Genomic DNA, 272,374 nt, shown 5'->3' with positions numbered 1-272,374 from the left:
TGCCTACATTCCGAAGTGTCCGTCAGTCTGCCCCAGGGCAGCTGTGGCTAAATATGTAGTTTACCACCATCGAGTGTGGAGTGAATGAATAATGTAATGTAAAGCATCTTTGAGTGTCAAGAAAAGCGCTATATAAAACCAATGCATTATTATTAACTGGTCGGCATGTGTGTGCAGAGACAGCATGGCTGAGGGCAGAGCTTCTGTCCTTTTCATATCCATTCAATTTGCTTGTATTTATATAGTGCCAATCACAACATAGCCATCTTATGACACTTTACTTTCAAATGATATATAGTGACAATCCTGGGGAATGAAAAATACCTTTTACCTTCAGTATTTTGAATCAACTGAAGACTATAATCAAATCCGGAAGACACAAATGCATGCATTCATGTCTCAGCCTTGTTATGTTACGTTTCTGATTTTAGTGGGACTAAAATGGTTAAAGAAGGCAGTCCTGAAGAGTTCCTAATGAAGAATCAAATGATAAGTCCTGGTGAAAGAAACTCCCCAAAATACCTCACAGTGCTCCTTTTTTGTTACATCAGTGACTTTGATTTTGGGTAATTTGGAATTTTCATGGTGTGCTGCCTATCTATCTACCACAGCGTCTCATTGTCATCCATGCAGAGAAATTACAAGATGCACTTAATTCGCCTGTTTGCTTCGACAGAAAGACATTTTAAAACCTAAATTGGTTGATGTGAAAAAAAAAACAGGTTGATGGTTAAAATGCAATAATTGTCATCTCATCATAAAATGTTGGGAAGACCTGAAAATTCACATTTCAAAGAGACAGAACCATGCACATAAAAGTATAAGGTTTCCACAGTGTACATATTAACCCAACACAGACAAGTTAGAACCAGGGATGCACCGATTCTGATAGCAGTATCGGCTATTGGGTCCTGTACTGCACAGGTACTCTGACTCATAAAAGATCCCCAATACAACCCAGCAAGTGTTCGGTGACGTCATGCGTCAGCAACGTCACAGGTATGGAAGAGAGGACGAGCGATTTTTCAGAATATTAATAGCAACGACAAACATAAGACAGACCGTAAAATATGTTCTGCCAAAATATCACAAGGAGGCAAAAGCTAGTTCATACAAAAGCAGTAACTTAATCAGACATTTGGACCAGTAGAGTTAGCATGTTGTCGCTCATTAGCACGTAACTCCGAGCCGTGCTACATGCTGAAGAGTTTATGGACTCACACACCAGTAACTGATACAAGCTCGGTTTCTCCATCTACAATCTACAGTCTACAGTCTCAGTACGTATAGGTCAGTACATAGATAGATGCGACACACTGCCCTCTGCGTACCGTCGGTGTGCGTGACGTCGACGCAGAAGCTGCGGAGGTGGTTCACGGCAACACGTAGCCCTACTTTGCATATGGAATTTAAATTAGACTTCATGCCATTTAATAAACACTCATCATCAAAGGTTAGTTCTCCTACTGGTGCGCGTCCTTTAAAAAAGTGGTATGGGCACATCCCGAGTTAGAACTATTGGCGCCTTCTGGATGAGAAGTAATCGTCTTCAAATACTCATGAAGAAGCTGTGTTGTTTTCACAACTCCCGCTCCTTCAGGAAACAGTTGTTCAGGCCATCTTGTGTCCGTGCTTAACCCACCGTGCTCCTCCTGTTTGAAGGTAACGAGAAAGAAGAAATTGTCTTTGTGTTGAACCGGTGACATTTCACAATGAGGTATTACAAGTGTGATGATACACAATAGGAAATGGAGCAAAAGGGTTTACTAATTCATCATCGAAATAGGTTTGTGGCTTATAAGACCTACGCTAACAAGCTGAGTTTGAACTGCATGGAGAATCCAGCAGGACGTGACCAAGGTACAAAGGCGACGTCTCCCATCATTGATGAAACAATGCTTTTCTCTGATCAGTGACTTTGCACTACTTTGAAGAGGAGGAACACACACCCATCACACACCGCGGTCTCTGTTATACTCCTCATCACACCTACAACCCCCACTGCCTCACCTTCAGGTAGCGCTATTTCAGTTTTACATTACACATTTACAATTCAGTGAAATCCAAACGCGCAGATGAATCCCCTGGCTCGTCTGTTCTGTCACAAATATTCACATACGATGAGAGGAGGTGTCTTAAGAATAATAAAACCGTGTTTCTCTAACACTCCCCGTAAGTGTATTTGTATACGTTGACAGCATCTGGCAGCTTGACAGTGATGAACAGAGAAAAGACCGGCCATTAGACAGACAGTGTTAACAATGTCAATTGTAAATTAGGATGCAGGCTGTCGACAAAGTCAGCTCTTCGTAGTGATTAGGTTACCATGACAACAGAGGATAAAGACATGATGGAAGTTACACAGAAAAGAAAAAGAACCGAGCGACTGAATGATTTAGCTGAAACCCACGAGGATGTGTAGAAGCACAATGGAAGACAATAAAGCTGAGCTGTACAGTGCTGTTTACTGCGTCGTCCGTGTGCTGACAGCTCATCAAGGGAGACTGACATGTGCCTGGGCAGGAACAAGGCACACTATAAGGAGAAGGCATTAGATGACAAAGCTCACCCTGTCATTACTTGTGAAGTTGAATAAAATAGCAGTGCTGTTTTTTTATCAACCGAAAGACAAAAAAGTAAGTTGAAGCATTCGGTGAGAACAAAGGCAACTAACTGTAGCTGGGATACTATGCAAAAGGGACCATTTATTATACAATGTATGGGCTTCGGACAGTTTCACCGGCTATGAAATTTATTTTCCTGGAGCATAACCTAGTAGAGACAGTTTTCAAATTAAAACACGGCCATGTCATGCCGCTTTCAACGAGAAAAAAACAAACAATAAATCCCAAAGTGAGAGTGGAAAGACTGTAGACAGCAGGTTGCAGAGGGGCCTCATGGACGATTGGCTACCTCTCCAACAGACCACAGTACGTAAGGCTTCACAGTCAGTACTCTCTCCCTTCCTGTTCTTGCTCTAAACACATCAGACTCCCGCCACAACGCAGACAGCTTGATGTCTACAGAAGTCCTCTGATAAAACTGACATTCTTGGAGGTACGATGGACAGAAACGAACTGGAGTATAAGGAAGTCATCACTTCATCTGTCGACTGGAGGGATCGAAACCATCTTTAGATCAACACCAGAAAGACAAAGGAGTTGATGACTCACACTGGTGAACATCCAGGGTTTGGGCATTGAGACAGTGGACTCTTATAAATACCTGGGTGTTCACCTCAATTTAAAAAAACCAAAAAAGGGCATGGACAAATAACAAAAAAAATGTCCTGTATACGAGGGGCCAAAGTTGACTGCACCCGTGGAGAAGGCTGAGGACAGGACTCTATTATCTTCGTCGTATTGGGACACTCAGTATCTGTATGTAAGAAATAAAATGTGTCTCCTCGTGTGATCCAGATGATGGTGTAGTAATTATACACTTCCTTGGAGAAGCTCTGTTAAATTCATCACATTCATTGTTATTAAGGACTCCTTCTCGCACATGGGTAGAATGATTTACTATGACTGTAGTGCGCATGCACAGGATCAGCGTTTCAGGAAAGTTGTGTTTTCCTCCGTTTACACAGAGACGGAGTTGGAGGCCTTTCAAATAAGAGATTTCAACACCGTAGTTGTGTGAATGGACAACCAAAACGCAACAAATGCTTTGCGTTTTGACTTGAAAATGTTGTTTGAATAGTGTCACAGTTGGAATGTTGTTGTCTAAAGGGGGCCTGAAAGATGAACTACACATCTCAGTGTTTGTGCCACAGAGATGAGACGTCAAGTAGCTGATGTCTCCCACTCTATGTGTCACAGTGAAAGCTTCTCGCCCCTAAAGGACTTGATTTGGGATTGCTAATATGCAAGAGTGTATTTAAACTTTTGCAAGTGTTAAATAATGATTATGTCAACCAAAGATTTTACTCCACCTTTACTTCCTATTTATTTGAGCCGCACTGTACAGCATTGTAGTCGCAAACAATGCAAGACAGTACAAATACCTCAAGCAGTTGAGTTCCGCAGCGGGACGCATCGGCTAATTTATTTTTCAAAAGTCAGTGAAACACTTTAACGTAATGGCCTCCAGCATGAAAAGACATTCAATGACTAGTGACAGGAAAGCCAGGGTGGGGATAAAGTGCAGTCACATCACAGGGAGAACTCCCTCATTAACTTCACTTTCACTCCACTGCTTGAACTGACTTTCTGGAGTGTGTGTGAGAGTGTGTGTGAGAGTGTGTTGGGGAACCTGTCTAATCTCTGCTCCAGATGGTAGGTCAAGTCTAAGAAAAATCTCTGATGCCTTTTAATATTGGCACTGGCAAGACAGAATGGGGGAAATGACAGACAGTGTATTTACAGAGGGAGGATGCACAGCAGTAGAACTGAAGCACGTGTTCAGTCACGCTTGTTGTTCTGTGTCCAAAAAACACTAAATCTGCAAGCAGGCCTCCAACGAGCTCTCTACACAAACACAACTCACCTCATCTCATGCTCACACTTTATTTCAGTGAAGTCTCCTTCGTGACATTTCAGAAAAGTCTGTTTCATCTACACAGTGCCCTATGCGTATTGTAGACTGAAGGCCGAGGGAACGACCTCGCCGTGTGCCACCGCACGCTGCAGCTCGCTGTAAATGAGTCATACTTTAATCATGTTTAGCATGTGGCATTGCTGGTGGAGCCCCAAAACTCCTTAGCATGTAGCATGTAGCTTGTAGCACTGCAGTAAAACCCTTCTCATCCACTGGGCAGTTAAAACTAATGAGCGACATCATTCTAACTCTGCTGGTCCCAATGTCTCTGCTGATTAAGTGGCTGGTGTTGTCGGAATTGTCTTTAACCTCCTCTTGATGTTTTGGCAGATCCTAATTTACGGTTTGTCTTACTTTTGTCTAAACCGCTGACATAACTCAACCTGCTGCTGACGCTGCTGACAGAAGACGTCACGTAATACCTGCTGGGTTGTGTCGCGATGCTTTCACGAGTACAAGTACTATGTGCAGTATAGATAGAAACTGGTATCGGTATCGTTGCATCCCTAGAGTATATAGATATTAGCTTGTGATGGTCAGTGTTGGGTGCCACATGTTCCAAAAGTAACGCAGTTACAGTGACTTGTTACTACTTAAACATGTAGGTGGCGTTGTGAACACCATGGATTAGCGGCTCCCTGTTCTGTTCAGTGGGAAACGGGTCAAAATGGCTCTTTGACTTTTGAAGGTTGCCGACCCCGAGGCTAATCAGATCCCAAAACATTTGCAGAAAACTACGAAAAAATGTTCAATACAGCGCGGATGGGAGAGGCACCATCTCATGGAGATGAAAAGAAATCAGAGATTAGCGTCTGTTGCCAGGGAGACCCTTCTGAACCTGCTCCTGTTCCTGGTCCTGATCCTCCACCAACGGCTACTCCCAGTGGGTTCCATCAGGCTCCACTGTACAGACAGATGGGGCCTCATAGCCAGGGACACAACCTGCAGCCTGTTGGAGATCTGAATGGACAACTGATGTATTCTCTAAACCCTGCTGATTTTCCCATAAACACCTGCAGTTCTAGGTGAGTTAATGCCGATTCATACAAGAGCAAGAACAAGAACAAAGTTTGACACTCCGGGTTCCTGCCGCACAAAATGCCTTCATTTTCTTCAGCCAGGAGTAATTTGGTTCGACTTTGCCGACCAGCTGGGCCAAAATATGTCGGTGCTGCACTGCCGAAACTTTAGCACCGGCGTGTGCTGCACGTGCCGGCAAACGCCTTCATGCTCTTTCTCAAGGAGCAGAGGCCAATTGTGAAGGCTGAGCTCGGAGTCACACAGAGTGAGGTTGTGATTGCGGAGGTGGGAAAGAGGGTAAGTGTGTCTGCTCTTACATGTTGGGGATGTGATTTCTTACTGACTTGTGTCTGCGTGTGCTCACAATATCTTGTCATCTCTTCACAGTTGACGTCATTATCAAATGAAGAGCAGGAGGAATACTTTGCGCAGGCCAGAGTAGAGGCACGGCTCCACGCAGAGCATTACCCAGACTGGTCCAGCAGCAATAACTATGTATGAACTCAGATCATTTTTACTTCCATTAATAATTACAATTTTTCATAAATTACTTCCAGTGATTTGTTACTTTCAGTAATCTATTACTTACGGTAGTTTAATGCTAAGAACCAACCATAAATCCCAACACCAACATCAAGACACCGGAGATGACCACGACCGGCGTTTCAACTGCGGTAAGACTGGACATTGATCTCGCCACTGAGTCCCGATGACATCAACGTTGTCTTCGGACCAAAAACCCCCACCCCCAGAATGCCCGGTCGCCCCCCATTGGGCTCAACGTCCATCGAGCCCAGTGTCCTCCACCGCCCCTCTCACATACACCGCGGGCCTGACAAAGTATATGAAGAAAATTTCTACCGCAATTTGAATGCCTCACAATAACAGACATTTTTGAATCTGTGCGCTGCAGTGGCGTCAGTACATCTCACCCCCCGTCAACGTCTGCTTTTCACTGTCTCTGACTCGTCACCGCACCTCGTCAGTTTCAAAACCACTATGTGAACAGTGCCAAGAATTGGGGAGGTTCACAGCGAAGCCAATAAACTTCTATTCTTTGCAAAGTGTTTTGTTCTTCGCCCTGTCCAGCGAGTGTCTGGTGACGCTTGCCAAAGCATGCTGATTGACATGTCCCCCTGACTAGAGCAAGTCTCCAGTACGCTCTGAGCATCCAGCAAATGTGACGTAGGCCTCATAAAAAACTGTCCTCCGGTACACATCAAACCCAAGTCCACGTACTGCCCCTCACAGCGACAGTATCCACTCCGCCAAGCAGCCATCGACGGGCGGCATTACACCTGTCTTTGAGTCTCTCCACATAGCAGGCATCATCGTTCACTGCGATGACTCGGCAGTCCGAACACCTATCTTTCTCCTGGAGTCTGGAGCGTGAAAACGAAGAGGAGAGATCAGATCAACCAAAGTCCAGATGAGCTGCGGTGTTTGCTGTTTAATTCCACATCAGATCCAGTGAGATTCTGGACTTGGCTTTGGAGTATCATAGAGAAGTTAGGCAGATAGGACAAACCTGCATGATGGTTGGTCAGTTGATCTGCTCATCAGTGTTTGTTTTCCACATTAAAGTGGGGTGAAGCGTAAATCAGTGAACTTTCACTTCTGTTTCATCCCTCATTTCTGGGACGTTTTGCAGGTCGTGCTCATCGTGAGATGAAGACTCCTGCTCCTCCTCCTCCTCCTCCTCCTCCCCGCAGCACGGAGACTGCAGGTTTTTAGTAGCGCGTGTCCTGGCTGACCGGCCACGTGCACAAGATAACGCCGGCACAGGGCGGCCGCCTGATCGAGAGGCTCAAACGTCTCACAGTGTGTGTGTGTTTCTCCTGTGATGAACAAGTGACCTGTTGTGCCTTTTCTTTTCTCTTTGTTAGCTGGGATCAGCGCCAGCGCCTCTGAATTAGATGAAGCAGTATAGAAGATGGACACACACACACACACACACACACACACACACACACACACACACACACACACACACACACACACACACACACACACACACACACACACACACACACAGAGAGAGAGAGACAAATAACCAGAGGCTCTTTTTCTTTTTTAATGGGATTTTATTTCCTTTTAAAAGAGCTGTAAAACATGTGCTTCATGCCTGTCTGGGGCCTTCCATGTGTCCTCGGGGCTCTCTGTGGTCGGTACAGATGGACTGTGGCCTGCTAAAAAGCTAAAAAGCTAAACACATCAGGGCGTGACCAAAAACCACATGCATCTAAAACCACCTTAATGCGCTGTTGTTTCGATGTCTAGCAGGCCACGGTGTAAAACACTCATCGTGCAATAAGCATTTCCCCGACATTACCAACAGTATGGTCTCTATCTCTGCAAGTTCAGCTTCTTTTGTTTTCCTGTTTTCCTCACAGGGATTTGCAACTTAAGTGAAAAAAAATAAGCGGAGCCCCAAAATATTATTTTGATAACTATTACACAGAGACAGAAGAAACTATGAAAATCATGTCGTTTTCATGTTGGGAGTTGTTGTGTTTTGTTTTTTTTTTTTAAATGAAACCACACACACACAGAGAAAAATACACTCGAAACATCAACAATGAAAGTACACTGATATTCATATGGACAGATGACCAAGCTGGATTGTTATTCCAAGTGATTCAACTATAAAACTACCAAGTCCCAGGAGAATATGGACTGGGAGTCACGACACTATGGAGGAAAACATTGTTGTTATTGTTCGTCTACTGAGCATGTGCACAAGAACTATTTACTCTGACCATGGTGTGCATGCGCTCTAGCAGCATATCAGAGAAGCTGCGTTTCTGCCATCTACATAGTGATAGTCTGAGTATTTTCAAAAAGTTGCGTTTTGCCCCGTTTGCATAGAGACTCGTGCTTTCCCCAGTTTACATGGAGTTTACATCGAGACGAAGTCTTAGCATTTTAGAAAACTTGTGTTTTCCCCTGTTCCCATGGAAACCGTGTAGGAGCATTTTCAAGAAAAACATTTGTTTTGCCCCGTTTATATAGAGACTAAGTCATCGCAGTTTCAAATAGTTTTGTTTGCTCCCGTTTCTAAGGGGACAGAGTCGGAGTGTTTTCCAAATGTTCCACCTTGGGAGCTGTTTTCAAAAAGTTGTGTTTTCAGATTATTGTTGTGTAAACGGACACCCAGAAACGCGATGAAAGTTTAGCATTTTCACTTGAAAACGTTGTTGTGTAAACAGGGCCTGTTTCTTTCTTATTTTCTTGTATGACTAAATGACATCAAAATGATTGGCAGCTTCATCATGTGCTCGATAATCTGTCACGGTATTTCTGAATATCTGCACACTGTATCTTGCAGCGCTCGGCTTGTTCGGAGGCATCAGTGTTCAAATCCTCCGCTCATTTTTTGGGGTGAACTGCAGCAACATTTTGACATCTTCTAGGTCATTTATTGTGTCCATTCTTGAGTTTGTAGAGTTCACAATAATTATGATACAGTAGCTTGTGCGTATAAGTGATCGTCATCTAATCCTCATTCTGTTTCAGCTCTATGTTAAAAGATTTGGGCGACAATGTGACTTACCAGCCTGCTGCTGAACTCTTGTGGCACGGTAGTTGGCTACCGTTACTGGTTATGCAATATTACATAATCTTTGCTGACATTAAGAGCCTAGGACAGTACATTATCTGTCTTTTTCCATTTATGCATGATGTCCGGAATATGCTTGTCTTTAACACTCCACTGAAATACTTAAAATAATGTCTTTGTCACATCAGAAGTTGACGACTATAAACTGTAAATTATTTTGCACCCCTATTTTTATACTGTCATTAAATTGCACTATTTTATGCTGTTGATGTCAGAGTGAATTACACTATTATATAAGTTGATATTATACATTTTGGGGGGAATTCACCATTTCTTCATTATTATGGTTTTTCCCAACATTGAATGATCAGGCAAAGTTAGTTGTGTTTTAACTACACGAAAATGAATAGCCTGATCTGAGCTTTATTCATTTGTGGTTTTTTCGAAGGCTGGAATATTTAAGTAGCTCTGCACATAAAAGAGAGCCCAAACACCCGATGCACAATATAGAGCAGCTTGACCTGATCAACTGCAAAAATGATAGTGAAAACAAGGGCACTGTACATAAAATACATGTTAAAAGACAATTAAATACCTGTTCAAAAAACATAGTAATAACCAACAAAAACAAAGATTCAGGAGGTTTGCAGGAGAATCCACATAATTCAGATTGTTTAATAAAATACGTTTTGAAGTAGGATTTAAAAGTGTCTAGGAATTCAATGTTTCAAATGTGGAGGGAGTTTCTTGGTTTTCTGAGTTTCTCTTCCTGAAAATATGACCAAATGGAGTAGATAGACAATGAAGAGGAAAGGACCTAGGACGGAACCCTGGGGAACACCAAAAGAAATAAGAAATGGGTAGGATGTGAAGAATAACTCAGATAGTCGCAATGGTTTATTCCTCAACAATCAACAGGAAATGGATGCAGCCCCCCAAAACCCCCGACTGTGAATTGATATTGTGCCATAAAATTCCCTCTTAATTTCAAAACAAATAATTCTCAATATTTTTCACGGTCCAAGTCAAATGTGTTCGTTTGAGTGTACTTGTGCACTACGTCTGGGTTTTGAATGATCTTTTTCCACTACATATCGACAGAGTTTATCAGCGCTGGAGGCCAGCCCATTGCCCACAACACTATAACGTCTTCCTTCCTATAACACTAACCTACGCAGACCAAGTCCTTTTGAACAGATCAATAAGCTGCACTCGAGTACAGGACATATGTCGCCAGGGCAATAGTATTCATGGCTCCACTGATGTCTGTAGTGTAAAACTATGTGTAAAGCTGGAGTCTGGCTGTGAGCTCTTGAAGACTGATGCGGTGGAGACTGGACGGCACCCTGTCCAGCTGGATACAACTATACTCATCTGGTTCAAAGCAACATCATTGACTTCATTGTTCATTTCAATTTAGCTTGATTTTGTGTAAAAAAAAAAAAAAATCATTATGGTTCAAACCAAATAGTTAGAATGATCCAACAGCTTTTATCTAACTGGATTCACACAAAGCTACAGCTATCTTTGATCACATCAAAATTAGACTTTCGGACAACTATCATGAAGAAGGAGGAGCGTGTATACTCAATGATTGAATACACATGACATCTATGCCACTATCCTCACTTTTGATAAGCAAAGTCAGTCAGTCAGTCATAAGTCGGTCAGTCACGCTGGCCTCAGTGAAGTTGCACGCCTGGTGCTCCAGTCAATGCGATCAGCCTTCGGCCTCCATGTCGCTCAGTCAGCAGTGCCAGCGTCGCCCACATCCCTCTTCAAGGCGTCAATGAAAGTTGTGGGGGGAGGGAAACTTCGCAGTCCTGCGTTTTTTGAGTAGGCCTCCACGAGATGAACTGAGAGGCGGTGGTGAAGCGGTGGCGCCAGGCCACTGTCGGTGACACTGGGCAGGGAGCCATACAGCTCGTAATTTGGCACATGGCTCTGCCAGCTGACGCTTAGCGCCGCATGCAGCGTCCGAGTGTAGCAGCCATCCAAGGTTTTCTCAGCTGTAGATGTTAGCGTCCAGCACTCGGACCCATGCAGGAGTATCGATTCCTCTCTGGCCACAAAAAGTCTGCGCTTTAGCCCGGAGGAAGATGTTGATTTCCAGACGTTTGTTAGGTATTAGTGAAGGTTTTCTTATAACCATATATATTATCCTACTTCCGTGGAGAGGTCAATTTATTTAGTTTGTTATATATATATATATATAAAGTAATATTTTAATAATAATAGTAAATTAATCTCTATATCCCCTTGTTTGTTTTCTTGAGGGATTATCTCAGTATTTATTTATTATTTTTGTAGGATTCGTTAAAGCCCGCCTCTCCGCCTATAAATAGGCGGTGTCTAAAGCGTTCGTGGCTGCCCTCTATCGATGAATCCCGTACTGACACGCAGCCCGGCGGCTTCTCTACTTTGACCTCTCCCATTCGTACCCGCAGTCAGGCGGCTTCCTTCTCCGGCGTTTCCGCCTTCGTTGTATGTTTGGTGTTAGCACAGATCCTTTTTCCCTGGTGGGATCGGTGGTCCTGTTTTCGTTTTTTGTTTGTCCTGCAACAGTAGGTTGGGGTTTTTGTTTGTTAGATTGGGTGTTGGTACCGGCTCCGACGGCCCTGTACAGGGTTGGCCCGGTACCGCACCTGTTTGTTTGTTTGTGCCAGCCCACCAGGTACTTGTTCTTTTGGATATTTTTGGTAGTTTAGGACACGGGGTGGTTTTGGGTTTTGGCGGGGTCTAGTTTGTACATAACCCACTTGTTTTTCAGGTTCAACGTTTTTTTTAATTAAAAACCCACGAGTGAATTAAAAGAAAATTAAATAAAAATTGTAAAAATCCAACTGTTTCCCAGTGTCCTTCCAGATATGTTCCGTCCCTCCTCGGGGTGTAACAACGTTGGAGAAGGAATCTAGAGCCTGCCCGGCCAGAGCTCTCCGAGTCTTGATGCTCACTGGTGTTGATGCCAGAACCCAGTACATGAAGTCCTCTACCTCCTCGAGAGCCTTCTCATCGTTAGTATTGAGAGTATACAGAGGGAGTACATTGAACAGTGAACATCACTTGGGATCACACTTGACATCAGTTGACATCACACATTACTTCACGTCTCGTTTATGAATTATTACATTATTTTCCGATAGTTAAAAAAAAAAAAAATCAACTTCCATATTGTAATTACTTCTTTGATTATTGGAAAATATATTAAATATTCTTTCCCACTACTGCCAAGTTATTATGTTTCTGGCTTTATTACACTGAAAAAAAGCCAAAATTATTCTAATATTAGTTGTTACAAGGTATGAATTCTGGAAAGGACATGACCTTTTCTGAAAAAATGCCTGATTTGATAGTGATTTATTTGGTTTCGCTAACAATAAGTTGGGTAAGATTCTTATTGGGACCTGGTTGATCGATCATGAAATTAATGAATTGCTTTGCTCATATTTCTCCCTGTTTGTGTCTCATTTGTAGATTGTTCAAGCAGCACTCCGCTACTTCGGTTCACATTGTCCCTTGATTAAATTGCTGGGATTTAATCTTCTCAAATATAACTTTAATTTTGTATGTCTTGTTCAGGAAATGTGATATATCTATCCAAGGCTGTCACGTCTGGTCCAGTTAAAACGAGCCCTGGTATGATGTCTGCCTTATTGTGGTCTATTTGTCCCGGTACATTAGAAAAGTAGTTCTCTGTATACTTTCTAATGTACTCTGATGTGGTTCAATAAAGTCTGGTGGAAGTAAGAACACAGCAAAGGACCAAAGAGCAATAAGATGACCAAACGTACCTGATGGACTTTAAAATCCCTGCAGTTTATCGGAACTGCCGTGCATGTCTGTTGGATTACTGTCGCTTTTTTTTAAGTCCTTGATTCATATCATTGGGTGTTGGTTCCAGTTCCAGACTGGTAAATATCACGCCTCATTGAATCTCGCAAATGTGTAAGGGAACACTGAATAAATCACAAATATCCACAACAATTTATTCCCATATTAAGTCACACTTAGAACATTTAAGATACTTGATTCCATACAGTGCTGCCGGAGAGAGTGAGAGTATAATTCGGCCAAAGACTGAAAGTGCCAAAACAATTTAGTGGTGATGATATTTTCTGTAACAAACACAAAGGCAGAATTGTCATTCAACATTTATTCACACAGAAAAAAGTCAGCGGTTCCATATTTCTCTTGCCACTGTAAAACTTTTATTTAGATAATTCTAACGTGTGTTAACATATCAAGACAACAACAACCATCCTCATCCTACTCATCTCAGTACTCCTTCAGTTCCAGACTACTGCAGGAAGGAGCTACCACAGGTCATTCATACCCGCTGCACTGAGTTTGTTTGACAGCAGCAACTGAGTAATCTGGTTAATTACCACTGTCCTGGCACTGTTTCACTGCAAATATTGTAAATATTATTAATACTACTCAATACTTTCCCTCCATACTCTGTATTTCCAATCTATCTATCTACTGCCGATGTGTCTTGGTCTTCTCAGTGTGTTTTTGTCCTTCCTGTTTTATTTTGTACTTGTCTGTGGTCTGTGTCTCATCTCACTGGTCCTTCCTGTGTATTCTAACTCCCTCTCTCCGTGTACCTGTGCCAGATTGTTGTTGTACCCCATGTCCGTGTTTCCCTGTACTTTGTACTGTGTATCAGCTTTTGTGTTTTGGACCTTCAGCTTTGTTTTTGGACCTCTGCTCAGATCAACCCCCTGGACTCCTTCACCTGCTTCTGTGAGATTTCCAAAATAAAACTCGCCGTTGAACTGAGTTCTTCTGTGTGAGAGTCTGGTCTTGGGTCTTGTCCTGGTTCGTGACACACACACACACACACACACACACACACACACACACACACACACACACACACACACACACACACACACACACACACACACACACACACACACACACACACACACACACACACACACACATCTCATCTACTAATGGTACGCACTGAGGACGGAGTCCGACTCTCAAAATAACACACATTATCCATTTAGCATGTTTGCCTTCATGAATATGGAATACGGAGCGTCTCCCCGATCATTCAAGATACGAGGAGGAATTCAGGATAATGAATTAATGTGACTGTAATGTGATTTATCATTTCATGAAATGTTTGTGCTGTTTATTGTTGCATCTGTTTTTACTCAACATATTTAAGTTCTGAAGTTACTCAAACTTTCTTGGGCTGTGTGGGAGGTTCTTTTGTGGCAAATTGAGATTTTGGACGGTCCCTCTTGAATATATTTGAGTGTCTATAGTCGATCACTTTGTAGTGACGGGAAGCAAATGAACATGGAAGCGATGCAGTTTCTCGCCATTCACCGTCGTGTAAAGAGAGTCTGACGCATGCAAAACCCTCATCTAATACACTCCTGTTTGAGTGAGTCAGTAGATTCAATCAGCGTGCAAATCAACATGTTTTCTACAGGAGTAAATAGGACATAAGAAAAAGAATAAGCTTTCAGCCCCAAAATACAGATGCAGAGTAAACATGCATTTGATGAAAACAGTTTAAAAACCAGGAACATTTAAGAAGAATGGTAGACTTTACTCAACAAGACGACACTGAGAGGAACTGGAAAAATTAATTTAACCCTTTCAGCAGTCCCAACGTCTGTATGTGCAGTAATACTATATATCATATCCATCATGAAAAAAAAAAATAATAATAAATTTAGAATCCAGAATATGAACTGGATCTCACTCAAAATTATATATCTTAAAGGTTTTTGGGCCGCATGGTGGCGCTGTGGTTGGCGCACTCGCCACAGCGAGAAGGTCGAGGCTTCAAATACCTCAATATGATTCTTCCTCTGGACATATGGCCTCCTTTACCGACATATTGCTTTAGGGCCCATTTACACGCCAACAACTTCAAGTGAAAATGAACGTTTTGTTGCGTTTCAGGTGTCGGTTTACATGAGAACGGTGCTCGAAGCCACTGAATACACAACCTTTTGGAAATGGCTCGAATAGAATAGAATAGAATAGACACTTTGTTGTCAAACAGAACATACACAAAATTCTGTTGTGAAACTTGCCATCGGACCGGTAAAAAACAAAATATTAAACAGATTTTCAAAATAGAGCAAAAAAGAGAGCATACAGTATATTACAATATACACATGTAAATCTATATGTAGATTTTTTTTTTTTTTTTTTTTTTTTTTTTTTTTTTTTTCTTTTTTCTGCCCTTGTCCTGTTCGGCAGCTTGGGCCAACAATATGATGTGATTGAGAGCCTTCGGAGTCAGAACAGTTTTTGGTCTTGCAACAGGGAGAGACCTGGAGTCTCCTCCTGTTGCCTTCTCCGTCAGAAGCTGGCATGGCTGCCGTACACGACCGGGGGGGAACGCACAAAGAGAGAGAGAAGAGAAGAGAGAGAAGAAAGTCGAGGGGGGAGGGGGGAGGGGGGTGGGGGGAAGGGGATAACATACAATGTCCTTGTTGTGCTACATATATTATTTGCAATAATCACACTCATCCAAATACTTTCCAACTGTTATTAGATTGAACCAGCCTGAGCAGCTCTATCTAGACAGTAACGTGAAGCAGGAACATGAAATAACAAAGAGGCAACAACAAAAGAGGAACATGATTTTTAAAGTTTGAGCAAATGATGACAGACAACAAGCAACTTCAGAAGCACCTTTCGTGAGGAGTGAAAGTGTGTGTGTGTGTGTGTGCGTGTATGTGAGTGTGTGTGGCTTGTCCACTGGGTGTGGCCGGAACTGTTGTGGGGGGACCCGTGGTGACACCCCGGGGTCCGAGGCCACCGCGCCCGGACACCGCCACCCCGGCAGACAGAAGCCCCCCAGGCCCGGGGAGACCCCAGCGAACCACCCCAGAGAGCCCCGCCCCCGCCCAAAAAGCACCCGACGGAGAATGCAGAGAGGAATCCCCCCCAGGCAAGAGGGGCCCACAAGAGAAGGACAAAGGGCACAGGGCCCCAGGCCCCGACCCAAGCCGCCAAGCCGAGAAAAGGCCGGAGCAGGGCCCCCGGGCCGAGCGGGCCGAGAGCCCCCCCAACCCCGGCGGCGAGTCCCACCGCACCCCCGGGAACAGGCCCACCCACCGCCCCCCCCAACCCGGTAAGGCAGAGACGGCCCCAGCCGCCGCGCCCCGGACCAGCCCCGCCCCCAGACCCAGGAAAGCGAAGCCCGGCGCAGGCCCCGGTCGGAGAACAGTCAACTCTACACCCCCAGGAGCCTCATAATCCACCCGCCCCATAACCCCTCCCCCCGGGTCTTGATTGGGAAACCCAACCCATGACCCACCCCGCACACACACGCACCCACACGCACCCACACACCCCCACACACCCCCACACACCCCCCCCCACACACACACACACACACACACACACACACACGGAACGGGGGGGGGAGTGATGACTCTCGCACCCTCAGGCCGCCGGCCGGGCCCCCTCCCGGCCACCGCGGTATCCCAACCTCCACCAATCCAACAGCAAGTGGAGAAGGAGCACCGCACCCCAGCCCCCCCACAAGCGCCGCGCCCGAGGGAGCGCGCCCCCCGCACTCCAGCCGCACTCACCCCGGGCCGGTGCGGGACCCCAGCGGGAGGTGCTGGGGGGAGCCACGTCTCCCGCCCTTCCCCTGCCCTATATGTGTGTTGGATGTATGTAAGGGTGTGTTTTTGTGTTTTGAAAAGGTGGATGCGATGTGTGTGTCTATGGTGCGGTTTAAAATTGGGGGGTAGCGGGGCCCGGGCGTTCTACCGCTGACAAGCGGCAGAACCCCGAAAGCGGCTTACCCCCTCAAGACCCTGCATGACTAAGTGTGGTTAAAATTGTGGGTGGTGCAAAGTCGGGGGAGGACCCAGACCGCAATTAAGTAGCCTGGACCCCCCACCTAGGCACCGCCCCACTCTTCCCTATTGTGGGGTAATATAAGGTGAGGTAAGGCAGGGAGGGTTCTGAGGGAGGGGGTCCCCCCGTCGCTAGGACCTTGGCCCAGCTGGACCCCCCGCGCTGCCCCACCCCACCCCCCGAGCGGCCGGCCTAGGACCAGGGGGGCCACACCCCCCCAAACAAGGCGCCGCAAGGGGACCCGGGCAGGGGGCCCCCACCCCACCCAACGGCCAGACAGCAGAGTCCGAGACCCGCAGGGCCCAGTGCGAGCCCAGCCGGAGGCCAGTGGCCAGGGCACCCCCCCTCATTCGCCCACTCCACACAGCCCCACACCCCAACCCACACACCCCAACCCACACACCCCAACTCACACACCCCAACTCACACGCACACGCACACCCCTATCAGGCCCTGGAGGTCACTCTCAGTTAACCGTCCATCCAGAACCCGGAGCCCCCCCCGTACCCCGCTCCCCCCAATCCGGGAATGAGGCAGACCCGGAGCGCGGCAGCAGGGGCCAACCCGCCCCACCGGGGGAGGGGGCCAGAGGGAGGACCCACCCCCAGCGCCGCAGCGGGCACCCCCACCGGGAAGGGGGAGGCCCCGCACCCCCAGGGCCCGGACAACCCGCCCCCAACCTCCCCCCAGTCGACAGCCCAGCCGGGGCCCGACGCCCAGCCCCCCCATCCCGCCCCAGCGGGCCCGACCCCGGCCCAGAGCAGAGCCCCCCCCACATCCCCGCCCAGGACTCCCCAGGCCAGGCCGTAACCCTCCAGCATAGATGCCAGGACACCCCCGAGCCCACAGAGCCACCAACCACCAAGGCCACGACGCCCCAGCCACGGACGGTCCCCAGAGCCCCGGGGTGGAGCCACTACCCCCCCCCACAGGGCTACATGGTGTATTTAATTATTGGGGACCATGTGGACTCAAATTCTGTCAAATGATTTTTCCTACAAGCAGACATTCTCTCCAATGTGATGTGGTCTAGAAGTAAGTTTTTAAATAACTTTATATTCAAATTACTTTTGGATTTCCAGTTCATGAGGATCGCCTTTTTTGCGACGCTTAGGGAAACCAGGAGCATGCAGGACTCATTTTTTTCTCTTTTAATTTCTGTGAGATCTCCTAACAAGCAAAGTGAAGGTGAGACTGGAATAGGGTGGCCCAGGCATAACGATAAATCTTCACAAATCTTTTGCCAGAAGGTTTGGACTGGCGTACACAGCCAAAGTGCGTGTAGATAAGTATCTGGGAGATCACCTGTGCAGTTTGAACATATGTTAGTGGGAGTGAGCCCCATCTTGAACATCCTTTGTCCCGTGTAATGAACTCTGTGAAGGATCTTGTATTGTATGAGCTGTATATTGGGGTTTTTGCTCATTTTGAATGTATTTGTACAGATTTCTGACCAAAACGTTGGGTCTCTGTTGATGTTGAGATCTTCTTCCCATTTGAACGTGGGAAGGGATATTGAGATATTTGAACCTGACAGGATTGAGATAATTTTAGAAAGAGGTTTAGGTGCTGAGATCTTCAGGAGGTTTGTCACTGTCTGAGGTAAGTTCAAGTTAATCTGTTCTAGTTTGAACTTAGTTTGTATTATTGACTTAAGCTGAAGATATTCCAGATAGTTGTTTTGACTGATACCATATGTTTCTATTAGTTCATTAAATGGAATAAAAGAGTTATTGGAGATAAGTTGTTCTAAGTGTCTTATTCCTTTATTTTGCCATCTTGGGAAGTTTATTGGTTTTTTTCTTTGCAGGATGTCGGGATTGTTCCAGATGGGTGTGAGTTTGCAGGGAATGAGTGTAGATCCATTTATTTTAAGAAATTCCCACCAAGCTGTCAGCGACGTGTTTATATTGATGCTTTTGAAGCAGCTGTGCTTTTTGATGTCAGGACTGAAGAAGGGAAGATCTCTGACTTGGAGATCTTCACAGAATGTTTTTTCAACGTCTAGCCAGCCTTCATCTAGGGGTTTCTGATTGATCCATTTTACAACATAAAGTAGTTTATTGGCCAGATAATAATTATAAAAATTTGGGAGTTCTAAACCACCTTGGTCCTTGGTGTTCTGGAGTGTTTTTAAACTTATACGTGATGGTTTATTTTTCCATAAGAATTTTGAGACATGAGAATCAAGAGTGTTAAACCAGGTTTTTGGTGGTTTTGCTGGGATCATTGAGAAGATGTAGTTAATTTTAGGCAAGATCATCATTTTGATTGTTGCTACTCTCCCCATAAGTGAAATTGGGAGTGTCCTCCATCGAGTGAGGTCCTCCTCTATTGCTTTAATAAGGGGGGTGTAGTTTAAGTGTACCAAGTCTGAGAGTTTGGCTGAGACGTTAATGCCGAGATATTTGATGTTCCCTGGTTTTAGTAGGGTGTTAGGTGTCTGCTGAAATGTAGAGTTGATAGGCAAGACTACTGATTTGTTCCAATTTATAGAATATTCTGAGATTGAGGAGAATCTGTCTATCAACCCTATTGTTTCTGGAAGAGAGGTCTGTGCGTTTTGCAGGAAAATTAGCACATCATCCGCATAGAGACATATTTTATGTGTTATATTTGCTGTTCGTATTCCTTTTATGTTATTATTCTGTCTGATGGCTGCTGCTAGTGGTTCGATGAAAATTGCAAAGAGAGATGGTGAGAGTGGACACCCCTGTCGGGTGCCTCTCTCAAGATTGAACCTTGAGGACATTTGGTCATTGGTTTTAACACAGGCACTGGGTGAGGTATACAGTATTTTTATCCAGGAAAGGTAATATTCTCTAAATCCAAATTTCCGTAGTGTAGCAAGTAGAAATTTCCAATTTACCCTATCAAAGGCTTTTTCTGCATCTAAGGAGGTGATAATGGCTTTTTGTTTATTGTGGTGGCAGTGGTCTATAAGATTAATTAATCTACGTGTATTATTAGTGGAGTGTCGTCCTTTAATAAACCCAGTTTGATCTGGGTGTATGATGTGGGGTGTGATTTTTTCCAGTCTGCTTGCTAATGTTTTACTAATTATTTTAAGATCTACATTGATTAGTGATATCGGCCGATAGCTAGATGGTAGTGTGGGATCTTTATCCGGTTTTAGAAGAAGACTGATATTTGCACAGTTCATATGTTGGGGGAGAGTTGAAGATTCTTTAATTTCCTCAATTATTCTGAAAAAAATAGGTGAGAGTAAAGACCATAATTCTTTGTAAAATTCAGTGGGGTATCCATCAGGTCCTGGAGCTTTACCATCAGGCATGTGCTGGAGAGCTTCCTGCAGTTCTTCTACTGAGATGGAAGCTTCTAGACCTTGGATCTGTTCTTCTTTTAATTTTGGGAGGTTGACTGTGCTCAGAAAGCTCTCTATTTCAGATTGTGAAGGATCAATTTGTGAAGAGTAAAGTTTTTTGTAGAATTCTCTGAAAGTATTGTTTATTTCTTGTGGGTTAAAAGTGATTTTACCATTTTGAGTTTGGACTGAGGGGATTGTACATTTTTCTTTATTTCGTTTTAACTGATTGGCTAAAAGTTTGCTGGATTTATTACCATGTTCAAAGTTCTCCCAGCGTAGTCTCTGCAGTTGAAATTGTGTTTTATGTTCAATTATTTTGTTCAACTCTATTTTAAATTTTCTTAGTTCCATTAATAGGCTGTCGTCTCTGCAGGCAGCATGAGCTGTTTCCATGGTTTTGATTTTATCTTCCAGTTCTTTCTCCTTTTTTTTTTCTCTTTTGGTCTTGTATGAGGAGTAAGATCTATATGTAGATCTTATATATGTACACATATACAAACACTTGCCTACATTTATTATGTGGTAAAGTGGAACTTTTCGTCTCCTTGTAGACGGCGGAAGCATCCACGTGAATGTCTGTGTTCGCACCATCGTTAATGTTTATGGCATATTGTTCTCTGCTCGCATGCGGGTGTGGTTTCATTTCAAAAACAACCAACAGCGCCAACTTGTGGCCTGGCATGCTAACTTTCTGCCGTTGCCGACATCCATTTTCATGTTGTTACCCTGTAAACGTGAAACTTTTCTGAAACAGAACGCAAGGATGATGCGTTTTTACTTTGACGCGTTGTGGAAATTGTGCCTCCATCTTTGCAAAGTGTTTCTACAATCAGCATTTTTGAGTTTGCAGAGTACCGTTTCCTCAAATCTGATGTTGTCAGCCAAACTTGAACTGTTCTAATGGATTTAACTCTCATCTTGCGGACAACTACTTTCTAATTTGTACCCATTAATGTATTGTGTTTCTCGCACATTCCAAAATATATTACCTAGCCGTTTGGCCTTGTTTAAATTGATCTTTTTCTGTATTGTTTTTGGCGGAACTGCCCAAAGTGCAGATGGAGGCGTAAACCAATCCTGAACAACCTGATTATCTGAAGCCACTTAAATGTTTTAAGTCATCAATATAAGGCTGCTCCTGGTTACATCAACACAGCCAGTTATAATGGTGTATTGATGCCTTCCAGTCCTTTCCATACAAATTTCATAGGTTTTAATGTCTCATAGCGTGCACACACACACACACACCCAAACACAGGCCAAACCATCTTTATAATCTTTCCCCATTCGGCCACATTAATGGATGCAGCACTGTTTTAAATCCCACTGTTAAGTTCCCACTATTCACTAATGCTTCCACTCAATTTACTAATGCTCCTTCACCACAAAAGCCCACGAGTCAGCACCCCTCGACCGCCGCCTCCTCACATGATGGCCCATTAAGTGGCATTAGACACTCCTTCAGCTGGGTCGTTCTGACTTCATGGCACCAAAGTAGCATTCCAGAGTCACCCTGTAAGACTCTAAGTCTCACCACATGTTTCACTTCTCAAACCGCTGCTAATGTACTGGTCACAATATTACGACATTACACTGGTAAAAACCCACTGCAGATTGTTGCGGGAGCTCTCTTCGACTCCCTGAGATTTCTTTCTTTCCCTTTTCTTTTTTTTCTTTTTTTTCTGAAAGCTTCGATATAACAAATTGAAATCTAAAGAATATGTAGTTCCTGTATATAAATCAAAAAATCACTGTCTACATTATGTTCTCCAAAATCGATCCGTTAATCAGTATGCTTCATCATTACTGTGACTCACAGTAATAATAATAAAAATACCTGTAAAGGCTTGTAGTCGGGGCAGTACAGATAGAGACCAGCCGACTCTGTTCCCGCGTAATAAAGCAGTCATTATTATCCATTAGGCATTATTTTTGCTGCTTTTTCAAAGTGGATGGTTAGTCTTATTAAAATGTACTCTCTGATTAAACACTGAGAGCAAACACATGAAAATCAACTGTAGAGAAATTAGTCACTAATATTCCTAAAATATTTTATATCTGAGAACAGCAAATTGGCTCTAGCATAATTCACTTTCAAAAAAAAGAATCCTTGAGGTCTGTGTTCACCAGCTGGCAGAGATATTCCAAGATATCTCTAATCCGTGGCAAGCTATTGTTCCTGCCAGTCCTGAAACAGCAAAGATAACCCCAGGGCGCGAACATGAGCTCCCTGAATCACTGCAGACCACTTCCTCTGTCACCCATTACTTCAAAATGCTTTGAAAAACTGGTCTGGGCGCTGCTCCCTTTCTCCAATCTCACACCAAAATCAGTTTTCTTATAGGTTTAACAGGAGCTGTCCCACCTGGAGCTCTAACACACTGTATCAGAGTACTTTTTGTAGAGGACAACGATACAGCAGGTTGATGACAAAGCCACACAATTTGAGAAAAAAAAAAAAGAGAAAAGATTACATTTCAACCTTAATACTAATTTGGAACAGTGATGTGTTGGTTTGTAAATTAACTGAGTCATGTCCAGTCAACAGTCGACTATGGAACATCAGAAGGACGGAAGTGGAGAGGGCCACTAACTTTAAATACCTGCGTTCGACGTGAGTGAGGACCTAAAGTGGACAGCGGAAGCCGCAGCTCCGGTTAAGAAAGCCGAACAGAGGATGTACTTTCTCTGAACACCGACATGGTCGGAGCTCTCTGCCAGGCTGCCGGGGGCCTCCGACCACTGCTCTCTGGAGACCCCCGTAATGCACTGCATGGCATGTTGTGTGAGCAATAGATCCAGAGGCTGGTGACCACCGCCCATCCAATAATCAACATATTACTTCCACCGAGACAAAAAAGCCCCATGTCTCCACGGCAGAGGTGGCGAATTGTCCCCGTAGACATGTCTTAGGCCCTGTTTACAGGAAAATGCTCTAAAGTGAAAACGGGAAATTTCTTGCTGCGTTTTGAGGGTCCAATTACAGCTTTGTGAAAATGGCTCCCAAGGTAGAACTTTTCGAAAACGCTCTCACTCCGTCTCCGTGCAGACGCCGAAGGCCGTCACTTGTGCACCACTGCTGTAGTAAATAGTTCTGCTGCACATGCAGGACACATGCAGAAAATGCAGATGGACAATAAGAACAATGTTTTCCTCCAGAGTGTCGTGATTCTCCTGGGACGTGGTAGTTTTAGAGTTTTAGAGTCTCCAGTCTCGTCTGAGGCTACTGTGGCTCAGTTGATAGACTGGTCGTCTCCCATTTGGAAGGTTGCAGGTTTGCTTCCCCATCTCCACATGTTGAAGTGCCCTTGAGCATGACACTGAACTCCAAATCTCTCCCAATGGATGGAAAAGTTGCCTTGCAATGCAGCTGCCTCCATGTCTTTGTGAAAGTGTGAATGTGATTAACAGTGTGAAGCCCTTTGGGAAACGCTCAAGCAATTGAAAAAGTGCAATATAAATGAAATCTTTTTACCGTTTTAATCATTCTTTTTTAATTGCCTTGGTGAAATTCTCTTTTTGGACATATTTTGTTGCGGTAACACAAACTATAAAAGAAATGATATCTAAAGAGGAAACACTGGATCCTAGTTTCCTCTGTTTGGGATCATACCCTCAAAATGTCAGAGACACAAAGTGTGAAAAGTTGATTATTGACATGGATTTGTGGCAAGCAAATTAAAATGGAAAGAGACAATGGAACCAAGAAACGAACAGTGGATTCGGCAAATGATGGCGGCTTTACCTCTGGAGCGAAATACATATATACTGAAAGGGAAGAAGGTCGTTTTTGAGAGTGTCTGGAGACCATTTGGGAACTTTGTGAAAGGATGAAGAGGATGACTGAGGACAATGATATCTGAAGCGGGAAATTGACAAATTCAAGTCTCTAATCGAACAATTTCTCACCTGAGAGAGTGTATTTGTTCATGTATTGTTCAAATTTGTATTTGTTAAAAATTGAAAAATAAATCACAACATTGTTGTAAGAGTATATTTTGGAAACAGCTACTGTAGTCTGGCCTCATATCGTGCAGCTTTAAAACCTGATCTGTGCTCCATGATAGACCTTCTGTGGTCGAGGATTACTGCCGTCATCAATACAGTGGTGTCCTCCGCACTTGTACAGAAACCAATTCTCTCTTTATAAGCAAGTGGGCTTAACGCTCACCAAATGTTATGGTGCAGAACAGCTCTTATTACTGGATGGAGAAAAGCTTTGCAAAATTGGAAAACCTAAAGGTGAAGGATGATATGAGTGAAGGAGTGGTTTGATGAAATGGCTAAAATCGCCTATGAAAGGCTAATACGACTTCTCCATGACGATATGAGGTCCTTGTACTGCAGTAACCTGACGCTCTGATGAGTTGCACCCTTTCTAACAACCAGAAGTGTTAATGGGAGTATATCATATGAGTACAACTTGATGAAATATGTATAACGCACGGATATCATTTTGTATATATGATGCATCCTCTTATTTACATATTGCAATGTGACGTCTCCGTTGTTTTCCTTCGGTCTTCGTTCCCTTTGTGCTGTCTTCTTGTCGTTTGCTGTGTTTTTTTTCTTTCACCTGTAGTGTACCTTATCGTTTTCCTTTCTTCAAATCATAGTTATTATTTTTTTTCTTTGTTTGTTTTGCTTGTTGTTGGTTTTTTTTTTCGAGAGACCAATAAAAAAACATAATTACAACCAAAAGAAAAAAACCTGCTCTGGGCACAAGATCTTACGGTTTTTGTCGATTGCGTTCATGCTTTTTGCCGAATTTGGCTCATTACGTTAAAACTCTGCACAGAATAAAGATAAGATGGAAACCTGGATGAAAAACACCTTACAGCGATGTCACGGTGAAAACAGCCCTTTTATTCAACACATGCACCCCTTTATTCACATAAACCTTTTCTCAAGCAAATCTCTGTGAGGCACAACGGTAGAATCTCTACAGTCCACATACCATCGCAGCCTTGTTGATTTTAAGATGTACATGTTTGGGGGGGTATTCCCATCTTTTTGCCTCTTTTGCTTTCCGTTCATAATCTGACATCATATAGGATTACGCTTATACATTTCAGAAACACTGACAGCAGTATTTTGCAGCCGCAGATCCCTGAGAAACGTGATTACGAAAGCAAAAATAGAGACACAGAGACACAGGAAAAGGAAGCAGAGGGATAATGGAGGGGCGAGTATTGAGGCCGGAGTGCCCGAGGTGCCACAGAGACAATAGAAGACAGAGATTTAAGATAAATTATGACGCTAAAAGCCACCCTCTCTGCACAAATCAGATCTGTGTGGGTGCATGTGCCCTTGTTTTACTCTTTTTGACCACTGAAACACCTTGTAATGACAAACTGTCAAAGGTTGCTGACTTCTGTTTGTGTGTTTCTTCTGTTGTGGGTGTAGATTTGGATTAAGGGCCCATTTACACGGTAAAAACTCAAAACTTTTGTTGTGATTTGAGTGTCAACTGAGAACAATACGCTGTAAACAACAACAATAGTGACTGCATGGACATTCGTTTGAACAGACGACCGAGTTGGATTGCGATTATGGTACAGTGCATGACCATAGTAAATAGTAATAATAATGTTTCCTCCAGAGTGTCACGACTCCCAGTCCATATTCTCCAGGGACTTTGTAGTTTTAATTGTTGAGAGTCACTGTAATAACAATCCGACTTCCTTGTCTGTCCATACGAACGTCTGTGTTCTCCCATTGTTAATGTGTGTGGTTTTATTACCAAAACAACCAACAGGTCCAACTCGTGGCCTGGTATGCTCACTCCATAGTTTTCAGTGTTCCTGCGGTTTGCGTCTAAATGGACATCATTTTTAAAATGTATAAATGTGAAACTTTTGTGAAACGAAAACACAAAAATTATGGATTTTCACATGAAAACGTTGTCGTGTATAAACGGGGCCTTAGAAACATTTCAACAATCCCAGAAGGAAATACTTGATATTGTTGCTCCAAAACAGAGTAATGATAAATAATCAGGCTTGACGGTACATATTAGCAGAAGGATTTGACAGTAGAATCATGATTTACAAGGAAGTGTGTATCGTTTGATGGCCACAGGAAGGAAGGATCCTACTGGAAAGATTGACTGAAAGATGGTGGGTTATGGTATCTGGTTCATGTTCATGTGTCATCTGCGATCCCTCCCTGTTTGTATAGATGTGCTGTTCTCAGTCTCATGTCCAAGATGTTTGTATTAGTCTTTTGGAGCTTATCGGGCCCTTTTGCAGTGTTAAATACAGATTTCTAATGGGTGTGATTCACGGACGCGCCAATACTGATACCACTATCAGGTGCGATACTGGACAGAGTACTTGTACTCGGAAAAAAAACTCCCTGATGCACTGCACCTCGGCAATGTCACTGGGGTGAGAGAAAGATTGAGGTTCTTTAAAATGAATGAGAATGACAAAAATACGACACTGTAAATAATGAGCCACCAAAATATCAAGAGGAGGTGAAAAGTACTCTGTACAGATATTTTGACCAGCAGTTAGCTCGATGCCGCTCATTAGCTTAACTGCTCAGGAGATTCAGGGGGATTTCACTCCAAGCTGTGCTACATGCTACATGCTACATGCTACATGCTAAAGAGTTTCGGGGCTCACACACCAGCAATGCTACATGTTAAACATTATCAAAATTATGGCATACACTCATTAACAGCGAGCAGGAGCGTGTGGCAGCACATTGCGAGCTCGGTCCCTACAGTGCACATAGGGCAACGTGTAATAAGACATATTGCCCTCCGCGTACTGTCGGCTGTAAGGCTGTAAGGCTGTTGGAGGTGTGTGTGGTGTAAATAGTGTAAATGGTGTCTTCCAGCAATGCATAACCTTTGTGTATCGTTTACTTATGGAGTACGAATGGCATTTAATAAGTACTCATATCAGTACTGTGTCTGCAAGTAACCAAAGGTTAGTACTCATCCCTAAAATTAGTAGTATTGGTGGCATCCACAGTGTAAATAGCTATTTCTCCCCTCATAGGGCTGTATATTTATCATTCTTACTGTTATTCTTTATCTTGTTCTTATTCTTATTCTTATTCTTATTCTTATTCTTATTCTACTACTCTTTTACAGATGAAACGTGCTGATACCTTTGTGAAACTTTTGCACACACATCAGAAGTGGCACAAAAATGTTGATTTAATGGTCATCGCGCATGTGTCTGGCAAAATGGCTCCTTCATTGTTTTCACATTTGCAACGTCTACTACGGGCAACATGTTTCACCCACATCCAAGAAAAGTGGTGGATATAGGCACCATGTTAGGCCACATAAAAATGTCAGTGACACCCATCCTCTAAACCCAACAGGAAGTCCGCCATTTTGCGTTATTCAGATGATTCACAGCAGTGCACTGCGTTACTATGTGGCTCCTGACACACATGAACACTCAAAGATTCATTTATCACTCCTGTGAAAAGCTGTTTCATGATGGTGTTTACTTGTGATTTATTGTGTTTACCGCTACAGCGGCCGTCCAAAATGGTGGCAACACAATTTAGGACGTCATTTAATCACATGGGGGTGAAAAACCTCAATATACAACAGGCCTTCCTGACGTAAATTGTAATAAAATGTAACTCAAAAGTCAAAGAGCGTGGTCATGGCAACCTGCAAAGAATCTGATGGATCGCCATGGAACAGGATGTGATGTGTAACTCTGCTCTGCATGCTGCAATCCACTAGAAACTTTACACGTGTCATCACAGTGCTGCCCTGATGAATTCTACAGATCAATATACAGTCACATTGTTAGCGCCATCTGGTGGATGGAACCAGCCTGGACATGCTCCACTCAGCCTGAAACTTTACATGAAGGATCACGTTCGGCCCACATCACACCCATAGGCCAAAAGTCACTATACGTTATTCGAAGCGCCACCTGAGGGACATGCTTCCAATCACTGACCGGCAAGGATGCGAGGAAACGTTTAATGCTACTTGCAACTTAATTTTTTGCTACTTCCTGTCGGGAGTCCAGACCTGTCATTTTGTCTCTGTCCCACATTTTAGTCGCTTTCTTTTCTATTGGTTAGGACATGATAACTATTAACTGTCACAGACAGAACTTTTACATGAGAACCCTTCGACTGACCTCACATTAAATGAAAGAAATCCTTTACTGACCACAAATGTTAGGATTTCTCTCGTTGTTTTGTTGCCACGCTGACTGAAGTGCACTGAAACACACAAAAGAAGTACGCACTTCCTTTTCTTACCTGAGCTTCACTTTTTTGCATTTCATTTTTTATTCATTTTAAGTGCATACATTCACATGCCTTTGCTTGTCCTTACGTAAACAGTCGCACCAAGAGTCATTGTGTTGACGATTGTGTTTGCATCCACCATTTCTGTGACCGACTCGATTCTCTTCAAGCAAACCTTCAGCTGGTTGTCTTCCCACCGAACCACCGACTTGACTTTCTCTCCACTGACCGTCTCCAGCCACTTGGTCCACAGTTTATTTTCTCATCAACAAGATGTTTGTTGTGTGAAGAATAAAGGGAGAATAAAAGGGAAACAAAACACACCCCGCCAACAGAGGAAAAGAACCTACTAAACTAGTAATTCTTTATTAGTCCCCTTGGTGAAATTCCTTTTTTGATCGGTCCTATCTCTCGGACCTATCTCTCGGATGTGGAGGTGCACCCTCATGACGACCCACAGTGGTGACACATCAGCTGTGGGATTTGAACCTACAAACTCCCAGTCCCAGGTCCGCTTCTCTGACATCCAGCCAGGCCTCCACTGCCTCTAAAGCCCCTGGGCCAAGCCCCAGGCGGGATCCCATCGGTCGGGGATCCAGCGAGACTCCAGGGGAGACCGGCGCCCCTCGTGGATGGTTGCTGTGTGTTTTGTTCCTCCGTCAGCTACACTCACCATTTGGACAAACAGGTGGCGGAGACCATCTGCTGCCAAACTGCTCTGTTAAAGAGGCTAAAAAGAAGAGCTTGCAGGAAGGGGGAGCTAATTGATCACATATACTGTATTTGTCTACCTGCAGATATATATTTTTTCTCCAATTATGGTGTCTTTAGAATATCTCCGCAACAAGGACTGCTGTGGCCTTCTTTCTGATCTGAGCCTGCAGACCAGCTTCACTTCATCTGGTTTGATTTCTACTGATAAAGGATTTTCGATGAACTGTTAATTATCAGGAGGTCGATTTCTCAGCTTCTGCGACCTCGAAGGGTAAATTCAGACTCATGCAGGTCGGGGCTTTGCTGGACGTCCACACACTTGTTGTCTCACACCTGCGATTTGTCCATTATGTTAAGAATTGCACCATCATGATTATATCACACAATGTCGGAGCCAACTGTGCAATAATCTATAAAAACGTATTTACTATTTACTATGTGCAATACATCCACCCCAATATTCTGTACATGTCCACACTTATAGGCACTGTGTGTTTATTTTTTATTTTATTATATTGTATATTTATCTGCTTTTTTAGTTTCTGTTATGTGTGCTTCTTTCTCTTTACTATCCTGTTGTACCACTGCAAATTTCTCCACATGTGAGATAAATAAAGGATATCTTATCTTATCTTATCTTAAACCATAAATACTAACCTAATGAATGAATAAAAGTAATCAAAGTAGAAATGAGTTACAGCAAAAACAATTCTGGGAAATCTTGTAAGGTACAAACAGTGTGTTTGACCGTGTGTGTGACGTCTGTGACTCTGCCAGCAGCTTCGGGGGAGGGAAGGTCGAGCATATCAAATCACAAGTCCTCACAGCTTTAACCCCAGCATCTGCCAGGCTGCTGCTGGATTCACGCAGACCGTTAGGGTCTGCTAGGACCACTGGGTGAGAGTGAACCGCTTTCACATGGGAACCCTCGGCCTTTGACCTTCATCATCTGTCGAGCGGCTCTAGGTTTCATCTATCCTGTTTCAACATGGAGCGCTAAAGGAGCGAGGGGCCCACAGTGATGGTGAAGGGGCGTGGAGGGCATTTAATCCCACGATGAGCCTTTTTGACATAAACTCTGGGTAAATTAATTAAAATATCATGTCGATAATTTTAATTGAGGCCTAGAAAAGTCACCTCAGGCCATTTTAACGTGTCATCTAACAGGGTTTTAAATTATATTACAAATGTGTTTAGTAGAGCTGCACCGATACCCGATACCAGTATCGGGTATCGGCTTCCAATACTGCTCGAGTACTCATACGTGGAAAAAGCTCCCTGACACAACCCGGCGAGTATTACTTGATATCATGCATCAGCAACATCGCTGGTATGAGATGAAGATTGGGAGATTCTTATTGAGAAGGAAGAAAGAAGGACAGATTGTCCATGATGTTCTGAGAAATTATCCAGAGGAGGAGAAAGATAGTTCGGAAAACACCAGCAACTTCATCACCAGCAACTTCATCACCAGAGACATTTGGACCAGCAGAGTTAGAATGATGTCGCTCTTCACACACACACACACACACACACACACACACTGCTGTTGTGGCTTGTTCTCTGTCGTCATTCTTCAAATGTCAAAATCATGTCCTTCTGTATCTGTTGTTGTTTTCTCGCTTCTTTGTGTATCTGTTTGTTTGATTAGAAAGTCATATTTGTATCTGTAAAGTGCCGTTCAGGGTTGTTTAATTTCCCAACAGTTTGTTTGTTGGAAGGTGTTTGGATCGACTATACTTAATCAGTAATTGTTAAATTCAAAGCAGCGGTGTCATTTGGCTCGGAGGGTTCAAACTGCGATTTTTCAGTTAAAACATAATTTTAGAAAATACATACACACAACATAAAGGATCTATATCCAGAAAAACACCCACCTATTTAGACAAACACACTTATATAAATATAAGTAATTACATGCAAATTACGTGGGTGTATTTGGATATAAAAACATGAAACCACAAACCAACCCAAGACGCTACTGAAGCAACAATATAAACCTGCCAGGTCTGAATGAACAGCAAACACACAAATAAATCATTTATAATGACAGATTTAGACTCAACAAAGCATCCGAACTCCGTGCTGACGTGAGAACAGGATCTATCTACGGACCACACTTCCACACAGATAGAAACCACCCAAACTTAACAGGTTACATAAAGGTGGACACTCATCCGATTGACTATGCAGACTGATCATCTTCATTGATTTCTACCTATTTTTCTCCCTTTTGCATCAGGCTAAACATTTGTAGAGCCTTAGATTTAAATATAACCTTAAAACCTTTTCAACTTGTATCTATAGTTTAAATTGCAATAATTACATAAAAGAGCTACAATTTAAAAAATAGATAAAAAATGGATTGCAGTTTTTAGTTGTCAGAGCGACAGAAAACACAACTATGATTATGATTTTTTTTTTTTTTTAAACAAAAACCAATGAAACGATGCCATGCAAATTTTGTCTTAGATTTATTTGAATAATACAGGCCTGTTGGAGACGTCAACACAGATGTAGGTAGAAAAACAAACACCAGCCAGATTTCCCCATTTCTGACAAAACATTTTTTTTTAACTCCACTTAAATTCTAAATGCAATTGTAATAATCATAATAATAAACTCCAATTTGTGAGAGCAACGGGGAGCCATGACAGCAGGGCTGGAGGTCCACGTGTGGCTCCAAAGTTTGAAGTTACAACAGGAGTCTGAAAACGTCGCCACCAAACGTTTGTCACTTTCCACCAAGTCAGATTCAGCTGGCGCCACAAAAGATGTTTAACCTTTAAAATGAGGTGAACACCGTCTATTAAGTTTTATATATAGTTTTAATATATGTGTAAAAGCTTTATCCGAGGTTGTGTTTATGGCGATTCATTCGCAATTCAGGATAGTGAACATTCCAGCACATGTTCAGCTGCTTCACTCTTCTCTTTCTGCATTTTTCGGACGATTCTGACATTTTAGCCGTTTTAAACGTTTGACCTTTTTAGTTATTGTGCCTTTTCAAAGCTATTTTTAGCCAAGAGCGAAGAGATGAAATTGACTCTGGTGTGTAAATAAAATAAAATAGTTTTATTTTATATCATGAGAGCTTCAGGGATCCACTACAGAGGAGCTAAAGAGCCACGTGACTCCAGAGCTGCAGGTATAGACGCAAAAACGAATGCTTTTTTTATTTACTGATTAAAGAAAGAAAAGCTGTTCATGCACAGCGTGCAGATTTCATACATGGCTACTGTATAAAAGACAAATATTACAATAACTCACTTTAAATAAAAATACATATAAATTCATATGAAAAGGTCATCGAAATACAGAACGGTGGATTTATTATTATATTGTTCAATATTGCCTTAAACCGGGGATGGGCAACTCATTTTCCCAAAGGGCCCCATGAAAAATGAGCACCGACACATAACTCATGACCTGAGTTTAAAAAATGAATACGTACATATAAACTATATTTTGTCATTCACCATCTTTTTTTTTTTCCACTGTGAAATATTAACTTTTTGAGGTAATAACTGTTTTAGCTTTGCTAGTCAAGGTGCTTGAAACAAAACCAACAATTCAATAATGACCAACAACGTGCGGAAAATGTGACTATTTTAGATTTAATAAAGGCGATAATGAGAGTCATTTTCATTTGATTCAAGATTCCTCTCAGTTGAAGATCCACTTCTGGGCCCTCTGATGTCCACATCTGATATAAACTCAGTTTGAAACATTTTGATGGGGTTGTTTTTTTTAATAGTAGAATATGTTTATCTCCTTACGATATTTGCAGCAGTAAATTGTTTCATGAATTTAGAATTAAAAGTTACGATTGAGTCTTGTATGTGAATATAAACGTGACAAAGGAGAGATGGAACTACCGGGCCTCACACTTTGAAAGAACTGAGCTCCACCTACAGAGTCTCTGAGAGAGAAGCCGCAGAAAAGAGAAAACTCTCAGACGGGCGTGTCCTCCTCCCTGTCGATGCCTGAAGTCCCAGTAGTTCCACTGGGTCCATTTCCTCGTGCTGGAGACGGTCACATAATCCCGAGGCTGCTGACCCTCTATCGGTCTGACGTCTGCCGCTGGAGTGGGCTTCAGTTACCAACACGCTGGCTTTATCTTGTTTTTCGGAGCTGGAGCTGTGGACTTTGAACTTCGTTATTGATCGGGTTAATGTCAGTCTTATACTGTATTTCTGAACCTGTTCCACACAACAACAACAAAAAAAAAAAAGCAGCAAGCTGACTGATGCGCTACCCTTTAACCTCGGTTTATTAACTATTCATGTGAATTTTGAAGGCAGCGATGAGCAACCGTCTAAAAGTGAGACCCGACTCTCCCTGTGAGGTGGAAAGAGGAATAGAGACTCATCGGGAAACAGAGACAGACCCGGGATGAAATCATTCGGTTTATAGACTTCCATTGACCGTCAGACCAAGACACAGAAGGCGGGGGGGGGGGGGGGGGGGGGGGGGGGGGTCGTTTTGGATTGTGTGTGTGTGTGTGTGTGTGTGTGTGTGTGTGTGTGTGTGTGTGTGGTTTATTGTCGCCACGCCTGTGGATACTCTCCAATAGCTTGATTGCTACATGTGTTGAGAATGGACCGATACTGATACCAGTATCGGTCCGATACTGCAAGGAGTACTCATACTCGTAAAAAGATCCCCCGACACAACCCACATGTACTACGTGTTGTCGTGCGTCAGCAACATTGCCCATGGACGCACAAGAGGGGGCGAGCAAGTCAGCGGTTTGGAGATTCTTTACTATAATCGAGAATGACAAAAGTAACACAGACTGGGTACTATGTTCTGCCAAAACATCAGGAAAAAGAGAAAGATAGTTTGTGCATCAGGAGCAACTTAATCACCAGTGACTACATACAGATAATTGAGCATTTTTCTGGATTTGGCTCTCGGGGTTGAGTCATTTCGCCAGACAGTTTGAGAACCACAGTTCCAGTCATCTCGGACCCAGAACAATTTCAGTGGCGTGGCCTGCATGAAATATTTACTTCTCATGAGATGCCACGGGAAATCACCATTGTGAGAACACAAAAATGTGTCTCTCTCAAAAACTATTTTCTACATGAAAGGGATAAGTCAACAGAAATCGTTGAATTACTTAGAATACACACATTTGATCAATAACAAGGCGAGAGAGGGTAGTAAAGCACATCAGTTGAAGTACAGTTCAAGTGTTCTTTATTTGTGGGTTAGTAAACATGAAGGTCCGACAGAGCCGTCGCCACGCCCTTTGAGATTATAGTTACTATAGTTATTATAGTCGGGAAGGCCTGTTGTACACACTGGCCAGATTTCCAGCCTCTCGTACTTAATGCCTTGGAGGATTGTGTTTCACGCATTTCACCCTTTTACGCAAAATTCTGGAAACTCCCGTCGGGTTTTTAGAGTATGGGTGTTGGTGACCTTTTTGTGCGGCTCAACGTGTTTCATATGTCTACAAAACTTTCCTGGATAAAGGGGAAACGTGTTAAAGGTGTTGCTCGTAGCAGATGCTACAAATGTGAAAACATTGTAGGGGGCGCTATGGAGCCATTTTGCCGGACACATGCGCACTGACCATAAATTATCAAATGTTTTGCCACATCTGACTTGTATGTAAATTTTCAGGAAGGTTTGAGCACATTTAGGCTGTCAAAAAATTCTGCAGCAAGCAGAAACTAAAATAATAATAATAATAATAATGATAATAATGATAATGATAATGATAATAATAATAATAATAATAATAATAATAATAATAATAACAATACTACTACTAATAATAATAATAATAATAATAATAATGATAATAATAATAATAATAATGATAATAATGATGATGATAATGACAATTATAATAATAATAATAATAACAATAATAATAAATTCCTTACATTCCAATAGAATGTCACCCAGCTCTACTCAGGCCCTAAATATTTAGGAACATTTTGTAAAATTCCCAGGTGACAAATAGCTCATTTTTTCACTTTAATAATTCCCAGAAATTGCTTTTTTCGTTGTACTTGAGTTAATTTTTTCCTGTGCAAACACTTGACAACTCCATAAAAAGTTGCTTTCAGCTGTAACTAAGAAGGTTACATGTGGTCGGTGAAACCATTGATTACTGTCAAATAAGTACCAGAAGTATGCAAGAAGCTGTAAGCTCTTTTTATTTACTTGATAGCTCATAACAGCTCTCCAGTTATAAGCGGCAGAAAGAGATCATACATAAAATCAACTTTTTGAAGCATTTCTGCTGCTTCAGCGGTCATAAGGTGCCCTATCCAATATGGCGGCCACGCTGGATCATTCCCCAGCACCGAGTCAGGCGTCTATCTATGGTTGCTTCCGAATAATCCCTCCTTTCTCCTTACCCATCCACTTTTCCTTCACCCCATGGATGACGTCACAGTGTTAAGGAAAGGTGTTAGGAGACTTCCTAAAGGAGTTAGTGAAAGGCGATCACATTGTTTTGACAATCCAACCACACTTCCACTAGGTGACGTAATAAAACGCGGACTGCGGCGAAGGTTAGTGACGTCTGCTGTGCTGAAAAAAACCACAAGTTTCAGAAAATGGACTACAAAAGTATGTCCCTGTCCCTCTAACCACTGATATAATCTGAAATATCACAAAGTTCGAATTGAAATCAAAGGAAAAGAGGCAACCAGGTGAATAAATAACCAACCAAACTGAGAATAGGCTGCACAAAAGCTTTACTTAATGTGTTCCTTTAATAACATCTGCATAACATTTGGAGTTGGGATATGAGTTTTGGATTATTTAAAGTTGTTCAAGGCAGATTATTGTATTGGTAACTTAACATGAACTTTTCAGTCATGGTGAGTTTCCCTGAACGTTCGGCTGAGCGGGTCCCTTCAAATGTTGTCGCTGCGAGGAATTGTGGGGCAGAATGATCTGGTCTCCTTTGGTAAAGGATGCATCAGTGTTTCCTGGGCTAAAGGAGGTGATAAAGGAAGCATTAAGCCTCCTTTCCTTAGCTTATTGAGGATTCCAACGTTCCTTATCATGGCCGCCACTTAAACGCTTCTGGGGTTTAAGGAAAAGTAGATAGGAAAGGAGATAGGAGGGATTATTCGGACGCACAACCAGTCTATGGTCCCGACTCCTCAGAGGAAGTTCTCATTGTGTTCTTCTTCTGTGGTGGTGGGTTTAGGAAGTTCCTCTCACTCATACATGGAGACAACTGGAGGGACTTCACCGCATTAAATCTTTCAGATGAAAACAAGTTAACTAGTAAATAATCAGTTTTTATCACAGTTTGGTTTGATAAGACTTTGCTTTATGAACTCTGTAAGCTCTGCACAGTTTTATAAAAACTATTTACCTGGAGCAGGAAGTCATTCCAAACATGTGAGGCGCACCCAAACATGTGCGACCATATTTGGTATTATTGTAGAGAAAAAGACTGAATTTCATCCTATCATCACTTATATATATATATCCTGGTAATGAACACAATTATTATCTTACATTCATGAGCTGTAGTCCCGTGTAAATATTAAATGGTAGTGGAACCTTTGGCACTGTTTGCTCTGACAAGAGTCCAGTCAACAGCGCCCTCTGGAGGCTGTGGGAGACAGCTGCAGACTGGAGACGCCCCTAAAGACCATATTGGTCAACGATTACTGCGAGACTGACGTCTTTGAATTTAAATATTGATTAGTTAATTCATATGATCAGAGACTTTTATTCAATGTGTGAATACATTTTCTAAGGAAATCATTGCAACAATTTCTTCTATATTAATGCATAATACGTGAATCATATCTGATTACTTTGTAAACACTAATATCCATTTAATGGAAGGTACGTTGAAGTCATATGTGACTTTAAATGTGATCATTTTGATTGAGAAATTTTGTTTTGCTGTTTCATTATAACATATAATCTAATTTGTTTGGTATTTTTTTTTTCTAATAAGTTTTGCATCACTGGTTTATAGTGGCTCTGATTTTTAAGGATGAGTTGTGTATTTAATTGATAATAATAGGAGCATTTTTTCATATAGAACCTCTGAGCATTTTAAAGTTAATGTTTTTTGATGATGATTTTTCAAGGTTTTGTTTTTTATAGACACTGTTGTTCCTTTACTCAGAGTGTCTTGTAGATTCTAGTAGTTGTTGGGATGGATCATCACCTCCACCACGACTCATTGTTCCTTAAATAAACAAGAACTGCCCGCTGAAAATGTCTCTTTTCTTTCTTTCATTAGTTCCTGATGCTCCTGCAGAGTTCAAGTTGCATTTTTTTTCTTTCCCTTTTGAAAATATTTATAGTGTTCAAGCACAGGTTTCAAACATCGGCAAAACAAACGATTTTATTCAAATTATAGTCTTTCATCCACAGGCAAACAGCCTTTAAACACAACGAGCTTTTGAAACCCCCCTCTGTAGTGAATGCTTTAAAAGATGACTCTGCAGCTTCTGTGTGGACATTGAAAACTGCATGTGGTAAAAGGTTGTTAATTTGTTCACTGGGTTTCGTGAGCATATGACAGAAACAAGTACTATAATTGCAGATGTTTGTCTGTATATTTTAGGTGAGCCTTTGCCATTATGAGTATCCACCTAAATTAGATACTGCGTTGCCATGTCATCATCAAACCGAGGACTTTGTATCCCATAATACGAGTGCCAAAGCATCCAGAGAGGTAAAGTCCACAGAAAACTATGGTTTTAGAGGTATATTGTTAAGTAACAAGCCTTTGTATACTTCATCATCACCATTAGGCTTTGCTCTTTTATGTCATTATATTAGTGGATGGATGGATGGATGGATGGATGGATGGATGGATGGATGGATGGATGGATGGATGGATGGATGGATGGATGGATGGATGGTTGGTTTAATTTTTTTTTCAGGAGGGAAATCATCCATTCGTTCATCAATCTTCCACTCCACTTTATCTAACTCAGTGTTCTGTGGCACCGGTGCCAACCTGGGTTGCTCAACCCAGACTTGAACCAGGGACGAGGCAATGAGGCGACTGTGTTAACCGTTACACCCGTGTGCAGCTCATGAATGAAATCACACCAACATATTTAGACGTATTAAAATGCATAACATGAATCAACACACATCTCAAAATTTCCTGCTTTCACAGCAACAGCTTTGTCACTTCAGACTGTAAAAGCAGTTTGGACATTGTGAGATTGAAATTTGTCCATTTTGTCCCATTTATACAAAAAGAGATCACAAGTTAAGTTCTTTGTGCTGTGATTGACTAATTTCAGATATGATGTGAACATCCAACTTCAACTTCTATGTTTTGATCAAAGATAAAGTCAAAGATTCATAAGAATGGTTTAATCTAATAAAAAATATCCTACCTTTATGATTAATCTTATTCAGGGGTTAATGTCTTTTATGTTTTTTAAGCAATTTCCTTCAATCAAATTCTTTTACTTGTAATTATTAATGTCACTTACCTGGGATTAGTTCTTATCAGACAAGTCTGATTCATTTGTGATGGTTTGATCCTTCACTCAGTTTTAGTTTTGTTGGACTTTGTGCAGAGCCAGACTCAGAGGTGGAGACATTCTGCTGTTCCGGTTGGGGTCAGAGGACAGAAGGAGAGAACATGCAGATGATGATGACGACAGTATATAGTTAATTCACTATTATCATCATTGCTTGTTGTGTGGAAACAAATATTTGAGGCCCTGTAATCAGCCCAACACAACACTAGCTATAAATGGATTCAAATCAATTGTATATTTGGCAATGTACTCTCCGTAAAATCATCTTAGTAATATTTATTATTCATTGTTATATTAATTTTCTCCTTCTGTCCTTTTCACCAGTTGGATCGAAAGAGCACCAGAAACCAGTAGTGTGTGTGTGTGTGTGTGTGTGTGTGTGTGTGTGTGTGTGTGTGTGTGTGTGTGTGTGTGTGTGTGTGTGTGTGTCTGTGTGTGTGTGTGTGTGTTAGAAAATAATGATAATTATTTATATTTTATATATATATATAAAATCAAATGATGCTATAGAGCAAAGTCCAAAAGAAAGATACTTGAGGATGTCATTGACGAGTCAATAATGGATGTAATCAGTGGAAATAAACAGTCACTCAAGATTGAAAAAACAACAACACATAAATAAAATAATAAAATAATAAATAAATAAATAAATAAATAAATAAATAAATAAATAAATAAATAAATAAATAAATAAATAAATAAATAAATAAATAAACAAACAAACAAACAAACAAACAAACATTATCAGTGGTTTGATTTTACAGCAGCTTCCATTTAGTTGATGGTTCTGATGAACCTATTGACTCCTACTAGAAAAACATTCTAGAGCTCATGTAAAGCAGGAACATCATCTCACTCGTGGATAAAATACTTAGTAAATGTGCCGACCAAAGTTTAATTGATAATTACATTTTTTTTCAAATATGAACAGAGCTGGACTGTTCTAAACTGTTAAATCCAAATTAGCAGCACTGCAGCCGATCACAACTCATTATGAGCGGAGACACAGGGTTGCAAACAGAGTAAAAGATCATCTCACACACTTACAATCACATCAAGCGGCAACTTCAAGGTCACAAATTAACCTCAAATGTATTTTTTTGGATTGTGTATGGAAACATGTGATTGTTGGGGAAAAAAACGCCACACAGAAAGGCCCTAAGCCGGGACTCGACTTGGGGAAACTCCCTCTGTGAGGCCAGAGTGCAAACCACTACACCGCCAGCAAAACTGAAACAACCACAAAAAAAAAAAACCACAAAAGGAAGTGACTCGAATGTGTCCAGACTTAAAAGAAAAGAAAAAAAAAAGCTTGAGCATCGTCTCCATGGCTCTGCTTAGATTATGCGTTGAATATTTCATACCATGTTTTTCAAAAAATAAATCCCAAGTTTCTTGAAAAACATCTTCTCTGCGCATTATTAATGATATTTGCTCAAATGTACCCGCACTGCTTTTCTTTGTTTGGTTTCTGAATATTTTCAGTATAAACTTATTACAATTGAGAGTCCCATTTTTCAACTTGTTACTCGAAAATCATTTATGCCAAATCTACATGACATGGATCTGGAATTCAGCCTGGTTAAGAGGCAGTTTAAGATCAACTGTGAGCTGTGCTCCACATTTAGTGTGCAGTTACAACTAATTTCCACTAGGAGGCGACAAATGAAAGCACAAAGTGACCGATGGTTTGACTTGTAAGGCTCAAAGTCATAATTTCCCAACGAATTAGAGTAACTTCCTTTAAAGGGGACATATCATGCTAAATCCACTTTTTTAGCCCTTAAATGCATTTTGTTGTATATTTAGAGTGTTTAGAAGTACAGAAAAGTTCAAAGTAGTCTCTTCAGGTGCTCCGTTGATATCTTTATATTCTGTTTTGGTCATATTTTGCGATCGGTTTCGATTTTTCTATTCTCTATTACGTTTTTTGAACAATGACGTCACAGTATTCTCAGCGGAACTGCCAAATTAGGACATCGACAGTTCGAGCAATCCGCCATTTTTGTTTCTCGCTGCGATTTTGTAGTCCAACCGAAGTTACGAGAGGATAAGTCGAAATGTTCGGTTGTTGGATGTAGTAACCCACAAGCTTCGTTACACCGTCTCCCAGCATCAGAACCTTTTCGAAGTGCCTGGTTGAGTTTTATTTTTCACAGAAATGTACCCACATCTGTGGGTAAGGTCATTTTTGTGTGCGCGAATCACTTTAAGGACGACTGCTTCAGCAACCTCCGCCAGTATAAAGAAGGATTTGCCGAAAGACTTGGTCTGATTGAGCGGTCAGTTCCTTCTATCTATGGAGACGACGAACAGAGCACTTCGGTAAGCTGTATATAACACTAAAAAGTGTGATGATAAGACGTCCCTGTCATTGTTTTGTTAGCATTAGCAGTTGCACCGTCTTCATATGTTAGCGCTGTGTGCTCGTTTTAGATTATAATGTAACTTCTGTGTTAAATAGTCGTTGTAATACAGGCAGTATTGTAGTAGTGGGCATGGATGGAGAAGTTAGTGTAAATATAGTAACACACCATTGCGTTACATCCATATGAAGACGTTGTTCTGCAGGTGCATCATCGTCATTTTCATCTCGCTCCGCCGGGTCCGACTCTGGCTCCAACATGTATGGCTGGATGGACAAATCTTCCGTTGTTGACATTTTGTAAATAATGTGTGAATATAAAGTTTCTGCGCCGCTAGATAATTGTATCTGTTCTATCAAACTACAAAGATGGCCGAACAGGGTGGCGTTGAACCGAGTGTCACCTCTGCAACCTGGAGAGGAGGCGGGGTATGAAGTGTCTCATTTGCATTTGAAGAGACCGCCCCAAAACGAGTTGCTCTCAGAAGCGCATCAGAAAAGGGGTTGAAAAGGGGCCTGTGGAGCTCTAATAATGAGGAATTCAGACCCAAGCATTGCAGTTCCGCGTTGTATAGACCACAACTGTATGATTTATATGTAAAAAGGAAGGATTTAAAAGCATGATATGTCTCCTTTAAACAGCGTGTTCAGTGAAGCAAAGAGATCAGTGTTGCAGGTGTCTTATTTTGGTCGCCATATGCTGACGTTTATGATTATATATTTATGATGTCTTTCTAGCTTTTGACCCTGACGGGTCAACAAAACCACGTTCTGCAGCCTTCTGTGGGTGAATCCAACCCCTGACATAAATACTGGTTGTATCACGATCACACTGTCCCACAGAGCTTAGATCACCTGGTCACGCTAAATATCCTGGATAAAAGATATCACTTTTGGACATGATGGATAATCTGGCTTGTCTTTAAAATATATTTGCCTATTTTTAGTCCTTGATTTTACCGTGTCACCTTGAATATTAATTGCAAAAACCTTATTTCAAGATTTTTTATGAAGTAGAATTTACTTGCTGCACAGAGGGATCATTTCACGAGTTTTATGTGATTTTATTCTTAAATTTAGTGTTTGTATCTTACTGTGGGCTACACGTTTTTGCAGGGTAAGCGTTACAGTAAGCGTTTATATGACAGTCCGTCTCTTATTCTTCTTTTAATGTTTGAGGTTAGTTTAAATGTAGTTTTTGAGTTCTTGATCCATCTATTTTGCCTTTTATTTATATCATATGAATAATGGAGTACACATCATGTGCAGAGAGATTCCTGCAACAGCGGTTTCATTTTGGATTAATTTGATTGACGTGTTAAAATTGGGTCTTGTTTCTTTTGGCTCAGCTGCTGACTTGGTGGAGGAATATTAATCCCACTTCCATGGATGCGAAGGTGTTCAATGGAAGTAGCAAAATAATCCTGCCAGTGAATCGCAGCAGGAAGTTTCACCAAATATAATAAAATGATAGTCATTCTAACTCGAGCATCCTCGTTGTCTCACTGCTTGTTGTTTGGAGTGTAAAGATCGCGCTCGGAATTTATCACTTTCCTCCAGGCGATAAATTGCATTTTTAAATTTAGGAAGCTGGAGCAGGAAGGGCGAGGCTCCTCCAGGCCCGCAGGCCGCAACACACCTTACCATCGATTATTCACTACACATTTACATAACTCACAACTGTACCCGCGTGTGTGTGTGTGTGTGTGTGTGTGTGTGTGTGTGTGTGTGTGTGTGTGTGTGTGTGCGTGCGTGTGCACGTGTGTGTGTGTGTTGAGGCTGTTCAGATGGGGGCAGAGAACCTTAAATTCATCCCCAAACCCACGAGAACGTCAGCGAGGAGGACGGAGAAAGAGGAAAACAGGGAAGAGGTCCATGAAGACGGATCTTGTTTCTCGTTTCCACGTGACTTTTGTCTTTCTTCCTGAATGTCGTGTTTGCCAAAGGCTTGAAGCCAAGTCGGTCTTTGTGTTACAGCCAAATAAACACAAGACTACTCAAGGGTTATTTCTGGATTCCTTCACCGTGATGTCACACTTCCCCTACGAAACGTTGTTCCATTTAAAAACCATGAAAACGTTTGTCTTGTAACGATTATTTCTCTTTGTGGTGAACCGGTTGCGACTCACTACTAATGCAGTAACAATGACATCTAAAGAGTCGATCCAGCCCGACTGTTGAGATTGTTGTGATGCAGGTTTAACCAGACTGCTCTCTCTTACTGAAAACTCAACAGCGGCAGACGGGTGACGAGAGGAAAAACCTTTTCAAAGACCTCTGGTGGTCACGCTAAACATGACAGGAGCAACGGGCAAAAGAAAAGGTTTTGTTCCGTCTCGTTTCTTCTGCTTTGTTTGTTAATGTTTGAACATTTGAGTTTGTGAGCAGTCCTCGAGATGGGGGAAGTGGACTTGGGATCTGCTTAATGTGGCTGCCCTGCACATCCTACAATAGGATAGGTAAATGTGGAAAAAGGAATTCTCACAACGTAACTAATAAAGTATGATTAATTCAGAATACAGTTTGGAAGGTAAAATGCCACAAGTTGTATGGACGCGTTCACTTCTAAAAGATAGTGAACTCGTGTTTTGACGTGGTAAATATATATATTTGAAATATGAAACAGATAATGTGCTTTTTTAGCCTGTTTAACTAGAAGTCAGTTATCTTGCAATGGAAACAATGTGGAAAAAACAAGGCAGTCTACTTGGAAAACACATATGTAGGACTGTGTGTGGATCCAGAACTGGAATGAGGTTGAGCGACTGAGCAATGAAAGTTTGTCTTTAAGGACAAACTTTAAGGGAAAAAAAAAAAAAAAGATTACAGCAGCTGCCTGCAGGTGGCAGTGTTGTCAGCAGAATTTCACCTTTATCAAGGCACGCATCCATACTGATACAATCATCAGGCCCGATACTGCACGAAGTACTAGTATTGGGAAAAATCTCCCCGATACAACCTGGAGTTTATTGTGTGACTTTGTGCGTCAGCAACGTCGCTCCGAGCTGTGCTACATGCTACATGCTATATGCTAAAGAGTTTCGGGGCTCCCACACCGGCGATGCTACATGCTACATGCTACATATGATCAAAGTTTGACTGATACGCCATTAGCAAGCGGGAGCGTGTGGCGGCAGACACAAAGGCGTGGAGGTGGTTCATGGCCTTCGCACATCGCTTGCCTTTGGAGTGTGAATTAGGCTTAATGGCATTTAATAAGTACTCGCATCGGTACTCGGTATCGGCTAAAGGTTAGTACTTGGACTCCTTCAAAAAAGTGTTATCGGTGCATCTCTACCTTCTGCACGTTGGGCTTTAACTGCAGGTGGAGGTGGAGGTGGAGGTGGAGGTGGACACCTTCTGTAAATGTTAGCGTCTCACATCCGTTGGCCTCAGAGGCCGGGTTTTATTTTCCTTTCTCGACACGCTGTCTCATTGCTTGGATGAAATCACCCATTTGTCAGCGGTGGTGAAAACAGGAAACACGCCGTCCCCGAGCCTGCAGCTGTGTGCAGAGGAATGTTTGCAGTAGGTGTTTGCAGTGGTTGGCTGGGGGCTGAAATCCTCATCCTGATCTCAGTTCTGTCTGGCTTGTTTTCTCTGTGTTTACTTTCACTGTTTTCTCTTGTGTCTTTCAGCTGCCCCACATAAGTAAATGGAGTGAAATAAGGAAGTGGCGGACATGAGCTGATGAACAAATCCACTTTCTTCTGAGCTCTTTGAAACGGGAGTATAAGATGAGACCGGAAACCCCCAAAAAAGAAGCATCTCTTACAAGTGTATTATCAATTTTAATGCTTGGTGCAGGTTTTAAAGGTACAGTTACATGTGGTAGGATATGTATTTGTCTTTGTCTATTCTGGATTGACCTTGGATTCAAAGAAAACAGGTGTAGACAAAAAGAAAGAGGAGTTATGTAAAAATCCAGGACAGAAAGGACTTGTTATGCGATGGTGCGAGGAGATATGAGCATTCATTTACAGTGCGGTCATTGTACTATTCCTGCATGGGGAGTGTATTCACAGCTGTACAGCTGCAGCGATCTGTGAAACTTCATATTTGAATAGGATTAGAGATGAAAAGAACCAACCGATATCGTCAGATTACGTAGGGCTACTTCTAAGTGTTGGGCTTTTTGTCTGTCAGGTTTTATGGAGTGTATGCGGTTGTATTTATTCTGTCTGTGTTTGCCCCGTGGAGAATATATCAACGGTTTCCTGCCTTCACCCACAGTTAGCTGGGATTGACTCCAATTGGATAATGTCTTGTAGAAGACGGTGATCCACTTCAAATGAGTCGAAATGAAAGACCTTTGTGTTTTTAGTTCAAGACGCACTTGCAGCCCTATTTCATACTGAGTGGCTCCGACCAGTGAAATAGTGCCATAATAATCTTTAAATTCAAACTTTCTGGGGTTTCTTTTGTAGTAGTAGTAGTAGTATCACGGAGTACACGTGATGAAAGTGCCTATATTTTCGCAAAAATCAAACAATCGTGTCAGAAAATTACTACATTTTTAACATAGAGACCATTTTTGGTGCAAAATACAGTGAAATGTTCCAAGAATTCCTCCCATCGCTGTTGCATTATGGGTGTTTTTAGAAACTCACCCTGACAACGTGGCTTGAATGCTAATGCTAGTTTGTTAGCTTTCATGGCAGAAGCCTCGATATCCCACCTCGGGTCTCAGTGTTCCGTCTAAACTACGTCAAAATTTGTTAGAAAAGTGAACCAACGTCTTTTTCATCCATCCATCACTGCTTATCCTGTTGAGGGTCGCGGGGGCACGGGAGCCGGTCCCAGCATATTGTGGGCGAGGGCGGGAATTCACCTGGACAGGTCTTCAGTCCATCACAGTCCATCACGGAGACAACCACACGAGCAGCGTGAATAAAAGAATTTAACCTCCGGTCAGTCAATTCCACACAAACATGCCCCCCTCTCACACGGAGACCAGTAACACAAGAGCAAGCAAAATACTACATCATCATTATGTATACAACATTAAACACACCATAGCTTAGCTGAGGAGCAGCGTCGATTAAAAAAAAAAATATCCTCTGGTCAGTCAACGCCACACTATGCCACTATGTCAATCAAATGCAGACATGCATCTAAGTTTTTCATATGCACTTTACAACAGGTTTAACTTAAAAGTGCGCCTAGTGAAGGCTAAAACGGCGAGGGGAGGTCAGGATTCTCACACAAAAACAACTCAGATGGGACAATATTGTGCGTCTTTGTTTGAGAATTATTCCATTTTCATGATGAAAGTCCAAAAACATGCGAGAGTGGTCCAAAATATAACAGTTTTGTTTGGTTGTAATCCCAATTTTTTCGGTATTCAACGTTGTTTGATCAGACTGCCAAGTCACTGAGAGCCATTCGAAAAGGTTCAGCGCTAATAGCATAGATTTAACGATGTGTTTGCCCCTGATATCTTAACTTAGCTGTCAAAATCTCTCATTGTTCTCTTTACCATGTGAGCACTTTATCCCCAGATAGCGAGGAAAAGCCCCGGGGGCTTTCAGCGGCGAGGCTGTGCGTGCTGACCTCTACCTGCCCTTCAAGCTGGCTCTGCCCGGTCAGGCCTTTCTTTTGTTTGGTGCCGAGGCGCCTCCAGAGTAAGCGTTGCCAATCGAAACCTAACGGCCGAAGCACCGAAGGCATCAGGCATCACATGCACAGTGAAGTATTACCAGATGTGAGTAACGCGCTCGGGCAGCGTGTTTCTTGGGCGAAAAAGGACAAATTAGACCGACGGGCTGTTGAAATGTGTTCGTTCCAGGTTGCTGGAAACGGGAGTTAATCTGAGAAATTGGAAGAAGAATTACAAATGATTGCGGAACAAGAAAATCTCTTAAAAGCTGCGGGTGGTTCAACGTGCTTTTCATGTTTCAAAACCAGCGGCACCAAAAAAAAAAATAAAATCATGTAATTTGACCTCTATTAAAGGATGGCGCTGCAGGGAGAGATACATGAAGATCACTGGGATAAGTGTAAGCAGCCTCTCTGCCCCTCGCGCTGCATACTGTTCTTTAGGAAATTACTGTTTTTGGGAAGGAGACTCCTGTTGACTGCAGACTTAACAACAGCCCAGGTGAGCTGTTTTTCCCTCCGAGTGCGGATTCCTGAATAACAGGGCTTTGTGGGGAAGCGTGTCAGGATGTTGCCTTAAGCACGCCGCCACACGTCTCGTGAGTCCTGGGCCGCTTTTGGAAAATGAAATTCCGATGAGCTCAAAGATCCCGACGGGTGACGAGTGAGCAAACTGTGCTTGACATGTGATGAAGTCTCCTGTTTGTCTTAAAGAGGCACCGGGGGGAAAACCAACAATAAGGTGTTTGCAGAATGTAAACACTGGACTCAAACTGCCCTGGAAGCATGTTGTCCCAGCCACACCACTATTTAGGGATGAACTTGTCGGTGCTTGAATATTTAAATTCATAGTCTGTTTGTTCTTTTTTATTTCAGGAAAACCAGGTTTTTGATAATAAATGGCTGGTGAATATGAGTATAAATGGTGCTGCTCAGTCAACCTCCATGTGCCGTGTACTCTCTTTTTTAATAGTGTTTCTTTTCTTCTTGTTTCCTCGTGTTTCAGGTCTTAGCACGTTATCTCGGTTCTTGCTCCTTTTCAGTATGTGAGAGTAACACATGGCCGGTTAGTTACAAAAATGAACATTTCCCCCCTCTATATTTTCAAAACACAACATTGTTGTTACACCAGATTATTTCTCCCCAAAAATGTTTCATTTACACAAATCTGCACGTAAATCTCATTCAGGGCTACTGTGAGCAGAACAAACCTGTAGGGGGCGCTGTAACCGGAAGCATAGAGCCTCTGCTCCAAGACATAAAAGACCATTGATTGATTGATATGTCTTTTTCCAAACATGTAAAGAAATATGTAAAACAAATGTAAAAGAATAACATTTAAATTAATTATCAAATGCAGAAGAGACAACATAATCTGTCGTCAATATGTGTTATCTGGATTTATATGTTCAAAAGAAGAGTTAACTTGGTCAATAATTACATTTTCTATCCAACAATATGTTTTTCTTAATTCATCATCAATGTCAATACATTCATACACCCTGTTTATACATCAGTTACAGCACATCCACCAATCAATGCTCCACCATCAGCACACAGACCCTCACTGTCTGGACCAGACCCTGTCCCTCGCCACAATCAACTCTCTTTATCTTTTTAGAACGGAATTAAGTTTGATAATCGTTTCATCCTCACATCCATGATTTGTTCCATAGTTTTATTCCACAGATGTTACAGGACCTTTGGTGGTGTGTACTCCATTAGTTTTGAACTGTACCTCCCTCTCTTTCACTAAACAGTTTCTGATTGTTCCCCAGCAATAAGTTATTCCTTGTTTTACACATAATTTGAATAGTTTTGAACTCTACAAGGTCAATGAATTTTTTATTTTTCCATTGTAAGAATAGCGGATTGCCGTGATCACAAAAGCCAACCGTGTGATCAAGTCTTATTGCTCTTTTTTTTGCAGAACTAAAAATATTTGTAAACTGTTTCCATAGGTATTTCCACAAACCTCCACACAGTTAAAAGCAGTTCATGTGAAGAGATTTCTGATCCAACACGTCGTTGGCATTGGTCAGGCCTGCGATGCTTCTGGACAGGTTGTTTTGAACATGTTTTATCTGCATTTGTGATTGTAAATGCAAACCAGCCAAAGGCCTTGTCATCACAGTGGCCGAACTGTAAACACAGGTCGCACACATATGATCCTGATGAAGCTTCTGTCACATACTGTGACTTGTCGTTCTTACATCCCCAAATGTATCCCGAAATATCACCATTTGTGCTACGTGCAAACGGGCCCTCGTTTGTATTGACCCCAGCCTGCCTTCTGACCTTGAAAACCCACCAGGTCCCTCTCAGTGGTCCTCTGCCTGAGTCACTGGCTTTCCCTTTGATGAAATTCCCCTGAACATAAACTCCTTTGAATATGTAAATACATTTTTTTCAATAGTTATAAGAAAACTGGCTCATGAACACATATTAAAACAACATCACAAACCCCTCTTGGATGTCTTCTTTTAAGGACACCACTAATACTCTGACAACAGATGAGTCCTGCACAAAAAGAGAAATGGTCTCCGACAGCTGTTCCTTTAAAGATTGTTTCAAGTGTTTGGATACTTTGGGCCATGTGAAGGTTGCATTATTCAGTGGCCTTTATTTTTCCGTGTAGTCTGGAGGCAAATTGGTGAATTTCAATCGAAAACATGTGTCGTAAACAAAAGGAGAGCGAACAATTTAAATATAGCAGATCCTAAATGACGAGAAGCTTAAATCTGAATGTTCAGTCCAGCGAGCTGCTGCTCCCATGTCTCTACTTCCAGTTCTCGTCATCATCTCAGTCTGTCTGTGGTTTCTTTGTTTAAGCAGGTTGACCATGAAAGTCTCATTCACACAACATGAGCACCGAAATGTGGGTTTTCGTTTGAACTGCTGTCGCTGGGTGATTTCTGTGGCTCTGATGAGCCTATCCTGTGCAGCAAAGGGAAGGTTCTGTCCTTCCTGTTCAGGGGCAATGCTCCGTTTTCAATTCGGCATTTCATGGGTTTTGAAATTGCTTTTGAAGACATGTTCAAATAGTATTAAACTTCCTAGACAAGAGGCCTGCAACATCCTCAGCTCCCCTGTAGCAGCTCCCTGACATTTCCAGAAAATTTATTGTATATAAAGATTTGGCTTACATTGTTTTTTCATTTAACTCCAGAGTTAAGAGTTACTCAAGAGTTAAACAGGGTTGTACCATCTCTCCCATCCTATTCCTGGTTGCCACAGACTGCGTAGTGAGAAAGAGCACAATAACAAGAAAAGAGTGATAACATGGTCCATGATCTCCACCCGAGAGGACCTCGATTTCACGGACGATATTTAATCGTTGTCATTTCGGCACGAACACATGCAAGACAAACCTCACAGACTCGGCCACTCGCCAAATCGGACTCCAGCGCAACACTAAGAAAACAGAAAGAAGAAATGAGATTTCACCCAGCATCTCAGGCCAAACTGCATGTTGAGGGTAATGAAATACAGCAGGCTGACAATTTTATCTACTTAGGAGCCGTCGTCAGTACAGAAGAGTAAAGTGAGAAAGATATCAAAAACAAGGCTAAAGCAAGAACGGCCTTTCATGAACTAGGACCTGTCTGGACATCAAAACAATAGAGTAGAAGAAAAAGAAGTTAAATGATTTAACAGTAAAATGAACCTCCTAAGACCCAAACGAATCACTAAAACAGACCCCACAGGAAGCAGACCAAAATAACTTGGTGAAGGACTACTGAAGGTGAACTGAAAGCCCTGAACATGACATGGGGTCAGGCAGTGGGGACGGCAACAAAACAGGGCTGAGTGGCGAGAGCTTGTACTGACCTCGTGCTCTGCCAGGAGAGAAGAGCATAAGCAAGTAAGTCATTTTATTTCCATACCACACTGATTTTTTAATAAAAAGGTCTAATCTGGGCTAAAAACTGCAAAATAAATCCAAACAGCTAAAACAGCCGGAATAGCTTGAATCGACACAGAATAGCTCAAATTACCTTAATAATAATAATAATAATAATAATAATAATAATAATATACTGTAATAATTGTGTAACTGAAATTATTAGAATTGCTAGTACTGTTTTTTTTTGGAAGAAAAGAAAAAACTAAATTTGCAAAGGAAAAGAAAAAAGGGGAAAAAGAAGGAAAAACCAAATAATAATAATGAAACCACGAGGAAACACTCAGCGGCTATAAATAGTTAAATAGCTAAAGTGGTTAAAATAGCCAAGACGTATAAAACAGCTAAAGCCGGAAAATCTATGAAAAATAAGAAGAAAAATCTCTAAAAAAGCCTAAAAGAGCTGAAAATGTAATAAAATATATTTAAATTGTACCAATGACACTTTATGTATGCAACCTAAAGTTTAAGGAAGTTTTGTTTGTATAGCAATTTTAAAAAAAATATATGTTTTTTCTTCATTTTAGAGAATTTACATGTTTTGCCAAACAAATTATGTTTGTTGGAAAATTGTTAATTTGGTCACTTTTGGTCATGAAGGTTGCAGAGCCGTCTTCTACACTGAGTGACCTTCAGAGGCTGCTGTTTGAGCAGTTCCATGACGTGGGCTTACTAAAGGCTGAGCGGTGGTACCACAGTCAGACACGACCATGAAAATAATTTAACGTTTGATTTGTTGCACGGCCATGGGCAATAATATAAGACATGTCAGGAGGGGGCTCTAACTTGCCTATATGTGTTGATATGAAAGTGTGTGACTGTGGCTCCATGTTTGCCCTGTGATGGAGGGGAAACGTGTCCAGGGTGAACCCTGCTTTTACCCAAAGTCAGCTGGGGTTGGCTCTCGCACTCTGCAACTCTGCACAGGGTAAAGTGATATAATAGATGGATGGACGCCACAAGGTGGAATTATAAAAAAAAAAGACCTGCAACCCCCACTTAAAGACATTGTGAGACATTTTGAGCCTCTGTAAACCTTTATAGTGTTTTGTTTTGCTGAGGAATCCTCTGAATCTTCATATCGAACCTATTATTATCATTTACTGTTTCCTCATTGTGGATTGTTGTGATGCGTTTAGTTGCTCACCACAATGTTGTAACTCTGAACACTATCACACAAGTAGCCGCAGAAATGACTCCTAAACTTTGGTGGAAGACGCCTTCATGGACATGCTGGTTGCAGACAGAGAAGAGTTTAACCTTTTTCAACTTTAATTTTCACAGCTCAAATTTTGGGGGGGGGGGTTCAGTACTTATTGTCCCCTTGTGATTGAACTCATCAAATCAAACTGTCCAACGGTTTTCTTTATATATCAAGAAGAATGTAGAAAAAACATTTTTCTTTCTACATACAGAGATCAGAAGCTCGTTTGGGATTTAAAACTTTACTGCAAACCCCGAATACAGTATCGTTATTTCCTCTCAGTTTGTAAACACCAAGCGAGAAATCCAAATCTTTTCCCAATATATTATTTAATCCTGTTTACATTCACAAAAAAACCTACTGCACATGACTTGATTCTCTAATTCGATGCTAGAATTTCAAAGAGATGTACCAATTCGGTGTTGGAGACATTTTGGTGGCCTGTTATTGCACAGTACAGACTTTAATTTCATTATAAACTGTATAATCGAATTAAAGAGTTGCTCCTCTCACAGTGCAAACCAACACATGTAACATACAAAAATAGAGCGAAATGCAATAGGTTCCACAGTATTTCACAGTTTGAGTTGTTGTGATGTGCAGGATGTGTGTGAATCAATGAATGTGTGAATTTACAGGGTGGTCATGGCTCTGGTTTGTTTTTGCTTTGGTACACGTATTAGGTCAAACAGGTGGAAACCAGGATGTGAGCTGTTGTTGGTGTTTAATGCCCTGATGAGGCATCAGTAGGTGAAACTGTCCATCGGGGAGGGGAGAGGGACGCAGACAGTCTTCCAGTCTCTGCTGAGCCTTCTTGGTGACCGCTGTGGTGTTGTCCCCATTAAGTGGAGGGGTCAGATCATATCTGTGCTATAGAAATATACAAAGCGACACTGTTATTATTGAAATCCAAAGACAAGGTCCCACTTTGGAAACAAGGTATTATTGTTTAGCCATAAAAAAAACATGAGGAAAGATAAGATTAATGTATGTATAAATCTTTATTTATTTTTTGCAAAAACATGAAACTTGCCACCCTGTGTGTCTCTGCATTGAATGGAAAAACTGCTTCTGTCACACTTGTTGTGCATCAACATGACAAGTGTCTTGAATTAAATGACAAATGTGATTGCTTTGCAGATGTCACGCCGTGTGCCGTCAGAAGGAGTGCTCAGCTCAACGATTCTCGGATGTCCGTGCTCCGGCGGCGGTCCGTGAAGGCAGCAGCGACGGCCTGGCACTGCGCGCTGCGCGTTGCGCGCGCTGCGCTCTGCTGCGCTCCCGGGAGGCTCCATGGAGAGGCAATGACATGAAATAGGACTTCAGACCGGATCATGGCGGCGCCTCTCGGGCGGGACGCCTTACCTGAGCACTGGTCTTACGGCGTCTGCGGGGACGGCCGGGTGTTTTTCATCAAGTGAGTGTGGAAACGGAGCGGATGTGTCTGTTTAACGGGAGTTGTCGGGGTTGTACCCGGTGTTTGCTCTCTGCGCGGCGGTGTAACAGGTGCTTTTACTCCCCTGCTCCTTTCCTCCCCCCCCTCTCTCTGTCTGTGGGTGCGTGTGTGCGTGTGTGCGTGTGCGTGTGTGTGTGTGTGTGTGTGTGTGTGTGTGTGTGTGTGTGTGTGTGTGTGTGTGTGTGTGTGTGTGTGTCTCTGTCTCTCAGCGACGAGACCCAGACCACCACCTGGCTCCATCCCCGCTCCGGTGAGCCGGTAAACTCCGGACACATGATCCGCTCAGGTAAACCGAGAAAAACCGCGCAGTTCCACCTGCGCGCCGCTCGTGCGCTGTTTACTTTGCGTGTCTGTCTCGTAACTTCTGCACCGACGGGTAAACTTTCACCGGCAGGCGTGTTTGTGTTTGTGTGTGTGTGTGTGTGTGTGTGTGTGTGTGTGTGTGTGTGTGTGTGTGTGTGTGTGTGTGTGTGTGTTGCAGACCTGCCGCGGGGATGGGAGGAAGGCTTCACGGACGAAGGAGCCAGTTTCTTCATAAAGTAAGTACCACGCTCGGTCACCTGCGCATTACGCGCGGATTAACGTGGCTCCTCGGCCGCTACTCGCTGGACTAAATACCCCCCCCCGGGGGGGCAGTGTGGATTTACCCCAGCTGTACCTGGGACTAACCTGTTGACCCCGTTGTGACCTCGCTGATTTCATCCGCTGCTGATACCTGTCAGGGATTTCTACCTGGTTCCACATTCATACCTGTAAGTTTGTCTGCAGAACCTCAGTATTTCGTCAGAGGACTCAGTCGCTCCTTTCTCACTTTGGAAGAACAGACAAGCTCATTATTCCTGATGACATGAATACACCTTTTGCGGTTTGTCTTCTCATAGTGAATATTACACGGTTGGTATTGGATTATTTATATTTGTTGTGCTGGTGTCTGTGAGGTCTTTTGGCTGGTACAACCCAGGCACCTGATGCCTTCGACCAGGAGTGTCAAATTTCATCGGACCGGTACAAATAGTACCATAACAACCATCAAGTTTAAACTTTAAAGTGTTTCTTTCTCAGAGTCCATGTGTTGAAAATGTCTATATTTTTACAAAGACCAAACAATTATTACCAAAAATGACTACAATCTCATCTTAAAGGCGATTTGAACGAAACCCTCTGGTGCAGAATACAGTGAAGTGACCAAAAAAAACCTCTCCTGCAACTATTGCATTGTGGGTAATCTCACCCTGGCAGCGCGGCTTTGAGGCTAATGGTAGTTTGTTATCTTTCATGGCAGCATCACTGTTATTTCAGCTCGGGTCTCAGTGTTGGTGTTGCATCTGCTACTCCTAAGAAATCCTCTTGTGACCGGTTGCGGCCCGCGGATCTTATGTTTGACACACCTGGTCGAGATGATGACAGTCTCACCATGAGAATACAGACATGCCATGTTCCCCTCACTGGATGATTAAAGAGCAACGGCTTTACCACAAGTTGTGTAAAGTAGTGCCGCGATGAGTTGGTTTGACACGTTTACATCTGGAGCACCGTTTCATCAGCTGTGATTCCTGGAAGAAATACTGAACGTGACTGGCAGCAGGGTCGAGCTACAGCATCACTGAAACCTGAAGTGAAACTGGTGTGAACTCAGAATAACTGGACTGAAGACAAGCTCCAAGGCCTCACGACAGATACTTCAGTAGTGTTGTTGGGGTTTTTTTGTTTCTGTTTTTTACCTAATAATTGTAAGAAATGGCCAGTTTGAGTCTGTTTTATGTCGGAATGCTAATTTGTGAATGTTCAGGTCTTTTTACTCCACTGTGCTGACATTCTGAAGAGCTTTTGATTCTTGACCGGTAATTATCTGTTATGACCTGTTAACTCCACAACGGTTCACGTGGAAAATGCATAGTTTTTACATTTGCGTTTCAGAATCTCGCCTACAAGTTCTGTTATTTGTGTGAAATCTTTTGCGTGATGGTGTGAAAGCTTGTTCCCAACCTTCCCATATCACTTTTTTTTTTTTTTTTACTTTTAATGCTACTTCACAGTTAAAACGGTCTATATCTTCGAATCTGAAACTGTGGTTTTGTGGTATTGAGTCGTCCTGATATCCTCAGATGTTGTAAAGTGGATGTAAACATCATTACTTGCACATTATGGTGTTGAACATGCTCGCACTACTCTCCTGTTGGGAAATATCGATCAGCTTGCTGCTCATTGCTCTCGTCTGTATTGTGCGGCGAGCAACACACAGGTTGAATGAATTTCTTGTCGACAAGAAGAAAAAAGTTCCACAAACCAGACATGATGTGAAATCAGGTTCATGAAGACGTTGGATCCCCGACGGCTGCATCGCATGCTGATCAATAAGGTGTTTTATTTTGTTGAATTCCGTCTTTCTACTTCTTCGGTTTGAAGCCGTTTGACAGTGTTTTTGTTTTGCGTATGAAGTGAAGCCTCAATCTGCGCCGCAAAAACATCGACTGGAGTAATTTGGACAAATAATCTCCCAACTTGAAAAGCACAACATCATGCTACAAAACTTCAGATTGCCAACGCGACTGAAGATACTTTGCAGAGATTGAGAAAGAAAATGAAGAACAAACCCCAGGTTTGTTCAAACCTTTCGTCTTTTCTGAATCCACCTTTGTCTCGCGCCGTTTTATAGCATGAGATTCGTCCCTAATGCGACACTTGGCGATAACTCATCCGACGTCTCGGTTGTGTCAGCATGTCCTCGCGGTGGAGATTCAAACGTGAAAGCAAGAGCAATGTCCTGCCGTGGACATTTATTTGTAAGTCATCAGGGTTTATGCTGTTTATTCCGTTCTTTTTATGGCTTTTCATGGCTGAGATTGATCCTCAAAAATCCATCAAAGTTTTTTGCTGGCACGGTGCAACTTTTCGAAAACATTCGGGCTCTATCGTTGTGTAAACGGGCGAAAACGACACTTTGTGGAAACGCTCGGGCTCCGTCCCGAGTAGATGGCCGAAGGCAGAGCAGTTACTACGCATGCGCACCACGATCGTAGTAAATAGATGTTCTGCACATGCTCAGTAGATGGACAATAACAACGTTTCCTCCAGAGGGTCGTGACTCCCAGGCCATACTCTCTTGGTAGTTTTATAGTTGACAGTCACCGTAATAACAGTCCATCTTGGCTCTCTGTCCATACCAATGTCCATGTTCACCCATTGTTAATGTTTATAATGCATTGTCCCCTGGGTGTGTGGTTTCATTACAAAACAACAAACAGCACCCACTAGTGGCCCGGCATGCCCGACACATCGCATTTCTGCCATTCCAAGTAAACGGACGTCGTTTTCCATGTAAACGTGAAACTTTTCTGAAATGGAAAAACAACGTGTTCTCACTTGAAACGTCGTCGTGAAAATATATTTGACTTTAGTAAGCTGGGAAAAACTTTGGTGAAATGGCAAAGTAAAACGAGTAATTTTGATTACGACTTCTTTTCTTCGCCCGATCAAGGAAGTTTTGGTGGTCAGAAGGTTGGGGGTTAAATTCCCAGTTATTAAGCATAATACTGCACCCCAAGTTCCTCCCAATAGAGTTCAAGCACCTCGCGTTGCAGTTGCCTCTTTTGGTGTGTGACAGTGATCAGCGCGTTGCTTCGGTTTATGTGGAAAATGCCTCCTTTAGTCCGTCGGCTCTGGCGCGGTGTGAATGCACGACTCTCCTGTACATGACTTTACCTTTTTCCTTGATTGAAGATATTTGTGGTGAGAAGACATGGCTCACAGTCTGTGCTGGAAAAGCCCCGTATGCTGTCATGAAAAGACCGAATGAAACTCTTCCCACGAGACACACATACATTTGATATTCAGTCGCCTTGAGCTGATTTTTCTTTCTTTCTCTCTGGTTTTGTTTGTGTCTTTAGAAAGCAGTGCTTTCTGTCACATCCCAAAACATTGTACATCCATCCATCCATACTGCTTAATCCTGTGGAGGGTTGCTGGAGCCAATCCCTTCCAGCTAACTAAGGGCGAGGGCAGGAGAAACCTGGACAGGTCACCAGTCAACCCCGCATGCATGTTTCTGGCCTGTGAGAAGAAACACAGGAAAATTCACACTCACATGGGGAGAACATGCAAACTCCACACAGAAAGGCCTCACCGGTATTTGAACTTTGGCGCCACACGCTGTACAGTCGAGCCAAAAATGAAGATGTTATTTGTGTGCAAGACGAGTCCTCTCCTTTAATCTGAAGTAATGATCGATTTATCAGGCCAACAGTTTAAGGAGGTTTACATACTTTTTCTAAAACCTCAGTTGACTGGAAAAAGGAAAATGTGTCCTCTCAGTTTGACAGATGACCTGTTTGAACAGTCGAAACGCTTGAATTAAATCATTGGTGTGGATTTGGATTTTTAAATTAAGCCTTTCGTTTGTGCTGCTCTGGTATTATTGTCTGTCAAGCTGTCTGCAGCCTGTTTGTTGTGTGTGGGACGCCACGTTGTAGTCTCCTTGAAAACTGCAGAACAGAACAGAGGACTTATGCCGACATATAGCTGTATTTGGGCTGTGATGTATTCTGTACTGTGGATTGTAGTACAACATTCCTTGAACCAATGTTGGAGCCAAAATCCTTTGTTCACTCACCCTCATGAGGAAGGGGGGGGGGGCGAGGAGGGGGGTGAGCCACGTTTCTTTGAGAACAAAGAAACCATGTGCTCAACCCTGGAAAATTCGCCATTGATCACATGACCCCCCCCTGGGGGGCCCCCGGGTCCCCCCTCCTCTAGCTGCGGCACTGCAGCTCGACGGCAGGGGGACCCAAAATCCCGTCATCACCGGGTCACCGGCCCGGTGACGCGCAAGCCAACCCCGCGTGGATTGGCTGAACCACGGCCAACGCCGCGGGGAGCCCGGAAGACATCATAACGGTATAAATTCAGGCCCGGGAAGAGATCCAGTCTCTTCCAAAACGAAATCGCGTCAACCCAGACGCACCTTTTCGTAAGGAGACAAAGCGCCTCGTGTTAACGCACCTGGACCGGGCCTGAATTTTCTTCACCTCGCTGGACGAGCTCAAGAAAAGCGGGAATTCCCTTTATTTTTGGTTTCCCCTTCTTTTTTTCTTCCTTTTTTTGTTTGCATCATCCGGACCCCGAGCGCGCGCTGCAACCGCACGCTCGTCTGCAGACCGACCTGAGCATCGCTTCTTCACTCCCCCCCTCATCGCAAGAAGCTGCTGATCGCCCCTCGGATCACACTACGGGTTTCCCCTCCGTAGTCCACGTCAGGTCTCTATTTTCTGGGACGCCAGAGAACCGCCCGCGGCCACAAATCGACGGATTTCACCTGGCCACGGAAGCACGTTTCCCCCTCGTCCAACCAAGTAAGGCTTAGAGTCTGGGCAGGAATTAGAATAACGTGATATTATTATTGCTGTGTGTTTATTGTTGGTACTTGTAACTTTGGGACGCCGATCCCTGTTTCTGAGTACTTTTGTGTCTACGCGTGGACGGCCATCCACGCGAATCATCGCACGCACGCGCGAGCCTCCTCATCCTCAGCTCACGCTTCTGCTCCCAGAGTCCATATCTGCCTGAACAGCCGTTTTTGGACTCTGTACGTGTAAGCTGAGGCGGTCGCGTCAGTGTACACAGTCAGACACCCCCTCCTCTCTCCTCTCTCTCTCTCCTCTTCTCCTCTGTTTCCCTGTTCACTAACCAGCGCACGGTACGGCCGCCGCTGCCTCCAAGCGCCTCCTTTCAGTGCGTCCCTGGGACCGTGTGTAGTTCACTGCGGCTCGGATTTCTCGGCCACAAGGAATCCGGCGCGCTCCCGACGGCTACGGCCCGTGCGGAGCTCAGTGACGTCACGCTATCCCAGGCAGAGCACGCCGAGCGCCTCTGGTGACCGGGTGGGTAATCACATCGATTTCCTCGCCGGGTCGCCGAGCCGTTTGGCGCCCTCTGGTAGTCGCGTGGGTAATTGCAACCGCTCGTACCGCCATCTGGTGGTTGCATTAAGTCATCACAACTGCCCCGCGCGCCGACGCGCACCTAGTGGCCAGATCGGGTGATTACACCGGACCGCCGACGTCTACCTCCCTCTGGTGGACGTTCGTGGTCATTACCCTCTCACCAAGTCACGCCCCTTTCGCTCCACAAACCCGCACACACACACACACACATCGCTCCCCACACTCGAACACACACACACCCACTCACACACACTCACACACACACACACACACTTTATTAGCTGGCTTTGTTTTGTATTGTGTTGTTTTATGAGATCTTGCTTGATGTTTATTGATTAGATGTGATTCATAGATTGATGATTTAGGAATAGACGTTTGTTAATAAACACTTAATAGTTGAATTGAACGATTCTTGGTGGTTTTTGTGTGCTTTTCAGCGACAACTGCTGGTTGTAACAGTCAGTGCTCGGATTTACAGCCTTCCTTTCCTGCTTCAGTTAAATTGCGATTATCATTTCAATCAGAAATAATAATTTAAACATTTTAATTGAACTTTCTTTTTTTAAGACTGATGTTTCGTTTAAGACCCTAACTTCAGCTGGTGCCCCGACTTTGATTAAGTAACGGTAATATTCAATTGATTAATAGTTTGAATGGTTTAAATCAATTTCAATGATTTTAACGCTTTGGGTAATTTAACACACCTAGGAGGCGTTGGCGAATGAATGCAGGTTTTCCACGGGAATAACCCGCATTGCTTTTAAATAATTTTAAGTGTTTCATCGCATTTTCTGTGGTTAATTACCCGCACTATTATTGATTGATCTGTTACCCAGTTAACCTAATCACAACTTGAATTGTCTCTAAGCTATTGTTCATTTATTTTTGTTGCAGATAGATAATTTGTATGCTTTATTAATTAATAAATTAGTCAATTTATTCAATTAATACTCAAGAGTGCTTTTAATCATTTTTAAGTGGTTTTCGTGCATCTCAGCATCCAATTATCCAGTATTATTAATTCATAAAGCGCAAGTTTATCCAATTAATAATCCTAACTGCATTTAATTCAATTTCAATGGTTTAGCTCATTCAAATAACTCATTGTATTTAATTAGTAAACCCCGACTCTACTTAATTAATTCCAACTCCTCCTTGATTACTCCCGATTGTTATTAGATAAATAACCAAACTTGTTTGATTAACAATCCATTCTAAATTACTTGCAGATCACCTTCGGTGGTCCACTCCACCGAAGTAATTCAGCCTCCCCTCAGTTATTGACTTACAAATCGCAGGTTTGTTTCATTGATAACTTGAATCATAGGTTGCTCTCCGTAATTTAATCATCACTCGTAATCAAGTACCGTTGTTCATTGATAGGTCAATAGCCATTTGTGACGCCTTCGCAGCTTGAGCTTTTCCCCGGTTACTCCAGCGAGTCGCCTCCTGTGGGTCCACAGGCGCTTCGGTAGGTCACGCCACTGACCCGCAGTTGTCAACAAAGGAGTGACCCGTCACGCCTGTTGACCGGTCGTGCCACTGGTGGACCGCCTTCGCGATTGGACCCCGTGGAGGTTCCTCCCGTCAGGCGACCCTTTTTAGCTCAAAGCTGTTGGCCGATAACTGACTATTTACTCCAATCAACCTTTATAGCTTTGCATAACTTACACTTGGTACATTACCTTAGTAATCTATTACTCCAGTAATCCATTACTTTGGTGGCCTACCGCTAGTGATCAGTAATTGTCAACCCGTAAATAACAATTTACTTCTGTTTGGCGATTCGTTTATATGTAAATTACCTCTGACAGGGTAGAACCTTCCGGTAGCCTACCACTAGGGTAATTTGCATATTCTGATCACACGCTGACCCCAACATAATGGTGCCCCGTGTGAGGCTGTTGTAAACCAGCATTGTTACGAATAACTGCACAAAATAATCCTGAATCGTTCACTTAAGGTGTAGCCGTTAACTTTATTCTCCCAGAATTGGTTTTCAAGATACACTTTTTCAGCACTGTCGAACAAAGTCACTTGTGGTGTGAAATCAGTTGTGAAGTGGTTAGTGCCTTGCTTTCCCTGCATTCTACGCATGATTAACACGCCGTGTTAAGATTTCTGACTACGATTAATAGACACTAACAATATTGCTCGCCAAGGTGTTAGACGCATCTGACTAACTTGGATAGGGTGCAGCTCGAGCAATTAACGAAACCGAGAGGTTTGTAAGACACAGGTACAGCCGTTACCTGTGCAGTAGCAAAGCTAATTTGCCGTTAACCACAGCTAACGTTGTTGACTTCGGGCGTAAATCTCAACCACTCAATGGAGGGTAAGAGTTCCCGGGCACAGGGAGCCGAGGCTCCGCCGGTGCTAACTGAGCCGGCCATACGAGACGTGGTGTCCCACCTCGTCCGTCTCTCCTTGGAGGAGAAAGCAAATCTCGAACGCTACAGCGTTGAGATTTGCGAAGAAAAGATCCGAGAGCTGGTAAGTTTTGTCAACAACCCAGGGGACAAGCCGGCACGTACAGTGCCGGACGTCCTGGGCCAGATCAGCCTGCTCTACCAGCGTAGAGCAGAGCTACAGTCAAAGGAGGCGGAGGAGCGTACGGATCGGCTGCGTCTGGACAACCAGAGGCTATCCAAGGACAACGCTCGCCTCCGACAGGAGCTGGACGCCTCCAAGGACGAGGATCAGCCTTCAGAGCCCGAGAAGCAACGGGCTCTGCCTCCTCATAAGGAGACGAAGGTCGATGAGTGCACACTAGAGAGTGAGCCTCAGATCCAGGAGTTAAAGGAAAACCTAGAAGAAGCTCAGTCGCTAATCGCGATGGGCATGGAGAGGGAAGAAAATCTCCGACACCAGCTTTACACTGCCACCCTAGGTGCGCAACGTGACCCTAATTGGGGTCGTCGTAATCTGGCTTCGCCAGAGAGGTCTGGCACTATCGACTCCTCATGCGCCACAACGCAGAGGTATGACGCCTCATATAGCTTAGATGGTGATTCTTTTCAGCCCACGCGCAGCCGCAGCACGGTGCGCTTCGACGACTCCGCCACTCCTTCCCATCTGCAGCCCCCACGCGACGCTAGCAGTCGGGAGCAGGGGTCCAGGAGGGTGCCTCTACACCCCAGTAGACCTCCCTTGTATGGCCCTAGCGGCCCCGACCCGCGTCAGACAGCAGTCCACGGGGAACTGTCGTCAGAGGACTCTGACGGCCCCAGTCCCGTGAGGGGGTGGGATGTCCGGACCCGCCAGCTCGAATCCCTCGCAAAGGACATCGAACGCTTTGACCCGAGCAACAAGGACGCGAGTATCGAGGACTACCTCCGTGAGGTTGAACGCTGCCTCCTCGACATCGCACGTCCTTCCATGCGGGAGAAGCTAAAGCTTCTCTGGAAAACAACGTCCAGAACAGTCCATGTTTTCATGGAATCCCTGCCGCCAGACACCCGAGACCGGTACTCCACCCTCTGCCAGGCTCTCCGGGAAGAGTATTCATTGTACAATGACCCTGCTTCGGCAACGTTTGGTGCATTCGCGATCACCCAACGGAAGTCTGAACCTCCAAAGGAGTATTACAGGCGCCTACGAGTGGCCTACTTCCAAGGCCGCAATGCACCGGGGTTGGAGGAAGATCACGCCTTCAAGTCTCTGTTTGTCAACAACCTCCACGACAGTGGGAGGTTCGATGTGGCTCTATTTTGCAGGACCGCCAAACCCACCATGAAGGAACTGCGCCAGCACGCGCAGATGGTGTGGGAATTGCGTCAATGCCCGGGTAAGAAGCCTGACATTGACCAGAGGGTCCTGGAAATGGAGCCAAGGGAAAACACGGATTTGAGGCTTGAGGGCGATGAGTTGCCGACACCCAGAACGAATGCTGGAGGAGGGTCTGGTACACCCTCTCCGTCTGAGCAGAAAGGCGCACAACCAAATCAAAAGGGGGGACAACAGAGCCAGAAGGGTATTCCACCGAATCAAAAGGGTGGAAAATGGGCCAGGTCAGAACAAAACTTCCAACCGAAGAAAGGGCCCGACCCGAATTCAAAGTGGAAAATGAAAGGTTCGGAAAGGGACCACGGTCGCTACAGAGCTGACCAGTTAAAGACTGAGCTACAGCAGTGGGTTCAAACCTGCATCAAAGAGGCTGTACAGAACTTGGACCTGTCCAACCAAAGGGGGCGCCACCCCCCCTCAAGGGGACGGGGACGTAGGCCCCCTCCCTCCTGACTAGAGCGGCGGCCCCGACCCACCACAAACAAGGTTTACCTTGTCGGGTGGGGGGGAGAAACAGGTGAGGCGGGAGAACGTTCAAGAACGACAGCTTCCCAGTCCACCGATTTGCCGTTCCTGACTTTCTTAGGCAATCTCGTGCACCGAGAGAACGCCAACCGCATCTACACATCCGTGGTGGTGGGAGGATGTGTAAACGCCCTCGCGCTGTTAGATTCCGGGTCCGAAATAAGCCTAATGTGTTCAGCCACCTTCGCCGAACTTGCGAGAGCTCTGCTGTCTCTTGGAAAGCCACTGCAGGTCGAAGCTTGCAGCATTAACATCAGAAGCTTCACTCAGGACACTTCACCCATCACCCAACGCGTCTGGGTGGATGTCACTTTCCAAGAGATGTCTTTGGTGCATCCCATCTATGTCACCACGCTGGACACAGAACCATTACTCATTGGCCAAGATCTCCTTAACCGATTAGCCCCACTGATCGATTGCCGTCGCGGGTACCTTTGGGCCCAAGTACGCAACCCGACTCGAATCGGCCCAGACATGGACCCTCCCTCTTCTGACAGCATGAACGCTGCCATCGAGTCCAGAAGTTCTAATCCCATGTGTACGCCTTCCAAAGAATCTGGCTCAAACACCCCTCTTGTCATGCTCCCTGACGGCCAGCAGTCGCGGCAGTCTAGGAGCTATCAGTCTCTGAGAGAGCATCCATCATTCCTATGCGCACTGGCGAACGATGGATCTCCACTATACAATCCCCACATCGTGGGGGGGGTACACCTGAATGGGACCTTGGTCCCAGAGACACTCTTGGCTCTGTGGTCAGAGAAATCTGCCATTGATGCCGATCTTCTAAAGGATCTGTGCCAACACAACGCACTCCTTGTCCAAGTGCAGCACAGCCATCGCCTGCTTGCTGCAGGGTCGCCGCAGACACTAATCAAAGCAACTGGTGTATGTGCCCTCTCCGTGCAGATAGGGCAGAAGAAAGCCATGCACTATATGAGTGTCGTCCCGCAGCTCCGCCCTCCTTGTCACATAGGAGCGGATCTCCTTGTCAGGCTTGGAGGCCAGCTGGACGCCGTGAACCAGGTTTTGTGGTCACTGGCGAGCGCGGACACGCAGCATCTGACGACCGAGCCGGAGCAAATGGCATCCGGTCAGACGATCCCGCAGGCGTGTCACGCTGCTAGTGAGTTGGAAGCCACAATTCCAGCACGGACAGCCGGGTTCCCAATCCGTCTCGCACTGCTCAAGGGGCAGAGGATGCTTGGCCCACAAGCATTCTTTCAACCCTTACCGTGCTTTTCTGACCTTTGCCTGACAATTTGTGGCACACCCCTTCTAGAGCTAACCAACCGCTCAGCCTACCTGCTAGTCCAGAACCTGACCCACAATCCGGTTCAGGTGAATGCGGGAAAACCACTAGGCGTCTTGGTCGACAGCTCATTTCACGACTTCGAGCTCAGGGTGCCCGTCATTGGCGACCTACCTCCATCCCTCATCAGGGACGAGACACTCGACAAGGTGTTGTACACGTTCCCCACCCGCATGATCACCATTGCTCGTCACGAAGCCCTCGCACAGGAGGCAATCTGTGGTTCAACCCTCAGCACCGAAGGTGACATGATAGTGTACGCGCTGGCGACTCAACCAGAAAGTGCTGAGAACCCCGGTGGGCAGCCAGGGTCTGCACCGGAGGAACCGTACTCTGGTTTTGAGTCAGAGATTGAGCAGCAACTTGAAAAAGCAGATGCTCTCACGACACGGGAACAACGAGAAGCACTCAGAAATGTTTTCCGCGAATTTCAAGCGATCTTTGCTAGGGATGCACATGATTGTGGGGTTACAGACCTTCACCTAGTGCGCATTCCTACCGACCCAATGGCGCCACCATCCTTCGTACGCCAGTACAGAATCCCGCTGGCTGCCTATGAATCCATCCAGGAGATCCTTGACAAACTGCGAGAGAAGAACATTATCCGAGAGTGCAACTCGACGTACAACTCGCCAATCTGGCCAGTATTAAAACCCACTGGTAAATGGCGGCTTACCATCGACTATCGCCCGCTGAACAAACAGGTTCCTCTTTCTCGCTGGCCCATGATCCACCTGGATCAGGAGCTGGCCAAAGTAAAAGGTGCTCGTTTCTTTTCCACAGTCGACGTGGCAAATGGATTTTGGACCATGAAAGTGGATCCATCTGACCAGTACAAACTTGCTTTTTCCTTTGGCAACCGCCAGTACACCTGGAACCGGTGCCCATTCGGCTACTCAAACTCACCATCTGAGTTCAACATCTTCCTCCACAAAGCGATGAGTGACGCCGCCGCCCGAGGCAACCTCATCTATGTGGATGACATCCTCATGAGAAGCTGCACCTTTGAGGAGCATTTAGCCGAGATAAGACACGTCTTGAACCAGCTCCTGGCGGCAGGCGCCAAACTGGCACTTCGCAAAGGTCAGTGGTGCCGTACCAGGGTTGAATACGTGGGGTTAACAGTTGGCGCTGACGGAATCGAACCCCAAGCGGGGAGGATTCGCGCCATCCAAGACATCAAAGCCCCAACTAATGTGTCAGAACTGAGGAGCTTTCTTGGGGTCTGCAACTACTCCCGTCAATTCATCGAGGATTATGCGGACATTGCCAGACCCCTCACAGAACTCCTCCGCAAAGACAAGGCCTTTGAGTGGGGAGCCCCCCAAGAACAATCCTTCCGCCTCATGAAGGAGAAACTCTGCGTGGCACCCTGTCTGGCGTACCCAGATAAGGACAAAGAGTTCCTCCTTGAGGCAGGGTTCTCTGCTCAATGCCTGAGCGCGGCTCTGGCACAGAAGTACGACACAGACAAGAGAGTCGTGGCCTACGCCAGCCGACCTCTTAGCAGTGTAGAGATTAAGTTCTCCGACTGTGAGAAATCTCTCCTCGCCACCGTCTGGGCTGTGGAGCACTTCCGCAGCTACATTGGGGGTCAGAAGGTGACAATCGAAACCTGCCATCAACCAGTCTCTTTCCTGAACAGCCAACGTCTCAGGGAAGGACGCGTGTCCAACAGCCGCATCGCGGCCTGGATGATGGCACTCCAAGGTTATGACATCGAGGTTAAATACGCACAAAACCACAAAATGGCTTTGGGCCAAGGTCTGGCTGCGTGCCAACATTGTGACTGTGAGGGACAGTCCAACATCCAACCTCTCCTGGTCAAGACACAGACCCTCCCTTCCAATCATCATTACCATGATGAAAACATCTGTGACGGCATGCCGAAAGTCTATGTCGATGGTTGCTCTTTCCACCACGACAGCCAAATGAGGGCAGGCGTGGGCATTGTTTGGGTCGGCAGAAGCGAGGTGCCTGATCACTTCCAGCTGGGTCCGAAAACCAGTCAGTACGCCGAAATCGCAGCAGTGGTCATCGCCCTCCAGCAAGCAGCTGGGCAATCCATCAGACAACTGGTGATTTGTTCTGATTCGAACTATGCCCGCCATAGCTTCATTTCGCACTTCCCCACGTGGAAAGCGAATGGCATGAAGAATGCCCGGAACAAAGACGTCAAACACGCCGAGCTGTTTTTGACATGTGACCAGCTCGTCACTGACAAGGGAATGACTGTGTACTGGAAAAAGGTCAAGGGTCATTCCCAAGTTGAAGGACCCGACAAAGCTGGGAATGATGAGGCTGATCGCTTAGCCAAGCTGGGGGCAGAACAGGGTAGGCCTTGGGAATTCCGACACGAGTGGCTCCCTCCTCAACCGTGTGGGGTCAACGCTATCACCCGCAGGCAAGCGCGAGAGAGGCAAGAGGGTGCCGACGCTGACGCACAGACACTTCACCTCGGACGCAAGCCAAGTGATGCAGACCTGATCGCGATGCAGGAACAAGACCCCGTGCTCGTGATTGTCCGACAGCTGGTGGAGGACCTGTACACGGACGGGACCCCACAAGCTCCAGCGGGCAGCCCAACCGAACTGAAAGCCTTCTTCCGCGAGCTGCCACACCTGACGCTAGAGAAGGGCTTGTTGGTTCACACTAAAGGCCAGGGTCCCACCCGTTGGGTGGTTCCCACCGACCACAGGGGAATCATGTTAGCACACGCACATGATTTACCGGTGGGTGGCCACCGCGGCTCCCACGCAACCCTCCAAACCCTCCAGCAGGTGGCATACTGGCCCACCATGGCCCATGACACCAAACTATACGTCCAGAGCTGCCTAGTTTGCTGCCAGTTCCAACCGTCACAACCACTGAACCGAGCCCCACTCCAAAGGAGGGGGGTCACTTTCCCGTGGTCGCACCTGCAAGTAGACTGGGTCGGACCTGTCCCCAAGTCCGCCAGAGGTAACAAATACCTCCTCACAGTCACTTGCTCCTTCACCAAGTGGGTCGAGTGCCTCCCAGCACCCAACGACACAGCCACCACGACCGCTGTGCTCCTTCTGAACCACGTGTTCAGCCGCTGGGGACTTCCCCTTTCCATCGACTCCGACAGAGGTACTCACTTCACGTCCCAAGTCATGACAAACCTGTACCACATCTTAGGAGTGGAGGTAAAATTCCATCTGGCATACCACCCCCAGTCATCTGGTCAAGTTGAACGGGCCAACCGTACCATCACGCACATGCTCAGGAAGTATGTCAGCAGCAATGGTAAGGATTGGGACGTGAAACTCCCCCTGGTGCTCATGGCCATTCGGTCCACCCCGCACCGCTCCACAGGAGTCACTCCCTTTGAGATGATGACCGGCAGGGAAATGACCCTTCCACTCCACTTGTTGTACCACCCCGAAGATGTCAGTGTGGCCACAGCCTACACTGCACATCAATACGTGACCGATTTGCGGGAACACCTTAAAACCACCTTCTCCTGGGCCCAAGGAAACTTGGAAGCCAGCGCTCAGGGGGCAAAGGCCTACTATGATCGCGCTGCATCCCCAAAGGAGTACCAGGTGGGCGACAAGGTGTTCTACTTCAAATATGCTCATCCCGCAGGGACCTCAAGGAAGTTCCTCCCGAGGTGGTCGGGCCCGTTTGAAATCGTGGGGAAACTGTCACCGGTGGCTTACCGGATCAGGATCCCAAAGCTAAGACAACCCCCGGTATACAAATGGGTCCATGCAAATCAGATCAAACCATTCAAGCCATTCAGTCTCCCGGGCCGAGAGGTTGAAACCCCTCCAAGCGAGGGGGGAGAACTTCTCGGCCAAGACCAATAACAAGCTCACTAGTAGGGCCTGGCAACTTGCATGCAAATAACACCCTGCATGCACTAACCCTGCTACCACCATCCACTCCCCAATAGTGATCACATCTCTCCGCTTCATCTGTTCCAGGATGGATCTCCCTTGGATTTTTGGCATCCTGCTCAGCCTCCGAGTCACCTCATCCATGGTGATAGTTGAACCAGGCCCCCCAACGGGCATCATCCTTCAGGGGTCGCCTGGACTTCTCATCACCCGGTGCGGCTTATACACCCAGAGGTTCTACGTGCGCCTAGACCCCTGGGATGTATACCGCAACCACATCCGCAAGCCCCCCCAGCTGACTGAGGGGAGGCTAAGCGGAATCCAGACCACCGACACCATCGAGCATGCGAAACAGGCAACGGTTCACATGCTTGAACAGTTGGACAAATTCATGGTCACTGAGAAAGACCTCAGCGACGGTAAGCGACCCAAGCGGTTCCTCGGTGCACTGCTCTCCGCAGCAGCAGGCATCGGCTCGCTGTTCTCGATTGGCCTCTCCGCAGCCAACTCGGTCAGCCTGAAGGCCCTTCAGAGACATGTCGGGGAACTCGAAGAAGAAATGCCGGAAATCCAACAGAGACTCCTAATACAGAGTGAACAGTTACAAGGCTTGACCAAAACGGTTCAGGGAACCATACTCACTGTAAACTTGCATTCTGCTTTAATCAATAACACCTTGCATGCCTTAACAACCTTGTCAAGTATCGTCAGTGAGGACATAACGTATGTGCGAATAGTCAGGGATCTTATGCAAGATCTCCTTAGAGAAGTCAGTTCCTCCGTGAGTAGCCTCAGTACCGGGAAGATCCCCACGTACTTAGTTCCACTAACACTGGTTGAACAGATTCTCAAGACCACTACCACCACTGTTGTACAACCTTCACAGGTACATCTGGCATATAGTCTCGGCAGTGCTATTCCGATCTCTGTGAACCCACAGAACCTAGAGTTAGGATTTATCCTAAACCTGCCAATCATTGAAAAGCAGAATGTGTACCGTTTAAAAACCGTATTGAATGTGGGATTCTGGGAGGGTAACACACACGTACACCTCCGAACGCCACCCACACTCGCCTACCACGACGACAACCCCTCACTCTACCTGGTCCCCAATCTCAGCATGTGCACAAACACCAAAGACATTCACTGGATCTGTCCCAGCAACCCTTTCATTAGAGATGTCACCAACTATCTATGTGGGCTGAGGGCAGACGCCCCGGAGCAGAAATGTCAAGGTAGTTTGTCCATCAAAGATGAAGGAACCGAGACCAGAGTAGAGAGAGCAGGTAGTCGATGGCTCGTCAACACACCTCATTCTGAAGCGACCATGTCCTACGACCGCCATGATATAGCCACCAAGCTCACCCTGCCCAATCAAACAATATTCCTCAATGTCCCACCAGGGGCTACAGTACACATTGACGACATAATCCTCCATCATCTCGATGCCGACCGACACGAGGTGGAGATTGAGATGATGGATGCATTCGTCGGGCACAATTTCACAATTGATGCCACCCTCCAAAGCCAGCTTCTGGCTGAGGGAACCAAATTGATTAAATTCAATTTAAAGCCCACAGGGCTCTCAGCCACTTTCCCTAGGCGGGCAGGTGGACACCCATACCAAGACCATCCCATCAGCATGGCAGCGCTCGGAATGTTGCTCAGTGGCTGGATCATCACGGCCGTAGTGGCGTACGCGATGTACAAGTACATCCAGAAACTACAGGCCCGACTGGATTCCCTGACCCTGGTCTCGCCACGTTTTGTGGGCCCATCCACAAACACACAATAGGCCAGCCCTCACCCAACCAAGAGGTGAAGGCACGGCCTACTAACCCTTTTCCTAACCACCCGTTCCCTTCCTATTTCTCACTCTCCTGTCCCTTTCCTACCTCTTTCATGTTCACTGGTGACGACCCTTAAGAAATGAAATGTATGTGTGCTTAGATAGTTAGAATAGAAATAGTAAGTCTGCCCAGACTAGCCTTAGCCTGCCCAGACTAGCCCAGCCTGCTCAGGAAATAACCTCACATGTGAACTGGTGGACAGAGAAGGACAGTATGTTTCACAGGACATGGGGACGTTCACAGATTCTATGGATTGTTCGGCCCAGGTTTGCTCCAAAGACTGTGACCTGCATCCCACTCTTCGGAACAAAGGGGGGATGTTGGAGCCAAAATCCTTTGTTCACTCACCCTCATGAGGAAGGGGGGGGGGGCGAGGAGGGGGGTGAGCCACGTTTCTTTGAGAACAAAGAAACCATGTGCTCAACCCTGGAAAATTCGCCATTGATCACATGACCCCCCCCTGGGGGGCCCCCGGGTCCCCCCTCCTCTAGCTGCGGCACTGCAGCTCGACGGCAGGGGGACCCAAAATCCCGTCATCACCGGGTCACCGGCCCGGTGACGCGCAAGCCAACCCCGCGTGGATTGGCTGAACCACGGCCAACGCCGCGGGGAGCCCGGAAGACATCATAACGGTATAAATTCAGGCCCGGGAAGAGATCCAGTCTCTTCCAAAACGAAATCGCGTCAACCCAGACGCACCTTTTCGTAAGGAGACAAAGCGCCTCGTGTTAACGCACCTGGACCGGGCCTGAATTTTCTTCACCTCGCTGGACGAGCTCAAGAAAAGCGGGAATTCCCTTTATTTTTGGTTTCCCCTTCTTTTTTTCTTCCTTTTTTTGTTTGCATCATCCGGACCCCGAGCGCGCGCTGCAACCGCACGCTCGTCTGCAGACCGACCTGAGCATCGCTTCTTCACTCCCCCCCTCATCGCAAGAAGCTGCTGATCGCCCCTCGGATCACACTACGGGTTTCCCCTCCGTAGTCCACGTCAGGTCTCTATTTTCTGGGACGCCAGAGAACCGCCCGCGGCCACAAATCGACGGATTTCACCTGGCCACGGAAGCACGTTTCCCCCTCGTCCAACCAAGTAAGGCTTAGAGTCTGGGCAGGAATTAGAATAACGTGATATTATTATTGCTGTGTGTTTATTGTTGGTACTTGTAACTTTGGGACGCCGATCCCTGTTTCTGAGTACTTTTGTGTCTACGCGTGGACGGCCATCCACGCGAATCATCGCACGCACGCGCGAGCCTCCTCATCCTCAGCTCACGCTTCTGCTCCCAGAGTCCATATCTGCCTGAACAGCCGTTTTTGGACTCTGTACGTGTAAGCTGAGGCGGTCGCGTCAGTGTACACAGTCAGACACCCCCTCCTCTCTCCTCTCTCTCTCTCCTCTTCTCCTCTGTTTCCCTGTTCACTAACCAGCGCACGGTACGGCCGCCGCTGCCTCCAAGCGCCTCCTTTCAGTGCGTCCCTGGGACCGTGTGTAGTTCACTGCGGCTCGGATTTCTCGGCCACAAGGAATCCGGCGCGCTCCCGACGGCTACGGCCCGTGCGGAGCTCAGTGACGTCACGCTATCCCAGGCAGAGCACGCCGAGCGCCTCTGGTGACCGGGTGGGTAATCACATCGATTTCCTCGCCGGGTCGCCGAGCCGTTTGGCGCCCTCTGGTAGTCGCGTGGGTAATTGCAACCGCTCGTACCGCCATCTGGTGGTTGCATTAAGTCATCACAACTGCCCCGCGCGCCGACGCGCACCTAGTGGCCAGATCGGGTGATTACACCGGACCGCCGACGTCTACCTCCCTCTGGTGGACGTTCGTGGTCATTACCCTCTCACCAAGTCACGCCCCTTTCGCTCCACAAACCCGCACACACACACACACACATCGCTCCCCACACTCGAACACACACACACCCACTCACACACACTCACACACACACACACACACTTTATTAGCTGGCTTTGTTTTGTATTGTGTTGTTTTATGAGATCTTGCTTGATGTTTATTGATTAGATGTGATTCATAGATTGATGATTTAGGAATAGACGTTTGTTAATAAACACTTAATAGTTGAATTGAACGATTCTTGGTGGTTTTTGTGTGCTTTTCAGCGACAACTGCTGGTTGTAACAGTCAGTGCTCGGATTTACAGCCTTCCTTTCCTGCTTCAGTTAAATTGCGATTATCATTTCAATCAGAAATAATAATTTAAACATTTTAATTGAACTTTCTTTTTTTAAGACTGATGTTTCGTTTAAGACCCTAACTTCAGCTGGTGCCCCGACTTTGATTAAGTAACGGTAATATTCAATTGATTAATAGTTTGAATGGTTTAAATCAATTTCAATGATTTTAACGCTTTGGGTAATTTAACACACCTAGGAGGCGTTGGCGAATGAATGCAGGTTTTCCACGGGAATAACCCGCATTGCTTTTAAATAATTTTAAGTGTTTCATCGCATTTTCTGTGGTTAATTACCCGCACTATTATTGATTGATCTGTTACCCAGTTAACCTAATCACAACTTGAATTGTCTCTAAGCTATTGTTCATTTATTTTTGTTGCAGATAGATAATTTGTATGCTTTATTAATTAATAAATTAGTCAATTTATTCAATTAATACTCAAGAGTGCTTTTAATCATTTTTAAGTGGTTTTCGTGCATCTCAGCATCCAATTATCCAGTATTATTAATTCATAAAGCGCAAGTTTATCCAATTAATAATCCTAACTGCATTTAATTCAATTTCAATGGTTTAGCTCATTCAAATAACTCATTGTATTTAATTAGTAAACCCCGACTCTACTTAATTAATTCCAACTCCTCCTTGATTACTCCCGATTGTTATTAGATAAATAACCAAACTTGTTTGATTAACAATCCATTCTAAATTACTTGCAGATCACCTTCGGTGGTCCACTCCACCGAAGTAATTCAGCCTCCCCTCAGTTATTGACTTACAAATCGCAGGTTTGTTTCATTGATAACTTGAATCATAGGTTGCTCTCCGTAATTTAATCATCACTCGTAATCAAGTACCGTTGTTCATTGATAGGTCAATAGCCATTTGTGACGCCTTCGCAGCTTGAGCTTTTCCCCGGTTACTCCAGCGAGTCGCCTCCTGTGGGTCCACAGGCGCTTCGGTAGGTCACGCCACTGACCCGCAGTTGTCAACAAAGGAGTGACCCGTCACGCCTGTTGACCGGTCGTGCCACTGGTGGACCGCCTTCGCGATTGGACCCCGTGGAGGTTCCTCCCGTCAGGCGACCCTTTTTAGCTCAAAGCTGTTGGCCGATAACTGACTATTTACTCCAATCAACCTTTATAGCTTTGCATAACTTACACTTGGTACATTACCTTAGTAATCTATTACTCCAGTAATCCATTACTTTGGTGGCCTACCGCTAGTGATCAGTAATTGTCAACCCGTAAATAACAATTTACTTCTGTTTGGCGATTCGTTTATATGTAAATTACCTCTGACAGGGTAGAACCTTCCGGTAGCCTACCACTAGGGTAATTTGCATATTCTGATCACACGCTGACCCCAACACCAACATCCAGGTGAATATGAATTATTGTTTGATACTGGTGGTGGCCCTCCAGCAACAGGGACAACACACCACTCACCTCTTCATCCATCTGTCTCTTATCAGACTTGCAGAGGGGAGACAATCATTTTCTTTACATCAAGAGATCAAGCCTAGACACAAGTTAAAAATGGTGGGAATGTGTTTTTTTCCTTCATGGGGTATCTGAGTTTCAGTAGTTGTGTTAAATGATTGTTTTTGTTGTTGGTGTGATTCCATAAAAACAATGTTTTGCGTACAGGCGTTGTTTTTGGTAATCAGATAAATCAGATCTTTGCAGCTCCCTCTGCAAAAAGCAAAGCTCGAACATCCACACTTCAGAGTCCAGGCTGAGCTTTTAGCAACAGCATGACACGGAGCTTCAGGTGTTTAAGAGATTTTTCCACAAGCATTTCCTTCAGGTGTTCCCCTGCAGACCTCTTATCTGTTTAGCTGGGACAGGCACAATGTTTTCTTTATCCCCACGCGGGACATCTGGCTTTATTTCCTTCTCCCAACTTTTAATTGGTTTGTATGGATGGCATTTCTCGAAGAGAAATAACAAGGCGAACCAATAACATCCATGACAGCCAATATCCTTCTTCCCTGTCAAACATCTTGAGGCCGTGTTTATGTAACATCCCCCTCAGCGGTTCACAGCCTCTGTCTCCCCCCCCCCCAAAAAAAAATGCTTTTCATGTTTTTATTACTCGTAAAAAGAACGAAACTGCTCCTTCTGTGTCTCTGTGTGCTTTTCATTGTGTTTGGACACTCGGAGTTCTTGGTATCTGGTGATTTCTGAGAATGGAGAAGCCCGGTCTTATTTCTGTCCAACACAGGGCAGTGTTTATTCGTTTTCACAGAGCACTGCATAGGCTTCTGTCTTTACCCTCTGTTTTTACCATATATTGGTAAGGGGATAATACTCCACGTGTTGAGCTGTATTTCAAGGGAAGATGTTTTGTCTGTTAAATTGACTGATAGGAGAGTAATTATTTACTGGATTACAGCACATTTGGAACAGTTATGTCGTCTATCAGCAGGTGAAGCGTTGAGAAGATCTTCCAGGAGACGGAGCTCAAAGCTCCCAGCAGAGGGTTCATTAAACAAGTAGTTTATGCCACTGAACGTTGTCAACCGTGATGTAAAGATTTCTCACGGTGAGTCTGTATTTTGAAAAGAAGCAACTAAATATCCTCCTAAACCAGGGGTGTCAAAGGCATTTTGCTTCAGGGGCCAGATAAAGCCCAATTTCATCATGAGTGGGACCAGTAAAATCTTGCTATAATAACCTTTGATTTTAAACTTTTACATTTTTTCTTTGTTGTGACTGAGAGTATACGTGATGAAAATGTCTATATTTTCACTAAACCAAACCAGTACTGCTGAAAATGACAACACATGGATCCTCTTACGGGCCGGTTTTGGCCCACAAGCCTTACGTTTGACACCCCTGTCTTAAAGTGTCCAAAGACACACGGCAAGTGGAAGTTTTTGAAAGTGCTTCGTCTCTGTTGGAAACGGGAGGAAAATGTGACGTTTGTGAAACATTGCTCCTGTGTATGCTCACCGTAAGCCATAGCAAAATGGTTTTTCGGCACCTTCGCGAGTAGATGGACAATAACAACAATGGCGCCCTCTAGGGTGTAACGACTCCCAGTCCACGTTCTCCTGGGAGTTGGTAGTTTTATGGTCGAGAGTCACCTGGACTAGCAATCCAACTTCATCGTCTTCTCAATACAAAAATCTATATACTCGCCATTGTTATTGTCTATAGCGTATTGTTCTCTGTGCATGTGTGTGTGGTTTCAATACAAAAACAAACAATAGCGGCAACTTGTAGCCAAACAAGCTAACTACTTTTTTTTTTACATTTATAGTTTTCAGCATTTCTGCCGTTTCTATCTAAATGGACATCGTTACCGAATCATTTCTTTTTTTTAAAAAAAATGCAAAAACGATGTGTTTCCACTTGAAATGTTATACGGGGCCTTAGCAGTAAAGACTCAGACGTACCGGAGAGAATACCAACAAGTCTAATACTCAACACAACTTTGTTTATAAAGCACTTTAGAGCTACAGCTGAACCGAAGTGCTGTAGATAAAATTGAAAAAGTGCAAACTATAAAACAATTTAAAAAAAAGGCAATAATAAAAACAGGAGCTGATTCTCAAGCTGGGTTAAACGCTAAGGGAAAAAAAGGTTTTAAGAGATGTATCAGTGAGAAAGCTTCGTTTTTCTGCTCATGGTGTATGTTGCAGCTACCATGGATGCTACTCGAGTAGTTCTTCAAGGATTTTCGCCTCCCGCCATGAGGCCTCTTCAGTTCATGCCCAAGTGCCCCCTGAAGGTTTATAGAATCTTCCAGTGATACTGCAGTAACATTGATACCCAATAGTAACAAGTCTATGAATTAGATATAGATGTTTTCCCAGGAATAAGCCAGCCTCATCTTAAATTCAGTGCAGAATCTGTTGTGTAGATGCTGCATTTGGCTCGGTGGCTGATCATGGAGTCTGTAAGAAAACCCCCAGAGACTCCAGATAGTGAGACCTCTTTGACCGTGAATTCCCAGAAGTGTCGGTGAGCTCACCGGCGATGCAAAAAGCATCGCCAGCAGCCCAAATGTTTGTCTGCCTCGGGCTGCTCGCTTGGTGCTCCCTTACAGTCCATCCTCACAGTCGCGTTCAGCTCGTCCTTGCCCGGGCTTGCTTTAATAATCCCTCCTCATGTCCTCCTCATGACCAAGTAGGATGAACGTATGAGTTTAGTTTGAAGACTTCCTCCTCTGAGGTTCTCAACAACTTCGCACGTACGTCTTTCGACCTCAAAACTTTTGGGGCTGTTTGCTCACACGACCTCTGCGTGCATGCAAATCCTCCCTTCCCTTCAAGCGTCCCATAATGCGTCTCCCTCCTCTCTATATGAGGCAGCCACCCCCAGCAGGGGGCTCCTGGTACAGGGAGGGTGAACACAGATGATCCCCAAGGAGAGATAAACCTCCCGCAGGATCGTGACTTCGCTGAAGGGGGATTGAAGGAAGGCAGGAAGCTTGAATGGAGGGAAAAAAAGACACACACACAAAGACAGATGAGTCAGTGTAGAGACGTCTGAGACGCCTGTTGACAGCAGAGACCAGCTGGTCCACCTCTCATCACTCATTACTCTGCACTCATAGGGAAACGCCGTCATCGCCGTACTGAACTCGTCACCCTTTTGGAGGAACTTCACTATTGAGACCACTTTGTTGAAAATATAGTTTTTTGTTATTCTTATTAATGGCCTCAATCTATTTCTAATCAAAACTGGTAAATCATGTATATTATGTATAATTCTTATTCTTTCAGTTAAATATCTGTGGATTTTTGGAGTTTAGGGATCCAAACTCAACTCAGAAATGTTTGTTTGCCCCTATGACTTCATTACACGACTGAAATACCAGAAAACACATGTATTGAACAGCATGTATTAAAAAAATCATTTTGATTTCAGTGTTTAATCATTGATGACACACAGTGATACTATTATTATTTTTTTCCGCAAATCTTGAACATGAAGATATATCTGCTGCTAAAATAGTTGGATTCAATCTTCTATCTTTCAATGAAGACAAATTTAGCCATACAAATGACGACAAATAACCTTCTTTCTCCCACAAAAAAACATCTTGTTGTGGAAAAATAGCAGCTTCGAGAGCCTTTATGCCCGTCTTTTCCAGTTCATGGTTATTGAGAGGAAATTCTACAGCCTGAAAACATTTCTTTTGACCAAAGAGAAAAGGTTAAAACAGAATATGCCTGCATTTTTGATTAGTCTGTTTCCACGGTTCGAGAAATTTTTTTTCCAACCGTCTTAAATAAATCAGTATCTACCACAAATCTCTTTATGTAATCCCTTGTTTCCTGCTGCTCGGGCCTCTGCAGAGCTTGATGACAACCCATTTGTTCTAATTAGCTGCGTTAAAGCCGGAGACGCGCACGACAGATATGCCACTTTTCCATTTCCACAGAGCTCAAGAGTTTTAAATTTAGATAATTTCCTCAGAATAAATGGGTTGTAGTGTTCCAGTTTATCACAAAATTACTAGTCTGAAAATGGGGTGGGGAACCACAGGTAAAGTTTTTGCCGTCCTGAAGATATTACGCCACATTTCATTCAGTGGAACAGTAAGAGCTGTATTTGCGGACCACTGACATTGACAAGAGTTTCAACGAACATGTTGAAAACTGAACTTGAGAGCCTCAGCACTTGCCTTGTGTTTCTTCTCAACATATTGACCTATAAAATGAGATCAATCTTTTATTAAATCTGCCCCACAACAAGAACGCCACAGAATTTCTGAGGCAACATGGTTCATCCCAAATATCTCTTTGAGATTGAGTCACATTTTAACGGCCATATTGGATTACAAACTGCCAAACTGCCCTCCTATATTTTATTAGCGCCTGCAGATTACAATCTTGCTGGTTGCTTCAGCTTCATATGAATGACGATGACGCTCAATGAGTCGGGGCTTTCGCAGGTGACGACGAAGGCAGAAAGCCCAAATTGGTGTCGCAGAGATTTGATTGGCAGCGTAAGCACAATGATAGTATCACGAAGCCGTGACAAAGAGGCTTATCTCAAAGCAGCTTACAATAATGTCAGGAGTATGGCCTTCGCAGGACTTAAAGCCTTTTAAGGCTCTGCGTTATACTGCGCCGCAGATACCATCAAAACTGCAGGAGGAGTTCTTATCCCCTGATGTCGACTTTGTTAAACCTTCAAATGGTTTGCTGAGCAGGTTTGTCGTTGGTCTGTGGGCTCACATGGTGACGCGTCCTTTCAGTCCTTCCAAACTCCCAACGTGACGACAGTCATGATGAAAAAAAACTCCAACATATCCATTAAAACAAGGCGATGGAGGCTTCCCACTTTCTTTACTTCCTCAGCATGATGGCCTTGATTTATTATATCCGAACGCTCACGGACAACCAGCAGGAGGACTCTTAAAAGATCACCGAGGATGAGTCACGGCAGAAAATATCTCACGGAAAGATGATTTGATATATTAGTCGATTTATTAATTATTTTTCAATGTCTTGAATCATGCTGTGAGATGAGAGGAGCCGATTCACCAGGTGAAAGCAACACTGAATGGATCTAAATATAGCCGTTACGTAGAGAGGAAGCCGTGCTGCATTCAAGCGAATCCACCTGAAGGACGCCTTTGACGTTATTTGCTTTCACAGGCAGGACAACGTCATGTAAAAATGAGAAACCCCTCGAAAAAAGCTGCTTTTTCTCCACTCCTAATACTCTTTGTTAACCTTCTCATAAAACCGAATCACGTCTAAAGAACATAGGGTTGGTTTTGTGCTCGCCGTCCGGAGTCCTTTGTTCTCCACTGGAAAAAGAGGCTTTGTTTTTCTGTGAAGCCGGGGCTAAACCAAAGAACCAACAGTTCCCCAGCAGACAAATAAAAGAGGCTGCATGAGAAAGCTTTGTCAACAACAGCTTCTCTGTTGTTTTCTTTCATTGGTGGAAGGTGCAAACCAGTTTCTGTGTTTACTCTGTGGAACAGCAGGAAAGTAAAAGATTATTTCTTGTAAATGTCAGCCCAAGGACAACATTCGTTCCCAATGTTTTCTTCGTTGGGTTTATTCCCAACTTAATGGCGTTCCCTTACAGATATGTGCTTCCGACATCTGCTGCTTGACAAAAAACACTCAATTTCTCAGCGTATGCTGTGACTATATTTCGTTTATTGAGCATACCCTCGCATGTTTGACGGTCCCAGTGTCGGCGGGGTAAATGAGTAACTTCCACAGGTGTCACAGGTGAATCATTTCCTCACAATTCCATGTGGTTCAGCACTTTACACAGCGTATGTCGTGGTTTTAGGGTTTGGAGGAAAAAAAAAGAAGCCAGTTTCGATTATCAAAGTAATGAAATGTAACTTGAGTGTTTTAAGCGTCGTGGCTGGCAGTGTGAGGTGAGGTGGAACAGATGGCGGAACACTTCCACCCCTCTCCAGTCTGCACGGAGCCAAAAGCTGCCTCCTGCAGGAGCCGCGGCTCTCACCTGCAGCCAAATGTTTGATGTCTGCTCGCCTCGGAAGGTGAGAGGAAGTTTCTGGAAGACGACTCAGCGAGTGACTTTGGAAAAATGATGAGTACAGATTCATCAAACGCCGGAGTCTTCCCGAGAGAGATGGAGAGAGAGAGAGAGAGAGAGAGAGCGATAGAGAGAGAGAGCACCTGTTGAGGCTGCTTCTCTCTTACTTCTTATGATCTCTAACATGTTCTCTCTCATGCGCTATCTGTCTATCGCCAAGTCCAATCTATCTCTATCTCTAACTCTATCTCTAACTCTAACTATCTCTATCTCTAACTCTATCTCTATCCCTAACTATCTCTAACTCTATCTCTAACTCTAACTCTCTCTATCTCTAACTATCTCTATCTCTATCTCTAACTCTATCTCTAACTCTATTTCTATCTCTATCTATCTCTATATCTATCTCTAACTATCTCTAACTCTATCTCTAACTCTAACTATCTCTATCTCTAACTCTATATCTATCTCTAACTATCTCTAACTCTAACTCTATCTCTAACTCTATCTCTAACTCTAATTCTAACTCTCTCTATCTCTAACTATCTCTATCTCTAACTCTATCTCTAACTCTATCTCTAACTCTATTTCTATCTCTAACTCTATCTCTATCTCTAACTCTAACTATCTCTAACTCTATATCTATCTCTAACTATCTCTAACTCTATCTCTAACTCTATCTCTATCTCTATCTCTAACTCTAACTCTAACTCTAACTCTAACTATCTCTATCTCTAACTCTATCTCTATCTCTAACTCTATCTCTAACTCTAACTCTATATCTATCTCTATCTCTAACTATCTCTATCTCTAACTCTAACTCTATCTCTATCTCTAACTAGCTCTAACTCAAACTCTAACTCTATCTCTGTCTGTAAGTCCATCTCTAAGTCTATTTTTTCTCTCTCTCTAAATCTAAGTCCATCTTTATGTTTATCTCAAAGTCTATCTCTCTCTGAGTTTATCTCTATCTCTAAGTGTATCTCTAAATCTATGTCAAAGTCTATCTATGTGACTTTGTTATCAGTTGTGTTTGTTCTCTCCTGTTGCTGCATCTTCACCTCCTGACCTGTTATAATTTTATTTTACGGTTTCTTCCTTAGAAGTCAAACTATTCCCCACTGTTCTCAAATTCCCTCTCTCTCTCTCTCTCTCTCTCTCTCTCTCTCTCTCTCTCTCCCTCTCCCTCTCCCTCTCCCTCTCCCTCTCTCTCTCTCTCTCTCTCCCTCTCCCTCTCTCTCTCTCTCTCTCCCTCTCTCTCTCTCTCTCCCTCCCTCAGCTCTTAACATCCAGCTCAGTATCGTGATGAGAGTTTCAGTCATCGATTTGACAGAACATCAATTGTTCATCACATCAAAATGTCAAACATCGTCAGACTCGACATTGTGAGGTTGAGCAATTACCAGCTTGAAGTTTTTTTTTTTTTTTTCAAAACACAATTCCACTACCACCGCATGCTAAGACTTACAGGTTTTACGTGTGGGGACGTGGAGCAGATCAGACATGTTTGTCAAATACTTTGAACCAGAGACACTTTTTGACTACAGACTCCTTTGTTGGAAGAAGGAAAAAGCTCATGACCTTGACTTTCACTTCTATAAAACGTGGTCTTATACTGAGACAACGGCTGCGCTGGTTTATTGGGAGGATAAGAAAAATCAATCCGTACTTAAATCTCAATATTTCACAATAGCCTCTTGTTACACAAGACAATGGCATTACTTAGTTTGTTTTGTTGGTGATTTTACTAAATATGTGTTGTCCAGCATTCCAAGAGTAAACAGAGAAAGCTTTAGAATTCGTCCATTGAAGACAACACAATGTCACTGTCCTGGATCTGAGGAGTGCATGTAAAGGCAGAGATTGAAGAGGCACACTTGTGTTTGGCTTTTTTTTCGTCTTCAGAGGCCACTTGAACAGAAAATGCAATGTAATTTTACACTCAAAAAATACAAGTAAACAATGTTATTTCTCAAAACCACGAGGCAATAGTGCGAAAACAGTCTTTACCTCAAAGAGATCTCTATATATCACGACTTTGGTTGTGCTGCAGGTGTATGTAATGGACCTTCAGTGTAGGTGATTCAGGATGAGAGCAGTGAGTCATTGTCTATGCATGACTCACTGTATTCATGAAACCCCACAGGGACTCAGTCAGCTTGTCCACTGGCTAATGATTTATCAACAGGTCTGCGTGTTTGTGTGTTTAATCACATTCTTCTCACACAAGTTCAACAATACTGAACAAACTCAGATAAAAGAGACCCACTAAGAAGGTTTTCTTATTCCCTTTATACTCAGTGCAAGTGAATGTCAGAAGTTTCAACTCATAACATTAGAGCAGGTAAAATAGTGCCATGATAGCCTTTACATTTTAACATGAGAGTTTCTGCTTTAGAGAGACCTTTCACTGTCATTACAAAGCAGTGGATTCTAACCTTGGGTACAAACACCCCATTAAAGAGCCCCAGGAATGACGAGTTGAGGTTGTCAAAACTGTATTTGCGTCCTTCAAGGAGTACTAATAAAACACTTCCTGGAATGTAGGGCAGACCTGAGAAACTGCCAATTACTTCTTTTTCTCCCGAAGGCTTCTGCCTTTGTTAGAGGATGACGGTGGGTTTATCTGCTATACCTTCCCTATAAAGTTTTTGTCAAACCCGAAATGATGCGGATGACCCTCAGGGTTCTTGTTGTCAGAAAAAAATATGAGGCATCGAATTGTGGTTTGGCTGCTGCGTTTGGTGTTTTCCTTCACGTTTGATCATGGGCACGATACCTCAGCTCATCAGACTACAGGAGCCTGTTTGGATGAAGCTTGTGAGTGCTCAGAGCTGTTGGTACACACCCTGGAGTTGTTGCTTCGACACCACCCGCAGTTTGAATTGTATTGGGACTACCTTGATCTTGGTGCTGCTGTTCAGGTGTGCATGTGAAAGCATCCTTACCGGCTGGTGGAATCTCCATGGAAAAAAATTTTTTTAACCAGGTTTGAAAGACACTGAATGGTGCAAATGCAATAGTGACAAAAAGATATTGAGGAAACTTAGACTCGTTGATGGGTCAAAGATTGGAGTCTGCACCCTTTACAGTGTTGGGAAGCTTCAGTTTCTGCACGAACGAGTTCAAAGTTCAGTTCACAAATTTTAAAATGAACTAGTTCAGTTCATAGTTCTAAATTCACAGTTTCAAAAATGAACTAGTTCATTGTTCTTTTTTTTGTTCAATATGTTGCGGCGAGCTATTACTCTCAGAATACTAACATTTCTCCATTGCTGCCACCCATTCAGTCCACACTTATAGGCAGTAGCCAGCTGCAGCTCCCCACCGTGACAGTATATTCTCAAAAACATGAGGAAAAACCTGCTGCTTGCATGGTCTTTATGAATGAGGAATTATTAAAACAAAAAAAACAGTAGTTCTTAATGTGCAAAGGAAAATATACCAGGCAGGTTCTACAAACAAATCACAACTTAAAATAGTAAAACCCTTAAGGAGTTTTTTAGTTACTGGCACATACCTTGAAAGGCCAGCCGGGTTTAATGTGTAATCAGGTTTGATGTTGAAGTTGTTGAGTTGCTTCTTGAAACCCAGCGGGCAAAGTTTAAACAAAAAGGTACGATTTTTGCCACCTGGATCATCGCTGACATTTTCACAAAATTCTTTTAAGTACCATGATTTCCGGACTATTGAGCGCACCGGAATACAAGCCGCAGCCACCAAATTTAAAAAGGTAAAAAAGAAAAATAAATGTAGGAGGTACGTGATGCACCTGAACGCATCACCCACGTATCAGTAGCATGAAGCTCCTTAAGCCTTAAACTGCCGAGTCATCTGCCGCAGGGTTCAAAGCATGTTAAAAAAAAAGGTAGCGGCTTATCGTTCGGAAAGTACGGTAATCATACATCAAGATGAAGTATTAATCGTGGAGGCAGAGTCTGAGGTAGTGCTGCTGTCTTCCATTTGTTTTTGCCGTGATGCTTCTCATTTTGATGACGCATGCGGCGGTGCGACTCTCTGTTGGCTGCTGTTGCCAGATTGGCTGTTTTCCAACGGACGTTCGTTGAACTCGTTCAGGCACAACACTGACCCTTTCTGACCTTTAAACACCAAATCAAGTTTAACTGGAGCCGTGAAACATGTTAAACCTTTAAAATGAGGCTAAAACAGCTTCGAAAGTTTCATTTACTGTATATAGTTTTGACACACATACAAAAACTGTTTTTTATGTCACATTTCTGAAGTTTCAATTACTATTCAAGATGGTGAATATTGTATTACATTTGACCTGTTTGTACACCTGATTTGAGTTGTTTCACTGTATTTTGTAGACAATTTTGACATTTTAGCTGTTTTAACCTTTTTATTACATTTTTTAAAATAGCACTTTTACACATCTCTTGCCACAATTATTTTTCTGTCCTGTGGAAAGTCATTTCAGACTGTTATATCATGTTGTTCCCACTTCTTGTGTTTTTAGCTATTTTCCCTCATTTTAGTTGTACCTTTTTTTAATCCCTTCAGGCGTTCCTTTTGAAAAGTACTCTTTGTAAATATAATAAAAATAAGTCAAGTGTTGTATCACATATAATTTAGTGAATGCTTCATGGAACCTCTACAGAGGCGCTGAAGAGCCACAGGTTGCAGACCTCTGGTCTAGGAAAAAGGACAACAGTAAAAATTTAAACACTCAATATATGTTGTGTATGTAAAACCCAACAATATTAGTTTTTAAATGCCGCTGAGGTACGACGCATTTCGCTTGTGTAGTTAGCCTCCCTGAACCGTTTTCCAAGGTTGAACCTCATCTCTAGTTTAATTTTTTATGCAGCAGCTGTCACTTGTTGCATAAACGTACATATTTTCCGAGAGTTTTACTGTGCATCCCTATAAGATACCCATCAGACTCTCCGGGGTGGGGGGGGGGGGGTTTGAAAGGAAAATGCGTATTTATAGATATTCAATCAAAAGTGCTGTTGCCATGGTAACATAATTGCCTCAAAACCTGTTGAATAGTTTTCAGCCTTAATGAAGCATTCAGACACCACATGCACATCCACACTCATGCTCACGTCTGCTGTTTGAACTCTAAGACAGCAAACTCGCCGGTTTTCTGACCCGAGGAGATAATGTAGGCAGTTTAAGAAAAAAAAAGAATCACATTTTGATTCAATCACACCACAGGACAGTTTTCTATCTACCTCAGTCCATCTTTAGATCTCGTAAAAAGCGCCATGTTTATGTATGGTTTCCGTTGCTTGAGTCGTAAATCGTATTTTTATTTGTTTATTTATTTTTTGACGGTCGACTGTTCACAGACCAGGCTGTAATTTCCAGTGCAGAATTTTATCTCTGTGCTTTGCTGCCTCAGGGCCCACAGCAAACGCCCTTCAATACTGGAGCCTTATTTTCAGTTTTCACTGGACGCCCTCAGCATGTTTACAGTATTCTGAATTATAGATGATTAAATTCACAGGGATTTACTGAAGAGGGAAAACATTACATCAAATTCAAACATTTTCATGCCAACTGTACATTTTAAAAGGAATGTACATTTTTCATATTTTTCCTGCATTTTCTTGAGTGAAAGTTACACCGTTTTGTTTGGCTTGTTGTGCAACTTTCCCATAGAAATATTACTTTTATACATACATACATCTTATACATACTGCAGCAGGATGCTGCTACAGTAAAAACCTCCATTACTGTTAAATTTACCTGACAGTGCAAGCAAAAATATTGCTTAGAACATTAATCTGCATAAAAAATGATCAAATATGCAGCAGAAAACAGAAACAAAGCATCACAAAGATTCCAGGGTGTCTGGTTGTTGGACTTTTAGCCCACAATTATCTGCTTTACACCAAACCCTCACAGGTTTCTCCGAGTTGGAGGAACAAATAAACACATGGGCATGTAAAAGAAATGTTTTTATTCTTCAAGATAGATTCTTTTTGCCAGATGTGACTTGTAATCACGTGCCACATATAGTCTTGAAGGCATATTTGCTTTTTACACAGCATCGCATGTGCAAATGCAGGTTTTCTCCTGATTGCAGAAGGTTTCCGTGGACTTTCTCTCTTAGCCGTCATCCTTTTCCCTCATTAAGTAGCTGCTGTTTTTCAGCTCAGCGCTGTGACACCATTCAGATATTTGTGTGACGTTTGCATGCTCTGTGTGTTTTCCGGGCTTCTTCAGTCCAAAGATGTGTGCTAGGTTATTTGGTGACTCTAAAATGATTGTAGGTGTCTGTGTGTGTGTGTGTGTGTGTGTGTGTGTGTGTGTGTGTGTGTGTGTGTGTGTGTGTGTGTGTGTGTGTGTGTGTGTGTGTGTGTGTGTGTGTGTGTGTGTGTGTGTGTGTGTGTGTGTGTGTGTGTGTGTGTGAGGCTGTGTGATCGTGCCTTTCTGAGTTTGCACTGAGATAAAGTGGCCTCCTGTCCTGAGTGTATCCAGTGTTGGCTCAGATTGGCTTCAGCCTCCTGTCACGCCGGTGGAGATGAAGCGAGTATAGAGGATGAATGGATTGACGCCAGTGACTGTGAGCCACCCTCCTCCTGCATACACTGTCGAGTAGACTCCATATGATCTCTTTTCATAGACTGACATTAACATCAAGCAGTGTTTGTCCTAATGATGCACCTTTGTTTTCCTGACTCCTCCTCCTCATCCTCTTTAAGGCCACGTTTAGACATAGCCTGGTATCTACAAAAACAAATATTTCCCCCTCTACATTGTCAAAAATAACATTGTTCACATTGGATCATTTCCCCCCCCAAATTCTTTTACACAAACCTGCTTAAAAACCTTGTGAAAAGCTATCATGGGCATGAAAGACCTTTAGGTGGCATTGTAATGAGAAGCGTAAAGTCAGGCCAGCCAATCAGAATCCAGGAAAAACACACCACAACCATGACGAATGGTACACATTACTTACTGTTCCTAGGGGGAGCTCTTCATAATTGTGGCATTAGAGTACAAAACAAGTAAAATACGAGAACATATTACCTGGGAATCACATCAGTGAAGGTATAGGGACATATTGGAACTGTTTTCAGATAAGAAACTGTAAACACTCGCACACATATGATGCTGATGACGCTTCTGTCGCATACTATGACATTAAACTCCGCCTCCCCCTGACTGTCTGAACGCAAAGGGAAAGACGGAGGCTTTCCAAATCTCCACCATGGCTGGAGTTTCAGATTTGCCTTGTCGTGTAAACTGACCTAAAGTTAAGGCTTTATCATCCTTTATCTCTTCCCTGCTACACTATTACATGTACAGATCATTTCAGTAACACACTCACTGTGTGTGTGTGTGTGTGTGTGTGTGTGTGTGTGTGTGTGTGTGTGTATGTGCGTGTGTGTTTGTATCTTTGAAGTTTGTTTGAAATTGGGTGTCTTGAATATTTAACCTTGCCCTAAGGCTGTGCCGTTAATCTGGAGAGTCTCACTGAGGATCAGAGCGCCACACAGATCTGTCAGGTTGTTATTTGCTTCATCATGAGGCTCAATGGGAAAATAAAGGATTGGAAGCAACAACAAAGGAGGATGAACTGTGTGTTAAATCTCTGTATCCCTGTGAACAAATAGATAAGCAGAAAAAGGGCTTGAGTGTCACATCTGGAAATCTAATCAGAATATGATTAAGAGTCTTTCAGGCTCAACACAAGTTTTATTTGTGTAAGAGCGTCTTTAGAATGACACTGCGTTTGTTAAATTGAAGGATTTCTGTCAACTCCTGATGTGGCTCTTAACCCGAGATGAATCCTGATTGTCGTAAAATGACGTTTCACGTTTGCTTTCTTCCTTTATCAAAATAAATAAATTACCCTTGTTCAGTCTCCACTGAGTGGGAGCAGCTGCGTCTGATTTCCTGCATGAGAAAGGAGAACGTTGTTATTTGAACTCGCCATCCTTTATCAGAGATCACTGACCCGTGTTTCCTGTTATTTTACTTAATAATTGACTGCGTGCGCAAAACGAAAGGGAGATTTATCATGCCTGTCTTTATTGAGCGTGACAGTTAGTGACTATAAAGCATCTTTAAACTTTTCTGCAGCTATGAAACGCTTTATTTTTTTTTGTGAACAGGTTCAACACTTGCATATCGGATTAGAATGGATATTAAAGGATTTGTCACAATGGAATATGCAATATATGGTCTTCAAGAGTAATAATATTGATATAGTGCGAAACACTTCTGTAGCAACATGTCAGAGGTGTCAAGCATAAGACTCACGAGCCTCCGAGAGGCTCCAGTATAGCCCGCCAACAAAATGGTAAAAATTTCTAAGAGTGTAGCGGACACGACACTGACACTCAAGTTGAGATATCAATGATGCTGCCATGAAAGATAGCCAGCACCACAACCTATCATTTAATGTGGCTTCATGTTGAAATTGTAGTGATTGTTGGTACTAATTGCGAGATGTTTTGCAAAAACAGACTTTCAAAGCTTATACTCGACTCCACAACACAGAAAAACAAGCATTAGGCCACTATTCTAACAGTCCAGCCCAGTCTGGATGACACTGGGCTGTATGTTTTCCCTGAAGTAAATTGAGTTTGACACCCCGATACACATCATGACATTTGACTATAGGAGTAAAAAGTTAAAGCGCTTGATCTGATATCCTCTTAAATTTAAAACCAATTGAGCTCGAATACCTTTTGCTAAGGTATCCCAAGACAATATTCAAATATGTAATTACCTGATTAAAAAAAAATAAGTCTTATCAGAAATAGTCCAGTTCTGTAACAAATGTTAACCCCTCTATAGATGGCAGAGGGCAGCTGCAAGTTAGATTAACTAAAGGTATTGATCTGCTGTCTTCTCCTCGAGGTTCACAGAAACACAGTTTAACACCTGAATCAGCTGCCATCACTTCCACAAATAGCGTATTGTTTCTCGTGGCGCTTCTGCTACGTATGAAGAGTTGACAGACGTGGACGTGGGGAAATGAATCTTTTGAATCACGGAGCTTTATTTGAATTTATCCAGGCTTGTGTGCTCTGTCTATTCAGCTTCATTTCCTGTGGCCTTGAACACACTTTTCTTCTAGTGAGTTACTCGTCATCTCGGCTTTACACACAAGCCTCTCTATATTATATTTTCAGTATTTTCTTGGATTATCACTTCCTTGGGTGTGTGTGTGTGCGTGTGTGTGTGTGTGTGTGTGTGTGTGTGTTTTTGTGTGTGTGGGTGTGGGTGGGGGGCGGGTGTATTAATTAAAGTTGGGACATGCAATTCTCTCCAGATGCACAAAACATGGCAATAAAACATAAAATTGCAAAAATGCATGAAATGCTATGTGCAGCCTCCCACTGGAAACATGGATCCAAAGCGTTTGTTGAGCTTCTCCACATGTCGAACCCACACATGGCTGCAGCGTAGGACCGACTACATGGCTGTTTATCCGTGGACTGAAAAACAAGCTTGGGATTTGAAGCTGCAAAGGCCTCCATCTGTACTCCGCACTGGGTAAATGAGGGCCGCCACAAAGGGGGGGATTGAAGGAGTCGGGTGGAAACAGCGAGCGAGAGAAACAACAAGATGGTTGATACAAAGTTGTGGCCCTCAAAGTCTGGCCGGCTCGTGGGAGACAATGACACTTCTGTCAGAGGGAGCGGGAGGCAGAGGCTGCCCGGGACGGCCTACCGAAACATTAGCAATACAGTTTGACGTGACTAAATCATGTGAGGAGCTCTGTGGAGGTCAGAGACTGGGAGAGGACGGGGGAAGGAGGGTGACTTCGGAGAAGATGCAAGCTTTAGTCTTTTTTTAAGTTCCCGTCGCTTCTTTTCTCAGTCGGATTGTATTTCGGCAGGACTGGCATTCATGTAAGAATTGAGGCCTAAATAAAGAGCAGAATTCCCGGCAGCAACCCTCGGGAGATCGCGTTGTTTGTGGAAAGATGGGCACCTGCTGCAGCCGCGACCCCGCACGGGAGGCCGGCCACGAGCTGGTTCCCATCAAGCATCACACGGTCTGGCCGAGGACGGCCAAGGTAGTCGCTGCCCCCGGCAGCCATGAATTCTCCACGTGGGACCTCACTTGTGGCTCAAGGTAAAGATCCCCCGCTTTCACTGCAGCGGCGCTGTCAGCCGGCCCTCCTGGAGCTGCAGTCACTTCTCACTCAACATAGATGCTTTATGACGCCGGGTGAGAAACTCCAAGTGGATTACAGCTCATTAGTTTGTTTGTTTCCAGAAAAAGCTCGGCTCCCTCTGGTATAGAGAGTCACCTCATGATAATAAAACGAGTGGTGTGTGGTGTAGTTGTCAGCTTTATGGGATTGTAATGTGATGTAAGAGACATAAAAACACACGCCGAGCATGTTCTGGGTGTGCCTGCTAAAGAGCTTTGTACTGCTACAAATGCACACAACTGAAGATACACACTTTGAAATGCTCACACACACACACACACACACACACACACACACACACACACACACACACACACACACACACACACACACACACACAGACTGAGCGGCAGCGTCTGGCACAGCGAGGCGTTACTGTAAATACAGGATCCCCAGCCGAATGCTAACGCAAGATTAATTCTGCTTGACGAGAGGTGTATGACAGCTTTAGTGGCACGCTCAGCACTTTCCCCAGCGCCACTCAGCTGGTCAGACCATAAAAAAAGGTGGTCCGCCTCGTACCGGGCGACAAGGAGCACAACATTGTCTGAGATATTATTGACTGTGACATAACTAATTTCCCATTTTCTTGCACAGGTTTGACTTTATTCCTGAAAGCAGATGGAGCCTGTTATCGGCGTGGCACACAGCCAAGCTCACGATAGTGCTTTTTTACTGGTTTCATTGCTCAGACGCTCAAGTATGAGCGCAAAATAATCCGAGCCAGATAGATTTATGAGAAGCGAAAACCCACGAGTACCTTCAGACACTGTTGGAATTTCCAATCACCTGTGTAAGGACTTGCTTCAAACACGACTCCCACTGCTCAGCTTTTAAGGGCTGAACAGGGTAAATATGCAAGCAGATCCTAGACATGCCAGGCAGCTTTATTTACTCCTAATCAAACTGGCTGGAAATGAAAGTGAAGTCGTGAGTGCATGCTGTGGCAAGGAGGTGTGTTTGTTCTACCCACATGAAAGGTAGATGAAGATAACATTGTTTTAAGTGAAACTTGCTCGGGTCTGGTTGCTGGTTCTCTGCTCTAAATGGAAAGATTTCAAGCGCAGGTCCCGAGTTCGTAATGGAACAAAGAGTTCAATCAGCATTTCCACTGGATAAACATTTAAAGTGGGTCTTTCTGGAGGGTTTGACTGGAGCTGCCCTCTGCGATGTCGGGTTACATGCTGCTTCCTGGTGGTTGGACTGTTTGGTGCACGGACAGCTCATCCACTGCAAATGTTTTCAGCGTTATTGATTTGAAGAATTGGATTTCAAAGTACATTTGACACATTTAGAAGGATTATTAAGTATATTTGACACAAAACCACGCTAGCGTATTAAGGTCGACAATAATGTGTAATTCTAGCGTCTTGGATATGGCAAACACAGGATTTGTTGGTGCAAAATAATCTTGATTTATGAGTCTAATGGCTTTCTTCTGAAAAAATAGGATCAATTTTTGTTTTATAATTATTCCCCATATTTCCACAACATAACTCAGATATGGAAGAATGAGGGAGTTATATAATAAACAATTTGTTGTGAAAACAAACAAATATTTATATGCGGCTTCCAACTGAGCTTTTCACCAAAAGTAATTCCTAAAAAATGTATTTACATGCACTTGTTCAATTTGTTTACCATTTAGAGAATGGTAAACAAAGAGAAACAAAGCCATATGATACTATACTAAATATATGTGGACATATACCAGATAAATGGAAAATATATAAAATATCAACTAGAAATAACAATATGTAAAAGTACATTTTACAGGATTTCTTTTCTCAGAAACATTCTCAAATCTCATCCGTGGACGAGTCATCATGTCTTTTCATGTATATTTAGATGATACTGCAGGTAATCTGATTACATCCCTGTCCTCAAAACCACGGAGCGTGGGGAACGTTCAGACCATTTTATTCGTCCACAATGAGTGTACGTTGTTTGCTTTTCCCGTACACAGCTCCGGCATCCTCCGATTTGATTGCGTGTTTTCATGAAAGCACAAATATTGGTTTCGTATGCAAACGAGCAGCCCGGAGTGAATTACCAGTGAGCTGCTGCTGACACACAGTACATGACGGTTTTGTGTTTGACACTGGAAACACTTTGTTCTCCTCGTCTCTCCCTGCACCGGAGGTGGGAGTCGCTCTCTGGAGGCATCTGACGCTGTCAGCTTTAATGTGTGTGCTAGACGGAGGGCTGCTGCCTTTGTATCCGCAGATACCGTCAATTATTCAGGAGGAGTATTTAGAGGCTTAATGCCCCCTTAACGTCACACCCTCGAGTCCCCAAATCAAAACGGGACGAACTCCAGATCCCCGTTTTCCACATTCCCTCATTTTTAGTCGCCTTGTGTGGCGACGCTCTCCGACTCTCCTCGCAGCAGCGATATTGATCTGACGCTTGACAGTAATGAGAAACGGTTGTCACCACGTCTCCCTGAAGGGTTTGAGCTTTACATTGATGTGTTTGTGCCTGACTGTAGCCCGTCTCACGTTCGGGTACAGTCCCACGGAAAGAGGAGCTGGAGGAGAATAAATCAATGTCTCACTCCACAGACTATTAAAAGAAAATGAGATTAGAATGAGAACCTATTTTTTCACATGCCGTTAAAGTAATTAGTCTTAGATGTTTATAAATGCTGCTGCTGCTTCACTTCCAGAGCAGGTTCTTTCAGTTTTTTTCCGACTTGTTGATGGATTTGCAGGGAATCACTTCTGTAGGATTTAGTGCTACCCTTGACTGTAAGGCTCAGTCGTTTCACTTTGATTCCTCATTCTTGGCTTGTTTTTAGATTGCAGTTTGGCAGAAAAAGTGCCACTTTCAGACTGAAATATTTCCAATAGTGTCACATCAAGTGCTATCAAAAATCTCATGTAACTGCTTAAAAGCTCTGAGAAACAGATGTCAGGGGAATACTTATGTATATTTATGTGTTTCCAGAAAAGTTTGCATCAAAAGAGACGTTTCCTGTTTTGAGTTCAAGGCAGGAAAAGGACAGAATTTATTATGAAAATCCTTCTTAAATAAGTTTCTCTGTAATCATTTGCAACAGATGAAGAGATAATTAGGCCGTAGAGGAAAAAGAAACAAACAAGGTCAGTGATACTGTGACGGTGGTGATCCTCTATGTAACCTCACATACCACTCACCGATAAACACCCATTCAATACCAGCTTCTTTCTTTTTTTCCCCACTTCGCCGAGATTTGTGAGGACGTCGGCTCTGTGTGGAAGGATAACTTAACCTTGTTGTGCTCCCAGATAGAATAAGAATAGGTAAGCCCTTTCATTGCAATTTTTGGATTGTCTGGAGAACGGCTGTCTCATTTAACATGTTGCTGCCTCAGTAAGAGAATATTTATTGCAGTTGGTGCGTTTACTTGGTTTTCGACCTTGCAGGGGAAAAGCTATTGCTATGACAGTATCAAAGTGTAAATCAGTGATTTCCAATAACTTTTTTTTTTTCTCTTCTTCTTTTGGAGCTGAACATTTCTATCGCTTTGCAATAATTTTCAAAGTATTACCAACCAGCAAATATCAAAGAATATAGCAGTGTGGAGACTTGGCTCTGAGTGATAACAGCTGTGTACGGTTCAATTGCCTGTCAACTTTTACAAGATATAAACTGGTGGTTCAATAGTGTAATACAGTATTTTTCCTCGAGGCAAGGCACATTTATTTCTATAGCAGCTATCAGACACATGGCAAATGACCTTTGGCTAAGCCCCGCCCCCCCAGTTACTGTTACGAACTCGGACAAGCCTTTACAGCTGACTGCCCGTTTACATGGCAGCTGTCGGTGTAGAGGCGCTGGACCACCGCCATGTTGATATCAATGACGAACGTCAGTGTTCATCAGGTAAGCTCGGTGGCGAGCTTTAGAAAGCTCAGTGCCGATGAAATACATAAAAAGAGAGACTAAGAAAGGAGGAGAATGGAAAAGGAGAAAAAAGTAAGAACCCAAGATTAAGACAAAGGTAATACAATAATTATACTGTATTGTTTCACGGAAAGTCTGTGCGTATGATTTACGAATAATGATTTGAAGGAAGTGAGTGTCAGCAGGAAGGTGAGGAGCGTAGGAAGTGAAAGCTGCTTCACCTCGTTTCTTCTGACTCTGGGAACGTTTAGTAAACCTCTTCCTGAGCACCTCCCGGGTCACCATGCAGCTGTCTGACAGATTTTCTACTGAGACCTGTAAACACACCGTTACTATAACCCATCCTGCTGAAAATAAATGTATGAACACGTTTCTCTGTATCTTGTTGAAACAGAGATCCTTTAATTCATTGCCTGTCCAAACGACAACGCCATTTCATGTAACCGCATTGTTTTTGTCCGATCGTCCACACGGTGTGGCGTTTTAGGAACCCGAAAACGTTTTTGACGTGTCTCCAGGCAAGACGCACATTTGTGGAAAACGATGATGTCATCACCCTGCGACCCTCTCTACGACGTCACTTGACAACAACAATGGCGGACGACATGTCCCAGGTCGTGATGTAGAAGCTACTGATGATGTTTGCTTTAATAAGGCGATGTGTTGGATTTCTCAAATAGGAGGATGAGCAGGAGGATTCTCTGTGTCTTTTCCTCCATTTTTGTTTATTTGTATCTTCTTCTGCTTTTTTGTTGTCTTTCTTTGACAGAGTTACAGCACCACCTAAAGGCCTGGCATATGTACTACATCATTTTGAACCTTGTTCATAGTGACAAGTGGATTATTTTAAGAATGACGGGGAGAAGAAAAGATGGTTTTGGCTGGTGTGGACAGGGCTTTAACCTTTAACCTTTAACCTTTCCTCTCTAAATAATTTACTCTTAATATCTGGAGAATATATATATATATATATATGTATATATATATATATATATATATATATATATGTATATATATATTCAATGTAGGTATTAAGTTCTTGTGTGGTCTTCAAGATCCCAAAAAGTTACACATCTACTCTAAATAGTGTGAAATACTCTGCCAAGTCCTTGACACACTTTTGTCAATGTTTGTGCCTGACAGGCATCACGGACCATTTTAATATTCAGCTTTTCATTCAACTGTTTGATCACCACCAAGCTCTGTCTACTAGAGTGTGACTGAATCAGGTTTCTGCAGATCCCCCACCACCACCACCCCTGTTTCGTCCCCTGTGGTATTGTAAAGGAAAACACATAGTAACAAAAGGAAAAAACTCACTCATCTTTTGTATCTCTGCTGAATTCTTCACACGACTAAGAACCACTCCCCTACTTCATCATGACGAAAACTATTTCCACCACTAATGAGTGTTAAAAAAAACTTTTACTTGTGTTGTTTTTCTTCTTTCAGCCTGTGTGTGTGTTTTTTTTTTTTTTTTCTCTCTCCTTTTTTTGTGTTTTGCCTTGATATATAATGGATGTGGCATGGTCATGTTATGAAGTGTCGCACCGAATCTAAAAGTGTACAAGTCTATATTTGTCTTGGTTGGACCGAGGCGTGACTCAGGAAACAACGGCGAAGCAGCTAATAGCTTTCCTGAGCGCTGTGTCACAGCTGCAGCCTCTGCGGGTCGCTCCCCCCTCGGACGTCTCTGACCTCCGCACCCTCCCTCAGGGAGGGCAGGTCTGAAATCCACACAGACGACGACAAAAAGACAGTTAGAAACATTTAATGGTCTTCGGAGGAGCAGTGATCCCTCCCAGCTGTGGGTGACCTACAAGAATCTGTCCAGAGAGCAATGGGACGACTCACCCATGAAGTCTCAAGCGATTCGAGGAAAATATAAAAGACTTGTCTCTCACCTCAGTTCAGGGTTCATCAGTGTCTCAGAAACTCTATTTGAATGTTGCACGCAAGGAGAAGCGGTGAACTAAAGCCACAGGTTTTTACTACATCAGACCCTGATGATGCTCAGACTTGGTGGAATATTTTATGACGGTTGAAGGTGAAGGTCCGGTGAGAGTCTGGTGCAGAAGTTGTGATTTCAGTGTGAAATTCTGTCAACTATGAAAACCTGTTGGGCCCAGTGTCATTTTGACAGCTTGTTTTTGTAATGAAACCACACACACACACACACACACCCACACACATGCGCGCAGCGAACTACACGCGATAAACATTAACAATGAGAGTGCACATACATTTGTATGGAGAGACGATGAAGTTGGATTGCTATTACAGGCTGAAACGGAAGAACAGGCTTTATTTTGGGGACAATATTCTCTGATGGACACATAATGACATAAATCACAACAATCAAGCTGCAGCGTTTTATGTTTCATTAAACTGTCCCATAGTCGAAATTGCCCTCTAGAGACAAAGCTTGTTGTTCTGACCGCTGGACACTCGCATCGCGGGTTAACGTCGAATATGACCTTTGTATTTGTGGTGTGGCTTCTGACCCTTCTGGGCCACCGTAGACTTTCAATAACAGAACTACCAAGTCCCAGGAGAATATGGACTGGGAGACATGTAGTAGCAATAGCAGCATTTTCAAAAAACTGTGTTTTCCTCAATCTACATAGAGTAGGACCATTTTCAAAAAGTTGTTTTCCTTCATTTCCATCGACACAGAGTTAAAATGTTTTCAAAAAGGAACTCTGTCATCCACTGATGTACACAGGCATGGGTGTTAATTGAATAAATTATGTGAAATTTGCTGCAGCTGTGATGGATTGATGAAATGTCTAACCTGCATTTTCATCTAGTGTCGGGCCACTCATACCTGGGTATTTGAAAAAACTGTGATATTTCTCTGCGTTTGCTTTTACACATAAACGCAGCTACGACACACCTCAACCAATCATTCCTGAAAGTTCCGGCAGTGGATACAGCGGAGATTTAGAAAAACTCTGTGTCTTGAGTTGTGTCTAAATTGGGGTAGGCGCATATTTACGTCACATTTCGTGACGTTGTGTTTTTTTCCAGGATTCTGATTGGCTATCATGGCTTCATGCGTCTCGTTACACTGCCCCCTACAGGTTTGGCATGCTCATAGTAGCTCTGAACCAGTTTGTTATGCGGATCCATGTGAATGAAGATTTTTTTTGTGAACGTAGAGGGGGAAATAGCCGTTTGTGTAAACGTGGCTTTCGAAAGGACTGGCCTGAGGATTGATAGTTACAGTTTTGCCTGGGTTTTGTTTCAAGTTTCCTTCCTTGTTGATCTTACAGCCTGAAAGCATCGGGCCCATGTGTGGCATTTAAAGAAATAAAACAAAAAACAAAACCTCAAATGTCTTTCTTTATAGGCTCCTGGTCTTCATTGGAGACATTTAAAGCAATGAACCACAGCCTCTCCAGTTTAATTTCCCTGCCATTAAAAGTCAACTATTGACCTTCATTGTGTGCCCATGTGACATTTCCAAACCATGACGGAGTGAGAAGGGCTTAGCTTTGCCTAAATGTTGCTTGAAACATCCTTTACTGCCCAATAAGACTTTTACAGCATTACATTTTTGAATCCCTCATTAAGCCAGCAACTACCCAAAGCAGTGATTGGAAATGTGGCTGGAGCTGCTTTTGCAGCGTTTGTTTTGGTCTGTGCTGCCGTGCCAATGACCCCCCCCCCCCATACATCCGCCTGTCTGCGACCTCTTCCCTGACATGCTTTCACACTTTAGCAGAAACACTAAAGCGTAACCTTGAATTTCCCTCCCTGTCGCCGGTGATGGAGTGACAGTGAGCTCTCCCTCTGCACTTGGCGGAAGCTGTCGGGACTTTGAAGGCTAACTGAAAAGGGTCACTTTTAGGCGGCTGCCTTATCGCACCGAGACGGGTCATTACCATCTCAATCAGAAGTCCAACTGGGTCCATTTGACCAGAAGCCATGATGCAGGGGATGCGGGCGATATAATACAGCGCAGTATGTGAGGAGAGACCTTTCACATCAGTTTAAAATGATCTTATCTACAGCAGCAGATCACGAACACAGCGGGGCGTCAAATTCAGTTTCAGCTGCAGAGTCAATAAGCATTGACGGAGCAAATGAATCCTTTCGTTCTTTTCCCTTTGGCAGCCTACTGAGACAATATGCAGGATGTAATCAATGTTTCCAGAAGCCACAGCAGTGTTACTGATTTGGAAATCTTTATTCAGATCTCTGCCTCTCATTATTGGTAATAATAAAACTAATGTCACTTTTTATAGGCAATTCACTTCAGTTTAATATAAGTCCTATCAGTGGAATTAGAAGTTGTAGACCCAGACTGCCCCAGCGGTGTGACTGGAATTATTATGCGAGCCTGATGTTTGAAAAATAATTTTTAGAAGTGGCCTCTGTGATACTGTGTGTGGTGCAAAGGGCTTTTCCCTTCGGGATAAGATCAAATTAGGGGTAATAGAGGAATGAAATGAAATGATATAAAATGACTGAGGCAGCAGTGGATGATGTGAGGCGCTCCGGAAGATGACGCAGCAGTGTTGGCTGATAGAAAGCCAGTCTGCCGAAAAGTGGAGTCCAAACCAACGAATACTGGAGTGATGTGGGATTTTCTTGGGTTTATGGCGTGACGGACCACTGATCTGTCAGCCAAGCCAGAAAACACCCCTCTCTAAATCTCTGTACCGTGAGAGGAAGACCTCAAAAAGGAAGTTGATCAATGACTAAAGTGGCCACAGTGTCACAGAAAACCATCCAATTTTTTATTTTTTTATTTTTTTTCAATGACCACTATGATCAAGTGAAACAGCTCCAGTAAACTTATTTATAGTCGTTGTGTGTGTGTAGGACTTGAGGATGTCAGACTCTGGCACACGCCGGTGGTGATACTTGGCAGACGAGCCGGCCCTGCAAGGAGGGATGAGCTGTTCTAGTTTCATTCAAACATTTGGCATCTAATTGGAAAATGATGAGTGCAGAAGGTGGAGGGCTGCTGCTGTCAGTTTTTGCTGTGTCACTGTCCCAGAAAGGGCCGCATTCAAGGACACCTTGTTGCACGAGCATCTTTGGCATTCTTAAATCACTCCTTTCCGTTTCTCGTGTGATTGGATGGCGGGTCGAGTGTTTCAGCTGCAGAGGACTCTGTCCCCGCCGGAGCTTTGCGCTGCCCAGTCTGTGACCTCCGAGACGCAGCTCGCTCTTCGAGTGGAAAAGGTCTCAGCTGATTCGGGTTCAAGGCATTTAATAAACTCACTTTGTCTTTTTATCCCCCGAAATGCTCGGGAGTCTCTGTGTATTCCAAAAAAGAAGAAAAAAAACCTGAAGCAAATCTTTTTTTTATTGGTGAAAAAGGCTGCTGGACCTGAGCCTCTCCACAGACTGGGCATGAGCTTTGATTTGCTGCTTCCTTCCTCTGTCATAATTCCTCAATAAATAGTGAAAAGTGGGGTTATTTCTTTTTTAATGTGAGATATTGTGTTTTGTGTAGAAAGGGATAAATCTGATGTGCGTTAGCCTTTAGCCTGTTGTGCCGCCGGCTTACGACACTCCTCCCTTAATTAACGCTGTTTCAAGTGGTGGGCACACGCATTCCTGCATTTGTTATGGCGGCAACACAATACGGGCTGTGTCCATTCAGGATGATATGCTGCGGTGTATATTCGTTTTCGCTTTTGTTGTCTCATTACCATTTACTGCTGCCACAGCCCCGTCTCCTTGACTGGATCATTACAGCTTCATTGTGCTTTTGTGGATTAGGCACGCCTTGAATACCAATAAGGATTTTCCATGTGTGTGTGTGTGTGTGTGTGTTTGAGAGAATAGCCTGCAGCTCAATCTGCCATTCATAAATTGTATGGGAACACTCAAAGATTGGGGTAATGGATGTAATCAAGCTGAAGTAGCCTGAATATCTCACTATCGGACATTTTTGTCTCCATCTGGTGACGTTGGCAGGTCCTGTGTCTGTTTTAGTCCAGCCATCATCGGCACTGGAGATAGTCCAAACATCTTGAAGGAATCAGTTCAAACTCAAACTCTGACATAAAAGTCAACTGATAAGATTTTAGTGGACGGAGGTCAAAGTTACTGAACTCCCAAATTCTTGTGAACGTGGGAACGCCTTGATATGTTAACTCAGTGATGACCTGTTTGACTTTCAGTGACTGAAGGCGCAAATGTTGCCTGTTACTTCTCATTTCTTTGAGGATACTCACAAACTACACCATAAAAAAAAAAAAAAAAAAAGAACATTTCCAGCTGGAAGCGTTTTGGAAATTTACAAGAGAAAGATTTCGCTGGATATTAAGAGTAAACAACAACAAGACCAACACAATGAGGACTTGTTAGTTCAGACATGACACACCATAAGATAGTGCCGTTTCCATGAATGAAACATGCCACAGGCTCTCTGGGGAAAGTTAGTTTTGTTTTTAATCTTATTATTAATTGATTGTTTGCTACAAAGGGGCAGATTACATAAGCTCATTCCTCCTTCTGCTCCATTGCAATCATAACTTTGTTAACGTTTCTTGATTTTGTTTTGTTGGGGTTTTTTTTTGGCAATGAGTGAAATAAAATAAACTAAACTCAATAGGACACATACAATAGAAACCCCTTCTGTAATCTTTAGGATGCTGTGCCAAGTGATACGCGCATGATGTACTTTACATGTGATGTCTACCAAGACAGAAATCTAATTCTTTCTGATGAACTCTTGAGAAACGGGGAAGAAGATGATCATCATGCATCATGATAGTGATATTGCTTTAGAAATCATAAATCCAGACACTTTGGTCTCATAAATGACATTTTGTATTCACAACAGTTCTCTCCTTTATCTTTAATATTCTTCAACTCTGAGATTTAATACTGCAAAGAGACGTGCCTCGGGACATCAGAGTCTCTGTTTGACTGCTGTTGTTGAGCACAGAAAGCCTGCCACACTAATCAGATACACAGAGGAGAATAAATCCCCCTAAATCCAATTCTTTGAAGAAGCTCTCCTCACTTTTTATTTTTTTTATTTTATTTATTTCCTTAACTCTGGATCAGATCCAGCATATAGAAGATATCTCCTAATTGTGGTGTCAGATTCAGGCTGATGAGACGGAGCCATGCAAGGTCCCGAGGCCTGACGAAAAGTAGGACTGTGTGGCTGAAGATGGAAGAATCTGGATCAGAAGATCCCCAGGGAGATTGACTCGCGCTCACATGCTTGCATACATTATTACGTCGTCTAAGCTGCTCAAGCTCGTCCCCAGGCGGTTGAGCACGTTCTTGAATTATATGAACCAGATATTAGTATATCCACAAGCAGCAGCTTCCGCAAGTGAGCAGCCTGCGTCGCCGTGAGATTCCCCCATTTGTTTGGACGCCCTCAAAAAGTTCTCTTCACGTTTTGATCCGTCGACGCGCGGCTCCAGTTAAAGATCGACTCGGCCGCATGATTGATCAGTTCTTCCTGAGCAATCTAATATGGAGCTCCACCAGATAGCGAGGTGGAGGAAATGAGAAAAAGACTAAGATGTATTGTGGATTCAGCGTGGCAGGATGTTTGAGCATGGGAGCAAAAAACTAAGAAAGCTAAAACAAAAGCGAGTGTCAATTTAGCAACATATGAGTGATTAAAAGGCTGGAAGTAACAAATTACAAATGATATCTGTATTTTGAGTATATTTACCAAGTGGGAAATTTTATGAAGAGCTACTTTAAGTCCATCATTTTTTCTATTTCAATAAATGTAAACTAAGCTGCAACCGACTACATCCAGGATTTGAATATTTAAAAGGGTTCTGCATTGTTGTAGCTCTATTCTTTTAGAGGAGACATTTTCCTGTTTTCTGTCCACGTTGGTCCACAAAACAAATTGACGTAGTGCATTAAATCTACACTGGAATTGTTTCATGATTAAATTCAGATGGCATGTATGAATATCATACTGTATTTTGTTTAGGTGAAACTACCTTTGAGTAGTTTCTTTTTACATGCAGTACATTTATTTATAATTTAAGCACAAATTAAGCAATACCAAAATATATTTTTTTGGGGGGGGGGGGGGCTATTTAATCCCTTTTTAATGCTGCTTGCTGTAGTTCGGTCTCCATCAGTTTTGTTGGTAAATGTGGTTTTTCTCTGACTTCCTGCTCAGGTTAAAAGTGAGATTGCATGTGTCCAACACTGTGTGGATTCTTGTAAAAATGCTCCCAATCGGAAGGTTCCCGGTTCAATTCCCATCTCCACCTGTCCACATGCCGAAGTATCCTTGAGCAAGACACTAAACTCCAATGGAATGACAGCGCCTTGCATGGCAGCAGCCTCCATTGGTGTGTGAATGGGTGAATGTGATGAATGATGTGAAGCGCTTTGGGACTGCTCACACAATTGAAAAGTGAAGTCCGTTTACCATTTTCTGAAACGACGCTGCTACTGAATTGAGCACCATGGTTGTAGTGAATATTTCTTCTGCACATGCGTGAGTAGATGGCCAAAACAACAATGTTTCCCTCCGTCGTGTCATGACTCCACGTCCAGATTCTCCTGGGACTTGGTGGTTTTCTAGTTGAGAGTCACCGTAATAACAGTCCAACTTCATCTTCTGTCCCTTCAAATGTCCGTGTTCATTGTTAATGTTTATAGCGTATTGTTCTCTGCATGCATGTGTGTATGTTTTTTTTTTACAGAGACAACCAACAGCACCCACTAGTGGCCTGACGTGCCAACATTTATTCCTGCCGTTTCTGCTGTTTACGTGGAAACTGACATTATTTTGAAAATGTTGCTGTGTAAAGGCTAATTTGTTTCTGAAACGAGAATGCAAAACTGGCGCATTTTCTCTTGAAAACGTTTCCGCCTTCAGCTCTCTGCAGAGAAGGTAATCGGCTCAGCTTCTCGTCGCCCTGAAGGAGGAGCAACGTCGAGAGATTGTTGAAGATATACGGTGACAGTAGTATATGTGGAAACTCTCGTCTTGGTTTGGGACCAGCTGGTGATCTGATTGTTTATTAACGATTGAAGTTATAAACCATGGTTGTTTTTTTTTCCCCTTTGCAGTGCTGAATGATGGTTATTGGAACATTATACCTCCTGATTTACACCATTAGTGGCCACTGATTCAGTGCTTTTCACCTGAAGCATCTCATCCTCTGTAGTTTTGACTGAAGCTGTGACACGTTGCTCAGAGGAGATCACACCAGACCGATCATTTTGACATGATATGCTTAACTTTGTGTGTTAATCTAGTGGCATCGTGAAAGATGTCATAAAACAGCATCTAGTCAAAAAATAATTTCTTGTAATTTAAAGAATTGTAATGGCATGATTAAGTACTCTTATCAGTACCTGAATGTTTGCACTTGTTCTATTAAAAAGTGTCATCTCTAGTGAAAAGTCTGATATTAAATCTCAAGTAGTTTTTTTTCACTGGTATTGATCAATAATGCTTAATGTGTTTGTGCCGTTGGGCAGTTTCTGCTCTGAAGGAGATAAAACGAATGCAGCAGAGTGTTGTTGTTTTTTTAAGGATTTCTGGAAATACGGGCTCAGCTGTGACCTTGACGGGAGCAGGAATGAGGAGGCGGAGGTGTGTGCGCAGACTGTGTGTGTGTGTGTGTGTGTGTGTGTGTGTGTGTGTGTGTGTGTGTGTGTGTGTGTGTGTGTGTGTGTGTTTCAGAGCGAGTGGTGGCAGAGCGGTTTCAGCTGTAAACGCCAGATAAGCCAAACCCCAGGCCCAATCTCACTCCTGCCATCTCACCCACTGACATAATGATTCAACACAGCTGTCAAATGTCGGCGTCCCGGCTGCGTGCTCGGCGCCGACCGGCCGCGCTCTCCGTGGAGCTGCATGTGCATTTACGTGCACGTGCACGTTTGCATGAAGGTGCAAACTGACATCTTAATAGCTTCCCATCTGTGCACGAAGGAGGCCCTGCATCGCCCCAGTGGTTTGTGCGTGGGCGGACGAAGGCGGAGTCGATCCACCTGCTCCTTCAAACGCAGACAAGATGGACTCAGAGGGACGAGAACGGGAAGCAGCAGAGTCCCCTGTGTCTTTCCACCCTGATTAGATTGTGCTGGGATTAAATTTTTACAACAAAAACAAACAGCAGGAGCAAAGCAAAAGACCGGGCAGGGCGCTCCTCCTCCCCCTCCCACCCGCCACTGCTCCTCCCTTTACTCTCTTTTGTCTCCTCCTTTTCCTCCCTCTGTGCTCTCGCCACAGCAAGCAGACATGATGTAACTGGCCCATGACGCCACAAACGGTGACGCTCCCTCGGTCTGTGTGACTTAAGTTTAAGTGTTAATGTAACACAGGTTGTGTGGCGGAGACATTCGGCTCCTCCATCCAAACGTTACAGCGAAAAAAGTTTGAATAGTTTCAGGTCTTGTCAGTGCTGCTCCAGATTAATCTGAGTGATATATCCATACCAAGGGTGCAGGATTGCTTCTTTAATTGTGAACTGCCATTTGATGTGTGATGATAAGCACTGGGTTTTTAGATGTTAGTGATAAGTTAAAGCCTTAAAGCCTCGGTAATTGTTAGTGTTGCTCATGTCATAGTTGCAATCAGTTACTTGTATGTTGTTAAGTAAATAACATTCCAGTAATGCCTTTCTTTACGGTGTGGAATTACAAACACTGAAGATACTATTATTGATTTCAGGGGTGTCAAACATAGAGGCTCCAATCCTCCCGCCAAAACCACCAAGCAAATAAGATGAAGATTTCAAAGAAACATGACTTCACAGATTTCTTCAGAGACTCAAGCTGAGATATATAGAGGATGCTGCCAGTTTGATTATTGATTAAAATTGGCTTTATGTTGAGATTGTAGTCATTTTCCACAGTGATTGTGTGTATTTGTGAAAATATAGACATTTTCATCACGTATACTCTGTGCCACAACAACAACAAAAAATGTAAGTTTAAAATTAAAGGTTATTATTGCACTATTTTACTGATCTGGGCTACTCAAGATGAAACTGGGCTGTATGTGGCCCCTGAACTAAAATGTGTTTGACATCCCTGGTCTCCGTCAATAGAGCAGAAATACTTTTATTGACCGACATGTTAAACCCGGAGTACATTATACTCCATGTAATGCTTTAAATTTGCCTGCGAAAAGGCTTTGATATTGCTCATGTGAGTCATTAAAACACTATTAATACACATATGAATTGGATTAGTAGTACCGACTAACAGGCTTTCCTTTGCACTAATGAGTTTTTGACTGTTTGACTTGTGACATGAAGAAATCGACAGGACACTGTTCCAACTGTGGCTTCTGCTTGGTTTCACTTCCTGTGAAATATCTGGAGCAAACGCTCCAAATGAGTCAGTTTGATTGGTTGGAATGAGATGAATTGATGCTGGGAAGCTTGTAGGGTATTTGATCGCGGGGAAAGTGTATTTAACGTTCCAGCGCTGGTGTTTTGGCACATTTTGCTTGCAAATGTGATTGCCGCAAGCCTCTGAAAGGAGCCATTAGGCCCAGGGATTTCCAGTCGACACGGGACAGTGATGCAAGATGATAGTAAGAGCGTCAAAGCGCCGTGTGAGTTTAGAGAAATGACTGAGCTTGCATGCACTAAAGGGAAAACAAACTTTCACTTGGATGATCACATTTTTCTGCACTCGATGATTTCACGATGAAAGTTCCTCACTTCAGAAGTGAGAATCCAGTGTCACGGTTCGAGCTTTTCCTCCCACTGCCTCCATGTTTAGTTTTTTGGGCTCTCAGATTACACACGCGGACTTCGACCCGCAGTCAGAGGAGCTGTCACTTTGCCAGCTTTTCCCAAGGTGGAGCCGAGCCGTCCTTGCAGGCAGGGTCACGCCGGTGTTGTGTTTAGTAGGGCACTGGAGCAGCCCAGCTCTTTGGGGAGACAGCACATCTCTGTTTGGCTCCACAGCGGTGACCTCTCACCTGCAGGCTTCATGGTCTGAGCCCAGGCTACGAGCTGCTGTGAATAAGCCGCTGCAGGCTAGAAGCAGACCGTCTGTGTCCACTTTTAGCTCTCGTCTGTTTATCTACCTGCCACTCACTCGCTCCTCCTTTCACTTGTACTTTCATCTTTTTCCTTCAGTGTTTGGGTCCAACTGAAATTTTGCCTTAATAATTGAACAATATCTGTGTCATGATTATTTCATGCTTATATTCTGCACTTCTTATTGGCATTTATTGCTGTTTTTAAGTGTATTATATTGTTTTTAGGTTTAATTGTTGTTTTTAGCACTTTGAGATGGAACGTGTGCTACAAATTAAATGCATGATGATGATGATTATTATCATTATTATTATTAATATTATACTTTATTGGACACTTAAGAAATTAAAGAATATTTAAGATTATGTTTTTAATCCTTACATTTTAATCCTGTTGCTGCAGACGTGATGCAGTTTGTACATTTTTCATAACCATGACTGTTACTGTTCTGCTAATATACTAGTCATCGCAGAGGCGTGTCACATGCTCGTGCACATTAATATGAAAGAACAATATATTGAAGTTATCTTTCATAAAAGGCGACTGAATGATTCAATCATTGCACGATATCTGACAGTTACACATGAAATCAAAATTCCAGCACTCATGGCTCAAACTGCAGCTCATCTGCGAAGAGACTGTCTCCTCGCAGTGTTTGTTGTCGCTGTGCAGCGTCGGTTCAGGATAAACACAACTCTTTGACAAAGGTAGAGTCAGGTGTTTACATGGGTGTGTGCAGGTCTTCATTTGGTTCTTAAATTACATAGGAAAAAGCACTGATTGTGTGCATGTAAACAGAGTCATGGTTGCTCCCGCTTCCTCTCAGCGGCGCCTGTCCTGCCAGATGAGCACGAGGCGGGAAAAGGAATGCAGCGCCGCTCTGTTTACCTCTTCCTCATTTTCTCTCGCTTTCGCTCCTGATTTACAATCTCTCTTTCTCTCTCTCTCTCTCTCTCTCTCTGCCTTCCACATCCCACCTCTCTCTCTCCCTCTCTTCCTCTCCCCCACTCCCTCTCTCTCTCTCTCTCTCTCTCTCTCTCTCTCTCTCTCTCTCTCTCTCTCTCTCTCTCTCTCTGCCTTCCACATCCCGCCTCTCTCTCTCTCTCTCTCCCTCTCCCTCTCCCCCACTCTCTCTCTCTCTCTCTCTCTCTCTCTCTCTCTCTCTCTCTCTCTCTCTCTCTCTCTCTCTCTCTCTCTCTCAGTATGCTCAGTCATTCAGCTCTGTGCGCTGCTGTTGTTTCGTGAAGCTGGAGAACCGGTGGGGAGCCTGTGATTGGGGTGGAATCAGCACTTGTGTCTGCGCCTGCCACCTCAGAGGCAAACTCGATCCGGTAGAGGAGACGCGGGGACTGTGGATTTTTATAGCCCTCCGCCGTCAGGAAGAGATGGATTTGTGGCAACTGTGAACTTTGGAGAGACTGCTCTTACACATGCAGGCGACTCACGCTGCTCGTATTTACATCAGGTGCTGCCGGAAAAATGGAGATCTCAGAAATCTGCTGCTTGTCTTGAATACTGTCTGATGTGGATCTGCACCCCGGGGGGGTTGGAAACTCCTTGTGGTGCGTGCCAAATAATGGAGGTGTAAGGTTGTGACACATGATTTTGCAAGTGAAAGATACAACACAGCAGGGTTAGCCAGAAAGACATCTGTTACACCTGATTACACACACCTGAGACAGGAGGGAAAATGACCGGCTCTCGGCAGGATTAAAGGAGTACCCTGCAATGGTAGACTTTCCTGGGGCACTGGGCTCAGACTGCTGAGTGGTTGTTGGATCAGACGGCCGTTCCAGGTGTGCAAGCCACAGCAGACCTGACTCACCTGGCCATCATTCCATCTCTGCTGGGTTCAGCCCCTCGACTCGTATTCTAACCCTCGTCGTCTCAGGAACCTCAGCAGACCCGCCACCATAACAAGCAGCGGCTCTCGTCCTCCAGTCCCCCGATGGAGACGTTCAGAAGACAAGCGGGAAGACACACTGATTAATGGGACGCCCAGCAGCCGGTCTGATTCCACGGCGCTAGAAATAGAAGGTGGGAGGGAAAACAGCCGCGGCGGCACATGCAAACTATCATCAAGTGGAAGACGTGAAGCACCATGTGGAACCGCTCGGGATACTGCAATCACATACCTCACCCTGGATATCCCTTTTACCATGCTCCCTGCAGGTAGGGTATCACCACTACAATGTGTAACTCTCCCCTGTGCTTACATAGCTGTGTAACCCGCTTTCTGAAGACTTGTGTCATTAAAGTTTCATTGTTTCTGCCCTCTGAGAAAATCTGCTGTATTTATCATGCTTGGTGTCCCTCAGGGATTGTTCTTGGGATCGCTGTTGTATTTCTTTATCGCCGTTAGGAGGAGTTGTTGCGGTTGGGATTGCTTCATCATCACTGTTTATTGTGTAAAACAAGCAGCGCTCTTTTTTTTTTTGTATTTTCCAAAGCACATTGTCGCCGCACCGGTTCTGCTGGTATATTTCACCTGAAACACAAAGCTGGTTTTTCAACTGCACAATAATAGAAGGGAGCGTATCGGCCAGCGTGACGAGAAGTGGTGATGGTGGAGTTCACAGCCGTATGTTGAGGTCAACATTTTGAGGTTATTGGAACAAATGGCTATAACCATTTTGGTGTCTTTATTTAGGCGACAGCGGTTACATAACATTTTACTCTCCAGCTGGGGATGGCATCATTACATTTATCACTGGGTTTCTGATGCGACCGACTCTCAAATGAACACCATCAATCCTCTTTCCCAGAGGGGAGAGCAGACCCCTGCCTACACCTCTTTTTCTGCCGGATACAGTAATGGTCTCTAACCTCTAAAAGCTGTTGAAGCACAACCACCAGAATACTGATTCACTGTTGAGTTATTTATAAAAAATAAAAAAAAACCCGCGTGGTTGAGCATAATGAGACCATCTTTTAAAATGAAACACATTGATATATTAGCACCATATATATATCATGAATTGTTCATACATCTGCAGTGTTGTCCATGTGCGTCTTTGTACATACATTATGCTAAATAATGCATGTTTCCTTGTCCTCGTGTGGACTTGTATTTGCACAGAACTGATGTGGGTGTGCTTGTGTTGTAACAGCAGCAGGAGCGATAGGGGTGGTCTGCACCGGGGGGGGGGGGGGGGGGAGAGGGATTTTGCTGATGAATGAGTCATACCTCAGACCACTGGGCAGGTCAATGACCTGTCAGATCATCCTGCTCATGGCAAAAGAAAGAGAGCGAGGGGAAGGGAGCGAGGGGAAGGGAGAGGGGGAGGGGGGGGCACAGGAATCCAGGAAATGGCCCTGAGCTCAAAAACAAACTAACCATCGGTGTTCACTCCCACTCGAGTCCGTTGCGGTCAAGTACTCTGATTCACACTGCGAGTTTTCCACCTGTGGCATTATCGCCTCGTGGATTCAAGTTAAATTTGACATTGTGTGGTACAGATGCATTGCGTGGGATACGATACAGTGAGGTGGGTCACCCCGTGAGATTAACTGCTCACACTTCATGGCCAATTATGGAAAACTGTTGTTTTTAATTGTTTTGTTTCAGTCTCTGTTAATGCAACAGTGTTTTTAGGTGAAAATGGAAAACTTTTTTTATTTTTTTTGATTTGTCCATTTACACAACAGCGCTTGGAGCCACTGAAACCTTTTGAAAGCGCTCTACCTCTAAGGAAACTGGGGTAAATTCTACTTTTCTGAAATATTGCTACTCCACAGCCGTGGTAAACATTTCTTCTACACATGTATGAGTAGAGAGACAGTAGCAGCAATGTTTCCTCAGTCGTGTCATGACTCCCGGTCCATAATCTCCTGGGACTTGGTAGTTGAGCGTCACCAATAAAGGTATTTTCGTTGTTTGTCGATACAAATGTCTGTGTACTCGCCATTGTTAGTGTTTATAGCGTATTTCTCAGCATGCATGCAACTCGTGGACTGACATACTAAGGCCCTGTTTACACGACAACGTTTCACGTGACAACACCTAACCCGCAAAAAAAAAAGTGGGGGCGTTTACACTGCAGCAGCGGATACAGAGACAACGATGTAGTTAGTATGCCGGGCCACTGGAGGGCGCTGTTGCTTGATTTTGTAATGAAACTACACAGACGTGGGCAGAGAACAAAATACTATAAAAGTGAAGAAAATGGAGAGAACCTGACATCCGCATGGACTGATGACACATCGGATGCTATCAGGGTGAGTCTCAACTATCAAACTACTGATCTGGAGGATAAAACTAGAATATGGACCGCGGGTCGTACCACTACGTGGCCGCCATGTTTGTTTACAACTGGATGAGCAGGAGGGAGGGGGAGAGATGTGCATGTGCAGTAACAGGCTCTGTAGCCTCCATCAGTCTCTGCAGGAGGGATTTGCGCCGGGAAAGAATCTTTCCACCTTGGGAGCCGGATTAAAAACTTTGTGGATACAGTGCATCCGCACACTGGTGCCGCGTAAACGGACCCCCCAAAAGTGAAGAAAGTTTTGCGGATTCACTCTAATTCGTTGTCGTGTAAACGGGGCCTAAAACGACATCATTTTTAGCGTTTCTGACGTTTCCACGGAAACGGACAACATTTCCCTAACGATGCAGTGTAAACGCGAAACTTTTAAGAGACGGAAACACAAAAACAGATGTGTTTTCATTTGAAAAGTTGTCGCACGTGTGAGGTCTAGAAATGTATCCCCAATTTGAAAAATGAGTAATTTGAGGTCAGTCAAATGTTTTCCCGCCACAACCTATGAGTAAAAGTTACCGGCAAGATGATGAGGCTGCTGTCAAATTACCAGAAGGCAATGCTGCAAAATGAACTAAATCAGAGGATAAACTCGGTGAACACATGAACCAACGCTGAATGCACTTGAGAAGATATGCTTGAAACCAAATCCCGATCAGTAGTTACTATGCTCTTCCCTCCAGCCTGACACATCTGTGCTCATGCATTACACGCCACATTTTTGAATCATAATTGCTAAACACATTAACATTACATGAGTAAAATGGAAGCATTGTCGTCTTCCTAAACTTTCCTGCATGGAGTAAAAGTTGAGCGACCTCCCTCTGAAGCCGCTCCAGTTAATCATTCCCTCACCTGTCAACAGCGGCGTCATTGACACCGCCGGTCTCCTCCCTCTACGCTTCGTTGCTTAATCCACCGTGTTTACATTCAAATAATGAGCTGTTCACTCGCTGTTTGACAAAGTCCTTAACCGGACTCCGCTGTTAGGTTTGTTAATCCAGCGTAAGCCAACGGCGTCAGCCTACCATGGAGGCTTGAGGTGAGTGTGTGTGTGTGTGTGTGTGTGTGTGTGTGTGTGTGTGTGTGTGTGTGTGTGTGTGTGTGTGTGTGTGTGTGTGTGTGTGTGTGTGTGTGTGTGTGTGTTCAGGTTTTGAGTTTTTCAAATGTGTCGATCTGCAGCGTTTGACCTGCCGATGACAAGCGTCAGTAAGCTGATATTGTCATGCACAGATTTGAAAAGTGTGATTGTTCCGTTAGAGGTGAAAGAGGCGGACGGTGACCGTTTGGGAAACAGTTTTGCGGCGTGAAGAGAAGAGTCGGTGCGGAGAAGCAGACGAGTTGGTTGGGTGTGACATGTGACAAAGGTCGTGACACATCTTAACCAGACACAAGACGATTGAACTTAGGTTGGCTCTTCACGTGTGTGTGTGTGTGTGTGTGTGTGTGTGTGTGTGTGTGTGTGTGTGTGTCTGTGTGTGTGTGTGTGTGTGTGTGCGTGCCTCACAGGGGCTCAGAGACATAAATGGATTTGGGCTGGTGGCCCAGCAGGGGGTGAATGAAGCAGATTGTCTGAAAGCTTCAGTCTCACGCACGCACGCACGCACGCACGCACACACCTTGCCTTGCTTGCTCCGACACCTGTACATACTCGCGCTGGCATTTCATGGAACGACTCGTAATTGACTCGGGTTTAATCTAAACGTGACCCTTAACCTCTTTCAAATACTCAGAGGGCTGAGTGTGCGCCGCCGTGCGCGCAACTCCAAACGTGGAATGAATAATGTGTGTCACAAATGAAACTCGGCAAGGAGGCAATTTATTCCAGCGCTGCCCCTTTCATTTACAGTTTAGCTCGCTAAATAAATTTGTGCTAAAAGGATTTTTCGCTGATGAAGGAATAAAAATTAGTTTTCAGTAATAATAATCAAAAGAGCAGCAATGTGTGAGGAGAGTGTGATAATGACTAAAGGGACAGACGCTGTGATAGCGTGGAAGGTTGCAAGGTGACCGGGTATTGAAAGCTGTGCAGATAAGGAAACTCGCAAGGAGAAAAAAAAAATTGTACCAAAATGGCCTTGAGAGTGAAAAAAATATCTTTTTGAAAATTAAATTAAAGCGCCTGACATTTGGGATTTCAGCCTCTTTGTGTTTTTTGTCCATCAAACACCAGATATCATAAAGCTCTCTCTAACAGGACCAGAGAGATATTGTAATTCACATTAATCTAACACACATATTGTAACGAACAGTGCCTCACTTCATGTGCTCACTTTGTTCCTTTTTTTATTTCTGGGTAAGAAATCTGAACCCACAGCCTGAAGAAATGCAAATGTAGGCCGTGCATGCATCTACATCAGAGGTGTTAAAATCCTTTTACGTCAGGGGCCACATACAGTGCAATTCCAAGTGGGCCGGACCGGTAAATAATAACACAATATATAAATAACAAGAACTCTAAATCTCTCTTTATTGGTAAAAGCACTGAAAACAATGCAGTTTTTCATGTCGAGCTGCTGTTGGGTGCTTTTGTTTGTTTTTGTAATGAAACCACACACAATACGCTATGAACATTAAGTAGTACATGGACATTCGTATGGGCAGACGATGAAGTTGGATTGTTATTAGGGTGATTGTCGACTATAAAAGTACCAAGTCCCAGGAGAATCTGGACTGGGGGGGGGGTGACGACCCTCTGGAGGAATACGTTGTTGTTATTGTCCATCTACTTGCACATGTGCAGAAGAAGGATTTTCCACGGCCATGGTGCACATGTGCAATAGCTTCGGCTGATTGTGGCTCAGTGGTAGAGTCGGTTGTCCAATACCCGGAGGGTTGGTGGTTCAAATCGCACTCTATCAAACAATTGTTGTTGTGTCCTTGGGCAAGGCACTTTACCCACATTGCCACGTATGAATGGTGCATGAATGTTGGTGGTGGTTGGAGGGGCCGTTGGTGCAAAATGGCAGCCACGCCTCTGTCAATGTAGCCACGCCATCACTGGTGTGAATGAACGATGGTCTCTGTATGCGCTTTGAGTCAGCTTGAAAAAAAAAAGCACTGTATAAATCCAAGCCATTATTATTGTAGCAGCATTTTCAAAAAGTTGCATTTTCCCGTGGCTCCGGGCACCATAAAATGTAACAACAGTTTTGAGTTTTCACTTGAAAACGTTGTTGTGCAAACAGAGCCCCAGAGAGCACCACTTACAGTCATTCACAAAAATATAAAATAGTGGTAAAACATTTCAGGAAGTTTGTCATTTATCCAGATACTCTCAGTTGGTGTTGCTCTCTGTTGCAATTTGCTACCTCGAAGTACATCTCACTCTTTTAACGATCTAAATCTTTAACCTAGAATCCCATTACAGGTGTCCAGACGCCTGATGACGGGACACTTTCATTGTGTATTTCCCCCTAAACTTTGAAGTGCTGGGAAAATAGTGAGCGAAGCGTCTGGTCTGAGGAGCCTCCGGCAGGAAGTGTCAGTCACTGTGCGGCCCTGCTCGCCTCCCGGGTCCTGACATGCTGCCGCAGCACCAGTGACACTTTGACAAAATGAATTCCCCCACAAGCCTCTGTCAGCCTCATGTCACCAAGTGTTGGCGCCGTCACAGCGGTCCACTCGTATGGGAGAGAGAAGCCTGCCACTGCTGTTTGCTCCACTCCGCACTTCTGTTTTGTGGCAGATATGATACAGAAAAGAGTATATCACAGGTTCGCCAACAAAGGAATGCAATAATCAGGATTTCAAATGTGCAATGGGAACCGAGGATGAAATTCCACCTTTGGAAAATAACAGGTTGATACAAAACAACTCGCGTTGAAAAGTTAGAATTATTTATTGTTTTTCTTTCTGTATTTTGAGAATACTGCCTTTAGAAAACATGACAGCTGCTGTTCTGGTGAAGTGATTTATCAATTTATTACTTTATTACTAGACTTTATTCATTTTAGACTTTCTAAAATAGGACATTCCCCAATAAAGTGAATGTTTTATTAATAAAATAAAAAGAATTCACAATCTTTATTCTCTTTGTGCTAAAAGAACAACAATGTTTTGTACCGTCTCAATCGGTGAATTATTTATTATTTTCTATACTTATATATGTATAAATGGACAAATAGAGACTATGATTAGAATAAATAGTATATAAAAACAAGTGCTATACAAGGAATTTCTTATAAAAAAGATCAAAAGTAATTTTCTAACAATGTGAATTCAATGGAATGTTTGTTTTTTTAAACAGGGTTTTTCTGCTTTTAGTGCAACAATAAGTTTATTGTTTGGCTGCATTTTTTCCAATTATGACCAGTAGCTGAAATCAAACCAAACTTGGCTGCGCCAAACACTGTTTTTATGTTCACACTGTAGCGTCACATGGTTAGGATTTAATTAACAAACACTACTTTCTCGGGAGAATTTAAGCCATAAGATTATTACTTTTTCTTTTCTTTATGTTTACATTTTTACAGCAATGAAAGCAACATCAAAATAACATTGCTCCGCACAGTAATAAGGGGAAAAAAAATAGCTCAGGGAAAAAAAAGAAAAGAAAAAATTTACATTAAATAGAAAAAATGAATTAAAGAAAATTGTTTTTCAAGTGAATATATCAATAATTATAGTTGTTAATATAGGCATGCCCAACAAATACAGCAGTCATCATACGACGCAGGAAGCAGAGCTCATGTACAGACGAAGCCTCAAAATCGCAGTTCGTATGTCTGAGAAAGGTTTGCCACATCTTATTAAAATTGGCTGTTCTGGAGTGGACCAAACATTGTTAGAAAGTCAAGTGGGATATTCTCCATTATTATCCTGTACCAGCCAGACATTGTGAGGGCATTATGAGAATACCACTGAAGTATTATATTCTTTCTGGCCCAAAAGGTCAGCACATTAAACAGTTTGGTATACTGTGTATTAATGACACATTTGTTAGAAAGACCAAGGAGAAGAGACACCGGGTCGAGATTATCACTTGATTTTGTGTAGAAGCACATTTTTGCTCTCTTGTTGCAACAAACCGATGCACTGTGCATTCTGACATTTATCAAAATCAGGAAAAAAAAGCTTCACTTTTGCGCCACTGAGACGTGAGCCCGGCACCGATCCACTGCTTTACCATCGATAACCGGCCATCCAAGGAGTTTTGGTGATGCTCTCACTCACTTCCCGTCACAATTATCTCTTGTCAAACTTACAGAAATCCTTAGACTTTGTGTTTCTGGCACGTCCACTTGGAGGACGAAATGTTCCCTTGTTGTCTAATATACCCGCTAACAGGGGTGATGATGAAGAGATAATCAGTTGTTCGCTTCACCTCTCAGTGGCTTTCACAATAAGTGGTGTTCAATTTGCATTCAAACAAAACAAGCATCCAGGACAATTATTACCTGCAAAATCAATTCAAATGACTTCTTTACAATAATGCGAAAAGCCAATTAAGTCTCAAAAATGCAAATTATTATGGCGCAAACAGAACCTTGGGAGAGGACCTTAGGATGCAAAATATGGATGAGAGAAAAAGTTTTGGTGAAAATAAGTACATTTTTAACAATTTCTGCAATGCAGTACATCATATTACCATCATAATTGTCATGTAAATCACTTTCATAAGAACATTTTCTTCACAAGCATGTGTGGATTGATGGAGGAAGCAGGACGTCCCGGGTTACTAAGGAGGAAGAACAACATGCAAACTCCAGACTGTCTGTTTTCCAGCAAGTGTGAACCAGGACCCACCTACTACTGGCCCAACATAGAATCTACTTTGTTTTCAGAGTTTCTGCCGTTTCCACGTCAAAGGACTTTGTTTTCAATGTTGCAGTGTCAGCGCGAAACATTTTTACTTGAAGCGTTATCGTGTGAACGCCTCCGCCACCTGTTAAACTGATGTCTTAACTCAAGTGACCTGTTTGATCTTCATATTACATGCCACGTATGACGTCCTACCTTCCCCCTCTAACCTCAACCAATGGTACGGACAAGACCCCACGTGCCCCCTCTGTCCATCTCCCGCAAACCTTAAACATATTCTGGTTGGCTGCAAGACAAGCATGTCACAAGGCCGTTACACCTGGCGGCACAACCACGTCCTGAAGTGCCTAGCAGCTTCCTTGGATACCAGGCGGGTAAAGATCAATGCCTTGCCTTCTCCATCATTCCATCCTACTTCCGCAAGGAAGTTCATCCGAGAAGGTGCAAAGCCAGTCAAAGGCTATACATCACTGGACACTGGCCAGCTCAGTGGGGCTCGCGACTGGAAGTTGGCTGCAGATCTGAACCAAAGGCTCTGCTTTCCTTCTGAGATAGCCACAACAAATCTCAAACCAGACCTTGTGCTCTGGTCCTCCTCACTCCACACCGTGTACATCATAGAGCTTACTGTTCCCCGGGAGGCTGCTGAGGAGGAGGCATTTGAACGCAAGAGCCTTAAGTACATGGAGCTTGCAGCCGATGCTGAACAACGCGGATGGAAGGCCAAACCTTGGCCACTGGTCCAGTGGAAGTCGGCTGCAGAGGCTTCATTGGCAAGTCAACCATCAGACTGCTTAAGGATTTGGGAATCCAAGGCCAAACCCTACGCCAAACCATCAAAGCCCTCTCAGGTGCAGCAGAAGAAGCAAGTCGATGGATGTGGATGAAGAGGCGAGACACTACCTGGACTGCCACCAACACCCGCAGCACGTAAGGGTTGAAAGCAAAGGGGGGCTCACTCGGGACGCCGGGTGGTGACGATGAGCCCTCTGGAGGTGTCATGGGCCTATTATCGAAACACCAGTGAAAGAGGGGTGCCCACCTGATGACCCCAATGATGCTGACCCCCCCCCCACACACACACTCAAGTAGACCAGCTACCGGAACAGCGTCAAAACCATCCAAACTCATTGTCACCACTGATATCTCAGGATTGTTGTTTAATCAGGATTTTTTCACCTAGTCCTAAAAACACAACTGAAAAATAAAATAAAATAACTGAAACTAAACAGAATAACTGAACTAAAGACGCACTTCACGAAGCAATGTGTGGAAAAGCAGGTGAATTACCTGAGCTGCTGTGAGCTTCAGTGGTTTTGACAGAATGTAGTTTAAGTTGACTCTGATTACTCAGAGACGCAGAGAGAGAGAGAGAGAGAGAGAGAGAGAGAGAGAGAGAGAGAGAGAGAGAGAGAGAGAGAGATGGTTCCAGCTGTTCGCTTGAGATTGAAGTGTGAGAGACAGTCAGAAGAGTTCTGTTGCATGACGGTGTCATTTAGTGAATACTGCTGTTTCCAGAGATCTCAAAACAGAATCTGGGTTTAGTAAGGTATGGCTCACTGAATGGAAACACTTGTATTTCAGCATCGTGGTCAGTCCAAACCTGACAGATATGTCTGGTGCAAAATCCAGAGTCAATTATTAATAACATATTCTGTGGTTTTCCTAATGTCAGCTCATTATCCACATTAACTCAGTTTACCTGCAGTATTTCAGCGATGGTCACAAGAGGCTGAATTAGCATGATGCTCAAACCTGAAGCCTAATTTCATCATCTCAGACGGGTCCTTGTTTCCAAATGTCAGCCTTCCTTTAATTACCGACTGTCCTTGTTTCAACCTCTCTTATTCATGAGAGGTGGAAGCAAATTAAAGCAGCAAAGTAGTTTTTGTTATGCACCAGGAGCACAAGGAGTTCACTGAAGGTTCGGTGGCTGAGTCTGTCGCAGAAGGCTGCTGGTGGTGACAGTAATCTGCTTTTTTGGACACTGGATCCTTTCAGACTTCCAAAAAAATGTGAGCGAATGTTTATTTTGTGTGACTGAGGCAGGAGAGAAAGGATCGGGGTTGAGAGGAGAGAAAGTAGCCTGTGAGCAGGAGCAGCATGTGGTACAGCGAGATGAAGAGATTCCCCTCCATCCAACGAAATTGCACCTCAAATCTCAGTGAATTATCATTAGAGTCGACTGGTACCGTGCAGATGGGTGGACTGTAGCCTGGAGCACCTCTCAAAGGCCACGGACTTCAAAGGCTTCTCCTCGGCTGCTTTTGGCTGAACCGGAGCCGAGACTTGTTGGGGGAAGAAAGACTTTCTGTTTGGGTCTTGGCCTCAAATGAGACCGAAAGTCAGGGATGTTATATCGAGCAGCCCTGTATTTTGGCGAAGCTGTACAATATGAGGTGCATCGCTTTGTAAGGACCAAGGGCTCGTTTACCGGACAACGACTTGAAGTGAAAATCGCAAAACTTTCATTACGTTTTCGGTGTCCGTTTACACGTCAACGGTCCGACTCCATTGACGTGTAAACAGGTGAAAACAGCACTTTCTCAGCCGACGTGAATAGTTCTTCTGCACACGCGCTAGTAGATGGACAAAGACAACAACGTTTGTCGTGTCATGACTCCCAGTCCAGATTCTCCTGGGACTTGGTAGTTCATTGTTAATGCTTTTAGCATTTTGTTCTCTGCTGCATGTGTGTGTGGTTTCATCACAAAATCAGCCAACTGTGCCAACTCGTGGCATGACATGCTATCGACATCGTTTTCTTTGTTTTTACCGTTGCCGTATAAACGGACATCGTTTTTCAGAACATTGCCTTGTAAACATGAACATTTGCGAACAAAAAAAAAACAATAGTGCAGCCTGCTGGAAATAAGTGCATGAACAAGTTCTCTTGTTTGGTCAGAAATCCTTTTCAGTTTGTAGAGAACAGATTTTGCTATTGTCTTCAGCTACATTGATAAGTAGAGATGAGTGTCATCTGCATAATTATGCATTATAAAAAGGACATGTGAGCCAGAGGAAGAAGAGAACCACTTAAAAAGTCCATGACAAGCAATTCAGCTTTTCGTCTTGATCGTGATTTCATAACAGTTTGTCAGAAATCTCTGGCAGTGGGGATGCCACAGATTGCAAAGGGGGCCTTTCTCCTCTGAAGTTGTTACAATTAGATCAGCACACGTCAAAGAAAACCTGAAAAAGACAGTTTCTATAAACTAAAGCAGACCTGAGAATTCACCCAACAAAGTATGAGAGAATTCGCCGTCACTGTGTTTGTACTATGGGGGCAGATTCTGCAAACTGTGTCGTTATGCATGAGCCATATGTTTAGTTAGATAATAGACCAGATATCTGTGTGGAATTGTGCTCCACACACTGTTAGACACCAATCTACAGGTTTCCAGTAGCAGTTTCTATCAGCCAAATGGGCTGAGAGCGAGAAACAACATTCCCTTTTATAGCCCAAATGTGTAGGATCGTGATAACCAACCTGCTCGACGCTCTCCATCTGTGTGCCGCTGAAACCCTTTGAGCTTGCCAGGCTCTCTCAGGTCTCACATTACGTCCCAGCTGGCTGTGTCCATGTGGGCAGCACCGCTCTAATCCCCCCCGTCTAATCTCAGACAGCTTTGTATGTAATCAAAGAATCCACTGTACAGGCATGAAGAGGCAGAGCCGTGTGTGGAGGAACATGCAAACAGGCTCGATGGTGAAACACGATCGGCTGCTGCTGGTATTTATAGTTTACCTTGGGATGAATGGAAGTGACATGAATGTTGAAATCGGAGGAAATGCATTTGAAAGCAGACGTACAAACTCAAAATGTGTACTAAGCCGTGCCACAGGTTGCTGTCTGTGTGTAAAGTTATCATTTCTTTTTGGACCTGGTAAATAAGTTTTCAATCAAGGTGACCTTTGACTCCCTTTGATTAGATAAAAAACAATAAAAAGTCAAACATAAACTGAGCACATGATATGGCTCGCTCGTCTTGCAAACTCCTTCTGTGACAACGTTTTCAGGTTAAAGGATTGTGTATAAAGTTTATTAATATTTCAGCCTGAGAGGATTATTTCTTTCTTTAATTCACTTGTAAATAACCATCCTTTCTCAAGGCGGATCTTTAGTTTCTTGTGATTGGACATTATAGAAATGGAAGGACAAATCCAGACATAAAAGCAATCCATTGTTTCTCCGTGACTCGATTTGATAATAAAAATTCTCATTCTCGCTTATAATGGTGCATTTATTGTGTGGCGAAACCTCCTGTCAGTGGAATTATTGCTCTGAGCCGATCATAGATCATCCACCAGCTTAACTTTCCAGGCTTTCCCCTTTATGTTCTGTTGTTTCGTTTTAGAGGTATTAAACAAAGTAGGAACGCTGCTGCTCGTGGACACTGTGCTTTAAGGGTTAAATGCTTATTTTGTGTGGAAAAACACGATCATATCTGTGATATGAAGTCAGACATTGTAAAAGTAAATGTAAATCGATAACATCACAGAGTGACACTGATATTCTGAAATATTTCACCGTAATAGTATGTATATTTGTCTTGCATATTGACCACGGTCCTCTCACAGCACGTCCTGGCTTTTCTTATGAATTGGTTCCAGTAATCCACAAAATCTATAATAATCTGAAAGCAGGAGTGTCAGTGGGTTGGACCGGTAAAATAGTGCCATGATAACCTTTAAGTTTGTAAGTTTTTTCTTTGTTGTGGCGCAGAGGATGAAAGTGTCTGTGTTTTCACAAGACTACAATTAACTCCAATCTCAACATGAAGCCAATTTTCATGAAAGCTTCTGCTGCAAAATACAGTCAAATGTCCATGAAGCGTCTGCTGTAGCTGTTGCATTATGGGTGTTTTTACAAACTCACCCTGAGTGCATGGCTTTAAGGCTAATGCTAGTATGCTAGCATTCATGGCAGCGTCAGGATAATTAAAAAAAATTCAATAAAATCAATGAGTTCTTTGAAATTTTTACAATTAGTGGTGGTTTGGCCGGATTGGAGCCGGTTTTGTTTAGCTCATACATTGAAGTTTCCCCCTCCTAAATAGTACTCAATTTTCTGCTTATGAATGTACATATCTATAGGTATAACCACCCTTATTTCATTTACTGGCATCTTAAAATCTAATTGTTGGTGATGCCAAACTTGACATTTATTAAAGGGTTAATTAATTCATTTTTCTCTCGATATTGTAGCACGCTGAGTTTGCATGCAGTCTACTGCGGAGGAAAAGTTAAGTAGGACAAATCCGACGTCTCCCACCACATTTCCACTGCACGTATTTTAACTTCCCACGTTGGCAAATCCAAACAAGAAGAAACTGTGTCTGGCGACAGTCTCAGCGGACTCAGTGGAGGAAGCGTAGGCAGGAGCAGAGCTGGAGTGATTCTCTTCATTGTCTGTGGGCACACTAGATTCTCTGCACGTCCTAATGAGGCATAAAGTGCCACGCTATACCTGCGTTTGGCCTCCCAGGTCCATACTTTTAATCTTACAAGTAGCACAAATGCAACATGAGATTCAGACTGAGGATGGAGATTGTTTTCAGAGCACATTTGCTTCGTCGGTAATAATAAAAGTGGCTGCACATTTTTTTTGGGGGGGGGGGCAAGTTGCTATGAAGTGATAAAGTGAGCAACGGCAGCGATGCACATTCAGCACCAAGGAATGTACAAATGTTGGCGTGGTTTGTGTCTAACTTTGCTTCTGGGTTGTTGCTCAAGCTGCAGGTCCAAAACCGCTGAAGTGGCAGAAATGTGTCCCGATTGTGAGGTTTGAAATGAGGCTAAGTCCACGTAGCGTCTGCTTGGTTGAAGCCGCTGGAGCAGGATCATCAGTCTGAGAGTCCCGGCACCACCTCCAGGCTCTGGCTGTAATGTCTCTTGAAGGGATTGGGATTTATTATCATGGCTGTGGGGAGTGGCTGCCTCCGAGCACGCTCATTATCTCCGTCCACCTGATGGCTCGAGTCTGCGTTGGAGTGATACTCTGGTGTCTAATCACCGAGCTGAAGCTCTCCCGACTCGGCAAAATGTACATTGTGTTTGATTAGCTCCTGCTCTGGGATGAGGGGTTACCTCTTGTAAACACCTGGATTAACAAAGTGTATCAGCTAAATTAAACAGAGGAAGCGGCGGTTTGATTCAGTCCCGTTAAATGTCAGGGGGTCCGGCAGTGAGGGATCAGGGAGCAATTTGGTATTACTGCCTGGCATTTAGAGCCGTTCATTCCTCCGCACCAATAAAATCTGTCAGTCAGCCCGGAGCGCAAAACATTTGTGTGGGCGTGGCTGCCTCTGTCTCCACCGGGGTGTTTTTATCCCACGTCTCCGTCACTCTCTATCAGAGGAGGTGAAGCGCCACAATCAAGGCATCACTCTTTTTGACAGCTGCTTGTCTAATGATTCATGTGGTCTCCGGTAAAACTGAATCCAGCTCCGTCTCTGATGGCTTCTGTCTAGACTGAGACTCACTGTTATCACATAATTGCACGTTGAGGGTTATGATTGCAGCCCCAAGGCTTTTTAGAAGTTCTGGATAAATAGGTTTACCACTGTTTATTTCGTGTGTTGTTATTTTTTTTAAATTTTTTTTAACTGCCACTTTTTGAGTTTTGGCGATAATGGATGTCATCCTATTGTGCTTCCAGTTCACAAGGCAATGCTCTGAAAATGATGTCGTTTTTATGTTGGGCCACAAGTGGGTGCTGTTGTTTGTTTTAATAATGAATTCTCAACCTTAACAGCTGATCTTGTGTTGTTGTTTTTTAGCCCTCTAACCCTAACCCTAACTTACACAGTAGTAGTTCTTCTGACTCTGACCAAAGCTTATATTTTTCTTTTTTATGTAAAAAAAAACAGGGGAATATTTGTTATTGAATACAGTACATGAATGTCAGGACAAAATGCAGATAAACTACATCTACTGTATATGTTTACAATATGAAAACATGGTTGAATATTAATGTAAATAAACCAACCGTATGACAGAGATTATCTGCAGTGTTATTGTGCTCATCAAACTTTGTAATAGGAAATTCTACAATTCCTGAAAGCAAAATTAGTAGACATACACCGATGTGGTTTTTCTTATATTTCCAGTAGTTCATGTCTTCAGTTTAGGTCGTTGATTATTTAAATTGCTGTTCTTTTTTTTTTTAACTTTGCTCCTTCCTTCTGGTTCTAATTCGACCCGCCCTCGATTACAACACACGAGCGCACACACAGAGACATGCGCACGCACGCACACACAGAGACATGCGCACGCACGCACACACAGAGACATACGCACGCACGCACACACCCACCCTTCCTCTCCGAGACGGGCCCGTCAGGAAGCTGTGAAGTGTTTTGAATGTGAATGCAGTGCAGACTTTCCATCCATTAGCATGCCAGGCTGTCGGTCTCCATGTTGACCGGCTCTCTGTCCAGCTAAAAGCTGCTCTCCTGTATCCACACGCACACACACACACACACACACACACACACACACACACACACACACACACACACACACACACAATCTCACTAGAGGTGTTTTCTTGCAGCAAACACTCTAATCTCTGTGTTTTGCAAAATCCCACTGCTATTTGGCGATATTTATTGCAGTGGACAAGAGCGGGGGGCTTATTTAAAGCCAAATGTGGCTTCGTCTCAGGGTTGCCATAGCAACTAAATGTCCCGAATCAGTCTCCTGAGTGCTGGGGGTGGGTGGGGGAGTGGGTGGGCTGGCGGTTGCCTTTGCCTTGTGGCATCACCAGTAGCAACAGAGGTGGACGCCGCTCCGTCGGCTGCTTCTGATTGGCTGTGATGGATGTTTCTATTACGCTGCCCCTCCGCCATCCCGCCGACGAAAGTGCAGCCACAATCAGGATGAAACGGCTCATCAGACCTGAAGAATCCCAGCCCCGATGCTCCATGCCAGTCGCAATTAACTGTCAGGGGTCGTCCATCTGGAGAGGCGGCGGCTGTAATGTGACATGAGCTGAAATGAGTTGAAATATAGTGAAGGTGAAATGAGGGGCGTCAGTTTGTTAAACATGCTTTTTTTTTTTTTTTTAAAAAAAGCTTTTAGGATTCAAGCAGAAACAGGTTTGGATAGACTGAGATGTAGTGTTAAGAGTTTATTTTTTTGTTTGTTTGTTTTTCAGAGGTCAGAGGACATTCCAGGAAGAGGAGAGGCCACGGCTGTGAAGCCGTGTGTAGTGTAGCCCGCCATGCCGACCGCTCACTCTATAAATAGTGGCGTGCATGTACGTTGACGGGCATAAAGGTTAATTTTCAGTGAATCGATGAAAATATGATCGCCTCACAGTGAAGGGCAGTAACAGGACTCACACGAGTGGCACAGAAGATTGAATTAATACAGTTTAAAGAGGATACTCGTCCGTTTGCTGTCGACCCTTAAGATAAGATCAGGAAACATTTGGAGTGCACAGTTTACGATAATAGTTTGCTTTAATAGTTATTTTGCTTTAGCATTAGGGAGCTGGCTACCTGGCCATGTCATCAAGTCATGGATTGTAAAATGTAAAAATCATATAAAATTTGGATTTGATTCCAACAGTTGCTGCTGATCTTATGACAAATGCATCACTATAAAGGTCTTTACACACACACACCAGGAGAGACTCTTTGAATCCAGTCAAACAGAAAATCGACACGAGGAAGGGCGTGGACCTCATTTCTAAGCCACATTAAGGCTTTATAAGTACAAATTTAATTTTAACAACCTCAGAGCAGGAAACGCTGGAGTCAGTCGTGACTCCCCGACGAGCTCCTGGTCGTTAAGATGGCTATTACCCGCCTCCGGAATCACCCTGGACAGTCAGGTTTAATATTATGTCGTGATGAGTACACATATAAGTGTGTTATCATGCATTTCCCTTTTTATATAATTCGGATTCCTTACATGCAGAGATGAATTGGGCAGATTATGTGATGTATTCAACTTTTTGTCATATTCAAAGATATTTGTTAATGCCGTGATGTGAAATTTCGAATTCAATGTTTTTCGAAATTCTGGTTCAGTTGTATTCGCCATGAAAATCATCATTGCAGAAACGCAGCAGTGTTACCTTCAGCTCACTTATTACACCCTCAATAGCGCACATTTCTGGCATATTCAGGATATTTCTTACTGAAAGTCCGACATTTGTTCTAATTCTTTTCTAACAAGTTCAAAGAAAAAAAGAAAGAAAAAGAATTAAATATTTTTTGAATTAAATGCAAAAAGCATGAATATTTCATATGTTTACTTCCACGAGAATGCGGCACTCCTAGTTCATCTACAATAATATTATTTACTGATTGAATTATTGATATATTTTCTGTTCATTCTTAAATGAAACCCCAGCCTGTTCTTGGTGTTTGGATCGTTACCCAGCTCTCTGAAGCAGGCAGTGCTTTTTATTTCTCGTCATTAGGACGTCTTCGGTCATCAGCTCTGCTCAGTTTGAGAAAGGCAAGTTGTCCAGTTGTGCAGGCGGCCCGTTCGAACACGATAAGCGACGGACGGCGCAGCGCCGCGTCACTCCACTAATAGAATTTTGGTCAACGCGCGTCTGTCTTTAACAATTGATCGGCCGTCTTCAGTGACTCTTGAGTTTTTCTTCTCTCGCTTCTTTTCTGTGCCGGCAATCAGTATTCCCGTCAAAAGAATTAACGGGATTAAAGACTAGTCCTTGCTCATGCCTTTCTCAGCCGTACAATAATTCTTCTAAGAACATTATCCCCTTGCTCTCCTTAACCATGCGTTCCCAACTTAAATACTAATTACATGTACTTGTACAGTGCTACAGGACTACATTTGGAATTATTGGATTTATCGTGCTCTTTATTTTGAGGATTAGATATTTAAGACCCGTTTACACACCAACGACTTCAAGTGAAAATGCAAATCTGTTGCACTTCGGTTGACCGTTTACAACGAACTGTTTACAAAGGTGCTCAGAGCCACTGAAAGCACAACTTTTTGAAAAGGCTCGGGCTCCGTTGCTGTGTAAATGTCTATCTCATTATTATCTATTATCTATTATTATCTTATCTATCTCATCAGTTTGCCCAAATGATCCAGCTTGTCCCTTCAAGGCCCGTTACACGCTCCTCTGATTGGCCGACTTCCATTAAACCTTCCCTCTTAGCAGTCCAGCCGCTGCTTTAGTTGTTTAGTACACCGTTTTAGTTGACCTCAACATTGCAAGTCAATTTATTTTTCAAAATTGAAGATCAAACTTGAACATTCAGATTCAAAATATTTTTTTCAATCACTTTTTTTTTCTTCAAATGAACAAACCTTTTCACCTGGATTTAGCTCCATAGTTGGCGTGAACATATTTCGACAGTTCATTTTATTTAAAAAAATCTTCTTTGCTCCCACCAGGCGGGGGGGGGGGGGGGGGGGGGGGCGGCACCCTGGCGCCCTCTATTGGTCAGCCACCACTGGTACGGACGCTTCTCGTGCAAATAAAACTCCACACTGCATTTTGTTCACAAGACGAGAATAAGTGAACTGACTTCAATCAATTCCCACATATTATTAACCCTTCGTACCAGAGGCTGGAAGCAACTGCTGGAGTTAAGGATACCACACCAGTGACCCCCGCCTGCCTCTTGAAGCTGACCTGCTTCCACTAAAGCTGAAGAGTCGGCGGTCCGATGATGTGTTTCGTTACGGTGCTGATTATGAAAAATGTGGTTCTGAACGTGGGACCCATCCTCTTTTCCAATCGTCTCTCTCCTGCGCTGTATTGTCTACAGAACCCTGAGCAAATCGACAGCTCATACAGGAGTCCATTTAGAATTATAAAGTCCACAAACATTCTTTCTGCAACAAATTTTGTTTCCCATTAATAACCTTCCTAAATCCTCTCTCAAGCAGCGTCCCACTGTCTCATAATTGCTGTGAAGGCGCACGGCAAAAGGCTAATTTTTAGTTTGTGTAGGCACTTTCGTAATGAGCCACAGCATTGTTCTCCCAAATGGCACGGCTCCATTCCACTGCCATTCCTGTTTATGCTAATGCAAGAAATATTTTCATTATCTGTGCACTAAGACATTTAATAGGCACTCTGCCGTTCAGCACAGCGAGGAGCAGCTATAATTAGAGCCGGTCGAAGCGAGTCGGGAGGGGGAGCCAGGATGCTACAGCTGATTTGAATGTGGACAAGTGTCCAATGAGCGGAGCTCTGATTCGCTTGGAGCTGGAAGTAAATGCTTCTCCAGGAGTCTGGAGATTATAACGGGCTGGTTCTCGAGGTGTAATGAGTGTTGAGGATTGAGCCGTCTTGACGGTGGGGCATGTAGCAGGATGAGAGACGCATGCTGCCTCATTCAAACGACTTACATCTACCTTGGGATCCGGCCAAGGGCAACAGTTTTTTGCAGGTGTACACTTCCAAGACCAACTTCCTCAATAGGCTGTATTTCTAGGATGCTGCATCAGCACTTCCTGCTAAAAGTGTTTTCTAAAGTCCGTGATGCCCCTGAAATCAAGCAAAGACACTCATGTTACAGTAATCTACCCGGTGTATCGGCGGTATCCTGGAAGCACCCGACTTCCTCACATCTGGCAGAGCAGGACCTTTTCACACCTCGACCATAAAGACTGTCACCAGGATCCGGTATCTGGTCCAATCCTCTGCCTGGGAACTTGTAAAAGTGCTTCAATGCATCATGACATTGACTGACATGGCACTCTCAGCAGAGGAACGGATCAACTAAACCGCCAGCGGCCGCCTCTCGGGAGGAGATATGTCAGCTGCGTGGAGATTTTTTTAAATGCACGGGGATAAAAGTAAAGCTGACTGCACATTATGCACAGCTTGAACACATCAAAAGAAAATATCGTCATTTAAAAGTAATTCTGAGGATTACTAATATTTGTACTTGGTTTGTGAAATTTTTTTATCAGTTATTCTCTAATGCAGACAATAAAACACCAGTTATTTTACACCAAACTACAAATTTCATTGCTTTGACTGATTTGGTAATCTGATCTGGTTTGGTAATCTGGTCTCAAGCTTCATCTTGAGTGGGCCGGATTGGTATAATATTGCCACAATAACCTTTAAATTTTAACTTTTAAGATTTTCTTTGCTGTGGCGCTTGATGAAAATGTCCTTCTCTCTAGTAATTGTAAGGTTTTGCAAAAATAGAGTCAATCTCAACCTACAGCCAGTTTTAATGAAACCTTCTGGTGCAAAAAAGCAGGGAAATGTCAAGAAAAACGTCTTCTATTGCATTATGGGTGTTTCTACAAACTCACCTTGACAGCATGGCTTTGAGGCTAATGCTGGCTCGATAGCTTTCACGGCAGCATCACTGATATCTCAATTTGTTTGGTGGTTTGGCGGCCAGATTGGGGCCTCTGGCGAAGCCGCTTTTGTACCCACGGGCCTTATGTTTGACTCCCCGCACTTTGTAGACACGGTGATGTCACTACTGTGAAGGAAGTTGACTTTGCTCACTATGTAGCCCAGTGCATTTACTGATGACATTTGAATTTGATCCTGACCTCCTTTGATGGTGCACGTGCTCAGTTGGGAATCACAACGGAAATCAATCCTGAAAAGGAGAAAACGTAGTCACATCGGTGTACACACTGTTGTGTTTTCTTTCCCTAACCTTTAAGGAAGCGTCGTTGGATGGATCCAATGTCACTGTCCAATGACCAAGTGTCAATTTTCTCGAGGAGAAGTCCGAGTATTACCAAAGTTAATAAGATACCTCCTCTGGGGAGGCTGAATCTATGAACCAAATGTCAATCCATCTGATGAGATATTTCAATCTGTCCCAATCCTTTGGCGGGACCAACAGTCACTGCCATTCATGTGACGGTCTTTATGTGTGGAAGACACAAAGACCCTGATTTAGTGCAGAGAAACGCATCTGTTGGACTCGTAAATCTGCACGATGAACTACAGCCTGAGAAGTAGGATTCAGTGGGAGCGACGCGTAAAGTGAAGCTCTACATGAACAGACGTTGGGGACAGAGAGCTGCAGTAAATAACCAAATGACAAGCAGCTCGAATAGTTTGGAAATTTGATTCTTTTTTTTGATTGCACACCTATGTGATGGAAATTAAAAAAGTTTTAGCCCTTTTTCATTGAAATAAATCAGTGATGCGTGCCCGTAGATTCCCTTTGTCACAGGTTGGATTGTTTTCAAATTTAGGAGAGCATCTCTAAATTTAATTAGAGATGCTAAATTTAATTATATGGAAATTAGTTGTTTCAATCATAGTACTGAGGATGTTAAAACTTGTGAGGAATGTACAGTAATTTACTCAAATAATGTGCCATTATTATAATTATATACTAACCCTATTTCCCAGTTCATGGGTAACTGGGAAATAGGAGAAACGCAGACATCAGGAAGAAGATAAGGCGACGTCACTCAACTTTTTAAAAAGCATCATTATCATGTCGGCTGTTTTTTGCTTGAGCCTCATTTATGTTGAGAATTTTGAGAGTTCTTGGCTGTGACCGCTCATAATCTGGTTTATTTTGACTGCATGAGCGCCAATAAAGCCGGACACTGGATGATTTGTTGTTTGTTGTTGTTGTACTACTTGATAAAAGGTCCAGCAAGACTTATAGCAACACTGTGAAGATTTTAGCATATGTGGGCAGAAATTGACGCCTTGGCAAACAGCTTCATACTCCGAGAAGTGCTACTGCACCGTGGGTGAGAGCTGTTCAGTGCAGGATGAGTGGTTTTCTGCCACGTTCAAACAGGGCAGGGGAGAGATAATGACTTCTGACAGAAACCGTTTGAAGGAATGCCATCTTCTAACTTTCTTTGTAAGATTGAGCTAATTTGTCTAAGGCAGCAGCTTCCTTAAATAACATCTTGTAACAACACACTGACAAGACAATAGACGGAATTTTAACTAATGGCTTTAATGTGATTCCCAGATGCACACGATGCAGTTTCCACTTTGTGTAGTTAAAATGGGTTTATTATTAGTCTGCGTGCTCATGACTTTTAGTGAACACATCCTTGTGCACTTGAACAGGAAGTAATTAACCAAAGTGCATTGTTTCCTCTAAAGTATACCGCCAATCTCTTTTTGAGATTGGTTGAGTTAAATATATTCCATAGTGGTTCGAACATAAGACAGGCTATGTGTTCAGGGTCTGATCTCCAGCTCTTGGTGTTGTCACGAGTTCTGCTTCGTAACAATGTGGTTTCAGCAACAAAAGGAGCTGGATGCAATCTGCACGTCTCAAATGTCAGGGACAGGAGTGATTAATGCACGACGTACCTGAAAGCCTCCTGTGTCTGCGAAATGACAGGAGACGTTTTGCTGTTGCTCACATTCTGTTACAGACTTTTGAATCTCAGCAGACTGAAAACCAGAATACGTCACTGAAATATGGAAAGAGAGCTCGAGCCGAGGCCAGACTGCTTCCCACTGCTCTATTGTTCTATATTTAATATTTTCATTTCTTTCACTTGAATCTGTCCTATAGACGCTCCAACCAGAGATACTATATTGCTTACTCGGGAAGCACTGGTACCAATACTAGCATCGGGTCCGATACTGTACGAGTACTTGTACTTGTAACAGATCCCTGGTCCAACCCGGTGAGTGTTATGTGACGTCCTGTGACAGGACGAGCGATGGAGTCTTCAATATTAATGAGAATGACAAAACTAAGACAGACTGTGAACTATGTTCTTCCAAAATATCATGAGAAGGTGAAAGATAGTTTGACCAACACCAGTAAGTTAATCACCAGAGACATTTGGACCAGCAGAGTTAGACTGATGTTGCTCAATAGTTAAACTGCTCAGTGCATCAGGAGGATTTTACTCTGAGCCGTGCTACATGCTACATGCTACATGCTAAAGAGTTTCGGGGCTCACACACCAGCGATGCTACATGCTAAACATGATCAAAGTATGACCGATACTTATTAAGGGGAAGCTCGGTCTGCTGTCCGAGCGCAGTACACACTGCGTACTGCTCTGTGTGTGCCGTAGACGCAGTCGTGTACTGAAGCTTTCAAGTCACTTGTTGGTGCGAGTAGCGTCAACGCAGAGGCTGTGTAGAGCAGATTCACAGCAGCGCAGAGCCTTCGTGTGTCGTTCGCATATGGAGTATGAATTAGACTTTATGGCATTTGATAAGTACTCACAATGGTGCTGGGTATCGGCAAGTCGCTACAGGCAGGTGCGCGTACTCGTCCTTTAAAAAAGTGGACTCTGTATTGCTTACGAGCGCAGGCCTCTGGAGTCTGGAGTGAATTAATTTTGGCCAAATTAAATGACAGCATGGGTTAATCCTGTGAACATGTTAACATTACAGCAGTGTCGCGAGTGTTGTGTTGAGAGAGTCGTGGGCATGTAGAGTTTATGTCTTGCCTGGGCTCTGCCAGCAGGTCGTCCGTGCCAGTAATGCCACTGATGCTCGTGTCGGCCTCAGTTATTACTGGCACAGTGTTGATTTCCGTCTGCCAGCCCTGCTGAGTGTCCCAACTCGTCCTCTCGTGCTGCTGGACGTTCTCTTTATTTTACTGGGTCATACTGAAACCAGAGACGAGGCATGTTGTGGTGGTGGTGGTGGGGGGGGGTTAAGGCTGCCTGGCAACATAAAAGTGCTCTGATGTAACGAGCGGAATGATTCTTGGTGCATCAGCTGCCGGGGTCTCGAGGTCGTGCGCTGGATTCTGGCAGCCTGCCTGTCCTTTCTGTCTGAAGAAAAAGCAGCGAGTGTGGCAGGGAGGGCTCGGTGAAAGTGAACGAGGTGAGGGCTGAGTCAGAGGTGAACTGTGGGGGAAACTACACTGTGCAAGCTCAAATCCGGCTCCCGTGGAACAGAAATGTGGAAAGTGCTCGGTACAGAAAAATGTAATTTGACCTAGTGCAGTTTCAAGTTGCCACAACCTTCCAGCCTGTGTCCAACATTTCTCCAGCACAGGAGCAGAGCTTTACATGTGTTTTTAATAGGTCTTGTTCGGCAGCCAGATGAGCCGACATCTGAAATAAGTGATGTTTGATAACCCTCATTACCGCCATTTTCATGTCAGCGGGCACACTGGGAGCACTCGGCTCGCACTATTACTCCACAGTCATGTCTGGTTTCAGTGCTTCGTCTAACAAGCCTCCGTGGACTTACATTTACCTTCATTTAATCAAACAAGGGGGATAATTCTGGATGCTTTTCAGCCTGAGTGGGCGTGAGGAATGGAGTGAAAGGGGGAAAGAGGGAGATGGATGGTGAGAAAATCAAATGAAAAGCTGTTGGTGGTTGCGCTGTGTGTGTGTGTGTGTGTGTGTGTGTGTGTGTGTGTGTGTGTGTGTGTGTGTGTGTGTGTGTGGGGGGGGGGGGGGTGGGGGGGGGGGGTTGGTAGTGGATGGCTGTGAAACCTGAAGAGGAGGCGGTGTTGGTGGTGGTGGTGGGTGGTGGGGCAGCATAAAGCTGAACCCAAATGTGTCAAAGGCTCCTGCTCACCAGGGCCAAGGAAGGAATTCACTGGCAGCAGCGACGGCCTGCTAAGAATTCAGAGTGTGTGTCTTGTGTGTGTTTTTGTGTCTGTGGTGGTCAGATTGTATTCCATAGCTTCGCCCCCCCCCCCCAGGCCAGTGAGAAGACCACGCTGGCACGCCCTCCTCCGACTCGCTCCAGACAGGAGCAGTGTGAGGTGCACGCAGCAGTCCCATACATAGCTCAGAGGGGGACAAAAGTAATGACGCCCAAGCAGTGACCTCGTGGAAAAAAGCTAAGCACAGAGAAGAAAGAGCGGTATGAGTCTTTTTATTTGCTCTTCATTGTGCTGAGGGAGCTTCCTGCATCTTTTCATAGTTATGATTTTTGCCGTGCCAGCAGTAGCGCAAGGTGGATGTGGGCTCTAATGTTACAGCAGCAGCGGGCTGCTGGCAGGGCGACTCGTCTCTGCTGCCAGCCGCCAGCAGCGCAGCACAAAGTGTCCCGCAGATGTTGCCCGGGCTGTTTTCAGAAGGCGTGCTCAGTAGTCGTGCCAGTGTTCGATCTTCTGGTCGGTTGGTGGTGGTGGAGCAGCTAGTGGTTTCTTTGCCTCGTTAGGTTGTGTTCAAGTAAAAAAAGTCCACATTTCAGTCCTTAAAATTACTCTCAACAGTGAGACAAACCAAACCCGGTAATGCCAACTGAAGCAGTCAGATCCTCTCTATGCTTTATTGTCTTAGTTCTTCTGAGCTTCCCAGCTTTGCATTGCAGTGCCCGCAGTTCTTTAACAGATCAGGATGCATTGAGTTGAAGTTTCTGACGCCTGATTCATGCAGCTACCTGGAGGAAGGTGATCGGAGCCACTGAGCAGGCAACACTTTGAAAATGGTTACCAAGGTGGAAGTCTTTGAAAATGCTCGGGTCTCCCTGTAATCCGGTGGAAACGAGACTTTCTGGAAACGCTCAGACTCTGAACTGAATCGACGATGAATGCGGTGCTACCGAGCATGCGCAACACGGCCGTAGCAAAAGGTTCTTCTGCACATGTGCGAGTAGATGGACAATAAGAACAATGTTTCCTCCAGAGTGTCATGACTGCCCATCCATGTTCTCCTAGTTTCATAGTTGAGAGTCACCGTAATAACAATCCAAACTGGTTTTCTGTCCATGCGAATGTCTGTTCATTGTTAATGTTTAGAGCGTATTGTTCTCTGCCTGCATGTGTGGTTTCATTACAAAAACAACCAACAGCGCCAACCTGTGGCCCAACATGCTAACTACATCATTTTCAGTGCTTCTGCCATTTGGCTGCAAACGTACATTATTTTCAGAACGTAGCCATGTAAATGTGAAGTTTTTCCTGAAACAAAAGCGCAAACACGATGCGCCTAAGCATGTGACTGGTTCCTTTGGGGAAAAAGGCCAACGTTTTTGGCTGATCATCCACACGAGACAGCGTTTTAGGAGCTCGTAAACTCTTTTTTGTTTTGTTTTTTTAAACTCTGGTCAATTCTAAACTGCCGACTCGGCTTTCAGGTGTGGACCGCTAAGACGGTGCACATCTGTGGAAAACGATGATGCCATCGCCCCACCCCCACCCCCACCGCAGTCCTCGCTGTCGCCTAATAACCACAACAATGGCGCCTACAGGCTCCAGGTCAAGCGGCAGAAGCTACTGATACGGGCAGGTGGAGGAGCAGGAACATAGACCCATGTAACTCAGAGTTACATCAAAGTCTATTAGCGGAGTCTACTTCCATATTTCTATGTTCTCTGTGTTTTCTTCTGCGTTTTTGTTGTATTTGGTGAGTCAAAGCGCCCCTAAAGGCCTGGCATATGTACTACATGCCCTGAAGCCTCGTGTTGAGCCGTGTTCATAGTGACGTGTGGACAGAATTTCTTTTGTGAATGCCGGGGAGAGAAAATATTTTGGCTCGTGTGGACGGGGTCTTAGTTGGATCTGTTATTGTCACATGAACAAACAAGCAGCACCTCAGCAATCCAGCTTCATTGCTGCTTTCCAGAGTCCACAAAAGAGACGAACTCACTCATGATTACAAACAAATGCTCTTCATGTCCACCGGAGATCTTCCTGTGGCCTTCACACCGTACATCTCTACTTGCGAACAGTCATTTTATTTTACTGTTGAGGCTTATGCGCTGTAAATTCCTATTCTGTGTGGACATGTGCTTTAAAGCTGTGAGCATATCTAGCAATTAAAACTGTTGTTATCAAGCCAAACAGGTACAAATGTCAAGTTTATGTCTCTCAGGTGGCGAGACGGATTATGTAATTTATGCAAAACAAAAATGAGATAAATAACTTATTTGTGCTCGGAACGAGGAGATTTCTCGAGTGATACCAGCCTGCTTCCGAGAGCTCTCTGAAACCTCCACATTCTCAGTCAGAAACGTCCAATTTTCCCCTTTGATACGTGTAACCTTACCAACCTTCCAGTTACACAGTATTCCTGAACACTGCTCTCACGGTTCTTTTTATAGCAACTACTTGAAAAGCAAAAGCATCCGTAGATCAAGCGGCAGGTGCAGTGGTGGTTGTCGGATCAGATACTGTAATATTTGCTTGTACTAATCACCATCATCTCCACACTGTCGCCGGTGAAGACATTTAGCAAGAAAGTGCTCACCCATTGTTTTTCATTTTCGTCTGTTTAAAATGAGTAAATGGACTTTATTTACAAGGTTTAATTCCCATTACACTGCCAGACACATTTACTGACACACTGCGAGGCACAGAGCTGTGGTGCAAGGCGCTCAAACCTGGAAATGGAACAAAGTTATATAATCAGGATCTTTAAATTGGAGGTCTGAAGTGATTTTATCAAAAAAAAAAAAAGTTTTTTTTCAACTTACAAATTGTAATTTCAAAGAAGAAACAGATTTGAAAGAAGGTATAAGAAGAAAATGACGGGCTAAATGGGGTTTGTGGAGCTTCCTCATCTGATCTTGGGGATTCTTCCAAATTATATTTGAACATATTATTAAACTGTGATTTTTCCAGAATCTACAAGTTGGTGAGTTGGCTTGTTCGATAGTGTCCGGCCTCTCTGTAGTGTTATTATGTTCAGGGATTGGACCGTGGGTCTGCAGCCTTTCTCAGAGTCAATCTGAAGGGAAAAAAAACAGAGTTGGAAATCACTGCCTTAGAACATTGCAGGACAATAATTCAGTGCTTTGAATTTAATCAGAGCTGAATAAAGCCAAGGCTGAACAGTCAGACATGAATTATTTTCTAAGAGCTGAAATATTTTCCTTAGAATAGCTTAATATGTGCACACTGTGTGAAATTGCTTGATTAATTCTGCAGTGAAGTGGGGGAAAAGCAAACAAATTGACATATTTCGTGGCGCTGTAATTTACCAACATTATGTTGAAAAATGATTTCAATCATCAAAAGTGCCATTGATTGTTTTTCTTTTTTTCTCTCTCTCTCTCTTTCTCTCTTTTGTTCACCAACCAGTTGTTTTGTCCAACTAATTTCCGCCTCAGTGTGGTTGTTGAGAGGAGGAGGAGGAGGCACGCCGGCTATTAGAACCTTTCACTCGCCATCAAATCACCCGAGCTGCGGCGCCAGCGGCCCGCTCTGAAAAGTCAATACTGATAACTTTTTAACCGACTTCTGCGCCGTAGCCAAATTGGGAGCTGCGGCATTGTGCAACTCAATTAGGTGTAGTTTATTTAAACATTAGGCCATGTACCAAAGTGTCGTTAAGCTGTTGGCAGCACCACTGGGTGCGAATGGGTTTTCAACCTCGTGGAAGGAGAGTGAGTGGCGTTAGTCTGTGAGATAGAGAGACTCAGATGGATTGGAAATCAAATTCCCTTCACATCGCTTATTCTCTCGGCTTGGTTACAGCACCTCTGTTCCATCTGAGTTTTAATGCAGAGTTGGGTCATTTAGTCATAAAGGGGATAGTAATTGGACTTTGCAGGAAACTGGAATCGTGCTGTTATACTTTGATCCAGGAAAAGCTAAAAAGTCACGCAGCCACGTTAAGAAAAAGAAAGTAAACCTGCACCCTGAGCTGATTAAACCCTGTTATGTTTCCCCATTTTGACTGAGCTTTGTGCAATTATCAAAGACTGTAATTACAAACATACACACACTTTGCTTTGGGATCTTATGTAACACACACATACACCCTCACCCACACGATGCCTGTAAATGTGCTGTGGCGCTCTCCGATACAATGGGTAAACGGGCACGGTGGCTCCGAATGGGAATGACCTTGCTGTGTTTCCCCACTCGGCAGCGGGCTGCACTCCTCCCAGCCCTCCCTCGCTCGCCGCACTTCAAACACATTTCATCTGGAAAATCCCTTTAAATAGACGTGACCTTTGACTGGGAGAACGCCCACACGCCACATCGCCTTTCTGAAACGCTCTCGTCTGCAACACATCTGCTAAAAGCAGGTTGCTCGCAGTTGATACAGACTATTACATGCTGTTTATCGCAGATAAGAGTTGCGGGCAGAGTCAGCAGCTCTGATTTGTAAATATCAGTCACAGCAGTGGGGTTGAAATGTTGCTTACTGGTGATGGATGGGCCACATTGGTGCAGTTATCATCACCGCTCATGTGACTGTATGAATATGAATATGTTAATACGAGTGCTGTCAAAGGATTCACGTTTTCAGTCAGATTAATCACAGAGTTGCTGGTGATTAGTTTTGATGAATTACGATTAATTATTATTCGTTTTTAATCTATATTAATTGCGTTTCATTTTCTAAAGAAAAGGAACTCCCTGTCCATCGTGTGGAAATGGTTTGGCTTTTCCCCGGACGACAAAACAACAACAACTGTGATTTGTTGGTGGCCGTCGTTCAAACATTGTTCAGATGTAATCTGTCATAACTCACCTAAAAAAAAAAATAATTCAGATATCTGAGCAGTAATATGTTCTAAAGCATTTCGATATTTGATAATCAGGTTGTAGACATCGGAGTTTGTTTAAATCGCTGCACTTTAAGAGCGAACTTAAGATGAAGAGGTTAACGGCTGCTCAGTTGTGTGAGCAGATGTGACTTTCTACATATGAGTACTGTGTGTGTACATGTCTAGAATGTATACAAGTATTTAATCTATTGTAATAGAATACATGTATCTATATTTGTTATATTTCCAATTGTGTCATTCCATAATAATGAGTGTACATTATTATATAAAGGGCGGTAAATTTCTTAGGTGGGGATCTTCATTATTATTCAATTTCAGCCCATGTAAACACAGTGCGTTTATAAACCACATCACAACAATCTTGCCTTATTTTAGATTGAGAGAGGCCCTCAGTGATGAAACATTCTAGTTCTTTTAAACAGCTAGTGAACAGAGAGCACTTAATAAGACTCTTTTATCAACATACTGGTAAACAAATACAAGCAGATGCTTCATTAGTTCCTGTTAGAAGATAAATGTGTTTTGCGGCTGGTTTACTTGAAATGACAGTTATTCTGAGTTTAGATAAAACAAAAGGTATGGAACTTTTTGAATTTGCTTTGACTCCATCTCCATGGAAACGGAGGAAAATGCAGCTTTTCTGAAACGCTGCTACTGCACATCTGCACCACGGCCGTAGTAAATAGTTCTTTGGCACACGCCCGAGTAGATGGACTCCAGGGTGTCATGACTCCCAGTCCAGATTCTCCTGGGACTTTGTAGTTTTTGACAGTCAAAGTGTGTAATGTTCTCTGTGCGTGTGTGTGTGTGTGTGTGTGTGTGTGGTTTCATTGCAAAACAGCGCCAACTCTTGGCCCAGCATGCTCACTACATTGTTTTCAGTATTTCTGCCGTTTACATGTAAACGGTCATCTTTTTTCAAAACGAAACCTCTTTGCAACGAAAACACGTAAATGAGGCCTAAAGGAAGGTGAGAAGATTTGGAATCCTTCAGCAATCCTTCCCAGTGAATGTGTTGATGATTAAAGTTTGGAACGCCAGGCAGACGTCCTCTGTCAAGCGATCACTTAGGCGTCACATGAAAGATATTTTGAAGCTGTCAGTCGAGCGCTTGCTCGGCCACAAAGTGTTTCGGCCATCAGGCTGAGCGGGAGCAGAGTGAGTGGCATCTCTGAGGATCGGGGCGACACCCTGAGTCCAGTCACTAAGCAGGTGCAGTGCTACTCGGACAGCGAAGGGCATCATGTGTGTTTACACACCACCACACACTCCTCATGCAAACATAACCTCCGGAGGTTTTCCCCACCCATCCTTCCTCAAAGCCATATGGACTCCCCAGGGAGGCAAAAGAGTCAAATGGAGAGGCGCCGCGTGAACCAGCTCGCCGCTGTTCAAAGGTTAAGATTTTCTTGTAAGATGAAGCTGTATTTCTAATCCCTAATGTCAAGCTTAGCTTTTACTGAGAAACAAAGCTGCAGGGGGGCTGCTCTGATGACTGGAGATCAGTGGAGCACCGACACAATCAGTGTTTCAGGCCAATTTAGTGCTTTAATTTCTTAAGTGCTTAAGTCTTGAGCTTTTTCTTCTTTTCTTTCTGAACAGCTTGTTTTTGGTCAGAAATTACATGGCACAGATGTACTAGCGGAATATCTGTTTTCATACTTATTTATTTTTTTAAATCTTTCACAAACCAAGTAGTGAAACAGAAGAGACGCCATCCGGCTCATGTCAGGATGAGTCTGATTCTGTCACTCTGCTTTGTCTCCTCTAACACAAGCTTGAGAAACAAAATAGAATTTTCTCCTCCAGCAGGTGCACAGCAAAGACAATCCTGATGACTTCTACTGAGATGAACTTCCCTTGCTGGGATCATCACTGTAAATTATTAAATGAGTGCAAAACAGTGCAGGAGCAGATAGAGCTGAGCGCTCGCTCCCACATCTCAGAAAGTAACCTTGCGCCAAGAGTGATAAATCTGTTGGACCAGTACTTTACATGTCATTATTGCTATGTTGTCGACATGCTTTACTGCACTGAACAGCTTTTCATGAATGAGAGTCGATACGTGTCCGTGCACTACTGACGGACAAGCACAAGAGAGAAATATAAGTAGTGGCAGCTTGTAAATCGCACTCAACCTCCAAGCACTGAGTGCTGCTCTGCTCATGAGTAACTTTAGCCTGCGCGTGGTCACGACTGGGATTTCAACACGTACATGTTCGTCTGTGGAAACTACGACTGAAATCTCATTTGGTCATTAGGAGTCTGTTTACACTTTAGGTGACGTTCTCACAGCTACTTGAACACACAGCTTTTTGAAAATGGCTCCCAAAGTGGAACTTTTTGAAAATGCTACGTCTCTGTGGTAATTGTTAGCGTTCTTCTGGGTGCACTTTACAAAAACAAACAGCGCCCACTAGTGGCCTGGCACAGCTCAGGGTGCAAGTTTACTTTCTTTTTCTTGATGTGGCTGCGTGACTTTTTACATCGTCTCCAGCACTTCTGCTGTTGCCGTGTAAAGCAGACACAGTTGTAAGAACGTTGCAAACGCGAAACTTTTCTGAAATGAAAATGCAAAAACGATGTTTTTTCACTCAAAACGTTGTGTAAGCAGAGCCTAAATTATCATAATCTTGACGATGAATATTGATTCGAGGAAAGTTCACTTTCATGGAAAATGCTACCGGTATTACTTCTTTTTTTAGTTTCCCTCTGTGTTTTTTTTTTTTTTTTTTTCAGCCATTGACAGTTGTAGCCAGCGGCATAGTGTTTTGGCATATCCATCCATCTGTGACAGTTTTTTCCTAACGTGATATCTCAGCAATGCTCTGGGTGAATTTCTTCAGATTTAGCTCCAATGTTCGCTGTGACTCACTGATCAACTCGCGAGACCTCGGTCACCAAAGGTCACTACAGCCTCGGGTTTTCTTCCTTTTCGCCTCAGTGTGGCATCTGTAATGTCTAATGCAGCTGGCCCAGGTCTCACTTAGTGATTATAATGTGTTGGATAAAGGGCAAAGTGACCGTTTTTACTACATGCGTTATGTAATAATAACTAGTTATATCCAACAACTCTGAAAGAGACAACAGGTTCCCACGGTGTGGAAATGTTAAGTGAAGTAAAAACTGCTTTGTTTTCAATTGATTATGCTGTTGAACTCTTAGAGTTTACAGGTAATTTAAAGATAGAAGCTTATGATCATGTTGTGGATCTATTGCAGCTGCATATCACTAACTATCATAACCAGAACCAGAAAACTGCATTCGAATCCGCTACTCAAGCCTGGAATAGCGAAAGTACCCAGAGATGTGCGCTTTATAGAGAAAACGTTTTTCATTTCTAGTGTTCAGGGGTATTGTTAAAAGCTTTTAGCGATGGTTCCAACATTTTCTCCTTCCTATGCAGGCCAGGTCAGCACTCTGAAGTGACGCCATCGCATCGGTTATATCATGCACTATTTTGAACCTCGCCGCAGAATTGAAGGCCGAGCTGCTGATAAACAATCTCCCAGGACACTCACATGCCGTTCCCATTCATATTCTATGAGCAATCTGACATGGCTTTATCAGTTCACCAGCAGAGATACCTCGCATATCAGCTCCGAAATAAACAAGCCTTTGTCTGAATGTGCGCGATCGATATCCGAATTTACTGCCGGGCTCAGCGGGAGGATTTGAAGTGAGCTCAATCCCCGTGCTTCATAAACACATTGTTACCCTTTAACGTTCGCGAAGAGACAGGCTTATTAAGTTTAACACATTGCGTTTCATTTCGTGCAATCGCTATGAATTCTGCAGGCAACTATCAGATGTGACACGTCTGTGTGAATGAGAGAAGCTCTCCGAGTTGTCATCACTGCAGAACGGCTGCACTCTTCAAGTCCTGCATGATATGATGATTTATTACTCCGTAAAATGTTTACTGAGAAACACCTAGGAGCCTGCCTCACTTCACACATTCACACTTGCTAATTGGCAGTTTATCCTGCTATCATAATGCAAGTGAGGAAACTATTCTTGTCACTTTTATTTTGCAGTATTGTTTTTTTTTTTTTTTTTTTTTTTAATCCTTTCATTTAATTCACTTGTTTCTTCTTCCACACAGCTGCCACTGTGCAGTTCTACTCGCGCATGTGCAGAACAACTGTTTATTACGGCTGTGGTGCGCTGTAGCAGTGTTTTCAGAAATGCTTATTGGTCTTCTTATAGTCTGCAGCAGTTTATGTTCTATTTCATCCTAACTCACCTCTATCGCACCTCCAATATGCTCAATAATAAATTGTGACGTTTTACTGTATGATAAATAGGTTTACAATCCACTTATACAGTATCTATTGATCATGTTTTCAAATGATTGAAAATTGTGGATTCCTCCAGCTGCACCTGCAGCCACCCAGCATGTGTTTTTAATCAGTGTCTCTAAAATGTCTACTCAGTATTTGTGTGAAAGGAAATTTTAAAGCCTGATTTGAGGAGACGGTTCAGACAGAAGTGAGGACTGTATCTCGGTGAGGGCTGCACAAGCTGCCATCAGCATGCATTGAAGCTCTTTATGTGGCAGATGAGACCTTGGTCATGGTATTTTCAGGTAATTACAGAGCTGCTCAGACAAGAGTGAGCTTTCAGAAAAGGGAACTGACAGGAGAAAGTTCGGACACCTTGTTGTTTGTTGGCACTGTTGTTTGTTTTTGGAATGAATCCACACACACACATGCAGAGAAACATACCTATATAGTCTAACAATGGAAGGTACGCAGCATTTGAATGGACAGACGATGAATCGAATGACAAGTGACTCTCAACTATAAAACCACCAATATGGACTATAAAGCTACAATGTGAACTGGGAGGCGTGCCCCTCTGGAGGCCGCCATGTTCGAAAGTGTCCAACTCCTCACACACGTACAGAATGACTATTCGCTCCGTCGAAGGAGTAGCGCAGTAGCAGCGTTCCCACGGTCAACAAGGAGTCGGAGCCCGAGCTTCTCCAGAAAGTCTCATTTCCCCGTTTCCACAGAGACGGGGTCGGAGTGTTTTCAAGAAGTTCCACCCTTGGGAGTCGTTTTCCAAAAAGTTCCGTTGTCAGTAACTCAGAGCACATTTGTGTAAACGGACACCTCAGGTGCAACCGAAGTCTCGACTTGAAATCAACGGTCCATTAAATGGAGGAAGACGTCTGGACAATGGATGGAGAAAACTGAATGACTGAAAAAAAAAAAATTAAATCTGCACCAAACTGAAGGACACACAATACCACGTGCATCGATCAGTCTAACATTGCTGACACGCTGCAGCTGCTGCGAAGTGTCGGCCGTCGAAGGTTTGGCAGCACAGCCAGGAGAGCGTCTCCACCGCAGTTCGCGGCTCAGAGGCCTCTCAAGACGATTCCGTTTCTCTTTTCACACCACAGCTGATCGATTATAATTACATCCTGTGCATATAATCACTGTTTCCTAGACCCCCTCCCACTGGGTCGTTATAACGAATCAACCCTGGAGAAGTGCTACTATTCAGAGCACTGGATGTTTTTGTCCCGTAAGGCCGAGTCCTCCGGCGGCATGACTAACACCATCTCCAGCGGCGTGCCGCTTTCCTGCTCTGTGGATTAGGAGCAAAGGCGTTTCATGCTCCTCGGCGCCCTGTTTTGCATTTCACTCGCTGGAGAATTTTTTACGGCCAGCTGTCAGACATGCATGCATAAATGTCAGCATGGAGCCCTGTTGGCCACTGCAGGTGCTTCATAGAGGCATGAGGAATATACTCACTGTATTGAGTTCCTGACCCCCAACAAAGGAGAAAATACAAACCTCCTCCAGCTATAAAGACCTGTGACAAATCCTATAACACAAAATGGAATTGTTTTGAAATGTTGACCCCCCCCCCCCCCAAATTTAGAGCAAAATCTGATTACTTGGCATACAATGAAGAAAAAAATGAATGATCGGGGTTTTAAAGTTTAAAGAGCAAAAAGGATTCAACAGGTAACAAAGAGCAGGGGAAATAGTTAATGCTAATAATTAAAAGTTTGGATCTGTGTTTTGCGACCAATAAGGCTAATGACACAACGAGAAGGAGGTTCAAAACAGCAGAATTAAACTAATATGCAGACTCACAGGTCGCTTGTAGAAAGGCTTAAATAAGGCTGCTCATGCATCACAGCCTGACATTCCAGGTGGAGATCTTCCGTTCAGTTCCAATTTGAAGGTTGCAGGTCTGATTCCCCATTCCTCCCTGTCTACATGTTAAAGTGTCCTTGAGCAAGACACTGAACCCCAGATTGCTTCCACTGGATGGACTGAGCAAGTGTTAAATGTGATTAACGGTGTGAAACACTTTGGGGACGGCCCAAGTAGTGGAAAAGTGCCATTCAAGTAATATTCATTTCCTAAGTGTAACTGTGGCACTTATTTCTTGATGCTAATCAGTTTCAGCTTGTTACTGTTCAGACATTTTGTGTTTTTGTTTGAGAAAAGTTTCCTCTCTGCACAGCAGCATTTTGGAAATGTTGAAAACGATGTCGTCAACATGCCAGGCCACGAGTTAGTGCTGTTGGTTGATACACTCTAAATACTATCAGTGACTCAGAGCATTGTTGTTGTGACACCGAAATGCGACAAAACCTTTCCGTTTTCACGGGGGCCTTAGTTTTCTGCATCAAGTTGATATCGAATCAGATCTGGATCTTAAAGTTTGTCAAAATGTTTGATTGACCCTAAAAGAGACCTCTAACTGAAGTTCCAGTCAGATGTTCATTTACAAATAGATGAAAATCCAAATAAGAATACTGTGCGTGAAATTGACTATATCATCTGTGAGTAATAAATTATGTTAAAGAGGGGTTTTTTTTTGTCGTTGTTGATTCTGTATTAGTAACATTCGAGGTCAAATCTACATATTCTGAGCCACAGAGCGTCTCCACCCCCCGACGCACAGTGTTTGGGTCTCATGCTGTGAGCTAATGATGGCATTGTGCGTCCTTGCTGCCGTGTCACCGGGCGTCCAGGGAAACCTCGTGCTCTTGCAGGATTTCTGCTTCTGCGTCTTGACGCAGGGAATGTGTACAGCAAGACTGATGCAAGCTGCTGGTAAACGAGGAGCACGGCTCCTACGTAATGATTGTACCGAAAGCTCCAAACCTGAACACACACGCGTGTGTTTGGTGAGATTGTGTAAGCATTTTCCTCAGCTTCATCCTTCTCCGAGTGACTGCTAAGCAGCGCCACTGGAGCGCTGAAAGTTTATTCAAAGTTTGTTGTTGTTTATATCACCGCACGCTGCACTGAATATGTTTTTTTAGTTGTACCTGAGTCAGACTCTGTTGTGCCTGCATGTAAATTCTCTGTGAGTTCAGACTTTTCTTTTCAGTTTATTCTGTTGCATATTTTAATAACTGGTACAACAAAATCACAAGGAAAAAGAGACTGGAAAGTAAAGATGTCCACACTTGAGATTATGTCTTCAGATTAGGTATATAAGAATAAGAATAAGAATAATACATTGTATTTCAAGGCGCCTTTCTTGGCACTCAAGGACACCGTACAATCGGTTAAAACAGTATTTGATCCACAATACACATTAAAGACTATTTAACAATTGGAGTTGAGTTAAGTTGTTTTCTAAAAACTTTGCCTTTGATGAACTATAATTTGATGATCAATAGTCTGACTGCTGGGATTAGTGCTGTACGGGGAATCCACTGTCCTGTAGTTGTTTCAGTGAAGCTGCAGTTTCCCTTCGTACTCATCCAAACTCATGCAGTGAAGACAATTATCTTTATCTCACATCACAATAATCTAATGAGATTATTTTGTCGGCGCTAACATGTGTGACAGGATTACTGATGTTGCTGCGCAGTGGCATTAACTGTTTAGTTTTCTGATTGATCAAGCTTCAAGCTTCCGCCGCAGGTCTGTCTGCCGTCTACACTCATCACACTCAAGGTCGTGGACACGGAAGTCCATTCCAGCTGACCATGTGTGAAGGCACAGAACGCCAGGGACCGGCCGGCCAGTCCATCACAGGGACACACACGTGGTCTCACATGTCAGGATGATTTAGAATTGCCACTCGCGTGTGTCTTAAGGTCGGAGGACAAAGACGAGGACATGAACACACGTCACACTTCACACTGAAACCAACCAAAGAATTTTCTTGCTCTTTGGCGAAAGAGCTATATATTACTGCACCATCCATCCATCCATCCATCCGTCCATTTTCCCAGCTGACTGGGCGAAGGCATGATACACCCTGGACAGGTTACCAGTCCATAACAGAGACACAGCCACACACTCACATTCACACTAACGGGCAATTTAGAGTCACTCCTGAGTGGGACTGTGGCTGGAGAAAACCCAGAAACATACAGTTCCTCAAATCCAATGCGGACTTGAACCACCTTTATATGGTCACTTTTCTTCTCATTCTGATTGAATTCTTTCGAGATTCTAGGATCAGATTGTCCCGTGAATAAAGTAATGGGAGTGTTGTGCACAAAGATGTGACCCGATTCATTTCAGTGGATCAATCCCGTAATGCTTTGCACTGCGATGTGACACGAGCTCAGAATCCTCTTAACTTTTCATCTGTCAACCCTTTCAACTATTTTGAAGTTTTTTTACTTAAAAGAACTGTTTCCTGCACTCACCAGTTTTCCTTTGCTCCCGCCATCTTTCTCAAAACGCCCCCAAATCAATGTCAAAATCAAATTTTGAATAACTAGCCGATCAGAATTTCAACCTGATTGTGAAAATATAGTCAGATTGAAGTCTTTATATGGTGCAAATTTATCTGAGTCGGCATTAAATTGGATTACTTTTGGTAAATGGAATCACTACTACTGATTTTGAAACAAGTATTCTTTCAGTTGTCCCTCTGAGCAGGAAAAAGTCAGAAAAGATCATGTTTATCTCGTTTCTTCTTTATTTACCCCCCCCCCCCCAACACACACACACACACACACATTAGGCCTTTAACCTTAACATTAAGCAGGGATGGAAAGAGTACTAAAATATTCAACTCAAGTAAAAGTGCAATTACTTTGACAAGATTTCATTCAAGTACAAGTAAAAATACCAGTCTAAAAAGTTACTCAAGTAAGTTAAAAATAAAAGAGAGTTGTTCTTTGTGAAATTGCTATATTATATTATAAATATTATTTGAAGTATTCTTGTTTTTGTAGTTTAATTGATGATTAGAATTGTGAGGATCTCTCCTCCTAAATTAGTCTTGCAGTGTTGTTAATGATTGGGTTTTGTTAGTTGGTTTAGTTTACTGTAGTTTGGTAACTGAAAAGTGTTTAAGTGTGTTTAATCTGGTCCCGCCACGGTGTTCCTGTTTGGGTATGTCAAAGTAAAAGCCTGTGTCACTCACAGGCGCAGGTCTTCCATGTTGCTTGACACAAACGTATATCCAGAGCACAATTCTCTTAATGTGACGGATACAAGTGCAGTACACTCCTTTTATAAAAATACACTCAAGTAAAAGTACTGAGTTTCAAAACGACTTAAGAAAGTACAAGTACACAACAACTCAATTACAGCAATGTGAGTAAATGTAATTCCATACTTTCACAGAGGTGACTTTAGTCTATTTAGACTTGTAGATTGTTGTGGGGCCGTGCGTCGGCCACAAGGTCGTTTGGACCGGGCACGTGGAGCATGCGCTCCGTTTGGGGCCCCATCAGGACAGATGTACACATACTGTGCTGCGACCCTGCCACCCTGCAGTGTTTATCCAGTCTAATGCTGGGACACTGTGTTTGAGGCTTCAAAAGACTGACTGACTGAGTCTATATGTGATGGAGGCCCAGGCCTGCACTGTCCAGCAATTGTGCTGAGGCCATCACTTTGGTCCTCTAAGGGTGGGGCGAGTGGCTGGCTGGCTGGGTGGGTGGGTGATCAGGGGTCCTGCAGTCAGCCCTCACATTCTACACAGGGCTGGGAAAGTCAGGGACGAAGGCCCATCAGGGTGGAGAGGTCGGCCAGAGCTCTGTGCTCCTCCAGGGAATGATCGGCTCGTGTGAACACAGCGGGGGTGAAAATCCAGAGTGATGTCTTCAGTGTTCACTGTACAGTCCTGGTGGCTAATTCCGTCTCTCCCCTCTCTCTTTCTCCTCCCCTCAGTCATAACCAGAGGACCACGGCGTTTTGCCATCCTGTCACCGGACAGATTTCTCCAGAGAACGTGGATTTCATCTTGCACGACCAGTGAGTGTTTCAGTTTTCCACAGCCCCACACACACACACACACACACACACACACACACACACACACACACACACACACACACACACACACACACACACACACACACACACACACACACACACACACATGCAGCAGCACAGTGTTGAAACGAGAAATACATTTTATGTCATGCAGGGAAAACATTTCAGAGTAAACACTCAAATTGGCTCAGATGTTTTTTTGTTTTTCTTTTCAGTCATGAGGTGAGCCTCTGTGAGCGGTCTGTTATATCATGCTCTTCAAAATGATGAAATGATACTGAAAGTAAGAAAAATCTAAAAGGGTTAGGGTTAAAACTTTGAGCGTTATATATATATATATATATATATATATATATATATATATATATATATATATATATATAGCTTTGTTGCAGTGTGTTTTTCACAGCTGGTTGACCTTCAACTTGACAGTGACTTTGAAACTACCTTAGACAAACATCAAAGTTCTCACTTGCATATATTTCTCTGCGTTAGGCAGGATCTACTTTTCGAGTGGGTAGATAGATGACAAAGACAGCATTATTTTTTATTTTTTTTCTCAATTCTAGCTGTGTTTGTTTCATTTCACTGGGGGATGTTTTTTTCCAAGTAAAGGAAGGAAAGAAAGAGGAGCTGTGTTTGTCAAGGACATACGTTGCTGTAGGAGTGACCTCTCTGTCTGGTGGTGATGTTGCAGGAATGAGTAAATTATTGCTCTCGAGTAGCGTTTTTCAAGGCATTTTCATTTTCTTTTTTTTCTTGTTTTCGAAATGTAGATAATGTTTCATGTGTTAACTGCGCTAAAAACTGTGATTTAATGAAATTAGTGTGAATGCCGTTCATGTTAATGGGTCACGCTGTTCCAATAAGCACCCCTGTCTGTGTTTCCACTAAGATAATCACCTCTAAATGCCCATATTCCACTGCTGGGGACACCGATGTTTACTTTTATTTGACTCTCCGCGATGCTCCATCACTCTAATAGACCTGATGAGTGCAGGTCTCCCAGGAATAAACAAGGCAAAGTGCTTACTCACAGCTCTTTAGAAAGCAGCTTGTATTGCTCTCTTAAGTGTTTTGTTTGGGCAAAGTTTCGCTGCCGGCGACTAAACCCGACACCCAGCTTTCTCCACGGCGGAGGAAACCTCCGTAGTCTCGGTTTTCAACGCGCAGGATGTGCTTTCATTTTGCTCCCATTTTGTAACGTGGGACAATTAAGACACGTGAATTTGGGACGAAACACATGCGCTTCCTGGAAGTTATTAAAGTGCTGCTCTCTAAAAAGATATAGAGAGAGAGGGATCGAGCAACGTGTTGCTTCACTTGGAGACCCTTCGGGGAAATGGAGTGCATACCTTCATCAGTCCTGCGAGAGACAGAACTCCATATCTTGCTCCTGGCAATTTTCTCTGAACCAAGTTTGCTTTCAGTGAACTACAACTCAAACTGTAGATTTGTTCGACAGCGTTCCCGTGTCCTGTTTTTTTTTTTTTTTTTTTCTTTATTTCATTTTCAGTCCACTGCCAAGCAGCAGCTCTGTGCGCTTTGCTTCGTCCTCTGTTTCTCTCAGCTGCTCACATCCACCTTCACACACCCCTGGGAGACGGAGTTTAAATTTAAATTCCAGCTTGCGGGAAACATTTCGTGAAAGCGTTCAAATAAAACGTGCCACTGGAATAATTCCTCTTCAGAAGACCTGTGGTACTATTCAATGTTTGAATGTCATTACGAGCGAGCGGGGTGAGAAGCAGATGGCGCAGAGTGTCTCGGTCCAAGGCTCGAACTCCCACCCACCACAGAACTGTGTCACATGAAGATACTTTCATAAAGGCTTCTTTGGTCGACATCAGCCTGTTGCTGATGGCTTCAAATCACACAAACATTGGATAATTAGTTCCACAGGGATTGTTTCTGGGACCCCTAGTATCCATGTCCATTTTTTTATTACTGTCCCAAGTTATTCAGCTCACAGGCAGAATATCTGAGTAATTAAAAATTATTCTTTTTGCCGCTTGCCACGTGAAATTCTCTTTTCCTTTTAAAGGATTGTCGAATTTTGGATGACTTAGCCTTCATTTAAATTTTCTTTCTCCAATAGAAATGCATGTGCGACCTACACAGTTGGCTCCAGATGATGGCTCGAACTGCACGTACAGTGCAATTGGCCTTTGACGCACAAGAAGAGAAAATGTACTTTTAACACTTTAAATAGCAGCAGACGGCACAATCGCTGTCGCTCGAATGATCAAGCGAAGCAGGACTTGAAGCTGCCTCATTGTCAGCGTCAAAGTCCTCGCTTTGAGGTGACTTTGTGAAAGAATGCATGCTACAGATTGTGATCTATGTCAGAAGGTCCATGTTATTTATTCCAATGTTGATTATCCTTCAGAACTGTCATTAGATGCAGACAGGCGCTGTTGCAGATTTATTGTTCTTGAAACAGTGGCGGCCTCATTCCTTCACTAATCCAGTGAAGAACAAATGTATTTGATAATCTAATGGAGGAGCACATTAAAACAGGATGATGGTGCACCGCAAATGCACAATTTTCAATTGCCCTTTTTTTTTCGCTTCCAATTTTCTCTTTTTGTCACCATATCGCCTGTAACTCTCACTTCCTGTCTGCATCATTCAATCACTTTCTGACACTTTTCTTTCTGTTCTGTCTTCCTGTGTTTTCTGCCATGGCTCTTTCGTACTCTCTTTCTTTCTCCTTCCGTCTTTATGTAAAATGGTGAAGCCTTGAAGTTGTCACATCATGAAAATCAATGTTCTTTTAATTTAGGTGTTATCTACAGCTTCCAGTAACTTTCTTTCTGATGCAGGGCTGAATCTTAAGCTGTTAAGATAACTGAATGAATGATCCTTGTAAACCTTTGCCCTGTAATTTTGCATTATCACTCTCCCAATAATTACATATACCTTGAAAGGAAGTGATCATTTGCAAGAACTGGTATCAAAGTTGAAGAAATGTGCCTCTTTAGAGTTTTTTTAGAGCAAAAACACAAACAAAGATCATTTTAGCTGTGTGGGCAGCAGAATTAAAGGACCCGTAAAATACCATATGCAGGGTTTTGTCATTGCGTGACTGTTGCCACCGTTACAAAACGTGGTTGATATTCCCTCGCTTTCTAAACAATTAAAATTTCCATCTTCTATATCGCTTCATCCCGTGCTGGAGCCAATCTGGACCAACTCTGGGCAGTGTACAGTCCATCCCAGGACAAACACAAGAGACACACTCACATTCACACCGGGGGGCAATTTTACACATGCATGTTTTTGGACTGTTGAAGCAAATACACACACACACACACACACACACACACACACACACACACACACACACACACACACACACACACACGGGGGGGGGGGGGGGGGGGGGTATGCAACGATAACCACTGCTCCACCGGGAGATTATAATGTAAGGAAAGATGAAATGTTTCCTCGACAGCACAGTACACACACGTCTCTCCAATGTTCCTGTGACCGGTGATTCTTGACATCCTGGTGAAGTTACACCGAACACATTCAACAAGAATCGTACATATCTTTAAGTAAAGTGAAGCTTTGTGATCTGTGAAGGTTGCCTGATCACAGATACTCTCCTCCTGGCGCCTGTGTGCAGCACCGAGCTTCACCAATGTGCTTTTTATGGTCCCGTTTGTTTCTCTTCTACCTCTGCCCTTTACCTCTGCATCCCTTTGTTTCTTCCTCACCTTACCTTCTCCCGTGTCCTTTCATCTCTTTTGCTTCTTCTTTTCCCCTCGCTTGGTGACAAAGTACCAGGTTACATATTTCCCCGCTCTGTTCTGATGCTTCAGTCTTATCAGCGGCTGCGTAGGCGGCAAGCAGACCTGTTCAAACCACACACACACGCACAGATGCACACACACACACACACACACCATTTTGCACAGATTTCTAATAGAAAGTGAACTTGAATTTTGTCTTATGTGTAGAGTAGTTTCAGTATTTTGCTGTTCTGCGTCATGTTCTGTCCATGTACTGGACTGTGAATGTGTGTGGCAGAGTTGAGTGGAATTACCACTTTCATAATGACTGTGAGGAAAATCCTTGAAGGTACATGAATACTGTCTGAGGAGATTTCCTGAAAAGGATGGAGACTGGTGAATTGTAAAAGAACTCGATTTATCCTCATCAATCAATCTCATTTCATCATTTCCAAAATCTGGTAACACATTGTTTTCTTTTTAAAACGCTCACTTCTACTTGATGGCTTGGGCTTAAAAGCCAATGGTTTTGGTGGATGATAAGACTAGATGGCTAAAGGGTTCAACTCACTAGTCTCCATCAAATATTAGTGTTTTGTCGATGTACACAGCAGCACTCCACCGTCATGTGCGCCAATAGTCCAGCGACAGCGCAGTCAGACAGTGGTCCGCCTCCTGGCAGCGTTTTTGTTGGAATGTTTTGAAAACGATGTCCGTTTACACGGAAACGGCAAAAACACTGAGAATGATTTATTTTTATGTCGGGCCACTAGTGGGCGCTGCTGTTTGTTTTTGTAATGATATCGCACACAGAGAACAATGCGCTATAATTAATAATAAAGACGAGTATTCAGACATTCGTTTGGACAGACGACAGTATTATTCCAGGTGACGGTCAACCATAAAACTACCAAGTCCCAGGAGAATATTGGAGTTGTGACACTCTGGAGGCAAACATTGTTGATATTGTCCAGCTACTCGCTGATGTGGACAACAATTTACTACAGCCGTGATGTGCATGTGCTGTTGGAGCGTTTTCAGAAATACTGGGGTTTTCCCAAGCTTGGGAACCGTTTTCTAAAGGTTGCATTTTCATTGGCTCCGAGCCCCTTTGTCGTGTAAACGGACGCCCAAAACGCAACAAAAGGTTTTATGTGTTCCCTTGAAAATATTGTTGTGTAATTGAGGCCTAAACCAGTGGTTTAGCGAAATGTAAATTTTAAATTTTTCAATTAAAACAACGTAGATAATGAATTACAACACTGCTAAATAACTAATCCATACATCGTCTATTCTACTGGAAGGTAAATCCTGTACAAACCACCGGTCCATCACACAGCGAACAAAGCAATGAAACCTTTTCATAATCACACCTGTTGGCCATATAAAGTCACCCACAATCATGTTTTAGAATTCTGGTTGTAAACGGAAGTAAAATGAAGACAGAAAGGCTGTGGATGTTCTCTCCAACAACTGCACCAATATGCAGCCTGTTAATATCAAATTATTTATCCAGGGATCTACACCAGCAGAATGTATTGGCTTCAAAAATCGATAATGTGCACCGTCATTTCGGTCACTGCGGAGAGTGACATTGACTTTCTTGATTGAGGCACAGAAATTTCTGATGACATGAGCTACTGACGATACTGAGTTGTCTTAAGAGGCAACACATTCAGCAGCTACCTTCACATTACCCAACGTACGTGGAGTGAGTTTTTCTGAAAATGTATGGAATGGCTTGGAGTTTAAGGAGGAGTGCGTTGTATTGTGGTACAAGAAATGCCGCTCTCTTCCACGTCTGTCAAACAAAACAGGTTTGTTTTCTAAATATTTCACTCGTTCTTTGAAAAACACAAGAAAAGGAAATGGCCCAAGCTTTTGCTCATGAAGAAGCTAATTTGCTCAATAGCTTTGCAAATCTGTAACGTGAAGGGAGAACACAAGCTTTCCATTGTGTCTGTATCCAGTTTGTTGTTGTTGATGTTTCCCAGGATACAGGCTTTCACAACTGGAAGGTGTTGTTGGTCACAGACGAGGCCACTGTAAACGTGCTGATGGCATTGTGATAATACTATGGCAACTATGGTGGGAGACTCTGCAGACGCAATGAAAAACTGCACAAAACCACTTGAATATGTTCTTTACTGCGAGACCGTCAGTCGGTCAAGTTGCAGCAGTTTTATTTCAAGAAAAGGCTAAAGAAACTACAGCGAATTAGGATTTTCTCTGTTGGTCGGACCAAACTTCATCTCCTGGTACTCATGTGGATACCTCACTAAAAAGGTTAGGTGCATATAGGCCTGATGCGATAATCAATTAATTGCACGATAATTAAAAATGAGCTTGATAAGTTAGCTAGGCTCGATAATTTGTCATTTACCAAAGACGTCACTGTGAGCGGCACTCATTCTGGTGTTAGTGAACAGTTTAATGTTGTTTTAGAGAGTTGCCAGATTTCTCAGCCTTCCAGTGGAAAACCCGGGTAAGGCTCACTGTAAACGGGCCTTAACATGTCGGGGGAAAACAGCCAATCTGGCAACAGCAGCCACCAGAGTGGCACTGCCGCATACGTCATCAACATGAGAAGCATCACGACAAAAACAAATAGAAGACAGCAGCACTACCTCGGGGCACCTGGCACACCTGAGTGCGGCATGAGAGCCCCGTGAGGAGGGGAGGGAGAGAGAGAGAGAGAGAGAGAGAGAGAGAGAGAGAGAGAGAGAGAGAGAGAGAGAGAGAGAGGAGAGAGAGAGAGAGAGAGAGAGAGAGAGAGAGAGAGAGAGAGAGAGAGAGAGAGAGAGAGAGAGAGAGAGAGAGAGAGAGAGAGAGAGAGAGAGAGAGAGAGAGAGAGAGAGAGAGAGAGAGAGAGAGAGAGAGAGAGAGAGAGAGAGAGAGAGAGGTTGTTTTGATTCTTGATTTTGATATTTACAATGTCTTAAAAAAATACTTGCATTATTATACCATTATTAATATATTAGTGGAAAAATGGTATCAAAATGGCAATATTATCATTTATCGCAATAATTCCTGGGACAATTTATCGTCCAGCAAAATTTTGTTATTGTGAGAGGCCGAGGTACGTATCATATGTCTTGTCAGTACCAAGTCCTATTTTACGTACATTATTGTCAACTGAAACTATCCTGCATTCCAAAAGTATGCAGCTATGGGCAAGTAGCCTCTTGTCCTAATTGATTTAATAATAATATAACTGTGAGTAAGTGGAGCTCGTACTTTGAGCGCGTAATTGCCGCTTTTAATCAGTCGCATATGATTTTGATGGCTAAGGGTGCTTCTTTTAATCACAGCACATTAGTAGTAATAACTATTGAATGCATTGACCTTTTGTTATTGCTGTACGATTTTAGCTTATTATGTCTTTAATTTCCCAGTCCCCACATAAATCTGAGTTCCCATCTCTGTCCGGTTTCATTTGTGATACTGGATAATGATGTTGGTTTTTGTGGGATGTTTGGGAGCAGATGCTCATGAACATCCTCCCATGTAATTACAACGCACCATTCAAACAAAGACTAATTACTATTAATGTGTATCGGAAACAGATTATAGAGCCACCGTCTGTTATCTGTGAGCCCTCATTATCCTATTGTTACTTCACAACTGGAAGCACAGCGAGAGGAATGACTTCGACCATCGCCACCATCCCAAACATCCATCGTGCCGCTATTTAGGGCTTGGATGAAAAATATGTACGTAGTTATGACGGATGCCACGGTTTCTTTTGTAAACATACAGTAATGCCCAACTGAGATAGCTTCCGATTTTAAGTGAAAACGTAAAAACTTTCACTGTGTTCTGGGTGCTCGGAGTGTTTTTGTGTTCTTTTTCTTCCCCTTGTCCTGTTTAGCAGTTTGGGCAAACGATTGAGAGTCTTTCAGTGTGAGAACAATTTTTGGTCTTGCAACAGGAAGAGATTTGGAATCTCCTCCTGTTGTTGCTTTTATTAGAAACTGGCATGAGTGCCGGACATGACAGGGGTGGCCACGCTCCAAGAAGGCCCCAGAGAGAGGGCCACACCCCCAGCCCAGGAGACACCAGAGGGAGAATGCAGAGTCCACCCCCAGCCAGGAGGAGCCCCCGGGCTCCGAGCATTAATACTTTACAACCTCTTTGAAGCAACACTTGCCGTGTAAACATAATAACAAAACAAAATGATGCGTTTTCAATGGAAAAGTTGTGTAAACAGAGTCATTCATTGTGACCTGTAACCAGTGAACCAGTGAGCCTCTACCGCCAGAGTGGGGCTAACCTTCTGCTTTCTTCCACCCTGCCGGTGCCTCACACTGGCACATTGGCAGCAGAATTCACTGGAGCTCATATTCCGCCGTACATTCATCACTCTCAGCTCTGTCTGCACCAGTCAGCCTCCTCCTTTTTAAACGGAGGAGTTTGATGTCAACGTCAGCTTTGATGAAGGCATCAGCTCACAGTTCATCAAAGCAGCGCTGAAGCTCCATCTCAGAGCGTTAGTAGCATACTGTGTGTGTGTGTGTGTGTGTGTGTGTGTGTGTGTGTGTGTGTACACAGAGAGGTGGGCGCCAGCAGGCCAACGCACTGGGAGTTATCGTGGATTAAAGTGGCTAAAGTGTCAGGACTTTACAGCTTCCAGGAGTCCCGTATCAGCTCTCTTTTTGGCAGCTGGAGATGGAATGACTTCTTGAGCTGCTGCTGTCTGGGTCTCGCTATGTGAATTGTGTCTAAGTCTTGCAGCTTCATGTCTGGCTTTCTGTCTTCATGTCAGCGGCTGTGCAGGGTCGTGCAAATCCCGGAAGTTTGCAACCTACAAGAGAGATGGTCTTGCGTATTTGACATATTGAAGATATGACGATTTTGGTCTTTTTGCACTTGTTTATGTTTGTTTAGTGTTAAATCTTCTGTTTGATGCTGATTTCATGGCCAGTTTATGGTCAATCCAAACCCTTGATTTGATTTAACTTGCTTGTCGTTGGAAGATTAAAGCGTCTTTTTAATGCAGTTTTATTTCAATATGTGTCTTTAGTGAAGGAGGAGAATTCATGGCAGACGAAACAAAAATCTTCCCCTCTGCAGATGGAGATGAACCAAATTCTTGGCTGTCACTTGGCGAGCCTTTCCATTTATCACATTTCCTTTCTGCTAACTCTTTCCCTGTTATTATGTTTTCTCAGCGTCTGTCCGGGCTCTCCTGAGGCTTCTTTCTCGTCTCTCTCTCTCGTCACACATGTGTTTTTCTGTTTTCGACCCTTCCCCTGTGAATTGATATTGGACATGGAGTCTTCAGCGAAGCCACGCCAGCAAAGTGTTGGGTGCTCGCGTGGTGGGTCACCGGGGCTCCAGCATGGCTCCGCTTTGAGCGTTGCCATAGCAGCAGTGTGCAGACGAAACACGGGAGATATAGTCGGAGATAAAATGTGATGGAACACTTCATAAAACAGTGAGGGGAACTTTCTTTTTTTTCCATAAACAGCAGGTGCAACGGAATATCAGTGCTCCAAAGTGAAAAATAGTGTTTGATAAAATGGGTTTGTTTGTACCAGTTCAACGCAACAAAGCGTGCTAATTAACGATGCATCGAGTACTCGTACTCTTAAAAAGATGCGTCAACAATATTGCCCACAAGAGAACGCGAGCGAGGTCAGCGGTTTGAAGATTCTTTATTATTCATGAAAATGACAAAACTGAGACATTCTAGAAACTATGTTCTGGCAAAATATCCAGAGGATGTGAAAGCTTGGGCGCACAACACCAGCAACTTAATCACCAGACCATTTGTACCAGCAGAGTCCAGGTCTATTTATACTCCAGAAGAAGGACGAAGAAACGTCTGACACTCGGGGGTGTGAGCAGACAAGTGACGTCATTTTTTTCGCTCAGCTCCGCCTGTCAGAGGAAAGTGTTGCCCACCTGGCTCCCTCTGCTGTGTGGTCCACCGACTCTTGTCTGATTGGTCACATTTTTCTTGTTGACTTCTGCAGTCTACCGGCTTGCAAACCAAAATGGATACCACCCTTGTTTTTCCTCATTTTTCCATTTGCAAGTCTCGAAAGTAAATCTTGCTCCTCCTCAGCTTCAAACATCTGCGTTTCTGCCTCCTCCTCCTCTTTCATCAACTCATACACTCTCTCCGCCATTGTCAAGGCAGCGTTCCACCGGAGTGTTTTTCCAGCATGCAATCGCACCGCATCTGAAAATCGCACGCTTGGTGAGCATGTCAGTTTCGGGCCACTGGGTCGGTGTCCTTCAACCCCGAGTCTGCAAAACTTCAGGACAGGACAGGGCAGTGGTGTCTACTTATACACTGTTGTGTGAGGTGCACACACGCTCCAGCTCTCTGATGAGTGTATCCGTCATACTTTAGTCATGTTTAGCATGTAGCCTCGCTACTGCGTGAGCCCTGAAACTCTTTAGCTTGGAGCATGTAGCATGTAGCACAGCTCAGAATTACGAGCTGCATCTGACTGGACAAACGAGTCTCGGGAGCTGTCTGTTCCTACAGTTAAAACCGGACCAACATGGCGGCTCGGACATGAACCTTCTGTTTCACTACTCAAACAGTTCAGCAAAATGTATTTCTGAGACATTTGGGGCGAGAAATAAGCGGTGCAGTTGTTGAATCTGTCCTCGTTTTGGTTTAGCTACTACTAGTTTAGATGTTTCGCCAAGCGTAGGAGCTCCACTCGCAACGCCTCATTGGCATAAAATTAGCTGGATTCAACTTATATGCATATGCTATGCTACAAGAATTTCCTGGGATCTGTCATTACTAAAGTATTTCTATTCTGTTCGACACATGACTTAGACAAACTACCTGAAATGCGTTGCCAGAGACGTTTCTGCGCTGCAGATGGGTTAATTGTGTTTTTAATGAGATTAATCCTGATGATAGGTTGATTAACACTTTCATTTGGACAGGCCTAAAATATACGTTAGTAAGGTCATGTTTACATGAACGGTTACATGAACGGATATTTCCCCCCTCTACACCATCTTCATTGACACGTATATACACCTGGTTCAGAGCTACTATGAGCATGCCAAACCTGTAGGGGGCAGTGTAACGAGGAGTATGAAGCCATGACGGCCAATCAGAATCCTGGAAAAAACACAATGTCACGAATTATGACGTAAATCTCCACCTACCCCTCTTTAGATGCAAACAGAGTCACAGAGTTTTTCTAAATCTCTACTGTGGCAAAAGATATTCAGGAATCAGCGTTTGTGGAGACTCGTAGCTGCGTTTATCTTTAAACGCGGCCCAAACGCAGAGAAATATTACCATTTTTTGAATACCCGGGTACGTGTAAATGTGGCCTCAAATGTCCTTCTGACACCATTTCACATCATCTGTAAAGTACAGAAAACTTTTTAAACTCTTAACTTTGAAACTTGTCTTTAGTTTTACGCCAAGTGTGAGAAATATGAAGGGAGACGAAATAATCGGCAAGGGAAAAGGCTCGCTGTTCAATTTAGCCCCATCAGCATCAAAAGGAAAGCTCTCGCTGAGTGATCCGTTAAAACAGACGTGTCAGGAAAGCGACATTTAAAGTGGAAGATGGGAATCCAGTCGGTGGACTTGTTTGATCGGGAGTGATATTGTTGTGAAACACGACCACGGGCTGTCCCCACGAACTCGTCTAAAACAAATGTTATCTTTGTCCCAGCTGTTCCTAATGTAGAAATCTTTGGCTGTCGCATTGCTGAAGTAATGATCTTTGTTGTTTTGTTTGGAGAGTGGATGATGCGGTGGCTTTTTTTCCTCCCACAAATAATTTATTGTAACATTTCTGAAAGCTCTCGTCTGCAGAAAAACCCGCTGAAGGATGGAAATCTGACCGTATTTAAATGTCAGATGTGTGGGCTGCCAGAACTGTTGATTTTCAACATATTTAGTTTCCTGCTGTGCGAGTGTTTTTGTATGGCCGACGCTGTGGGAGTTTGAAGTGCGTTAAGTGACATTTTCCCCTCCTTTTTTTCTTCTTGCGAGCCGTGTCATTAAGATACAGGAAATGTCTCGTGGTGAAATGTCAGATTGTTTCGAACAATTCTTTTTCCTGTGCAATTATATCTACACGGCCTCGCTGTTCATTTTTCCTCGCAGACTTTACTAAGCGAGGGCAAACTGCTTCCCTTATGAGCGGATAATAGAAGCCCTGCAGCCCATCGTGTAGCTTCACCGTTGACTTGTGGCTCACATTGCAGAGTGAGATTAATACGCGTCACTTATGATATGGGGGTTCCTGGTATGGGCTTTGAATTGAATGATATTGACATTTTTTAGCGTTGTATAACCACTTGGTTAATACAAGAGTGTGTGAATCACCTGCAGCCCCCTAGTTCAGATTGATTGATTTTTGGTTTGGGGAGGTTGTTATGTTCTGCGAAGCTGTAAAGTGCACTTTGATTATTCCTGAAAATTGAGAGGGTTAACGTTACAATGCATCTCATGCCTTAGTTATTGTCCAAAAGTTGTGAGAATATTAAAGAAAGTGCTTATAGATTTGTATTTGAAAAGATGTTACAAAGAATAAATGTGGTTTTTCATTTTGCATTAGTTTTCTTATTTTGGCACAAAACAACAGCAATCCCAACACCAAGTTGACAAAAGCGTCAATAATTTAATTGTGATTTAATAAGAGTCTAATAAAGAGTTAAGAGTTATATTATCTTATATTTTGTGTACTATTTTTTGTACTATATTTTGCTAGGAGTCTAATTCTTTTTGCCACTTCTATATTTAGTGAAGTTAAGGTGAATTACCTTTTTTTCTGTAACTCATCTTTGTTGTCCTCTGTGTGCTGCTCCTCTTCTATTAAGCTGCTGGAATTCAAATTTCCCTGACGGAGTCATCCCAAGGGATCAATAAAGCAAAGTCTAAAGTCTAATGTTGTCAGTATTAAGTGGCTTCAGAAACATGAGTGGATTATATTGGCATCGGCAACCTTTTGTTTTTAAAATATCGGCACAGATCCAACATGGTGCATCCCTATTCAGCGTCGCCACATCTATTTTTGTTATATTCATCATTATGTCACGTTTTTCCATCAAGGCAACGTATCTGCATCCACTGGAAGAGTCCTCCGAACACAGACTGCCTGTTGGAGTCATCATTAGTGATATTTGGTCCCATGTCTGAGTACTTCTTTTAATGATAGCTTGTGAGGATGAGCTTTGCAGTCTATTTTCAAGCTTTTATCTTTCGAAGTGACTTCAAAGACTAGTCTTTGGCTTGAGTCGTTAGTTGTTTTCTTTTGGGTTTTTTTTGCCCCCTCACTTCCCAGCACTGCATCTATTTAAATATACAAAAGTCAGAAATTCCACTCTGACTCTGCCACATTCTGTACAGAAGCAGAGCCACCGGGTGTCCCTGTGTCCTGACCTGCGTCTCCAACACCGGTCAGGACTCAAGGACAGATGCGGCACAGAGGGAACTATTCAATGTTGTGTTGCTGAGAAACATTATCCCTAAATGTAAAATGAGCGCCGTTCACGTTGAATCTAAAAGATGAGATGAGAGGCAATCAGGAGGATGCTAAAGACTTTTCAGAATTGTGAACGTCCCTCAGCACAGACTTGCGGTCGTCCTCCAGAGGTGGAACACTTCACCTTGAAAGCAATGGCTCCTGCTCCGCTGCTCGCATTGTGTCCCCGCCAAACAGAGGAGGCGTCCAAGCTCCCGGACTTCATTCACAACCACTGATGTGGATGATCAGTTTATTTTTATTACGTCTTTCTTTTCTGACTCTCTTAATTCTGAATACCGACGGCTCTTCATTGTGCTGTTGATTCATATTCACAGTAACTGCTGACACCTTTCAACGTCTGAGTCTGATGTGTTCCAACTCGTATGCAAACTAAAAGTTGCATGATAAATTTCTCCAGATCTCATCGGTCGCCTCTTCTATGACATATTAGGACTCATACTGCTGATCGCTGTGTTGCGGGTTTGATTTTGTCTTCATTTTTAATGGACGGTGGAATTTTAGTAGCAAGGCTCTGATTTCTAAGGACATTATCAATTTGGGAGCATCATCATCATCATCATCATCATCATCACACTGAGTGAAAACCAAACGATAACATGTTGGAGTTTTAGACATAGTTGTTGTTATAGATGTTATACATCCAGTTGGTGGACAGATGGATCTGGATCTAGATTGAATCCAGAGCAGAATCAAATCCCAGATCCAGATTCGTGTTTGGTCCATATGGAAGTTGAACCGAATCTAGAAGGATCTAGATCCTACTCTCGTTGGCTCGAGTACCAGATTTGTATCTAGATCTCTATCTTTAGCGTTTCAGATCAGGATCTATGGGACTCTTGAACCAAATCTAGATCCTGTTTCAGAACAGACTCTAGAACTCGATCTAGAGCTTTCCAGATCGGGATGTAAGAGAATTTAGATCCAGCTGTAAATCATTATTCACCCTAAACCAGTCTAGGTCCAGATTAGGATCTGGGTCTGGAAAAGATTTGCTCCAGGTCTGGATCATTCTGGGGCAGGTCCAGGAAAATTCTGGTGCAGATTCAGATCTTTACAGATCTCACCAAAAATCCAGAATATCCTGATCTAGATGATTTGTGAATTTAATCTTGAAAAAAAATATCTAGATTTTTCCAAATTCAGATCTGCGTTTTATCACATTTGTTGACTCGGTTCCAGAGCCGAATCTAGTTGGAGCTGAACCTGGAAGGATCTCGGTCTGGATCTAGATGGATCTGCATAGCGTAGGTCTAGATGGATCATCTGGAAGGGTCTTGATAGGTAGATTGATCTCGATCGGCTTTGTGTTATGAGATTGCTGCTATAGAAAAAAAATTAGCATTAACCCTTTCTGTTCCTGTTCCTTTTTACTGAAGTGTGACAGAATCTCAGTCTTTTTCTCACATAGTTCAGTCAATGACCTCTAGTCAATAAAGAAGAGGTGGTTTATTTCACTTTGCATCTCGAGGCCTTCTGTTTCACAGCTCTGCTTTATTTGACCGCCACTCTCTCTTGTTTTCACTCCACCGTTATCTCTCCATTGGCCGTGAAGAGGTAAACAGATTACCAGCGTGACCTCGGACTCTCAAAAGCCTTTGAAGTAAATAAGTAGCATGTTTTGCCCTGGACCTGCCGGAGTCGTAGCACATATCGATTAATTCACTGAAAAGAGAGGTCACGCCTTTGTCCTGCTCCACTGCACTTGTCACTCCAGTCTGGGGTTCGATTGCGCCCCCCTTTGACTGCCGTCCTGTTGTTCTTGAAGTCAGTTGAACTCCTGCAAAGCATCAAGTCGAATTCGTCTTTTGAGGCAGGTTGGAATCAAAAAAAACCTCAGTTTCCTTTGTTTCATATTGTGATCTGGCTTTGTGTGCGCTCCTTCTCTTTCTGCAGATTTCTGCCTCGGCAAGAAGGTCAGAAACTCTTTGAGAGCCCCCAAGAGCATTTTCTTTCTCGACACTGACATGTCAAAAGGCTGAATAAATTGCCAATATTTGACAAAAAGCTGCACTTAAGCCTTTGTCTTGATAAGGAAATTATAGGATGACAGTGAAACCCTTTTAAAAATATAGAATTTAGTTTTTATTGCACTTGAGCCAAGTTTGTGTTCACATTCTTATCACAGGAGATCTGAGATCATGTCCAATTTTAGCTTTCAATTAAAGAACAATGACCACCCCACCCCCCACCCACCAATACCAAACCTTTTCTTTTTTCTTTTTTTTTTAAATCACTCCTATTCAAGATTTGTCACTGGAATACATAATTTTTTTTACCCTCACTTTGAAGAAAATGCATCAAAGGGCCATGTTTGAGTTCTTGACCTGAAAAAGTTTGCATGAAATTCTCTTGACGGCAAAATGAGGGCTAATGTCTATCTCGCTCTTTCAAGCCTCCCACACCACATTGAAGAGATTCAAAAGGAAGCATCTGCAGATAGGAGCTGCTAATGTGCTGAATGTGTTGGAGTGATACGGCGCTGCCTGCTACGGAGCGGAGAGCGCTCTGTCTTATTATTGGAAAAAGACAAATGCAGCAACGATGCCATCTGAATAACAGGATGGAGATATTTTTAAGGTTTTGTTATCACACAAAATAAAATCGTCTCAGAATGCATGATTCGTTTCACTAATGTTTTGTGATGGGAACTACTTTTCACATGCAAATGTCTGTAGAGACTTGAAGTTTGTGGATTATTTTGGGAGCGACCGAGGAGTGTGCGTCACAGTGAAATGTAGGGCTCGGTAATTATCTTGGATGAAGGGATATATTACACCGCCATTGTTTCCCCCTTTGAAACTAATCAGACAGATTTACACACACACACACTCCGCCTGGTGTCGGGCCATCGACGTTTTAAAAAAACAAAACAAAAGAGTCTCATCTGTGTCGCTGCTGATGAGACTGCCGTAATAATGGAGCTGTCTTTATGCAAATACAGACTCAGACTGTAGACAGTAAAGTCACATTTCATCCAGACTGTCACTGTATTATAAACTTTTAAACAGATTTTTACATGGAGCATGGAAATCAGAGATAAGCGTGACGTGAGTGCAGATGTATAAGATTAAATCCATGCCGAAAATAAGAAATTGACAAAAAACTGAAAAGTTGTTGATTTTCTCCTATGACTCTGGTTTCTGCATAAAAACATGTTTAAGATTAATTGATGAAAATAAAAGCCTCCTGTCGGTGTGATTTTGAGCATGTTTGCCCTGTGACGCTGGAATAATCATCCAATAGAGACACTTTATATATATATATATATATATATATATATATATATATATATATGCACCTCACTGTTCATACGTTCATGCTGCTGCCTATTTATATATTCATATTTATTAGTTTTTACTTTTTGCATTCTGTTGTGACTTTCTCTGCCCTCTGTGACCGTTGTGCTGCTACCAGCAGAGACAGCCAACAGAATTTCATTGCATTTCATGTACAATACATTGACAATAAAGGCATCTTCATCCTAATGGACTTGTAAAGTCTCCAGTTTGTCCTGCCTTCAGCCACAGTTTACAGCAGGGTTCCTTAATTCCGGGCCTCCGGTGTCCTGCACGTTTTAGCTCTCCCAGCACACCTCAACCTGATGTTGAGGTCATCGTCAAGCTTGTAAAAGAAGCCAAGTAACGAGGCCCTTATTCCATCCAGGTGTGTTGCAACTGGGAGAAACCTAAAACATGCCGGACACGGGCCCTCCAGGCCCAGAATTGGGGAACCCTGGTCTCGATAAACATACTCTAGACCAGGAGTGTCAAACACATTTTAGTTCAGCGGCCACATACAGTCTAGTTTCATCTCGACTGGGCCGGACTGGTAAAGTAGTACCACATTTACACTTTCAAGTTTCTCTTAGTTGGAGTGAAGATGATGTAAATGTCTATAATATCCCAAAACCTGACAATTACTACAGAAAATGACCACAATCACAACATAAAGCCAATTTTAATTAAGCCTCCTGGTGCAAAATACAATGACATGTCCAAATAAAACTTATATATATAATAAAACTAAAACAAAGGAATTTGTCAACAAATCTATGTTTTCTTTAAAATGTATACCATTTGCTTGCCGGATTGGAGCCTCTTGCGGTCCGGTTTTGGCCCACAGGCCTTCTGTTTGTCTGCAAAAAGATGGATGTTGGCTTTAGATTACAAAACACGTATTGTGGTCAGGTTGTGCATGTTCTGAAAAAAAAACATTTTGAATTAACGTCCAAGTGTCATTCCTCTATCAGCAACCCAGCAAAGGTGTTGAAACTTTTCATTAGTTGTATTTCATAGCATATTGCGGACTTGTAAACCTGCTAGAACCCATTGCACCTCTGGTGAATCACAATGAAAGTAGAATTACCAAATCCAAATGGACCTGAGAAAAAGAAAGCCAGCGGTAACGCTGTGTTGTTTGAAGCTGTACAGCTGTATAATGAACGGAGACCTCAAGCTGTACTTGTATCCTTAGCAACTGAAAATCATCCACAACACAACAGCCCGTCTGAAAAATAAATAAGAACATCGTATCCAGCACCTGGGCTCTTTTTCAAATTTTCAGCATAACAGAAGAAAATTACCAGGGCAAAAAAAAAAAAAAAAAAAAAAAAAAAGCTGATAATATTTTATTAACAGCTGCTCTTGTCTGCAGTCCTGTTAATATTTTACCGTCATGGCTTCATGAAGTCTGGAGAATTTCACTCTGAGCTATTTAAATAAATGAATATAGGATCGGGACGATGAATAAAACTCTAAACAGATCAATCCTGAGCTTTGTACGAGTGAAACCAGGGTGCAGGAAGGATTTTTTTTTTTTTTTGCCTTTTTTCACTGTGAGAACTGATTCATTAAACCTGTACCTGCATATTTAAAGTAGCCAAAATCGGCTCAAACAGTCGTGATAGAGACTCAGTGATTAACATTCCTTTTCAACATGATGTAGTTCTGCTTTGTGTGACTTCAACCTGCTTCAGTCCCGAATCATCCCACCACCTCCTCTGTTGTGTAACTCTCCTCTTCAGGCCCCGTTTGAAGTGAAAACTCATCATTTTTGCATTTTTATTGTAGAAAAGTTTCACGTTGTCAACGTTTTGACAACAATGTCCGAGATCCCCAATCTCTGCCTGTTGACAGAGCAAAAACCATTTTGACACTAAAAGGCTAATTATATAATAGCTGTCGAACAAGATGAGGTGCACCCCCCCCCCCCCCCCCCCCCCACACACACACACACACACACACAAAAACAATAATTGAATAAAAAATCAACGAGTTTGTTATTGGCTTTTGTTTGGGAGAAACTGAAAGTCTTGACAAATGGCTTCATCAATGTGAATTTAAATCAGTTTTCATCATAATCCTAGAATGAAACTATATTATTGGCACAGTATATCAGTAAAATTGAGTTTAAATGAACTTAAAAGAAAAGACACAAATCTTACGTAAATCATCCAAACTCTTCAGAACTAAAACAACCACAACCATCCTGTTAATTGTATTCGACTGGGACATAATGTTGTCAGGTTTGGACATATAACTCCCGTGTTTCGCTCGCATTTGGTATAAAAGGTGGTGAAAACATGTCACAGTCTGCAGTGTTGTGTATTTCTCTTTCTACTTTTCTGGCGTGCACCTCTGCTTTTAGGTCTATTTTATCTGCTCCGTGCTCTGAAAAATACCTTGTAAGGTAATAGATCTTTGCCAACCCGAGGGGACAAAATAATAAAATAAAGATCTTGTGGGTGCCCCCGAGCACACGTTGGAAGGATTTTTATTCACCGCCCTTCGAGGTGTGGGGGACAGAGAGAGAATTTAAGACATCCTGTCTCCGGGTCATTCAGCTGTCACCGCGGTCTGCTTCACACACTAAAACTGAGATTTTCACAACTTTTCGGCGTTCACCAATCCTGACCTTAGACAAATACGCGGACTCTACATGTTTTAAAAGCATCCGTTGCTGCTTATAACTTCGACTTCTTAAGATGTCAGACTGACATTCTGGCTGTGCGAAAGACCAGGAAACTGGAACTCAAATCAAACTTACTTTCATTCTTTTCTCATACGGGACTTTGGGATAAAGCTGACTGGAACTAAAGTCACAAATGTAAGGAACTACACCCTCTGTGCTCGCGCTCGGAGCCCCCTCGTGCTGTATAATAGTAACGGTCCAGGTTTCTGAGACACAAAGAGGCACGAAGCAGGAAACGTCAGAAGGTCAACACTAAAGAAACACCCCTGGTAAACGAAGCAACACCCTCGGTCCAAGTTGTGCCCCGTACATTAACTATGTTGTGTGTTTGTGTGTGTAGGCCGCAGGGCGCTCGCATGATGTCCAATCCGTTGGGTGAGCAGCTTTCCAGCACCTCTGTCAGCGAAGCGTCCACTGCCATCACCTCCTCCACTGTGGACACCACTTCTGCCTCCAAGGTTGGATTTGCCTCTCACTCTCACTTTCCTTACTCAGATTAATTCCAGGGGTTCACGTACTTGATATTTTTATTAACTGAACCATGCCCTTCTCTGTAGCGTCTCCCCTGTGATCTCATGACTAAATAAACTTGTATTTATTTGACATTCATCATTTTAAATTAACATTTTTTAGTGATCTGTCTTGTCTTTTCCTTATTCTGCCCCACCACGTGTTTTAAAAAAAAAAAAATAATATATATATATATATATTTAGCATAAGCATGTTTGACATTGACTCTTTTTCATGGACAAAGTGATGTTGATAGGTTAAAACACAGACAGAACCAGAGTAATACTCCAGATCTAAGAAGACCTCGGTCAGTCTCTTTGATCTGAATCTGCCAGGTGTGCGTTTCTTTTTTTCAAAAAGCTGCCTAAACGGGCCGATATCCTGCCCGAGGCTAGCAAACACATCCGCCTTTGAAAAGTCTCCAGACACGGTTAACTTGTGTTTATTTCTTTATTTTCCTCATAGTGGATTTTGAATTTCAAAACGTTTCAACTTCTTGTGTTGTGCAATCTTTTTCTTTTTCTTTTTCAAACTGTGGACGCACTCTGACTTGCAGTGCCTTGAACAGCCACTAGGGGAGGAAAAGATAAGCTTGCTTGCAATGCAAAAAAACTAGACGAGATAAACAGTTAATCCAGAACCTTTTAGGTTAAAAGTAAAGGAAGATGCTAGAGAACGTAGAGAACCAGAGAGGTTAGTTAGAGAACTTTGGTGCAATTTTTAAAACTAAACTTAAAAAAAAAACAACCTTACTTTATTAAAACACATGATCACCACGTCTACAAATCAAACTTCACATTGAGATTATTGAGCGTTTCCTCGTCCCTCGGTTCACATGTGTGTTCAGCTCTAGGCAGGTGACCTGTACAGATCCCTGATTGATTAGGACTCATTACACTACTGACGCCAACGTGTTTATTGCTGCTCCTGCTAGAAGGTATTCACAACGCGTGGCTGTGGCTGTGCACATTTTCACATTCAAGACCTCGATGTTGAATTTCTGCATTACATCCCACATGCATATTCATGTCTGTGATAGGAACCATAAAATGGGGTGTAATTATGCTTGTTGCAGAGCCTTCACTTTTCTTTCTCTGTGACCTTCAAGCTGTCATTGGCTCTGGCGTTTTACTGCCAAAAGTCTGCTCCGGCAGCTCGGCACATGATGAATTTCAATATGAGGTCCCGCATACAAATCTCCATGTGGTTTGAGGCGACATAAAAATGTCCCCGCTGCTTTTCCCCCCACATTACTTTCTTTCTTTCACTCACTTGCACACCTTGCGCGCGCACACTGCACCACCGTGGCGTGAAATCTCGTCCTGCCCCATCAACAGGTGTCGCGGGACCAAGATTGAACATGTGTCATGAAGTGCGTCGACAGGGATGACAGGGTATCCATCACAACGCTTCACCGGCGCCTCCGCGCTCGTTCTCCCCGGCCTGCAGCCCTCCCAGGTGCTCGGGCTCATCACCCCCGCCATCAAACAGCAGGAAAATTGTGCAGAAACACGACTCTGACAAGAACCGCTCCCAACAAAAGGATCTTGTCTCAGAGGAAGCATGAGTCACTCATACCCCCCCCCCCCCCCTCCCCCTTGCATACCACAACGCCGTCGTGAAATAAATCACATTTTGAATGAGTAACACCCATTCTGCTTCTGACAAAACATCACAGGGCGCACCGGGACACAAATCCTGCTATTATTCCTCACGAGTCCCATCATAATTCTCCTATAAGCGTCTGTGTTCTGTCACTGGATGCTTAGTTAGGGGTGCTGTGTACATTACCAGCCTCCACAGCTTTGGTGTTTAACGTCATCAGTCTCACAGTGGAGATACTGTTTGGGCCCAGTTTGCGCTTTCAAAATTGTTTACATTATATGTGCAGTACCAACAATGACTGAACCAGATGACACATTTATTCTGCTTCAAACAAACCCTGGTCGAGGTGGAAGTGTGAACCCTGGCATGCACATCTTGGTGAACAAGTCGTCAGAGGTCTTGCCACAACTGCAATTCTAATGAAGCGTGACTGAAGTCTAAATGCAGCACCGACCACTGAGCTTTGAAGTGGACCTCACACAGGAGGGGGCGGACTCCTTGCAGTTGTAATTGAGGTGCTTAATAGAAGAGTTCCTGCAGCTGTTTGGACATACTTGAGTTTTCAGCAGGTAAAAATCCAGTTTGTATTGCGTCTCGTTTATTTCAGTTGAAGTGTTGCGGAAATTGGTTGTGTCATGGGTACAGTACTTCCTGAATGTTTCACGTTCTGAAAACGAAACAGAGACAACAGAAACATCGTTTCCATGTTGGACCACTAGTGGGTGCTGTTGTTTGTTTTTGTAATGAAACACACACACACACACACACACACACACACACACACACACACACACACGCGCGCGCGCGTGCGCACACCCACACACACACGCGCGCGCGCACGCCTGCAGAGAATAGTGTTCTCTAAACACTCCCAAATGGTAGTACAGACATTCGTATAGACAAGTTGGATTGTTATTACATGTGACTCAACTATAAAACTACCAAGTCCCGGGAGAACTTGGACTGGGAGTCATGACATATTGTCCATCTACATGGGCATGTGCAGAAGAATTATTTACTACGGCCGTGGTACTCACGCACAGAAGCAGCATTCCAGAAAACACACGTTTCCTCCGCCTACATGGATACAGAGTCCAAGTATTTTGGAAAAGTTGCATCTTCAGCGACTTTGAGAACTGTTGACATGTAAACGGACACCCACAATGCAAGTAAAAATTTGTGTTTTCACTTCAAGACGCTGTAAACAAGGCCGGAGTAACCCACAAACATTCTTTAGAGCGGCTCTGAACAGCCGCTCCAAATCGGACTCTATTAGTTTTGGAGAGTAAGTGCATCTCAGCCGGCGTGGAAGCACTACTGTTGTTTAATTACCGGACCCTGACTTGGGATTTAAAGCTGCACCTTCCAGGCCCCAACGAGTCCTCTGCAGGCTTTTAGGTCCAATTATGGCGTTTCATTCGCATAACAAAAAGCCGGTTTGACTCGAAGTTACTCACCTACAAGACAGAGTGCCACGGTGCTGCAGGGACCGCGGCTCATTTCACGAAATTACCCTCAGACTAAAAATAGACCGCTGCATCACATCTCACACACAAGCTCAGACTCCCCGACACACACAAGCAGGCAGACAAGCACATATTACATGCCGAGATTATACACGTTGTGTATATTTGCAGACAAGGGACCCAGTAGTGACAGTCCCTCTGTGTCTTTGCGTCACGCTTGGCCGGTTAGCTTCCTGCTAATTAGCCAGTGTGTTTGTCATTTTCCTGCTGCGGGTGCCTCCCAGGGCGGCTGCCAGTCCACATACGCCCTCACAGAGCCGTCATACCACACATTTGATCATAACAGAGAGGGAGGTGGCTGGGTTTGATGCGTGTGCCTCTGTGAGTTTGCACCTGAGTGTGCAGCGCCTCAGGGAGTAGATTTTGTTCTGCGGCTTCAGAATAGAGGGCGGTGTAATGAGATTTCATGAATATGTGCACAGTTTCCAAGTGTGATTGCTGGCACATGCGGCAGGCAGACACAAACCCCTGCAGTGACACAGGGATGTCATGATCCGTTGAAACGGTGACACCAGCACCCATCTTTTTTTAATGTGCGTGTAATGAGCGACAAATTGACATCAGTGTCTGAGATGTATATTTATACAGTTGGCAAAATTCCAGCTCATTTGGCTGGAACATTATGAATTACTACCAAAGTGTTAAATGCTGCTCAGCCTGTCAGGATGCTTGTTTTCTTTGTGTCATCTGTCAAAGTCATTCCCCTTTGAATCCCGTCCTCCTGTTGTGTACAGTAATTACCCTGAAGGCTCCGATATCAACACAACTTAGTGTGTCAGAATACTGTAATTACTTCTACTAAGATCATTGTTCTGCCAAAGTTATGTATGCTGTGTCAACACACATGTACATCCGTGTACTTATGCTTTCCAAATGAAGTGTTGGGTGTGCATTTATGAGATTTGGGTTTGATCTGGCATTCCAGACAAAAGAACCTGATGTTCCTTATCTGGCCACTAGGGGTTGCATCGTGGGAGAATCGTGGCGAAACCTTTGGTCTCGGTTCTAAATCGATGGTCATACGTCGCACTGTGAGACCGGTTCCAGGACGGCCGTTGCCACGGTCTTGCCACCAGAAACAACCTGCGATAAAATTCAGAGAGTGTCAGACATTTGAGGTGATGCTGCTGCGATCTGCATCAACTAACTAAACTGGTCCACACCCATCCGGAGTCAAAGTTTTGGAGTCACTTGGATCGTCCATCTAAACCAGGGGTGCCAAACCCATTTCCACCGAGGGCCACGTCAGCATAATGGCTGCCCTCAACGGGCCAAATGTAACTGTAAGACAATACAAATGTAACTAAATGTAACCAAATATAATGTAAAATAAATGTAACTACTCCTCAATTTTAAATAACTGTGACTTCATTACTTGTTCATATTACAAATATTACATATGCATTTGCATAGATATAAAAAAAATACTGTATATATATTTTCTAGTTGCTCTGTTAAGTGTGTTCGCCGCCGTGTGCGGTTTCTCACGCGGGGTTGTCCGCCATCGGGTGGAACACGGGTCGGCGTGGGGAGCATCTTAATCTGGATATGCACAAGTGCAGAACTACTTCTGTGTCAACAAAGGCACGTGTAATTAACGTTTTTATAGAATGTTTGAACCTGCGCTCACATGTTCCCAAAAGACGCGCACCCAAAGGCTTTCTATTGGGAACAATATGGTATTTATTTTAAGACAATCAGACCTTTAAGTCCTTTTCCATTAAGTCTTTATTTCCACTGTAAAACAGCCATGTGACATAACGATTTCTAGCCCTGCTCGCCAACAGGTGCTAGAAACAACTGGTGAAGTAATAATGACTCATAACATGAAACATTTGACCATTTTATATATAATAAAGTTAATATTAACAGTAAATTTCTTAGAGCCTGCACAGGATAATCTTCTGCTGATTATGCATTTGGATTATTGTGCATTTATGTACGACACTTTGGCTTCAGCTGCAGTTGTTTTAAAGTGCTCTAAAAATAAAGGTGACTTGACTTGACCAGATTCTAACATATGAATCTGTGCTCAGCAGTTTTCCAGTATCACTCAAGTCTGCACTGTTTGAGTTCAGGTTCTGTCTGTATTAAATGTGATTCTCACGCCCATATTAAAATGAGTGAAGCCGCAGATTCAGTGTTTTACAAACAGTTTTTCGGACCGACTGTTTGTCCAACTCAGAGCATTTAGATCCTGCGGCCCTGCTGACACTGAGGTATTCAGCGAGTTACTGCCTGGCGCTCTTTGATGGTCACCGTTCAGGTCCAGTAGCCAGTGTTTCCCAGCAGGTGCGTGTCTCGCTGCCCAAGCACTGACCCGGAGGTCGCCGGCACCCTGCCACCCACTTCAAACATGCTTTGACGATGGCCGACAAACGTCATAGCAACAGTGGCGATCGCCTGCTCGGAGAGCCTGAGGAAAATTGTTCTCAAATAATGGCTGTAATTATGTAACAACTGGGGCAGAAAAAGAGAAGTGCCCTAGAGGAGATAAACGGTGGAGGTGAAGGTCCGTTCGGTGGTGTTGTAAGTAAGATTGAATGGTCTGGTGGAGCACAGACAGCCTATTTCCAAATATAGGCGACTGTGGCACAAAGGACAGGCCTCACATTTTGTCGAAGCCGATGGAACCACAGTTTTTTTAAATTAAATTTCTCTCCCAAAAAGGTAAAATATAACCTTCCCAGCTTTCACATCCAAGTCCTGCTCCGCCACTGGGTTACTCAGCTAATTATTGATTATTATAGAATCATTCAAGCTGATAGTTTAGCTCCAAGGGAAACTTTTGGCCAACATATTCACGTGTGTAATTCATCTCCCTAAATAGGGATGGTCATTTTAGGATTATCGACAATTTGGTGTTTATGATTCAGTTCCCAGCCTGGTTCAGATGGTCGCAGCACAAAAGGGAAATAACACCATCTTCAAATTCTACTTAATTAAATCAAAATAAGCAGCAAACTGAATATGACACAAAAAACGACATGCTGAAATCATTTAGATCACGAGATGGAATACATGAGAGTATTATAACACGTGTTCCACCCTCTAATGAGGATTTGTCAGGATGAGACCTTTGTTTGTTTGTTTGTGTTGCAGGGTTCCCGGCCCACTGGAAGGGTGCACAGCTTCGGGAAGCGGGACCAGTCCATCAAGAGGAATCCCAACGTCCCCGTGGTGGTCCGAGGATGGCTGTACAAACAGGTCAGCACGCTCACACACTGCCTGCAACAACATGGATCTGTTATTTATCGCTGTACAAGACTGCTACCAGTACTAACGCTAATGTGTAGGGATGCACCGCTTTTTTTAAAAGATGGGTACAAATACGAGTAGTTGATTGCTGATACAGACTACTAATACGAGTACTGATTAAATGCCAGAAAGCCTAGTTCATACTCCGTCGGCAAGTGATAAGCGAAGGCTATGCGTTGCTGTGAAGCACCTCTGTCGACGCTATGCACGCCTCCGCAAGCCTCCGTCAGCCTCCGTCAGCCTCCGTCAGCCTCACAGTCGACATTATGCACAGGACAGTATGTAGCATCTATCCAGAGACTGTGAACCCCGAAACTCATCTAACACGTAGCACGGCTCAGAGTCGCAAACTGAGCAGTTAAACTAATAAGCGCCATAGTTCTAACTCTGCTGGTCCAAATGTCTCCGGTGATTAGGTTTTTGGTGTTGTACGGACTTTCTTTCTCCTTCTCTTGATATTCCGGCAGAATATAAATTACAGTCTGTCTTTCTTTTGTCATTCTCATTCATATTAAAGAATCTCCAAACGGCCGACCTCACTAATGCACTCTTGCTTACCTGCGGGCGACTTTGCTGACAACCAGCGTCACATAGTACTTGCCAAGGTGCATCGGGGAGCGTTTTCCGAGTACGAATACTCGTACTGATACTGGTATCAGTGCATCCCTGCTAGTGTGACTTGTTTTTACACAGAATTGAATTGCAAGACTGCATATGAGCTCACCAACTTACAGAACCACACATGGATACTGATATATTTTATAATTTTAGGCCTGACAATCTGATCTTGTTGCACTCGAATGCTCAACTTCTCCCCGTTTGGCCAGATACTGTTTGTCACATTGACGTGGGCTTAGCCAGCTCTGTACTCCGCTCCTGGATATAAAGCCCCGTCTGAATGAAGTCTGCTCCTTTGCAATTCAGTTTAATTTGTGGATCATTTAATACAAACAGCTTCGGGCAGAACTCCTAACTAATCCCTGAAATGTTTTTAATGCAGTCACGAACATTTAGCCAATTGAGTCACTTTCGAGGTGTGGTGCTTTCAGCGGTCGGTGCTTTCAGCGGTCGGCGCTATCGCTCGCCTTCAGGTTAAACAAGCTGGTGGGAATCCGGCTGCTGAGTTGTGGAACGTAACACTGAAAGTACAAGCAAGACCTTTCTGCTGGCAGAGTTATAATGGTTGCTCTTGTGTGAGTGCTAACCACAGCACACCATTTGTCATTTCAACTGGAACGTCATGCGGTGGACTCGTACATTAGTCACATTACAGAATGTCGAAAAAGGTCTGCGCGATAAGTCCGAACAAAACACTTCCCGATCTTACATTTTACATCTCACTCCTCCTCATGCCATATTATTTAAACCTGTCTTCCACCCTAACCAGCAATTCACATAAAAGTCCTGATGCTTCAGACGTGTTCAGACGTACTGCAGCTCCGGTACATTGTTCATTGTTCTCTTCTTCACGCACTATTGGTCTGATTATACAGCAGTTTTTAATCTGTGAAGTTTAAAATCCCAATACAGCTGTGCTAATGCTTGTTGATCCATGGTTAGAAAATGGTTTCTGAGTATAATTTGTCTAAAAATTTTAGTTTTGTAATACAATGACAGTATTACCCCTATTATGTCACTGGATTGATGAAGATGCGGGTACTACAAGCCCTTCGTGATTTGTAGCTCCTGTAGCATTTCCCTCAGCGTCCTGCTTTTATCATCTGCTGATTTATTTATCTTGGCAATAAAGAAGCACCTGCTGTTAATCACAGACACGCGTGTTGTTTATGTGAAGTTGTACTTAAAATATCCTCAGTTGACGCCGTCCCATCGGAAGGCCTCCGCGCAAGATTTAACAGCAAGTGACGCTTCTGCGAAGCAATTACACTTTAGTGGCTTCACAAAGAGGCATACCCACACAGAACACACGCAGTGTGCTTACAGGCTGCAATTACATCCTAATTAGAAAGAATCTTTTAAAATGCTGCAGGCCGCTTGAATGCACACACAGATTTAGGCAGAAAGGGCAAAAGAAAAATGATGTGCAGCAGTTATCTCAAGTGCCATTTGTCCCTTTCATGCACTCACATGAGGTGTTTCGTCGTCGTGAGCTCGTACATCTTCAGTGGAGGAGGAGTGAGCACGGCTCTCTGTTTGAGGTGGTTTCATCTCTCCTGTATCTCCTCTCCTCCCTAAATGGCCTCATTCCCAGCCAGTGAGCGTGAGAAGACAGAACGGACAGTGAAGCAGCCGTGGCAGGCGCAGCAAGTCGGCCAACGAGGACAAATGATCGCTCCCCTCCTCGCTCTCTTTCCTGTTCACTCTCTGGATCCGCTTCCGTCCACCTCAGTTACCCTCTCATTTCCCTTTTCAACCCCCTCCCCCTCCCCCCAGAACACCTCGGCCTCTTCCTTCATCTTTCTCATTACCTCCCTCTCTTTCTATTCTAAGTTTGCTCTCTCGTCCTTCTCGTTATCTCCTCCAGTTTGTGCTACATTCTGTCTCATTATTCATTTATACTTAACTTACACACCTCTTTCTCCCTGCAGGACAGCTCTGGGATGCGTCTCTGGAAGAGGAAATGGTTCGTCTTGGCTGATTTCTGTCTCTTCTACTACAAAGGTCAGTATTTGTATAATGTACATGATATGATATAGATTCAGAGCTTCTGCATAAACTGCCACTTTAGTCTTTTTCTGTCTCCTTTTCATATACAAGCCGACTGGGAGGAAAAATAACAAACAATACAAACAACTAGAAAATTTCAGTTGACGTTGTGTTTGTGCCTGCCGACTAGTTTTCCCCTCCATTTTGTGTTTTTCAACAAAATCACTTCTGCTTTGGGATTTTTGTGGAAAAAACATTCATTTTGTACGTTCTCCCAACGGTGCAGGACGAGGTACTTGCTGAATATTTGGCGGAAGAAAAAAAATGAAACGGGCTCCTAGGATTGTGCCTTGCCTCTTAAAGAGGCAGGCACAAGAATAATGAGAACTCAGCGTTTTGTGATAGACTCTATTATATTCCTTCAGGCGGCTCACTGTAAAATTTCGACCATCCTATTCCTCCATTAGCCCGAATATTTATACCAATGTTTCTTGGTGCTGCCCATCGAAAGCTATTAATGAAGTATTTTTTCCTTTTTTTTTTCAATTCTTCGTCTTTTTTTTAAAGCAATTTCCTAAATTTTCAGTCGGTCACATGAATTAAATACATTTAGAACTCTTTGAGGGAATACATATGTTCTCCATACAGCCTTTTATACCTTGAAAATAATGAGCACCGTGAGGTAACTACTAGACATCATGCTTGTGTAACTAATGTCTCTGCTTAGCAACAGCCATAGCAAAGACGATCGGTATTCAAGCCCGTCCATCCCGCCCTCAGCGATGATGGGAACATCTAAAGACAACTTCTTCATATGTGGCACTGAAAGATTCACTGTTTTTCCAGAGGTTGTTACACCTCCAGACATCCACCTTCAAAACTTTTCATATTCAAGTCTCATTTAAGCTCCGTGTGCAAACACGGATACGTTTGCTTTGGTGTAAATATCACTTGCTTTTATACTTCCATGTTTCGGTGTGAACATTTGGCAATCTACCAGAGGCCGCCACTCTTGAGTGTGAGCACACCATGAGCACACTGGGCTGTAAAAAAAAAAGAGAGAGAGACGTCATCACGTGCATCTGGTACGTGTCCACAGGGGCGTTTTTTTTCTCGCGTGGAAATGCACCGCATCTGAAAAGAGGCCTTCCTTCAACCGCAACACTTTTGTACAGGACAGGGCAGAGCGTAGCGTCTACCATCGCACTGCCCTCGGAACCACGCTTGCTGTGCACACACGCTCCAGCTCACTGTGAACGAGTGTTCCAGTTTAATCAGGAGTTGAGGCCCCTGCATACTCCCTTCAGAACCCATAAGAACAAGAAGAAAAGTTCGGCTGTGACGTCAGCCCGTTGCCAGTGGCAGGAACATTCATACTCCAAGAAGAAGCTGTCGAACTCGCAGGCCACGCCCCCTCACAGCAGCCACACGTCGGCAAAGTGGTGTTTTAACCTTTCAACTGCACAGCTTATTTCTCGCTTCCAATGTTTTCAGAAATACATTTCTTTGAACTGTTTCAGTAACAAAAGAGAAAGTTTGTGTTCGGGCCGCCATGTTGATCCGGTTTGAACCGCAGGAGCTGACCGCTTTGAGTGATGCGTTCAGGTGCATCACGTAACTCCGCACTTCCTACATGTTAACGAGCTGCGGGGCTCATACAGTAGCGAGGTTACATGCTGAACATGATTAAAATATGCTGGAACGTGCATGTGCAGCACACGGCAGTTGCGAACGTTCAGCAGTGCAGGACCGACATACTACGGCTCGGACGGTTGGCACAGCCAAACCCTCTGGCCCAAGAAAACAACATAATTTTGTTCGGCAGGATCCCACAGTGCCGAACTTTCTTCTTGTTCTTATGTAGTACTGTATGAATCGGTCTTCTGCTGCTGCACCTGACTGGACAAACGCGTCACTCAGGGGCTGTCTGCTCTTATTGTTCAGACCAAACCGACTTGGTGGTTGACTTACAAACTTTCTCTTTTATTACTAAAAGAGTTCAGCGAAATCTATTTCTGAAAACATTGGAAGCGAGAAATAAGCTGTGCAGTTGAAAGGTTAAACCACCACTTGGCAGACGTGTGGCTGCTGTGAGGAAATACTTCTGAGGCGAAAATAAGCTGTGCATTTGCTGGATCTATCCTCGTTTTGGTTCCACTTAAACTGGTTTAGACATTTTACAAAAGATTAGCAATGAGTCTGACCTACGCTCGCCACGCCTAAGAACAGCACCTTGCAGCTTCGGAGCGTCGCATCGCAACGCAGCTTGAAACACGCCACATCGCAGTACATTTGACATAGACAATGCATGGGAAGTGGGAAATTGATGGATCCTGTGGACACATGATTTTAAAGCATCTATCGACTCCGGATTATAGCGGTATCGGTAATCAGTAGCATTTTGATTTATAAATATTGGCATATCTGATATCGGCACATATCCGTGCATCCCCAGTTTATGCCATTGAAAGTCAGAGACGATATTGAAACCAACATTATTTCTATGACAAATCAATAGAACTGGATGTTTGTATCCATCAATACGTTTTCAACAACTCAAAATAAAACCGAATCAAATCTGAAAAGAAATAGAGAGGAATAAAGAGGTGGACCACAAAGCTGCTTTCTTTAAATGAATAAATCTATAACCATAACTCTGCTCCGTGGTAAAGTGGTTAGTACTGTCACTTCAGAGTGAGAATGCCCCAGGTGTGTGTGCGTGCGTTCGTGCGTGTCTCCGGGCTCCCAAATTTCTTCTGAGACATAAAAAAAAAAAAACACCAAACCTCAAACAAAAACTCACCTTTGAGGTTGATTTGTGGTTTCAAATTAGTTGTAGGCGTGAAGGAGGGTATGTTTGCCTGTCTCTGCTTTTGAAACCTGCCTTTAAAGCCCCATGACCTGTCATCAGAGAAATATATAGATAACTGCACATACTGCCCATATAACATCACTTTTGTCACTTAAACTAGAAGAAATTTTTTAGAAATGCGCATATATTGTAGTATACACATTTAAATCGGTGTTTTACCACACAGTTCACGCAGACGTGTTCCTACCATTCGACTTTTTTTCTTTCAAAGAAATAGCTGAACAGGGCGTCAGTAAGAACTTAACATTTCCGTTATCCCATCATTCACAGCAGGTTTCAATTAGCTGACACACGGCAACCTTGTGCAACCCAACATGGAATCCTACAGGCTAATTTAAACTCTAAACTTGTTTCACTGGAATAAATGTGTGTACATTTCTATGCCAGAGTACAGTGGCTTGCAAAAGTATTCGTACCCCTTGAACCTAGCACTGCACATCACCCTGAATACACCATCCCCGCTGTGTGTGTGAATCATGGTGGAGGCAGCATCATGCAGTCGGGATGCTTTTCTTCGGGAGGGACAGGCAAGCTGATCAGAGTTGATGGGAAGATGGATGGAGACAAATGCAGGACAATCTGAGAGGAAAACCTGATGATCACAGCATATTTCATGTGTTACATTGGCCAAGTCAAAGTCCAGACCTTCAGCCAATCAAAAACCTCTGGCAGGAGTTGACAGTTTCCTTTCAGACAATCTCCGGCCAATCTGACTGAGCTTGAGATATTTTGCGAAGAAGGACGGACAAAAACTTCCATCTGTAGATGTGCAAAGCTGATCGCGTCTTCCCCTTAAGGACTTGCAGCAAAAGGCAGCTCTACTAGGCATTGACTGAGGGGTATTTATAGTTTTTTCAGTTTTTTTATTTGTAAAAAACTATTTAGAGAACTCCAGTTCAACATTAAACATCAATCTGAATAGAGAGGTCCAGATAAAACACACAAGCAGTCCTCTGCACGTCTTTACCTGCAGACTCCACTTGTCTCGTCTGCTTGTCTCAACACCAGGGTGAACTCAATCTGCCAGGCCTGTAGAGAATCGTTCTTTAGAAATGAATTTGCACATACAACAGTAATATTTTGGGGAAAAAACTGATTCAGATTCAATCAGAGACGGGACTGATTTATCCGCTCGTTGATCCATAGAAAATTAATCGGCTGCATTTCGTCATCTTTCAAACAAAACAATCTCAACAATCATTCAGTGTTTTGGCATATCAATAGGGAAAGAATTATATTCTGTTTATCTGAGTTTGTCTGGTGGAGAAACCGACACTGTGCGACACAGAGAGATTATCATCCACTGATTAGCAAGAACTAAAATAAAGCAGCTGAATCTGTAGAATAACCTGAAGCAAAATAGTTAAGACCCCCGGGCAACATTTTAATAAAAACATGGGAAGACTCCTTTCTAAATTTGTGCTGAAAAACTGGCAGCGCTCATAAGAAAATTGTTATTCATTATGTGAACACAGGCACAGTTGCGCAACACAACAGCCATTTCCTAATTACATTTAAACCGACCAAACAGTCATCTGAAAACACTTTGCCGTGTTTGCTCTGTGAGCATCACTTATTTTCATTTTTAGAGAGTCAGGCAGCTGTTTAGACAACCCCGTGTCTGCTGCTCGTTGGGAACGAGGTTTGAGGCTTATTTATCCACCGCTGGCCTTTTCTCATAATGACTGTAAACAAGTCGTAACCCCGCCGAGCTAATTAAAGCCCAAGGATGCAAGTTGGGCCTTAACGGGCAACACAGCCGCCCAAAGCTCTGCAGAAAAGTAGAAAAACCCTTGTCATCACCCATTCAATCCAACACAGCGATGGAATGAGGCCGCAAATGTCAGATTCCGTGCGCTGCCTCTTTACATATTTCTAAGTGCAGCTGGACTTGTGGGTGACTTTCAGGAGCGTGTTCGCGCTTGTCAACTTGGACTTGATGAAAACAAACTGGTCCCGTTGAAGCTTTAGTGCACTTCAGATGTGGAGATTGGAAAACGGTTGTGTCAACACATTTGTGCACCAAACAAGCTGGAGACCGACTGAAAAGCCGGTCTGAACTTGTTTTGTGGGGTTTCTCAGGACCTCAGACGTGGAACCAGTTGCTCGCGGTTCCATACTGAGCTCTCATTTCCATTCTTTCAGTGACCACAAAACTATTTCCAAATATGAAATAAAACTCTCAAGATGAGATTTATGTAAAACATGCTTTTATTGGTGTATTGTCGACATTTGAAGGAAACTCTGTCACTCTTTTAATCCCACAGGTGTCAAATTCCTTTACCCTTCCACACACCGTCGGCGTGGAAGCTATATGGCATACTTCATCAAAACAGCTGTGCAGCTTCTGCTCCATTTACATCAAATGTCTGCAGTCATTAAAACTTTAACTGTTTTGAACTCAACTTGAAAACTTCAGTTTTAAGGGTTTTAGGTCACTGGACCTGTCACAATAACAAATTTTGCTGGACGATAAATTGTCCCAGGAATTATTGCGATAAACGATAATATTGCCGTTTTGATACCATTTTTCCACTAATATATTAATTATGGTATAAGTATACCCTTTTAAAGACAAATAAACTTTTATTTCTTAAGAATATTTAAAATTGGAATTAAATTATGAAAAAAGACATTGGAAATATCAAAAATAAATAATCAAAACAACCTCATCTCTCCCTCTCCTCCTCACGGGGCTCTCATGCTGCACTCAGGTGTGCCAGGTGCCCCCCCCCTCCCCCCCACACACACACACACACACACACAAGAGTGATTGACAGGCAGTGTTGGGAAAGTTCAGTTTCTACATGAACTAGTTCAAAGTTCAGTTCACAAATTTTGATAAGAACTAGTTCAGTTCATAGTTCTACATTCATAGTTCCAAAAATGAATTAGTTCATAATTCTTTTTTTTTCAACATGTTGCTGCGAGCTTTGGAGTTACGTGATGCACCTGAACGCATCACCCAGTATCAGCAGCATGAAGCTCGTTAACCCTTAAAAAGGCGAGTCGTCCACAGCAGGGTTCAAAGCATGTACAAAAAAAAGTCCAGAAAGTACGGTAACCATACGACGATGAAGTATTAATGGTGGAGACAGAGTCTGAGGTGGTGCTGCTGTCTTCTACTTGTTTTTGTTGTGATGCTTCACATTTTGATGACGTATGCGGCGGTGCGACTCTGGTGGCTGCTGTTGCCAGATTGGCGTTTTCCCCCCGACATGTTAAGGCCCGTTTACAGTGAGCCTTACCCGGGTTTTCCACTGGAAGGTTCAGAAATCTGGCAACTCTCTAAAACAACATTAAACTGTGAGAGCGCCGTTCACTAGCACCAGAATGAGCGCCGCTCACAGTGACGTCTTTGGTAAATGAAAAATTATCGAGCCTGGCAAACTTATCCAGCTCATTGTCAATTATCGTGCAATTAATTGATTTATTGATTATCGCGACAGGCCTACCAGTCACCCAGGTGTTGTATTGTTGGCAGCTGGGTGGCACATGTTGGTATGTCTGCCTGTACAGTTCCCAACAACACAGGATTTCTCCACTGTACCATGAATAATGACATATCCAATCTAGTTCTTATAAAAAAGTTTGAAGTTTTGTGTGTAAAATTAGTTTTTATGTGAAGACAGGACTTCAGCGAGCCTGGGGGGGGGTGGAGCATACACCTACGTACATAGATATAGAACTAGGTGTATAGAATGCATAGAAAGAAAATTAATGAAAACAAAACGATTATTAATGGCTCCAACCACTCACTGAGTGTGGCCCAAAACATTGCATTTATCATAAATTTTGTTTCACTTATCCCATCAACGCAATATAAAGACTGCTATAAAGCTCAAAATGTGTACTTTACTTATCTTTTGGAATGTAGTATCAGCACACATGCGCCGTTCCACTTCATCATCGTAAATGAGTCGTGTGACGATGACGCTCCAGGCCCAAATGGTTAAACCAGAGAGAAGGAAAAGTTCCCCTCAACCCTTATCTCCACTGATCAAAAGAAGAAATCATGACAATCATGACTTTTTTGCTTTTTGATGTATTGGCATGTATTAATCTTTAATCCAAAGTCAAAATGACGGCACGATTTAGAACCGTCCCGAAGGAAAAAGTAATTAAAAAAGTAAAAGTGTCGTCGAACCCACCCGTCCATGCTGAAAGGATGCGGTCCGACTACGTCTCGTAAGCGTCCTCGGCCTCCTGGGTTAGACACAGGGAGGACTTGGCACTGTGCTTTTGCCTTTCCCCTGCAGCCATTCGCCCTTGTGGTGTTTTTCAAGAGCGCAGCTGGATCTTCGCATCCATTTCAGGCGCTCTCTTCACACCCTGCTCTCTGCACTCGAGGATCTAAGAGGATACCTGCAACAAATCACCACACCGTGAGAAATTTACTTTTAAAAGGGCAACTGTTTTACAGTTTTTCCAACATTTTCACACAGGTGTCAGAGGTTCACAAATAGTGTAATCAAGGTGCATTTCTCCAAATCCGGCCTTGGTCCTGAATGTCAGCCATGAGAACAGGCTGTTTGTGTTGAAGCTGCAGCTCAGGAGGCGAACTTTCCTGAGTCATTGGCTTTGGCCCATCCACTGCAGCCCTTCGTCCAGGTGACGTGAGCCGGCGTATGCAGCTGGATCTCCTCATCCATCTCTCCCTCCTCTCCGGATCAGCAGGGAAACGATAAAATGAGAGGTGTGGACAAGTTTCCTGCCCGTTTGTTCAGCCTGCAGCTACACTAGAGATGCCCATCTTCTCTTATATCTGATAAAATCAGACCTGATGTGTGACTGATAAGCGTGTTGTTTTCAGTCAGCAGACGTCCAAAATGGCGGGCCCAGTAGTTCTGCCAGATCTCTGACGTCACCTGCAAAACGTCTCCCCGTGTCGTCTCCGGTCACCCGACCGCCACGACAATATAATTTCATCGGCTCATCTCTGAGGGAGTTTGGGGTTTTGTCTGTTTCAGTGAGGAGAAGAAGTGACGGACCTTCATCACTCCAGACAAGCCCGCAATATTTAAATATCTCATCTGCCGCACAAACTTGTTTAGAAGGAGAGTAGATTCTGACATTTTCTGCCGCGTCACAGAGAAGGGAGGCTCGTGGGTTTTCTCCCACAACTTCCACGTTGGTAACGCGCCACTACTGCTGCTGTCATGACGTTACACACATGCGTCGTTACGTGGCGTTCGCAACCCCGCCTACATTTTAACCGTACTCTCTGTGGTGGGACTGTGCAGCAGAGTTGGGTCTGGGTGAGCTTTGCCTTACCGTGCCGCCTTGCTCCGCCACGTACTGCCCAGTGGGGCCGAGGCTCAAGGAGCCGCGTGCCTGCGCTCACTCAGCCCGGTGGGGCAGTAAACACCGGGAGGTCCAACCGTCACAAATAATCCAAAAGTCCACTCTGGTTGAATTATTTTTATCTTCCTCTCACAGTGGTTAAAAGTCCTTCGCCCAGCAGTCGATGTATATTAAAATCCAATGAAAGCAAGGCTAACAGCCCTCATGTAACAAAAGGTGAACTTGTGCTGTTCGCTCTCAGGGTAAGCAGCTGTTCTGATATTAGTCGGTGATGAGTTTCCTAAAAAAAATTATATTTTGATGTTAAAAGCAAAAAGAGGAAGTTGTTGGTAATAAATGCAAATGTATTCACTTTTACTTTATGGTTGTTCACTATATAATATTTTATAATGTAATTTTGTCTAAAAAGATATGCATTTTAATAAAAATATATAGTTACAAACTGTCTTTATTACTTTTTCATCCTGATTTGAAAGGAGTGGGATCTTTAAGACTCTCATGCAACCTTCACACAACCATGTGAAGACACATCAAATCTTTCTAGGATCTGAAAAGCTTCCCACATTCAGTGTGGGAAGTTCAGTTGCTGTTGATCTGCTTTCTCAAAGTCACAAGTTCCCTCTTCTCCGTCCCCCGTGAACACACTTTCTACTCCTAGAAGTTTCCTGACAGCCCTTTATTCTTTTCTTTTTTTTCTTCCCACCCTTACATGACAGAGTTTAAACACAGAACCAGTTGATAGATGGAGTGTCTCTCTCCCAAAACCAAAAGAAAATGCTATTAGGTGGGGAAAAAAAAAAAAAATAGAGCTCCGGTATTGTGCTGTTTGTGTATTGTATCAGTCCATTTGTCACACTCAGTGTGTGTGTGTGTGTGCGTGTGTGTGTGTGCGATAAAACAGACCTCACTCCCGTCTCGCCCACCATTTAGGGAATGTCTCCTCTAAAGGTCCTTGAATTATTTTTAACCAATTACCCCTGCAATCCACTCCGCCGCCTTATCACCTCTCTGCACATGCAAAAACACGCCGGCAGGTGCTGCGTGGCGATGTTTCCTCCCATTACTGAGTTTTATGATGTGGTAATTGTTGGACACGCACGCACACACACACACACACACACACACACACACACACACACACCAACACACACACACACACACACACACACACTATAGCGCGCAAACGCAGTATTAAGTAGGTCTCTTCTTGGAGTAGTTTAAAATTTTAAAAACCTCAGTCAAACCTAACCCCATGTTGTCGTTGGGTTAAATAGTCGGCCAAGTATTCGTTTTATCTCTATAAAAGTCTGCAGGAAATTAATGTCGGTCGACGCGAAGCCCCCCGAGCGCAGAAAGACATTGTGTACATCCGTGTGTGTGCTTGAGTGTGTTTCCAGTCTGATGTCAGCATGTGACAGACATGCTGCCATCTGTGTGTGTGTGTGTGTGTGTGTGTGTGTGTGTGTGTGTGTGTGTGTGTGTGTGTGTGTGTGTGTGTGTGTGTGTGTGTGTGTGTGTGTGTGTGTGTGTGTGTGTGTGTGTGTAACGATACCGGTGGCGGGCACCGATGAAATTAGTGGGTGATGAGTGATATTTATTCCCCCCGCTCCGTCCTCCCCTCCGTATCTCTGCCGTGCCTTATCTCACCTTCCTCACCCAAACTTCTCCTCCCTCTCGCTCTCTCTCTTCTTTCTCTGACTCCCTGCGTCGTCTCACTCCTCCGTCTCTCTCCCCGTCTCCCCCCCCAGACAGCAGAGAGGAAGCGGTCCTCGGCAGTATTCCTCTGCCCAGCTATGTCATTTCACCCGTGGGAGCCGAGGATCACATCAGTCGCAAGTATGCCTTCAAGGTACGCGCCTCTTCATCTGCATGTTGTTTTAATGATGTTTGATGTCATCTGTAGCTATTAATATTACTAAGATTCTTTTTTTTTTTAATTGATTGTCTTTTGGAGCGTGCAACCAGCCGCCTGGTCTCAGTTGAGTGTTTAGCATCAAATCTATTGATATCGATTTCTTTCTCAATGTATTAACCTGAGTACGGTTTGTGCTGCTCTCACGCTCAGCTTCACGCCACTCGCTCAAATCAAAACAAAAAGTTAGCAAGATGAATTTCAAGCTCTGAAGTATGCCTCGTGTTTGAAATATCTGAGCTCCGGCAGACATAGATAATGGACATTATTCCCGCTGGGACCACTTGAGATAAAATGTACACACCTCGCGCTATTTTAAGCTGGGTAAGTTTCCATTGAGGGGTTTGTGTCATTACAGACACTGGGAATAAGCTTTGCAGTGTCGTACCTGTAAACCTGCTGTACTGCAGCAGATCCCCGCAACACCTGTCACTTGTCAACTGGCAGGTTTTCTAGCATGCAGCGAATTCTCAAAATGATGTATTTATGGCTTAAACTCTCACAAATGTGGTTTTGCCTCGTTGACATGAAAAGTCAGTTTTCACTTTCTTTAAAATTACTGCTAACAAAGTAGTGAAATCCCCACCGTGGTGGTGTTAGGGCCAATCAGAGTGATTCCTGATATCTCTGAAGGTTAAAAGTGAAGAATCAGAGCACCGACCCTCCCTCACTCGGCGCCGTCCAGCACCTGTTGCAGACACACTTCAGACTGATTGTCCATCAGCGTCTTTATTGAGCCGTACAGGCGCTGCTGGAATGGCATGAAGCCTCTCTGTTCCCTGAGGCAACAACGTTTTTTTTAAAAGTCCGAGCTTGACACGTGTGAAGTTAAGAGGTGTGCTTACTGTCAGAGTGAGTCCACTTAACATGACAGACACTAGCAGTCACACCTCCTCATTCAGTGTTTGGTCTTTATTATTACATTGTAGATTCTCACTGAAGGCATCAAAACTGTGAATGAACACAAGTGCGATTATGTAGTAAACAAAGATGTGTAAAATAATCCAAAACATGTTTTAAATTTCCGATGCTTCAAAATAGCGACCCTCTGCTTTGATTACTGCTTTGGACGCTCTTGGCTTTGTCTAGATGAGCTTCAAGTCAACTGAAATGGTTTTCCACCAGTCTTGAAGGAGTTCCAGAGATCCTGAGCTCGCTCTGCGGTCCATCTCATCCCAAACCATCTGGACTAGGTTTAGGTCTTAAGACTGTGGAGGACGGGTCATCTGGCAGCACTCCTTTGGTTCAAATAGCCCTCAACAGTCCGGTGGTGTGTTTGGAGTCATTGTCCTGTTGACAAATAAATGACGGTCCAACTATGGGGTGACATGTCGCTGCAGGATGCTGTGGTCGCCATGCTGGTTCAGTGGACCTTCAGTTGGTTGAATAAATCCCAACAGTCTCACCAGCAGAGCCACAATATAATTCTAGTCCAAATGAATCTTAATTTTTTTCTCATTATTAAACTTAGAACCATCTATATGGATAAAGGTCAAAATTTATTACGGAATGCACCAAATGATTACATTTTCTAAAAAATCAATAGTGGAACACCCACATTTTGTAATAACTGTTGCAATATGTAACAAGTTATTACAGAATGTGGCAGATAATTCCAAAATGCGGCATTATTACATTATGATAACATGTAATAATGTATCACATTATTACATGTTGCACCATTATTACATAATGCGGCGCTACAGGGCGAGTAATTTCACATTTTTTTGTTTACTATGTTAGTCCATATGTGTTCAATCATAGAATGCATCGACGCTTTCTTTATTTTGTTAAATATTTACATGGTAGATTCTCACTGAAGACATTAAAACTGACTGTTGGGGGTGTGCGTAGCGTCGACGCAGAGGCTGTGCGTGCGGAGTTGGTTCTAGGTAATGCATAGCCTTCTCATATCATTTGCGTATGAAGGATAAATTAGGCTTAAGTATCGGTACTCGGTATCAGCAAGTAGCTAAAGGTTAGTACTCATCCTTTTAAAAAGGGATATCGGTGCATCTCTAGTTAGAACACATTTACACCTGGACTAGTTTGAATATCTTAACTTACACACACAAACATAGATCCTAATTTAAATATTTCTATAATAAAGACTCATTTGCTTTTACTAACATGCTTCACACAAAGTTCAAGGATGAACCGAGCAACAAAAACTTGTTTTCAAAAGTGGTTTGTTATTTAAGGAGAGATGTTCGGTGATTATACTCAAGAATTGTCCTTTAAATCCAAAGTTTCTGAAGCTTTCGTTCACCTTTTCAATCGAATTCCCTCTTCTGGGTCTCTGCTTGAGTCCCGCCTTAAAAAGACAGATTCAGCGCTGCAGGATTTAGATTTGCTTTAGTTTTTTTGTTTTGTTTCAGGCCCGAGGACAAACAGCGTCTGCTACTGACCAACGTTTTCCCTCCCGCCATTTCAGAAAAACATGACTGCTTCTTTCTGATGGAGGATTTAGCCTTTGTTTCCACTCTCAGCAGTCTCTGGCTTTTGATCGCAAATAGAACCACTTGAGTGACAGGAGTATTTGATATTTCCTTTTCTCCTGTCAAACACACCTCTCAGCCTTGCTGGGGTCTTTATTTTAATCCCCTTTTTCTGCAAAGATTTATGGCAAGAAGACAGACTCTGCCACAATCGTGCTTTTTTTTTAAATTCGCCAAATCTTTTTAAAATCACAAACTTTACAGTTAAATATCGGCAACATTTTTCTCATTTGATTTAAGAAAGTGATCAATGTACATAAGAATTACTAATGGCTGTAGCCTGAACACTGAAGCTGATGTACTGCAAATTTAGCATAACTAATAAAATATCAAACTTACCAGTTTTGTCAATTTAATTTAAGTGATGAATCTGAATTTCTGTTGGGGTGAGAGTAAGAAAACATTAGAAATAGTATCCACCCTATTGAATATGTACCTGTTGCAGTACTCATGGTAATCCCATGTAAACTGATGTTCATTCTATTTTGCACCAAAGACATCAGTCGTTTCAAGGCACTTTTATTGTGAGAAATCCAACTACAGTATTCCTCTTGAGCAGGGCCGTCAAACTCATTGAGCTTCCGGGGCCACGTACAGCACAATTTGATCTCATCTGGACTGGAACAGTAAATAATAACATTATCATATATAAATAACTAGAATCTATGTCTTTGTTTTGGAAGAAACTAAAAAATATAGTTTGTATCATGATCAGAATAACTTCAAATTCTACAAATTATCTTTGAAGTAGTAACATTTCCAAATCTATGTAGTAATCCTGATCACCTGAATTAACCCATCACATAATACAGATTAAATTGCGCCCCTGGTGGTTAAATAGATGTATTGCAGCTGATGTCAGAATTTCTCACTGCTGCAAAATGTCATTTTGGGAGCTGCAATGAAATCTCTGTTGGCCTGGTTCTGGCCCGCAGGCTGTAGGTTTGACACCCCTGCCCTTGAGCAATCATAGGAGACGTTGGGAAGAAAAGAAATCCCTTCAACGGGGAGAAACCTGCACGAACCAGACTCAGACATGGAGACTTTCAGCAGAACCATCTTAATTCTTCCATTAGTCACCAACAATAGTTGAATTTTGCAAATGTGAGCCTCACATTGACCCACATCACCTCACTTTTTCATCTTGTGACCTGATTTATTACCCTTGTCTACTCTTAAGATAAACTAAAGCTGTAAGTCTGATTCATAATGGGTCACAAGAGTACAAATTTGTGCTTTGTTTGATGACTTAGTCTCATTTAGCCACTTGTCAGCGGTCACCTCTTTAAGACCGGTGCAGCGTGAGAGCCTGTGTGAACCACAGGTCGTGTTTGAGTCATTCAACCCAACAACAATTAAAAGAACCGATTAACCTCAAAAAAGGCAAACACATGAAGTCAACTGATTTGCATGCTTTGTTACTCAGTCCTGCAGAACTCTGAGTCTGCTGGATGCTTTCAGAGATAAAAATGAACTGCTGCTTTTCTTCTCTGTAGAGGTTGAGTCTTTAATCCTGCAAAGCTGAAGTTACAGTAAAAAACAACTAAATTGGCTGTTTACAGCAGGTAAAACCTGGTGGATGTGAAACGCCACCCAGGTCTGTAACATCAGCCCGAGCTCGCTGACGGTGGGTGTTTGATTGCTGGACCAAATCCGCCCCCAGCCTCCCTCTGTTCAGCTCCTCCCGCCCCTATTCACCAAATCCTCTTCCCTCTCTTGTTCCCATTGGCTGGCTGAATGGCTGGGACTTCCCTCCCTCCCTGTGAGTGTGTGGCGCCGTCCAGTGCCAACCCTCCCATAAATAGGTACTCTCACTTTGCCACATGTCCACCTCCTTTATCTCCCTCGTCTGCCCGTCGGTGTGGCTTTGGTTCCCGCGTGACCGAATATACAGCAGCCTTGTATATTCCTTTGGTTTTTGATGCATGTCATGAGAATAACTTTTGGCTGAAGTGGTTGTGTTGTTGTATCTGTCGGTGTTCCCTGTCCATTACTTTTTTAATTTTCCCTTTCCCCGTCCCTGTTGCTTTATGAATCTTTGTATTTGCATTATCTGGTTTTGGGCTTATCGTTCATCTATGTGCCCCCCCCCCACCCCACCCCCTTTGCCGTCTCCCTCCTTCTGTCATGTCCACAGTTCCAGCATGCGTTTTCTTTTCTTTTCTTTTCTTTAGATTTTTGGTTTGTTTGGCGTACAGCGAAATCTTTGAAGTTTGGAAAGTTGCACCTTCTACTGTTTTCAGGAGAGAAAAAAGAAGTAGAAAATCTTCCACTGTGCAACCCCACTGTCCTCCAAATGTTTATATTCCTACAAAACATCTGCTGTGTATGAAAACTGTCTAGGAGAACAACCTGTGATTCTCTTTATTCAACAGACTATAAATACTCACTTTCTTTTTAAAGGTTGCATGGTTGCAGCAAACTTGTGTGGCCTCCATTTTGGATGTTTTTTGGGGTGAATTGAATGTGTACAGTAGTGAGGTTGGGAGAGCGCACCTTATCTGGAGTGTTTGTGGTGCTCTGGCTGCCGAGGCTTATCTTTCTGAGCACAATGACTCCCTAAATAGTGCCCGGGCAAAGAGAGAGCCTGTCTGTAAGGATCTGTCCACAGCACCCATTGTGAGCTGCCGTGAATGCAAGCAGCGAGTGATATTCTCAGGGTGAAGCGGAGGGAACGCAGAAGAGGAAGGAAGTGATTCAGACCGGAAAATAAAGGCTGATAAAGAGAGGAAGGGACGGCAGGAGAGATGGAGAGGAAGGAAGCGATGGCAGCTAGTCTCTGAGAGAACCGGGGGGGGAGGTTTTCTTTATTTTTCATAATGGTTGAGCGGCAGAGTCGAGGAAACAAATAATCAAAAAAATACCTTTAAAAGGGGAAAAAATAAAAAAAGGCCACCGACTCCCACACGGACACAAACAAACAGAGAGAAAAGAGGCTTCGCTGTGCACGGATGCAGTGTGTGGGAGTGTCGGTCACGCACTCAGAGCTGAATGACCCACTCAGCATTCCTGCCGAAGAGAAGCAGAGGCTCCCGGTGTCGTGTTGTGCCGGTGTGCGTTTCATTGTGTCGAGCTGGAAAGTGACTGGAGTCGCTCGACACAGGCACGTCGTTTTCACTCGTTCCTCGGTACACAACACCACCAAGTTTCTGCGAGCCGTCACTTTACACTCGCTCGCGACGTGCCGGTGTTTCTGCACGTGCCCCAACGTGGGATGGTGAGCAGAGTCGTCCGTCTCTCGTCGAGCGGCCCGTCCCATTGTAGCATCAAGAGGCCGTCTGTCGGCGGGTGAGCAGGCGTGTTGCAACAGCTGCTTCCTGAGGATGCTGCGTCGCTTTCAGCAGATATTGACAGAGTGTTTGGACACATCGAGCTTTCACTTTTAAATAACAGTAGTGACTAACTAGATTCCTGCCCAGGTCTTAACTCACTGTGGCTGTGGAGTGGCAACAGTCTTTAGTTGTTTACCTCGGTTGATTTCAGGCGCCGTAATGAGCTCCAGGTGAAGAAATCACAATTAATAGTTAATTCTCCTGGATGACATAAATGCTGAATGTGGAGGCACATACTGTACATGCTATTAAAGGATGTGAGGCTTCTCCAAATGCAGTAAGTCTTTGATATTGTGAAATGAATGTTACGTAACATTTTCCTGTTTCAAAGACACTTTACAGACTGTTGACCTTATTTGATGTGAGCTAAATCTTCCTTTGTAAAAGCAGAATATCCACTGGTTTAACTATTAATACTTCAATGTGATTAAAAAAAAGTATTTTTTTTTATTTTCATTTAATGCGAAATAGTTTGTGAATGTGGCTGATCATATAAATAATGTTGCTGGGTTAGATTATTCATTAACATTCCAATTTTTTCTAACGTTAAAATAAAAAAATAAAAAAAACTTTATCCAACAGACTAAAGTTCCCAAAACTTTTTTTTCTGTTAATTAAAGCCAGATAAAAGCAGCTAATCCTCCTAAAGGAAATGCTAAAAGGCTGATTCAACAAGATCCCAAGTAACACATCTCACTCAAACAGCATGCACATTATGATTGAGTGAAAACTGGAGTATTTAAATGGTTTTACGTGTGTTTCCATGTTCATCTACCATAGAAAGATTGAATGCAGGAGAGCTGCAGGAGTGAAAATGTGATCACGTAAAGGGAAATTAACAAACACATTGTAGAGCATCAGCGAGAAATGTGGATTCTAAAAGTTGCAATACGGTCGACCATGTGTAAGGAAAAGCGGCAAAAACAACAGAAGGAATTAAGACAAGTTGGCAAGACCTAAAGTACACAACTGAGAAAATATCTTATGAAAGAGCTCCAACAAATAAAACTGGTGGGAGTCGGTTTAAAAAAAATACATCTCAGCTGAAAGCTGAGCGGATCTGCAGCCTCCTTTCAAATGTTTCCAACACAGAATCAATCATGACACCATTACTCTGCCGTAAGTCACATTCAATCAATATTCATATAAAACCTTTCTGACAATGAGGTGCAACTTTTAGTGCTTCACAAGGGATTTATTAAAATTCATTCAAAGGAAAACTATTTGTTAACATACCCTTCTCCACGGAGCTTTCAGTACATTCTATAGAAATAAACATCTTGCTTTCGTTTTTATTTTATGCCCATACCACGCTGCATACAAGGCCTAATCTCCAGGCTACAAAACAGCTAAAGAAGGCTGAACGGCTAAAACAGCCAGAATTACTTAAAAAAACAAAAAACTGATAAAACAGCTGAAACTGCTTAAAAAATAATAATATCGGAACAAATGAAGAAACAGTCAAAAACGGTTAAAATTGCTGCTATAGCTTAAGTTGTTCTATTAGGAAATGCACAATGGATATAAACAGCTAAAATGGTCGAGATAAAATCGCTAAAAACGGGGAAAATTCTTCAAATTGGCTCCAAAAATAAAAACAAAAACATCATGAATGCAAGATTAGTTTTTAAATATGTAAACCAAAGATGGTTTGTTTTTTTCTTCATTTCAGATAATTAACTCTTTTTTTTTTTTTTTTTGGTAGAAAATCACAACAAATGACTATTTTGGTGTTAAAGGGTTTCAGACCTCTGATCAAACTGAATCATTGTCTCAGAAAGTTTCAGATTAAAGTCTCATGTTGTCACCCGGAAAACGAGTCTGATGGCTCCACCCTGGAACATCAAGAAGTAAACCGGCGCTTGCGAGCTTGCTGCGCTCCCAGACGGCACGGTAAAGTGCCGGCGTTCGGGTGGTGCTGCTGGTTCAGTGTAAGGAAACGACGTTTTCAGCCGGTTTTGTTGTCGGCTGAGCCGCTGCCATTAAAACCAGCGTTTGTGTCAGAGACGTTGTGTGTTCTAAGTTTATAGTAACTGAGCGAACAGCGGGGGTGAGCGTCTGTTTTATTCATGAATGTGTTTGGTGTGTACGTTGAACTGCCTGAGTGGGAGGCACGTTGTGTTGAATCCTGACTGACGTGGGGTGGGTGGGTTGGGGGGGGGGGGGGGGGGGGGGGGGGGGGGGGGGGGGTATGTTGACGAGGCGTATTCTTCTCATCTCATCACAAACTAAGAAGAGAAATCAGCAGCCGCCACAACGCTGCACACACACACACACACACTCGACAATCCCGCATTCATTATTCAGCGAATTAGGCGAGGGAAGATTTAGTGTTTAATCACTTTGCATTTACACACATTTGTTGTTGAGTGGAAGCTCTCGTTTGTCTTCCAGTCGCGACTGCCGCTGCAGTGGAGGGAGGGAGGAAGGAGAAGTGGAAAACTGGGACATGTAGAGCTTAAACAGCCCCTAATGACCTCACACTTACAACAACTTCGTCAAGGTTACAAACCACTTTGATGCTATTTTTTTAATATAAAAACTTCCTTGAGTTTCAGGTCTGCTCACTTGTTTTCAGTTCCCAGGGATGGCAATTTCCCACGGATTTCAGCCGATTTAAAATTCAAATTAGTCATTTTTGTGAAGAGTTTAAATCTGTTTGATTTTACGGAGGGTGAGGGACTTCAATTTTATCGCTATTATCGAGGATAATTTTAGATTAGCGTCGAATCGTGTCAAAACCAAATGTTCCGCTACTGTCTCGCTAACAACAGGTAATGAGTCGTGTCTTATACTAAGAATTAGTAAATGGATCAATGATTAGCTGAGATTTCGACCAATGAGAATGCCTGTTTCATTTCACTCTCACGCTTGTTAGATTCGAGAGATGTTGGAATATATAATGTAGTGTTGAGCCGATACCGATTCCAGTATCGGGAGGTTGGGCCGATACCACACTAAAAGCTGGTATCGATATCGGCAGGTACAAACTTTTAACTTGCCGATTCGCAGCGTCGCGTGTTTTTCTCTCTCCCGACTCTCACTCACTACTGCCCTGCCTCCTGATCCATGTATGGTGACGTATTCAGTGCATGCCAAGGAAAGCCTCATGTCTATATTATTTGTTATTTTAATTTAAATTTAATTGCGGTTGCACTACTGTTTTACATGTATTTACCGGTACATGGATATTGCACTATTTTTTGCCATTTGTGAGCTCAAACTCAGGTTTAAGAAAAGTTTATTCTATTTTCAGTTTCACTCATACCAGGTAGGAAATAAAAAAGTTGTCCTACATTTACTACGTTGGTGTTTTTCTTCCTGTTCCACAAAGGTTTTAGCAGCCAGATGAAGCCATGATAGCAATGATTTATACAAACAACATACAGTTCTTAAGAATTGGAAGAAAAACAGGCCATATCTTTTTTTAACCACTGCGGTATAGGTATCGGCAAGTATCAGTATCGGCCGATACTATGCAACCGGGTATCGGTATCGGGACACAAAATTGGTATCGGAACAACACTAATATAATGTTTCTTAAAAAAAGAAAAAACATAATTTGGAGCACAAATGTTATCGTTAAATTGTTCATTTATGCACTTTATTAATGCTGCAACAAAGGAAATCAATGTTAACACATATTTTGAAACTGAATAAACATGCATTTATTAATGATATTAATCTTATTGATTGCCAGTATTAGTTTCACTCCATTAATTGAATATTTTGTAAATCTAGAATTCTGAACCAATCATTGCTTGTTCTGTGGACAGGAGTTGACTATTCTCATCATTCATACTGAGAAACTTAAACCAGATGAACCAATGAAAACGTGCACTGTGAAAGTGAGACATTGAGTTTATGGCGTGAAGAAAAGTGGACTTACTGAAGTAAGACAGTGATTCATGATCTGACAAATTAAAGACGGTGTAGATTAAGTTTCATTGAATATATGTCAGATTTATTCCAGGTCTTCTCATTGTGTTGCTCTTGTACAACATATCGCTGAAATGGGTAGAAATTGCTTAAAAAGGAGGAGGAGCCTATGGCCTCCAAGACACCGGGAACTTTCAAGTGAAATCATTGTTTCCTGTTGCCACCCCTGAGCTCCTGAGTTACAATCTGACAATTACTTCACCTCTCACGCCAAGGTGAACATTTCGTATTATGAAACTTCTCGGGCTCTCCCTCCGGGGGGGCTCTCCTCCGGATTCCATAAAGTTTGAAGCTGCGATCTAAATGAGGAGAAGCAGAGATGCGGTCTTCCTCCTCGCTCGCTGGCGTCTCAGTGGAACAGAAGCAGTGCAGCTGAACACATGTTGGTTTTCATAAAAGCAGTATCTCCTTTCCTTTCACGGTCCAGCCGGTCATTTCTTTCTCTGGTCTCCACAAACCCGAAAAACTTCTTAAATGAAGCTCATCCTCGTATATTCCCTGAGCTGCAGGGGAGAATTACTATCTAACGGTGCAGGAAAAGCAGTGTTATCGATCTGCATCAGAATACCTTGTGGGTCAGTGGAAGAAGCTGATGACACAAGACTGTGGTCACCGGCAGGTTTCTCACTTTGCTGTTTGGTGTCGAAGGGATCTTAGTTGGACGTTCTCTTCTATTGATTTCATTATAACAGCTGCTTCCCTTTGCTGTTCTGCAGTAAAGGTACATTTATGTTTAGTGTCTGCAAATCCTATAAACAACAAATCTGAAATTTACTGTAAACAATCCAGGCTGTTGACACAATCTGCTGTTGGGTTTCAGATCTCAGTGATTTAAGTTAAATGTTAAGGTCCAGCCTGAATCTAAAACTGAATCATGAACCGTGTATCTTTCTCATTGAAGGATTGTAGTTAATGTTGTCTTTCTTTTTTAATGTTTGCATATCAGGACGTGCTGAGTTGGACCCGATATGTTTGACACACGTCACAGCAGTTTGATTCCACTAAAATAACTTTATAAAAGATAGGACTCACTTTAAAGTTGGAGCTGGAGACAATCTGTCTCCTAAAAACAAAAATCTTCCATAATTTAGTAATCAAGCACTGTTGATATTGCTTTGTTTATTCATTTATTTTGAATTTGTAAAAAGAATCAACAAAGCAAATGGAAAAAAACTAAACATTTCAATGAAAGACAAAAGCAGAGGGGACAACACAGCCTGTCCTCAATACGTGCAAATATGAATTTACGTGAATTAAAAGGAGAATAAGTAAAAACTTATTTAATCCAGGACCAGGAGCATCAACCTGCCTCTGATAATTGACGCAGTAACTGAATTATGCACAAGTGTTTTCATACGTCAGGACGCTCATACAGACAATGACAGTTCTACAAATTTCTACAGTATTTAAAGTATATTTATTAATTCAACAATATCCACAAAACAAAGCCCATAGTCATTATCAAGTAGCGTTCCTCATAAGAATCAATTCTTTATATCTCTTTCTTAAGTTAAATCATCTTTGATGATTGTTTTATCGCCACACACAATTTGCACCACAGTTTTACTCCACGGGAAGTGATACGGAAACTCTTCCACGTGGTTCGCACTTTATGAATCTTCAACTTGTGGATCAGTTATGTTCAGGAAAACCGAGCCTCATCAAGAGTAAATATGAAATAAAGCTGCGAGCAGCGTTGAGCGGGTCCTCGCACATTGGATCGTGACGCATGCCGAGGTTTTGTGCACGTTAGAGCGCGATGGAGACGTCAGCAAACCAAATGACATGGAAGTCCAACAAATGTCAAATTTCTGATTCGTTTGTCGGCCGAGATTCCCTGCCATGGAATCTGACTTTTGCAGAAGGCATTTTATACAGTTTTCATTGGGACGGCCTGTTTTATATATTTATATATATATAGAGAGAGAGAGAGAGAGAGAGAGAGAGAGAGAGAGATAGAGAGATATATATATAGAGATAGATATATATATATATATATATAGAGATAGATATATATATATATAGAGATAGATATATATATAGAGAGAGAGATAGATAGATATCGATATATATATCTATATATATATATAGATATATATATAGATGGATGGATGGATGGATAGATAGATATAGATATAGATATAGATATATACACACACACACACACACACACACACACACACACACACACACACACACACACACACACACACACACACACACACACACAGTCTCTTGGATTTACCCTGTAGGAGTTTAACACAAGATTTTCACAGTTAACGACAAATGGCGGACTTGTGCTGTCCTGATGTCCAGTCTCAAGGATGATAACACAAAGTGGCATGTAAAAATATAATTCCTTAAACTTCCTCTTACCAATAGGTGGCGCTATGACTGTGAATGGCCATTGGCATATTGTTTTCACAAAGGTTTGAGCACATTTAGGCCATCAAGCATGCAGCCGGTTGCGCTGTAGTAGAAGAAATTAAACAATTCAGTAGGGGCTCCGACCTTAATAAAGACGCAGTGATATTGTCAACATGCTTCTGAAGTTTTGCGAGATTTGTGCTTGAAACTGTGTCAAGCTTATCATAAACAGGGATTGGCTCCAGAACCCGGGGACTCCGCGCTGGACGTCGCTGTTTGACGTCGGTCAACTGTTGTTCGTTCATTAATAAAGGTCTGACTGAAAAGGAGGCAGGTTTGTGAGGAACGTCTGTGTTCGGGGCTTCTTCTTTCTATTTTCCATCACACCAACGTCCCCTGTCATTGGTCCAAAGTCGTGGCTTCGTTGGTCGTACCTGGCTGGTGGTGTTGTCTGTATTCCTTCATTGGCTCCCTCTCTGTATTGGTCCGGTGCTTCGTGTGACCCTCAGTGTGGTTTCTCTCGTCGGACAGCATGATGTCTTCTGAACCAAACCCGCAGCTCATCTTAACACCCATCTTTTAGCGTCTTGCATGAGAAGAACCTGACCCCCCCACTCCACCTCCCCTCCCCCCCCCCCTCTCTCTCTCTCTCTCTCTCTCTCTCTCTCTCTCTCTCCTCCTCTAGGCCAGCCACACGGGTATGCGTTCGTACATTTACAAGCAGAGCTCTGTGATTGGCTCGCAGGCGGAGCACACTGGCATGCGAACGTACTACTTCAGCGCCGACACTCAGGAGGACCTGAGCACGTGGCTGAGGGCCATGAACCAGGCCGCACTGATGCAGAACCACAGCGACACGCTCATCGGGTGAGACCACACACACACTGGATCGGTCACTGACCACACCTGTTTGATCAGGAATATCTACACCATCACCTCTTCTCTCGTCATCCTCACCCGAGGTGCTGCTGTTTTTCTTTCTGATGTTACACCAAGAGCGCCCCCCTGTGTTCGTTATCAAGTATTTCCTGTCTTAAATGGACAGTTTGGGTCACTTTAGTAGTTATTTAAATTAATAATCATTATTTAAGTCAAATAAAGATTCTATAGACGCTTAAGAGTTGCCATAGAAACGGACGCATTCCTTCTTCATCCATTAATCTCTAACGATGTCTGAGCGTTTTCCAAAATTTAAAGATTAAGCGAGTTTTTTGTGGTCAAAGGTCTTATTTTGTTTTCAGGAATGCCTCATAGTTTCACCTTAATGTTTTGACTTATACACACATTTATGGTCAACTTCACTCTGTCCTCATGCTTGTCCCAAGTTCATGATTCCAATCTTTATCTTACACATGAGTTTGTTTTATATCTGTCTGTAATATGTCGGGACATAATGTCAACTGCACAGAGCCATGGAATTTATGCAAGATCAGCGGTATTAAAAAAAAAAGGTCGTGAGCCTCTAACTCAGTGACTCTAAACCTTTTTAAACCTTTTTCTTGAGCGATCCAAATTTTTACCATTAAATAAAATCCCAGACTGGTGTGGCTTTAGCCGGGAGTCTCAAACTTTCATTCTTCCGTTTTCCACCACAAAAAAATGCATTCAGCTCTATTTTGTCAATTTCTTCACTGATCTATATTCTGTGTAATTCTCTTGGTACACTTTTATTTCGTTTTTTTTTTTTGTTTAGCCAAATTCATCTTTTTAAGTTTTCTTTTAAAATATTTTTTAATGAATAATAAAGTTTGAGTGTAAATACCTAAAACTTAGTTGTTTTATGATATAAATGCTGACTCACCGATTGCTAAGACGTGAAGAAATGTTAAACCCCTTAAAATCAAGAGGGCTTTGTGACGCTACACGAATCGTTGGCGTCCTCCTCAAATCGCCCTAAATATAAATAAAATATCCAAATCTACTTCAATAATATATATTTTTTGTCAAAATACAGTAAAATGGTTAAGCTAAAATGACCCCAAAAAATTTTTACTTTTTGTAAAAAAGGGGTGGAGGCATAAAACAATGCTAGTATAGCTAAAACTGCTGGAACCACGAGGAAATGCACAGTGGCTATAAATAGTTAAATAGTTAAGATGCATAAAATAGGTAAAGCAGAAATATCCATGAAAAAATAGAAAATATAAATATGTAAAAAGTGCTCAAAATGTAATAAAACATATCTGAATTGTACCCAACACTTTATAAATGCAGCCTAATTTATTTGTTTGTGTAACATTTTTTTTTCTTGATGTTTTTTTTTCCCGTCATTTCAGAGAATTTATTGTTTTGCAGCTCCGGGCAAAATTGCAAAAACAGCTCTTTTGGTCATGAAGGTTGCAGGCCCTTGTTTCCACACACCGAGTGTCCCCTCGTCTTCTTGATCGCGACAGAATTTGATTCCTGCTGCTTCAGCACAGAGTCTCCCGAGCACCACAGTCTTGTTTGTTTCATCTGCTCGCTCACATCCGAGGAGAACATTGTGATTTTTGGTGTTTTTGAGCGAGCGCCGGCTCCCTGCCTGTATTATTGATGTGTTGAAGGGCGGTGGCGCAGTTCAAACACACCCCGTCGTTCACTGGCAGTGTCAGAGTCCCGCCGCTCGCGCCAGTTTATCTTCATTATTTTGAGAAATCTCGCAATACACAACTTGTTAGTGAAAAAACAGAGAGGAAACTTGAGCTGAAGAACAACGTCCTGCGGGGAATTTTCTTAAATCTCTTTCATCCAACTTTTCCTGTGTTTTCTCTTGTATTATTACTACAACATCACCTCTGGTGGTGCGCGGGACCACTTTTTAAGTGTTGCACTGTTTTCACATTGTGCAGCATTGATTTCTATTGCAAGAAGTATCTGAACTCAAATACAATTCTTTTTATTCCCCATTTGAATAGAGAATAAACTAACAGTTGTGAATATTATTATGATATTTAAGGAATAATTTCATTATATTTAAGGTTTTCTTTTCTCAATGATAAGTAATCTCATGACTGGTGGAAAAATGTAGAAGAATTCCATTTTCACACATATAATTTCACAAACTTTGTCACTCAATACTTCATTAAGAAAAATATACATATATATATATATATATATATATATATATATATATATATGTATATATATATATATATATATATATATATAATGCCTTGAAAGCCAGTTTTCCTTGTTGCAGATTATTTGTAATTATTCCAGTTTCTGGCTTGTAGTCACTGTTTCCAAAACATATCTAACTTTATACTGTCATTGTTGATAAAAAACTGAAACTGAAACTGAACAAGGGAGAATGTTTGTATATGTAAAATGAAAACTTGAAAATAATGGAGGATTTCTTACTTAACCAAAATCCACAATAAGAACATATTCCATTCATTTAAAGGTCCTATATAATGTCAAATTGACTATGATGGTCTTCTGAGAGTAAAATGTGTCCAGCCCGTGTACGAGGCCCCAGAAGTGAAGAAAGTCTGTCATCTCCATCACTTGTGCCGCTTTTTAGAAAATCTGCCCATACAGGCTAATCAGAGATTTTCCCTTTATGACTTCATGCAGGGAAATAACCACTCCCTCTAGTGGTGGATACTCACCTGGACCCCCCCACGGGTAGATAAAGACTTACAAAGATTACCGATATACTGAATAAATTCATTCTAAAATGAAAAACTGTAACCTTACAGTGAGCAGGAGGCTGCTATTAGCGATGTTGATTTAAAATGTTCCAATTATGAGTATTTTGGCGAGTGGACGATGAAGGTTTAAAGAAACTAAAGGTCCTGCTTTTTTGAAGTGGAATCAGGGAAGTTGAGGTATTTCTTTTATAGATTTCAAACTAATTTCTGCAGCTTTGCATTTTGCAATTAACACATTCATCCAACTACAATGCATCTTTGTGTTGCAGAGAGCTGCCTTGTCCCAGATCCCAAAAATCTCAATATATAGATATAGATATAGATATAGATATAGATATAGATAGTTATGGATATAGCTAAAGTTACACATGTCACTCATTACTATGGACAACCACTAATCCTAATGTGTTTGGATGATGAGAGACGACCAGAGTCTCAGTGATCGCTGTACTTTTTGACAAAATCTAATGGGAAGGAGAAGCGTTAATATTTTTTCTAGATCTGAGGTGCTGTCAGACAGATCGACACCATGCAGTTCATCTTCGCTCGGCGCGGGTCTGCTCCTCCAGGCTGGCATGAGGACGCGGGGCGTCGGTGATGAGTGAATATTCAGTAGCCTGTCGCCCGATGCGCTCTACAGTTTACTCTGTGGAATCTGCAGCGCTGCCCTCCCAGCGCGAGATGAAACTCATGATGTAGTTCAAACTCAGTTCAGCACAGCTGAACCGACTGACGCCCCAAAACCGATGGAGCACAATGTCCATGGGAAATCAGTGATCAAATGAAAGAACTGGCGGATAATCTTTCTCTCTCTGGAGGTGATGAGAGTGTAAAAGTGCAACACTCATCCAGGGTTTGGTTTGCCTCTGCTCTCCACAGACCAGCTGACAGATTAGAGAAGCTGCTGCAGCAGGCCGTGCCGCAGACGAACCACGTGAACCAGCACAGGGCCATGGCTTCAGACTCTGACCTCACGCGGCCCGTCGTCCACGAGGTGCTGCTGGAGCCCATCCACCGCGACGCAGAGGAGCGCTGCAGCTTCCACAAAGACTCCCCCGCCTCCGTCATGTTGGAGATGGACACGCACACCTCCCTCCCATCCAGCCTGGCCCCAACGGCGCTGCCACCGCCGGACCACGTGTCGGCCTCGGCGCCCGTCTCCAGGGCGCCGTCCCGGGCGCCGTCCCGGGCGCCGTCCCGGGCCGCCTCCACCCTGCCCTCCAGCGTCTGCACGAGGAACGGCCTCGTCTCCACGCCCAGCCCCATCCTGGAGCCCAACGGGATCGCGGCGGGGACGTACCAGCGAGCTCCGGAGCCTCCGGCCACCGCCACCGCCACCGGACACAAGCAGGTTCAGAGGAGGAGCACGCTGGAGCAGGTGGAGCAGTGGGTCAAAGTTCAGAAGACCGAGCACAAAGGGTAGGATGCTGTCACGTACAGGACCAGCAACTTCAAAACAGTCCACACTCAGAGTATTTCATCTTTAAAAGAAGGCCACTTTTTAAAATATCCTTATTCTAATATTGCTTTACCCTCCTATTTCCTTCCTCTCTACACTCATAACGTCGGCATTATTAACCTACCATTAACCTTTTTTTTTTTTTTCTCATTTAACTAAACACGTACATTGAGTTGTAAATTCCACTTCCTCTGCTTGGAAATAGCCTCAACTGAAAGATTTCCAGGAATTTGATGTTTTATCTGCTGCCTCATTACCAGAAGAAGCTTTTTATAAATTGATCTCAATATTAAAATAACCACAATGTAGGTTCACACCCCCCCCTTCCTTAAGCTTTTACGCTCCACTGAGAGCGGACTCTTTCTGTCCCGGAGTTTTATAGCACCGATCTCCTTTTACAATCCAAGTAAAAACAGCGCTGGTATCGTCAATACGACACCGATACTTTGTAGGAAATCATAACGTGTGATGGCAGGGTTAGTTGAATGTCATATATTTCTAATTATAGCTATTAAAAAGACACAAAGGCAAGCAGTGATTGTTGTCTCAGCTTCAAGCGTTACTGTCTTAGGCCTCGATTACACAACGTTTCAGAAAAAGTTTTATGTTTACGCGGCAACGTTTTGTAAACGATGTCCGTTTACACAGAAGCAGCCGGAACACTGAAAACAGTGTTGACAGCACGTCGGGCTATGAGTTGGCACAGTTGGTTGTTTTTATAATGAAACCACACACACGTGGAGAACAATACGCTATAAACAGTAACAATGGGAACACATAGACATTCGTGGTTGGATTGTTATTACGGTGACTGTTTAACTATAAAACTACAAAGAATTTTGGACTGAAGGTCAGGACATTCTGGAGGTCGTTATTGCCATTGTTGTCCGTCTACTAGTGCAGAACAACTATTTACTACTTCCATGGTGTGCATGAGTAGCAACAGAATTTCCACCGTCTACACGGAGACGTTCTCCCTGAGTGTTTTGAGAAAGTCTCGTCTTCGCCGACGACACGGCAACAGAGTCGGAGCCTTTTCGAAAAGTTCCAATTTAGGAGCCGTTCTCAAACAGTTACAATTTTCAGTAACTCCGAGCCGCGCTGTTGTGTAAACGGACACGCAAAACTCAAGTTTTCCTTTTTCACTCGAAATCGGCCCTGAAAACACACACACACACACACACACACACACACACATACACACACACACACACACACACACACACACACACACACACACAACACTCTCCTCTGACTTGAACACATGGTAGCATCACTAATTACCGGTGCCAGAGAAAGTACAGCAGTTATCCCAACCAGCAGGAAATAAAAATATTTTTAAAGGAAGCCAAAGATCTCAGAAATCTGGACATTTAGAATCTTTGTGTTTTTGGGGGGAGAGTAAGCATGTTTTGGGTTTTCTGGTTCCGCAGCGTTCCATCCCGGGAGAACACCCTCCCCCGTCGTACGCCACCGTCTCAGCATAAGTTTTCCACCTTGGACGCCTATCAGACGCTGCCGAAAACCCCTCGCCAGAGCCCCCCGGCTGGCAGGCTGGGCGAGTACAAGTACGCCCAGGACCGCCTGAGCCACTTCCGCCTCACCCCTGAGCCGGGAGGCCCGGGCGCCAACACCGTCTGGCAACTGTACGAGTGGCAACAGCGCCACAGGTTCCGTCACGGCAGCCCCACCGCGCCGCTCTACACCCCGGCTCCAGATTACCCATTTGGCCCCCGCCCGCCGTCGACTGTGCCTGCCGCCTCCACGTTACCCAGGCCAGAGGGGGTTGCTCGCTGCGTGTCGGTGCCCCCATCGTCGGCGGACATCCCCCCACCCGGCCCTCCCCCTGGCTCCAGCCGCACCCTGTCGCCCACACGGAGGCCGCACACGCCGGCCGAGCGGTTGACGGTCAGGCCCGTGGGGGATATGTCAGTGATGGACCTCCCATTCACCGTCTCCCCCCGGAGGAGCAAATCTCAGATGTTCAAGGTAAAGCGAGTCACACTCCACAATGGTTCATACATAGAAGAAACAATAATGTCGTCATTTTGGATTTTTTCAGTGTGATAAAACCCAAAAAGCAATAACAATGGAGTAATAAGATATTTGATCCCTGTGATGGACTGGTGACCTGTCCAGGTGTCTTCTTCTCGTGCCCAGACTGAGCTGGGGTCGGCTCCAGTGCCCTGCGACCCTGAACGGGATGAGCAGTGTAGAAGGATAATTAATGGATATTTGATCCATTAATGTTTCGTCAATAGTCCAATGTTACTACATCATTGAAGTAGCTTTATGTCTTAATTAGTCATTTGTGATATTTATCTGTGAAAAGTGATATTTTAATCAAATGCACTTACTTATTTTAATAAAAAAAACACCTTTCAAAATGTAATAACTGCAGCTAATAGTTAAACCTGCAAAATAAAAGATTTTGCAGGTTTTGTGCAGGTTGCTTCTCAAAAATGGACATAATGGATGTTTGTCGTATTCATTCCTTGAAGATACAGATTACACACGCTCAAAGAGTCTTGGATGATTTTATCACCCTATTAGAAAGTTAGTACATTATTGACTTAATGACATTCAGAATGGCTAAAATGATATTTTGATCAATTATTACATGAAGGAAATGGATATATTAAGGAAAACAGCTGTGTGGGTGTATTTTTAGCCCTAACCCCACGAAGAATGGCAGCATGTAGATAAAGATGTAATGATTTCTTGTCGTCACAGCGTTTTGTTGCATAGACACGTGGAGGTAATTCAATATCGGTTGTTGTTTTTCTAACTATTTTCTGCCCTGCCATTAAATACCAGACATGAAACAGAAGAGTTTCTCATCCAGACCGCGAGGTGTGGATGTTTGGTGGATGTGCTTCAGTGAACAGAATAACTGTTTTATTGCCTCGGGGCGGGACGGCCGCCACATCCTTCATATATCTGCTCAGTGAAATTACCTCGGGCACAGACGAAACAGAAAATGTGTGTATAGGCGCCATATTAAATTAATCACAGCCTTTGAGTGGAAAATCTATATCTGTGCAGATGCGTTTGTCACATTTATGTATGTGAATGAAAGATTATGCTAATTCACGCCCACACTCAGACGGCACAGCGTAAATATTTCATCTTCTGACGACACACTTGTCGGCTTTAGTTATTTGGGACATACTGTGGCATATTACACTGCCGGTCTATACTCACTGTCTTTATGATGTTGTCTGCGTGTTCCAGGCTGCTACGATCGAGAGACGCTCCATGCCTCCGTCTGGCTACATCACCCACACTGTCAGCGCTCCCAGCCTGCACGGGAAGACGGTACGTTCCGATTGCATTCCACAACAACTGTTGGAAATGTGAGCAGAAAGCAGAAAGTGTTCACATTTTCAGGAAAAAGGTCAACGAGCAGATGTGGATGTGTCCTTTGCTTTTAGCATAATGTTGATCAAACATTAATTCCTTTCTGTGTGTGTGTGTGTGTGTGTGTGTGTGGAAACACTAACCAGATGGTGACAATTGTGAAATCTGCTCCTCACTATAGGATGTGACTGTGCCTTTCTATTTGTTTCAATTCTATTAATCTTCCTAAATGAAGCTGCATGTTGAAGATAGCGATCGACCAGTCGGGTGACGAATTGGCTCATGTCTCCGAGGTGCTGGTGTTTTTTTGTTTTTGTTTTTGTTTTTAAATCATCGTGTCGGTCTGAATATAAGACGACCCCTTCACAAGGCTCATGCTGGAAACCCTGTTTCTGTAACAATAATAAAAACTCATGGACTCAACAGCTGTTAAAATATCAGTAACCTGATGCACACACAGGTACATTACATAAAGTTTTACATGCAGTGCAGTGGCGGGCGGTGGTAAATTTCTTAGGTGGGGCTCTTCATTATTATTCAATTTCAGCCAATGTTAACGTCATTTAAATACAGTGCGTTTATGAACCACATTACAACAATCTGGCCTAATTTTGTATTGAGGCCCCAGTTATGAAAATTATTGTACTTTTAAACAGCTAGTGAACAGAGAGCACTTATTAAGACTCTTTTATTAACATACTTGTAAACAAATACAAGCAGATGCTTCATTAGTCCCTTTTAGAAGATAAATGTCTTTTGGGGCTGATGATAAAATGATAGTTAGTCTGAGTTTATGGAAAACACAAGGTATATCAGGTATATTCTCAAACAGCACATCAATCCATCTTTCGACGCATTTTAGAATTCCTTGACAGAAACCACAAAATAAAAGAAGTGTTACATAAACAGCTTTTTTTTAAGCTCTTAGATTTTCAGTCATTAATAAATACGAGTATATCTTAACATTTATAAACATTAACAAACCTGCACACATTTGCAAAATTCTGAGCACATTTTTGTTTGTGTGCATTTAAAAATAACTATAATGGAGAAAGTTGAACCTGACCTGCAGCTTTTCAGCCAAATTTCTTCTTTCAAACAAGTAAATTAGAAGAGAAGTTAAAAGAGACTCACTGCTTGTTGTCTTCATCTCAACGTCTGGTAGAAACACTGAACAAACCAGCACTGACTTTAAGCCAATCACTGAGCAGGTCTGGCGAGGGGCGATTTAAAAGGCGCCCCAATACTCAGACATCAAATGACGCTGATTGGTTTAATTTCATGTCAGTCACTCTGGTGTTAATCAGTAATTGGTCAGATGGCTACTAAGCCCCGCCTCCTTGGGACAGCTTTTTGCAGCGCCCCAGGCTGCTCACAGATTTCAACAGTTTTACAGTTTATTAATATATTTTATATTAAAATAATAAATAAAAACCCTCCTTGCTTCCACCAGAGGAGGCGGTGCCCTAACGCCCTCTACTGGCCAGCCGCCACTGATGCAGTTTATTCCACTTTCCTGGTTTTAACCCACCTACGGTCGGTTTGATTCCTGCTACCTTAATACTTCATCCATTTTAGAGCTTTCGAGCTCCTGTAGCTGACTCTTCAACACCTCTGTACAATCACAGAGTCACTGTTCAGTAAAGTATCTGCACATCTAACACCAACATGTTCCTCTTTAGGATTCCTGATGGACGGTATGTTCAGCATACAAGGAATGTGTTTGATTTGAAGCAAAATAAAAAGCAATAAGACACTTATTGATGTAACCTGATGATGCAGAACTCTGCTTAAGACTGGGAGCTGAATATTCCGGCCTGTTTCCAAGCCACTGTCATATTCGGACCAATGCCGTGTTTGAACTTGTGTGGTCAGTGTTGAAATGTGTCCGACTGAATGTCCTGTCGTGCCCGTGACAGCCCGAGGAGCTCACTCTGCTCCTTATTCAGCTGCGCCGGCATCAGGCCAAGATGGCCTCCGTCCGTCAGCAAACGTTAGCCCAGCTCCAGCGGCTCAACGGTCCCAAAGAGACCCTCCACCACGGCCACCTCTTCGCCACCACTAGCACCAGTCCCCTCCTCAGCGCCGGCCCCTCCCCCGTGTCCCAGCTCGGGCACGTGGGGCTCGCCGCTACTGTCAGCCCCTGCAGCACACAGGTGGGGGCACGCCGGCCTGTCGGCCCCTCATCATCCAGTAGCCCGTAGAGGTCGTCACTAAACATCCAGCAGGGGGAAGCAAAGCTTTTATATTATACCTGCAGCTTAGACCGTTTCTACACAAGTCATGGGATTTTTTTGTGATGACAGTTTTATAGGATTTAATAAAGTTTCTCAATACTATTATAAGCATGATTTTCTAAGAACTCTCGTAGCTGTAAAATAAATGTTCACTGGATGTTTTTAGTCCTGAAGTTATTGATGATTATTTCAGGTAGTAGCCGCCACTGCCAGGTCTGGTCATCAAATGTAATATCTGTTCTAACAATATAGCATTTTTCACTTAATTTACAGCACCGTTCAAGGTTTTTTGGTGAGAGCAGTCCAAATCCTTGACCGCATGTGTTAAATTACCTCGTTTTTGTGTCGCGTCCACTCAAACTTATGTGACATCACATTAAAATCATTTGGCATTTCTATTGAATTCAAACCTAATGTGACATACTACTACACAAGGTGTAATATATCAATATTGTACTCCTAAAAAAATATATATATATATATTTTTTTTTAATCTATCGCTGTCTTTAGGGAGGAAATCAAATACACTTCCCAGTGCCCGGTACACATTCCAGGTACCATTTCTAAGAGGAGTTGACTCTCCTCAAAGGAAAGAACAGAAAACAGTCAAGTACAGCAGCTGTTTAAATTTCACTCAGTTAAAAGGAAGAGCACATTGAAATGTGAAGAGATACTTCAGTGAAACTACAAAAAACACTTACTCACGATGTCTATGTTTAATAAATTTGTCAAAGTACACAAAAAAAAAAAGAACAATGACTATTTGTCCCGTGATTAAAAATCGCTATAATGAAAAAAGTTCAAAGATTAAACTTCATGGCAAGAAATGTAGAATAAAATGTTAAAAATTCGTAACTGGTCACCTGACTTGTATTAAGAAATTACCTGCAGAGTAAACTATACGTGCACATACCACCTGGAACCACTAGATGTCACTGTATGACTACAGCATGCTGCTACACTCCCAGAGAAAAACCTCCATCAGTAATGTGTTTCACTGAGAGAGCAAACAAAATGTCACTTCAGAATTTTAACAAACGGAGTGTCTGGAAAACGTGTGAGGGACGGATGAAAAACACGAACCGTACACAAAGTTGCAGGAAATAATACAGTTTACTCACCCGTGTGATTTCTACGGTTTAGCTTCTTCTTAATGATGTTTTTTTTTGACAGATAAACTGGAACATGCGGTAATGAAGTAGCAAAATTTACTACGTGTTGTAAAAAACAAGTATGGGCAAAATTGCGTAATTGGAAAATAAAACACAAATTGTAGTTAATTACAGTAATGAGTATTTTTTAGCTTATTTCCACTGCAGTGAAAGTTCATGTTTTTAACACATTGTGGGTTTGTGTATCGTCATCGTTCCAAAGTTTAGGTTGTTTAATGACGAATGTTTGTTCCTCACATGAACCTTCATTAATCTTGTAGGATGATTTCACGATCGTGACAAAATTGGACACATGCTCTTCACTTTTCCCCAGATTTCCTTTGTTATCAGTCCCCTGGATCTCCTCACAAATACTGCAGCATGTGGTCTTAAAGAAGTCTCCTTGTACTTCATAACAACTCTGGAAAGTTATCTTCGGTCAGATGGTCTTTTCAGTCGGTTACGACTTCACGTTCCAAATCCATGACCACAGTTTCCCTCATCGTAAACACACACACCAAACGGAAAAGGTTGTTTAATGTCGATCCCAGTAGAGGCAGGTCAATAGAAGCAGCAACAGCAGCAGTAGTTTCAGCATGTTAGTGGCGACCTCTACTCCACGGCTCCCTTGTTTCAGTGTCGGTGAGCGCCGCCCTGCTGCCGAGAACCATCCGCCTCTTGTTCCATGTGCAGTTTCCATACCGTGCTTCTACTGACACCGTCTGCAGCATGTTGTGTCGCTGTCGTCTCGACGTGCTCCTCAAAGCCATCCCATGCTTCCGCCGGCCAGCAAGCTGTGGATGTGTTCGGCCCCACTCTGATGCGTCACTCTCTCTTCCCTGTCAGTCGTATTGACCTCTGTCTGTCTGAGTGATGTGAGCTGAATTTAAAGCTGAATTTAAAGCTGAATTCAGCGATGTGTCGAGATCCGGCGCTTTCAAGTGGGTCTGGGCGAAGCGACTCGAGGGAATGACTCTCTTACTGTTTGCACGGCAACGATTTCAAGTGAAAACACAAAATTTTCGGTGTCAGTTCACATGACAGCGGTGCTTGGGGGTCACTGAAAATTGAAACTTTTCGAAAGCGGCTCCCACGGCGGTACTTTTGGAAAACGCTCGGGTTGCATCGCCGTGTAGACAGGTGAAGACGAGACTTTCTGGAAACGCTCGGGGCCGTCTCCTTGTAGATGTCAGAAACGCTGCTACTGTGAATGTGCTCCATGGAACTATTCAATAGTTCTTCCTCAAAAGTGCGAGTAGATAAACAACAACAACGTTTGCCTCCAGAGTGTCATGACTCCCAGTCCACATCGACAGTCATTTTAATAACGATCCAACTTGGTCGTCTGTCCATACGAAAATTCTGCGTGTTCCCTTGAAACGTTGTCGTACAAACGAGGCCTCAGTGTGTTGTTGTGAAGCATGTCAGTGCAGACGCCTAACAGCAGTTCACGAGTCATACTGGACACATTAATCTCTCCACGTCCTGCTTTTAATGCTTAAGATAGCGGGTGAAGCATTTGCTTTGTTGACACAAATCAATAATCCAACCTCACGTGTGTGTGTGTGTGTGTGTGTGTGTGTGTGTGTGTGTGTGTGTGTGTGTGTGTGTGTGTGTGTGTGTGTGTGTGTGTGTGTGTGTGTGTGTGTGTGTGTGTGTGTGTGTGTGTGTGTGTGTGTGTGTCTTTCCAGGCCGATGACACTTACATGCAGCTGAAGAAGGATTTGGAGTATCTGGATCTGAAGGTGACAAAGACTCACTCATTTCTTTTTAATATTCAAATTAATATTCTGAATTAATTGGAGTCTCGCTTTCGTGTATTTCCCAACCGAGCTAACACACTCAAGCGTTTCCTACCGACAACTACACCCATCAGTTTTTCTTGTGATTAATCCGGACGGTTACAAAACGTGGTAGCTCCAAACGGAGACGTTAGTCCACCGCACTTCTACTGTGTTGCAGCGATCTTCTAACTCGAGTGGTTTTAGAAGCATCTCACAGACGCAGGCACCACTTTGTGACTGCGGCTCCGTGTCTTTGTGGTGTTTTTTTTAACTCCCAGATCAGAGCTCTAGAGCCCCTGATCCTCGCAGTTCACAGTTTACTACTCCACTGCACTGCTGGGCCTCTCAGGCCTCTAATGAACGTAAGCTCTTATGTGTATGTGCGTACGTATGCCTGTCTGTGTCTGCAGCGTATTAAAACCTTGGAAGTCGTCTGTAGCTGTGGTGTGTGCGTGCATATGCTTGTGCATGCTCGTAGTGGGGCCGCACGCTCGTAAGCCTGCGTGTACGTGAGGGTGTGTGCGTGTCGTAGAAAGACCATCCCATTGCTTCCAGCACGGCATTCACGTCTTGACAAAGTATCCCCGTCCCGTCTCCCCCCCTCGTGGCCTGTGGGCTGCCTGACGTGTGGCGATGTTGAGTCGCGGGCATGGGATGGCTCGGCAGTGCATGTGTTGTGGCTGTGGCCCGGTGGTTGAAAAGCCAGCTGCTTCTACCATCGTCTCTGAAACGCTGCACTCTTTTTCTTTTTGGACAATAACGCAGGGCGCCACTGTGTCCTCTCTTCTGTCCTCCCTTTGCAAGAGAGCGCACACGTACTCCTAAACTAGTTTCCACGCACAGGAGAGAGCTGTTGTCAGTGGATTTCGCTGACCTTTTCATTTGGAAATTTGCACATTTGCTGTATTTTAATGTCTGTAGAATTGACAAATGCAACACCGGCAAAGCACCTGAACTCAGGCTGTCCGTAATGTCTTCCAATCAATTTTCCTCCCACAATCAATTTCCTCTTAAGACTCCTCCAACCTTTTTGTGAGGAGGAGGAGGAGGAGGAGGAGGAGGAGGCCATCATGTGTGGTTGATTTATCAGAAATCATTTGTGCAGGGCTTCAAAGTCTCCATAGCCATCCTGTTGTTCATGGTAAGAGCCAGATTTGTGTGTCAAAGCTCACTGGTATGAGAATGTGTCCCATAGCGCCCCCCCAGTGATGTAATAGTTTGTAACTGAGCTCTGTGTTCTGTATCTCCTTCATTTTTTAGCCTCGCTGCACCGCGGAGCCCAAAGTCCTGCTGTTTTTTGTTGTTTTTTTTCCACATGAAATAAGACATGTGATTGTTTGTTTGGTGGTTTTCAGGTAGCTGGAAGTCAAACACTGAAGGAGTCAGGAAAACCTGTCAAGGTGGCAGAAAGTGATGTGGATGTGAGTACAGGCTGACAAAGGTTTTGACTCCGTATTTGACTTCAATCCAAAAAACTCATCAACAGTTTAAGGGAGAATTTTTCTGCACTTTGAAGCAAAGTGTGTGTAACTTTAGCAGAGCTGGAGAAACAGTGGCCAGGACGGAGATGATCAGCGTCACAAATGTTACATCCTCTTGGCTCGGAGACCAAAATGACGTGACATGATCACTGTCTTTATCTGGTTGTTATGACCGTCCATTCCCATCCCATTACGCCACTTAAACAAGTTCAGACACTATTCTAGGGCGCCTCAGCTGTCAGTGTTCACGAGCCCAACAGGTAGGAACTCTGATTTAGTCCTCGTCTCCATTTGATCCGATGAAGTTGAGTCCCTTCATCAAGTTGAACCACTCGTTCATTCAGTCTGTGCTTTTTTCCGTGTCCTCTATAAATGTCCTGATCGGAGTGCCCGCCTCTCAGTGCTGACTAATAAGTTATTGCAAATCATAAAACTATTTATGAGTGCTTTGTCCGCAGTGAATATTTGATCCAGTGTAACAACAGCAGCACCGTAGAGATCACGAGTGAATAAATAATTTATTCAAACCAGTGTTGTTGGTATAAATGTAAATGGAGAGCATGCTACTTTGCTGGGTCAGACAGTGGCTGTGCCGTTGTGGTAAAGTGATCCCACCTTCGCCTTGAATTTAATCGGGGATTAATTAACTCTGAGTGTTCCTGACACTGTAATTAAAGGCGTCAGGTGGGTTGCGGCCACTTTGTTTAATGGGCTCCCTCACAGCAATAGTAATTACACCAAGCACGGCCTGGGGAGCGCCGAGACTCGGGATATTAAGGACGGTATAGCTGCACGCACGCAAAAATTAAGAAGAAGATGTGGTTTCTTGTTTTCACACCTCGCTGTCAATACGAGTGAAAAACACACCTCAGAACATGTTTGGGTGCAGATTTCTGTTTATCTGCAGCTGCAGGATGGTAGGAGGAAGTTTTGATAAGCTAAATCACACACACACACACACACACACACACACACACACACACACACACACACACACACACACACACACACACTCAAACCACAGAGTATTTTGAAACCCAAGTTCACGGGTTGTTTTTTTTTTTTTACTTTATTTTGTGACTAATTTCATGCAGAACATTAACAAAACAAAAAATAATGAAGTAAATAAACAATCAAATATAACAATAAAGAAACCAAGCCGGTAGGAAAGAACTAATAGTAATAGAAAAAAAAGTATCATCAACAGTATTTGCTTTAAAATTCAGTGTGGATAAAGCCAGTTTACAGTTTTAATGGACATTAGTAAGCCCCGGAAATGTGTTGCATTATGTTCTAAATGCATCTGTCAGTGGCCGTCTTCTTCCTCTCACCTGTGTCTCCTCTTGCAGGTGAAGTTGAGTCGGTTATGTGAACAGGACAAGATCCTCAAGGACCTGGAGGCAAAGATCAGCTCGCTGAAGGACGACAAGGTAAACACAGGAAGCGCTGCCTGGTTCAACTATATGACCTCGTCTGAAACAAAAGTCTTTCTCACTTCAGAGGCGAGCTGGTCGGGCTCAGGATTGACTGTGGCAGCATGCTGCCCTCTGGAGGAGGACTTCAGTATTTCTTCTAAGTAGTGCTGCACTTCACTAAATAATCAGACTCACGATCCTGTTGCCTGTTGAAGGACAAGCTGGAGAGCGTGCTGGACCTGTCCCACCAGCAGATGGAGCAGTATCAGGAGCAGCCAGCCCACGCTCACAAGATCGCCTACCAGCAGAGGCTGCTGCAGGAGGACCTGGTGACCATCAGGGCCCAGATATCCCGGCTGTCCACGGTATCTGTCCCCACAGCCGATATCGCACCGTGGTGGATACTGTGTGCGTGAACTCTGTGCTTGTTTGTGCGACGCAGGAGATGGAACGTGCCTGGGAGGAGTACAGCAGGCTTGAGAAATCAGTAGAACAGCTGAGGAGCGCACTGCAAGTTCACATGAACCACACCGCCACCCCTCAGGTGAGATATGGTACTGCAGCTTGTAGTGTGTTTTGGGGGTACAGGTAACCTACAGTTCGGTCAGTATTGCTCGTGTTTCCTTTTTTCATCATAGTGAAATCTCTGTTAACTGTTTTCACTCCCTCGTTGGTGTTTTCAAACTGAAATGATCAATCAGCGGATATTTGTATGAAGCCGAGAGCGAGCAGCAGTCCCATGCATCGCAGAACTTTCATTAAACGTCTAAACTACCTGCAGTGGAACCGAAACAAGGACAGATTCAGCAAATGTTTTCAGAAATTATTCGCTGAACTGTTTTTGGAATAAAAGAGAAAGTTTGTCGCCGAGCCGCCATCTTGACTTGGCGGCCTGTAAAGCCTCAATGCAAAATGTACTACAAAACTGAAAATCCACCAAATCAGTGTGTATTGAACCGTGCAGGGCGAACTGAAGGGTTCGATATTTTTACAGAGAGCCGTTGGATTTATTGTGTGTTTCTCCTCTAAAACTTGATTTTGCCTTTTCTTTGTTTTCAAGATGCATTGACAAAAAATAAATAATTTCACTGTGCAAATATGTGCAAATTTAAACTTCAATTACATGCGTAGTAAATTCAGTTCAGTCTTTAAGTTCAAAGTTCAATTTAATAAGAAAAAAAATTAAATGCCATGATTGTATTTAAACTAGATGAGTATATTTACCTCCACCAGACTGAAAATTTTATTTCAAATCACTTTGAAGCTTTTTGAAGACTTGATGCCAGAATTGAAGATTCCCCCCTTAAAAACTCAGGAACCTCAAAAGTTAATGTCCAACAATGTCTCGCTCAGCTCGGAGACGAGTAACGATGTGTGTTTGTGGTTGCGTGTTCAACTCCAGCAGGAAAAGACTGAGATGAAGCGCGAGCTGTGGAGGATCGAGGATGTGATGGCCGGGCTGAGCGTCAGCAAAACCAACTACAAGATCACCATCGACTCTGTCCAGAACCCAGGTGGGACGACCAGTCAGCTGCAGTTCGGTGATGAGCTGAGATCCAATAACCCTGATTCATTTACACATTGAGCCTCCACACCTTTCTGCGAGGTTGGAGGTGTGTAGAGCAGCCAGAGGCCCACTGCATTCACTGTAATTCACGTTGTGTGTCGGCACCAGACTGCAGGTTCACAACGACTTCATGTTTATCAAAGCTCAGAAAGCTACAGCGGAACTCTGCACTCGGTTGTTTTTAGCCTTGAAAATGTCATTTATGCAGCCCGTTGTTTCGTTTTTCTGACCCCCTTGTTTTTCTCTGCATTCACCAGAGAGGAAACTAGTGCCTTCAGTGTCAGACCCAGCAGTGCCTTCTTCTTCCAGCTCGGAGGTCCAGCCTCCTCCTCGCAGCTCCGTCCCCCTCTTCTCCTCCCACACGTTGCCTCACAGCGCCGTGCCAAAGTGGGTGAGTGTTTCCTTCTCAACTCCACTGAGACTCTAACCTGTGGGGCTCATTGTGAAAGCAGCAGGTAAACACTTTCTGTGAATCTGAGTAAAATTCTCTCAGACAGAGGTCAGATCATCAGTGGATAAAGTGTTTGGATTGATGTGCATCAGATGGAATTTAATTGAAAGCTTTTTAATCAGATTGCTTATGGTCTCGACCAGGGGTCTGCAGCCTGCAGCTCTGGAGCCACGTGTGGCTCTTCAGCCTCCCTGGAGTGACTTTTGTGTAAATAAACATTACATTTTCATGCCACACTGATTCATTGACTCCAGGCTACAAACAGTTCATTGAGGTAAAACTGCACAACACAATTTTTAAAAAATTACAGGAAAGGTGATCAAGCTAAAATGAATAAATTTGCTAGTTCAGCTTTTTTAAGAAAATAATTGGAAAACAGAATAAAACTGGAGGAAAAAATGAGAAAAAAGACAAAAAAATATAAAGATAATAAAGATAAAAGGAAAAAAAGAGGAGAAATGGTCAAACAGATTGGCAAAGCTCAATCTGCTGTAACATTTAGGAAACACAGAAAACAGGTAAAATTGCCAAAATCCATAAAACAGCGCACTTGAAAAATCTATAAAAATGGCTACAAGAGCTAAAAAATATAATTGAATTGCGGCTATGACTTTTCAGGGAGGCAACCTCAGTTTTTATTCAGTATATACGGAATGTAATTTTAAAAAATTCTTAATTTCAGATCATTTACATGTTTTGTGGCTCCAGACAAATTTAATTTGGTGGAAAAATCTTGAAAACGGCCCTTTTGGTCATGAAGGCTGCAGACCTCTGATCTAGACCCATCGCAAGAAGGTTGCGGGTTCAAATCCAGGCCTTTCTGTGTGGCGTTTGTATGTGTTCCCTGTGTGGCTTTCCTCTGGATTCCTCCTACAGTCCAAAAACATGCATGCAAGGCTGATGGTTAACCTCGGTGACTTTCCAGGCAGAGGACAGCGCCCCACCCAGGCCTCCACTGCCTCGCCTCTACGACTACGAGGAGACGCCGCCCGTGGTGCCGCCGCTCCCTAAAGAGGCCTCGGTCATCCGCCACACGTCGGTCCGCGGGCTGAAACGCCAGTCTGACGAGAGGAAGAGGGACCGGGAGAGCGGGCAGTGCGTGGTCAACGGAGACTGTAAGGTGAGTGTAGCCATGGAAACCTACAATCTTAATATCACCTCTTCAACTGAAGAGATGTTTGGTAAACAAATAGTTTTTTAGGCTTATGTCTGGAGGTCAGACAGCGACACATTGTTTTACGTCGCTTTGTGTATATTGATGATTCTTCCTTTTGATTGGCTAATCATTTGTTGTAGTTTAATATAATAGAAACTACTTGTTCACACATCTAGTTGCTGAATACAGTCGGTTCTTTGTACATCAATCTGATATCAACTGGCCCGGACGGGTCACGTCAAAGCATAACGACCTGTGAATAAAGACAACCGCATGTCATCCTGTGTTTTTGTACATAAAAGTAAAATCATGAAAAACACAGATTAAAATTGGCAAAAATTCCAACAGTTGTATTGTTATTGATATCTCAGGATACTAAATACATTAAAATCTCAAAGGCGCCGTTCTCTATTTATGCCTCATAGTTTCTGTTAGAAGTTGGTTTGATCCAAATGTACAATACTTGTCTTTGTGTTTAATTTATCAGAAGTTGTGTTCATGTTTTCAGGCGGACCTGCGATCATACCTGAGTGAACCAGAGCTGCCTGCAATCAGCCACCACAGCGCGGGGCCCAACGTCGAATACCAGTATTTCCAGAGCAAAGGTGCCCGACAACAACTATAAAGCTTTTTTTTTTAACAGCAATTCCTCAGCAGCGCTCCACATGTTTGCCGCTGCTCCACTCAAACAGGACGGCTGGTTTCCCCACTTCTAATGCCTCGCATGGTGTTTTAAGCCTCTTTGCTGTGTTTGAAGACGACAGCTTCAGTCCCCGTTATTAGACAAAACAAAGAAATAGAAGAGATGATCTGATGCTGACCAGAAACAGTCGCTCATTGAATCCGATTTATTTTGAGCTGTAATGATCAGAGCGAGCGACTCGACCGGCCCTCCCTCCTGATCCAGACCGAAAAAAGTCTAAACTAAGACTCACCCCTGATAGCATCCGATGTGTCATCAGTCCATGCGGATGTCGGGTTCTCTCCATTTTTTCCCGTTTATAGTGTTTTGTTCTCTGCACACATCTGTGTGGTTTCGTTACAAAATCTAGCAACAGCGCCCTCCTGTGGCCCGGCAGACTAACTACATCGTTGTCCCTGTGTCCGCTGCTGCAGTGCAAACACACTCTTTTTTTTTAAAGGATTAGGTGTTGTCACGTGAAACGTTGTCGTTTAAACGGGGCCTTATTTACACACCAAGGTTTCTTTCAAACCTGCTCTCCAAGTTCGACTTAACTATTGTAATCTGTAAATGAAAGTTTGCTTCTATAACTAGAATCTATGCCACATCCAACTATGTGACATGACATTATTGTCATTCAACATAAACAAACTAATTTATTTTCACTGAAAACAAAGAAATTGTGGTTAAACCTCACAAACTGCTAAATTACGCCCAAAATAAATGGTGTGGATAATTCAAAAAGCAAAAATATCTTTAAAAACTCAACAAAAAAGAAACTAAAGCAGTAAAGCAGTCACACTCTGAATATATCTCAAAGAGTTCAAATGGCTAAAATAAGTTTAAGAAAAACATCTATTGAATAAATTTTAATTATGAAACTTCTTATATGAAACATAAATACAGTTTTTGTATGTATAGTAAAATTATTAATACCATTTTACAATCTGTGTTAAATTTTCTGATTTTGAACTTTAAAGGTGTTTTGTTGCGCCACAAACATTGTATGTGGCGGAAAGTAACTTAAAGTACTGTCTTAGACAAAGAGGTTGCAGACTTTTGTTCTAAATCTTCTCACGTTATTAAAAAAGTCAAAATTGCTTCTGTTCGCAACGAGTTTCATATTATTATGTTGTCTTTAAGTTTATCTGGTGATTTCATTCAATTCTCAATCTCTTCTGACCTCTTGCCTTCATTCTCATCTCATTCGTTAGGCTCCTCCTCTCTACTGAACCAGTCCAGCTCCATTTCATCGTACGTCACCCTGAGGCGAGGCCCCGGGAGCTCTGCAGCAAAGGTAGGTGTGTGTGTGTGTGTGTGTGTGTGTGTGTGTGTGTGTGTGTGTGTGTGTGTGTGTGTGTGTGTGTGTGTGTGTGTGTGTGTGTGTGTGTGTGTGTGTGTGTGTGTAAACTGTAAAGTTGGATTCTACAGAAGTGGTCATAGCACCGTCTTCATGTTTTTGAAAGCTTTTAAACCTCTGATGTCTATTTTAATACGTTACTCGGGTTTCACTTTTGAACCGATACGGTACCGATACCCGGTTCCTGGGAATCGATACCGGTACTTTGTGTGTTTCTGTGGCACTAAATGATTTATTTGTTTGATAATAAGAAAAACATTTGCATAATTATTTCTCAATATCTAAACCTCAACACATATTTAACTGTTTGTATTATAACATCTCAGTTATTTCACAAATTTCTACAGTGTTTTTCTTAATGATGCACAAATTAGATAAGTTTAAAACAAACGAGCAATCTCCTCAGCTTGGAGAAACAACTGGAGCTTTTCCAGATTATTGGTATTTCCGCTGCAATGTTGCGTTCAAGTCCGGTTCAGAAAATGGCCGACTCGTCCGCTCCCTCAGTCGCAAGGATGCGTTTAGGTACCCAAACAAGATGCATTGTGAGTTTATTGCTACTCGCTAGTACCGACGGTATTCGGTCAGGACCTATAAAAGTACCGCATTCAGTACCTATCCCTAGACGTTACCGTGACGATATTCTAACATGAGCCCCAAAATATCCTTTTTTTTTTTTTCTAGAAATATTTCAGCTCAGTCATGATTAACATCATTCGTTACGCCTTGATAAACTGAAACCACTAAAGTCTAAAGGTTTAAAATTGATCCCTCAAAGGGAAATGTCAGGGTTGCATATCGGTTGGATTTATTATACAAATTCAGCATGTTTGCATGATAATAATCTGACATCTGGGAGTAATCAGATAATAGTGATATTCAGATATGAGCACATGCTGCGATTTTAGATGTAAAACAATTAGATAAATCAGATTTACATTCACAAAGATTTCAAGATAAAATGACTGCATCACATTGAAGTGTTCACCTGGTCACTTGAGTAATCTGATGGTGTGCATGTAGGACGGCTGGTCGTTGCGGTCTCACTCGTCTGTACTTACGTTTCCCCTCCTGCATTCTGCCCCTCTTCATCTTCTCATAAGCTACTAATCTCTCACGTCCGCCCCATCCCTCTCCCCGTGTCTTCACTCCGTCCCTGTGTCCCCAGGAGAGACCCAAGAGTGCCTTCGAGCGCCTGTCGTCGCCCACCGAGGGCGTCCAGCAGCCCCGGGGCCGAATGACGGCGGAGGAGCAGCTGGAGCGGATGAAGCGCCACCAGAAGTCGCTGGTCCGCGAGCGCAAGAGGAACCTCAGCCAGGGCGAGCGCTCCGCCTCGGCCCCCGCCACCGCCACGCAGCGCTCGTCCTCCTCCTGCAGGCTGCCCTCCGGCACGTCCGACCCGCCCTCCTCCGTACGTTACCACCCGCGCAGCGGCAGCAGGCACAGGGAGCACCAGGCCCACCACCAGTGCTGCTTTGACCCCCTGCAGCCCCCGGCCTCGTAGTAACACTGCGGAGCACTAACACCGCCGGACTGACCACACAGCTTTGGTTAACGCTTTACCACGCCGGGGGGGGGGGGGGGGGAGGCCACTCAATCTTTATTTAATTCAGTTTTTCTTTTTTTAATTGACCCTGACTACCACTGCCCCCTGGTGGGACCTCACTGACACAATTCTGAATGTAAACCCATTAAAGAAGAGGAGGGAAGTGGAAGGCATCGCCCCGCCTTCCTTTCTCTGTTTTATTCACCAGAAAATAGAGAAAGAACAGAAAAAAAAGTTCATTTAAGTACATTTACATGCCGTGTACTTGTACACTTTTATTTATTTACTGAGTGATATTTTCAGTATACAGCTGTACAGTTCTATTTTGTAGAGATTTGGTATATAGAGCCTATAGAAGGGGTGTGAAGGAGGAGAAGAAAAAAAAGACAAATATCCGTGTTCAGGTTGACGAGATGAAGAAAGAGGCGATGCGAGTGGCACAAATCATAATCACACCTCCCTGCTTTCTTTTCTTCGGATGAGATTCAAGTGCCTTGTTTCGTTGACGATCTTTTTTGCCTCTGGCCCCGATTCACCTCCTCCAAATCCACATTTTAGTTTATCTTGAACGGAATCACAGACACGGTGCGAGAGCAGCCGGTGAGGGAAGCTGCTGGTTTTTAACCCCCCCCCGAAGGAACACTTTGACATTTAATATACCCTAAATCCAGCTTGGTGCGGAGCGCCCCCCACTGCTCACTTATAAAACTGTTCCAGAGTTGAAAATGTCAAAGTCTTCCTGCTCACGAATGCTACTAGATTACACACTAACGCACACCTAACAGGAATGCTGTGAGAGCCGTGTGTAATGGGATTACATAATCGGTAACCCCTTTAAATGAGGTTTTACTAGTAACAGCAAGCAATACATCGTTTATCATCTTCTGCTGCTTCTTTTGGAATAATACCACCGGAGTGTGTTGTATTTTCTTTACACCAAATGTGTTCGCGCTCTTTAAAGGTCCCACATTATGCAAAATTCACTTTCTAATGGTTTTCTATTTCTACTTTCTATTGTTTGCGGCTCGCGAAAGCATATGATAAAATGTGAGTCATTGAAGATAGGACGGTTTGAAGGACAGCTGCAGGTTTCTGTCGAGGTTTTAACGTCTGTTACTAGCAGCAGCAAGGGATGTTAAAGAGTCACCAGTTAACATGGAAACCACTTAATCTGAAACACCAGGAAGAGACGTCGTGGACAGATAGACACAGAAACAGGCGGTTTTTTCACTAAAATAAAGTGAAATTCAGGACCACGGCTGGATTTGGGGAAATACACGATGTTGTCGTTCCTCTCAGACTTAAACGGTTGAAGAACTGTGTAATATGGGACCTTTCAACAGCTTTGTCCTCACGAGGTGGTTTTCTTCACTTGGTCACTTTCATTGCTGCACTTAATGTTGTTAAAAAAGAGGCGGAGTACTTCATGCGTGGCTCACGCTGTGCCGCCACATGCGTCATAAATATTCCAGGCTCAAATGCAATAAGAATAACTGAAGTGTGAACAAAGAGCGAGCCGCATTGGTTTTGGCTGAACCTCGTCACTAATGAGTCTAAACGATAAGATGAGGTCACAGTCGACCATGACATCTCTGAGACATTGAAAAAAAAGCAGTCAGTGACGCGTCACTCCTCAAAACGTCGGATCAGACAAATCAAGTAGACGATACTTTTGGAAATCGACGTGCTTCGTCCGGCTTCAGTTTTCTCCCTCCAAATCAGCCGAGTCAGCTTTTCTTGGTTTCCGCAAGCCACTTGCAGGGTGTCGCACCACAGAGAGGAGTAGTTTCCGGGAGAGTAGAAATATATTAGAGAAATATAGGAGTCAACAGCTAATCGCCACCTAATTCTGTGTAATCGAGAAGCAACGCACAACTCTTCTCCCTTTTTCTTTTCTATCATGTTGGAGATTTGCACTCGACAATAAAGAGTTTCTTGCTTCTGAACCTCCTCTGGGCCGAGTTCTTCCTGATCTGGTGGGGCTTTGATGAGTGTGTATGTCTGCATGCTTCTCTCTCTCTCTCTCTCTCTCTCTCTCTCTCTCTCTCTCTCTATCTCTCTCTCTCTGTGTGTCTATCGCTGTCTATCTGTGTGCGAGCGGTTCTCCTGAGCACAACCAGGCATGATGGGATGCGAGTGTTTTCTCAGAGCATGTGAACACGCCGACAGATCAGACTGCGCTGCTGGAGGCGGGACGGTGCATGTATGGCTTTGATGCTCCTTCGATGATTATCCACAAGTAACACACACACACACACACACACACACACACACACACACTAATACAATACAAAAGTGATGACAGCTTATTCTCTTTCCACTTATTTGTCCATATTTTATTACAATAAAGACCAAAATAGGACAAGAGAACCACAAACAACAAAGAAAATTTTTTAAAATTTAATAAAAAAAACAGAAAGAAAATTATAAAAGGCTTCTTGAAGTACCAGCCTGTTAACCAACGAGAGCAATATTATATTTTTTATATATATTTGAATGCCCCTCTGATTTTCAAAAATGGCGAAAAAGGAAATGAAAACTATTGTTAGTATAGTTAAAAACCACAAAACGCACATCAGCTATAAATAGTTAAATAGATAATGAAGCTAAAACTACTATAATGTTTTTTTTCTTTCTTTCTTTCTTTATACATAGTTATAACACTTAAACTAAAATTATAAAAATTGCTGAGTTTTTTTTTGGGGGGGGGGGGGGGGTGAAAAGAAAATAGGTGAAGGAAAAGAAAAATTAGGTAAAAATTTACTCAAACTGCTGAAACCCGGAGGAAACGCACAGCAGATAGAAATAGTTAAATAGTTAATGAGGCTGAAAAGAGCTAAAGTGAGAAAATCTAAGAAAAAACATATTTAAAAAAAAAATGTCTAGAAGAGCTAAAAATGTATTAAAACATATCTTAATTGTACCTACGACACTTTCTGAATGCAACCGAAGTGTTTGTTTGTATAGCATTTTTTTAAATATATGTTTTCTTCATTTCAGAGAATTTAAATGTTTTCAAACAAATTTTATTTTGGTGGAAAATTGCAAAAACTGATCTTTAGATCAGAAAGATTTCAGACCCATGAACTGAGAAAACAAAAAGTAAAGTGACTCAGCTTCTTTCTGTTTCTCGGCCATCAAGGAAAAGTCTTGCAGCTTTCAAACGCAGCAGGTGATTTAAGATGCTTGAAATAATCCGTGTATTGACAGAATAATGAAACCTGGAGATTACAGACAGACAACAACAACAGATTATTTTATGCTCTTGATCTAAAAACCTCTTCATCTTCTTCTTTTAGGAGCATAAAACTTTAAAGAAGCTTAACCACAATATAATTTTCTGTTCTGTGCTGTAAAGTCACATTTGAATGATTCCATATTGAAACATCAGCCCTCCGAAGAATGAACTAATACGTTCAACGGCCTGAGACTCAACAGCTTCAGCTTCTTCTATCTCTGCTTCATTCACTTTAATCCGGTCGATCTCGCCTGGCGGCTCCGAGCTTTCATGGTTTTTATTCTCGCCGCCGTCTGACTTCTGGTTCGTTAACGTGACAGGAGTGTCTGACGCAGACGCGTCTTTGTCCCTTCGCTGTGTGACGGAGACTCCCCGTGGCTCTGCAGGCGTTCGACTGGCGGGAGGAGCGGCCCGGCGCCGAGGGTCAGAGCGACGAGGGCTGGGACCTGGTCAGGGAGAGGCCGAGGACCCAGTCGGACGGCTGGGTCACCGCCACGGCCACGTGCGTTCGGGAGGTGGACGTGGAGCCTCTGGACTACGACCTGGACATCAGACGAGAGGTAAGGGGGTCAGAACGCAGATTCTGACTGACGGTCGCCACGTTAGACTGTCTGCTGGGCGTCAGTGTGAAGCAACGACTCCGTCAGGTGAACCGTCACCTCCGCCCGTCCACAGTCTCCTGGACGTGGTAGTTTTAGACGTAATAACAATCCAACTCGTCTGTCAACTACAATGTCCGTGTCCTCGCTATTGTTATTGTTTATGGCGTTTTGTTTCTGCATGTTTGTGTCGTTTCATTACAAAAACAAACAACAGCACCCACTAGTGGCCCAACATGAAAACTGCAACGTTTTCATTGTTCCTGCCGTTTCTGTGTGAACGGACATTGTTTTGAAAAATGCTGTGGTGTCATGGAGAAACTGTTCTGAAGCAAACGCAGTCCGGTTCAGGTTTTCATGCTTCCCCACGGCCAGAGTTGCAGATGGTACCGAATGAACCGTACCAAAGGGTTCCGATTTTTCATCACGGGTCCGATAAGGAGGAGCAAAACGCAGCCGTCTGCTGATTGGTCAGTGATTTACGTCACGCCGGGGCCGGGTTAGGCCCCGCCCCCAGCTGAGACTGCCGTTGCGACATCACATATCTGCGTTGCTCACAGTCCCGCCTACATTTTCCCAGAACTCTCTGCGGTGGAAACGGGCAGCAGATTTAGTTCTGGGTGCTCTTTGCCGTCCCGTACCGTCACATTCTGTGCAGTGGAAACGAGGCTGTTTTACTTTTTCCCCCCAAAATGAATGACCTCCCGCCCCTCCAGTTGTCCAAACCACAGAAAGTTTCCATCCCGGAGCGCTACGTGGAGCTGGACCCTGAGGAGCCGCTCAGTCCGGAGGAGCAGGAGGAGCGATCCCGCCGGACCGAGCGCATCAAGAACCTCCTGGCAAAGTCCAGGTAGATGACACCTGATGTAAAGACTGATGGACTATATGTTGTTGTCATACAAGGGGAATAAATGTGACACAGGTTTACTGCACATGATGAAGAAGGAAAAGCTTCGATTTCAGCTGCATCTCAAAAATATTACATGGAAAATTACATTTTTCAATTTCAATTCAGACATCCCTTCATTTAAGTATTTTTCACAGTGTTCAGAACCTGCAGCCGTCGGCGCCGCTGGACTTCAGCGAGCTGGACGGGGCTCTGCAGCAGCAGGAGAGGATCATGAGTGTGTCTCAGGCTCTGGCTTCAGAGGCGTCGCGCAAGAGCAAGCTGGTGGCAGGTGGGTCACTGCCGGGCCGACTGCAGAACCTGTGGTCTGGTGGTGAGAGTACTACAGTAGAAAACTAAGTACTGACGTGACAACTCTGGTTTCCTTCCCCCTCAGCCAAAGCCGCTTCCAAGAACTGAGCAGTTTGTTTCTGAAGGCCGTTTTGACTGGAGCTCATCGTTTCTCCACTGAATGATCCACTCGTCTTTTTCTACCATTGAGAAGCAGAAAACACGTTTCTGTGTTTTTGATCCTTTGTTTTCACATTTCTTCTGCACTTACAAAGCATCAAGTATTAATAATTTATACCACAAGTGCCTGTTCTTGTTTTCCATTAGCAGTGACCCGCTCTGTGTTTTTGGACAGTTCCCATGACAACCAGCATCAGCGTGTTCAGATCAGCAGCCAGAACTTTTTGCCATGAATCAGTTATTTATTTTATTTGTTTGGCTTAAAATGCTTCCAATGTGTATTTTGTGATGGCAGTCAATCGCCTCAGTCACATTAAAAAGTGTATCTAACAGTTCAAACGGTGAAAGCTTTACACGCAATAAATACTAATATGATCAACAAACGTCTCTTTTTAATGTCTGGCTCTTCTTTCTGGGGCTCCAGCCTCAACAAATCAGAAGAGTTCAGAGGGTTGGAGTTCCTCCACGTTGGAGCGGGACAGGACTTTTCTTCTCCTTGCTGTTTGCCTGTCGGCTGCTTTGAGGAGAACTCAAACGTCTTCGTTGATTTTGATCAAATGTGCTGGAAGACGGATGGACGCTTTTCTGCTTCGTCCATCTTGGACCTGTTTGGGTCCAGAAATGTGATCAGTGTCTCTGTATCTTACACATAATTCTGTTTCTTTGCCTGCTTCATCTTAACTAAATTGCACCACAAATCACATGCATTTGTTCCAAAGTGGAAAAAAAAAACCTCAATACACTGTAAGTATTAGTACCCACCACTACCACCCCAATATGTTTACCAGGTAAAAAGTACTTCTCACACGACCCGGACACATTTACTATAATCCAAATAATTTACTCTCTTGGCTTTTTCCGTCTGTCGTTGGATTTCAAAAGTGGCTTTTGATGTGGTTATAACTGCTATAAATATATTTCTGTCACCGCCACACAGCCTTTCCCCTCGCTCGTCTCCTCGCTCCCGTCGTGACGTCATCTTCAAGCGGCATCACAGAGATCAGAGATCCCCTTTCTCTGGTGCAGAGGCGCCCGCCCCCCACAGGGGGCGCCAAAGATTGATGAGGGGGGTTGTGAAGCCCTCTTCAATTCAAGGAGTAGAACTTTTGTTTGTTTACATTAAAACTGTAAGCAGCGGGGCAATTCCAGCTGTTTTAGCTGCTTCAGATATTTAACTCTTTATAGCGGCTTCAGAGCAGTTTGAACTAAACCAGCAATACTTTTCTAATTCTTCTTTCTGTCTCCATTCTTCCTTTACCGTTTGTCCTTTATTCTTTTCATAAACAAAACCTTGGCGAGCAATTTTCATCATTTTACTTCTATTATTTTTATTGCATTTTGGAAATTATTATCATTTGAGTAGTTTTGGATTTTCTGTCAATGACAGCGATTCGTTCTATTTCATTTAGCTGATTTGAGCCTCGGTCAGTTTTACGGTTTGTGGTGAGTGTCGGACCCAAAAGCTGACGAGGAGATGGACTGCAGAGAATAAAAGACAGTTTATTGGAACAGGTGGTTCCACCAGAGCGGTAGAGGCTTGGCGGGGGTCAGGCGAGCTGGAGTCGAGAACCGGAGATCCAAAACCGGAGCAGCACACACTGAGTCTGAGGAGACACACAAGGGGAGGAGGAACACAGGAGGAGGACCACAGGAGGAGGAATACAGGAGGAAGACCACAGGAGGAGGAATACAGGAGGAAGACCACAGGAGGAGGAACACAGGAGGAGGAACACAGGAGGAAGAATACAGGAGGAAGACCACAGGAGGAGGAACACAGGAGGAGGAACACAGGAGGAGGAACACAGGAGGAGGACCACAGGAGGAAGACCACAGGAGGAGGAACACAGGAGGAGGAACACAGGAGGAGGAATACAGGAGGAGGACCACAGGAGGAAGAATACAGGAGGAAGACCACAGGAGGAGGAACACAGGAGGAGGACCACAGAAGGAGGAACACAGGAGGAGGACCACAGGAGGAGGAACACAGGAGGAGGAACACAGGAGGAGGACCACAGGAGGAGGAATACAGGAGGAGGACCACAGGAGGAGGAACACAGGAGGAGGAATACAGGAGGAGGACCACAGGAGGAGGAATACAGGAGGAGGAGCACAGGAGGAGGAACACAGGAGGAGGAACACAGGAGGAGGACCACAGGAGGAAGAATACAGGAGGAGGAATACAGGAGGAGGACCACAGGAGGAGGAATACAGGAGGAGGAATACAGGAGGAGGAGCACAGGAGGAGGAACACAGGAGGAGGAACACAGGAGGAGGACCACAGGAGGAAGAATACAGGAGGAAGACCACAGGAGGAGGAATACAGGAGGAGGACCACAGGAGGAAGAATACAGGAGGAAGACCACAGGAGGAGGAACACAGGAGGAGGAACACAGGAGGAGGACCACAGGAGGAGGACCACAGGAGGAGGAACACAGGAGGAAGAACACAGGAGGAGGAACACAGGAGGAGGACCACAGGAGGAGGACCACAGGAGGAGGAATACAGGAGGAGGAATACAGGAGGAAGACCACAGGAGGAGGAATACAGGAGGAGGACCACAGGAGGAAGAATACAGGAGGAGGAATACAGGAGGAGGAACACAGGAGGAGGAGCACAGGAGGAGGAACACAGGAGGAGGAACACAGGAGGAGGACCACAGGAGGAAGACCACAGGAGGAGGAATACAGGAGGAGGACCACAGGAGGAAGAATACAGGAGGAAGACCACAGGAGGAGGAACACAGGAGGAGGACCACAGAAGGAGGAACACAGGAGGAGGACCACAGGAGGAGGAACACAGGAGGAGGACCACAGGAGGAGGAATACAGGAGGAGGAACACAGGAGGAAGACCACAGGAGGAGGAACACAGGAGGAGGACCACAGGAGGAGGAATACAGGAGGAAGAACACAGGAGGAAGAACACAGGAGGAGGAACACAGGAGGAGGACCACAGGAGGAGGACCACAGGAGGAGGAATACAGGAGGAGGACCACAGGAGGAGGAACACAGGAGGAGGAATACAGGAGGAGGAACACAGGAGGAGGAACACAGGAGGAGGAGCACAGGAGGAGGAACACAGGAGGAGGAACACAGGAGGAGGACCACAGGAGGAGGAATACAGGAGGAGGACCACAGGAGGAGGAATACAGGAGGAGGAACACAGGAGGAGGAGCACAGGAGGAGGAACACAGGAGGAGGAACACAGGAGGAGGACCACAGGAGGAAGAATACAGGAGGAAGACCACAGGAGGAGGAATACAGGAGGAGGACCACAGGAGGAAGAATACAGGAGGAAGACCACAGGAGGAGGACCACAGAAGGAGGAACACAGGAGGAGGACCACAGGAGGAGGACCACAGGAGGAGGAACACAGGAGGAGGACCACAGGAGGAGGAACACAGGAGGAGGACCACAGGAGGAGGACCACAGGAGGAGGACCACAGGAGGAGGAATACAGGAGGAGGAATACAGGAGGAAGACCACAGGAGGAGGAATACAGGAGGAGGACCACAGGAGGAAGAATACAGGAGGAGGAATACAGGAGGAGGAACACAGGAGGAGGAGCACAGGAGGAGGAACACAGGAGGAGGAACACAGGAGGAGGACCACAGGAGGAAGACCACAGGAGGAGGAATACAGGAGGAGGACCACAGGAGGAGGAACACAGGAGGAGGACCACAGAAGGAGGAACACAGGAGGAGGACCACAGGAGGAGGAACACAGGAGGAGGACCACAGGAGGAGGAATACAGGAGGAGGAATACAGGAGGAAGACCACAGGAGGAGGAATACAGGAGGAGGACCACAGGAGGAAGAATACAGGAGGAGGAATACAGGAGGAGGAACACAGGAGGAGGAGCACAGGAGGAGGAACACAGGAGGAGGAACACAGGAGGAGGAACACAGGAGGAAGAACACAGGAGGAAGAACACAGGAGGAGGAACACGGCAGAAGACCGGGACAGATTAGATAATTTTTGCAAATCAAATCAGAAATTCATGGAACAACATTAAAAAAAATCTCCTTCTTTAGCATCAAGTTAAAGTCCATCGCTCATTTTTTATAACCAGGAATTCTCCTTCCCCAAACCCTCAGCCTGCCTCTTCATCCTCCTCCTTCGCCTCCTCAACCGTCTCAACATCCTCCTCCCCCTCCCCCTCCTCCTCTTCCTCCTCCTCCTCCTCCTCCTTCACCTCCTCAACCGTCTCAACATCCTCCTCCCCCTCCCTCACCTTCTCAACCTCCTCCTCCTCTTCCTCAACCTCCTCCTCTTCCTCAACCTCCTCCACTGTCTCAACATCAACCTCCTCATCCTCCTCCTTCATCCATGAAGGAGCCGAGGCCCAAGATGAAGGTCTTTCACCATCTGGACCAGCGCCCGACTCCCACCTGGTTCTCTTACTCACCTGAGACTCTGGGTTCTCCTCGCGACTCCTCTTGGCGCTGAGGCTTGCTGAGTCAGCAGGTTGTTATGCAAGAGACCAAAACAAGAGTTGGTGAGAAGATGTGAACGAGGGAGAACTTGTAGAGTCACAGGTGAAACGTGGAGAAACGATCTGCCTCATATCTGCACTAAACAAACCCACATCCAACAATTCTTCTCTCAACAAATTGGTGCCATGTTGCTATTTTGGTTTGTTGGAGTCTGAAACATCAAACACTCAAACTTTCCTCTTGCTAATAAAGTCAAACCACAAATCAAACAGCATTCAAAATACTGCTGCAGCCCAGCCCGTCACACCTTTACTTCAGTTTCTCTCAACAATGAGAGAACGCAACTTGTTTCCCCGTCAAGTTTCTTTTTAAAAGTCAGACTTTTGTGGAGTGTCACGTCATTTTCGTTTTTCCAGATGTTCAGGAAGAGTCTGAGCTCAACGTTATCTACTTTAAATTGTGTTGGACACCAGACAGAAACAGCAAATTTCAGCTGTCTGATTTTGCTCCTCCTGTATTTATTTATTTATTTTACCAGTACAGCAACAGACCAGATGCAACATGTTCCCCTGCAGGCATCTGCACAGCCCATCACACCCAATAAAGAATTTGTGCCACAATAAGCCAGTGCAGAACTTTGTATACTTACAACTGAGGTGCACTTGAACGCACCATGACGCTGCGGGCTTTACCGTAATAAGCGATGTGAACAGGCATTCTAGTTTAAAACGTTGCGCGCAGCAGACGGAGACATCCAGGACGCACAGAGGGCTGTTTACTGAGAGTTCACTCTGTAATAGTTCAGTTGAAGGCTTCATGCACTGAAACAGTGTGAGGCTGATGATCACGTGCTGCAGAGATCAGACCTGCGTGTTTTAACGCCTCCAGCGCACCAAATAACCGTTTGGCATTTTTTAGATGAACCCCGCTCCACTTCTTCTATAAATACATCAACAGCTTTGGGAACTTTTTTACTCACTCAAACACCAATAAAAGTACTTCTTTTCAAATGAATATTGGGCTGTAAACTGCGTGTAACACATCCCGGCGCACAAAACTTTGTTGTTGTTGTTTTTTTTACACAAAAATAAGTTGGACGAGTTTGATTCCATCAAATCCGACACTTTGACCCATGATGTTAACTGTCTGAGCACAAAGTCAACTCGGCAGTGTTCTATTAGTCAGTGAGATGCTGAGGCAAAGTTAAAGGGTGGAGGAAAAGTTGAGCTCCATACCAGCAGCGTCTCCTCTCAGCGGGTGCGGCTCCTCCGGCGCTCCGTTGAAATCCATCTCGAGTCTCCGGCTTCACCGATCTAGTAGATATCAAGTCTTTTCCAGCACTTTTCCTCCGCAGCAGGTTTGAGCTCCTCAGTGGGTCAATGTCCGGGGGCAGAAAGGTGAATTTGAAAGACGCGCTGGCCTTTAATACCCCGCAGCGGCCCGTTACCATGACAACGACGCGGTTGATGCTCACGCAGGTTATCGTGACAGACTGGTTGTGTATGATCTCAATGTAAATGTATTTTAAGCAACACAAGACGTATAACAGCCATTAACAGCTGGACTTTAACGTTGAAACAGCTCGTGACAAGACAAACAAGTTAAAATAAAGAAAGATTAAGATAACTTTTGTTTTTTCAAACTGATACAGGCGCTCTGATTATTGTGCATCCCTAAAGAAAGTGCATGAGAAATAGACAAAAGGAGGCAAAAATTCTACTCTTTTAAATAGCTCGAATTATGTGACAACTATAACATATTAATTCATCATTTAATGTTGGAAATGGTGTCTTCATTAATGGACTTTTAAGATGACAATGAATTTATAAAATGTTATTAACAATTAACAACATTTAAATGTATTACTTTAACTTACTCTTATTCATTATTCATCTTTCTTTATCATAACTTATTTGTCTTGTCACTGGCCAACAGCTCTCTTCAGACAGCAGGAATAAAACCTTGAAAAAACAAAGAGTAATCTGAACGCTTTATTCATTAATAACAGGCTCATAACAAACCTGCCCTTGGTAAGGAGTATTATTGAAAATGAAGGTTTCCATACAACTTAATGCTTTTATTGGTTCAATGTTATTCAGTCTGGATTAAGGTCTGAAACAGCCTGAATGAGTTCTAGTGAGCAGTGACTCATCTGGCGTCTCTCTCTCTCTCTCTCTCTCTCTCTCTCTCTCTCTCTCTCTCTCTCTCTCTCTCTCTCTCTCACTCATGTGATTCATGTGTTATTTGTTTGTTGTTTGTAGATCTGTCTGATCTGGTGGTGTTTTCCCTGAAAATGGTTTATGAGTTTGGGGGAAAATCTGATTCTCTTGGGAAGGCTGTGTTAAAATTCCTCCACTCCTCTGGGATGTAAGAGAGGATTTGAGTTGTTGGCGTAATAGCTTGTTTGGTCGGTGGGGGGCAGCATTATGCAGTACAGCGTGCGGCCTGCCAGAATACGAGAAGAAGGAGAAACTATTGAGTTTCCGGTCACTCCTGGAACATATAAAAACATAGCGGGAGAAGTTTCAAGATATTTATCGCTCGAATTAACGCATAATTTTAGCAAAATTCGTCTTTCTAGTAGCTTTGCTTCGTCTGTTTATTTTGGAATTAGCGACTTTCCGCTTTGTGTGTGAAAAACAAAGTTTCTCGGCGGTGTGTATGGAGTTATGGAAACTGAGTCAGAAGGAGCAGAAAGCATCCGAAACCCGCTGGTTTTCTTCGACTTGGAGACAACTGGACTGGGTATGCAGACCGCCTGTTACTACATTGTTTATTTGTTTGGGAATGGTGTAAAAACGAACAAGTTATAATGGGTTGGAAGACGCAAAACGTGAGTCAAAACTTTGCTAATGACCTGAGGACTACAAATCCCAGCCGTACTGTCGGCCATGAGAGGTTCATTCAGCGGAAGCTTCGCCCATGCGCCGTTCTTTTGTAGTCCGGAAGTGAATGTAAACAGCTGAGCATGTGCATTGCATGGATATAAGGGAATGATTGCAATTTATGGACATTTCAACACAGACTTTATTACGGTATTTATAAAAGTTGTGCTGATTTGGAATAAAAAGAATTAACAGCAATTGTCTTGTTAGTTTATTTCCATACCATTTCTTAGTGAATAATGTCAGAAATGCAGTTTATGGATGAAGAAACAGTTAGCAAAAATGTAATGTTTACGCCAGGGAAAACCCAACAATTTCCATATGCATCCAATCCCTTTTTTTTAGGTTGTAATCTTCTCTTTTAACCTTTGAAACAATATATGAATGTTCAGAAATTGGCAATGCGGGCAGTACGTGGCCTGCATACCATGCATATTCAAATGGAAGCAGAAGACTTTCATTGGATTGTGGATGCCCCTTTACACGACAACTGTGCTCGGAGCCATTAAAATACAACTTTTTCAAAATGTGTCTCCGTGGAAACAGGAAAACGCAACTTTATGAAAACGCTCTGACTCTGTCTCTATGTAGTGGAAATACTTATGCTGCTCATGCACACCATGGCCATAGTAAATAGTTATACACATGTGCAAGAAGTTGGACAATAACAACAATGTTTGCCTCCAGACTGGCATTACTCCCAGTCGATATTCTCCTGGGACTTGGTAGTTTTATAGTTGCGTGTCATCGTATTAGCACTCCAACTTCCTGGTCTGTCCTCATGAATGTCCTTGTACTTGCCGTTAGTGATGGCCAAATGAGGCTTCATGAACCACTGTCTTTATTTGTCTGGGGCCACTAGATGGCACTGTCTGTTCAACAAATGTTTGAAAACACACTTCATTGCCAGGCCTTCAGCCTCTAAAGTGCGCCATCTGGTGGAGTCAGAAAATAAAGAAAGTGGTTCATGAAGCTTCATTTAGCCATCAGTAGTTGCCGTTGTTGAGGTTTATTGCATATTATTCTGTTTCATTACAAAACAAACATCACTCACTAGTGGTTCACATGAAAACCCCATCATTTTCAGCGTTTCTGCCATTTCTGTGTAAAGAGACGTCATTTTAAAAACAATGTTCTGTAAATGCAAAACTTTTCTAAAACGATGCGTTGTTACTTGACAGGTCGCGTAAACGGGGCCTTTGTTTTCTTTAGATTTGTAGATTTTTACTGAAGTTAAGACGGGCACCCGCTTAGCATCCTGTGATACTACTTTTTGCCACAAGGTGGTAGTGTGAGTCTGTTCTGGTCTCAGAAGATCACACATTGGAAGGTGGATTTTCACACATCTTTCCAAGTAAATTAAGTTATAGTGATTCCTTGTTTTGTTTTTTAATGTTTCAAGATAAGAAGTGTGAGATCGTCCAGCTGGCCGCAGTCAGCGGAGACCACTCACTGAACCTCTACGTCGTCCCGCGATGTCGGATGCAGAGAGGAGCGTCCAAAGTGACCGGCTTCCGTGTGCGCAGGCGGAGGCTGTACCAGCACCACCAACCTGTCCTCGCCAACACCCTCCGAGAGGTGGTGGTCTCCTTCATCGCGTTCCTCCGGATGCTCCGACGACCCCTCATTGTGGGCCACAACATCCGCCGCTTCGACTGCCCGCTGCTGGCCCGAGCGCTGGACGAGCTGGACCTCCGAGCAGAGTTCGAGTCCTGCGTCTCGGGCTGCGTGGACACTCTCCCACTGGCTCGCGAGCTGCTCAAAGACCGAGGGGTCCAAAGTTTCCGACAGGAGAACCTGGTCAGGGAGCTGCTGGGGCTGGACTACAGAGCCCACGATGCTTTGGAGGACGTCCGGGCGTTACAGGCACTGTATAGTGTCCTGCAGCCCACCGCTGAGGTGGTCTCCAGGCATCGGTTCACTATGGACGCTGTGAACAAACCAGCGACTCAGGAGCTGCCAGGATCCAATAATTCAACAAAGCTGAAGCTTTTGGATGAATTCTGCAAAGAAACATCAAAAACTGAAACAGACAGGTGTGCTTCACCTTTAAAAGCTCCCTGTGTGGCAGGACACCACCTCCTGACACTCTCTTCCAGCACTTAGGAGGATTTTGGGAGCCAGGACCAACAAACACTCTTTAAAACCAAAGCTTGTCTTGGCTGTGAGAAACATGAGCTCAGGTCAGTTTCCTTATTATTTCAATGTTATTTAAAATATCTATTGTTTGAATGAGTTCTACTTGAACATTTTATGTTGAATGAATGCTAATAAATATTTGTACAGTGTTTCAACTAGTGTTTGTCATCCATGACCTTGTTTGTCAGTAATAGCCCGATGTGGTTCAGAAGGTGGAAAAGGTTTTCTGTGTCATCCGTCTCTCCTGGACAAGTTGAACAGTCCAACTTACATAAACTATGAAGCAGAAAGAGGAATTTGGTCAATTTGTCCAGAAGCTGTTGACCTGAAACCTGCAAACAGATTGTTGTGTTGGTAAACCGACAGACACAAAAAGCAGGAGTTCAGACTGTAACAGTAACAGAACAAGGCTTTATTAAACCACTTTTACATACAAGTTCTCTGCAGTCTCATGCTACAGCCTCACCATATTTAAAAATGCTAAACTATGCCCTGGCTAGAGAAATACTCCGAGAAAACTTCCTGCAAAAGTCAAAGAAAAACTACCAAACCACCTTCAGATTAGTGTGCATTCGAAGGGTAAAAATGATTGAAACAAAATCATCAAAAATAAAAGTTCAATCTGAGAGGTGAAGTATTCAAACTTAAAGGTTGAGATTCACAATGGGGAACAGCCTGAAGACGACTAAACTTCAGGAAGGAATTGAGGTAATGTTTAATCACAGAAAAGTATGCAAGCTAAGGTCGGTCACATCCTTCTACTCCTCGGTCCTCAGCAACAACTTAAAGGTTCAGTGCATCTAAATGAGGGACGAGCTCGGCGGTCGACCTGCGAACAGGAGGTTCATCCACCGTGCGCCTGGCGAGCCCGTACAGGTAAAATTCCACGGTTAACAAGAAGAAGCCACTTCACGATCGACCCTGTAGTGAACTGGAATACCACGGGAAGTTTGCACCACACGGGAATAAAGTGAGAACGTCCAACCCGACGCTCGGGTGAAGGGCGTCGCCGTAAAAAGTTACCGGGAGGAACGAACGACGGTACGAGAAACGAGTAAAAGCTTCATCCAGGGATCCCAGTACGTCGTCGTGGTTCATCAGTACAAACAACAAAACGTACAAAGTCGAAAAATTTGGCTTCAAACGAGACTATAAAACCCAATGCAGCATTTAGTTGTACGGATGTACAAGTCATGGAAGTGGCAATACGCTCAACGGTGTGAGTATGCAGCAAGCAGTACGGGTGCGTTTTTACAAGTTGGTATTCATTCCTGATTCCCGCGGAGTCATGCTTCAAAAGGAGGGGGATGAAACGGGAATCTGCATGTTCTCTCTTTTCATGTTTATGATTGTTTACGACCACCAGACTGTCAACATGCTCTGGTAATACTCAGCTGGGTCGGGTCCACCGCGGTGTCACCAAATTAAACATGCACAGGCTACGCTAACCACGCTAACAATGCTAACTACGCTCCGTGGCTCGAGGCTGAGGAGGGAACGCGCTCCAGTTAAAGTCAGTTGGTGAGTGGATGATTGCTGCTGAAACCCTCAGCATTACTACAGCAGTGTAAACATTTAGGCCTCTCTCCACCCTGTTGATTGAACCGATTACCGCCGGTCTGAATTTTCTCAACTTTTCGATGAGTTTTGTAAAAGAGAAACACACTGCGCATTACAAGTGTCTGAGTGTGTGGTGGTCGAGCCAAATTTCAACACTTCAGCCGGAAAATGTTCCAAAAGTTGCAGATACAGTGTAGTTGTTAGTTGTTCGGATGTCACGCCTCTCTGAACTCCTCACTCTTGAATTTTGAAAACTGAGGCTGGACTTGATCCCATTGAGTGTTATTTTCTGTTTAACCTGCAGAAATCTAGTCATGAGCTTCTAAGTGTTGCATTCAAACACACCACACTGTCTTTAAACCACGTGAATTCCAAGAAAAAATTGATTTAATAACAGGAGAAACCCTGATTTCGCTCAGATTCAAGCTAATTCTATGATTAAAGTTAAAGTTTCAATTGATGTTGACGCCCATTTTGATTTTTAATAACATCCCCAGAATTTGAGTTTAAATGTCAGACACAGAAGTTTAGGTCTAAATCATACCTCTACAGGTAAAATCAAGGAGCTAGATCCAACTAAACAGGGCGAACCTGCAGAATTGGAAGAGTGCTGGAGTCAGTAGGTGGAATTTGGGCTTCTGAAAGCTACAGCTTTTATTCTAGCAACGTAAGAAAAAGTGCAGGCGTCGTCGTCGTCGGGCTCGATGAGTTAACGCAGCGGCGACAGACGGGGGGGATGAGCCTCCCGGCTACAGGAGGCAGCAGGCGCGAAACATGGTCATCCCCGCCTGCGACGCCACGTGCAGAGAGACGCTCTCATTGGCCGAGACGAAGAGGACGGTGCCACGCTTCAGCGCCATGTCGGACAGGGCGGCGGCGGACGTGGCCGCGCCGTCGCCCTCGACGACCAGGAGGATGCTGGCGCTGTCCAGCGGAGCGACTGTGTACTGCTTGATGGACGGCGGCACCTGCAGGAGGACGGGAAGAGAGACGACTCTTCATCAGTGGTGATGAGGAAGTCGGCTTCAGCCAGGGAGAACGAGAGGAATCAAACACCCAAAAGAACCGAGGGATTCAGGCCCTTCAAGTGAAAATGCATCATTATTGGGTTTTCAGTAAGGAAAAGTTTTTCATTTACACAGCGACATTCTGAAGATAATGTCTGAAAACACTGCGGTTTTACATGTTGGGCCACTAGTGGGTGCCGTTTGTTTTTGTAACACATGCAGAGAACAATACGCTATAAACTTTAACAATGGGAGTACGGGGCTCGGTTGGTAGAGCGGTCGGAAGGTTGCAGGTTCAATTCCCATCTTTGCCTGACTGCACGCCGAAGTGTCCTTGGGTAAGACACTGAACCCCAAACTGCAGGAGATGAGGAAGTTGGATTGTTATTTCAACAAACAAACATTGTTGTTATTGTCCATCTACTGAGCATGTGCAGAAGAACTGTTTACTACGGCCGTGTTGCGCATGTGCAGTAGCAGCGTTTTCAAAAATTGTGTTTAAGTGACTCCGAGCAGTGAACACAATGAAGGTTTAGCGTTTTTCCCCTTCGACACCCGTGCCTGGAGGTCTGCAGAGAGACGGAGCCCTAAAGTGCGCCCGGGTAGAGGACACTGTCCAGAACAACCTGGAGGACTCAGAACTGCTCGCCGGGCCATTAAGCAGCGGTGACGTAGAGGAAGTAACACAATCCGAACTCAAGTGGCGAGCCCGGAACGCATGACACGAACAAGTATAAACCGTCTGTCAGGCTCGTCACAGGCGGTGGAATCACCAGAAACGAATGTTAATAGCAGGTCTGAACTCGCCCTGGGGGTTAAAAGTCACCGGCGATAACAATCCAACTTGGTCGTCTGTCCATATGAATGTCCGTCTACTTTCATTGTTAATGTTTATAGTAATGTTCTCTGCGTGCATGCGCGTGTGGTTTCGTTACAAAAACAGAAAATAGCGCCAACTCGTGGCCTGGCTTACTAACTACATCGTTTTCAGCGTTTCTGCCGTTTCCGTGTAAACAGACAGTTTTTAAAACGTTTCCGTGTAAATGCAAAAACATTTCTGAAAGGAAAATGCAAGGCCTGAATGAGAGACGCTTGCATCACGTCTGATAACTGAGTGAGAAACAACCTGAAGGAAGCCGGCGACCAGAGAAGAAGACCCTACCTGTATCCTCATGACAGTGAAGTCTGGCACTGGAGGGTCGTACAGGGTCACGCAGGGGTCCGCCGCGTCCTGAGCACACGGGAAGATTTTGGCGGCGGCGGGGGCAGGGCTGTAGCTCAGCATCTCGCACAGCGTGCTGACGTCGATGTATTTGGGCGTGAGGCCGGCCCGCACCGTGTTGTCCGAGCAGGCCATGCACTCGATGCAGTCTGGACAGAACAGCAGACGTGGCCATTTAATAGGAGGTAAGCCGAGAGATGGAATCGTCTCCTAATGGAAACGCCGACGCTCAGATAGTCTTACGGCGTCGTTAAACACATTCCAGGAGCTATCGCTTCCTCCGCCTCTTCGCTCAGTCTCTGACCCAGAGGGTATCGTCTCGGTGGGCGTGAACTCAGCTAGCAGACGTGTGAGACTGGACAGAGAAACCATGACAGCCAGCACTTCTGCCTCTCATCCTGGAGCTGCAGTGCGTTTCTGGCCTGCTGAGGCAGCGGGAAGCCAAGACGCATGTAATGCGTCTCTGTTATGCAGAGAGCTGAGCTTCTGAGGGAGCCACACAAAGGTTCCCGGCTTAGATTAAGCATTCGGTGATGCATCGAGAACGTCAGCAGAGGAGTTGCATCATTGGTGGTGATTATTTGACTTTTTTTTCTTGTGTTTTTAGGTGTAATAAGTGAACATATCTTGAGAACATCACACACATTTTTGCTCCCTTTAATGAATGATTCAGTGCGGCTCATTAGAGATGGAAGTGTGAATGTTTCACATGAACAGACTCATATTGAATATATAAGTAAACCTAATTGTATAATATTCAAAAATAAGAACAAGGAATGTCCTTAAAGGTTATCCAAAATTACTAAGCAATGAAATTAAACAGGTTTCTGGGTGTTTTACTTGATAAGAGCCTTTCATGGGGGTTTGTCATTTAGTGAAATATGACCACAGGCCTGCAAGCTGAACAAACACTGGACCATTTAAGTAGTTGAATCAGCTGTTTTCACTCATTCTGACATTTTTTTTAAATATCAGTGAATACGTATTTGGTAAAAATCCTGCTGGAAGAATCATCATCATCTGTCATCCACACAGCTGGTTATGTTTCTTTACATCAGGCCCATTGAACGGCACAACACATGTGAACAAGGCCTCAATCTGACGTCTCCGGCGCACTCACCTCCATAAAGGTAGGCGTGAGGCTCGTTGGCTCCCAGGAACATGGCCTGGCCCGGGTCCAGGACCATGTGGTTGAGGAAGTAGATGGAGAAGCAGCCGATGTCTCCGGGGTACTGAGAGTGGAGGCGGAGCAACAGGTCGCCGTTGCTGCTTGACGTGTCCTTCCCCGCCGCACCTGTAGGAGGCACAACAGCCGAGTGAGACGGACGAGGATTTGGATTTGTGACATTCTGGAGTCAAATGACACTGCTGAACTTCTCTGACCCAAGGACATCACAAATCAGAGTATTTATATCACTGCTACAGAATATACACATAGATTAGGGTTTCTTCTAGCTTGTTTTGTTTTGTCATTTGTGAGTAAATAAAACATGACCCAAAATAGGTGGTAGAGATTTCACCAATAGGTAATTAAGGCCCTGTTTACACAACAACGTTTCCAGTGACAGCACGTTGTTTTTGGAAACAATATCTAATTACACGGAAACACTAGAGACACTGAAAATAATAAACAGTAGGGTTTCAGTAGTGTCTCGCACTTTTAGTGCCCGGACCCGGATGATGAAGTTAGCAAGTACGGCCACTAGTGGGTGCTGTCATTTCTTTTTGTAATAAACCCACACACACAGGAACAATATGCTATAATTGGCCAGTACACAGACATTATTGTGGACAGACAACAAAGTTGTTTGCTATTACAAGGGAGTGTCAACTTTTAAAATACCAAGTCACATGAGAATCTGGACTGGGAGTCCTGACAACCTTCTTGTTATTGCCCATCTACTGTGTGTGTGTGTGTGTGTGTGTGTGTGTGTGTGTGTGTGTGTGTGTGTGTGTGTGTGTGTGTGTGTGTGTGTGTGTGTGTGTGTGTGTGTGTGTGTGTGTGTGTGTGTGTGTGTGTGTGTGTGTGTGTGTGTGTGTAAGAACTGCAGTATTAAGTATAGCCGTGGTGCGCATGTGCAGTAGCACAAGGTGTAAGTGCTCTGTCATCTACAAGGAGACGGAGCACTTTCAAAAAGTTCCACCTTGGTTTCTTTTTCAAAAGGTTTCAGTGACTGCGAGCGCCGTTGTTTATAAACGGACACCAATAATGCGACAAAAGATTTGTGTTTTAATTTGAAAGTGTTGTTTTGTAAACAGGGTCTTGACGGCATCTTTATTTCTTGCCTAAACAATATATTTCGTCATGTAACACCCATATTCTGACATCCCTTTTTTTCTCTCTCTCTCTCTCCCTCCTTTACCTAATCTGTATCTGAGGACTTGTCATGTTTGCATTTTTCCATCATGTTTGTTTTGTTTTCATGTCTGTTAAAAAAGTTCACAATTTAAAAATGAATTTTTTTTTTACCCAGAGACCAACATCTGCAAAAGATTTCTGCCAGATGTGTCACGTTTAGTTCATTTACGTAAAAAGTTGAATAATGCGATATAAATCACTTCAGATTAAATGGATTCTACTGTTTAGTGAGGGCTGGTTTGCTTTTATCACAAACCAAAAACAATTGTGAAAACCACCAGCCGGGCAGAGAGAAAGTCCACGATGCTCCACAAACATGTCAACTTGTCTTTCACCCACTCTGCTAATTCCATGAAAGACAACAGTAATGGAACTTGTTCCTGGGCGTGAGGGGGCTCATCTTTCATTCCTCTCACCCTCCTCGGTGACTCTCTTCACCAGCATGTTGAGTTGATCGACGAACACTTTCTTCTCGCAGTTCATCATCCTGGTGAAGCACTTCTTCAGCGCCTGGCCGGTCCGGTCCGCGTCTCCCACGCTGCACCGCAGCTCCTCTGCCGCCTCGTTCCCTACCAGAGCGTGGAACTCTGGGACAGCTGGTGCACACACATTAACGTTTTCAAACTACTTGTGATGTGTGTATATACCGCATCCTGGTCCACCTCATCCGCTAATGACCCTGTGGCTCCTGGTGCACTCACATTTGAGGAAGCCCAGGATCTCCTCCACCGGCCTGAAGCCACACAGGCCCTGGAAGCGGGTGAGAGCGATGGCCATCTCTGGCTTGTGGTTGTTGTCGGGGTAGTGCTCCGGAAACTGAGCGTGGAGACGAGCGGCGAGCTCCTTGACCCACACGACAGACAGAGATGAGGTTTTACGAAGAGATGAGATGACTTTTGATGCATAAAGTAAATAATCCACGGCACAAATTCCCTCTGCTGAAAGATACGATGCTCTAACATCTGTAACTTCAGTCTCTACAAGCGTTAATAAAACATCAGGATCTGAATGCCAGTCTGAGTAGTTAGAATAGCAAGCAAATGTTTAGTATAAAACACAACCAACATGTTCGCAAATATCTGACGTATTTAAAAAAAAAATAAAAAAGTGCCTCAAATATGTCTTATATGGAAAATAACTCATTTGTGTGTTTTGTGTGTACACAGACGACAAAGTTAGATTATTACGGTGACTCTCAACTATAAAGCCACCAAGTGAGAGGAGGATATGGACTGGGAGCCATGACACTTTTTGTCAATCTACTGAGCATGTGCAGAAGAACTATCCAATCTGCTGTGGTGTGCATGTGCAGTAGCTGCGTTTCTGCCGTCCACACAGAGATGGAGTCCACCCTGAGTGTTTTCCCTTCGTTTACACGGAGTTGGAGCGTTTTTGAAAAGTTCCGTCTTGGGAGCAGTTTTCAAAAAGCTGCATTTTCAGTTTCTCTGACCACTGTTGTTGTATAATGGACACCGGAAACGCAACAAAAGTGCTTCCTGTTCACCTGAAAACGTTGTGTAAACGGGGTCTTAAGCAACAAAACTCATTCATGTTGATCCCGTTAGTTTTTTTCCTCGTTGTGCTTGTAATGTGCTTCTCTCTTCCTTTCAGAAGAAAGAAAGTCTGAATGTCAAGAGTGTACAATCTCCAGGAAGAGGGGGTGGCATGACCCGAGTCCACAAGAGTACATCATGTACTTGTACGGCATTTCAAACTGAGTTTTGGGCCATGTGAGACTCCTCCAGAAGTGTCTATTTTGGGAGACTCTTCGAGGAGCTTAAATGACTTAATATAATCCTCATGTAGTCACTGCAATGATTGTGTTTAACAGACTTCTGGTGTCCGTGTTGGATTGAGGCGCTAAAGTCAATATATCTGTTAAGGTACAGTTCCCCAGCTCAGCCCTCTCAGGTCCTGATGAAGTTATGTCCTTCACAACACGGTGTTTTCAGGGCTCAAATTGAATCACTCCTTTTAATTGGTTACACGTGGACACAACGATTACAAATGAAAATGCTAAACTTTCATTGCGTTTTGAGTGTCCGTTTACATGACATCGGTACCCGGGAGCCACAGAGAACACGACTTTTTGAAAACGCTCCGTCTCCGTGCAGACAGAGGAAAACTCCTGCGGGTACGCATGCGCACCACGGCCGGAGAAAATAGTTCTTCTGCACACGCGCTGGACGATAACAACACTGTTTGCCTCCAGAGTGTCATGACTCCCAGTCCATGTTCTCCTAGGATTTGGTAGTTTTATAGTTGAGAGTCACCGTGATAACAATCTAACTCCGTGTTCTTCAGTTGTTAATGTTTATAGCGTATTGTTCTCCGTATGCATGTGTGTGTGGTTTCATTACAACAGCAACACTACAGACCCAACGTGAAAACTACATTGTTTTTGGCGTTCCTACCATTTCCATGTAAACAGACATTATTTCGAAAATGCTGCCGTGTAAACGTGAAACTTTTCCGAAACAAAAAAAACGGCAAAACGATGCGTTTTCACTTGAAATGCATTCATGTAAACCACGCACAAAAAAAGATCCCCGTTTCTCATGTTGAAACTGCTGAGTGAGCAGAAACAGATTTGTGTGGGTGTGTGTGTGCGTGCGTGCGTGCGTGTACTCACCCTGTTGGGGTGGGCCTGTATGGACAAAGCTGTATTGACCGACAGGACTTTGAAGAGGAAAGGCAGCTGACCCTGGAAGGTGTCCTTCACCTTGGAGCCCAGGCAGGCGGGGAAGTCAGCGATCCACTGGCCCAGGGTGGTCTGTGCGATCCTGTTGTCTTTTATCTGGGCATCGCCTTTAGGGTGGGCACCCATCCACAGCTGGAAGAGTGGACCGTGTTACTTCATAAATGACCCTTTCGTGGGCGTAAACTCTGTTCAGGTTAAAGGTTGCAGAACCGAGGCTGTGACTGCATCGTAATCAATATGAACCTCCAGTGCTGACGCAGCTGAAAATGCAATTGAATTCAACTTTTACAACAGACTTGCAATTTTTGCTGCTTCTCTAGTTTTCGTCTGAGACAAAAGATCATTATTCAAATGTCTAATAGAGGAAACCGTCATAATCACACACACACATTGAACAATGTGTCACACAATGTACCCGCCTGTGTACGCGGCCATGAGAACCAACAGGACCAGTCGGGGCACGTGACATAGACGTGTGTGAAAATGTCAGCGCTGATAGAAGCTGAACTAATGACCTTCATGACAAGCTCAGCGCAGCAGCTGCAGCTAAATAAAGACCTCTGAAAGGCACAGATAACAAGCCTCTACGTCGATCACACACCGTTTCTTTCTAATATCCGTCGACCTGCGGCCCTCACCTCTGCGTAAGGTTTACGGTCCTCTATGACCGCGAGTGGGTCTCCTCCCACCACCAGCCTGGCCACCTCGCTGTCCAGCCCGATCTTCCCCCAGGCGTAGTTCTGCACAGCGCAGGTCAGGGGAAACACTGCGGAGGGAAGCGGCAAAGTCAGCGAATCCAGTATAGTCAACATTTTTTTGTAAGACACAGCTCGCACACTTTTTCCATCTGCTGTCCTCCCTCCAGGCAAGATTGACAAAATTTTTAAAAATTAAAAAAAAAAAAGAAAGAAGTGCCCCCCACCCACCTCCCTGCTTCACTTGCACCAGTTTGCTCAATATTTAGTTTCCACTGGGTCACGCCGACACTATTTAACCATGGAGACTCTCAACAATGGAGCCACGGCAGTGTGGGGCTGATATATTGGCAGAATGACTTGTGTGTGCCCAATATTTCCACATGTAATTTTAAGTTTTGTGCATTAGAAATTAGCGCACACACGCACAAGGACGTGAAAATGTGCCTGTCTTCATCTCCACTGGAGACAGGGCTTTCTGCACAACTGAGAACTAGTGTAGTCGAAGCAGGACTTGTGTGTGTGTTTTGATTTGTGTGTCTGTGGTGAGATTTGTACGCGTATGCTTAGATTTTTGTGTGCATATCTCCATGTGTATATCATCATTTTGGGGATGTGTAATATGTGTTGTGTGTGCTTACTTAATTTTTTTTTTTTACAATTGCAAGATTTACAGAAACAGAAGAATTAGTCATACACTCATCTCTTCATGCACACAGAAGTCATTCATTAGTCCAATTAATCTCTAAAAGTGCTCAAAGATTATAGCAGTAGAGGTAAACATACCAAAGTTTTAGAATCATGTAAATATTGCAGCGCTTCAGAAAAGGAGAACTTTTGTTTTTTGTCATTTTTACTTGATTCTTGTGCCTCAGACTTCAGCCCAGTGGCCGCCAGGTATTCAACGATTAGATCAAACTATATCATCATAAAATTAGATAAGCAAAAGTATTCTGGGGAATGTTTTGTGCTTTTCTTTTGAATTTGCAGATCATGAGTGTGTGTGTGTGTGTGTGTGTGTGTGTGTGTGTGTGTTCTGTGATGGACTGTCGACCAGTCCGGGGTATATCCTGCCCTTCCCCAGTTAGCTGAGATTGGCTCCGGAGCCCTGCGACCCTGCACATGAAGCAGCGGTATAGAAGGTGGATAGATGGATATTGCAATGACAAAACATTGGAGATTTTTTCTTTTTTACCAACAGAGTTGAAATGCCCATCACCATGTGTCATGCACCCCAGGTCATCATGAGCACCACGAACACAATCCTGTAAAGCTGAGCCGACGTGACAAAACAGGACACATACACATAATAAACTAATGCACGAGACGTCAAAACACTGATGTGATCGGTGTGACTCGTTGTGATGTGCACTGTCTGGTCCATCAGCTTCATGCTCGAATGAAGGCGTGGCAGCGGACACCCTCAGGGGGACCAATTCCGCCGGGGATACATTTTTTGTCGGAACACCGGCCAGCTGACGAAGAGACGTTCATTCACAGAAACTCACAGTAACAAGCAGGCTACGTTCACGAGCTTGCGCAGCTAAACTCGGAACCGTGCTCGAGACGCGTTTTGACGCGGCTCAAGAGGCCATGCGACGGCGTTTCTCGTCTCCCTGTTGGAGCGCTCCCAGCGCAGCTTTATAAACAGCCGGGAGCCGGGGTCCCTATTCAATGAACCGCGAGGCGGGAGCGCGCGTTTCTCACGAGACATTATCATGTCGGTGAGCCGCATCGTGTGTCTTATGTCGATCTGCCCCTCACAACGCGAGGGGCTGATGGACAACGGCGTGACAGACGATTAGAAACGGAGGAGAAGCTCTCACTCACCTCTCACTTCCTCCATGGCTGTAACGTCCGCTGTCAGAGCGCGCGCGTGACGTCACGACTCGCGACTTGACCGACAGCTCGTTTTCTCCCACCCATGATAATAATATTGTGCTTTAGTGTGTTTGCAGATCAAATCACATTTTATGACCAATTCACACAGAAAATATGTGTTATTAAAGATTATAATATTTATTCTGTGATATTAATAGCAAAAGCTGGACAGAAGCTTTTTTGGTTGTTTTTCTTGTTTTTCTTGTATCGGTGTACATGTCGAGTAAAATGCATGTGTTTACATATAATATAAATGTAGGGTTTTCTTTGTTTTTTGTGAGACACATGGAAGAGCAACATCGGATGTTGAAGGGAATGTTCCTAAAAGCAAAAAATCATACTTGAGTATTTAACAAGTGCTCTTGTACCTTTTATATGTGTAACAACAACATTTGTTTTACACTCTTTGCCAGAAAAACCAAACAATGCTCCACCTATTTTAGCTTTTACAATGAAAACGCATGGAGCTACCTTGTAATTAAGTCTCGTGTTCAAAGTTACTGTGGGCTTTGAAATTTTACCTGCCGAAGGTGTTTTGGTCTTTTTTTAGCTCTATAGTTTACTTTTTGACTAAAAGAAGAAATCACTTTTTTTATTTTTTTTATTGTGGCCTCAATGTCAGAGGGCCACCGCAACCCCCACAGAAGATTATAGTCAGGAAGTCACAACATAGTCACAATAATGTTGTCACAGATTAATAATCATATGAGTTCCAGTCAAAGAAAATAAAGTCTCATTTCATGAAATCAAATATTTGGAGTGACAGTATAGTATTTGGGGCTTTTCTGAATTATATAGCAGGATTATAAATACTTTTAAAAGATCTATTTTGAAATTTATGTTCATGCAAAAATTCAAAACTTCTCTGTTTGTATAAAAGTATGGGGTGAACAAACTTTTACAATACTTTCAGATGTACATGTGGGAACTCTCTTTCTCTCTATTTCTCCCCATATCATTTCTTTTTTTTTTAAATACTGACATTAAAATATTTCACATATATTTAACTATATATCCATCCATTGTGGTGGACTACATTTAATATGACCCTTAATATGCAGAACAATCCCACAAAAAAATGTCCTACTGCGAATAATAAAGTACTTCTATTCTATTCTATTCTTCATTATATGGAAGCTCAGCATATTATTTTTAATAATGGTGGGAAAGGGCAGAAATACGCTTGTATTTCCTCCTACTGCTTTCCAGCGTGTTTTATGTATAAAAATGATGGAGCCTCAGTTTATTTCATTATCAAAATAAATATTAATTCAGTCATTCAAATTGAGGTAATTGTTTCGTAGCTATATTTCCACACGCAAAGTAAAAAGAATCATAAAATAACATCAGTGACTTTAAAAGAAAAAGGTCAAATTTGTTGTATTTGAACAATGAAAATCTTTTTTAATATTATGCACATTTGGATATGTCGCGCGCTTTGGGTGTGCGCTCCACATACGTCACCGCCACAGGCCCAGTGCGCATGCGCCATTGATTTGACTTGAGGAAGTGGTTGGGACAGGCAGCAGAAGCGACAGAGAAGCGTTTGGGTTTTTTTTATTCCACTTTCGGAGAGGATACGGTCTCACAATGTCGGGATACGACGACAACCCGTTCGCTGCGCCTGTCAGCGATAACCCCTTCAATGTAAGTGCGCTGGTTTTAATGGTTGCTGACTTATCATTCGTTAAAAGGTAGCCAGCACGCCAAGAAGCTGCCTGGGTGGATGTGGGGGTGGAGCTTAGGTCTCCAATGCTGAAAGCTAATTGGTTAAATGCCCAAGATGGACAGGCGATCGACCAATCGGCGAGCTCCATTCGAAAGCAGGCCGGGCTTCTTGGTGGGTTTAGTTGCAGGAAGTTAAACTGTAGCCAAGCAGGAATGTGTGTCAAACATTTCTTAACCATTTTAAAACTTCTTCAGGGAAAGAAATTTATATAAATATCTGTATTTTCACTATCTTTATGTGTTATGTTCAAATATCGTCGTTTACATCTGAAACTTTTTCGACTTCCAGGCTGTTAAAGTTTTGTCTGTACTTCTGAAATCGGTTGACTCTGGTTTGTTTTGTACCATGGTCATAGAAGTAGGTTGATTTTCACACACACACACACACACACACCTCAGTTCATACTGTTCTCTAATCAAGGGAAAATCTTTTCTCAGACCTAAAACTGAGTATAGTTGATTTGGGATACACACACCATCTGATCGCTCTCTTTTTTTTTACCATTTGGTTTAAAGCTTTCTGCAGATTGAGTGTTCCCTAACCGTTTATAAAGCACTCACTGAAATACTAAATAATACAAACTACAGGTTATTGTCCTACAATCATACATACAGCAAAAATCCATAAGTATGATAATTATATGTTCAACACATACAATGTAAGGTCCAACTACATATGAACTGTATTTATATTAATCTTAAACCTTTACCACGTTTTAAAGCGTTACAGTTCTTCTTTACTGTAAATTTCATAGCAGGTTTTTAACATTCTCAACAGATTGCTGCCAATTTTTCATTGCATTTCATTAGAGGCAGCCAGGGTAACAACAATTAGACCATGTCTGTGCCCAATGCAAGAAAGGTTTCCAACATACAGAAGTCTACAATTCCATTTGTGCTGGCTTTTTTTGTTTTGTTAATTCATTGAGCTCGCAAATCTTTGCGTCACCCAGTTTGTAGCACAGAAAAACCCGAGGAGAGGAAGATCATTTTAAGGAAATTTAGCCTTTCACTTGCTATTTTTCCTACATTTATCTTTATGACATAGGAAACACATAGTTTGGTGCTATCTTTATATCAACTGACATATTTTGGTCATGATGTGCTTTGATCACAAGTCTAAACTCATTAATCATCAAGGAAAGTGTAATCTTTCAACACCATTTTAGATAAGCTATAATCTGGCTTAGTTTCTATTCCTTCTTTTCCTTACATTTTCCTCTGCACTTTTGGTCAAATACAAAAAAAAAAAAACTGTGTCAGCCAACACTCCCAATTAAAACGGTGTAAAGTATCTTCGTGATGTCAGCCACGTTGCATGACACATTGTCCCGTAGTAAGGCGTCTCACTGCATTGGATCAGGTGCAGAGGAGCGGTGACGTCACTGGAGGCTGTTGTTTGTTTGACGGGCGTGGAAATGTGTGGATAAATATTGTCTGTAGCTCCAATCGCTAACCAGCTGTTACACGACTCGGCAGTTTTACAAGAAGTCGACGAATTTTAAGAAAGTCAATATTTACAGTGCTGTTTTATTTGACCTTGCTTGAATGCAAATGCGGTGGTGTGCAGTGTGAAGAGCAACTTGAGAATGCTTAAGAACAATATTTGGCTGCAGTTATGAAATGAGGACGGCAAACACACCTTGACAACAAGTGGCGCTTGCTTCAAATCCTGTTTCAGAGAGGTTTAGATCGGGATATTGCTCCGATATATCTGGATTATTTTTTATTTTATTACTTATGTCAGTGTATACCCGACCAGTGAATGATTATTGAGTGGGGATGTGTTGTGATTACTCTACACTTCTGAGCTGTTGTTTGGAAAGGATCGGTGACTTGTTTTAGCTTGTTCGGCTGAAGTTGTTTTTTCAAGCCTTTCTGTTTTTTCATTCGGTGATGTTGTGCAGTCTCATCAAAGCTACAAGCATTTCCTCAGCAGTGGGACTTCTTCTTTTACATGTGATATTTTTCGAGCTCCTGGACATCATTTAATAGAAATATACAGTACTACTGTTCAATGAACTAGTTTTAGGCCCTGTTTACACGACAACGTTTCACGTGACAACACCGAATCCGCTAAATAAAAGGAGTGCGGTTACACTGCAGCAGCGGACACAAAGACAATGGTGTAGTTAGTATGCCGGGCCACGAGAGGGTGCTGTTGCTAGATTTTGTAATGAAACTACACAGACGTGTGTGCAGAGAACAAAACACTATAAACGTGAAGAAAATGGAGAGCACCCGACATCCGCATGGACTGATGATGCATCGGATGCTATCAGGGGTGAGTCTCAACTATAAAACTACTGATATGGGCGATAAAACTAGAATATTGACCACGGGTGGTACCACCGCCATGTTTGTTTACAACTGAATGAGCAGGAGGGAGGGGGAGAGATGTGCATGCGCAGTAACAGGCTCTGTCGCCTCCATCAGTCTCTGCAGGAGGGATTTGCGCCCTGAAAGAATCTTTCCACCTTGGGAGCCGGATTAAAAACTCTGCAGATACAGTGCATCCGCAAACTGGTGCCGCGTAAACGGACCCCCCAAAAGTGAAGAAAGTTTTGCGGATACACTCGAATTTGTTGTCGTGTAAACGGAGCCTTAATCACCCGTATAATGCGAGGCGTGGAGGCGTGATCCTGATTCCTGCTGGGAAAGCGTACAGGTGTGTCAACAACAGATAAGCAACAATGAGCTCACACTTTAAATCACATGGCCACTGAGTGACGAGCTGATTTCGTGAGAGTCATCCATGCAGGAATAGATTTGCTTCAGATATTTGAAGCAGATTTGCCTGATTTGAGTTTTCTGCTGTCAGATGTTCCTCAGAAACTGGGATTTTGGTTCTGGGATTTCATCATTGTTGTATTTGATCAGTTAGACACAATTAACCAATAAAATAAGAAGACCTAATAATACACCGACAGTTGATGACAATTTGTCCTCAAAGTTGATTTGTTAGAAGTAGGAAAATTGAAGGATTTGTTTCAACTATCTACAGAAGTGCATTTTTTTTCTGGGGTGTTCCTTGTTCTGCAGAGGTCAGTATCGATCCTGGGAAGAAAAAGTGATGAACCATTGACGTCATTATAGATGGTCCAAGCTGGTTCATGCATGTGGTCCCGTTTACATGACAACGTTTCAAGTGAAAACGCATTGTTTTTGCGTTTTTGTTTCTGAAAAGCTTCATGTTTACATGGCAATGTTTTGAAAACGAAGTTAATTTACATGGAAATAGTAGAAATGCTGAAAGCTATGCAGTTAGAATGTAGGGCCACTAGTTGGTGCTGTTGGTTGTTTTTGTAATGAAACCACACACGTGCACAGAGAACAATATGCTATAAATATTAACAATGGGAGGACACAGTCATTCATATGGACAGACGACCAAGTTAGATTGTTATCACCGTCACTGTCCACTATAAAACTACCAAGTCTCTGGAGAATTTGGACGGGGACTCATGACACTCTGGAGGCAAACGTTGTTACTGTTCATCTACTCGCACACGTGCAGAACTATTTACTGGTGACCAGTAGCGGCGTTTCCTCCGTCAACACGAGCATTTCCTGGAAGTTGTGTTTCCCCCTGTTTACACGCAGACAGAGTTGGAGGGTGGCTTCGAGCACCGTTGTCTTGTACATAGGTCCCCAAAACACAAAAGAAGTTTTTTATTTTCAATTGAAAATGTTGTATAAAGGGGGCCTTGGTGTTTTACAGTCCAACATGTCAGAGTTGTTCATTCATCAAGACGGGCCCTATATGAGTTTAAGCTGATAGTCACGTTATGGCTGATGCCTATATGGTAAACTATTTGATATGTTTTTCTTGGGTGTATTTTAAACGGTATCAAAATTGATTTCACACTTTAGTTCAGACTTTTCTTACAGAATTGCACAGGTGGTCAATCTAAATCATTCAATCCTGCATCATTTTTCACAAACGGTTCCAACTACCAACTTATGTCTTATGTCTTTAGTCTCAGAGATGGGTCACCTGTAATTTTGAGTCTTGTCTTGCAAAGTGCCACTGTATTAAAAGAAAGAAATGATTATTGGCAGCTGCCAACACGCTGGAATCAGGCCCCATTTACACAACAGCCGTTCCAGTGAAAACGTTATAGCTTTTTCGTTTCAGAAAGCTTTCATGTTTACACGACAACGCTTTGAAAACGATGTCCCTTGATACAGAAATAGTTTTCATGTTGGGCCACGAGTGACTGCTATTGGTTGTTTTTGTGATGAAACCATACTGCCATGCAGAGAATGATTCGCTATAGACATTAACGATGGGAGTACACAGACGTTCTTATGGACCGAGTTGGATTGCTATTCTGGGTGAATCTCAACTATAAAACTACAAAGTCCCAGGAGAATCTGGACTGGGAGTCCTGACACTCTGGAGGAAAACAGTGTTGTTATTGTCCATCTACTCACGTATGTGCAGAAGAACTATTTACTACGGCCGTGGTGTATGTGTTTCCTCTGTCTACATGTAGACAGGGTGCGAGCTTTTCAGAAAGGTGCGTTTTCACCCATTTTACAATGAGAAGGGGTCGGAGCATTTTTACAAAGTTCCACCTTGTGAGCCATTTTCAAAAGCTGTATTTTCAGTGGCTCTGAGCACCTTTCTCATTTAAACAGACACTCAAAACGCGGCAAATGTTTTGTGTTTTCACTTGAAAACGTTGTGCTCGGGGCCGTGTCTCAACGTATTGGGCCAGTACAGGCAGTACAAACAACGGTTCATTTCCATTCATCTCAGGATGCGTTTGACGTGACACAGCCACGACAGTATGAAGGGACTGACAGGAACCTTCTTTGGTTCTGAGCTGCTCCAAACAGAGAAGGCGTTGACACCCATCTGCTGTTCGTCATATTTAATGAAACTCCACTTCAGCTCGTCCCCAACACCTCCTGGAACATGTTTAGTGTTTTTACAGCATTCAATCTCACATCGGAGAGTGCAGTTTAAACAAACAATGGGCTCTGTATCGTTAGAGGTCTATCATTGGTTTCTCCCAGGTAATGATTCAACAGCACCAGTTGAGAGTATTGCAACAATAACAGGTTGGTATTGCACTTTATTTCATGACTGGATCAGACACAGTCGGACTCTGCACAGATGTTGTAGTTTCGTCAGCCCCTGAGGAAATGAAAACGTTCTAAAAAATGTTTTTATCCCAGGTGAAGTAGAGAGCGTCTTTCAAGCCTCCACCTTATTGCTTATCTGCACCCAAAGTCTCTGTCATAGTATGTTCCCACAATGATTGAACCATCTATTTTTGATGACCAAACTACGCAAAAAAATCTGTTATTAACGAGAAATATAGTTGTAGTTGTACATTTCTAAATCATTGGCTGCAGTTACTACATTTTCCTTTTTCTCTTGAAACAAATTAAAAAGTGAATTCTCTTTTGATTTACGGTTCTCATATTCAAATATTCAGTAATGTTTATGTTTTATTTGACCTTTTTATATATATTTGATATCTAATTATGTATCTGGATTTTAGATAATACAAAATGTATACGGACATTGAATATTCAAATGATTGAATACTACTTCTGTAATGTAATAACTTAAATCATTAGAAAAACATTTGAATATAGATTTTAAATATTTTCTGACACTATCTGCAAGTTATTCTATTATTGGTTGTTATACTGTCTAGACACGAAATTCTTCTGAAATGAAAACTTTCTGTCAGTGGATTTATAGGTCCCATTTACGCGACAATGTTTTCAAGGAAATGCGAAACTTTTTTTTGCCTTTTGAGGGTCTGTTTACACAACAACGGAGCTCGGAGCCCCTGAAAGCGTAACTTTTGGAAAAAAACACTCCGTCTCCATGGAAACGGGAGAAAACGCAACTTTTCTGAAACACCGCTACAGGTCATGCTCACCACGGTGGTAGTACATAGTTCTTCTGCACATGCTCAGTAGATGGACAATAACAACAGTGTTTTCCTCCAGAGTGTCAGGACTCCCCCAGTCCAGATTCTCCTGGGACTTGGTAGTTTTATACGTGTGTGTGGTTTCATTCCAATAACAAACAAGAACACCCACTATTGACCTGGCATGGCAACTGCATTGTTTCTGTGTAAAGGGACATCCTTTTTAAAATGTTGTAAATATTTATATACATACATGATGGTGGCTTAGCGGTAGAGTCGGTCGTCCAATAACCGGAGGGTTGGCGGTTCGAATCCCACTCTATCAAACAGTCGTTGTGGCAAGGCACTTTACCCACATTGCCTCGTATGAATGGGTATGAATGGTGCATGTGGAGGGGCCGTTGGCGCAAAATGTCAGCATGCCCCAGGGCAGCTGTGGCTACAATGTAGCTTAGCATCACTGGTGGGACTGGTATGAATGAATAATGGTCTCTGTACGCGCTTTGAGTCAGCTCGAAAAAAGCGCTATATAAATCCAAGCCATTATTATTATTGAGGTCAACGAGTTTGTTCAACTGGAGCATTCTTTTAAAGTCATATTCAGTGTATTTCTCTTTAGTTTTTGTCTGACGAGTGCTTCTCTCTGTGTTTTTCAGGACCCTTCAGTCACACAAGTCACCAACTCCAACGTAGAGCCGGTGGACCAGTACAACCCTTTTCCCTCCCAGTCCAGTGTAAGACATCCGAGAGCCTCATTGTTCCGCAGCTTCATTGATTTTTACACGTCTTTGTTGCTCAGACGGAACATTATTCCCTTCCTTCCTGCTTGTTTTTCTCTGTTCCTCCTCCGAGCTGGTGACTCATTAACCTCTTCTCAGCGTTGTCACCACGTTGTGAAGATTCAGCAGTGAGCCACAATATTTAAAAATTCAGAATTAGTGAAGGACTGTCAGATAGATCTATAGCGGGGGTGTCAAACTCAAAGATATAATGCACTGTGGTTACCACGTTATCATTAATTCAATTAACCATTTCTGGTACAATTTAAATGATGAAAGACAACTCTTTATGTGTGTGGGGGCATCAGCAGAAGAAGGAAAATGGCTGTATGACTAGAATAAAAAGCTGAAGATGTTATTGTAAGACTTGTCTGTAGTTTTTAGTGGTAATTTAGGAATAGAGCATCCGATCACACTGATTTGTAATCAAACAGCATGAAGATTTGGAATCAAAGCACATTTTGAGAACTAGATATGCCAGCATTGGCCTCCAGCTGACTGGAGACTTTGAGATATAAAGGCGTCATTTCTCTGCTCGTCTTTGTCTTCCAGGACGGCCTGGCTGCTCACACCACCCCAGCCTCCACCTCTCCCTACCAGCCTGCTGTGTTACAGCCGTCCACAGAGCCCAGCCCGCAGGTGGGAACACACCCGAGTAGACTATATGTTGAAGCGGAGGACTTACCAAATACCCTCCTCCCATGTCTGTGTGTTATTGGCATTGTGTTGTGCTGTAGGCTTCATAAGCTTGGTGAAACATGTTCCAAATGTTAGAAAGGAAACCTGACTATATATAAAGGAGAGCTGATGCAGAGAGGATTTCTTTTACAATTTAGCCATGAGAAGGAATTTTAAGCCTGATTTTGTCAAACATGATCGATAATCGTATGGGCTGCCATCAAAGACAACAAATGACCTTCAGTGGCACCTTTTAGACCACAGCCCTGTTTATACGACAATGCTTCAATGAAATCGCATCGTTTTTGCGTTTTCGTTTCAGTAAAACAACAGAAAAGCTGAAAATTATGTCGTTTTCATGTAGGACCACTAGTGGCTGCTGTTGATTGTTTTTGCAATGAAACAAAGCAATACACTAGAACAGGGGTCTTCAATTCCGGGCCTGGAGAGCCGGTGTCCTGCATGTCTTAGCGCTTTCCCAGCTTCAGCACACCTCAATCTGAAGTTGACGTCATCGTCAAGCTTGTAAGATATGCCAAGTAACGAGGAAACCTAAAACATGCAGGACACCGGCCCTCTAGGCCCAGAATTGAGGACCCCTGCACTAGAACATAAACAATGGCGAGTACACAGACATTTGTGTTTAAAAAGCATCCACTCAAGCTTTCTATATTACAGAACGACAGAGACTCGCAGCAATCAGGCTAATTTAAAATTCTTTACCTGGAGATGCTCTATTTTAAATTTGGACTGCTTTCTGAGTGTTTAAATTGCCATTTGTCTTGATCTTAATCTTCAATCCCTCGTTTAGGCCCTGTTTACACAGCAACGTTTTCAGGTGAAAACTGAAAACACCTGTTGCATGTTATGTGTCTGTTTACACGACAACATTGCTTGGAGCCTCTGAAAACACAGCTGTTTGAAAACTGCTCTCAAGTTTTGAAAATGCTCCTACTCTCCATGGAAACGGGAAAGCGCAGTAATTTGAGGACGCTCGGGCTCCGTCTCCATATAGTCAGTGGCAGCGCGTGCACACCACGGCAGTAGTAAATAGTTCTACTGCGAGTAGATGGACAGTAACAAACATGGTAGTTTTATAGTTGACATAATAACAATCCAACTTAAGTCGTCTGTCCATAGCAGTATCCGTGTATTCACCATTGTAATTGTTCATAGTGTATTGTTCTTAACACGCGTTTGTGGTTTCATTCTATCAGCACCCACTAGTGGATCTACGTGAAAGCGACATTGTTTCCAGTGTTTCTGCCGTTGCCGTGTAAACACAAAACTTCTCTAACAAAAACACATAAACAAAGCATTTTCACTTGAAACGTTGTGTAAACTGGGCCTCAGTGTCAATGCAGCCTTCCTCACTCGTAGTTTCTCACCACTAGTTCAGGGGTTAAATGTCAAATGCTGACGCTGTGATTCAGGCTTGTATTTACTCGATATATTTGCCAGGTCTCATTGGAGCACGTGTTCTGTGTCCATATCCTTTATATGTAACAAGAAACCTCTGCACTGTGTACCACCAAGCCACATCTTAGAGCATTTGTTGAGTAAAGGATTTCTGACCTGCTTTTTTTTTTTTTTTTTTTTTTTTTTTTTCTTCTTCTTTTTCTTCTTTTTTTTCTGCAGGCATCTGCTGCTGCAGCTCAGGCTAACCTGCTGAGGCAGCAGGAGGAGCTGGAGAGGAAGGCTGCCGAGCTGGACCGCAGAGAGCAGGAGCTCCAGAGCCGAGGCCCGACAGGTCATTAAAGACAAAAAAAAAAAAAAAAAAACTTTTTGCTGCTGCAGTACTATCAGACGCAGTACAGCTATCTGAGGCAGGCAAACAATGTGCCGCGTGAGCTTTTTTTATCAAGAAGACAAGGAATCTCACTTTGTGCTAAATGATACTTTACTAAACCAGTGAAAAATTGTGAAATATTGACACAAACTGCCTGAAAGAGGTCACGAAGCGACTGAAAAGATAATCAGATAATCAAAGAAATACATTGTGTGTGTGTCACCCACAGCCAGGTTGTCCTCTCTTCCCTCGCAGCACCAGCGTGACTGACGTGTGTTTTCTCGACAGGCAAACAGAACAACTGGCCTCCACTTCCCAAATTCTTTCCCATTAAGCCGTGCTTTTATCAGGACTTCTCAGAGGAAATCCCCCAGGAATACCAGAGAGTGTGCAAGATGATGTACTATCTGTGGATGTGTAAGTATCCACGTGAACTGCTTTTACCAGGCAACAGTCCGTCTCGCGTCTCTAGATTTATGTTGGTCACGTATTGTCCTGGAGGCTTAGGGCAGGTGTGGCAACTCACTCCTTAGATCTTGTAATTACCAGCATGATTGCCACCATTTTAATTCTGAAGCAGAAAACCGCTCAGTGAGAACCACAAATGTAAGATCCCGTTTACGACACAACGTTTTCAAGTGAAAAGGGAAAACTTTCGTTGTGTTCTAGCGGGTCTGTTCACACAACAACTGAGACCCGCAACCTTTCTGAAACGCTGCACATGCGAAGCACCATGGCCGTGCTAAATAGTTCTTCACACGCGCCAGTAGATGGACGATAACAACAATGTCTTTCACGAAACGCGAAACCTTTCTTAAACAAAAACACCATAATGATACTTTTCACTTGAAACTTTGTGCAAACGGGGCCTTACATCGATTGATCAAACTTTACTGCACTTTTCGTCCCGAATGCAACACAAAGCGCACAAATGACAAAGACAATAATCTCAGAATAAAACATCCACGCCGGTCTCTTAAAGAACAGAAACATAGACACGCAAACGTTTGCATTTGAAAATATCAAAATATCAAGCACCTAATGAGAGACATTCAAAACAGCAAATTAAAATAACTGAGTACAAAGATACGAGCTAATGACTAAAATGACCGATAAACAATTGTGCTAGAAAAGAATAAAGACGGTAGAAAATGCTGAATTATTATATGAAACATAAAATCATGTGATTTAAAATGCTTGATAGAATAGAAAGAAAACACACGAATACTCGTATACTTCACGAAATATTAGAATATGAGCAGAATTCTTTTAAAAAGAGGGTTTTAAGTTCCTGTTTAAAAGTGTACACTTCCAGATCTGGCTTATTTCAGCTTCTTTAGCGGTTGAGGATGACGATGGAAATGATAAGTGAACACGCCATCCTGAAACGGTACGTGAGAAACGAGCGTGATTTGTAATTCCCTGACCGACTCTGCACTCTCGTTCCTCAGTTAACTGCGTGACTCTGTTCCTCAACCTGCTGGCCTGCCTGGCTTATTTCACCACCAGTACCACCAACGGTGTCGACTTCGGCCTCGCCATCCTCTGGGTCATCCTCTTCAGTCCTTGCTCCTTCCTCTGCTGGTACCGACCCGTCTACAAGGCCTTCAAGTGAGACTCCCTTCATGAATACGACAGCTACAGTTGGCGTTTAGTATCTTTAAAGAAGCTCAAACCATCCTTGTCACACAATCTGGACTTCTGTAGCTTTAGAGGTGATCGTTGCACCGATAACAAGAGACAAGTACTCATACTTATCGGTATCGGTGCATCCCTGATTATCTCAACATCTCTACATCTGTAATATTGGAAATGATTGTTACACATTAAAGATAACATTGAAACTATTAATTAAGAAAAATTAGTACAATAGATCTGTCTTAAAAAAAAAATGTCCTTGGATAAAAGTACTACCCGCTAACGCGCATTTTGTTTTTTAATCTTCTAGGACCGACAGCTCCTTCAGCTTCTTCTTCTTCTTCTTTGTGTTTTTCATCCAAGTGGTCATCTTCATCATCCAGGCTGTGGGCATCCCCGGCTGGGGCAACAGGTGAGCTGCATCCTTGAAAGCAAGGTTCAGTAAACGCTTCGCAGGAGTCGTGAACAAACACTAACATTCAGTCGTACTCGTGCAGTGTCTCTGTCCTCAGAAGTAGCCTGCCTGCTTGTTGTTTCTCGTTGCAGTCTGTTGTGACTTCCTGTCCCCGTTCGTGCCTCCTCTCCTCACTTTCTGCATTCTTTCATCTCTTCTCGCAGACTTTCCGTCCTTCAGCCTCTCGTCTGCTGGTAACTCTTGTAAGTTTCTTCTTCTGCTGCTGTCACTCCTCCTTGGCTCCCGCTCACGTTGTCACCTCCCCGGTTTGAAAACAAAGAGCTGCACCTCCTCGGCCTTCATTCTCTGTCTAATTTCTTCCACTTTTTATCCCGTTTTTGTGATACTTTTGTCTTCCTTTTGTGTTTTTGTGAGTAATCTGAACCACGATCAACCAAACAAATAAGAAAAGAAGATTCGGGCGGTCATAACGGAAAGTTATGGCGGTCTGTGTGTGTGTGAATGGTCTTAAAAACACCCAGAATATGAAAATGATAAGAAACTAGAAAAAAGAACTAACAGAATTTATTAGTAAATTTACCACCGATTATTTAAAATCGACTTTATTTTCTGGACGATAACACACTTTTTTCGTTGTTTGGTAAATCAAAATCTACCCGTACATACCCTCTAGGACCACTAGATGTTGCTGTATGACCACTGTTTGCTGCTGCAGCACCACAGCAAAACGCCTACATTATTATTATTTCCCATTCAGTAGTTGGATGTTCCTCTATGGGAAGTGGGAACAGTGCCACTGTAGCTGTAGTTGCCATATTGTCCAGACTGTACATTTTTATAGTTGTTTGTCAGGTCATTTGGCTGTATTAGATTATTAAGAAGAGATTTTTAACTCAAAAAGTAAAACAAATCTGTCAAAATGACACACCCACATACCGGATCTATTACAGCAGAATAAACACACTTCAAAAAAGTATAGAATGCCATTTCAAGAACATTTATTGTGCAAAACGGATTTAAAAAAAACAATAATAATTTTCCAATGTTAGAAACAGCACCTTGTCCTTACACAGCGTAGCACCACACTGGTGGGTGGGGGGTTGCAGCAATTATACGGGTCTCAAAATGATTATCCGGACACCACCACCACGACCCAACATTCAGATAATTGGGTCCAGTCCTTGTATTTTGGCCCGTTGGTTGTCTGTTCAACTTGCCAGGAAAACCTGTCCGATGTCTGTGTTTGCCATGTTGTCCTCACTAAGTTAACAGTTAACCTGCCCTGTGCACACGGATTTGTTGGTTCAATACTTGGTGTCGCCCTTTTCGGGATAGTTATCTGTAGTTTACTTGGATACTCGCGACTACCCGACCCCGTGCAGGACCCTGCTGTGAATGGCGGCCCGCCACTCCTAAACGAATGTAGAGGAAACACCGGGTTTCTCTGCTCAACATCTGGCTCGCTAAAACCAAGCCAGGTCCTTGTAGCAGGGTTCTCACCAGGATTCTGAAGTAAAGGAAAAGCCAATTAGTGCACTAAATTCTTAAGAATCCCATCGGTAGAATTTGGTGCACTAGTTCACCTTTCCTCTACTTCACAGGAGAAGAGCGTTATAGTATACTGAGCTGTTATACATTACTCAGTCCCTAACAATTCTTTCCCCGTCCTCTGTGGGATGTGGAAACTGTTAGATAATGTGTGAATTCTCTGCCCTCTGAGTCTGCTGGTAATCCTTTTGCCCATGTATGATGTCCACTCTCTGTGTCGGTAACTTTATTTGGCCAAAATGCAGGATTATTCATATCAAGTGTCTGATCAGTTTCTGTTCCCGCCTGCTCGTATTGCCCGTAACGGGCCGTTACACTGATGTGCTGGCGAGAACACTGTATAACCAACGTTGCACCGGTCTTCTTTGTGAGCGCCGCCTCCTCCTCCCCCTGTGTGAGCGGCTTGCAGCCGCTGCCATGCTTTCGATGACATCATCAACAGGCGCTGTTGGGGTAGGCTGGTATGGTCAGAATCTCTACCGTGGACCAAATTCCTATCGTTTCTCCCGTACACCGCTTGTACCGCCCACCCCTCGTGTATACCACCTTAGACAACTGAATCTGACACTGAAAGCAAAATGTTGGCATAAAGCCAACACTGCACAGCATAATTTAGACTACAAATGAAAAATTCCGCGGTATAAAACAGTTGGGGTATTGGAGACGTGTATACGGCAGAAACGCTGCTACTGCACGTGTGCACCACCGCCGCGGTTAATAGGTCTTCTGCTCATGGTCAGTCGACGGACAATAACAGTGTTTCCTCCAGAGTGTCATGAGTCCCAGTCCATACTCTCCTGGACTTGGTAGTTTTATTTTGACGGTCACCCGGAATAACAATCCAACTTGGTCGTCTGTCCACTGGAAAGTCTGTGTACTCGCCATTGTTTATGTTTATAGCGTGTTGTTCTCCTTTTCAGCATCTCTGCCGTTTCCATAGAAACTGACATGAAACAAAAAAACGGTGCGTTCTCACTTCAGACGATGTGGTTTAACCCTTAGACTGTCGAAGGCTTAAGATATTTTGCTCCTTACCCACGTGGCTTCCATCAGTCCCTGCTGTTCACTGGATTAGTCTGGCTTGTCTGAAGAAGTCTCCACAAAGGAGAAAACCTGTGGCTGGACCTGAAGCTTGCAGTCAGCTGACATCAGCTTGGACACATTGATGGTTTTGGAGATGATCTGCAACGACGAGTGGGGGAAATCCCTCTTGAGAAACGTACCCGGAACGTCTTGCCTCTGTGATTCTTGACAAGAGTTCAGCCACAGGCTCGGGCATGAAATAGTTATTCCCCGCTTTGCTGACAATCTGTCTTTCAAATAACAGGCTGACCTTTTCTTTGTCGGTGGGCAAACTCACGCACTCATCAGGTGGTCACACGTTCATTTCCCTCACCGTATGACGCTCACATTATTCCAGTGACGGCCTGTGTGTTGACTGCTGCTCTGTATTGTTTGTCTGCAGTGGCTGGATCGCTGCCTTCACTGTCATCGGGAGCAACAAGGCTGCTGGGGCCATCATGATCATAGTGGCTATCCTCTTCACTATTTGTGCTGGGATGTCTGTCATCCTGCTCAAAATGGTAAGAAACGATTCCCCTTCTCTTAACTGGTAGATTAACAGCCGTGACTGATCGGGTTAGCAATTGCTTTATTCAGGGAGTAACGTCTACTTTCTTTGAATGAAGATAAATAGGTTGTTTGCGTCATGTGTTCTCCAGCTAAATAACCAAACTCACCAGGACACAAACCCGAATGTGAACATGAGCCCATCTTTACTTTTAAATGTCAGTGACGAATACAAGACGACACACATCGACGTGTCCCAACAGCAACCGGGAGACTTTTTGTTGTGCTTCAATCGGGGCCAATTGGTCTCCTCTACCAAAGTAACGACTGAAATTACAGACCAACATTTATTTTTCTTTGATCCAAAGCTGTCAAACACATTTTAATTTAGGTTCCACGTGAAGCCCAAATTCATCTCGAGTGGGCCGGACCATAAAATTCCTTCATAACCATTAAATTTAATTTAACACTGAGCAACAAAAAAGGACTGCAATCGCAACATGAAGCCAATTTTAATGTTAAATAAAACAACCTTCTCCTATAGCTGCTGTATTATGGATGTTTTTTATCGCCTTACCATGACACGTTCTTACATGTCGTGGTACAAAATTAAGTTCTCTAGCCCGGGTCAACACCAAAAATATAAAAAAATTAAAAATGAAATAGAAGTAAAACAGAATAGAAAAGTACCCTAATTTCCGGACTATTGACCGCAACTGGATATAAGCTGCACCTATAATTTAAACATAAAAATAAAGGAATACTACGTGATGCACCTGAACGCATCACCCATGTATCGCCGGCATGAAGCTCGTTAAACCGTAAAAATTCCATAAATCGCTGAGTCATTGTTTAAACCCCGAGGTTCAAAGCGTGTGAAAAAAGTAGCGGCTTGTAGTCCGGAAATTACGGTAATATAAAATAGGCACAATATAAGGCAAACAATATATACAGTGTTTACGTACTGAACTGATGGCAAATGAATAAGAAGGCGTGTGACATGTCCGTGACGGTGCAGAGCTTCAGGGCGCCACCAGAATTCTCACAGCTCCGGGAAAGAAGTGACTCATGGCTCGGCTTTGAGGCTAATGCTAGTTTGTTAGCTCGATAGCTCAGCTCGGGTCTCAGTGTCGTGTTGTCTCGCTACTCTGAAGAAACTAGTTTAAAAATCTTGGAAATGTTTACAGTTCGCTTGGTGGTTTGGCCGGATTTGGAGCCTCTCGTAGGCCGGTTTTGGCCCACGGGCCTTATGTTTGACCCCCCCCCCAAATCTAAAATCCAACAAAACATAGGAGCTTTGGTGTAAAGTCTGCTGCTTTCACACTTATCTCCTCTCGTTTCTCTTCATTTTGATTCAAAGTATTCCCACCTTTTTAAGACGACGATGTCACATAGCTGCAGTAACGCGGTCCTCTTGGGAGAAATGTGGTGTCGGTTCGGGTGTTTGCAGCGTTGTGATGTGTTTGTTCTGGCCTGCAGGTCCACAGCATGTACCGCCGCACCGGGGCCAGTTTCCACAAGGCTCAGCAGGAGTTCTCTCAGGGCGTCTTCACCAGCAAAACCTTCCGGACGGCCGCGGCCGGAGCGGCGTCCTCGGCCGCGCAGGGGACCTTCCAGGGAAACCCCTGAAGGGTCAGCTGAGCCGCAGCTCAGCTCCATTTTAACAGCTTCAGGTCTTTATGTCATCAGGTGGGTGGGGAGGTGGGGGTGGGGGGGGGGGGGGGGGTGATCAGCTGGAGGGTCGTTTCGAACTCGCCTGCAGGATTCAGACCTGCGACTGTACCTGTGGACTGACTCGCGCTTAATGTTTCTGAATCCACCCGACCTGATGACGTACAGACCTTGAGCGTGACGGGGCTACATTATAAGCTGTCACCATCAGTGCACGTGTGTGTGTGTGTGGTTGTGTGTGTGTGTGTGTGTGTGTGTTAGCTTTTGCAGAAGACACACATCTGGTGCAAACTGTGGTGTCCAGCGTTAATGAAGTTCACTGATTGCTATTTCAGACGGTTTTGGCTTTGTATATTTCCTGTGCACTTTTTGCCAATGCTTCTCAGTGTGTGTGTGTGAGAGAGAGAGAGAGAGAGCGCAAGTGTGTGTGTGTGTGTGTGTGTGTATGCGTGTGTGTGTGTGCGCAGCATGCTGATTACAGTGCGGCATGCTTGTGTTTTTCCACTCTGACGGTGGATCCCGATCCTGTAAAATAGATCCGATGAAGTGTTTCCTGTCTTTTGGTTGACATTTATTCAGTCTCAAACATTTCTTCTCTTTTCATGTGTCGCAGATTTTTTTTAGTCCAGAAAGGACTAAACGTAGAAGACGAATCCTTTGCTTGAGTTTTGGAGATTATTCTCGAGGTTCATTTAAATCAAAACTTTTTGTCCAGTAATAAAAAAAATAAATAATAATCCTCCACTGCTCTTTATTGTCAGCTGCTTGTCTCTACATAAAGGATCAAGGAAATCAGTGATTAACTGTTAATTGTTTAATGAAGATGAAATATGAATAATAATTTGATGGCTTGTGAGCGAGCTTCAGGTGTGTGCCTCACACAGGGAAACCAAAGCAGTTCTAACTAGAGATTCACCAATACCACTTTTTAAAAATGAGTACGAGTGTTAACCTTTTGCTACTTGCCGATGCAGAGTACCGATATGAGTACTTATTAAAAGCCATAAAGCCTAATTCATACTCCATACACCAAGAATGTGTGAAGGTTGTGTGTTGCCACAAACGGTCTTCGTAGAGCCTCTGCGTCGACGCTACGCGCCGCTCCAACGACCTCGAAGTATCGGACCCATTACTAGTGTGGTTATCGGCGCATCCCTACCTGTACTCTGAAAAAGAGAATAAAAAAGAGAGCTATTATGGTAAAACACGAGTTTTTCTGTTTATAAGTCGGTCAAAACCATCAATCCATCAAAGGCATGTCTGGTTGTGAATCCGTTTGGCACCGCCGTGTTTCACACTCCCGAAATATAAATGGCTCTGAGTGATCACATCTCCACAATTAAAGGGGTCATATTATGCAAATTTCACTTTCTAATGGTTTTCCAACAGTAATAATCGTCCCCATACCTGGAATGAAGAAAGTCTGTCCTCTCTCTCCCTGGCTTGTTTCAGTTTTTATAAAAGTGTGTTGCTCCACCGAGCCAATCAGAAATCAAACCCTATATAGCGTCATCGGGGGGTTTAGCCAATCCCAATCAAGGTAGGCCCTCCCTTTGACTCCTCCCACAATCAGGCAGCTCTGCTCTGGCACATGGCACCACGAGAGGAAGTACTTCCTCCTCTTCCCAAGATGGGCATGTGTGGGCGGGGCCAGTCCAGCTCACACAGACACAGCAGATTCTGAATGCAGCTCCTATGATCCAATATTCAAATGGAGGAAAGTCAAAGAAAAGCTGGATTTGGGGGCAATAAACTTTGAATATCATATTTTTGGACCAACGAGACCATGTGAAAGTGTTGGAAAGCTGGATTATATGAGCCCTTTAATCACCGTTACCACTTGATCTACTCGATACTCCCTCTGTTGGTTGTGTCGTCCATTTTTTTCAAGTCAGAAGCCTTCTTGCCAAAAAAGAAAACAAACATCCGTTGTAATTTGACACCAACATCATCATCTCACAGCCCAACGTTGTAGCGGCCTAAAGCATGTTTGTGTAAAATAATGGAAAAGCATAAAAGAGAGAGGGGTGGTGCAGAGTGGTGAGCTTTAACACTTTGAGTCAGGTTAACGCCGTCTTCTTCTTTTCAGGTGTTCCACGTCTGGCCAGTTTGAATCTTTGGGGAATCACGGAAGTGTTCTAAGGGATCTAACGTTGACATAACATTTACCTTCCTCAGAAACTTCTCCTGCCGCGGTTCGTTTTCACTTTTTGTTGCGCGTCTTCACAGACCTCGGCGTCCTCGTCGTCTCTCGCTCTAAATTATTTGCATCCTGGTGTATATTTTGTGTGCGATTTCTCACGTCGGACAGCCTTCAGACTGTTTGTGTTTGTTTGTTTTGTGCCGGTTTCAATCCTCCACTGTGCTGAAATACAAGCTGCAAATCCACCTGACCCCACGAGGTGTTCTCGCACCTCGTTTTAAGGTCTGCTCCGACATTCATCGACTCGTGAGCGGATTATTTTTTTTATCGGTTCATTTTGTTTTCTTTCTGGATGCAGTGTACATTCTGTGCCTTTTATATTCCAACATTTTAATATAGCGTCAAATAAAATGCTTTGCTTTCATTAAAAGCTGCTACTGTTTTATTCCCTGTCAAGTTGACGTCTGATCCTTTATTGGTTTCGATTCCTGTTTTGGTATTTTTCAAGTTTTATGGGAGAAATTCTGCCAGGCACTTTGTTTTCACAGATGTTCCTCTTATCTTTGTTTATTTTGTTGTTACTTTCTTTACGATTAAACCTTTTTGCAGTTTTAAATAACTGAAAATGGCTCAGATCTACCAGTGGAACAGTTCTGCTTTGTTTCAACAGTTTGAGTCATTTGTGCATTTTTGCATCAAAAATTCTACTCTAGTTTTTTTTTTTCTCGAGTTTAAAAGTCTCCTTTCTGAATAAATCATTTCCGCTCATAATTCAACACATACAAAATTACAAACATCATCAAATACTGTTCATTTTAAGTGACAAAGAAAAGCACCTCTCCTATAAATTCTATGAATAACTTGGAATACAACTGAAAAACAAAAGCAACAACAGAATTAAAAAAAAAAACAACTGAAGAAGGATCTAAAGAACATAAGAATGATATTCCCTTTCCCGCATCATCCGTCTGGCCTGTAACCCCTTAATTATTTTGTATTTTACAGAGTTTTGAAATTGGACGGTGATCTGCTTGGTGCTTTTGTTAGTCACAGTTTAACTCCCAAAACAGAAACATTTTTATATTGTACCTCCGTTCTCACTTTACTCAAAAATGATATTTCACTTGTCTCAACTTAAAAATAACTCTTGACTACAAACAGGGAGATTTTTACTCGGACCCTAATAGAATATTTCACGTTTTTTAATATCCAATGTCTGAAGGTTTTAGGGTTTTCGAGCCAAGGTAAGTGTTGAAGTCGGCCAGTAAGACTAGTCTTCCTTTTAAGATTCCCTATTTGCTCCAAGAAGGCAGAATATCAGATAAAACTGCTAAAAATAGACAAAATAGATTCATAAAAATGACGGTGATTTTAAGTTGCACCTTTGACTCTCTCTAAAAATAACATAAAATAGTTATTGTTTAAAACTATCAATACATTGTGAAGAGCCGCGTTATTCTCATTTTAAAACATGCTTTCTTGCTACAACCTATTTTTATTTGTTGGGGTTTTTTTGCTCATAAAGTTTGCAAATCAGCCGACAATATAAAGAATCTATGGTGAGTGACAGCAAATGTAATCTGTTTACCAGTGGCGGCTGGCCAGTAGAGGGCGCCAGAGCGCCGCCCTCTTTGGGATCGAGAAGGAATGGTTTTGTTTTTTAAATAAAATATATGAATATACTGTAATTCTGTCAAAACATGTTAATGCCAAAAGAAAAACCAAACAGTGAGCCCTGAATTGTATTCGCTTCATTTTCTATAGATAATCTTCAATAAAAGAAAGGATTTCTTGATTTCTTTCTCTCGTGTGTGTGTGTGTGCGTGTGCGTGTGCGTGTGCGTGTGTGTGTGTGTGAGAGAGAGAGCAGTGGTGCCGCCAGGATTCAATTTCATAGTGGGCACAGAGACCCATTCTACATTGTACAATGCTTGGAAAGATGGATTGATGTGTTCTTTGAAAATATACCTGATATACCTTCTGTTTTCCCTAAATTCAGTAAACCAGCCCCAAAACACATTTGTTTTCTAAAGGGGACTAATGAAGCTTCGTTTTGTATTTGTTTACCACTATGTTAATAAAAGAGTCTTAATAAGTGCCTCTATTCACTCGCTCGTTAAAAGAACAATAATGTTCATAACTGGGGCCTCTCTCAATCTAAAAATCTATTGTTGTAATGTGGTTTATAAAGGCACTGTATTTAAATGAAGTTAACATTGGCTGAAACTGAATAATATTGAAGTTATTGAAGAAATTTACCACCAGCTGCCACTGTCTGTTACTATGCCCTTGGATATGTACAAATTGGACTTCCTCCTATTATTTCCACTTGTATTTTGAGGTATTCATCTATTATTTCACAGAGTGGATGAAGAAAAAGAACAAATAAGCAGGTAAACATGTCAGTTTTCTGTCTCTGTGTCAGATTTAAGCACAGAAGAGAAGAGGAGGACCTTTGTGACCCAAACAGTCTGTGGAGAATTAGGCCTGCAACACAAACTGCTGCTTCAACCATCTGTCTGTCATCTGTCTGCCTCCAGCCTCCAGCGTCCAGCCCCCAGCCCCCAGGTCCCAGGCCCCAGGCTCCAGCCCCCAGCCCCCGGGGTCCGGGCTCCGGGCTCCGGGCTCCGGGCTCCAGCCCCCAGGCCCCAGGCCCCAGGCCCCAGGCTCCAGCCCCCAGCCCCCAGGCTCCAGGCTCCAGCCCCCAGCCCGCAGCCTCCAGCCTCCAGGCTCCATGCTCCATGCTCCATGCTCCAGCCCCCAGGCTCCAGGCTCCAGGCTCCAGGCTCCATCCCCCAGCCCCCAGGCTCCAGGCTCCAGGCTCCAGGCTCCAGCCTCCAGCCTCCAGCCTCCAGCCTCCAGCCTCCATGCTCCATGCTCCATGCTCCATGCTCCAGGCTCCAGGCTCTAACAAGCATAGAAAACTAAAAGGACGTAATTAAAACAGTCACAACATATCAACCGGGGATAATTAAGCTTAGGACCCCACACATCTTAGTAGTATCACAGCAGTGTTTTAACACATCTTGTCCAGCAGATGGCGCAGTTGAGTCGTGTTTAATCCATTTAGGGATGATATTTATACAGTAATACTGAGGGCCAAAATGTGTGACACCAAATAATCCAATGTTGGTGAGTCACTGTAAAGTGAATCTAAATTATGGGCAGTGGAGTCCTGGAGGCTGAGAGGTGGACTTGGCATCAGACGCTCGCAGGTTTAATCTCCACTGCGGACAGATCACCACTGCGGGTCCCTGAGGAAGACTCTTGAAGCCCCATCAGCTCCCTGGAGCACTAGAATGTGGCTGCACCTCTGCACCCTAGATACAGGACGGTCGATGTGGAAAAGGAATTTTCCCAAGGGGATTAATTAAATACAATTAGTTTAGTTTAAATTGAGGGATTTATAATGTTTCTCTTCCTTGTGATTTGCATTCACGTTTACTAGCTTTGTTGTTGATGTTGTTGTTTTTAATTTTCTAGGTGAGAAACAAAGAGGAAGGAGACTGTATGTTGGAGGTGTCCCTGCAGAGTCTAAGAGAAAGTGTCCACTAGAGGGAAGCAGGGCTGTGGAATAAAGTGCTGACTCACTGCTGCTGGGGGCTGACACACACACACACACACACACACACACACACACACACACACACACACACACACACACACACACACACACACACACACGCAGATGACATGAGAATCAGCGTTAACATACATACAGGTGCACATAGACCTTCTAATGGAACTGAGAGGAATTAATTGGTGAATCAGGCTGAGATCAGGTTCCTGCAGCTCTGCTTCCAGTCACAGTGATAAATATAAAGGTTGAGACTCACATGTGAAGCTGAACGTCTCAGTTTGAGGGTGACAGTTTAAAGCTGAGATGCCCTCCGCTTCACACCAAAATGTGCTCAAGGTTAACTGGGAGGAAAGGTGAATTGAGGAACGTTTGTCTAAGAAGGCAATTTTACGACAGATCCACTAACCCCCCCCCCCCCCCCCCCCCCCCCACACCACCCCACCCCCTCCCACTCGATTATTTTAATACGCCCTCTGCTTTCACCGCATAAGACCGTCTACACTTCCAGAAACATGACATTCATTGTCATATGTAAAGCAGCAGTTACATATACTGGCCTCTAAATTCATACCAAATGTAAATGAAGACAAAACTACCTGCTTAATTCTAATGTTTCTCCACCAGACCATACACCCTTCTGGGACAACCAAATGTTTTTAATCAATCATTAACTTCCTGCATAGAGGGAGGAGTAAAAAATCTTTGGACAATTGTTTAAAGATAGGCATCTAATCACCATTGACCACATAACATCCCAGATCACTCTCACCGCCAATATACCCAGTTAAGAGACATCATTAAGAAAAATAGAGT

General features: G+C 43.6%; 4 protein-coding genes across 7 annotated transcripts; 3 read left to right on the top strand and 1 right to left on the bottom strand.

The window, feature by feature from the left end:
• Positions 1–53,068: 53,068 nt before the first annotated feature.
• LOC308116252 (pleckstrin homology domain-containing family A member 7-like) lies at positions 53,069–227,623 on the top strand. 2 transcript variants are annotated; one of them, XM_080474325.1, is made up of 27 exons: positions 53,069–53,246; positions 53,495–53,571; positions 53,767–53,824; positions 147,744–147,827; positions 167,381–167,498; positions 173,784–173,888; positions 176,489–176,561; positions 186,471–186,571; positions 199,456–199,637; positions 203,282–203,821; positions 205,295–205,850; positions 207,096–207,179; positions 212,301–212,354; positions 213,749–213,814; positions 215,224–215,304; positions 215,505–215,654; positions 215,732–215,833; positions 216,692–216,803; positions 217,114–217,247; positions 218,233–218,427; positions 218,972–219,068; positions 220,360–220,442; positions 221,674–221,916; positions 225,676–225,849; positions 226,605–226,738; positions 226,933–227,066; positions 227,172–227,623. In XM_080474325.1, the coding sequence occupies exons 1-27, from the start codon at positions 53,164–53,166 to the stop codon at positions 227,192–227,194; spliced, it is 3,843 nt and encodes a 1,280-aa protein (XP_080330451.1). In that variant the 5' UTR covers positions 53,069–53,163; the 3' UTR covers positions 227,195–227,623. The 2 variants fall into 2 exon arrangements, with proteins under 2 accessions (XP_080330451.1, XP_080330452.1); XM_080474326.1 differs by having other exon boundaries at positions 53,102–53,246; positions 216,695–216,803.
• Positions 227,624–234,146: 6,523 nt separating this feature from the next.
• plex9.2 (PML-like exon 9.2) lies at positions 234,147–236,851 on the top strand. The gene is made up of 2 exons (XM_080475476.1): positions 234,147–234,423; positions 235,966–236,851. The coding sequence occupies exons 1-2, from the start codon at positions 234,348–234,350 to the stop codon at positions 236,667–236,669; spliced, it is 780 nt and encodes a 259-aa protein (XP_080331602.1). The 5' UTR covers positions 234,147–234,347; the 3' UTR covers positions 236,670–236,851.
• Positions 236,852–237,086: 235 nt separating this feature from the next.
• On the bottom strand, positions 237,087–248,110 carry mpi (mannose phosphate isomerase). Its single transcript, XM_080475331.1, has 8 exons — positions 248,077–248,110; positions 246,190–246,317; positions 245,483–245,683; positions 243,552–243,693; positions 243,267–243,446; positions 241,612–241,785; positions 240,432–240,640; positions 237,087–239,230 (listed from the first exon to the last, which is right to left on the bottom strand). Exons 1-8 carry the CDS (start codon positions 248,090–248,092, stop codon positions 239,012–239,014), a joined length of 1,269 nt encoding a protein of 422 aa, XP_080331457.1. The 5' UTR covers positions 248,093–248,110; the 3' UTR covers positions 237,087–239,011.
• Positions 248,111–249,606: 1,496 nt separating this feature from the next.
• On the top strand, positions 249,607–268,436 carry LOC308116823 (secretory carrier-associated membrane protein 2-like). Of its 3 annotated transcripts, none has more exons than XM_080475248.1 (10): positions 249,607–249,774; positions 256,409–256,486; positions 257,084–257,170; positions 258,848–258,959; positions 259,287–259,415; positions 260,450–260,609; positions 260,947–261,048; positions 264,065–264,182; positions 265,648–265,800; positions 267,929–268,426. In XM_080475248.1, exons 1-9 carry the CDS (start codon positions 249,718–249,720, stop codon positions 265,795–265,797), a joined length of 993 nt encoding a protein of 330 aa, XP_080331374.1. In that variant the 5' UTR covers positions 249,607–249,717; the 3' UTR covers positions 265,798–265,800; positions 267,929–268,426. The 3 variants fall into 3 exon arrangements, 2 of the variants coding, with proteins under 2 accessions (XP_080331374.1, XP_080331373.1); XR_013935792.1 differs by having other exon boundaries at positions 249,611–249,774; positions 265,648–265,857; positions 267,929–268,436; XM_080475247.1 differs by having other exon boundaries at positions 265,648–268,436.
• Positions 268,437–272,374: the final 3,938 nt, after the last annotated feature.

Source organism: Lipophrys pholis (assembly GCF_963383615.2).
Source record: "Lipophrys pholis genome assembly, chromosome: 11".
Taxonomy (NCBI): domain Eukaryota; kingdom Metazoa; phylum Chordata; class Actinopteri; order Blenniiformes; family Blenniidae; genus Lipophrys; species Lipophrys pholis.
Note: the sequence above shows the minus strand (reverse complement) of the source record. Positions and strands in the feature narration are given on the sequence as shown.

What these genes read in the sequence shown, in the direction of transcription:
- LOC308116252 (XM_080474325.1), top strand. Translation starts at nt 53,164, where the DNA reads ATGGCGGCGCCTCTCGGGCGGGACGCCTTACCTGAGCACTGGTCTTAC. An exon ending in CAGAAGACCGAGCACAAAGG is followed by an intron (nt 203,822 to 205,294) that starts GTAGGATGCTGT and finishes CTGGTTCCGCAG; the next exon opens with CGTTCCATCCCGGGAGAACA. An exon ending in TGGCAGAAAGTGATGTGGAT is followed by an intron (nt 213,815 to 215,223) that starts GTGAGTACAGGC and finishes CTCCTCTTGCAG; the next exon opens with GTGAAGTTGAGTCGGTTATG.
- plex9.2 (XM_080475476.1), top strand. Translation starts at nt 234,348, where the DNA reads ATGGAAACTGAGTCAGAAGGAGCAGAAAGCATCCGAAACCCGCTGGTT. An exon ending in CTTGGAGACAACTGGACTGG is followed by an intron (nt 234,424 to 235,965) that starts GTATGCAGACCG and finishes TAATGTTTCAAG; the next exon opens with ATAAGAAGTGTGAGATCGTC.
- mpi (XM_080475331.1), bottom strand. An exon ending in TACAGGCCCACCCCAACAGG is followed by an intron (nt 243,694 to 245,482) that starts GTGAGTACACGC and finishes GTGTGGGTCAAG; the next exon opens with GAGCTCGCCGCTCGTCTCCA. An exon ending in TCACGCCTACCTTTATGGAG is followed by an intron (nt 240,641 to 241,611) that starts GTGAGTGCGCCG and finishes TGTTCTGTCCAG; the next exon opens with ACTGCATCGAGTGCATGGCC.
- LOC308116823 (XM_080475247.1), top strand. Translation starts at nt 249,718, where the DNA reads ATGTCGGGATACGACGACAACCCGTTCGCTGCGCCTGTCAGCGATAAC. An exon ending in TCAGCGATAACCCCTTCAAT is followed by an intron (nt 249,775 to 256,408) that starts GTAAGTGCGCTG and finishes TGTGTTTTTCAG; the next exon opens with GACCCTTCAGTCACACAAGT. An exon ending in CCACAGAGCCCAGCCCGCAG is followed by an intron (nt 257,171 to 258,847) that starts GTGGGAACACAC and finishes TTTTTTCTGCAG; the next exon opens with GCATCTGCTGCTGCAGCTCA.